This window comes from Myodes glareolus, chromosome 2, assembly GCF_982192425.1.
Source record: "Myodes glareolus chromosome 2, mMyoGla1.1, whole genome shotgun sequence".
Lineage (NCBI taxonomy): Eukaryota > Metazoa > Chordata > Mammalia > Rodentia > Cricetidae > Myodes > Myodes glareolus.
This window is the reverse complement of record NC_142027.1, coordinates 100,053,879-100,341,313: the sequence shown is the minus strand read 5'-3', so window position 1 is coordinate 100,341,313 and position 287,435 is coordinate 100,053,879. Positions and strand designations below refer to the sequence as shown.

Below are 287,435 nucleotides of genomic sequence, written 5' to 3'. Positions count from 1 at the left end.
GGCAGAAATAGACATGGCCTTGTGTATCTGCAATCATATCTACTTAGGCAGCTGAGGAAGGAGGACCCTGCCTTTCAATATCGACATGGGTAGCTTAGTTCTTGAAACTTAGAAGTTCCACATTTCTCTGGGTCACCGCTGTTCTCTCTCTTTCCCCCATTTTCTCCTCTCACTCTCCCAAGTGCCATCTCTTTCTTAGACTCTTGTCTCACCTTGGCTAACTCCTCCTCCAGGGTATTGACTCTTTGTAGGAGCTCCTTCCAGTGGACAAGTGCTGCCTGGGTCTTCCTCCTCTTCTGCCCCCTGTCTTTATTCAGAAGCTCCTGTTCCTGCTGAAGCCCTGTTTTACTCACCAGCCCCGCTGGGCTTGACTCTAAAGATACAGCACATCAACTGGTCAGTTACCATAATTAACATTATGGTGCCAGCTACATGTTTAGCTGTTTGGACTGAAGGAGATCTCAGTAAGCTATGCCCTTCAAAGGAAAAATAAGCACATGGCATGTTACGGAGAAACCCTGCTATTGGCATCAAAATGGATGGGATGGGGAACATCATGTTACGTGTAGGAAGCCAGACAGGCGCATATTTTCTCTCCTCTACAGGAGATGAAGTGAAAACGCCTCAGGAAAGACAGGGATTCCTAGGGACTTGGGAAGGGGACTGGTATGAGAGGAAGCTTGAGAACACACACTGTTTGCATGTATGGAATTCTCACACACTTGATACATGCTAATAAAGAAAGGCCTAGACATTTAAAATATTCTTTCTCCCTTAAAACTGGCTTTAGTGGAGTCTGGCAGCGGTGGTTCATTCCTTTTTAATCCCAGCACTTGGGAGGCAAAGACAAGTCAGTCTCTATGGGTTCAAGGCTTCTCCGGTCTACAGAGCAAGTTCCAAGACAGTCAGGACCACACAGAAAACCCTGTCTCGAAAATCCGAAGAAAGTCAAATGGCCTTGGTGGTCCATGTTTGTGTTCTCCGCACACCACTCAAGTACTAGGAGCCCAGCAAGAGCCCCAGCAAGCGAGGTTTGAAATATGTGCATGGTTCGGGGAAGGGGACAATGTACTCAGGTTCTTCCCTTTTCCCTCACGATGCCCTCTAACTTTCTGGTAGACAACCAATTTTGGGGTACTTATTTGCAATTATTTCTTCCTAAAGTCTCCCGGGGCCATGTACACTGCCATCTGTCAGCGCTCTGAAGGACACTAGTGACACACAGACTAGTGACACACAGACTAGTGTCACACAGACTAGTGTCACAGAGACTAGTGACACACAGACTAGTGTCACAGAGACTAGTGACACACAGACTAGTGACACACAGACTAGTGACACACAGACTAGTGACACAGAGGACTGGTGCGCACACTGCCATCTGTCAGCGCTCTGAAGGACACTAGTGACACACAGACTAGTGACACAGAGGACTGGTGCTCACACTGCCATCTGTCAGCGCTCTGAAGGACACTAGTGACACACAGACTAGTGACACAGAGGACTGGTGCTCAAGGAGGTGCACTTTTTAAAAAACAAATTTCTAAGATGTCAAACTTTTAGAGTAATGTTCAATTTTAATAAAATATTTAAAATGTTTCTTAAAACCTGTTTAGAGGATGACAATTTTCTTCAAAAGGGACTTTTCACCTATAATAAGAGCCAGAAAATCCACCTTTAGACTGAGGGATGAGTCTTTGTAGTCTGATCTGTGCACCTACATCTGCCCGGACCTTTCCAGAAACAGCTCCCACTCCCACTCCTGTCAGTCACTGCACTCTTCCCACCGGTCACGTGATCGCTCACACGACTACTCAGCAACTGTTCTTAGTGCTGTGACAATGATGTTAAGAGGACTATGACCTGAGAGGCAAGAACAGACCTGGCCAGAAGAGGTGCCTTCTTATGCTTCAGATCTTGTCACTAACAGATCCCCATAGGTAAGGGGTGCAATCCACTCAGGGGCTAGCGGTGTGACTTCCAAAGCCTCCAAACACTGACCTTCCAGCTGCTGAATGGCCTGGGATGACCCGGCAGCTTGTTCACTCTTCTCTCGGAGCAGCTCCGAGTTTTCCTCCTTCAGGGCATCGCAGGCAGACGCAGACCGCAACTCTTGCTGGGTCTTCTGAAGACTCGAAATGCGAGCAGTCTTCTCCTCCACTTCTGCTCTGTGTTTGTGCTCGAGAGCAATGTGCTGAGTCTCCAGCTCAGCCTGGGCTCGGCCAGATCGCTCCAGCTGTCCCTGAAGCTGATGCATCTCTTCCTGCAGGTTATGGAAGGATAACTTTCTCTCTGCCACTTCAAATTCTACCCTCTCCATCAGATTCTTGGACTCCTGTCTCCCTGTTTCCATGGTGCTCTTTAAAGTACCATTTTCAGCTTCCACCTTCCGTGACACTTATGAAGGAGTCTAGAAAACACAATCACAAGCCACCATGACCCACAGCTACATCCTTTCATGCACGGAGCACGCGGAGGGACCCCTAGGAGCCAAGCAGGCGGCACTAGGGAATAACGTGGAACAACACTCTCATGCTGGTTCCCAGACCCTTTGGACCATTTGCAGTCGTATTGACCATGAGTCAGCATTTTTCCACTTTTGCCTCTCCCGTTAGAAAACATGTTCCACGAGGGAAGGAGACACTTTATTTCATCCTTACTAGTCTCTAGCTCCAGCACACTCTATGGCAAAGTGGGCTCAATACACAATGAATAAAGCAATCTACTCTATGTTCTGGGGGACCTCAGGTCTCAGGCTCGGAGACAGGTTGAGCATCATACAAAGACACAGAAGGCACTAGAGGGATATCCACAAAGTGTTCATGGGAAGAGGAGAGGGGTGCATTAATGTTTTAATTTTGTTACCAGCAGCTTCACGCTCCTCCTGCCATTGAGCAAGGAAGACAATAAACAGGTGCTCACTGTTTACCCAGCACACAGCTTGCTCACAGCAGGCAGTGCGTTACAGCACTTAGGAATAAGAAGCAGGCCTAACGCTCTAAGCGGATGACCCGTCTTTATCAAATGCTCAGCAAACGAGTGGCCCACAATACCTGCAGAGCTTCGTCCTTCTGCAGGAGCTGAGCGTTCTTCTGGCTACTGATGTCTTTAGCTCCACCACTAACTTCTCTGCGTCAGTCAGGCATTCCAGAACATCATCTTGCATGCTAGTATTTAATTTGATGCCAAATTCCTGGTGTAATTTCTGGGATTTAGGCAGGAAGCAATGAAAATATTGCACAGGGGAAAGGCAGTAACTCCCCACAGGGACTGCTACCTCCTCACCTCAATCACTGGCCAACTCCTCTCTCTTGAAACTGAGCCCTAACTAATCCCACAGCAGTAATCCTTGCCATTACAATATAGTATTCTGTCTAACTTAGAGTACTTGTTTTAACACTTGATTTATTCCTATGTTATATATGAGTACTGTGTACGTACACCTGCAGGCCAGAAAAGGGCACCAGATGACAGATGATTGTGAACTACCATGTGGTTGCTGGAAATTGAGAACTCAGGACCTTTGGAAGAGCAGCTAGTGCTTTTAACTGCTGAGCCATCTCTCCAGCCCCAGAACTTTTATTATCCTAATTTTATCCAAGAGGAAAATAAAGGGAGGCAAGTATTACATAGGATTAAATGGAGGAACCCAAAATTTAAAATTAGAGCCGAGCCGAGGGCTGGAGACGTGGCTTAGCTGGTAGAGCGAAGGCCTCGCATGCACAAGGCCTGGCTTCAGTTCCCGGTACTGCATCAACTGGCATGGCAGCCAGGATCCAACACTCAGGAGGCAGAGGCTGAAAGGTTGGGTCTTCTTTGGCTAGTTATAGAGCAAGTTGGAGACCAGCCTGGGATACATGAGACCCTGTTTCAAGCAAATTAGATTAAATTATTTGAAAATTAAAACAAAAAAAAAAAAGCCCTTAACTATTTGGCTTGCCACTTGTCCTTGAAAAAGTTAATGGACTTCTTTTGAATACTTAAGGCTTGAAAAATACAATGCAAACTACAAGAAAGGCAGACAAATTTATAGAAAGAAACAGAGGTTTTCAAACGAAAATGGTGCTCCAGTCTCATTTACTCTTTACACTTTTCCCATGGAACAGGAGCTATGTCCCTAAGGAGGAGGAAGGGGAGGAGAGGGAGGAGGAAGGGGAGAAGGAAGAGTATGTTAACAATGTCTTAAGACAGTTTGGTACTAAACTGGCTAAGCAGACAACAGGGACCCACCTTTCCCAGCTCATCTACACTTGGTTTCTGTTCCCACAGCTCTCGGACTAACAGTCCTTAGCACAGGATCATTTACAGAGTGGCAGGGGTTTCCTTAAACATCGCTTCTACTTTGCATGAGGGAGGCTGCTCACCTCCCTCTAGCTTAAGGTGTTCTCCTCAGAAGAACACACAACGGAGGTCTTGTTACTCCATCTGGACAAAGTTACTGACAGCTTCTAAAGAGAGTTGTCATGTTCTGGTCAGCATTATATCCTGATAATTCACGCAAAACATTTGCTAATCCTGATAATCGGCTCAGTTTCTCTGTGAGTGAAATAGAAAGGAAAATGCAACAGTCAGTAAAAACAGATACAGGCTGTTGGAGAGGAAGTAAAGCAGACGGGTGCAGCTAGGCATTAGTAGCCATGTCATCTGTGTGAGAGAAGGGACTGTCCCTGGACTCAGTGTGCAGCCAGCTGTGTGCATGGTGTAGCCACACCCTGTTCTGCTCGGGTGCCATATTGTAAGTACCATCACTAGGATCAGTTTGAATAATAAAATGCAAGAACACAACCTTTAAATACAAGGACGTCATTGTCAAGTATGTCATAAGGGCTGCCTTTAATGCCCTATTTTTTTCATTGATAAACAAAAATCTTAAGTTTTCCTTCTCCCAGACTGATCCTTTTCTGATTGTCAATAAAACCCCAAGACTCAACAAAATTTCTCTTTTAATGTGTCCCCTGAACCTTTTTTTCATGTAGTTTTCCTGACAAACCATGTGATGTCAGTGGAGAGTCACTATTCAATATGTAGTAAAAAAAAAATTATAGTAGTAAATCAGTATCCTGTTGTTCTGGGCAGAATTAGAAAAAGAAAACAAAAGGCACCATACGCAGAGAAAGGGAGATAAAGCCCAGAGCAGAAATCAGTAAGCAGAGAATCAAACCCATAAGACAAAGGCTGTGCTCAGAAGAGCTATCCCCCCCACCAAAGCCCCTATGCTGAGGATCCCGGGCCTGTGCATGCTATGTAGACACTCTATGCTATGTAGCTACCCACAAAGCCCCTCCGCAGAGGACTGTGCACGCTGTGTAGACACTCTACCACTAATCTACACTCCCAGCCATCTAAGATGAATTTTAATAAAGGAAATGAACACCATCAGTAATCTTTCATAAAGATCTGTATAAATCGTATAAAGAAATTCATATATAAAGAATATAACTTATCAGACAATCATTCTATCTTTAAATTTTACATGCCACTCTTGGGAATAAGCAAACAACTGACTGATGGACTCAGAAGATGGCTATAAGCAGGGAAGCATGAATGTTTGTGTGCTTCTTAGATCCCCAGGTAAGAGCAAAGCAAGTAGAGGAACAGCAAAGACCAGTGGGCAACCTAAGCAAAACAAACACCGCCCCCAACAATAAAAAAAAGCCCCTATATAATCAAGTTTGCTATCAACCCCCAAGTTAACGTAGCAACAGTCAAAATCAACGACCACCACCAAAATCAGCAGTATCCGTTCAAGAGGAAACAGATGTCGCCCCAGGTGTGCAACAAACCAAGCAAAGTGCAGCGCCAATTGGCTTTTGTTCACTAATCAGTGTGTCGAGCACAGTAGATGAGGGAATGGCAGACACTTGTAATCCTAGCACTTGTAATGTGGAGGTGGGATCCCGAGACTCCCAGGACAGCCAACCTCACTTATCTGACCAGCACAGGTCCCAGGGAGACCCTGTCTCAAAAGAATAAGGGTGGAGGACTCCTAAGGGCACCCAGGGGTTGACCTCTGGCCTACACACACACACACACACACACACACACACACACACACACACACACGAGTGTGCACCACCTTCCCACAAAAGTATTCAGAAAAAGACACTGTTCTAGCATTTTCAGGCCCTGATCAAGGTATCTAGACACTGATCAGTCGATGACTGATAATAAAGCAAAGTCCAGACATTATGAACTTCCTGAAGAAAGAAGATAAGCACCTTCTAGAGTCTTGCCAAAGGATGGAAACTCAAGCTACCCATCCTGCTACCATCTGCAGAAAAACGCGAGGGCAGAGGAATACACTGACCTACATAATCAATGTGCATTCCTGCGGAGTGTCCAACTTCACAGCCGCAGGACCCATGTTTCTCAGTAGGCAGTTGTAAGGAAAAGATGGAAGAGTGAAAAGGGCAAAAGATGGAATTGAAAAGGGCAAGATTCCCAAATGGGTAATAAAACAAAAGGAAACCACAAGCAAGGGCTTCTAGAATGGTCAACCAAGTAATACTTGTTACAGTAACTTATGTAACTATATGTTCTATAGTATGGTTTTCTTTATCTGTGTTTTATCAATGAGAAGTGTTTTCTTAAAGAAAAAAGTGTTAAATAATTATGTTTAGAGACACCCATAAGGAAACTTTAGTTCTTATTTTTATTGATACATATCTATACAGTCCATAAGGTATATGATGTTGAGATTCAGACATGCAGTGGGTGGTAATCCACTCAGGGTGATTAGCATATTCATAAAGGAGTTTCTAGACTTATACCCAGGCTTTGTCACACACCCCGACCTAGAAACACTGACCTACCTGGACGTTCTCCATCACTTTCAGTTCCGGTTCCTCAACCAATCCCAACTCCATCTGTACGGCAGCCCTGCTGGCTGCACCCACACTTACTTCTTTCTCTAAGTAGCTTGGACTGTGGTGGTCCTACTTTTTGGATTAATGAGAAAAGTACTGGAATCTCAGGCATAGAACTGCTCAACTGTTTTTAAGCCAGAATTTCTTCAGAGAAATGTAAAAATACAGCACATTAGGACACAGCACATGTGCCCATGCCCAACCGGAGCACCAGACCTTAAATATTTTGTACATTATCATTTAAAAAATAAGATGGGCCGATTGAAGAATTCCCAGAGACTGATGGGAAGGGGATGCCGATCTGGAGCGAGTAACTGTTTTCCGGCTCAGCACGCTGCGGCTTCATCACATTGTGCTCCGAGGTCACTTTACCTGGTCAGCATCAGTGCCTTCGCCTTAAGATGAAGAATAAGAAAGGCCAGTTAAAGACAGCTGATGCAGGTCCCTGGCTCAGGAGCGGGTTCTGTAACTGCAACTAAAGCATGCGTCTGGGAGGGCATCTTTCACGCAGCTGACAGCTGCAGCTCAAAGGCTAGGAATCCAAGGACAGGAAAGCTAAGTGGAGCAAGATGGTGATCCCTCCTTATGAGACTCGTCGCAAAATACAAATGGCGAATACACCCATAAGAATCAGCAAACAGAAAACACCGTGGTAATAAGTTCACACAAGGAAAGTGGGGCTGCTGTCATTTTATAAAGCACCAGAATCACAAACAGAAAACTAAAACAGAACTCCATGTGAAGGCCGAGCTTCTGTAAAACAGCAAATAAAAACAAGCTCACCAAGTTCACCACACAATCCCAGCCACAAGACCTGACACTTACAGGAAGCAGCACTATGGATTCAAATAAAAAGCCTGGGGCTGGAGGGATGGCTCAGCGGTTAAGATCACTAGTTGCTCTTCCAGAGAACCTGGGTTTGATTCCTGGCACCCACAACCATCTGTAACCTCAGTTCCAGGGGGTCTGGCACCCTCTTTTAGACCCTAGGGACACCAGGCACCCACAAAGTGCAAAGACACACATGTGGGCAAAAAGTCATACAAATAAAACTTAAAGTAGGAAACAAAAATTTAAAAAAAAACTTATTTTCTCAAAGCCTTCACTGTCTAGTGACAATTATCATTTTAAAAGTATGAGCCAGACAGTGGTGGCACATGCCTTTAATCCCACCACTTGGGAATCAGAGACAGGCGGATCTCTATGAGTTCAAGGCCAGCATGGTCTACAAGAGCTAGTTACAGGACAGCTAGGGTTACACAGAAAAACCATGTCTTGAAAAAAACCCCAAAAAACAAAACCCCAAAAAACAGAAAACACAAAGTACTTGGTATGTAGTGTTTCACTAGGAAATATAAAAATAAGGAAATACATGGCATGTCCATAACCACAGGGAACATGGTACAACATAAACAAGAATATGAGCCAAATAATCACACAGCAGAAGTGTGTCCTGTTGTGCACACTCCTGCATCACTAATAACCATACAGCAGAAGTATATCCTGTGTGCACACACTCCTGCACCACTAATAACCATACAGCAGAAGTGTATCCTGTGTGCACACTCCTGCATCACTAATAATCTGTCACGCTGCTGGCAAAGCCTGGCTGCAGAGACTGGCTGGGGGTGCCGGGATTGAGACACGGAGGCTTCTTTCCAGGTGGAAGAACAGCAACCTTTATTTTGTGCTGAACTAAAGCCTTTTATACCTCTACTGCTTCTGTGGAAAACTACCAGTCAGAAAGAACACAAACATTCTTGTCAATTACAGACCACAAGGAAGTTCTGCTGACGGTCAGGGGCAGCGAGGGCAGCTGGATCGCAACAACTCCCCCCCCACCCCTACCCCCCACCATTTTATTTTTATAAAATAAACGGTGCCTGTTTTGTTACTTTGGGTGTAATACCTTGCCTGTCCTGGGAATAGCCCTCTAATATTCCCTGTCTTAGGTGGCATCTGGCCCCCAAAGTATTGCCCATCCGTGGCTACCCAGACACATAGCCCTAAATCAAGTATCCCCAGAACTGACAGCGCCAACGAGCCAGACCAGCACTGCAACCATCTAGCATGCACTCACTGGGTGGCAAAATTAACAAAAGCAGTATTCCAAACCCCTCTCGTATGATGGTTGAGTTCCATAATAGTAGAAGCAGCATGCAATACAGTGCCACGAGTAATGCACATAACATGATAAAAGCTGGAACATGTTAGCTGTTGAAAAGTCCAAAGATAGTCCACTTGCTCCTGACCCAGAGCCACTTGTTGGTTTAAGGTCAATATCCAAAGCATTGCTGACTCTTTCAGCTAGCTGGCTGACAGTCTCAGCCATCTGCACAGTCTGCGAGAGAGCAGCTCCAGCAGCAGTATCTACCGTAGCAGAGATAGCAATAACGGCAATCACAGCTGCGGTGATTCCAAGGTCTCTCTTCTGCTGATCTTCTATGGTCCAGCACTTGTTGCCTTATTTGCTGATACTCCTGTCACTGTCTTGGTGTCCCCCAGGCCGGGCACCGACTGGGCCAGGGCAATATGTCTTTCGCCACAGCCACCTATCAAAGTTCTGCTCCAGCTGCCTTCCGGCCCCAGACGCACTCTCTCTGGGTCCAAACTGCTCCATGGAGTGGAACAGAACTCAGGGAAGCAGGCTCGCTGCTCCTGCTCCGGAACCATTGAAGAGGCCCCTCTTTAACAATCTTTTAGGGAATCTGGGTGTTGTCAACCTGTCTGGCTACTTCCTGCTGAGCGGGGATGCTGCATTCTTGGGGGTATTTTACAGCAACATTTCAGGAGGTCTCGGTGATTCAAACCACATAAATTTGCAATGAATCCGCAGGTCTGTGGAGACAAAAGCAGAACCTCTTTTCCAAAGCACCAAATCCTTAGTCCCATATTTTAAAGCCAAAATACCTTTCTCAGCAGTTCCCAGAATCAAATGTCTTTCTCCAGTCCAGAACACAAAAGACAACACATTCAACACAATAACATACATCTATACACATTCTATCTTTTTGAGGCCCTCAATTCACCCTCCTGCCTCCTCTTTAGTACTTCCCTACTGGCCAGTCTTCCTGGGGGCACCCTCAGAGCGTCTTTGGGGATGAAGAAAGACTTGCTCCTTTTAATCTGACTTGGCTTGCTCCCAGTCTGGAACATTTAAACCCCCCCCCCCCCCGTAATAAACCAAGGGCTAACTTGAGCTATTGTTTGTATGAAATCTTCGGCTGTCTTCCTTGTTACTTCCATGCCTTGTTGCTTTAAGAGTTTCAGTGACTTTGTGAGGCCTTCAATTCACCCTCCCGCCTCTTCTAATTTATACTTGCCAATCTTTTGGAGGGTGTCCGTCAGAGTATCTCTGGGGATGAAAAAAAAGAAACACATTATCTTCCCCAATACGCTCCTCTATTTAGCCAGCAGAAAGAGCGACCCCACTCATGAATCCCCACTTTCCAAATCTTAGTGGGACCTCCACTATGCCACGCCAGTGCAGCCTGGATAGCCGAGACTGGGGGGGGGGGGGGCGTGTGGGGATTGAGACACGGAGGTTTCTTTTCAGGTGGAAGAACAGCAACCTTTATTTTTCCCCAGCTAAAGCCTTTTATACCTCTACTGCTTCTGTGGAAAACCACTGGCCAGAAAGAACACAAACATCCTTGTCAATTACAGGCCACAAGGAAGCTCCGCTGTCGGTCAGGGGGAGTGAGGGCAGCTAGATCACAACAGCTGTATGTACATCTCTGTGCCAGCCTGTGTATAATTACAGCTCTGCACCAGCCTGTGTTATATGTCCAGCTCTGTGCCAGCCTATGCTACATGCACAGCTCTGTGCTAGCCTAGCCTCTGTGTATAGCTTAGCACCAACCTGGGATATAGTGGGAAAATGTTTGGAAAGAAGTTTGTTTTTCTCCCAAACATTAACTTACTGTGTGTGTGTGTGTGTGTGTGTGTGTGTGTGTGTGTGTGTTTGTGAGCGCACATGCACATACATGCCATGAGGTGCATGTAGAGCTCAGAGAACCACTTACTTGCATTTACAGTGTGGGTTCTTCCTTAGAAGTAAGTGTCTTCACCCTCTGTGCCGTTTACCATGCCCCATAGAGTCTAGGCAACTGTGGTCTTTCAGCAGGAATAGAAACCATTCAGGATATTGCCATCGTCATGGTGGCAGTCTCAATGTCATGTACAGGTTGTTGGCTTTGTTTTGGTTGCTGTGCTGTGGCATTTTTATTTTTAAGGGGGCTCTCTTTACATGTTTTCACTCGAACGCATTCAAGCTTGTGTTGTGGTTGGTTGTGTTCAGGTGAGTGCTCATCTGAAGTGATGGGCTGCCTGTCATTTCTGACTCTAGTGCTTCAGATGTCTGTCACCTTAATAAAGACGTGTTCCCTTCTGGGTTTCTTGTATTTGTACGATTTTATATTGTCCCTCAGATTGCCCAGACTCTGCCTGAAATTGGCCTTTGATTTGTTTTTACACTGGAAAAATATTGATTGCTCTTATAAACAACAACAAAACCCAACAAAGACCTTTGATTTTATGTGTATCTGTATGCATACCCAGGTGTGTGCATGAGTGCCACATGCATGCAGTACCTGTGGGGGCCAGAAGAAGGCACCTGTCCCCGGAGTTAAAGAAGCTTGTGGAAGCCATATAGATGTAAGAAAGTCAGTCCAGGATCCCTGCAGGAATAGTAAGCTCTCCCAGGTGGTGGTTGTGCGTGCCTTTTATCCCAGCACTTGGGAGGCAGAGACAGGTGAATCTCTGCTGAGTTCGAGGCCAGCCTGGTCTACAGAGCCAGTTCCAGGACAGCCAAGAAGAATAGCAAACTCTTAATGAGTGAGCCATGTGAGCCATTTCTCCTGCTTTTTCTTGATATATCTTTACGGATATTGTCATCTCCAAACTTTTTATTTTCATACTATTTCTTCATATGTTTATATGAAGTGAATATGAAGTTTATATGAAGTGTTTATATAAAGTGAATTTATTTTTAGTTCCTGATTTTCCATTGTGTTCTTTGAATTTTGTTTCTCTGCATAGTCCCCATTTGTTCACACATTGTCTTTTTCTTTTGGTTTCACTTTGTGAACAACTAGGCATTGAATGACTGGAATGCATTCTGAGAATTGTGTCATTGGTCAGTTCTGTTATTTGAGCATCATTGAATATACTCACAGACATAGATGGGATAGGTCAGTTAGTCAACATTGCCTCTTTAGAAAATTACAGTTGTCATTGTCCTTGGCTTCTCAGTCAGCCTTCATTGCCAGCCACTTTCAGAATGTCCAGTTTGATCACATACTCCATCACTCCCATTTCAGCTGGCCTTGGTGAGCTCCCATTAGATCAGTCCCACCGTTTCAGTGGGTGGACACACCCCTCGTGATCCTGACTTCTTTGCTCATGTTCTCCATCCTTCTGCTCCTCATTTGGACCTTAAAAGCTAAGTCCAGTGCTCCCATGTGGGTCTCTGTCTCTATTGCCATCCATCGCCAGATAAAGATTCTATGGTGATATGCAAGATATTCATCAGTGTGGCTATGGGACACATAGCCAGTTCAGGCACCCTCTCCTCTGCTGCCCAAGGAATAATCTGGGAACCCCTCTAGAATCAAGTCTCTTGCAAACCCTAAATGGCTCCCTTAATTACGATACTTAGTTCCCTGCTCCCATATCCACCCTTCCTCCATCCCACCCATCCCATTCCCCCAAGCTCTCCCGAATCTTCCCCTTCTCCCTTCTCTCTACCTGTCTCCCCTGGGTTTTGATTCTACTGCATGGACTGACTTTGTGGGAGCCTGATTTGTTTGGATGCTCACCTTTATAGACCCGGATGGAGGGGGGAGGACCTTGAACTTCCCACGGAGCAGGGAACCCTGGCTGCTCTTAGGACTAGAGAGGGAGGGGAAGGTGGGGAGGGGGAGGGAAAAGGGAGGTGAGGAGGAGGTGGAAATTTTTAATAAATAAATTAATTAATTAAAGAAAAAGAAAATTGCAGTTGTACCCATGTATGCATATGCAAGTATGTGCACAGACATGCATGCCATGGCCCATGTGCAGAGGCTAGAGGGCAACTTGAAGGAGTTGGTTCTCTCTTACCATGTGGTTTGTGCCGTCTGTACTACTATGTGTACTGTGGTACTACGCCTATAGTCCTAACTCTGCACTACAGGACCATTCCCGAGCTGGGCTAGGGCCTGGAGATTTAAACACACAAAGACACACAGACAGAGACACGGTCATCCTTGAAACAAGAATGCCCCCTTTATTGTGTACAAGAGCTGCTTATATATGGATCCTTAACTGATAGCCACGCCCCAGTCAAACCCATCAGAAACCACTTCCCTGCCATCAGGAACTCCTAAGGGTATCATGCTCAGAGTAGCTACAAACACAGGAAAACACGTTGTTTTGCTCAGAGCAGCTGCAAGTATAACAAGTTGTTTACAGGAAAATACAGGGTCTGGGTCCACAGCCCCCAACAGTGGTTCCCTGGAAGGTGCTGTTCAGTGATTAGTACCTTTCCCTACTGAGCTGTCTCACCAGCCTGCCTCTATTTTTTAAAAGATTTATTTATTTATCATGTATACAGCATTCTGCCTCCATGTATGCCCGCACGCCAGAAGAGGGCGCCAGATCTCATTACAGATGGCTGTGAGCCACCATGTGGTTGCTGGAAATTGAACTCAGAACCTCTGGAAGAGCAGCCAGTGCTCTTAACCACTCTCCATCCCCCCCATCTCTCCAGCCCCCCCAGGCTGCCTCTAATATGATCAAAATCTATATGGCTCCTGCCAATGTATAACACAGCAAACTGTTTGACAGAAGCTTTGAAAGATGCATACATTCAAATACATTCAAATAATGATGACAAACCTGGTGACATCTGCCTGTTTAACCCAGTAGGGCAGCATCATGAGACTCTGTCTCAAAAAGAAAAAAAAAAAAACAACGGTCTGTAGCCAATTGAGCAGACCAACCCAGTTCCTATCCTGGCAGGGACATGGAGTGTAAGGATTGCAAACAGGGACTTCCTTGGGAGTGTAGACAGCCTGTTGCTTATGTGATTTCCTGAGGGACTTTCAAGGCAATTTTCTTGCAGATAATCATTGTCTCCAGTTTCAGTGCTGTCCCTAGCCTTGGCTCCAGGAAGATCTGCAGGGTGCCTTTGAGAAGCCCCAGGACACAGTGGCCAGAGTTCATGTTGGTCAGTTAATTTTGTCCATCTTCCCCAAACTGCAAAATAAGGAACCTGTGAGTGAGGCCTTGTGTAGAGTCAAGTTTAGTTCTCTGACCAACAGAGACCCATACCTCAGAGACGTGGGGCTTCACTGTGTTTAATGCAGGTGAACTTGGAGACACAGTGACTTGTCCCGTAGCTGCTGACTCAGATACATTCACAGTTACTGCCTGGACAAATGGCAGCCTGCATTTCTGAGGGCTTCCCCTGTCCACACCCCACCACATCACGTGTAGTATGAATCTCCCACCCCGCGTGTCTTTATAAAGAACGAAGAAGCTACAGACGCACAGTGAAGTTAACCCAGAACCACAGTGTTTGCTCTGGGCTTTAACCACTGCACAGAATGCATGTGCTGCACTTTATCTGAGAGCAGCATGGACCTGTTGACATCCCACCGCTACAAGGACATGGGCATTGCCCTGGATGCTCTGATGCCTGTGACACCTCAGGCTCATAGACGGGACTTTTGGGGGCTCCTTTAGGATGTTACAGGACCACTGTCATGTGTGGTTCATCGTTATGTAGTGGTACCTTGCCGCACCAGCACGGCAACTGTCGTTCTTCTGAGCGAGGGACGTCGGGATTGACACGCAACACAACTTCAGGTTCTGCAGACAAGCCTTTATTCCACTTTCTCACACAGTATATATAGCCCTCAGCAGGGGAGGCCAAGACAGCAAAAGCAGCAAGCTCATCACCGTAACTCAATGGCTTAGGGGTAAACATCCCTAGAAACATTGCTAAAAACAGCAAATTGTTCCTGTTTTGTTCCTGTTTTCAACCAAGTGCAAGAGTGCAAAACAGATCAAGTGGGGGTGCGAAGGCCTGTCCTCTAGGGACCCAACAGTACCTATTGGTTTTATATTGGCTGCTGTAAAAGTCTTATCTTTTTTGAGACAGTGTCTCATTCTGTAGCCGTGGCTGGTCTATAACTCAGTATAGAGAGGGAGCTGGCCTGAAACTCAGAGATCTGCCTGCCTCTGCCTCTCCAGTCCTGGGATTAAAGGGTTTTAGCACTGTTTGTGGCTAATATGTTAATTTTTTCCAATGATAATTTATTTTATGTGTATGAGTGTTTCTTTAAGTGAAGACCTAACACCCCTCCCCACCCGCAAGACAGTATCTGGTTTTGTAGCAAAGAACAGCCTCTAACTCATAATCCTCTTGCCTCATCCTTGTGTTGGATTACAGGCATGCTCTACTATACTTTGCAGACTGGCTTTGGAGATCAGTCTTGAATTCCACTATTTTCCAGAGCATAGGCATTTGTGTCTTTGCTTTGTTTGAATTTATTTATTTATTTGCTTTTATTCAAATGGCATTAATGTGTGTACTTGGAGTTTGCATGTGGAGGGCAGAGGATAATTTGTAAGAGTGTTCTCTCCTACCGTGTGGGTCCCAGGGATTGAATTTGGCTCATTGTGTATGGCAGAAAGTTCATCAACACACTGTACCATCTTGTCAACTCTAAATGCCTGATAACATGATGTATATTTAGAACGGTGTGCCAGTTGGTATTTGGATCCACGTGCAGTGTACAGTGTTTAGGCCAGGTGAAACATGGCTTCTCAAAGCACAATCTTTGTGGAGAAAATATTCAAAATCCTATTTATTTTATGCCTATTATTACCAGTTGCTTTTGTTTTGTTTTGGGTTTGTTTTTTGTTGTGGTTTTAGACATAGTCTCTCTGTGTATCTCTGACTGCCCTAGAACTCACAATGCAGACCTACCTGACACTGAACTCATAGATATCCACCTGCCTCTTCCTTCCAAATGCTGGAATTAGCTCTTTCAGAGGTATAGAATGCTGCTCCAAGGTGAAGCCAAACCTGACCATGAGAGTTTCATCACAGAGCTGGGTGGTTGACAGGCAGTGAGGGGTCGCAGTGTGCCCCGAACTTTCCCGCTGAGACTGTAAGAATAAATAGTTCTGGCGTGAAATAGCAGAATAATGCTTTGTCAGCAGGCTGTGAACCTGCTGGGCACACATGGTGGCAAGGTTCTGACCTAGCCCCTTGCAAAACTTTATCTCTAGATTTGAAATCTCTGGCCCTAGGGGCCTTCCAAGTAGGCCACATTTGAGGCTGAGGGGAGAGTGTCCATGCAGGTGGATATGAGATGCCTTGCTTATTCCTGAGACCTGGGAGAAGAAAGGTCCACCTACCACCTCATATCCTCCTCCTAACTACTGTGACAAGGGCTGGGACATCAGGCATAACCTTCATTCAGTCTGTAGGACCTGTGTTAGGAATATTTCCTAACACGAGCTCCCTGCCGACGCAAAAATTCCCAATCAAGCCAAATCAAAACAAGTCGAATTAAGAAATATCCAGGTTTAATGGGAGTTCTGCACTCTCGGGTGGCCCTGAGGGGGAAATCGGGAGGAAGAAAGGGAGACCACGTGTTCCTCTTCCGGGAGATCCCTTAAATACCCTGGGGAGTGGTCCTGACCCCATCCCCAGGGAGGGGTCAGGACCTGGCCTGCTGGGATTTGGAGTCCAGACCAGGCCTGTGGACTGGGATAGATGCGAGGGGCTGGGACCTACGCTCCCAACTTGATATTCCAGACTCTTTGGATATGGGGTGACAGAAAATTGGAATGGTAATTATGACAAACATTTAGGCTCTCTTTGGGAACAAAGGGCATAGACTCAAATCTGGCTACTTCCTGCGGGAACAGGGCGGCATGAGGAAGGGGAGAGCTAGGTGTCCATGTTTAGCAAGAGGTGTGGCTGGAAAGGCATCCCATGAACTGTCATCCTGGAGAAGGCAGGCAGCTGTTCCTTGGGGGAGATGGGAAGGCAGGTGTCTGGAAAAATATTGTTATCACTAAAGATGAGCGTGCCAGAGTGAGGAGCAGGTAGGCCCTTCATTGTGGTATCCTGGAAAACCGAAGGGTGGAAGGTCCTGTCTGCTGGGCAGACCAAGTGTCTTGAGTAGGTGTCTGCTTGAGCCTGGAGGGAGAGATGGTACCAGCATGGGTGTCCCAAGAGATTGGCAGCCGAGAGGGTGGTGAGGATTACTGTGTGAGGTCCTGTTCATTGAGGTTCAAGAGACCTAGGAGTTAACTGTTTGAGGAGTACTCTGTCCTCTGGGGAGAGCAGGGCAGGTTTAGGGGCATTAGGGCCCACTGGTGTGGTGGCAGGAAGACAACTGTCAGCATGTGAACAGAGAAGGGACCTTAAAAGGGAGAGGTGGGGTAGACACCCCACCAGTGGAGGAGTTTGAACTGGGAGGTGATGGTTTCCACCATGATGGACGGAGACCCTCTGAAACTGAGCCAAGTGAAGGCCCCTCCCGCTAAGTTGCTTCTGTCAGCTGTCTGTCACGGACAGCGAGCAGGGACTGGGGCATGGGAGGTAGAATTTTCCTAGGCAGGGCAGCGGAAGAGGAAAGTCACGACAAGAAGAATATCACCATGCATTCCTGTCACTTTGCCCGCGTCTGACCTCACGCTGTACAGTTCGGCTGCGTGGAGACCCTTTCTGGTTCACATACTTCAGACTCCTTCGAAGGTTTTTGAGAACTGTGAGACCAAATCAGCAAACGTGACCTCATCCAGCAGCCCCAACTAACAGAGATGAATTCGGGCTGGCTCAGAGGAGATGGGGTGTGGGGCTCTCCGAATCTCCTGCCACCCCCTACCCCGACACACACAGCTGGCCCTGCAGAACCCTCAGGACACCAAAAAGCAGAGTTTGGCAAACACTGGTGTGACCACTGTTTCCTGGGTGAAACTGAACTGTAGAGAACAGAGAGGGCTGACACCCTAACATCAGGATCCTATACTAAGGGGCTTTGTTTTGGGGGTGGTTGGTCTCTCTTTCTCTCCCTCTTCCCTCCCTCCTCCTCTTCTCTTCTGTTTCCGTGTCGCTCTGCCTCTCTTTTCACGTATGTGCAGGTGCACATGGACATGTGTGTAGAGGCCCGAGGGCAATTGGCTATGATTCCCCAGGAGATAATCCATTTTGTTATCCAGACAGGGGCTCACTGGCCTGGAGCTCTCCAAATAGGCTCAGTTGGCTGGCCAGTGAGCCTCAGGGGGTCCCCATGTCACTACTGTGGTTACGGGTGAGCACCCCACACCCAGCAATTTTTTTAAACTTGGGTTTTGAAATTAAATTCGGGTTCTCAAACTTGCAAGGAAGGTTCTGTGTATCCAGGCTGACCTGGAACTCACTGAGTAGCCAGCCCGGGCTGTCCTCACACTCAGGATCCCCTGATCCTCCTGCCTTGGCCTCCCAGATGCTTGAACTGCAGGTGTGACTGTCCTGCCCTGTCACAGGGTACAGAAGCAGTTGAAGTGCAGCTCTGGGTGTAGCAGTGACTGCGAGGCCATTGGTGTGGGAAAGGCATGAGAACATGTCAGGGTGAGGTTCCACTAGAGTCCAGCCCAGGACCGCTTGGCATGCTGCTGTGTGTGGCAGTAAGGGACAGGCCTGGGACAGACTGCTTGAATATTGATCTCAGCGCTCACTGCCTTTTGGTGAAGTGGCTCCAGTCAGCAGCTTAGCTTCAGTTTTCTGAACTGATACATGGGCACAGGAGCACAGAGGAGCCTTCCGGTGGGCCGGGGTGGTGGCAGGATAAACTCATTGTACGTTGCAAGCATCATAAGTAAGAAATGCATATGACTTTCCCATGGTAGTGACCCAGTGCACAGTCAAATGCAGTAGTTTTCCCTCATGATTGTGGGGCTCTCAGGAAGCCAGGCCCACTGCTGCTGCACACTGTCATGAAAGAGGACCACACCATGGAGTTTTTAATCTAGCAGGAGATAAAAATTACAGGCAGCTTCTGTCTATTTATGTAGATAGTTATTTTCTTTGAGACAGGGTCTCATGTAGCCCAAACTGGCCTCAAACTCAGTATGTAGCCAAGAATGACCTTGAACTTCTGGTTGTCCTGCCTCTGCCTCCCAAGTGTTGAGATTATAGCGTAAGCCACCACTCCTGATTTCTGTGAACTGGGACTAGAACCCAGGGCTCGGTGAATGCTAGACAAACGCTCTGCCATCCAAGCCATGTCCACACCCAGGATGGTTTGAAACTGAGTCACTTTCACACCATGGCAAAGTAAAAATTTCTTAAGCCAGAGATAGTGGGTATCCTGAGTTCTGGGAGAGGTTTGAAGATTTGCTCACTTAACCAATATGAAGTGTTAACCTTGGGGCCCATCACACAGCAAGTGCACCTCAGGGGCAGCTACCACCACCTAGGGCATTCTGGGACCAGTTACTGCCTCTGTGGGCCCATAGGGATAGTTTATGGGGAGAGGTGATTGTTGAACATGCAGGGCCTGAGTGTGACCTCTCGCTAGTGAGGTGTAGCCTAGGTCACAGTGGAGGTGCCATGGCCTATAGGCTGCTCCTCACTGCTCCCTTGCGGGGACTCAAAGGAAAAGCACCAGAAATTGATTTTTCAGGAGCCATAGGACCCTCATACAGAGTCCACATTTGATGGTTGTGGGCAGGGCTGCAAGGCAACCCTCTGGGGAGGCTCTGGTTCCCAGGTCCTTCCAAGGGCTCTCTTGCCCTCGGTTTACTGTGGGCTTCACACCACAAAGATATGAGCAAACCCAGTTCCAGTGCCCTACCCCTGTGTCTAGAATAAGACAGCAAGCCTTTCACTTTGTTTGTTGACATTGCTTTTATTTTGTTTGAGACAGGCTCTCACTCTATAACCTTGGAACACAACCTGGCCTGGAACGTACAACAACCCTCCTACCTCTACTCCTCAGATGCTAGGGTTATAGATGTGAGCCACCTCACCCAGCTGGACCAGTAAACCTTTGATGTGAGCAAAGGGCAGGGAGAGGTGATGCAGGAGAATTGTCTGTATTCTGTCGATCATATTTTAATAAAACGCTGATTGGCCAGGCAGGCAGTATAGACGGAAAAGCCAGACAGGAAGTAGAGGTGGAGCAAAGAGACTGGGAATATTCTGGGAAGCAGGAAGCTCCCTCTGCCATTCCTGCCCAGACCACCGAAGAGGCAGCATGTAACCTGCCCAGCTGAGAAAGGTACTGAGCCGTGTGGCTAACATAGATAAGGATAATGGGGTAACAAAAGTTATAAGAGCTAATAAGTAGCCTGACCTAATGGGCCAAACAGCTTTATAACTTATAGAGATCTCTGTGTGATTGATTTTCTCTGGGACTTGCCAGCTGTGGGGTACTGGGCGGGAACAGATACCCCAGCAAGCCGGCCTTCATGTTACAGAGAGGACTTGAAATTGGTAGATGATATGTTGAAAATCCAGATGCTGAAGACTTTCCGGGGCTGGAGGTTCTATGTTTAGACCTATTGCTTCATTATCTGGTTGGAAGCTGGGTCAGCAGCACTAAGCAGCACTGCTTCAGAGTTTTCTAGAAAGATACACCTCAGACCTATGTTTCAGAATCTGCATTTTGACAGGTGCTTGCAGTATACTTAGTTTGAAAGTGTTTATTCCAGATGCCTGAGAGCCAACTCAGAACTCTGAACGCCAATCCCTGGAGGAGGCTATGTGAGTTAAAAGAGGCCTGAACATGAAGTCATTAGCACTGATGGCCACTGAGGGGCCTGGACTTGGAGTGGGCTCAGACATTCTGAAAGTATTGGCACTGGAAGTCCTTTTCAGGGAAGGCTTCTCAGCCGCTGTCAGATCCTCGAGAACATAGAATCAGAGATGGAGGGTCCCCCTCTGATTGGGTCCTGGGGGTCCTTACTGTCCTGTCTCTGCTCCAGGCACCTGGCAGACCATCTGGAGAACATGAGGAAAATGTGGCCGGGGAAGGCGTGAACCGCTGCATTCTGTGTGGAGAGCAGCTGGGCATGCTGGGCTCTGCCTGTGCCGTGTGTGAAGACTGGAAGAAGGTACCAGTATCACGCTTCCTTTCTTCCTTTCCTGCTGGACACCTGCATGGGGAAGAGGGATCTGGACTGATTGGATGTGGATCTGGGGCCTGGGGTCTGAAGGATGGAGCTTGGCCTCTGAAGGGCAGTTGTAGGGTGTGAATCCCTCAGGATTCTCAGTCTCCCAAGGTCACCTTGGTTATGGTTCCTTCCAAGAGGTCTTTATGTCCTCTTTAGAGCTGAGGTCTATGCAGGATGAACTCAGAAGTCTGGGGCATGAGGATCCCGACTATGGGTTAGTTAGTAAGTGTCGTCTGAAGAGCATGCTGTGTGTGTGTGTTTGTGTGTGTGTGTGTTGTGTGTTTGTGTGCATGCACATGCATGAACTCACATGTGCATGTGTGTTCCCTTAACATGCATCAAGCTACAAGAGACTTAGATAACAAAGGCAGACAAGACGCTCAGCAGGTAAAGGCACCTGTCGTACAAGCCTAGAGACCTGAGTTCAACCCTGGAACCCTGGCGATGTAGGAAACGAGAACACCACAGAGTTCTCCTCTGGCCACACACACTCAAAAGTGCACACTAGTAAAAATAAAAATGCAATTTATTTTTTAAAAGAAAGACTTAGAAAACCTCTCTTCAGCCAACTTGGATTCCTTGGATTTTAAGAGCATTCGTGCAAGCAGAGAAGCCCCTCCCTGAGCTCTTGTCATGACCTTCTGAAATGTGTGCATCCATCCTCGCTGAAACAGAGACATGACTGTCTTTGGTCCACCTGACCCCACTCAAGGAATTCGGTGATTCCCCTAGCTAGAGATACCCATCATGCCTCTGGACATCTCCAATCCTGTGATCCAAGAAGGTTATAGAGTACAGTATTGAACTTGCTGGGTGTGGTGACTCAGGCCTTTAGTCCCAGCACTTGGGAGGCAGAGGCAGGCAGATCACTGTGAGTTCTAGGCCAGCCTGTTCTACAGAGCAAGTGCCAGGACAGCCAGGGCAATACAGAAAAACATTCTCAAGCAAAATAAAACAAATACAGTGTTGTGGGAAGTTTGTCTGAAAGATAATTCATTATAGCAGTTACCCTGAGAGGCAATTTTATGCACTTATGGATTTTTCTGTTTGTCTTCAGACAATGGAAGCTCATCCCAGAGTACAGTATCCCTCTGTGTTGTCTGGTTGTTATCCAGACATTGCTTGTCTACTGGAGTGGGTGGATGTGTGGTCATGTCTAAAATTTTCTCAAGTCTTCTGGGAAAAGAAAGAAGCCAATGAACAGAAAGAATACGCTGACTTTTCTTCAAAATCATGCTTGTGGCTTTCTCCATGTGGTGGGTGAGAACCCAGACCCCACAGGATGGATTTTTTGAGAAACCTCCCCTCCAACACTTGGGGAAGAATCCAACTCTTGCCATTGGCAGCAAGATCCAAAGTGAAACTATTCCAATTGGCCTTGCTCTTGGGAGGAAGTGAGGAAGGGTTCTAGTTTTTTCCATGCCCCAAGAGATTTTGAACTCCTTTGCTCCCCCACTTCCTCCTTGCCTGTCCCTAGTCCCCTATAGCCCAAAGCTTGCTTCACCTGCATGTGCTTTGGCCTCACCTGTGTGTGCTCTGGCTGTTTTGTTTACAAAATGTCTGCACCAAGTGTGGGGTGAAGACCTCCAACAACTGCCCACATCCGGTATTGCTGTGTAAAATCTTCCTTGAGCAGAGGGAGGGGAGTGGCCAGGCTTGTGCCTGGAGGTGAGGATGGGGGTAGTGTGGGTAAGTTGGGGGTGGAGAGGGTACCATGGCATTTGGAGGCTTAGTGCTTGACCTGGTTCTTGTGTCTTAAAGGTTTGGTAGGAAAGGAACCAGCCTAGAGCTGGGGATTTGGCTCAGTAGATTGTGTTTGCCTAACACACAAGACCCAGATTCAAGCTCCAGCACGGCTTGAATTAGGCATGGTGGTGCACACCTGCAATCTTAGAACTGGAGAGTTGCGGGCAGGAGGATCAAGAGTTCAAGGTCATTCTCAAGTGCATAGTGGATCTGAGGGCAGTCTGAACCCCTAAGACTGTCTAAAAACAAAGGGGATGAATAGCTGATGAAATGGCAAGGCCTCTTCCTGTGCCACAGTGGCCTTTTTCCCCTCTTCTCTTTCCTTTGCCTCTTTATCACCACCCTCCAATTTTCCTGTCCCCATCCCCCAAGATATCTCTCTCTCTCTCTCTCTCTCTCTCTCTCTCTCTCTCTCTCTCTCTCTCTCTCTCTCTCTCTGTGACATAAGTATATGCACACATGTGTGATGGTGTGCTTGCCCAGGTGTGAGACTGTGACATTCAGAGGTCAATATCAAGTGTCTGTCACTATTGTCTCTGCCATGCTTTTTGAGACAAGGTCTCTCACTGAGCTTGGAGCTCTTGGCTCCAGCTAGACTGGCTGACCAGTGGGCTCCTGGGATCGCCTAGCACTGAAGTGACAGGCACACACTGCCCAGATTGTATGTGGGTGCTAGAGATCTGAGGTCAGGTCCTCACATTTGTACTCCGCCCACTGAGTCATCTCTACAGAACTCCCCTCATCTTTTCTCCCTCCTTGCCTGTTGTCTTTCTCATCTCCCTGTTTTCTGCTCCTCCCCTTTCCCTTCCTCCATGATATTTTATCTCTTCGCTCTTTATTCCTTCTCTTACTCCTACCTCTGCCTCCTCCACCCTTCTTCTCTTTTCTCTGTCCATTTTCTTCTAGAATCCTTCTCTTGCCCACACCTGCTTTGGGTTATTAACTTTATTCCCAATCATCCCAGTTTCTTTACCACTCATCCCCTGTTGCAGATTCTTGCCTTGGAGAGATTGTTTCAATGGTCACATTTTCTCCCTTCAGCCTCAGGACAGCAGGACACACAGGAAAGAGTTGATGAAGGTACTATTCATGGTAGAGTGGGGGACACCAAAAGTGGAGGGGACCCTCAAATGTGAGTAATGGTAGGGTTCTGAATTCACTTCCTGGTCTGAATAGAAAGAGGAAGGAGGGCACAGTAACCAAGAATAAAGGTGAAGGGAATAGGAGGTCATCACCATCCAGTAGTAGGGAGAAAGCAAAGGGGATATATACCATGGCTCCCCTTTCCACAACTGTACACTTTTCTGGTATTCTCTTGGACCACACAAGCCAGAGAACCAAAGTTGTGGAAGCCCCGTTATTATGTGCCACACTGGGTAACCCTGTAGGGCATATAACAAGATGGGAATGTGGGGATCTTCCAGGTGTCCCTATATCATCTTGTCTAACCTGAAGTCATGATAAAAGCTTGGGGTCTTGAAGAAGTTGTCAGGGATTAGATTATCTGCTTTATTTTATCCTTTCAAGGCAAGGTCTCATGTAGCCCAGGCTGACCTCAAACCTGAATTCTTGATTCTTCTGTCTCCCCAGCCTCCTTACATCAAGCACAAGGCCTTAGTTACAAGATGAGAGAATTGGTATTGAGCCCTCACTCTTTTCTCTGACACTGAGCTATTGGATTGATCTTTGAGAGGGCAAACATTCAACTTTCTCTATCAACAACATGACCATCAGGTTTGTGAGACTGATAGTGGAACAGATGTATGCGGCCACTGTCATGGCCATGAGCTGTGGGAACAAAGATTAAAACTGGCAGTTGGCTTCCATCTTTCCCAACCTGCCTCTTTCCCTTCCCAGGTCTGGAAATGCTCAGGAGCATGATTCTTCAAGGGTTTCCCCAAGTAGGTCCTTCCACAGCCCATACCTATAAAGAAGACCAAGCCCCTGCTGGTGAGCCTGCTGCCCCGGAACAGCCTACACTTGAATCCAGACACACAGTCTGAGCTCCAGCTCAAGGTAGGACAAAACCAACCCCTTTCAGAACCTTGGACAGGTTTCGGCCTACTGGTCTACCTGGAGGTGTCATAGCAAAGTACTTGTTGCAAATCAGTTTCTGGTCTCTAGCCTAGAACTCCTTAGCCCCTTTGCTGTTTACCATAAACCTGGTTTTTTGGAGGGTAGAACTTTCTAGAAAAGCCAGATTGCCAAGTGCTTTGCTGTATTCCTTCATGGAAACTTTCTCGAGAAGCCAGATTGCCAAGTATTTTGCTGTCTTCTTTCATGGGAAATTGAAAAGCACAAAATAAGAAATTAAAATTAGAAATTGGAAGAGTACCCCACTCACCTGAATATACCATGGTTCCTAGGGAACTTGGACCTGCTAAAATGGCTTTCCTGATTGTCTTGTGTTCCTGTCTCCTCTTCTATCTCTATTCTTTTCTTCTTTCTTCTCCTCCCTCCTCATTTTTCTTCACCCTCTCCTCCTCTCTGTCCCCTCCTCCCTCTCCTTTCTCTCTCTTTCTTTTCTTCCTTTTTCTTCTTCTTTGGAAGAATCTTACGCAGCCTAGGAAACTTTGTATCTGAAGATTTGGTGACCTTGAACCTTAACCTCCTGCCTCTACCTCTCAAGTGCTGACTTTATAGGTGTGCTATACCATGCCTGATTTTTACTTTTGTTTCTTCTATTAACTATATTAATTATAAACAATTCTGAAACTGGACTAATTAAAAGTGAAAGATGAATAGAAATGAAATTGGCTAAAGGAAATTACCAGCACTATTAATATCATGGCTGTTATCTGAGTATAGTTATTAATAATTAAAATGTTCATTAAAAGAGAGAAAGGCAAACAGGAAGAAAAATGACTCCATAAAATCTCATTTTCCTTGGACAGCAACACTTAGAATGGCCAGACAAAGCCCTTGTAATAATCTCAATTAACACTGGATGTAAGATCCAACTGGAGCAGCAATGCTGGGGCATCATTTCTCAAAAGAGAGCTAGAGATACAGGGCTCAAATATAAGTGCCTGACCTGATCTCTCATAGGACAACTTCTCAGAGTCCTGGAGCCTGGTGCCAAAGGTTTTCTCTATGGAGTGTCATGAGCCATTTCTACTTCTTGGAGAATAACCAAGTTGTCAATAGCCACAGTGTTCCTGAGGCGTGTGCAGTTCTACCAACTATCCTTCTTCCTGATCACCCTTTCCTCTCTCTGCCAGGAGTGTCCAACCCACAGTCCACAGGTCACATGCAGCTCAGGATAGGCATGAATGCAGCCCAAAACAAAACTGCAAATTTATTTAGAACAGAAGCAGAATTTTTAGTCTTTTTTTGTAACTTGGCTGTGTGGTGCTTGCTCATGGATTCACAGATAACAATGCTATGTTGTGATGTCAAAGGTTGGACAGACCTGCCAGTTTAGACAGACGAAATGGTCACTGTTTTGTTGGTCTGTGTTTTTGTCTCCACTTGCAATAAGGAAATGAAACACTAGGAAGAAGCTCAGGGGAGAGGCTGGTGGGAAACTTACTTAAAGCTTTTTCCAGTAACAGGCTGATCCCCTTGTGTATCTCTGAGGTGAGAACTCCACAGAGACCAGAAAACTAGCTCTCTGCATTATTTCTCTCTCTCTTTTCAGGTGACATGGGGGAGAGGAGGGCCCCAGGTCAGAAGCCAGGTGAGTTCTGTCAACTGTCTCCCACTCTGGGATCTCACCCTACCCCTGCCCTCTCTCTGTTTTAAGCCATCCCTTTTCTTGCAGGCCCCATCTCTCCTCTGCTCCTGGGCGAGGAAGCCATGGGCCTCCCATGTGCAGGGCCTCAGAGGCAGGAATGAGTACAACTGTCTGGGATTCTGAGGGCTGGGAGCATGGTCATGGTGGGGGTGCTGGAGACACCATCCAGAGCCCAGCAGGTGAGCAAGGTGGGCATATGCTGTCTTTATTGAGTGCCTACTGTATATCATGTTTTGTTTCTAATGTGGGTCTCAATGTGGTGGCTGAGTGTTCAGGACATACAGAGGTCTCTGGCACCCAATTCCCAACACAGCAAAACAGGGAGGGGGAGAAAGAGAGAGAGAAAGAGGAAGAAGGAAAAGAGAGGAATTATCTTACTGTAAGCCCAGGATGACTTTGAACTAACGATGCTCTTGTCTCAGCCCCAGTCCACAAGCACTACTGGGATTACAGGCGTGCACCCCCATTCCTGTCTGCTCAGTATTCACATCCTAAATTGTGGGTTTTGGTCCCCTTATCACTGTGACAGGACAAAGGACATATCCTAAAAAGAGGAAAGATGAATTTATCTCTCAGCTTCAGAAGTCTCAGTCTGTCATAGAAGAGGAGGGTGTGGCTGAGCAGCTCAAACAGCAGTGGTCAGGAAGTGGACAGTTTCCTCCGGTGAGATTCCACCTCCTAAAGCTTCCCCACTTCCCAGAATGCACCACCAGCTGGAGTTCAGGTGCTGAACGCTTGAGACTGTGGAGACATGTTGGCAGGGACATTTAAGCCCAACTGTTCGGTTAGTGCTTCAGTTCCTTCCTTCCTGACAACAGACGTGGGCTCCTCCCATCTGCTGCCCATACCTGCTAGTAAACCCAGGGTGCAGATGGACAGAGGGCCAATGTCTAAGTCTGAACACCAGGGTACATCTATGGAGCATCTGTGTGTACCAGATGCTTCCCAGAGCTCTTCTACCAGGATATCTTAATGACTTTTTGCCACAGCCCCAACACACAAGTGTGAGGCTTTCAGCATCCCAACTCCACAGATGGAAAAATTAGACTCAGAAAGGCGCTGCTGCCGCTTCACCACATAGCTGACAATGAGTGAAAAATAAGAGTTAAACCTGAACTCTCAATCTCTTTTCTCTTCCAGAGGTGAAGCTTATACGGGCCAAGCATTTTGATTTTGTGAAACACACAATCTATATTATTGTATGTAATTTACTATTTTAGCCATTCTTTGGTGCAGTTTGGCGACATCAAGCATGCTCGTGGTGTTATGTCACCATCGCCACCACCCACCACCAGAACATCCCCTCGTCTCAAGATGAGACTTTTGTATCCATAAAACCATAATTTCTCTTTGACCTCTTCTGTACTCCAGAATATTCAATCCTCTTCTTTTTATGCATAGAAACTTGACACATTTAGGTGGAATCACACATTATTTACCTTTTTATCTTTCTTACTTCACTGAGCACCATACCTTCAAGGTTCATCCATGCTCAAGCATTTGTTAGGCTGCTCTTCCCTTCTTCAGGGTGCACACTAGTCCCTTGAACAGACATGCCACATTTTATTTACCCATTCAGCCTAAGGGCATGGAGGGTGTTAGTACCTTTAGCTGCTTGTGAATTTTGTTGTTATGAATGTCTCTTTCAAATACTTTTTCAAGTCTTTGGAGTAGATACCTACAAGTGAGGATACCAAAATGTCAGGCATTCTATATTTGACCCTTTTAAGAGACCACCACCCTGTTTCCTACGTGGTGTGGACCACTTTTACCTTTCTGTCAGTAACACACAAGCCAGGCTGTGGTGGCACACGCCTTTAATCCCAGCACTTGAGAGGCAGAGGCAGGCGGATCTCTGTGAGTCTGAGGCCAGCCTGGTCTACAAGAGCTAGTTCCAGGACAGACTCCAAAGCTACACTGGAACCCTGTCTCAAAAACAAACAAACAAACAAACAAACAAGATACACATGGGGTCCAGTTTCTGTATACCTTTGTCAACATGTGAGACTGTCTGGTTTACTGTGTTGCTTTATGTGTTTGTTTGCTTGCTTGCTTGGTTTTGAGGGCAGAACTTCTGGCTGTAGCTAGCCTGAACTGGAGTGCACTCCTGTCTTGACCTCTTTGAGTGCTAAGATTACAAACACGAGCTGCTAAGCCCAGCTGCTGGTTTTTGTTCACCTGCTTGTATTTTTGAGACAGGGTCTCACTGTGTAGCCCTGACTAGCTTAGAACTCTCTCTGTAGACCAGACTGACCTCAAACTCACAGAGATCTGCCTGCCTCTGTCTCCCAAGTGCCAAGGTTAATGGTGTGTGCCACCACACTTGGCTGTTGGTTGGTTTTTAAATACTAGCTACTCCCATGGGTATGAGTCAGTATCTCAGAGAGTGCTATAGATTTGATTGACATTTCCCTAAAAGTTGGTAGTACCCAGTTTTTCCCACTTGGATTTTCCACAGAACTGTCAGGCTTGGCCCTTGTTGTGTGTTTTCAACTGGACTCTGTTGCCATTGAGTTATTGATGTTCTCTATATCCAGGATGCCAACCCCTTGTCACTGTGTCATTTGTAAATGGATTCTACCCTCCACCCCCCATGGCTCACTTGGTCTCTTTGTGGACAGCGTCACTTGACTTTTAGGGATCCAGTTTTGATGAAGTCCAACTGGCCTCTTCTCTTTTGCTTCCTCTGCTTTGAGTGTCACACCCAAGAAGTTGTGGCCTGAAGTTTGTCCTCTGTGTTTTCTCTGAGTCTGATATTTTAGCTTGTGTGTGTGTGTGTGTGTGTGTGTGTGCATGTGCAAGAGCATGCATACATGTGTGTGTACTTGTGTGTGTGAATACATGTGCTTGTATGTGCATGCAGGTGTATGCATTGAGTGTAAGTGTGCACGTGCGTATGTTTGGAACATTTCATTTGACTTTTCTAGATGTAATTAGTGCTTTTCATGTGTTGTTCAACCCCCTGAAGGAAAAGACAGCATCAGGATGTCCCTGACCACAGAAAGTCCCTCCAGAGTCAATATCAGATGTACAGTATGGTGGTGCACACCTGTGATGTGACTGTAACCCCAGTACAGGGATGGGTGGGGCAGAGACAAGCAGATCATGGGATTCACTGATCAGTCGTCTGAGATGCAGAGCTCTGGGTTCAGGGGAAACCTCCAAAAAATAAAGTGGAGAATGGTAGAAGGATACCCAGTGTTGACCTCTGGCCTCCACATGCATCCCCACAGTATATACATGTACACATGAGTATACACGCATGCACACCCATACAATCAATGTCCATGTCCCCTTATCTGGAAAGCTCCTAGCACCACCTACCCCATGTTGAGCCGACTTCACTACCCCCTCATCTGAGTTGCCAGGTGGAAGGACACAGCCCTAGCACACACCACTGCCTAGGTCGGCTTCCCCAAGCTACTACCTGGCATGTGACTCTTTGCTACAAATGACTGAGCCCCTCTGTAATCTCAATACTCTCGCTCCCTTCCCAGCCTGTCCCAGGATTCCTGCTTGAGTGCAGGATGTCTAAGGTGCACAGGGGAATGATCCATTAGTAACATTAACTCCTATACCAAGCGCTGCTCTGCACAGATCTTATGGTTAAACTCTGCTTGTATCATCTCATTTAATCCCATTGTCAGCTCCCTGGGGGCAGGTTCTAAGCAAGCGTACTACACTGATCCATGCCCACAGGACTGTTTTAATGTTTTGTTTTGAGGTTGGTTCTGGTCTGGAACTCACACTGTGTCCCAGGTGGGCCTCAAATTTGCAAGCTTCCTGTCTCTGCCACCTGAGTGGCTGAGATGACAGGCCTGTACCCTTGGCCCAGCTACCCTGTGCTTTAAATAATTGCAGCCACTGAGACTCACCCAGAGGGTCTGGGCACCAAGGAGAAAACAGAGGGACCAGAGAAGGGCAGTATGTGTGTGTGTACACACGCGCGTGTGTGCGCGTGTGGAGGGCCGCAACCACATTATCCATCGCTTCTAGGGACAAAGGTAGAGATTGACCTCTGTGACCTCAAGGTGTGGTGGTACACGCCTTTAGTCCTGATGCCTGGGAGGCAGAGGCAGATTGACCTCTGTGACCTCAAGGTGTGGTGGTACACGCCTTTGGTCCCAATGCCTGGAAGGCAGAGACAGGCAGATCTCTGTGAGTTCAAGGTGTTGTAGCACACGCCTTTAATCCCAGCGCGTGTGCTTGGTAACTTACTACTGCTGCGTCCCTGCCTACTTCCGAGGCATCATCTGGGATAATGGGCAGCGGACCAATCCAAGAGTGACACGTCAGAAGCGAGGACTGTTTCCTTTATAAGGGCTGGGTTCCCCTCATTCTGGGTCTCCGCCATGTAAGCTTATGCTCTCCCTCTCAAGACGCATTAAAGCTTTACTGCAGAAGAATCCTAAGTGCCCCTCGTCGTTCTTGCGGGCGAGAAGGTAGCGCGGGACATGCGCGCATGCACGTGCGTGTGCATGCACTTTATGCTGTCTCCTCTTCTTCCTGCAGGTTTGAGGTGGGCTAACTCAGTCCAAGCCTCGCGCCCTGGCCTCAATGTCAAGTCTGGCATCTCCTCAGCCTGTGCAGCCAGGTATCTGCCATGCAGCCACCACGCGCCCTGGTGTCCCCTAGCAGTGACCTCAGTCCCATCACCCTGCAGGACTGAAACAGGCAAAGCCAGGAGCTCTTTTTAGACCCTGGGGTGAAGGAGGCCCTGTGCTTAGGGCAGGGCTGTGTCAGAGGGGTGGTTGGTTGGAGCATCCTGTCCAGTGTGAAGGGGCAGGGCCGGGGCAGACACCGAAGTATGTCCTCATCCGCACCCCCTTTCCCTCCCCTTGCAGGGCCCCCTGGGGGCAGCAGGGCTTCTCCTGGGCAAAGCACAGGTGAGTCTGAACTAGCCTCTCAGAAAACACATTTACTCAGCCTGTACCCCAAGACCTGTCTGAGGAGGCCTAAGCAGCCCACTTTCTAAACCCCTGAACTGTCCACACCCACAAGCCAGCTCCTACGGCTCAGAGTCCAGACTGCCTGGTCCTTCACTTCCTACTGTGTTACTCCTGGCCAATGACTAAACCTCTCTCAGTTTGTCGGTTTGTTTGTTTTTTATGAAGTGTGAGTCAGGCTAGGACTTCCCTCACAGTCTTGTTGGGGAGATTAAACAAACTAAAACAGTTAAAAAAAATAGTTAAACAAAAACCCCAAAACCAACCAACCAACCAAAATCAATAAAAAAAAAATAAAAAATAAAAAAAAAAACACCTTTTTTTGAAGCCTGATTTGTGTTTGGCCCATGATAAAGAGACAATGATTATTCCATGACCCACATACAGGCCTCAGGTGCCTGGTTGTCATGGTCACAAGGTAGCCATTTTCTTTCCATGGACCTTCATTGTTTAATGCAATTAATACTGACTGCCAGAGACTTGCATTTGGATTCAGTAACTCCAGTCCTACAAATAAGGAAACTTAAGGCTCAGAGATGTTAAGGAATTGGTCCTACATCACACAGCTGAAGTTAAGGTCAATGCCTTCTGACTGAATCCACACTACTGACTGACCTTTGTGGGGTCTGGCTTGCTTTTATCCAAATCAGTCCTGGGGCTTGACTATCACATGCAGACTCTAGGACCGCTGATTCTGAGTGCAGCCTGGGAACCTGCATTCTGGAAGCTCCCTCCAGCCACATCGCTATGACACAGACTCAGTACTGCCTCTTCCTCGTCTCCTGTCCCCACAGAGGCCACTCCAAGTGACCCTGGTTATCCAGGGGCTGTCGCCCCAGCCCGGGAGGAGAGGACAGGATCCGCAGGGGCCTTCCCGTCAGCTTCCCACACTGCAGTCCCCTATTCCCAGGCGGCCCCTGCCAGTCAGCCGCCACCTGCAGAGGAAGAGGAGGAAGTCAATAGCTATGACTGGGATGAAGCAAGTAGGTGGCTCTGGGGGAAAGGAGGCCTGCTGGGAAAAGTCACCCCGAAACTGAGCTTGGGATGGGGCGGGAATGGGGCTCTGGAGTCAATAGATGCCCCCTTACCGCTAACATGTGCTGGGAAAGGGCTACTGCTCTCTGCTTCCCAGTGCTGGAACAACTGGTGAGCGCCACCGTGTGGCCAGTATTGGTACCATATGTCTTATTGGGGTATTTCTATCCTACAAAACCTGAAGCCCCTTGTACATAGTCTCCACTAGAGACCGCCTCCCTCAGTATTCTGGTTAAAGGGTGATTCTGTTTCTGCAAGAGGCCACAGTCATTTCTACATCATCTCTGTTAATCCTGACCAATGGTGCATGTATTTGTGTGTGCCTGTGTGCGTGCGGGTGTGTCATGTATTTATGTGAGTGTGTCTCTGTGTCTGTGTGTGTCTTCGTATCTGTGTCTGTACATGTGTCTGTGTATATGCCTGTGTGTATGTCTCTCTGTGTGTTTCTGTGTGTGTGTGTGTGTGTGTGTGTGTGTGTGTGTGTGTGTGTGTGTGTGTTTGTGAGCTGCCATGTGGGTTCTTGGAATAAAACCAGGGTTCCCTGGAAGAGCAGCTGGAGCTTTTAAATACTCGGTTTAAGATGGCTCTTAAACTGAGCCGTCTCTCCAGCCTTCCCTCTGAGATGAGTTTCACTATGCTGTCCCGGCTGGCCTAAAAGGTGCTGTAGAGACCAGGCTGGCCTCCGATCACGAGGACCCTCCAACTTTGCCTCTTGAGTGCTGAGATTAAAGGCGAGCACCAGCATACCTAGCATTACTTTTTATCTTTATTTGTATGTGTGTGTGCTCCTGAGTATAACTCCATGTACTGTCTGTACAATACCCACAATGCTTTTAGTACTGAACCCTTTCTCCAGCCGCACAGTGTTGATTCCTAAGGAACACTTTCTTCACCCTCTTATGGATCTATATCTGTATATTTACAAAAACATATATATGATAAACATACAGTCCTGCTGAATAATGAGAGTTTAGGGTGGCGACAGATGTTTCTTTATGAGTTCTTCTCTGGGTAGAATGCAAGGAAACAGAGGCATGGATGGACCTTGTGAGAAGCCATGAAGCCATTGGCTGTCCGGGTCTGGCTTATTTGCATAGCCCTGCCTTCCCGGGAAATCGAAACTGAAAAGCAGCTGCGCCCAGCTCAACACTCAGGAGGGGGAGACGCTATAGATGGAAAGCTTCAGGGCCTGAGGATGGGGCAGGGACTCAGCAACACCCCAGCCTCAGAGCTGGACAAGTTCATAGAGGACCACCTCCTTCCCGACACCAGCTTCCGTAATGATGTCAGAGCCGTCATCGATGTCATGTGTACTTTTCTGAAGGAGAGATGCTTCAAAGGCGCCGCCCACCCTGTGAGGGTCTCCAAGGTGGTGAAGGTGAGTCCCCCTCAGCCTGAACAGACCCGGATGGGGTGGGTGAGGACCCTCAGGAACCAAGCTGCAGCCCTGATCCCCTCTCTTCACTTCCAATCACAGCAGCGGAGCGGGTTCTGCCCCCAGGTCCCACATCTGTGTTAGAAAAAGAGCCTCAGCTACAGTTTGTGTTCCACCCTCCCAGGCCACATCCGTTTCAGAGTCAGGGAAACTGAGGCCAAGCTTGGGAAGCAGTTTTCTCGAGAGTAGTAGATCGAAGGACCCAATATTCGCACTGCTATGTGACCTTGGATGAGTGAATCACCATCTCCACGCCCAGGGTTCTCTGCACACCTCCTAAGTCAGATGTGACAGGGGACAGAACAAGACCCCACATGCTGGGTGACTGGATTGATGCACCCTGACTGAGCTCGGTTCTGGGTCTCGGACTTCATCAGTACCTAATTCACTGTGAAGGCTTCAGAAATAAAGTTCTTTTCTTTTCTTTCTTTCTTTCTTTCTTTTTTTTTTTTAGTTGATTTTATTTTTATTTTTTAATTTTGTGGAAGGGCACTGTGCCTGTGTTAGTGCGGTGTCCTCAGAGTTAAAGAGCGGGCGTCACATCCCGTTAGCTGAAGTTGCACAGGTGACAGTGAGCTGGCCTATGCAGGTGCTGGTCTCTGAGCTGGGGACAGCTATAAGAACAGCAGGGGCTTTTGACTACCGAGCCACCTCTCCACCCTCAGATATGACATTTTATAATGGCCACTCCACAGTGGCTGGTGCTCACGTGAGGGGACTGTTCTCAGCAGGAGTCCTTTTTAAAATACTTTATTTCACACGTGGGTCTCATTTTCCTAAACCTTTTCTGTTGCTCTATGATTTTTGTGTTATTTTATATTACATAAGGCAGTTTTCTTCCAAGTATGTGATGTTGTGTGAGCATATTCCACCAACTAACAATGCCAACAAGGAGGATCAGGACAATGGTGTCATAGGTCTGTGTTAATTTACCCACAGTCTCCCCTCGCCCACTACCATCCTTTACTCCCACGCTGACCTCCCCCGGAGAATCCCCCTCTGATTTCATGTCACATGTGTGCAGCTAGATCTGGATTCCACATGAGAGAAAATGTGCCATTTTGTCTTCCCTCATGACCCACTCTTGCTCCTCTTCCTTTAGACCCCTCTCCCACCTTCCCCACATAGTCCTCCCTCCCTCCCTCCCCCCCCTTCTCTCTCTGTTGTCAGAGTTTTCTGTCCTGCCAGGTTCCCACAGTCGTTAATTCCCAAAGAAATCATACGGAGGTCTACATTAACTATAAACTGATTGGCCCATTAGCTCAGGCTTCTTATTAACTCTTACATTAGCCCATTATTCTAGTATATATTAGCCAAATGGCTCGGTACCTTTTTCAGCGAGGCAGTCTCACATCTTGCTTCTTCTGTGGCAGGTTCACAACTGTACTATGACTTCCTTCTTCCCAGAATTCTGTTCTCATTGACCTGCCTATACTTCCTGTCTGGCTACTGGCCAATCAGCATTTATTTAAAATATAATAGACAAAATACAGACCATTCTCCAATACCCTCTCCCACCCTTCCTCTCTCTCTCTTATGAAAATCTAGACACCAGAGATGAACATTGATGTCTGTCATTCTGTATCTGGCTTATCTTCTGTGCCATGAGGAGATCCAGAACCATCTATTTTCCTACATAGATCCTGATTTCTCTCTTGGTGCTGACTAGTATTCCACTGCACATGTGCCGGCTTTCTCTAACCAACCATCTCCTGGGTGGTGGACCTCTAGGCTGTTGAGGGTCTGGACTTCTGGCTATGGCTCTGCCTATTGCCTGTCATTCTCATCCTTGTCTTTCAGGGCGGCTCCTCAGGAAAAGGCACAGCTCTAAAGGGCAGGTCAGATGCTGACCTGGTGGTGTTCCTGAACAATCTCACCTGCTTCGAGGACCAGTTAAACCGACGCGGAGAGTTCATCCAGGAAATTAAGAAACAACTGCACAAATTTCAGAGAGAGAGACATATTTGGGTGAAGTTTGAGGTTCAGAGTTCATGGTGGTCCAACCCCCGAGCACTCAGCTTCAAGCTGAGCTCCCCACAGCTTCGCCAGGAGGTGGAGTTTGATGTGTTACCAGCCTATGATGTCCTGGGTAAGGCAGTCAGTCTCAGCTCACCCTTCCATTCTCTCTTTTGTTTCTTTCTCTCTGTGGTGTGTGTGTGTGTGTGTGTGTGTGTGTGTGTGTGAGAGAGAGAGAGAGAGAGAGAGAGAGAGAGAGAGAGAGAGAGAGAGATTTGGGTTCACTTGTGTGTGAGTTCGATCATGAACTGTGGCTAACACATCTCAGCAGCCATCCATCTCTTTGGAGACCTGGTCTGGAATTACACATAATCTTGACTGGGCAGAGCCCTGGGAACCCTCTTGTCTTCAGCTCCCCAGTACTGGGATTACAATCCGATGCCACCACTCCCAGCTTTTCCTGAGTCCTGGGGCTCCAACATGGGTCCTTATGATTGTGAGCCAATCACGTTACTGACTGACCATCTTCCTGGCCCACACCTGAACTGAAAACACTTAGCATTTGAGAAATTCTTTCAAACAGAGGGTCTCGTTAAGCTGAACTGGGGCGGAGAGATTTTAGAATTTTGGGAGTGGGAGTGAGAATTCATCAGAGAAGAACATTAAGTAGCAGGATGGCTCAATGAGGGGATGAAGTCATCTTAGATGCCCCCTCACTTACCAGTAGTATTTGTGGCTGGGTGTGGATTTCATCTCTCTAAACATGAGGCAGCAGGGAACTCACAGAAAATTAATAGCTGATGCGTCTTCTCCTAAAGAATAGGAAATCTTAGACCTGTGCAGAGGCCTGGGTGTCTGTGGGAGGGTTAGCGCATGATGCAGAACTTCCCAGGGGTTCTCTGTCTGCCTCAGAAAAACTGGGAACCATGCCATCACCACCCCAGCCCCCAGCATGCACACACGTGTTATATTACACAGTAAATGATCCCCTACATTGAGATCTTACACCATGCCTGACACTCAGTGTGTCTCCAAATTACAAATTGTCCAGCTCTACCCAAAGACAACCATGGACACCCCTGAAAACACAGTGGAGTCATGGGGAGCTTAGAGAATACGTGAGGCTTTATATTTGGGGGACACAGCACCCCTGATGGCCACAATGTGAACTGCTGCTAATAACTTAGAGACAAGATCACTCACTTCCCTGGCTTAGGAGAGCCATGGAAATGACACGGAGTCTCAGACAGCAAGGAATGAGAGGTCAGCCTTGGAGTAGAATCAGGACAGCTTGCTGTGGGAAGCTCCATGCAAGGGGTTCAGTGGAGGGGACCCAGAGGGTGATAGCCCAGAACTGAACTGGGAGGGCGGCTCCCCAGAAACCTGTCTTGATTATGGAGTTCCCCAGCTTCAGGCATCTGTCCAGTGGGGAAGAAGGGCCACCACAGAAGGACTTTCTTGGAAATGGCAGTGTGGGGGACAGCCCAAGAGGACCTCAGCCACAACTCTACCCAAGATGTCTTAATCGATGCCCTACTATGTAATGGACCTTGAAGTTGAAAATCAGCACTTGGGACAACAGGGAATGTCCCAATATCACAGAGTGATTTTGCCATGTGCCATCATCAAAGTCTGATGGTATGGCCTGCTGCAACCACACACCTGCACATACTTAAAGCATAGCCTACTGCCTGTCTGTACTACTCAAGTGTGCACATGAACACAGCCACATACTCATATGTGTTCCCTAACCTGTTGCCTAACCACTCTACAAGCTCAGGACACACACACACACACACACACACACACACACACACACACACCGCCATATCTTATTATTCTTAGGACCTGGTCAGCCAAAACCACATGATAATACTTTAGGCACTAAGGAAAATTACTCACTAAAATAACACAGTGGCTGGAAAGGCAGCTCAATGGATAAGGCAATTGCTGCTCCCACCCAAACTTAGGAAGTGACCCACATGGACCTGTAACCCCAGCACAATGGGTGACAGAGACAGGGGAAATCTAAGACTTGGTGGATGCCAGCCAAGCTCCACATTCACAGAGAGACCCTGAATCTAAGGGAGAAGGTGGCAAAGTATAAAAGAAGACACCCAGTATCCTCTCTTGTTTCCAAACATAGGTGTATAATGTCTCATGGACACACACATACACAGTACTACACAAAATAGGACTGAGACTCTGTAAGCATGAGATACATGTAGAAAACACAGCACACTGCTCCACAGTCAACTCTGACCCAAGCAGGAGTGTACACACATGACAAGTCCCATGCCGAAGATACTGGGCACCACAGCATGGCTGGCCATGATTAGATGACCATGCAGCCCTCTTGTGTGTGGCCACAGTGTGCTCTTTTCTCCCACCACCATCTCCAGACCTGTGAGGAAGGGTCTTCACTAGGATCAGTTGGTGGCAGGAACTTTGCAAGTGAAAGCAGTCCTGAGGTGAGGGAGGATGCATGGATGGATGGGGAGTGAGGCTTCCTGTGGTAAAACTCTGCCCTGTTTTCTGAACCCCACAACCAATGAGCATGTTCCCCTTAGAGAGACCAAAGAACCCCAGGGAAGGGCTGGGGTGTAATCTAAGTGAAGCCTCCTTTACAGGCCATGTCAGCGTCTACTGCAAGCCCGACCCTGAGATCTACAGAAGGCTCATCAGGAAGTGTACATTCCTGGACAAGGAGGGCGAGTTCTCCACCTGCTTCACAGAACTTCAGAGAAACTTCCTGAAGCATCGTCCGACCAAGCTGAAGAGTCTTATCCGCCTGGTCAAACACTGGTACCAACTGGTATGGCATCTCGCCCAGCTACCATGAGCTCTATCTTTACAGGGAGTGGATGCAGCCAGAGAAAAGGAGTATCTAGTTTGCTTTCCATTGACGTGATATTTTTTATCATATAAAAGCCACTTGGGAAGGAAAGGTCTTACTAGGTTACACATCCCAGTCAAAGTTCATCATTGAGGGAAGAAAGGCCCATGATTGAAGCAGAGGCCATTGAGGAATTCTGCCCTCTGGCTTGCTCTCCATGGCTCACACAGCTTGCATTCACACACAGCTAAGGGTCACCTGCCCAGGCATGGTACCATCTACACCAATCACTAATCAGAAACATCTCGCAGACTACCCCAAGTCGGTCTGATGGAGGCATTTTTTTTTTAATAACGTTTCCCTCCTACTCGATGTCTAGTTGACCAAAACTAATCAGCACAATTGACTGCTTTTCAAGTTGATACACAAAGAGACCACTATTAAACCATAACCTCTCCTTTGTTAATTATCCCTAAGATCTCATGTTAATAATATCAAATTATAAAATACAATATAGGCTTAAAAGTCTCAAAGTTAAAAGACTCCAACACTTATAAAAATTTGTCTCCACTGTGAATTCCCATAAAATTAAAAACATAAGTTAAATACTCTCTTACCCTAGAGGAAAGAACCTGGGCACAGTCACAATCAAATAATAATAACAATAACAAAGACCAACAGTGCAAAAACTCAGTGTCTGAATCTGGGACTCGGCATTTTCCGAGCTTCAAAGGGCCTGGGCAGCTGTTCTCAGACTCTGCCACCCACAGCTCACAGCTGCTCTCACAGGCTCAGGACAGCTCTGTTCCCACATCTGCTGTCCTTGGCAGTGGTCTCATGCTCAGGGGACCTTCAGTATCTTGTGGTCTCCGCTGCAATTGAGGCTGCACTTTCTCCAGCGGCCCCTCCTGGCCTCTGTCAGTGCCAGGCCTCAGCTGCTCTCCATGGCCCCTTCACTCCTGCAGCTTTGATGGACTAAAGTAATACCACCTGGGAGACCTCTCGCATGACCAGATCTGCCACCTGGAGATGCAGTCTTGGAACCCAGACCACAGCTTCTGTGTGTGACCATGAGGAAACTTTCCAGAAGGCTTGGCCTCCATGGTGCAGGTCTCTTCTTACTCAGAGCTGACTTCCAGCCCCAGCTGATGGGAAAACACTGATTCTTAATTCTGAGATCTGACACAAACAGCCAGATAGACTCTTTGCCTCCCTCTGGAACTTCACACACCAGCCTCTGCCATCTGCCTCTCTTCATTTGTATCTTCCAGGTTCCCACTAACAGCTCATAGGCTCTAAGCACCCAGTGGCTTTTCCAACCCCAAGTTCCAAAATCCCTCCACTGTCCTCCCGACGAGCAACATGGCGGCAGTGCCACAGCAGTGGTCCGCTCTCTGGGGCCAATGTCTGTCCTATTGCTGTGGTAAAGACGATGGCCGTGGGCGAGCCTCTGGGGTGTTTTCTTGATCAGTGATTAATGTGGAAGGGCCCAGCCCACTGTGGGGAGAGCCAGCCCTGGGCAGGTGGTTCTGAGTTGCTTTTAAAAAGCAGGCTGAGTAATCAAGGGGTATCAAGTCAGTAAGCAGTGCTACTCAGTGGCTTTTGCTTCAGGTCCTGCCTCAACTTCCTTCAGAGCTGGAGTGTGGTGTGGAAGTGTAAGCAGACCACCCCTTTCCTCTCCAAACAGCTTTCCTCCATCGTCTTTACCACAGCAATTCTCCTCAAGATGACTCCAGATTGTGTCATGTTGACAAAAAAAAAATTAGCACAAGTGATGAGAAAAAATATTGGAAAAACAAGTGGGTTAAAGGGAAGCTGAGGGGAGGGGATGAGAGAGAACGAAGGGGTGGGTGGGGATGGTGAGGCAGGGCAATGCTGAGGGAGGGAGAAGGAAGGGGAGAGACAGAACTGAGAGGAAAGAGGACTTTGTTTGTTTGTTTGTTTGTTTTTGTTTGTTTGAGACAGGGTTTCTCGGTGTAGCTTTGGAGCCTGCCCTGGAACCAGGCTGGCCTCGAACTCACAGAGAACCACCTGCCTCTACATCCTGAGTGCTGGGATTAAAGGCATGCGCCACCAATGCCTGACCAAAGGAGGATTTTTTATGCTTGTTCTAATTGATTTTTTCTAGTCCACCCTCCAATCAGTTAACTCTCTGTTTATCCACATCTAATTCACTGTTCGCTGGTTGCTGCTTCATTTGTGTTTTTAGAAACACAAATGTTTTCTTTGGAAACCTTCCATGTTACATTCTATCACTTTGATTTTCATGACCTTTCAGGAAAATATCTCTTCAAACCTGTGATTTCTTGTGTTAGTCTGGGCTTTTTAACCTGTGTGCACTTATACCTGTTCATGGAAGCACATGTATATGTGTTTATGTGTGTGTCCATTAGCATTTGAAGCTAGGAAGTGATGTCAGGTCCTCAGTCACTCTCCAACCTTTATATCCAGGCAGGGCTGATACTTGAAGCCTCAGTGTGCTGAGTCATCAGGTCTGGACCCTCAGATAGCCCTGGGGACCCTCTGAAGGATTATGAGTCAGCTTCCTGAGCATCCTGACCTTCATGTGCATGTTGGGGATCTGAACTCCCTAACTTGTCTGGGGACACTTCACCCACTGAGCCATCTCCCTAGCTCCTCCCCAGTTATTTCAGAGCCTGTGATAAAACCATCAATAGTGAGCATCATTACTGCCCCCACCTTCACTTCCTGGCTGTCACTCAACAGTGTCATGATTCCTCCTGTGTCTGCTGGCAAATGCTCAGTCTCTGTGGACTCCACACGGTCTCCATCTCATCCACTCAGCCCTTGGCTATAGCGTGTGAGCATCCATAGACTGAATCTGCATGAATGGGTGTGGCAGTGTGTCGGTTAGCCTGTAATGACAATGTCAGGTGGCCGCTGAACTGACCCCATGAGAAGTGGTCCCCACACAGCTGACAGCCCTGTTCTTCTCACTGCCTTTCTCTTCTCAGTGTAAGGAGAAGCTGGGGAAGCCGCTGCCCCCACAGTATGCCCTGGAGCTGCTCACAGTCTACGCCTGGGAACATGGGAGTGGATTCACTGAGTTCAACACAGCCGAGGGCTTCCGGACCGTCTTGGAACTGGTCACCAAGCACAGGCAGCTTCGAATCTACTGGACAATGTATTATGACTTTCAAGACCAAGACATCTCCAATTACCTGCACAGGCAGCTCACAAGAGCCAGGTAGACTGTCCCCTCACGACTCAGCTCCTCACAGGGAGTATAGGCTGCCCAGTGTTTTGAAAAGGAGGAGATGGGAACCCTGTCACTGTGTTGGCCACTGTCCTGCTGTTCCCTTAGTGACATAAGGACTTGCAGCCCTGGGAGACAGAGATGGGTGCTTCAGTCTGCAGATGGGGAAGGAGACCAAGGCTCTGACCTCATCCAGACCCAAACAGTAGAGAGAGGGGGGTACATGGAGTGGGAACTGAGACTTTCCAGCAGTGACAGAAGTCATAAGGGCCGCTAGGCATCACAACTAACTCATGGGTCAATTAATAGCAAATAATACAGTAGATTTGTTGCCCAAGGTAGGGACATGTTGTGATCCTGTGTTATGTTCAGCCTTTACACCTCATCCTTTGAGCCTGGCTGGTTGAATGTTTCCCATCTCACAGATCAGAGAGGCTGAAGGACCTGCCCCAGGACACACAGCTACTATAGGGTAGAGGATTTAGATCCCAGGCCTTCCAGGTCATGTCCAAGGATTGCTCCAGGCTTGCTCTATGCGGTGGGGCAGGGACTCAGGACAAACTTTGGGTATCAGTGCTCTGCTGAGCTCCTCCCCTGCCCCTATACAGTGGTACCTGGGGCACCAGTCAGCTGGTCTCTTCCCTCTCTGGATGTTGCCCTTGCAGGCCTGTGATCCTGGACCCGGCTGACCCAACAGGGAACGTGGCCGGTGGGAACCCAAATGGTTGGAATCGGTTGGCAGGAGAGGCTGCGACCTGGCTTCGGTACCCGTGCTTTAAGAACAAGGATGGTTCCCCGGTATGCGCCTGGGATGTGCCGGTGAGACCTTGTCATCATCCTGACCCCTTCCACACAGCTTAAGTCCCTTCATCTCTTTGAAGAATATTCTCACAAAGATGTGGGTTTTTGCTAAAGGTCTTCACACTCCTAGGGAGGCCAGCTGCTCCTCTGTTTTACAGCCATTTTAGCAGCGTTCAGAGCTGTCACAGGCTGGCAAGATGGCACAGTGGGTAAGGCACATGCTGCCAACAATGGTGACCTGGTTTGATCCTAGAATCCTATGATAGAAGGAGAGACCAGCTCCTCCTAGCTGTCCTCTGACCTGCATCTCTGCACTGTTACACAAATGGACTCTCTCTCTCTTTTGCTCTCTCTCTCTCTCTCTCTCTCTCTCTCACACACACACACACACACACACACACACACACTCACAAATTCACACAAACTCCTTTTTTTGTGATTATTTTTTAGAACTTTTATCTTTATTTTTTATTACTTTTAAAATTACCAATCTAAATCCTACTTCCTCCCCTCCTCTTCCTCCCCTCCTGCTTCCTCCACACACTCTCCCTCACCCCCTCCAGTCTTTTTTAATTATACATAATACCAATCAAAATTTCCACTTCCTTTCCTCTTCCCACTTCCCTCCTGATCCCCCCACCCCAGCCCCCACCCTGTCCAGTCCTAAGAGAGGGCAAGGTACCCTGCCCTGTGGGAAGTCCCAGGCCCTCCCCCCTACATCCAGACTTAGGAAGGTATGCATCCAAAGAGAATAGGATCCCAAAAAAGGCAGTACATGCAGTAGAGACAAATCCCCATTGCCATTATCATTGGCTTCTCAGTCTGCCCCAAATGTCAACAACATTCAGAGGGCCCAGTTTGTTTCCATGCTCATTCAGTCCCAGTCCAGCTGGATTTGGTGAGCTCCCATTAGCTCAGGCACACTGTCTCAGTGGGTGAACCAACCCCTCATGGTCCTGACTTTCTTGCTCATATTCTCCCTCCTTCTGCTCTTCAACTGTACGTTAGGAGCTCAGTCCAGTGCTCTGATGTGGTTTTCTATCTCTATCTCCATCCATTTCCAGACGAAGGTTCTGTGGTCATATATTCAAGATAGTCATCAGTCTGTTTACGGGACAAGGCCACTTAGGGAACCCTCTCTTCCACTGCCCAGGGTCCTAGCTGGGGTCATCCCATAGACTCCTGGTAACCTCTCCAGAGCCAAGCCTCTTGCCAACCCCAGAATGGCTCCCTCATTTAAGATATCTTCTTCCCTGTTCTCATATCCGTCCTTCCTCCATCTCAACCATCCCACTTCCCAAGCTCTCCCCCACCCACCCCTTCTCCCCTCTCTCTCCTTCCCTCAACCCTCCACCGCCCCCATGCTCCCAACTTTTGCCTGGCAATCTTGTCTGCTTCCAATTTCCAGGAGGATCTATATATGTTTTTCTTTGGGTTCACCTTATTACTTAGCTTCTCTAGGATCATGAACTATAGGCTCAATGTCCTTTATGGCTAAAATCCACCAAAAAATACTTAAGGACATGTTCAACTCCCTTAGCTATCAGGGAAATGCAAATCAAAACGACTTTGAGATACCATCTTACACCTGTCAGAATGGCTAAAATCAAAAACACCAATGATAACCTATGCTGGAGAGGATGTGGGGTAAGGGGAACACTCATCCATTGCTTGTGGGAATGCAAACTTGTACAACCACTTTGGAAATCAGTGTTGCTGTTTCTCAGAAAATTGGGAGTCAACCTACCTCAGGATCCAGCAATACCACTCTTGGGAATATATCCAAGAGATGCCCTATCATACTACAAAAGCATTTGTTCAACTATGTTCATAGCAGCATTATTTGTAATAGCCAGAACCTGGAAACAACCTAGATGCCCCTCAATAGAAGAACGGATAAAGAAAGTGTGGAACATACACTTTAGAATACTACTCAGCTGTTAAAAAAACAGTGACATCTTGAAAACACTATCCTGAGTGAGGTAACCCAGACCCAAAAAGATGAATATGGTATGTACTCACTCATTAGTTGATTCTAGCCATAAACACACAAATTCCTTTCAAACTTACATACATGCACACATACTTCCAAACTTACATACTCCCTCAATCACACTCACATTCACACACATAAACACTCGCTCACAGTCACAGACACAGGTGCACTCACACACTGACACACAGAGAGAGTGTGGAAAGGAGACTCGGAGCTGAAGCTACTGACTCAGGAACGCTCAGCTAGGGAGAGGTCGAGCTGGGATTCCCATGGACTCTAAAGCCAGTGCTGAGGTCCATGAAGCAGCCCATCTTTCCTGTCTCATCATCATCAGAGGGCTTGCATCACATCCATAAAGAGGCCCAGAGGAACCTGCTTGGGCCTTTCCCCTCCTGGTGCAGGGGACTTGCTGATGCTAGGGAATTGATGGTGTCGTGGATGGCTGAGCTTAGTGTGAACGCAGGGATGTTGCAGGGAGTTGGAACTAAATGCCAGGTCAAGAAGGAAGTGAAGGGACGTTAGGGATGTGGGAGAAGGCAAGAGAAACTGCAGTGGCCTCTGGGCAGCTGTGCAGCGGACAGTTGGCTGTGCCTCTTCTCTCATTTGACAGATCTGTGAATCTGTGAATGATCCTCCAGTGGGAGGCGTGGCTTCCAGGGAAGTACTATCTACACCCACAAAGGCCTGGGTCCTGAAGTTGGCCAGTTCCTGTCAAAGGGGCCCTGGTGATCTGCTACAGCAGCCACCCTCAGGGCTTGTGTACACCCCCTTCCCAATAAGAATGCTCCTGACATGATTGCGTGTTTTCCGTTGCAGACGGAGGTTGATGTGCCATACCAGGAGAACCAGAAGAGTAATTTTTTCCTTAATCTCTGTTTGTTGTTGTTGTTTTTGTTTCTTTTCATTGTTTCAAGGGCTTCTTCTGCATAGTGCACACAGCCGGAGCTAGCACCCCTTCTGTATTAGTGCTGTGATAACTGCAGTGTAGGCCTTGTTATAACCCGAACAGGGATGGTCCTGTAACTCCTGTGCCACTGCAGGACCAGTATGCGAGTCTCAGGAACTATGCCTGGAGACTTAAAAACACACAGAGACAGACAGACAGACAGAGAAAGACATGAGGACACGGAGAAAGACAGAGACATGGGCACGGGTCATCCTTGATACAAGAATGCCAAATGCCAAACTTCATTGTGCTCAGGGAAAAGCTTCTATGGGGAACCTTAGCCATGCCCAGCTCTTGGGATTTTTCATCTGCAGGCCTTGTGCTCAGAGCAGCTGCAGGCAAGATCTCATGCTCAGTTCATTGCAGCAGGCAAAGACTCGGAGACAGGCAAAGAAAATCAAGGGGCCTGGGATCTGTAGCTCCCAATAGTGCTGATGTGCCCTGCCTTCCCTCCATCCTCAGATGGGCAAGAACGGGGCATTTGTCCACCTGTGAGCACAGCAGCACCTGCCCAGAAGACCCCCGAGTCAGGGGAGGTGCTCCTTTGCTGCAGGCCTTGACCAGAGAGGGCAGGATGCTGCTCAAGGTCCCAGAGGAGGAGTGTCCACCCTGGGATCAGACTCCAGTCTTCTGACCTCTGCCTGCCCACCCTTCTATCCTGTCCTATCACAGACAGCCTTCCTTACAGCCAACTTCATCTGCCTTATCCTCTGACAGTGTTCTCTCAGGAACAAGAGATTCAGAAGGGGAGGGGAGAACCCACGCTTGACTTCTGTCTGTGCACCTGTCAGGAGCTTCTCTCCAGTGTCTAATAACAACAATAAACCACAGCCGATGTCATGAGGGTGTGTGAGACGAGCCAGAGAAGTATAGGTGTGTGTGTGTGTTCATGGTTCAACTAGATTCATTTATTGTGCACTTGTTACACGCTCCACATGGGTCCAGGCACTGATTGCTCAACCATGGACAGCGCAGAAACAAATTACAGCATTTTATTCTGGTAGGTTAGGATCCCTCCAGGTCTCTTATCTATAAATTCATGACAGGAATCCTTGGTTCTTTCTGTTCATGTCCCCAAGACAAGATTCAAGACCTGCCCCATCTGACTCAGAAGTTGTCCCACAACTGCACATGGCTACGGGGACCTGGGTGTGTAAGCCGTGCACATGAAGATGCATGGTGGCTGCAACATGCAGGCTGGGGTTCGAGGAAGTGCATGAAAAATAAAAAGTGCATTGAATTTTTATTCAAAGGCACTGGTGACTTTGAAACGTGGTTGTCTGGGGTGATGATGAACTTTTGATGTGCTGCATTAAATCTCATGGAGTCTCAGCTTTGTCTCTCTGTTTCTGTCTTTATCTCTGTCCCTTGGAGAGAGGATCTCATTATCTGTCCCAGGCTGCCTGGAACTCTTAGCAATCCTTCTTTCTGCCTTAGTCTCCCCAGCTCTGGAATTACACACACATGTTCACACACACTACCAAACTCTACAGAGCGAACTAAATGGTTCCATAGTTCAGTGGTGTAAACCAGCAACTCATTTGTCAGACTCATAAATGCCCAAGTCCCTCAACCACAAAAGACCCTTGTGTGTGCTCAAGGACCCTGCTCACTAGGAGGTCTGGGCGTTGTTCAGGCCCACCTGTTCCCATCCCCAGTGCCCACTCTCTTAATCACTGTGGCAGGGGAGAAGTGGGTCTACTTGGCCCTCATTCATTCAGTTCACATAATAGACATATATTAGAGACACATAATAGAGAACCAGAAGCATCAATGTCCAGGGTGGTAGAAGACACTTGTCCCCTTGACTGCAGGACAAGTCACATTCTACCTTGTGCTCTGTCTGAGCCCATGGTGAACCCAGTAATGTTGGTCTGTGATTTAAATCTTGCCTAGTTTGAACCACCCCCCAGATACACAGAGAAGGTTATAACAAACAATGCCCAGGGGATCCCCATGTGTCCTGCCAAGCTGAGGGGACCCACCATGTGAGCCATCATGCACCCTACACTAAATCAAGTCTACACGTGATTTGGAATGTTCCCATCCCATTCGTTGATGATGGAATGACCCCTTGTGTGGACCTCTGAGAGCAGAAATGGCAGCAGGGGTGTGGTTCATCAGGGAAAGCCTGGCCTGGACTGGTTCAGTGAGAGGCAGTGGAGGGAGCTCAGAAGCAGAGTGCTTACCCAGCATAGAAGAACCATCCTGAGATGCCTGTGGTTTTGATGTCAGAGCCAAGAAAACAGCCTAGGTCATCGAGGCTAAGTTGTTCTCCGTTTCCTAGCGATTCTCTACTTCCATTTTGGATGGCCTTCGTCCCTGTCCAAGGTGAAGGTGGGATTTATTCCTATCAATGGGAGATCCAGCTTTCCCAATTCCCTCTGCAGAAGAGCCCTTCTTCCTCGTTATGTGTTCTTGGTAACCTGGTCAGAAGCCACTTAACCAGTCTGATAGTTGACCTTCTCAAATGTTTAGCTTGTGTGAATCTAGACAAAACTCTCCAGATAGGGAGGTGGGCAGACAGCAGGAGTGTTGATCAGTGAAGGAAGCAGTCAGCAGACATTTCTATAAATGCCCTCAGACATGCCCAGAGGTGTTTCCACAGAGGGTCTAAGGTTGGTGAAGTTGGTCATGAAGATGAGCCATCATGGGCCATCAGAACGAAACACAAGGGATGATGTCTAGAGGGTAAGAGCAATGACTGTCACAGTAGGTTCCTCCACTTACTGACCTGAATTGAGTTTCAAAGTTAAATCCACTGAGAGCAGATGAAGTGGCTTCCTTGGAAACTGAATCCTTGCAGTACCATGGTGGACAGAGCAATGCCTCCCCTCAATGGAATACTCCTTACTCAGTGGGTAGGCACCGCAGAGCAGGCTGCTCCCAACCTTAGGCAAAGGTCAAAGTTGAAGACTGGGCTTGGAAACTCAAAGTGTCTACCATCATGATGGGGAACCTCAGCCAATCACATTCTGCTTAAGGTGTGTCCTCCTGGGGCCACACAAAACAAATAAAAGATCGAAGTGCCTTGCCACTTCCTCTCTTCCTTTGCACCTGTGCCCTCGGATGAACTTTTGGGACTCTGGTGTAAGTTTTCCTTCATTCTGTTTATTAAAGCTGTATCTTTTATATTAAGCTAGTCTGGTTAATTTTTAACTACCGATCGACCTCGCCCCTTCACCATCAAGCCCTGCCACTCCCCTGGCCAGTATGGATGATAAATCAATACAAACATGGCACCCAGAGGAAGTATGGGGATGAGTACTGTGCTTAGGGTTAAAAGGGCTCTTTTTTTAATATTTATTTATTATGTATACAATATTCTTTCTATGTGTGTGCCTAGAGGCCAGGAGAGGGCACCAGACCTCGTTACAGATGGTTGTGAGCCACCATGTGGTTGCTGGGAATCGAACTCAGGACCTTTGGAAGAGTAGGCAATGCTCTTAACCACTGAGCCATCTCTCCAGCCCCGGTTAAAGGGCTCTTGGGCAGTTCCGGTCTGGAGCAAGCATGACACTGCACAACAAGGCGGTCGGACACAGTGTTATGAAAGTGTCAGTTGTGGACATCCTACTCCACCTGAGAAATGATCCTGCCTTACTATTGTCATGGAAACCTGATCCTGCCACCTTGTTGTTCTTCCCTTAGGCTGCTCATTACTCATTCCTGTAGCCTGCTGTTAACCTTCAAGGTCTCTATCATTGACAAGGCTCTCAGTGGTTCACACAAGAGGTCATTTCATCATGGAAACATGGAATGTGGCCATTATATGCTACATGTAGACTTGCTTTAGTGTGGGGTACATGATGGCTCATGTGATTGGTTCTGTTAGCCTGGGAAGAGACGCAAGGGACCCTTGGGCATTGTTTATTCAAACCTTCTCTGTTTATCTTTCCAGAGTCCATGGGAGTATACAGTAGGTGACAACTAGTATTTGACAGATCAACCTACCAGATGAGTGACTCTCTGATGGGGAGCCTCACTTGACAAAGTCATGAGTCACTGGCTGTAGAAAACAGTTTGTCTTTGTAATTTTTCTCATGAGCCACTAATAACAGCTATGGGTATTTTATCACTGCTTGTGTGTGTTTATCTCATGAAAATACTCCATCTACTGGGCACACATATAGCTATGGATGGTCAGGAAGATAATTTCTGCTTAAATTTGCAATTCTAATGAATAGAAATAAAAGGATATGTTTTATTACTCAGATTGACATAAGAAAGCAATATTATTCTTAGTCACAAAGATAGCTAATTTTAGATTTCAGAACAGAGTCAAAGCAAACTGGTTGCCCCTGGAGATGAATACCTGGTTGTCCCTAGAGACAAATACATGAGGACAATTTCTGTTTTGCTGATTCAAGGTCAGATCATGAAGCAACTTTAGTCAACATAACTTTCTCAGCTATGGACATTCGGTATGTACTCCGCAACCTCAAGGTTCAGTCAGCTAACTATTTATTGTTTAAGTCCTGAATTGCAATGTTACTTTTCTGTCTGGGAACCCTGACCACTCAAGCTATGTGCACAGCCAAGTGTTACTCACTAGAAGGTCAGTGTGACATCCCTAGCCCGAGAGAAACTGTGTGAACAGTACAGCTCCGTTTCTTATTGTTTACTCAAGCAGTGCTGTGACCCTGAAGATTTGATTCATATTTGTCCAGCGGTTTTGGATGTGAGATGAAGCCGGAGAGATATGGGAGAGGGGATGAGAGATGGAGAGAAAAGTGTTATGTAGCTGTATGGAGACAGAAATTTTCAGAAAGGGGTTTTTCAAGATGAAGTGACAGAGAAAGTTACCATTAGAAAGTGTGTACTTCCTTATTTACCCCTCAGATAGAAAAAATCTAGGTCACACTGCATTTGTGGATTTTTTTGCATACCCTGGAGGCAGCCTTGAAGCAGGCTCTCCAAAAGGCCACCAGTGATATCTAGGGGTGTTTCAGAAAAGGCAAGACTAGAATTGTTGACGAGCATCATCGGGTTCACCAGAGCTCAGATAGAGCACAAGGCAGAGTGTGATGTATTCTGAGGTCTAGGGAACCTCTGGGTCTTCTCACACCAGGGACACTGGAGCTCCTGGTTTTCAGGGTCACTAGAGTGAGAACTGAATGACTGAGCCCTGCCAGGATATCCACTACCCTCAGTTATTAAGAGAATGGGTACTGGGGACAGGAGCAGTCTCTGGGGAATGGTTAGCCCTGTGCAATGCTCTGAACTCTTAATGAGCAGGGCCCATGAGGTGAGCACACACACAGGTCATTTGTGTCTGATGAATGAGCCTCTGGTTCACAACACTACCATGGAACCATTTAGTTCACTGTGTGGAGGGTGATAGTGTTTGTGTGTGTGTATGACAGAGAGAGAGAGAGAGGAGAGAGAGAGAGAGAGAGAGAGAGAAAATAATTTCAGAGCTGGAAGACTAAAGTAGAAGGATTGCTGTGAATTCCAGGCAGCCTGGGACACATAATGAGATCCTCTTTCTCTCTCTCTCTCAGAAAGAAAGAGGGGCATGGAAAGGAGAGAGACAAAGAGGCAAAGCTGAGACTCCTTGTGATTTAACTCAGTTCATCATCATCACAAACTCAGTTCATCATCATCACAGACAACCATGTTTCTGTTTTTGTGACCACCAATGTCCAAATTCAATGCATTTTTGTGACGCACGTCATCGAACCCCAACCTGCATGCTGCAGCCACCATGCATCTTCATGTGCAAAGCTCACACTCCCAGGTCCCTATAACCATGTGCAGCTATGGAACAGCTTCTGAGTCAGATGAGACAGGTCTTGAGTCTTCTCTTGGGGACATGGACAGAAGGAATCAGGGATTCCTGGCTTGGGTTGATGTATAAGTGGTCTGGACAGATCCCTAAGCCATACGACATCATAGCTGTACTGGGTTGGTTCTGCTCTGTCCATGCCTGAGCAATCAGTGCCTGGACTAAAAGACATTTAAGGAATTGCTCAACATTTTTAGGCATCAGGGAAATCAAAACAACTCTGAGATATCATCTTATATCTATCAGAATGGCTAAGATCAAAGACACTGATGACAATTTATGCTGGAGAGGATGTGGAGTAAAGGGAACACTCCTGCATTGCCGGTGGAAATGCAAACTTGTGCAGCCACTTTGAAAATAAGTATGACAGTTTCTCAGAAAACTGGGAAGCAATCTATTCCCAGTCTGTCCAAGACCCAGCAATACCACTCTTGGGCATATACCCAAAGGATGCACATTCATACCAGTATGATATTTGCTCAACTCTGTTCATAGAAGCATTATTCATAATAGTCAGAACCTGGAAACAACCTAGATGCCCCTCAATCCATGAATGGATGAAGAAGATATGTATTTACACAATGGAATATGAATCAGCAATAAAAAACAATGACATCATGAAATCAGTAGACAAATGGATGGAACTAAGGAAAAAAATCATCCTGAGTGAAATAACCCAGACCCAGAAAGAAAAACATGGTATGTACTCACTCATAAGTAGATATTAGAGGTAGAGAAAAGGATAACCAGACTATAATGCATAACCCCTCAGAAGCTAAATAACAGGGAGGACCCTATGGGGGCAAATGGATCACCCAGGGAAAGGGAACTAGAAAACATACCCTGAGTGAATATGGGCTTAAGGAGGGGTGATGGCAAGGGGGAAGGAGAACAAGAGGGAATGGGATGGTTGATATGAGTGAGGGATGGAGAAAGAGAGCAAAGAAAAAGATGTCTTGATAGAGGGAGCCATTATGGGATTAAGGAGAAACATGGTGCTAGAGAAAGTCCCAGGAATCCACAAGAATGACCTCTTCTAAGACTCCAAGCAATAGTGGAGGGGTCCTACCCCTGTAACCAAGTGGATGACCACCATAATGGTCATCATAGAACCTTCATTCAATAACTGATGGAAGCAGATGCAGAGATCCACCACTAGGCACTGGGCTGAGCTCCTGGAGTCCAGTTAAAGAGAGGGACGAGGGATTATATGAGCAAAGGGGTCAAGACCATGATGGGGAAACCCACAGAGACAGCTGACCTAAATTAGTGGAAGCTCACAGACTCTGGACTGACAGTGGGGAACTTACACAGGACTGAACTAGGCCCTCTGAATGTGGGTGACAGTTGTGTGGCTTTGGTAGTCTTTGGGTCGACTGGTAGTGGGATCAGGATTTATCCTGAGTGCATGAACTGGCTTTTTGGAGCCCATTCCCTGTGTAGGGATACCTTGCTCAGTCCTGATACAGGAGGAAGGGGCTTAGTCCTGTCTCAACTTGATATGTCAGACTTTGGGAGGCCTTACCCTTTCTGAGGAGTGGATGGGGTGTTCAGTGGGAGAAGGAGGTGGGTGGGGAAGGGGAAGGAGGGGAAACTGTGGTTGCTATGTAAAATGAAAAAATACTTTTAAATAGAAAAATAAAACAGTCACATACTCCAAAGACCAAAAGAATAAACTAGAATCTGTAAGCAGAGGTAACTGAACATGTTTTAGCAGTGTGCACTTCAATCAGTACCTTTAAATAATTTAAGGATACTGAACACCAAAGGGGAGCATCTGCAGTTTTCTTGAAGTGTTTGCTCTTAGAGGCTTAAGAGATGGTTCAGAAGTTAAAAACACTGGCTGTCAGGTAGTGGTAGTGCATGCCTTTAATCCCAGCAGATGAGAGACCAAGGCAGACAGACAGCTCTCTGTAATTTCTAGGCCAGGCTGGTCTACAGAGTGAGTTTCAGGACAGTCATGGCTACACAGAAAAACACTGTCCTTTTTTGTTTTTGTTTTGTTTGGTTTGGTTTGGTTTTGGTTTTTGGTTTTTCGAGACAGGGTTTCCCAGTGTAACAGTCCTAGCCATCCTGGAACTAGCTCTTGTAGACCAGACTGGCCTCGAACTCACAGGGATTTAACTGCCTCTTCCTCACTAGTGCTGAAATTAAAGGTGTGTGCCACCACCACCCGGTGAAAAACCCTGTCTTGAAAACACCCGCACCCCCCCCCAAAAATCCACAACCAACAACAAGAACAAAAAAACACCACTGACTGCATTTTCAAGAATCCATGTTCAATTCCATTACCCACAGGGAGGCTTTCAACCAGCTGTTAACTCCAGTTCCTGGGGGTCTAGTGCCATCTTCTGGTCTTTGTAGGAACTACATGTTTATGCTGCACAAAATACGTGAAGACAAAATTTCCACACGAACTGAAAGAAATGCAATAAACAGTGACCTGCTTTTGTTGTTGCTGCCATCTGTTTATATGTAGAGTTCTTCAGTGTTGTCTGTTAACACTGTGAGGAAACACATCACCTAGTGAAAGAGCCTGAGCTGCCTTGAGACACTGGGACATCACCGGCCGGACTTGCTCAACTTGTTTTCTTATGTAAACCAAAATCACATGGCCAGGGGCTGCACCTCCTACAGTGAGCTGGGCTCTGCAATATCAATCATTAATCAAGAAAATGAACCTCAGACTGACCCTAAAGGACAATGTGGTGAAGATGCTGTCTTGGTTGAGGTTCCCTCTTCCCAGACGACCGTGGCTGTATCAAGTTGACATAAAACACAGATGCAATTCAGTACTTCAGAGCTAAGGCAGGGAACACTAAGGTTTTTGAAGTCAGCCTGTGCTCCAAGGCTAGATCCAGTCTCCAAGCCAACAACAAAATTGGAATCCCTAGTGCCCATCCTCTCATGAACAGCTAAGCCAAGAGGATAGAGAGCAATGATCCTTGAGCATGGCTGCCTGGCATGGCCTTGAATGTTCCTGTTTGGGTTCTGTTTATGTAATGTTTTAGATACGTCTTTTTGCCTCAAAATTCAGTACTGGAAAGGAAGACTTGAGCAATGTAACTGTCCTGGAAACAGTGAAGGTACTCCAAAGAGGCACTGTGCCTCCCTGACTGGATACAAGGAGATTGATTCAGTGCAGACCAGAAATAATGGAACCACTGCAGGAAGCTCACGCAGGCAGAGGGAAAAGACTGAAGCCAGGCGCTGGACTGAGGAAAAACTTGGCTCCCTAAAGATTCATGGAGTTCTGGTCACGTAGCAGATCACCCTGCGGGAGACACTAGGTCAGAGGGAGTGACGGTTCAGCAGTGGGCATGACCACACCTTCATCAGGATGACTTAGTTTTGCATACTTCTTGCTTTATATTTAAAACTAACTGTCATGTCAGGACCCTAAATATGGAGTGTGGTGTCACTGAACCCCATTATTTGTTCCTCTTCCCAATGTGGCCACTTGAACTAAATAGCCTTTCTCTGCTCTTTATGCTTTTTTTTTCTTCCTTCTGTTTTTGCATTGAATTTTTCAGTTTCTCATTTTCCTTCAACAAGCCTGAAACTTAAATATGAATGAACTTTATTTTTTTTTATTTTTGAAACCAATGAGCTGTTTTGTTTTCATTGAAATTTTTTGTAGAATTTTAAACCGGTAATCAAAGAATAAAGATACAGAAACTTTTACCAAAGTCTTAAAGTAACTGCGTACTTTTTCCTTGGAGTAAGGAATGTTGGCGAAGGTGTTGACATGGTGTAAACCAGAACCCAGATAGCAATACCTGGGTGCCACACCAGTACGGCAACTGTCGTTCTTCTGAGCAAGGGACGTCAGGATTAACACACAACACAACTTCAGGTTCTGCAGACAAGCCTTTATTCCACTTTCTCACACAGTACATATAGCCCTCAGCAGGGGAGGCCAAGCCAGCAAAAGCAGGAAGCTCATCACCATAACTCAGTGGCTTAGGGGTAAACATCCTTAGAAACATTGCTGAAAACAACAGGTTGTTTCTGTTTTTGTTCCTGTTTTCAACTAACCGCAAGAGTGCAAAACAGATCAAGTGGGGGTGTGAAGGCCTGTCCTCTAGGGATCTAATACCTGGGGATGCAGAAGAGGCACACAGTTGCCTGTGGAAGCCCAAAGGCAGTCAACACTAGTCCAGCCTGGTCCCCTAAGGGAACAGCACAAATAAACATGACTGCATATAGTTTGCTTCTGTCTGTTACTCTAGCCCTAACCTAAACTTAAATAACCCTAAAGCCCACCTACACATGGCCCTTTCTATACTGAAATGCTCCTGGGCTTTGTAAATGAGTTCTCTGTGTGACCTTGTGAGTGTGGCTGTTAGGACATGGGCACGTCCCTACTTGTGCCTTTATCGCTGGAGACACTGGTATAGAGTTGCCCAGCTCGAGGGTTTCTGTGATCATATCCACATGATGGCATCCTAGGAAATCAACTCTAGAATGATCTACAGGGAGCATGTCAGGACAGTGGGAAGACCCTAAGGGGAAATTATTTTTTCTGGCACCCATGTGATATCAAAGAAATGGTTTGAAATCTCTTCTGATTTCTCAAAGCTGAGGGTCTGACTGAAGCCAAGATTCCCAGTTCAGTGTGTGGCTTGAGCACATGGACATAACTGTGTCCCATTGTACAAATGGAAAGGCAAAGGAGAGAAGTTGTCAGCTCTGGTTAGAACTAGAGAAACCCTTTGTAATGGAGCCTCAGGCTAGAGGGCCCCAGGAAGTGACCTCACTTCCTTAACCATGATCCAGGTAGAACTCGGAATCCTGGTTACCAGGTCACCAGAGGCAAGGGGCAGCCTCAATTGACTCTCTTTACTGGAGACAGTTGAGCATTTAGGATGTTCTCCCACGTACAGACTTCTGGTGGCTCAGGTCACCAAAAAGCCAAGAGTCGTGGCCTTGGCCACCTTTTGAGATGTTGGGTACGGCCATTTATTCAACACCTCTGGCCGTTTTCCCTCATGGAAGCCAAGGTAACACAAGCCAGACTGTGGCAGAAAACCTTTCTGGTTCCCCCTTATCCCTGACTAGGTGTGTGTTCCTGAGAAAACACTGAGGAACATTCTTCAATGCATGGTAATGGGTTGTTAATGTCTCTAAGTTTTCATATTTAAACCTCCTTCCTTCTTTGTTCTTTCCTCAGAATCAAAAGGAGCTGGATAAACCCCTCACGTTCAATACCAACAGCCCAGACTATCTGGGAATATTCATTAGTTGTTTACCAAGAGCCTTCAAACAACAGGACACCTCGTGCATATATATATTTTTGGCCATCTACCAAAAATTTTCTACCACCTGGGAAGTGATGGACCTAATAATTGAAATGTGAGTGGCTATACACACGTACAGGCTCTCAAGCCTTCGGGTTTGGTTTTAGGACGGTGTTACTTGTTGTGATCTAGCTGCCCTCACTCCCCCGACAGGCCGCGGAACTTCCTTATGGTCTGTAATTGACAAGGATGTTTGTGTTCTTTCTGGCCCGTGGTTTTCCACTGAAGCGGTAGAGGTATAAAAGACTTTAGCTCAGGGCAAAATAAAGGTTGCTGTTCTTCCACCTGAAAAGAAGCCTCCGTGTCTCAATCCCGGCACCCCCACTCCCCCACCCGTCACCCCTCACCCCCTACCCCTGCCAGTCTCCACGCTGGCACAGCAACTCTCCTTTCTTATGCCTTGAGCTGAGCCTTTTCCCCATTGGTATCAAAGGTTCTAGACACTGTCTAGGTTTGATGGAATGAATGACACCAAGCAAGAGTCCCAAGGGGCACCCAAGAAGCCATAGCAGGGAAACCTAGAAACCAAGAAGTCTAGCAGGGAGCAGCTTAGGTTTCACCTATTGCGTGGAGATCCTTGAATAGCTGTGATATTCCTAGGAATAGCTGTGACCAGAGGCTCATTCCTAGACCCTCAGCACTGAAGTCAGAACAGTGGAAAGAGCCCTTAGCACCCTCGTCCCTTTCCCAGCTTCTCTTCCTACATCAGATTCAAGTAGCTCCCTCCAGATCTCTTGGTGGGTTGGGGACACATGAACTTAATGACACCCTCATAAAATGCCATAGGTATGGATCTTTCCGTCCTGACTGTGTGGCGGATCAGGAAAAAAAGACGTGAGTGTGCTTGGGTGAAAAGGGAGGTAAGAACCCATCTGTGGAGTGGGATGTTTGGTGGCTAGTGTTGATCCCCGTAGAGGATGGTATCAGAGACTTCAATGTGTAAGTGGAGAAAAACAGAGATCTCCAATGATCCCTTTGGTTCTGAGGAACATAGGGATGGATGAAACTTCAAGGGCCCTAGGGGAATTCATCCCCACCACAGCTCAGCCCAGTTTGCCCAGTTGGTCCTCTAAGGTACAGAAAATATCTGGAGCCCTCTCCATACAGCCCCTCACTCCTGACCACCATGCCTAGCAACAAGTGGGCTGCTCAGCATTTTCCTCATCTGAGGGACCAGTGCTGTGCTGGTGATGAAAGGCCTTGCTTCTGACTCTACTTCCCGCCAACCTGCTCCTCCTTGCAGTGCTATATTGTGGTTTCTGTCCTTGTGGCTCAGAAAACACCCCCAGGACTTTTGTGACTATCCGGACATGGCCACCGTGAAGAGGCTGGTGGATTACATAAGGTTGAATGCACCGTCCACAGAGGTTGCTATGCAAACGGAGGAGCTCCTATCAATGCTGGAGGAGCAGGAGTCCACACTAGGTGAGGAGGCCTGGGGTAGGTGCCTGGAAAGGCAGGAGGTGGTTTCGGTGATGGGTTGCACCAGGGAATTCTCCAGATGCCCTGACCTGGAGCCAGAGTTGGACACTTGTCGGGTGAGATGTCCTGTTGTGGAGAAAGGGGGCTGGGGATTTTCTGACTTGAACAGACCTGGTGTGACCAGCAAGGCCATCTCTGGGAAGTTCGTCCCATCCTAGAAACTTCTAGGACACCTCCACTAGTGGCCCATCTCTTTCTGTCTTAGATTGTGGCATCATCAGGGCAACAACACCAGAAGCCCCAGTGCTAGATGCCTCAGGAATGCAAAAGACGCTGCCTCTGAGACCAGCTTCTGCGGCAGGGCCACGGGGAGATCCGAAACCCCTAGAGAATGCTGCAGTTTGGGGACCAATTGTGCCAGAAGCTGGACCAGTACAGCTTCTGAATTTAGATCAGCCTCTGCCTGCATCATCCTATACACTCAATGTGGCTGCAGATGCCCCCACTGCCAGGCACTCATTTCCAGCGGCTGCAGTGCAATTAGGCGACCCAGAACCTGTTTCCCCTCTTCCTGATGTTGACATTTAGTTAGGTGTTTGTCACTTCCATCACCTCAAGTGCCGACACTTCCGGTTTCCAGGGCCACACATGTGCCATCAAACCATCAGGCAACTGACATAGCCACCCAGGACCTCAAGCTCTGTGTGATCTATGTGCAGTGTGGTCATGTGATCTCCGTATGCCACAGCTACATAAGCACCTGTGCACACGCGCTAGGCAGCCTTTAAAAGCTGGACACGCCCACTCCACACTCTCTTCCTGCACCAACTTCCTCAGGGCTGCGCACGTGTGTCTCTCTCTCTCTCTCAATAAACTCTTAAAGTAGGTTCCGTCGTGTGTCTTGCGATCCATTTTCGTGCCCGGTAATTTCATAGGTACTAGAAATAACCTGCTGAGTTCCACCCAGAACCAGCTCCCCATATAAGCTGTCCTTTCCCTCTTTAGAGAAAACATCTCCTTTTATTCTGTTTCTTTTTTATGGTTGTTTTCATTGTCAATATCACCTTTAATTTTGTTTAAATCTTTATTATTGTTCTGTTGTTAATCTCTCCTTTAATTTTGTTAAATTCTTTTTTAAATACAGTCTTTTCTCATTTTGCATAGTTATCTCCATTCTCACTCTCTGCCCAAATCTTTCCCTCAACCCACCCCCACCCACTCCTCAGAGAGGGTAAGGATTCCCATGGGGAGTCAACAAAGTCTGGAACATCACTTTGAGGCAGGACTAAGGTCCTTCCCCCATATCTAGGCTGACCTAGGTATCCCTCAAAGGGAATATGCTCCAAGATGCCAATATGAGCACTAAGGATAAATCCAGGTCCCACTACCAGTGACCCCACAGACTGCCCAATCCTCACTCGTAGGACCCTCAACCCTTATTCTCAAAGGGGCGAGAAGAAATTTCCTAGCAGAATATTTTCCCAGGAAGATAGTGGCATTCCCCTCTCCCACTCAGGAGATTCCAAGCACAACGTCACGTAGCTCAGCCCAGCCAGCCACCTGGTACAGGCTGATAAAGATGGCCTAACTCTGGAACAGTGGCCTTGTTCTAAGAACAAGGAAAAAGCTGACTTAGCAAAATGGGAGGGCGCAAAAGTCCTTGCACCCATGCCAAAGCAGCTTCCAAAAACCTCTTTGCAGTTATGCCTTTAAAAGTTTACCCCACAGAGGAGATGCAACTCCTCTCTCTACCTTGCTGCAAGGGAGTCATTTGGAGACAGGGGTTCCAAACGTGTTTGTATTATGCTGATTAAACCTTGCGTATTACAGTATGAGCCTTTTTGGTGGTCTCTCTCTCTCTCTCTCTCTCTCTCTCTCTCTCTCTCTGGGTGTCATAATCTGGGCACAACATTTGGTGTGTTTGCCGAGAACCCCAGAGATTCCACCAGGATGATGAATGTCTGGAGGTTTATTAGCATCTACCGGTAAGAGAGCGCTCTTGGTCTTTCGTCTCTTGCCTCTGTCTCTGTCATTTTGTCTTGTCTGTCTGACTATGGCTGCTTTGGTGTTGTACCTGTCCACCGATTTGGGATTTTGGTATTGACAGATGTTCTCTGAAGTGGATGTGCTTGTACAGAGAGACCCTGGAGAAACTAGGGATGCCTTGTGCTCCATTTCCAGACAGTGATGGATCATTTCCAGACAGGGGCCTTCTTGGCCCCGGGTCATTTCCAGACAGGGATGGGAATTCTCCCAGTCTCACGTCAGTAGACAAGGATGGGAATTCTCCCAGTCCCACGTCAGTAGATGGTCATTTGCATCTACCTCAGAGACAGCTGTTTGAGTTTCTCCCGCCTTGGGAAAAAATGTCACTATATGTCTCATTCCTGAAATTTGTCAGTCTCTTTGTGTGATGTTATGGCAATTGTTACTTTGTTTTCTTTCTCTCTTGACTTCTATCCTCGAGTATCCTAGAGCCCCTATGGAGCCCCAGCCTCTCTCCCTCAGCCTTCAGGGATGGAGAGGAGAGAGCCAAAATCTTGGGGAGCGCCCAAAAGGAACTGAGGACTGAGAGAGTAGGGAGTTCATGGCTTTGACTTGGAATGTCTTTAGGAGCCCCTACATTGGGTGGATGGTGATCCCCTGGAGTTCAGGAAACTGTTGTCTCCTGTATATTATGTTTAAGACTGGACTGACGAGGACAGAAAAAAAAATGGGACAAAACTTAAATGTGAAAATGCAGGTGACTTGACAGCAACCCATCTAGGGTCTGTATCCCTAGCCCTGAGCCAGGTCTGATGGCAGGGAACACACTGCCTGAGTGCTGAGAACTAAGCCTTGAGACTGCGGGAAATGCAATGTGGCAGAGGATCTGGGTGGGGCCTGTGGGGCTCCAAGGCCAGGGAGCAATGGCACCTGGGATAGAGCAGCCTGGATAGCTGAGACTGGCGGGGCATGCCGGGATTGAGACAAGGGGGCTTTTCAGGTGGAAGAACAGCAACCTTTATTTTGCCCAGCAACCTTTTATACCTCTACTCCTTCTGTGGAGACCCACTGCGGGTCAGGGGGAGTGAGGGCAGCTGGATCACAACAGGTGGCAAAGTCATTGTGCACCAGGCTGAGGTCAGAGGGATGCCTCTTCAGAAGGCAGGGGGTAGAGCTAGTGACTGAGAGGCCGGTTGCAGCAGAACAGGACAGCCTCTCTCTACCTCGCTATAATGGGGTCATTTGGAGACAGAGGTTCCAAACGTGTTTGTATTATGCTGATTAAACCTTGCTTATTACAGTCTGGGTCTCTCTGGTGGTCTCTCTCTGTGGGTTGTAATCTGGGCACCACACTCACAACTGTCCACCACACTCAGGGGGCCTAGTTTGGTTTTTCACAGGTTCCCCCACTGTTAATCCAGAGGCAGTAAACTCTCACTATCGCTAGCTCAGGTCAGCTGTTTCTGTGAGTTTCCTCATCATGGTCTTAACTCCTTTGCTCGTATTATCACTTCCCCCTCTTCTGGCCTGGTTTCCAGAAGCTCGGCCCAGTGCTGCGCTGTGGATCTTGTATCTGCTTCCATCAGATCTTTCTTATTGCTGTCTTCATTGTTAATATCACCTTTAATTTTGTTTAATTCATGTTGATTACTCTTTGCCTCATTAATATTGCCTTTAATTTTGTTTAATTATTTTTATTTTTTATTGCTGTGTTAAGTTTTAATTTTAATAAAATTTATTGTTTAGTCATTTTAAACTGTATGGTTCAGGGGCCTCATGTTTATTCCTTATGTAGTACAATCTCTTCATGTCTAGCTGTGGATGGCAGCTATGAGCCAAACATGTGGGTCATGGAAGGAGACCCTTGCAGGCCATCTTAGGAGCAAGGAAAAACAAGCAGTTTGTGGGGCAGAAAGTGGGCAAGTGCCAACAGTGGCACGGACTAGATGACTGTGCTCAGCATCACTTAGGGACACAGATGCTGAACTCTGATATAGTGGGGCTTGAGCACAGCGCCTCCTCCATGGGCTTCTGCTCTGCCAAGCTGGTCAGCAGGGCCATGCAGCGAAGGAAGAGGTCAGCTTAACTGTCATGGTGCTCATCATTCTCACCAACCCTGAGCCCAGAGCTGTGCACACACACTCACCACACCGTGTGACACTGTCACACCCCAGTGAACAGGTTCAAACAGGTGGCTGTCATAGAGAATTGCAAGGCTTTTCCACAATTCCAGGGTGATGAGCCAGTGACGCAGCTGAGCCCACGGACGTTTTACACGTTTGTCTGTGCGAATGGATCAAATGCAGTCTCACTGTTCACTGTGCATAGACAACCTTCCACAGGACACAACGTAGAAAGCACCATCAAAAATAGCTCACTGTTGCTGAGCCAGCACAGCTTGGATGCTGAGACTGGCGGTGCGTGTGTGTGTGTGTGTGTGTGTGTGTTTGCTGAGATTGAAACACGGAGACTTCTTTTCAGGTGGAAGAACATCAACCTTTATTTTTCCCTGAGCTAAAGCCTTTTATACCTTTAAGCAGCTGGCCGGAGACATGCTGAGCAGCCAGAGGTCAAGATCAGGGCATCATGTACTGGGAAGCTTCCGCGGAAAACCACCGGCCAGAAAGAACACAAACATCCTTGTCAGTTACGAGTACAAGGAAGTTCCGCTGTTGGTCAGAGGGCAGCCGGATCACAACAGACTGCAATCCGCATGCTAGGCATGTGAGCTGCCACTTACCAGTTAGAGGACATTGAGTGGTGTCAGTGGCCCTTTCAGGGTGTGGGGCAGGTCATTTGGGCTCTGATGAAGGAGGACCCCCACACATACCACATCACTAGGCATTTGGAAAAGGTTATATACGTCAGGTTAGTCCATGTCTCATCAAGAAGTGAGCTGTTAGCCAGGCAATAGTGTGCATGCCTTTGAACCCAGTACTTGGAAGGCACATGCAGGTGGATCTCTGTGAGTCTGAGGCCAGCCTGGTCTACATGGAGAGTTTCAGGTCAGCCAAGGCTACATAGAGAAACCCTATCTCGTAAAAACAAAAAAGTGACTTGCTCATGTTATCTAGTCACCAGAGTTAGGTATGCAATGGTTCTGGGGACTGGAGATCAGGACTGCATTAGACAGCTTGAGAGAGACCCCACCCGGGCTGCAGGCTGGGGACAGGCTTTCCAGATGAACAAGGGAGGCCTGTCCATCACAGAGAACAAAGAGGGGACAGCAGCCAGAAGTGATGTCAGCAGTGGTTGGCTGTCATCCCTACACATGGGGAAAGTGGACTAGTCCATTATCGATGTGTGCAAAGATTCAAGAAGAATCCACAGACCAGTATTAGAGCTAGTAAGTTAATTCAACAAAGCCACAAAGGAAACACTAACACACATCACAGAAAATGAACTCGCCACACAGCTGCACACCAGCCATGCACAGGGTGGACTCCAGGTAAGAGCATCGGCTCGATAGCACATCAGCAGGAAAGTGAGTAATGCTGTCATTCAAACAGCCATCGATCCTGTTACTGTCCTGTCCCTGGCTCTCCGCAGTGTACCTAGTGTTCTCTCCAGAAATACTGAAAGAAATGTAAACAATAGGTAAGAAATTATAAGAGGTAGTAAAAAAAAAAAAAAAAACCAAACTAAGGAAAGCCAAGAGATGTAGAAATGCCAGATTCGTGAGTTAAAGGACCATAACTCTTTAAATAGGTGAGACGGGACTCAGTCTGCATATCCCATGTGATGTCTATGGACAGCAGTGGGAATGTTTTGTCAATGTCCCTAGGCAGTTTCAAAGTACGCACAAAGCAATACAGATCGGGCATAGGGAGATGGCTGTCAGTATGCCACCTGCTGAGAAAGTGCAGGGACCCAAGTTTGGATCTCCAGCGTTCACATAAAAAATGATACGGTCATATACAGTTGATACCAAATGTGTTGTGTTTTGTTTTTGTTGTTTTCAGCTTGATACAAGGTAGGACCAATAGGGAAGAGAAACATTGGTTGAGAATATGCCTCTATCAGCCTGGCCTGTAGGCAAATCTGTGGAGCATTTTCTCAATTAATGCCCTTTGTGGGAAGGTTCAGCTCACTGTGGGCAGTGCCGCCCTGCACTGGTATTTGGGGTGGCATAAGAAGTCAAGCCGAGCAAGCCATGGGGATCAAGCCCATCAGCAGTGTTGTTCCATGGCCTCCACTTCAGTCCCTGCCCCCAGGTTCCTGCCTGCGTGTCTGCCCTGACTTCCCTCCATGAAGGACTGAAACCTGCAGGTGAAATAAATGCCTACTTTTCTGAACTCAGCATTCTACCACAGCAAGAGGAAAGGAGACTCCGGCACCCTAGGAGACAGCAGGGCCCCAGAGCTCACCGGCCCCCCCAGTTTTGTCAGCCAGTGAGCACTGCATTCCGTGAGAGGGTGTGGCTCAATGAAAACTAAGAGTAGAGGGATGGAGGGGGACTCGTGATGTCATACGCCTGCTCCCACCCTGGATCTCAACCTGTGGGTCGGGACCCTGTTTGGATTGAACGGTTCTTTCCCCGGGGGTCACTTAAGAACATCAGAAAGCATACGTTAAGATTCATAACAATGCCAAAATTAGAGTTACGAAACGTCAACCAAAGTACTATTATGGCTGGGTTTGCAACAGCTTGACTGAATTAAAGGATCACAGCATCAGGAAGGTTGAGAACCACTGCTTTAAATGGTAGGATTACGGGTGTGCACCATCATACCCAGAAAAAAAAAAAAAAACTCTTCTGGCGGAATCTTCTCCATCATGAGCGCTGTTTTGAGCAATAGATGACTTGCCCCTGCACTGGCCTGTGGACACTCAGATTAAAAGACTAGACAGAGGCCGTGGGCTTCACACAGCCAGCGAGAACAAAAGGTCTGAGTGCACGAAGGGTTAATGAAGAGATGGTGAGACCCAAGATCAGGCTCCAGAGACCAATGGCAGTGAAAATCAAAATGCCCAGTGGGTTCTGAGATGTATATGAGGTTTTTCTTGTCTGTCTTCTGAGACCTCAGGGAAAAGATGCACAGCTTAACTAAAATTGACACAAGATTTATAGAAATGAAAACAACTGGTGAGGGAGGCCACCCTGACCTGCCTGGCTGCCTACACGTATTATTAAGCTTGAGGACCCAGGAAGTGTGGGATTGGAAGCCCAGGAAATTTACAACCCATTTCTGACCCCTTTTCCTGACATTCAGAGGTTCTGCTTAAGAGATCGATGACAGCTTCTGCGTTTTATAGGGAAAGAATCATGGTTGCTGGCAGCAAAGAGTTCTCTAAAACGGTGTCACACAACACAATACAGTGCATCGGCCTGGGTAGATTAAACTGCCCACCTGTCACAGATACCTGAGGGGAGACCCTCCATGAGGAATTGGCCTAGCTCAGATGGGCCTGTGGGTCTGTCTGTCAGGGACTCCCTTGATTGTTAACTGGTGTAGGAACTCCGCCCACTTTGGGAGGTACCATTCTCAGGCAGATGGAAATGAACTCTATAAGAAAGCTAGCTGGGTATAAGGCGGCCAGCAAGGCAGGTAGTAAGCAGCTTTCTCTACGAGCCCTGCTGTAATTGTTTGTGACGTGAGTTCCTTTGATGGAAGTAACGCTGTGTGGGACAGCAAGCAGATTCACCTTCAGATTCCTGCCTTGACTTCACTCAGCGATGGACTGGTACCTAAGTCACTTTGATTTATGTATTTATTCCTCCTAAGACGAATAAATCCTTTCCTCCCTTAAGACACTTTTGGTTAGAGGGTGTGTACCGCTGCGTGGCTGGCCTGCTCTGCCTGCCTACCAGCAACTTGCAGCCCTTCAGCACCTGCACGTGTGGGCTGCTCCTTGTTCCTTTCTCGAACAAGAACCTGCTCGGTTTGGTTTGTTTGAGTTTTGTTTAGAATTTACAGGTCAGTCACTTCAAAGCTAGTCAGACCAAAACTACAGGATCCGTGGGTGAGTCATATTGGAGCCACAGTTCCAGGATCAGCTTTGGTGGTGCAGTTGCGACATCTGCTGGCCAAACATTGTTATTGCAGTTTAAAATCACCCAACAAACTAATATGCACCCTTACCTCTCCTGCTTGATTAGTTAAGAGCCTAGGACATAAGGATGATCTCCCAAAAATTTTATTTGAGGTGAAGTACTGGATAGTTTTACATTTTAAACTAAAAAACTAATTAATTAATTAAAATTTTTGCAATTTGTAAACTACTCCCATGCCAATAGCAGATAATAACACTATCCAGGAATTTTAAAACCTTTTCATTTCTACTATGGATGGGATTTTAGAAGAAATATGTACCTACCTGGGACATATACATTCTTAACCATAGTTGCTATTAGTTTGGTAATTCATATCATATCCTTAAAAATGGTTTGATAACAGAGCCAAGAATGAGAAACTTATGGGAATGAGCAGAAGTGAGAGGTCATTTGAAACAATTCATTCCATTGAAATTGATAGCTATAAGTCATGATCCAGCTACAGAATAAGCAAGATGTGACTACCTCGCCAAATAAGGTACCAAGGCACGTGGCTAACGTAGACAAAAATCATGGGCTAATATAAGATGTAAGAGTTAATAAGAAGTCTGAGCTACTAGGCCAATCAGTTTATAATTAATGTAGACCTCTGTGTGTTTATTTGGGACTAAACGGATTGTGGGACCTGGTGGGACAGAAACCTCAGTCAATATTTTATGCAAAAGCCATTGGAAATAATTCATGTACAGTTCCCACAATCTATAATTGCCTTGGGAACTCATTCAGCCAATAGCCTTTGAGATACCAGCCCACTATGGACATGGTCTCATATACTATAAATGCAGATAAAAAGTGTGCCTGGGTCTCTTGGCTGCATTTGGTTCCAGCTCCCAGCAAATGAAGAGGACTGCCGATCACTACTCTTTCTATGAGTTTCATCCCAGATAGATAAACCTATGTTATACTCCATTCTGGACTATTGTAGAATTCTTTCGTATGCCAACAAATTGGCACCCACCATCTGGGGCATGGATCCACAAAAGACCTAAAAAAAAACTTAAGGAAAAAAAGAGGGCTTCTAGATCCACAAAAATGCAAGCCAAGCGCAGCTTCTTGGTAGCTGTATTTTTTCAGGTAAGATCTGTTTGCTGGCTGCAAGTAGCAGTGTGGCTTCTTTAAAAGCTAACTTCCTGGTTTGTGTTGGCATCATGGAACAGCTTTGGCTCTTTTGGGAGGTCCTGTTATGGAACATTTAAACGGGGTTTGTGAGCAGAATGCTACAAGTTGCTTAATAGCAACATAGACCCACTGCGTCCCTGGAGCTGGGGTGGTGAGCATGACTCATGGTGAACATACCTCTGCCATGTTGGACTGGATGGAGTCAAAAGGCAAAGCAGCCTTAGTCCTAGCCATGCCAATTAGCATTTTAAAGTGTGCTCCTGGTCAAAAAAAATTATTAAAGATATGCAATAAAGAGAGATTCAGACAAAAATAAACCTCTGAACAGGTCATAGTGTGTTTTTAAAAGGTACATAAGCTTGGGAGAGAGAGGAAAAAGAGTATAGACAGTTAATAGAACAGTAAAATAATATAAAAGAGTACATACAGTCATGGATTAAAGGGGAAAAGAAAAATAAGCCACATAAAGATGGAACACACACAGAGAGTCTGGATTATGTATACTATTGTGTTTTCTTTAAATTTTTTGACTGCAGAGAGACATTTGATCCCGGGAACTACTAAGCTAAACCAACATGTATGTTTTAAAGGTATCTTGACTTCAAAATTTGAGTATAAGGATATGTTACTTTGTAAAAGAGGTTCTGCTTTTGTTTCCACAGAATATGAGAAGCTGTGGATTCCTTACAGGCTAATGTGGTTTGATGGAACAAGACCCCCAGAAAGGTCTCCACGAATCCCTAAAAATATTTCACACAGCAAGCAGCAAGAAGCAGTTTGGAAAAAACGACACCCAAATTTCCAAAATGATTGCTTATAAATGTCTGTTTTCATTTTAAAAGGGTTGGTTATAAGTGGTAAATGGTCATAGCCAATTTCTAAAAGTAAACAAACAAATAATGGGGGTATGATATATAGAGATGAATACTTTATATTGGTAAGAACTTTGGTATATTGTCACAAATTTAAGGTTGATTTGCTACACTGTGTATATGTATTTCTGCTCTTGTTTAAGGTATTATGCTTGTGCGGCACAATATTAAATAATTTTAAAATGCAATGTATAGTTAAGAATTACAGACTAATAGTCACCTGTAATAATCGAACACTGTAGTCATGTTAGTTAGGATTTCTAGATGTACAGAGTTATATTTCAGACAGATAGGCAATCTTCAAATACTTCAAAGAACTGTAGAATATGGCATTTAAATAACTTAGGATTCTGTTGGCATGAGACATAATTGCTCCTGGCAGGACCAATCTATTCCTGGGGGACCTATTATCAGCTGAAGCTGAAGAAGAATTTACTCTGGTGGAAAAGAAAATACGTGAAGCAGATGTGGATTATGTGGATCCAAAGCTTAACTGCATCCTGGTTACAGTACCCTCTAGGGAATCCCCCTCAGAGATCTTGATGCAGAGGGAAAATATTATATTGTACTGGATATTTCTATCACATAGACAGAATAAGAAATTAAATACGAGTGAACCTGGGACCTCTGAGGGAATAGGCAGGAACCAGACGTCTCAGCAGTCCAGGTGTGAGTCTGAATCCTCAGAGGGAGTAGGCCTGAGCATTGGTCAGGGACATCAAAGAAAATAGGCAGGAACCTGGAACCTCTGTGGATCCGAGCCCAAGTCTGGGACCTCTGAGGGAGTAAGCAGGTCCTCCACAGGTCCAGGCACACCCAAGCCTAAGACCTCCAAAGCAGTAAACTGGAACCAGAAACCTTTCCAGGTCCAACTCCAACTCACAGACTTCTGCAGAAGGGAATCCAGACCAGGATTTACAGATACAGGTCGAAGCTGGTAACCTAGGCCACATTTGTCCAGAGGCAAGAACCTCCACCTTGGGCAACAAATTCCACAGGAGTGACTCTGAATGAGCTACCTAGGACAGAAAGGGCCTGAGGAAACAAGCTCTACCGGAGCAGAAGCCAGGGGCAAATCAATCCTGGGACACTGGCGGATGAGGATTGACCCAGCAACCTGACCCAGAGTCAGCCATCTCCACCAGAACCAGAGTGGGACAGAACCAGCTACCTAGGGCAGAGAGTGAACAAGCTCCACCAGGAGCATAAGCCAAGAGCAAACCCAGTTCTCGGAGTCAATCCAGTCCTGGGACACTGGTGTATCAGGACTGAGACAGTGACCAGAGTCAGCGATCTCCACCACAACAGGTCCAACTCCAAGCCAGGGACTTCTGCAGGAGGGTATCCAGACCAGGACTTATGGAAACAGGGCAAAGCTGGCAACCTAGGCCAAATAGGCCTGACACAGCAAACTGCAAGGGAGCAGAGCAAAGCACAGGAGTACTGACCTATCTCCAAGAACACCGAGTAACCAATGGGGTAACTAGAACTGTGACACTGACTGTACCACGAGGAAAACCATCTGAGCTTTGGATTCACTGGCACCTAGAAGATTATTCAACAGAATCTCAGACAGCCCCAACCACACCTGTTAGAGGAAAAGATGAGTAGAAAGGTAAGATCACATGCTACACCACAAAGAGCAACACAACACCAGTAAAACCTGAAGACCCTACAACAGCAAGACCTGAACAACCAAATATAGATGAACCAGAAGAAAATGACCTAAAAAAATAACTTCAAGAGAATGTTTGAAACTCTTAAAGATGAAATGAGAAATTCCCTTAAAGAAATTGAGGAAAAGACAAACAAAAAACTGGAAGACATCAGGAAATCACTTAAAGAAAACCAAGAAAAAGAAATAAAACATATGAAAGAAACTATTCAGGACTTGAAAACTGAAATAGAAACAGTAAAGAAAACACAAGCCAAAGGAATTATAGAAACAGAAATCATGAGAAAAAGATCAGGAACCACAAATGCAAGCATGAACAGCAGAATACGAGAGATGGAAGAGAGAATCTCAAGTGCTGAAGATACAATAGAGGAAATAGACTCATCAGTTAAAGAAAACATTAAATCTAGCAAAAGCTTAACCCAAAATATCCAGGACATATGGGACATCATAAAAAGGCCAAACCTTAGAATAATAGGTATAGAAGAAAGAGAAGTTTAACTCAAAGGCACAGAAAATTTATTTAACAAAATCATAGAAGAAAACTTTCACTACCTAAAGAAAGATATGCCTGTGAAGATACAAGAAGCTTACAGAACACCAAATAGACTGGATCCAAAAAAAGTCCTCTCGCCACATAATAATCAAAACACTAAACATACAGAGTAAAGAAAGAATATTAAGAACTGCAAAGGAAAAAAGCCAAGTAACATATAAAGGTGAGACCTATCAGAATTACACCTGACTTCTCAGTGAAGACAATGAAAGTCAGAAGGTCATGGTCAAGCATTATGCAGATATTAAGAGACCACAGATGCCAGCCCAGACTACTATACCCAGCAAAACTGTCAATCACCATAGAAGGATAAAACAAGATATTCCATGACAAATCTAGATTTCACCAATACCTAGCCACAAACCCAGCCCTACAAAAAATACTAGAAGGAAAATTCAAACCCAAGGAAGATGGCTACATCAACAAAAACACAGACAATTGAGGATCTCATAACAGCAAGTCCCAAAGAAGAAAAAAAATGTACAAATTAACATCACCAATGATGAAAACTAAATTAACAGGAGATAACAACCACTGGTCATTAATATCCCTTCTGTAATGAGCATGGAAACAGATCCCTCTGAATGAATAAATAAGAGGGAACTCTGTAGTGTAGATAGAGCAGGAAATTTATAGAATAAGAATGAATGCAATTTGGTGTAGTGTAAAAGCATTTCTTCTTGTGTGTGGTGTGGAAAATTACTAAGAGGAAAGGTTAAGAAAAACACGTAGGAAAAACACCCTTGCCATTTTGAGGTAAACATGTTTTCCAGTAAGACACAAGAGGGGCCTCACCCTTCTGTACCCGGTCAATACTGACTTGGAGTAAACATGTTTACCAAAAACATGGACACAAAAGGGACCTCACCCCTCTGTGCCTTGTCAATATCAATAGCCTAGGACATCTGGCTATCGGAAGTCAAGTAAACAAGTTGTTTACTAATATAAGTAAGACAGTCATCTCACTTTCACGATGGCCCAGGCATGCTGTTGAGAGTATCCTCCAATGCCCTGCTTTTCTAAGAGCAGACAGAATGCTTTGCTATCCCGAGAGCAGAGAGTTAAAGCCTTGTCTCCCGAGACTCTGTCACCCAAAAGCAGAGTCCAAAGGCCCTGCATTCCAAGATAAGACTAGTACCAGACCACAGACTACGTGGTCAAGAGTTGATCCAGCACTTGGTACCAGCCTGAGAGCAGGACATCAAACACCTTATCTCCTGAGAGAAGACCATTGCCAGACCACAAAGAACTATGGGGTCAAGAGTTGAGCTTTGTGATCAAGCCCCCAGTGCAGTTGGACTTCCAATCGGAAGAAACCTAGCAGTCCCTTTCAGTCCTTGACAGACAGAACAGATCAGGTCATATAATGTGTGTGTGTGTGTGTGTGTGTGTGTGTGTGTGTGTGTGTGTGTTAGCAGGATTATTTAAGTAGGGCACTTTGTAACATGTGTTTAGAGTGTGAGTTGTTAAAAAGTTATTGAAACATTAGTATTAATATTAGAACATGAAATGTTAAGGGAAATCGATATTTTAATGCGGGAGAATTGTCTGTATTCTGTCAATCGTGTTTTAAATAAACGCTGATTGGCCAGGCAGGAAGTATAGGCAGGCCAACCAGACAGGAAGTAGAGGTGGAGAGATGAGAACAGGAGAATTCTAGGAAGGAGAAAGCCCATTCCTCCAGTCCTGCGCAGATCACTGAAGAAGCAAGATGTGAGCTGCCCCACCAAAAAAGGTACCAAGCCATGTGGCTAACATAGATAAGAGTAATGGGTTAATATAAGCTACAAGAGCTAATAAGTAGCCTGAACTAATGGGCCAGTTTTATAACTTATGGAGATCTCTGTGTGATTTTCTTTGGGGCTTGCCGGCCATGGGGAACTGGGCAGGACATAAACCCCAACAAGCATGCCCCTTAATGTTACATTTTAATACAAATGTTTAATGTTTGGTATAAGTATTAGAAAATGTTAATTGGTAAGTTGCATTAAGGTTAAGAAGTGCTTCATGAATAATTGATAAGCTGAACTGAGGTTATGAAGTGGTTTTACATATTAGAATTAGTAGGATTGATAATTATGATATTGAATTGCCTCTGTGTTGCCCATCATCAATCCTCCATGCCTATTAAGATTATAAACCCCATTAATGCATTGGATATTAAAGTTGCTAGTAAAGAATCATTATAAAGACAATTCTCTTGCTTGGTCTGGTTACTCATCAATCCCTGAGGAGAAGGGCACTGAGACCTCATAGTACTACTCGCAAAAGAACCTTGAGCTGAAACCCAACAGCTCGTGACTCCTTCCTTAATGTAAATGGACTCAACTCACCTATAAAAAGGCACAGGGTAACAAATTGGATATGAAAACAGAATCTATCCTTCTTCTGCATACAAGAAATACATCTCAACCTCAAAGACAGACATCATCTCAGAGTAAAGGGTTGGGAAAAAATATACCAATCAAATGGTCCTAAGAAACAAGTGGGAATAGCTATCCTAATATCTAACAAAATAGACTTCAAGCTAAAATCAGTCAAAAGAGACAAAGAAAGTCATTTCATATTAGTCACAGGAAAAATCCATCAAGAGAAAATTTCAATACTGAACATTTATGCTCCAAATACAAGGGCACCCTCATATGTGAAAGAAACACTTCTAAAGTTTAAACCATACATTAACCCCACACACTATAGTGGGAGACTTCAACCTCCCCTATCACCACTGGACAGGTCAGTCAGACAAAACATGAACAGAAAAAGAAGAGAACTAACAGATGTTATGACTCAAATGGACTTAACAGACATCTATAGAATATCCCATCCAAACAGAAAAGAATATACCTTCTTCTCAGCACCTCATGGAACCTTCTCAAAAATTGACCACATATGGTAACAAAACAGATCTCCTTCAGTTTCACTCCAGTGGAATTTGTTGCTCAAGGTAGAGTTCCTTGCCTCAGGGCAAATTTGGACTAGGTTACCGGCTTTGACCTGTATCTTTAAATCCTGGTCTGGATTCCCTCCTACAGAAGTTGGACCTGGAAAGGTTTCTGGTTCCGGTCTACTGCCTCGGTGGTCCCAGGCTCAGGTGAGCCCAAACCCGCAGAGAACCTGCTTACTTCCTCAGAGATCCCAGACTCAGGCTCAGACCTGCAGGGGTTCCAGGTTCCTGCCTATTTTCTTTGATGTCCCAGACTAATGCCTAAACCCACAGAGGACCTGGCTCAGGCCTACTCCCTCTGAGGTCCCAGACTTGCGGCTGGTCACGCTGAGATCTCTGGTTCTTGCCTATTCCTTCGGAGGACCCAGGTTCACTCCTCAATATTGTTGTGATCCAGCTGCCCTCACTCCCCCTGATCGGCCGGAGAACTTCTTTGTGGTCTGTAATTGACAAGGATGTTTGTATTCTTTCTGGCTAGTGGATCTCCACAGAAGGAGTAGAGGTATAAAAGGTTGCTGGGCAAAATAAAGGTTGCTGTTCTTCCTCCTGAAAAGAAGCCTCTGTGTCTCAATCCTGGCACACACCCCCCCCATCGCCAGTCTTGGCTATCCAGGCTGCGCTGGCTGCAGCAAATATAGCTACAGTGCTAGAGGAATAAGACACCAGAGGGAGATCAAGGGAATACTAACTGGAAAAGAAGAAGTCAAATTCTCACAGTTTGTTGATGATATGATAGTTTACATAAGAGATCCCAAAAATTCTACAAACAAACTTCTACAACTCATAAACACTTTCATCAATGTAGCAAGATGAACTCAAAAAAAAAAATCAGTAGCCCTCCTGTACACAGATAAAAGGGCTGGGGAAGAAATCAGAGAATCAACACCTTTCACAATAGCCACAAATAGCATAAAATATCTCGGAGTAACTCTAACCAAACAAGTGGAAGACTTGTATCACAAGAACTTTAAATCTTTGAAGAAAGAAATTGAAGAAGACACCAGAAAGTGGAAAGATCTCCCGTGCTCTTGGGTAGGAAGAATTAACCTAGTAAAAATGGCAATCTTACCAAAAGCAATCTACAGTTTCAATGCAATGCTCACCAAAATCTCAGCAAAATTCTTCAAAGACCTCGAAAGATCAGTACTCAACTTCATACGGAAAAGCAAAAAACCCAGGATAACCAAAACAATCCTGTACAATAAAAGAATTTCTGGAGGCATCACAATCCCTGACTTCAAACTCTGCTACAGAGCTATAGTACCGAAAACAGCCTGGTATTGGCATAAGAACAGACAGGAGGACCAATGGAACCGAATAGAAGACCCAGATATCAATCCACACATCTTCGAACACCTGATTTTTGACAAAGAAGCAAAAAATACCAAATGGAAAAAAGAAAGCATATTTAACAAGTGGTGCTGCCATAACTGGGTATCAACATGTAGAAGAATGAAAATAGACACATATCTATCACCATGCACAAAACTCAAGTCCAAATGGTTCAAAGACCTCAACATAAAGCCAGCCACACTGAACCTCACAGAAGAGAAAGTGGGAAGTACACTTGAACACATTGGCACAGGGAATCACTTCCTAAATAGAACCTCAGCAGCACAGACACTGAGAGAAACAATTAATAAATGGAACCTCCTGAAACTGAAAAGTGTCTGTAAAACAAGGGACACAGTCAACAAGACAAAATGACAACCTACAGAATGGGAAAAGATCTTCACTAACCCCCCACATCAGACAGAGGTCTGATCTCCAAAATATACCAAGAACCCAAGAAATTGAACACAAAAAGAACACATAATCCAATAAAAAAAATGGAGTACAGACCTAAACAGAGAACTCTCAACAGAGGAATCTAAAATGGCTGAAAGACACTTAAGGAAATGTTCAACATCCTTAGTCATCAGATAGATGCAAATCAAAACAACTCTGAGATTCCATCTTACACCTGTAAGAATGGCCAAAATCAAAAACACTGATGGCAACTTATGCTGGAGAGGTTGTGGGGAAAAGGGAACACTTCTGCATTGCTGGTGGGAATGCAAGCTGGTACAGCCCCTCTGGATGTCAGTGTAGTGATTTCTCAGAAAATTAGGAAACAACCTTCCTTAAGACCCAGTAATACCACTTTGGGGTATATATCCAAAGGATGCTCAACCGTGCCACAAGGACATGAGCTCAGCTATGTTCATAGCAGCTTTGTTTGTCATAGCCAGAACCTGAAAACAAACTAAATGCCCCTCAGCTGAAGAATGGATAAGGAAAATGTGGTACATTTACACAATGGAGTATTACACAGCAGAAAAAATAACGGCATATTGAATTTTGCCAAAAAATGGATGGAGGTATAAAACATTATTTTGAGTGAAGTAAGCCAGACACAGAAAGACAATTATCACATGTACTCACTCATAGGTGGTTTAAACATAAAGCAAAGAAAGCCAGCCTTCAAACCACAATCCCAGAGACCTTAGACAACAATGAGGACACTAAGAGAGACTTACACAGATCTAATCTACATGGGAAGTTGAAAGTAGAAAAAGACAAGATCTCCTGAGTAAATTGGGAGCATGGGGACCTTGGGGGAGGGTTGAAAGGGGAGGGGAGAGGCAGGGAGGGGAGCAGAGAAAAATATAGAGCTCAAGAAATATCAATAAAAAATTTTTAAAGATCACAGAAAAATGGACCATGTTATTAGAGAAATAATTCAATCTCCCCTCTGGGTTCATTAATGGCTCCTATAAACACCTTTTCTCCCATGTCCCTCTGGGCACCTAATGCTTGTTCTAAATCAATAGCCCCGGGAGTTAAGGAAGTGTTCAAACTGTCTCTTTCTACCAACACCTCAAACCGAAACTTTCTTCTTTTCTTTCAGGCTCCTTAGCACTTGGTGGTACTTACAGAGCAAACTCCTGAGCATCTAATCACCACATCTAATTACATGGAAGAGCATATTTTCACCAATATGTTAGTAAATTACGAAGTTAACTGAGATGGTAGGCTCTTGACAACCTGGTAGTGTGAAGCAGACTGTTTCTGGACTCCATCTCCTGGATCATATCTGCCAAAGGATATACATTTCAAATGTATTTTAATAAATAAAGACTGCCTGAAGATCGAAGATTAAACAGTCCCACTGGTTAGCCTTACAGACCAGATTATGGTAACGCACGCCTTTAATCCCAGTAGCCACACTAGTTGGCATAGAAACTGGGTGATACCTTTAATGACGGTGGTGCACACCTTTAATCCCAGCCCTAGAGAAGAATATAAGACTTAGATTCTTCAGGATAAAACAGCTATTGGAATGATCTCTGTTATTTGCCAATTATCGTAGCCTGGACATTTGGTATGTATGTTTCTTGCTTGATGTTGTTCTTATTGGTTGTGGTTTTATTTTGGTGCATTATTACCCTTTCTTTCTCCTGAACAATACTTGATATCTGTTCTTATTATTTATAGTTTTGTATTAGGTTTAGAACCTTCTCATTTAGACAAAGGGGAGAAGTGTTATGAGAATTCATTTCTGCAAATAGTTTCTGGGGTACCAGTCTTAGGACATGGGTTCTGTGGGTGAGCTCTCTCATTCTCTTGGGAGGTCAGAGCAGAAACAAGCTTGTGTGGTTGTTCACATCTCCCCTGGGCAGAATAGCGGAACATGGCAGCTTCCACCTTGGCCTGTATTTGGTGAATCTGTATTTTCCCTTTGAATCCCCATAGTAAAGACTTGTAAATTCATGCTTTATACTTGTATCTACCTTTTTTTTTGCTCTCGACTATCATAAACTGGCTGACACTGAAATTCTTTTCAGCATAGAAGCCACAAATTCTGGTTTACCCCAAGTCTAGGTCCCTAAAAGCCTAGTGTTACTCATCAGGCTCCTGCATATGGCATCGTGAAACTGTGTCCTTTTCTTCTCACAAATGACACTACCACGTTGTCCTCTACTGGAAATGTTAGAGAAGGAAGGATGGAATGACTCTAAATCCTATGGTAAGTTGGAGGGGTCAACTGGAACTTAGAATGCTGGGTTTGTTTCATTTAGCATGGCTCCAGGCCTGCATGTCCACTCTGCCAGGGCAGTTAGACTTGTCATACCCCAGGACACCAAGTCACCCTGTTGAAACCAACCAGAGATCTTGAAAAGACAAGTTGCTGGAATATTGATTCAGTATAGTGGAAAGTTCATCATAGGAAAAGAAAAAAGACTCATGGTTTGGCCTCAGCCTGTAAACCAAAGGTCTGTGAATCAGGGACCCAAGCAGAGAAGGGAATATGGCGTCTTAATCATTTTTAAAAGGTCAGAATCAGACTGAGTGTGGTGGCATATCTGTTATTCTAGCACTGAGACAGCTAAGGCAGGACTGAGAATTGACAGCCAGTCTGGACACATACTGCACACTCTCTAAATTGGGAAGGGAGAGTGCAGTACTGGAGAGATGTTGTCTGAGTTTTTGTCCTGCCCAGTTCCCGCAGTCGTTAAGTACCAAAGAAATCACACAGAGGTCTATATTAGTTATAAACTGATTGGCCCAGTATCTCAGGCTTCTTATTAACTCGTACAACTTATATTAGCCCATTATTCTTACCTGTGTTAGCCACATGGATCAGTACCTTCTTCAGCGAGGTAGTCACATCTTACTTGTTCTGTGGCGGGATCCTAACTGCAGAAAAAAAAAACTTCCTTCTTCCCAGAATTCTCCTGTTCTCACTGACCCGCCTCTACTTTCCGCCTGGTTGTCCCCCCCCTATACTTCCTGCCTGGCTATTGGCCAATCAGTGTTTATTTAAAATATGATTGATAGAATACAGACCACGGTCCCACACCAGAGAGATGTCTCAGCAGTTAAGAGTTCTTGCTGCTCTTCTAGAGGCCCTGAGTTTGATTACCAACACCCATGTTGAAGGATTCACAACCAGAGGCAACTCCAGCTCCAAGAGATCCAAAACCTTTCCTACTCTTCACTGGCATCTGCACTTATATGGTATGTGTGTATGTGCACACCAGTGCAGGTGCCAACAGAGGCCAGAAGAGGGCATCAGATCCTCTTGAGCTGGAGTTAGGGTTGTTCGTAAGTCTCAACTCAACATGAATGTTGGGAACTGAATTCAGGACCTCTGCAAGAGCGGTCAATGGTCCTAACTACTCTGCCATCTCTGCCGTTGTTTATCTTTGATTTGTTATGGCGACGAAAAGCTGAGCAAGGAAACACCTGTTGCAGAGTGCATGGCATCACTTCTGACCCTCTTGCTTTTATGTTGCATCAACCTTTTTTTCAGTGTTCTCTAATTTTTTATTTTCACATGTGGATATTTTGCCGTCGTGTATTTCTGTGTACCACGTGTGTGCCTAGTGCCCACGGAGGACAGAAGAGGACATTGGAGTCCCTGGAATCTGGTGTTATAGATAGATGTAAGCTGCCACACGGGTGCTGGGAATCGAACCCGAGTCCTCTGCTACAATCCCACCTAAGTCCCAGCTTGGTGAACCCATGAGTTTATTGGGTTTATTTACAGAACAAGGTATGGGATTACCTACAGGAATGTGGGTGACCCCAAAACAACTGCATCACTGAAATGTCCCACCCCCATTATGGATGATGACCTCATGGAAGCTGCATCATGGAGTCCTCTGTCAACCTTCCATTGTTTTCTTTGTTTGTTTGTTTTGTTTATTTTTCTGAGACAGGGTTTCCTCTCTGTAGCCCCAACTGTTCTGAAATCATGCTGGCCTTGAACACACAGAGATCCCCCTGACTCTGTCTTCCAAGTGCTGGAATTAAAGGCATGTGCTGCCACCCCCACCTGGCCCACCTTTCACTTTCTATTTAGTCAAGGATATATATCCCAAGGCCCATTGCAGTTGGGGGAGTACAGGAGAGTCTTGTGGCCTTCCTCCCCTTTTCTACTGAGGACTATCAATAGCTCCATGAACAGGATTCTAAACCTGGCTATCTCTGCATCATCCTTTTCTGAGTGTCAAGACTACTGGTCTCTGTAGCTTCTAGTCCAAGGCAGCAATGGGGTAAACATGTTATGCCTAGAGGGAAGTAACTGCCTTGTTTGAGATGAAATCCATGGCTACCTACGTGCTAGACAACCATCCTACGTTCTGAGTGCAATCGGTGACATTTTAGTTGAGTAAGACTCAGTGCCTCTGAGGGAAGAACATTCCAAATAAGCAGATAAACTTCAAAGGACCTAAGACAGGACTGCAGTAGCTGAAAGGGGATCCGTCAGGGATGTGCGGCAGGCTCGCAGGCCCAGGACACCTTGGATGAGCTGCAACATCTTTGTACGTTTTAAGCAGAGGAGGGATTTGGTTTAAATCGCCGACTAGGGATGAGGGTGACCCTGTACCTAACCTGGAATTCAGGAGACAAACAAGAAAAACCCTAACATTGTGATTAGCTTGGTAGAAAGAACTGTACCATGAGGGAGAGAGGGTTTTGTGTGTGTGTGTGTGTGTGTGTGTCAATGTTAGAGCTTATATACATACCAAATATAGGCATATGTGATACACAATTTAGCTGGAGTTTATGAAAGATAGATTTGCTTTGCTTTTCCTTTTTTTAAAATTCATCTGTTTTACATCCCAGTCACAGCCCCGCCCCCTCCCCAATCCTCCCTTCCCAGTCCCTTGCCTCCATCCTCTTCCATCTCCATCCAGGAAAAGACGAGTCTTCTATGATTATCAATAAAACATGGCACATCAAGTTGCAGTAAGACTAAACACCCCCTCCCCATACACACACATATTAAGACTGAGCAAGGCAACCCAATGTGTGGAGTATGGTCCCAGAAGCCAGTAAGAGTCAGAGACGGCCCCCATTCCTGCTGTTAGGAGTCCCATAAGAGGACATTTTTTTTCTTTCTTTTGAGGCAGGCTCTCATCAGGTAGATCAGGCTGGCCTCAAATTCACAGAGATCCTCCTGTCTCTGTCTCCCAAGAGCTGGAATTAAGATTGCCTACCATGTCTGACATGTTTTTCTTTCGTAAAATGTACTTACTTGTTTGTTTTTTTATATTACTGTGTGTGTACATGATGCCTGTATGTGTGAGTGTGTGAGGGCATCCCTGTGCAAGTCAGAGGACGACTCTGGAGTCAGTTCTCTCCTTCCTTCACACAGGTCCCAGAAATCTAACCCAAACTCCGGTCCTGAGCTTTTTCATCCAGCATTTGGTTTCAACTCCAAGGCAGCAAAGGGGTAAACATGTTATGCCCAGAGGGAAGTAACTGCCTTGCAACACTTCACCTACAAAGTATTGAGATTACAGGCAAGAGCAAGTTGAGGATGAAACCCAGGACTTCCTATGGACGTAAGCATTCCACCTTCCGAGCTGCAACCCCGTGAGCAGTCTATTGAGCAATCTCACTGGCCCCTATCTTGTTTTTTTCTGTCTCCCGAAAGATACAAAACAACTCCCAGGGAACTGATTTGATCCGTTTTAGATCCTTCTCAAACTTTGGACCTGCCTGTTTTGGAGGCTGTGATAAATGGCAGGACATAGACTTTATTTATAAACAGACAACTTCCTGCGGGAGGGAGAGAAAAATGTCATTAGAAACAATTTCCCACATTGCCAGGGTTTCGGCTACAGCTAATACTTTTGTGGCAACAACAGACAAATACAGGAGCATGTTTTCAAAGGGTCGTCCTAACTCCAGGGTTATTTTTGCAGGCACAGGAAAGCTCTGTTTATTACCAAGTGCGGAAAAAGTATCAATTTAGGATCCGAAAACAAAGACCCTGGGGGTTGAGGTTTCAGAGTAGGCACAGGAAGTTGTAGGACGTAACTATAAGAAGGCTCGAGGCAAAGGGGTATAGGCCATCATTGACATGGTGTTCATCGAAACTTGGTAACTACCGAGCTCCCACCACTCTCAGGGGTTATCCCAGAACTCACTCGTTAGTGGAGAATTGACAGTTCTCGAACGTCAGCTTTTGCCGTCTCTTCTGGATATCATAGGTTTATTTTCCTCTTCTCTCCACTATGTTCCTTCACTGCTTTGGCCTAGCTCGAGACTTGTCTACTGCTAATTCTGTCTTGGATGGAGGATGTCAACTATAAACAGGACAAATGTAGTTGTCTCGGGGTGACCTAGCTGCTTAACAAGCTAACAATCCACCTGCAACCTTCCCCCCCAAAAAGCCTTCCTTGCCTCTTCCCGCTTGCATGAACTATGAAGACTCTCAGGTGGTTGAGACTATAGATCAATAGTAGAACTTAGGCCTAGTGTATGTGAAACCCTAAGTTCAACATCCAGCATTGCAGGAAGAGGAAAAAAAAATGTCTCAGCAAAGGGAAATCCAGCCTTGAAGGCCACACACCCACTCAGTCTAACTGCGGACCAACTGGATAGGTATTTCGGGTGTCCATCACCCCTCAGCCTGGCCCCTGCGGGTTAAAAGGACTTAGGGATCACGAATCTTGAAGCTGCAGCAGCCCACAGCCCCTCAGGCCTGGGTGCTTCCCAGGTAGGTAGGTCACCCTAAGGCGATGATTTAGAAGACAGCTCGCCCGTCCAGGCCACAGCCGCCCCTCCCTGCCCCGCCGCCCGCCCAAGCCGCACCCACTTGGGGGCGGTGCACCCAGGCTCAGTTCTCGGTGGGAGGACGCCGCGGCTTTAAGTAGGGGCGGGACTGAACGCCGAGCAGCAGCAGCAGCGGCGCGGCGACGAAGAGTTCGCCGGCGGTCTGGATCGGATGCTGGAGGCCAGCTGGCAGGTCCCGGTAAGCACGGGGCAGGCGGGCGAACGACCCCGGGAGATGCACGCGCCCGTGTGAGTGTCTCAGGCGTGGGGGAAGAGATCGGTGCAGCGCGGCGACTCCATAGAGGGGCGGAGAAGACTGTCCCGGCAAGGCCGAGGTCCTTCAGGCCCCACGGGAGCTCTCTTTAGCTGGATCTGCCCCACTGCAGTGTTTAGCCCTCCGCGGTGCCTGGCTGCGCTGGAGCGGACGGCGAGACGCGCAGCGCTATCGGCCGTGGGGATTGGCCCTCGGCGCTCGCCGTAGTTCAGCGGCCTGCTTGGGGGTGGTCGCTGAGAGTCCCAGGAAGGACTGGCGACAAAAGGAGGGAATCCGAAGACCGTTTGCGGCGGGAAGGGATTGAGTGAGGAGTCGCGGGGGCTGCGGCGCCCTACCAAAGCCATCCTGGCATCTGCGGGCCTCCACGCAGGCACCTGGCTCTCCGGGCCAGACGCTGAGAGTGAAGGTAGCGGTGGCTGCAGCGCCCCCTGGCGGCTCGGCGGCGCGGTGTCAAGCCAGTCGAGCGTCGTGGGCGGGGCGGACCCGACGGAGGACAGCGGACAGTGGGGCCGTTTGCCTTTTCCTTACCTGGGTAGGGACTCCGTGGGCTCGTGGGCATCCAGGCTTGAGCCCATAGCCCCCCGGAAAGTTCAAAACCTCCTTCCGGAATCCACAGGCGAAATTGGTTCTTCACCTGATGTCAGGGTCAAAGCCCAGGGGAAAGCTAGGCCGAGCCGCTGGGAGGCTTGGGTGGGGGCTTGGAAATGGCACATTTAATGGCTTCTAAGAAGAGGAATAAGTATCGCAAAAAAAAAAAACCGCGCAGATGTTGGGTCTATAGCTCAGAGGATAGGAAGCCAGCCTAGCATACCAAAGATCTTGGGTTCCATTCCCTAGAACCTCCTAAACCTGAGATGATAGTACACAAGGCTTGTCAGGAGTGGGGGTGCAGGAGGATCAAGAATCAAGGCCATCCCTACCCACACCCAGCTCCTCATCCGAGCTTCACGACATGACCTCCACAGCAGAAAAGTTAGATAAAAAGTTTGGGCAGGACGAGGGCTTCAGAAGACTGTGACCCTTAGTCTAGTTAGCAGTCCCTGGGTGTGAGGGCCCTGCAGTGTTTGGAGGAGGGACCGTGATACGAAAAGGTAAGAGTTTAGCCAAATCACCATAGCAAGGCTGATAGTCTCCTTAGCTTTGGACTTTCATTTTCTCCCTACAAACAGGGTCTCGGATATTGTGTGGGCCTGGCTGTGCTGGAGCACTCTTGAGTGCTAGGATTAAAGTCGTACTCCACCACACTCAGCTATTCTTACTTATTTATTTTTAACATGCGTTTGTTTGCATATGTGTGTTAGGCGTGCATGTGGAAGTTACAGGACAGCTGCAGGAGTCTGTCCTTCCATCCCATGGGTCACCGGGATGAAGTCAGTTCTCCAGGCTTGGCAGCAAGCATTTTTACATTATGAGCCAGGGGCCAACAGCCTGTTTCCAACTCACTGAGGTGCTCTTAAAGCATTCTTTGGGGCCAGTGAGGTAGGTGGTGCTTGGGGTAAAGGTCAGATGACCTGAGCTCAGTCCCCAAGACCCATATGGTGGACAGAAGGAAGGGAGTTCCCCAAGTTGTCCCCTGACCTCTGCATGTGCAGTGTTGCACACACCTCCCTCGGCCCCAGTAAGTAAACGTAGTGATAAGAAGAAGCATTCTCTGAGTGTATTCTGTGCTTCGGCTGCAGATAAAATCTACAACTTCCTGGACACTTGAGGGTCTTGGAGGTGATGCAGAGGAAAATGGTTTACTTATTTCTTTAATTATTTACACAGTGCTGGTGATGGAACCCAGGACAAGGGCTCTACCACAGTGTGTGTATTTTCTTTTGACACAGGGTCTCATGTAGCTCTGGCTGGCTTGGAACTTACTATGTGGACCAGGCTGGCCAGTCTCCTGCATTTCCCACCAAGCCCAGATTATATATATATATATATGTATATATATATATATATATGTATATATGTATATATATATATACACACACACACACATATGTATATATGTATTGCACATACATGTATGTGTGTGTACACGCACAGAGATATATAATTTTTGGCTTTTTGAGACAGGGTTTCTCTATAGCTTTTCGAGCCTGTTCTGGAATTTGCTCTGGAATTTGCTCTGAAGACCCTGTTGACCACAAACTCACAGACATCTGCCTGCCTCTGCCTCTGCATGCTGGGATTAAAGGTGTGCACCACCACCACCCAACTTGTTTTTTATATTTTTAAAAAGTATTGGGGGGTTGTTGAAGAATGATGAGCCCAAATCCGTCAGAATTTACACTTCAGCATTTATGAATACTTTTATTGGACACATCTGTTATCATTCATGCATATGTTTGTGACTCCTTCCTGAATACAGAACTGGGTCACTATGGTAGACATTTAGACAAACTAAAATATTTACACATTTGGAGATGGCATATCATGTATCCCAGGCTCCTCTCTCTACCTCTCAAGTGTTGGTATTACAACCTCTGCTTTATGCATTGCTGGGGGTCAAACCTTGGGCTTGCCTATTAGGCAAACCCTATCTCTGGACCCCAGCCCTAACTCTCCCTCTATTTTCTACAGCTCTTTATACAAAATATTTGTCAGTCTCTGGTTTAGGGAAAGAAGGATATATAATGGGAAAGACCTATGTTTAAAAAAAAAAGGTTTAAACAATGGATTTGGGTAAACTTTATATTGAAATACTGTGTCCAAAACAAACAAAAACAACCTGCAGAGAACAGTGTATTAATCTGGATTACTGTAAAATTATTTTGGGAAGGGGAAGTGAGATGGCTCAGCAGGTAAAATTTCTTGGCACAATCCCTGACACCTGAGCTCAATTCCCTGGACTTCTGTGAAGTTCCTTCAACCTCCACACATCTGTCAAGACACCGGGGTCTCTCCCAGAGAGTGAATAAACAAATGTAATTTTTGAAGATACTTGGGTAAAATCTTTCCCAGATTATAAGCCTGTGTCATTGAAAGCTGCTAATGGGATGTTTGTTTTCACAGGCTGGGTGAGCTCATGGACTTCGTGCTTTAGTTTTGAGAAAGAAACAAATACAGAAGAAAGATGGCGTTTGTTGCAACCCAGGGGGCCACGGTGGTCGACCAAACCACTCTGATGAAGAAATACCTTCAGTTTGTGGCAGCTCTCACAGATGTAAATACACGTGAGTCGATCCTTTTTGACACATTGGGATAAATCACAACCTTAATGTTTGTCCTTGGTTTCCCCCTTGCTACCTTGTGGAGAAGCAAAGTGATGAACAATATTGCTGGAGCCCCAGAGAGGCACAAGTGTGTATGTGTGTGCCTGTGTGTGTCTGTATCCTTGTCTGTGCATGCACATGTGAGTCTGAGGATGGGTGTGGCGTGACTGGTGATAGGGACCTAGCCATGTGCCTTCTTCCAGGCTGTGACAGTCAAACTGATAAGATCTGATTGCTTCTCTTTCTTAAGTCCAGTGATTTTTTTTTTTTTTTTTTTTGGAAAGCCTCCTTAAGGTAGTTTCAATAACATGATGGTTTGTTTTGCCATTTATAGCTGATGAAACGAAGTTGAAAATGATGCAGGAAGTGAGTGAAAACTTTGAGGTATGAATTTTATGCTTTGCCTTTTTAAAAAATTACACTTACTTTGTTTTTGGACTGTGTGTTTACCTGTACATGCCATGGTGCTATGTGCTGTTCTCAGGGCGATCTAGGGAGAGGACTCTGTTCTTTCCTTCCATCATGTGGACCTAGGGATTGAACTCAGGCCATTTTGATGGCCCTGCAGTTTTGTTTCCTGGGCTTTCTATTTTTACACTCAGTGTTTATTAATATTTGCTATCTTACTGTGTGTAAGATGTGTGTGGGATGCACATGCCACCACCGTGTTTGCATGGAAGTCAGGGACAGCATTGTGGAGTGGTTCTCTCCTACCTTTATGTGGGTTCTGGGCGTCAAACTCAGGTTTTCAGCTTGTTGATCTGGGTGACAACTTGGTCTGCGAGTCATCTTCCAGCCCTCCAGTCAGTCTTTCTGAAAGTTGTCTTGTCTTTAGTCGCTGTTACTTCTCATGGTGTGGGGAGGGTACAGAAGCGCTGCAGTGCACAGGTGATGTCACAGCACACTGTGGGAAATGGTTTTCTCCTCCGTCTTCACCTTTACATAGGCTCTGGGGACTGAACTCGGGGCTTCAGGCGTATGTGGCAGGCACTTCCACTGCTGAGCCATCTGTTGAGCCCAGTCGATCCTTTTTCTGTTACTGACTCAGAGGTCACTGATAGCAAAGGCTAGCCCGTGATAGCATACTCCTGTAATTCCAGCAGTGGGAAAGCTGGAGCAGGAGGACTGGCAGTAACCATTCAGTGCCAGCCTGTGCTATATGAACATATGAACAGTTCTGTGCCACCTGGGCTATATGTACAGCTTAGTGCCAGCTTGAGCTATATGTACAGCTCTATGCCAGCCTGGACTATATGTACAGCTCTATGCCAGCCTGGGCTATATGTACAGCTCTGTGCCAGCCTGGACTATATGTACAGCTCTGTGCCAGCCTGGGCTGTATGCACAACTCTGTGCAGCCTGGACTATATGTACAACTCTGTGATAGCCTAGGCTGTATGTACAGCCCAATAACAGCCTGGGATATAGTGTGAAAGTATTTGGGAAGAAGGTTTTTTTTTTTGTTTTTCCCTAAACACTTATTTTGTGTCTGTGTGTACTTGGGCACATATGTCCCATGAGGTGCATGTACAGCTTAACGGACTTCTACATGCACCTCTACAGTGTGGGTTCTCCTTTAGGCTTGGCAATAAGTGTCTTTACCCTCTGTGCTGCTTACCGTGCCCCATAGAGTCTAGGCAACTGTGGTCTTTCAGCAGGAATAGAAACCATTCAGGATATTGCCATCGTCATGGTGGCAGTCTCAATGTCATGTGCAGGTTGTTGGCTTTGTTTCGGTTGCTGTGCTGTGGCATTTTTATTTTTAAGGGGGCTCTCTTTACATGTTTTCACTCGAACGCATTCAAGCTTGTGTTGTGGTTGGTTGTGTTCAGGTGAGTGCTCATCTGACATGATGGGCTGCCTGTCATTTCTGACTCTAGTGCTTCAGATGTCTGTCACCTTAATAAAGACGTGTTCCCTTCTGGGTTTCTTGTATTTGTACGATTTTATATTGTCCCACAGATCGCTCAGACTCTGCCTGCAATTGGCCTTTGATTTGTTTTTACACTGGAAAAATATTGATTGCTCTTGTAAACAACAACAAAACCCAACAAAGACCTTTGATTTTATGTGTATCTGTATGAATACCCAGGTGTGTGCATGAGTACCACATGCATGCAGTGCCTGTGGGGGCCGGAAGAAAGCGTCAGTCCCTCGAGTTAAAGGAGCTTGTGGAAGCCATGTAGGTTTAAGAAAGTCAGTCCAGGCTCCCTGCAGGAATAATAAACTCTCCCAGGTGGTGGTTGTGCGTGCCTTTAATCCCAGCACTCAGGAGGCAGAAATGGGGATCTCTGTGAATTCAAAGCCAGCCTATTCTACAGAGAAAGTAACAGGACAGCCAGGACTAAAACCAAAAAAAAAAAAAAAAAAAGTAAGATCTCTTAACGGCTGAGTCATTCTTGATTTAACTTTAAGGATACTATCATAAACTTTATTTTCAATTTGTTCTCCACATGTTTCTAAAGTCACTTTAGTTCTAGTTTTTCATTGTGCTCCCTAGATTTCATTTCCCTGCATAGTCCCTGTTTATTTGTTCACACGTTCTCTTATGCTTTTGGTTTCACTTTGTGAACAACTGGGCATTGAATGACTGGAATGCATTCTGAGAATTGTGTCATTGGTCAGATCTGTTATTTGAGCATCATTGAGTATACTCACAGACATAGATGGGATAGGTCAGTCAGTCAGCATAGCCTCTAGAAAATTACAATTGTACCCATGTTTGAATATGCAAGTATGTGCACAGACATGCATGCCATGACCCATGTGCAGAGGCTAGAGGGCAACTTGAAGGAGTTGGTTCTCTCTCACTGTGTGATTCCCTGGAAGGTGCTGTTCAATGACCAGTACCTTTCCCTGTGAGCTGTCTCACCAGCCTGCCTCTTCATATGATCAAAATCTATGTGGCTCCTGCCAATGTGTAACACAGCGAACTGTTTGACAGAGACTTTGAAAGACACATATATTGAAATAATGATGACAAGCCCCTAGTGACATCTGCTTATGTATCCCAGTCAGACAGCGTCATGAGACTGTCTCAGAAAATCAGAAAGTCTGTAGCCAATTGAGCCGACCCAGTTCCTTTCCTGGCGGGAACGTGGAGTGTAAGGATTGGAGCAGTCACGCCCTTGGGAGTGTAGGCAGCCTATGGGATGCCCTGAGGGACTTTCAAGGCAATTTTCTTGCAGATAATCATTGTCTCCAGTTCAGTGCTGTCCCCAGCCTTGGCTCCAGGAAGATCTGCAGGGTGTTTGGGAAGCCCCAGGACACAGTGGCCAGAGTTCATGCTGGCCAGGTAATTTTGTCCATCTGCCCCAAACTGCAAAATAAGGAACCTGTGAATGAGGCCTTGTGTAGAGTCAAGCTTAGTTCTCTGACCAACAGAAGACCCATACCTCAGAGACGTGGGGCTTCACTGTGTTTAATGCAGGTGAATTTGGAGACACAGTGGCTTGTCCCATAGCTGCTGACTCAGATACATCCACAGTTGCTGCCTGGACAAATGGCAGCCTGCATTTCTGAGGGCTTCCCCTGTCCACATCCCCACCACATCACGTGTAGTATGAATCTCCCATCCCGCATGTCTTTATAAAGAACGAAGAGGCTACAGACGCACAGTGGAGTTAACCCAGAACCACAGTGTTTGCTCTGGGCTTTAACCACTGCACAGAATGGCGCGTGCTGCACTTTATCTGAGAGCAGCATGGACCTGTTGACATCTCACTGCCACAAGGACATGGGCATTGCCCTGGATGCTCTGATGCCTGTGACACCACAGGCTGATAGGCGGGACTTTCTTGGGCTCCTTTAGGATGTTACAGGACCACTGTCATGTGTGGTTCATCATTATGTGGTACCTATTAGTTTTATATTGACTGCTGTAAAAGTCTTATCTTTTTTGAGACAGTGCCTCATTCTGTAGCCGTGGCTGGTCTATAACTCAGTATGAGAGGGGGCTGGCCTGAAACTCAGAGATCTGCTTGCCTCTGCCTCTCCAGTCCTGGGATTAAAGGGTTTTTACCACTATTTGTGGCTAATACGTTAGTATTGTCCAAAGATAATTTATTTTACGTGTATGAGTGTTTCTATAAGTGAGGACCTACATGACACCCCTCCCCATCCCCACCCCCCAGTATCTGGCTTTATAACACAGAACAGCCTCTAACTCATGATCCTCCTGCCTCATCCTTGTTCTAGGTTACAGGCATGCACCTAGCTGACTGGCTTTGGAAGTTAGTCTTGAACGTTCAGTATTTTTCAGAGCATTGACATTTTTTCTTTGCTTTGCTTGAATTTATTATTTACTTTTGTTCAAATTACATTTCTGTGTGTACTTGGAGTTTGCATGTGGAACTCAAAGGATAGTTGGCAGGTTGTTCTCTCCTACCATGTGGGTCCCAGGGATTGAACTTGGCTCATCATGTGTAGCAGAAAGTTCATCAACCCTAAATGCCTTATAACCTGATGTATACTAGAACAGTGTGCCAGGTGGTGTGATCCACATGTAGTGTACACATGGCTTCTTAAAACACTGTCTCTTTATGGAGAGAATATTCAGAATCCTTTTAGTGCCTCTGTCTGTCTGTCTGTCTGTCTGTCTATCTATCTTTATTTATTTATTTATTTATTTATTTTTGGGTTTTTCAAGACAGGGTTTCTCTGTAGCTTTGGAGCCTGTCCTGGAACTAACTCTTGTAGACCAGGCTGGCCTGACTCACAGAGATCTGCCTGCCTCTGCCTCCCAAGTGCTGGGATTAAAGGTGTGCACCACCACCGCCCAGCTTCCTTTATTTTTATTATTATCACTTGCCTTTTTCTTTTTTCCTTAAACAGAGTCTCGCTATAGAGTCCTGACTATCCTGGAACTCACTGTGTAGGCAAGGCTGGTCTAGAACTCATAGACATTCACATGCCTCTACCTCCCAAATACAGGGATGATTGGCACTTTCAGAGATACAGAATGTTGTTTTTGATAGTCACCCCACCCTGAAGCAGTGAGCCAGAATTTGTTCCTCCTATTGGTTCACCTTCCCTGTCTCTCTTCTGTTTTCTTTCCAGCCTAGTTAGTATTTTTTGCTCAGGTTATATGAGTTCAGCCTTTAACATGAGTGAGGCTGTAGAACTTTTATGAGCAGCTTGTTTCGTTTAGCGTGGTGATTGTGCGTGCTGTTCTCTTTTCCCCAGCGGACAGGAGCGGATCAGACTTTTTGTTTGTTTTGAATGGTTGAGAATTGTAGTTCACTGTATTTATGCACCACATATGTTGAGCCAGTCATCCTTCGACAGACATGTCCATTGCTGTAATTTCTTGGCTCTTATGCATTGTGCTGTGGTGAACATGGGAGGAAAGCAAGCTATTGTGTCGTGCGGTGCTGGGAACCGAACCCAGAACCTCAGGCCAGCTAGGCAAATGCTTGGCCATTGAGTTGTGTATCGTGTGTGTGTGTGTGTGTGTGTGTGTGTGTGTGTGTGTGTGTGTGTGTGTACACACTACATATTTGTGGATCACTGTCGAGTCCAGAAGAGGATGCTGAATCTCCTCAAGCTGGAGTTACAGGCAGTTGATATCTACCTGCCATGGGTGCTGGGAACCAAACTCAGGTCCCAGAGAAAGAGAAAGGCAGATACTTAACTTGTGAGCCGTCTTTGGTACCCCCTACCATATCCAATTTTAATAGTAAATTTTAGTATTTAATTCTCTTTATTATACTTCAGATCTGAATTTATTTAGTATGGTGTTATCTCAGAAGCACCTGAAAGCACTGGGGATTACTGTCGATCTGGAAATGTTTAGATGTCTCAGTGGTTAACAGTGTATACAGCTCTTGCAGAAGACTGGCCTGGGTTTGGTTCTAGCTTACAGTGCCTTGTAACTCCAGTTCCAAGGGATCCGATGCTTTCTTGTGGCCTCCTTGGAAACTTGAATGCATGTGGTAGTGCACATAAAACCTCATGCAGGCACAAACATGGATTGAAAAAAATTCATGTTTTGTAAAAACAAACAAAAAACTTTTCTTTTGAGATTGTTGTGTGAGTTCAAAATGAAAATAAGCACATAACTTACTATGCCTTTTTTCATTGCCACCTAGAATGTCACGTCGTCTCCTCAGTATTCTACATTCCTGGAACACATCATCCCTCGATTTCTTACGTTTCTCCAAGATGGAGAAGTCCAGTTTCTTCAGGAGAAGCCAGCCCAGGTAATCTGTTCACAGTAGCAGGGAAAGAAAAATGGCACGTGGAGGATCAGAAGTGAAAATGAATAAAACAGTGTAATAAAATCAAAGAATGGAAGGTTCACCCAAGAGTGAAAGAGGTTTTGTCATCAGGGTAACCAGTCAGGACTGCTATCTCCTTGACTTTATTCATCTCTTCTGTGGGTTCAGTTATTTGTATCTGCCAGCCGGGTGTGTGTGTGTGTGTGTGTGTGTGTGTGTGTGAGAGTGTGTATGCGAGTGTGTATGCGGATTAGTCAGTTGGGCACCAAAGAGGGCTGGTGAGATCACTCAGCAGACAAAAGTGCTGGCCACCAAGCCTGAGAACCAGAGTTCAGTCTGAGACTCACGTGACAGAAGGGGAGACCTGACCCCTGAAGGTTGTCCTGTAGCCTCTACATGTGCACTGTGATATGCACGTGTCCACGTATAATAAATCAATCAAACAATTGTTACTGAAGAGCTGACTCAGTGATTGTCTATGCTACTCTTGTAGAGGGCCAGTGTTCAGTTCCCAGCACCCAGGCAAGATGGCTCAAAACTGCTCTCAAACCAGCCAGACCTGGTATCTCTGGCTTCCTTTGGCACCTGCACACACCTGAACAATTTTAAAAAAAAGGAATTCTATAGTTCAGCATCACCTCCCAGTACCTCTGACCACATAAGCAACGTAGACTACTATGCCATTGTTTTCTCTGTGTCAGCTTTTACTTCTTAAAGAATCTGAGAACAGTTGCTGTGATGCTGGGGAGGTTTGTCGATAGCTGGAGCATTTTTTGGTTGTACCCGAGAGCTCCAGTACTTGAATGGCATCATAGTTTAGAGTTGCTGTACAGAATTCAGAGGTCTTAGTGCAACATGACTGAAACACACCCTTGGGCTCTCAAGAACAGGAGATGAGTGTCAGGGGAACCCTGAAATTAGTTATTTTGTGTTTTTTGCATTTTTTTTACTCTATTAAGGATTTTTTTTTTCAGTCAAAACCGAAAAAAGAATGTGTATGGGTGTTCTGCCTGCATGTATGTCTATATATCACAAGCATGTCTGGTGCCTATGGAGGCCAGAAGAAGGTACTGCATTCCCTAGAACTGGAGTTATAGATGGTTGTGAGCCACTGCGTGTGTCCTGGGATTATAACCCAGGTTCTCTGGAAGAGCAGCTAGTTAGTGTTCTTAATTGCTAAGCAATCTCTAGCCCAAAAGATGTATTTTATTACTAATTATGTGTCTGTGTGCATGAATACATTTGAATTCAGGGTTCCTTGGAAGTCAGAAGTGGGTGTTGGGTTTTGTGGAGCTGGAGTCACAGGTGGTTGAGAGTCACCTGATGGGTGCTGGAACTAAACTCCTGTCCTCTGCTGAGTCATCTCTCCGGCCCCTTCTCTTTCCTCTCTTAAAAGTCTATGTTTGCTCTTTGGTTTCATCCTACTCAATCCTCACAGTTGTGTCTTGTGCTGGGAGTACTGGTGAGGTTGTAAAAACCACAGTGGACTTTGTTCCATAGTTACGGAGTTACGGAAGATGAATGGTCTGCACACATACTGTGGGTCACATGTGAATTTGCAGGTCTCTAAAGGTCAAATTCCTCTTAGGTGATAGTTGCTGGTGCTGGGTACAGTCAGCCATGTGACGAATGTGTAAGGTTAAACAGTGAGTTTGGAACTTCTGTGTTTTACGTTTGTGTCTTTTTGTCAGCAACTGCGGAAGCTAGTTCTCGAAATACTTCACAGGATACCGACCAACGAGCATCTTCGTCCTCATACGAAAAACGTTCTGTCTGTGATGTTTCGATTTTTAGAGGTAATCTTTGAGAATTCTCTTAACAGCCATGTTTAAAACATTCCATGATTTTTCTTGTGATAAATCCAGTCTTCTACGACTCACTAAAGATCTGCTTAAATGAGGTTACACAGAGAAGTCCTGTCCAAAAAAAAAACAAGATCTGCTTAAATGAGTGAAATTTTTCTTTTTTTTTTTTTTGTTTTTTTTTTTTGGTTGTTGTTGTTGTTGTTTTGAAATTTTTCTTAATGTAATTCAGAAAGACTACATAATTGAAGATGTTTTTGGTTTTTGTTTTTTGTTTTTAATGACAGTCTCACAATGCAGCCCAAGCAGACCTGGAACTCCCTATTTAGACCAGGCTGGCCTTGAACTCAGAGATTCACCAGCTTCTGCCTCCTGAGTCAGTGCTGGGATTGAAAGTGTTTGCCAACACACCTGGCCCTTTTTTCTTTATGAGACAAGGTCTCACTGTGTAACCCTGGCCTGCCTGGAACATGTTGAGTAGACCAGGTTGGCCTGCCCTTGTCTCTCAGGTGGTTGGGATTAAAGGCATGTGCCACCATGTTCAGAAAGACCTTAGATTTCTAGGTGAATGTGTTTGCTATATTTTTGTTTTCTCCTGTCTTGACATGTTTAGAGTCCCATTGTGCCTCAGACCCTTGAGAAGATAAGCTTTCTTAGAAGACAGTCTTGGGATCTTGCCTCAGCTCTGCCGTTCATAGCTGACCACATTGGCCGCATCACACATGATCTCTGAGACTCTGTGACCTCGAGGGTAGAACATGGCTGGTCCCTCCCTCACAGAGCAGAGCATGGGCCTGCACTTAGCACCTCCAGTCCATAGAGGCTTCTCAGTAGCTGATTGTTTTTCCTTTGTCTTTTGACAACATGGATTGAGCATCCGTGACCCCAAATATTTGGGAATGGGAATATTGGGGATTTTTATTTTATTTTGAGTTTTGGAGTATTTGTATATACATATCAGGATATTTTAGGGCTACAGTCTGAGCCTGAATGTGAAGTTTGGTAGATTATCACTGGCACCTTCTGCAGGTAGCTTGAAGGTAATTTTATAAAGCCTTTTTTACAACATCTGTGTTCGTTTTGACTTAAAACCATTATGTGAAGTCAGGCATAGATTTTCCTAGTTGTGTTATCTTGTCAGGTGCTCAAAAGCTTTAGGAATTCAGAGCAGTTCAGGTTTTGAGTTTTTGGATCAGGAATGTGCAACCTGTATTTCCAAGCAGTGAGCCATTTTTTGTTGTTGGTTTCAGGCAGGATGTCATTTAGCTGCTAAAGCATCACATCAATTCAGGCTTGTTATGGTGGCACACCCCTCTAATACCAGCATTTGGAGAGAGAGACAGAGTGCTCTCATTGAGTTAAAGGCTAGCCTGGTAGAGTGCCTAGCATGCATGAAACCCTGGGTGTTCCATCCTTAATATCACATAAACCAGGCTAGGTGAAGCACAGTTCTTATCCCAGCACTCAGGAGTTCAAGGTCACCCTTAGACACAATGAGTTCAGATCAGGCCTAGGATACATGAGCCCCTATATCGAAAGGGAGGAAGAGGCAGTAATTCATGCATGTCTTGCCTCTGTGTCATATACGCTAGGTCACCTTTCTCCGAGTTACCCTAACACGTTGGTGGGATGCGGCTCAGATGGCCCAAAGGACTGTTGCTCTCTCTGTCTAAGACTGCTGGATCTGGGAACTGCGTTTCAGCAGATCAAACAAGCTGATTGATTCAGGAAGAGAAACACGTAGAAAATGCCTGGATGGTTTATTTTTGTTTTTGTGAGACAGTCTCACTATGTAGTCTTGGTTGGTCTGGAACTCACTGTGTAGATCAGGCTAGCCCTTAACTCTGCTTGCCTCTGCCTCCCAAGTACTGGGATTAAGGGCGTGCACCACCATTTCCATCAATAGTTTATCTTAATCTTGAGATTAAAATGTGTTCAAAAATGTAACTTGATTTTTTTCTGTTGTTGTTTAAAGACTGAAAATGAAGAAAATGTTCTTATTTGTCTAAGAATAATTATTGAACTGCACAAACAGTTCAGGCCACCAATCACGCAAGAAGTAAGTTGTTACCCCTCTCTCTCTCTCTCTCTCTCTCTCTCTCTGTCTCTCTCTCTCTCTGTCTGTCTCTCTGTGTGTGGGTGTATGTGTGTGTGTACAAATGTGATATGGCATGTCCTTGGTATTCAGAGGTCAATTTGGGGTGGTTGGATCTCTCCTATTACTTGGGTCCCAGGAAATAAATTCAGATTGTTAGACTTGGTAGCAACTACCTTTACTTTGTGAGCCATCTTGCTGGTCTTTACTCTTACATGAGTTGACTGGCCCTTTCCCTTACATGAGTCTACTGAACAAGTACTGTGTAGAAAATAGAGCCTCATTCGGAGAAATTCTGTATCCCCTACTTCCCTCTGCTCCTTGTCTTGTGCCGAGTAATATAAAGGCCTTTTCATGAAGCACATAGCACACTTTGAGGATATTCCTGCTCCATGCTCCACTGTTCTCCCTCTTTAGAGCTGTCTTTATGATTTCTGTTTGCATGAGTGCAGATATCTCCCTGGATTTTCTCAGTAGCTGGAGTGCAGTAACTGACCAGGGTACTGGGTTAGCTCAAGCTCTTATATGGTGGACTGGATTTGGGTAAGAAGGATAAAGGGGAATTCTGAAGTTGGAGCTGGTTTGATCTCAGTTCTGTAGCCCAGCAGCAGAGCGATGCTGGGTAAACTGTAGCTTTGGGGGGCCAAGTTCTTTGCCTTGTAAATGACATGTGTGCAGATGTCCATGGAGGACAGAATCCTTTGAAGATGGGTTTACGGGTGGTATAAGCCACCCTGCGTGGGTGTTGGGAACTGAATTCATGTTGGGAACTGAATTCACGTTCTTTGCAAGCAGGAATTGCCCTGAATCCCTTCTCCGGCCTTGATTTTCTTTTTATGAGCATATTTCTGGGCACTTAAAGTCTTAGTCGTTTTTTTTTTTTTTCTCCCTTTTTTTGTCTTTTATTTTGAGACCAGGTTTCTCTGTGTAGTCCGGGTTGTCTTGGAACTCACTTTGTAGCCCAGGCTGACTTCGAACTCACAGAGATCAACCTACCTCTGCCTTCCTGAGTTCTGGGATTAAAGGTGTGCACTACCACTGCCCAATTCAAATTTTCTTCTTACTGGCTATTGCCAAATATTTTTCGTTTATGGACCAGGTTATTCAGTTAACTAGGTTTTTAGAAGCGGGGTTACTGAGTCAGAGTACAGTTCCAATGCTTCACATGTGCTCAGACTGATTCTGGGAAGCCTGGTTGGTTTGATTTCCTTGGTGGTATAAGAGTCTCTATTCTTGCATCATCTCAGACATGTGTTTATTCATTTACACGTGAGTTTATTCATTTTATTTTTAAAATACACGTGTGCCATCTTGATGGATGTGTAGCGTATGTGTGGTTGCCATCTGAGATGAGAAAAGAGTGCTGGATCTTCCAGAACTGAAGTTACATAGGCAGTTGTGAGCTGCCAGTTACATGGATGCTGGGGATCCAGTCTGGTTCCTCCATGAGAGCAGCCAACCCACAATTCACTGTTTTCTGAAGAGCATGTTTCTGAGATAGAAAATTGGTTTCTGTTTATCAGTGTCTTTCGGTCTCATTTTTTTCTTCCTCTTTGTGTGTGTGTTTGTGTTTGTTTTGTTTATGTCCATTGCCCATTTGTGTCTTGCCTGATAGTTACTACCTTTTAATATCATCAAAAAGGTATTTGTGGGGTGGGAGTGGCGAGTGTGCCTAAGCACATGTGTGAAGTTCAGAGCACAACTCGGGCGTGTCTTCAGGGGTCAGTGAGGTGTCAGGCTTGAATAGTAAGCGCCTTTACCCCCTGAGCTGGCACTGACCTTGTAAGTATATTCTCAAAGCGTTTCTGGTTTTTGTTTTTAGATTCATCACTTTTTGGATTTTGTGAAACAGATTTACAAGGAGCTTCCAAAAGTAGTGGTATGTTTGTGTTAAAGCTTGAATTTATTGCTTGTATTTATTTAACACCTGTCCCAAGGAGTATTTGGAAAGGTTTAAAGAAGTGGCTGGGGTGGGCTTCTGGTTCCAGGGTGGGCAATACTGAAGACAAGACACGCTGTTTTGCCATTGCTGTCTTCTTTCTGTGCAGAACCGCTACTTTGAGAATCCTCAGGGGATCCCTGAGAACACAGTGCCTCCACCAGAAATGGTGGGTATGATCACAACAATTGCCGTGAAGGTCAATCCTGAGCGGGAAGACAGCGAGACACGGACGGTGGGTGTTTTTCCCTCCCTGGAGACAGCTTTGTCTCGTTTTCGTGTTCTATTTCCAAATCTGTGGCTTCTCTATTTGGTAAAGGGGAAAATGAGTTAACTTAGACCATTTGGTTTTCTTTTTTCCTCTTTTCTTCACTTGGTCTTGCCATGTATCTTGGAGGTGGTGTAGGTGAGCCCTTGGGCACTGGTGATGTTTGGCTGTAAAGACCAACTAACACCAGGCTGTGGTGGCACACGCCTTTAATCCCAGCACTTGGGAGGCAGAGGCAGGCGGATCTCTGAGTTCGAGGCCAGCCTGGTCTACAGGAGCTAGTTCCAGGACAGGCTCCAAAGCTACAGAGAAACCCTGTCTTGAAAAGCAAAAAAAACAAAACAAAACAAAAAAAGACCAGCCTACCAAGGGAATTGAGGTCTCTTACTGACAAGAGTAGCAGGCTAGGCATGGGGCAGAGAGATTCTGATCTGCTAGAAGTCCTGTGAAGCTGTAGGTAAAATTGAAATTCTCTGGGCCAGAGAAGACCCAGATGGTCCCCAGCCCCACTCTGGTTTGCTGACTCTGTAAAAGTTTGTGAACCTTCCCCTCGACCTTGTTTTTCCAGTTTTTATCTGGAAATCTGTGTCTTGGACTTTGCAGAGGTGATGTGAGTGTTGTTTGTCACGTAGGAGAGATGTGGTGACCTTTTGCCATGACTCATTTTGGGGGCTGAGTTAAGAATGTTTTTCTGGGGCTAGGGGCATGTGTTGGACGCTGGCCTGCGCACATGGAGGAAGGCCCAGGGCTCTGTTCTCAGCATTTGGACAACTGAGCACGCTGGCGCATGCCTGTGATCCTAGCACTAGGGAAGTGTGGGGTCAGTTGAAGACTCCTCAGTGCATAGTGGGTTAGATGCCAGCTTGGGCTACATGTGACGGCCCACAGGAAGGCATTTTAGCATTTGTGTTTGTACTGAGACAAGACTTCCTCTTGTGCTGAGGAGACTCAAACTGAGTTTTAAGCGGAGCTCCGTCCATGGCTCGCTGGTAGTGTGCATCTGCCCTTCTTGATGTTTTAAGTGTCCTGAAGAAGCTCTTTCAGCCTCTCCTGGATTTACTATAAGCATTTTTCTACATATAAATATCAAATAAAGTCTGTAGGCTAAATTGGATATTTGAAGTTTTTCTTGTTCTTTAAAGTCAGGTATTGGCTTAAAAATCTGGGTGTGTTGCTGGGCTGGGTAGCACACATCCTTACTACTGGCTCTTAAGAAGCAGAGGCAGGTGGATTTCTGTGAGTTTGAGGCCAGCCTGATCTACATTATGAGACCCTGTCTCGGGGAAAAAAAAGAAAGGAAGAAAGAAAACGAGACTGGATGTTGAGGTACTTGGTACATGACTGAAGCAGGAGGATTGCTGTGAGTTACAAGTTCACCTTGGCCAAGTAGTGAGTTCAAGGCCAGCCTGGGTCACATAGTCAGACTCTTTCAAAAACCAGACAGCTGGGACTGGTATTGCATGCTCACAATCCCAACATTTAGAATGCAGAGACAGGAGAATCGTTGTAAGTTTGAGATCAACCAAGAGTATGTAGGGAAGCCTTATATCCAAACCGGGCTTCCTATCCTCACAGACATACCCACAACCCCCAGATTTCTTAGGTGATTTGAATCTCTTTGGATTTCCCCAAGATTTTGCCATCTATGAAGTAGCAGCCTGTGGACTTAGCTTGGGTCCTCCACCGATATTTGCAAAGATGTGTCAGTGTCTCTGTTCATTGTGGTCCTTGTTGGCACTGGCTGGACCTGTAGGTGCCACAGAGCTGACGGCTGCCTCTCTCTGCATCTCACAGCACTCCATCATTCCCCGAGGATCACTCTCTCTGAAAGTCCTGGCCGAGCTGCCCATCATTGTTGTACTAATGTACCAGGTACGTGTACCCCTTAACCATTTTTACGTTTTCACGTGAAAGTTCATGTCTGGTTTCCTTCAGTGAATCAGATGCACAAGAAACCCCGATGCTCATGAATGTCTCTCTGGTCTGCCAGATGATTCCGTGGTAGATGAATGTAAAAACGCTGTGCTTGCTGTTTCCTACAGCTGTACAAACTGAACATCCACAACGTCGTTGCTGAGTTTGTGCCCTTGATCATGAATACCATCGCCATCCAGGTCTCCGCACAAGCCAGGTAAGCGTTCCTCAGGCCGTGGCAGAGCTGATGGCACAGGGCTTTCTCCAGCCAGGGATTGCCATTGCCCCATCCTTGAGATGTGACAGTTGTGAGTGTTACGGTGTGCTTAAACAAACTCTGTACACTTTGACTTGCTTAAACTCCTATTGATGTAGTGGTGGCGGCTATGATTTTTCTAGTTCCTTTTTACAACTTTTTGTGAAATTTTATTCATCTGTGTTCTGTGGGTGTGAGTGTGTGCATGCCCCTGCTGTGCTGGGGAGGTCAGAGGTCAGCTTGCAGAAGCCAGTTCTCCTCTTCCATCTCGTGAGTCACAGCGACTGAACTCAGCTTGTCAATCTCGGCAGCAGGTATCCTTAGCTCCTGTGCCGTGTCATGAGCCTCTTAGTTGAAAAGATGCTCTGGTAGGTTGTTTCTCCCATCTTGGAGGCTCCCCAGTGTCCCTAGGCCTTGCCTGTTCTGACTGTTGCTTGAGAATACTGGCAGCATGCTTGACCTCCAGAGCTCCCTGCTGAGGAACAGGCCCACTGGATCCATCCTCATCTTAAACCAAATAGCATTCCTTAAGGACACCCTCTGCTGACATGCAGCCCCTCTGGCTGTGAGGTCCTTGAGGAGCATCTGAGGAGTGACCCTCTCCAGCCATTTCTGGAGCTTGTGTTAAGCACACAGGTGCCCTGAGGAACATAGATGATGCAGCGTGGGTGTCCACATTCGTAGTGTTGTGGTATGGTTTGATTTGAGCCTTTTAGAACTTCTATGTTATGTGATTTTTATTTCATTTTAAAAAAATACGTCTATGTGTGGGTATGTGCACAGGAGAGCAGTGCCCATGGAGTCCAGAAGAGGACGCAGGTTCCCCTGGAGCTATGGTTTCAGGAAGTTCTGAGCTGTTGATCATGGATGCTGGGCACAGAACCTAGGTTCCCTGTAAACAGCACGTGCTATTAACCCCGAGCCGTTTGTCCAGTCCCCTTCACATGATTAGAAACTGCATAAAAGTAGATGCATTTATGTATGCTGCGGTGTGCTGTGGTCTGTTTGGAAATGAAGGAGCTTCAAGGCTTAGTAATCTCTGTAGGTGTTCATTTCCAAGTCACTAAAGGACTGACGTGGGACTTGTATTCAATTCCTGCCCAGGCAACATAAGCTTTACAACAAGGAGCTGTATGCTGACTTCATTGCCGCTCAGATCAAAACGTTGTCATTTTTAGCCTATATCATCAGAATTTACCAGGTAAGTTCCTGAACTTGATTTGCTTTTTTTTTCTTCCATGTGTATGTGTGTGCTTTGAGTAAGTATGTATTTGTGAGTATGTGATGTGTCTATGTATGTGTGTGTTTATAAAGTTTGCACATGAGTACAGGTTTGTGTAGAGAATAGGGATTGGTGTAGGGAATCTTCCGAGATCACCCTCTGCCTTCTTCTGTTTGAGTCAGGGTCTCTAAAGTCAAACCCGGAGCTCACTGTATGGTTAGTCCTGTCGGCACCGTGCTGGGGTCCTGTCTCTACCTTCCTAGGGTGGAATTACTGCTGCCTTGCCCTTCCAGAGTTTATGTAGATTTGGGCAGTCTGGCCTGATTGCCTTGCATGGCTAGCACTTTCCCCACTGAGCTCTCTCCACACCCTGTTTTGTTATTACATAAAACAAATTTGATTTTCTGTGCATGTGTCCTTGAATTGACCTTTCCTTCCAGCCACCGCGTTAATTTATAGACGGTTTCTGTCCCCCTGAAGTTTCATGGCCATTTGTAGTCGGTTTCTTTCTGGCATCTCCAGTTGCTGGCAAACCCTGGCCTGTGTTTTTTGTCCCCATAGATGCCTTTTCTGTTATGTAAGTGGAGTCGTATTCTCCAGGGTGGTGTCTTTACTCATGTCTGCTGTCTTTCACTAGGCAGGGGTGCTGAGATGTCAGGACTGAACTGTTTCTCTGAAGTCAGTAGGAAAGGGAAAGGGGACCTGACTCTGTCAGGAGGCTATGTTTTTGTTTTTCTTTTTAAAATTTTACTGTGTATTTGTGTATAGTTGGTTCTCTGCTTCCTCCTTTAAGGGGTTCTGGGACCTAACTCAGGTCACCAGGCTTGCATGGTGAGTGCTATTTTACCTCCTGAGCCATCTTACTCCACCAAGCCCATCTTTTCCTTTCTGGAGATATAGTCCCACTACACAGCCTGGTTGCCATGATTTGCTCTGATAACAGGCTGATCTCCAGTTTGCAGTGATCCTCCTGCCTGTGTCTCTCAAGGTTTAGAATAACAGATTTTTAACATTAGATGTGGCTTAAGCTATATGATTTTTTTATTACTATTTGGTTTTTTGAGACAGGGTTTCTCTGTAGCTTTGGAACCTGTCCTGGCACTAGCTCTTGTAGACCAGGCTGGCCTCAAACTCACAAAGATCCGCCTGCCTCTGCCTCCCAAGTGCTGGGATTAAAGGCGTGCGCCACCACTGCCCGGTGCTATATGATGTTTTTGTTTGTTTTGTTTTTGATTTTTCAAGACAGGGTTTCTCTTTGTAGCCTTGGTTCTCTTGGAATTCGCTTTGTAGACCAGGCTGTCTTTGAATTACAGAGATTCGCCTGCCTCTGCCTTCCAAGTGCTGAGTTTAAAGGCGTGTGCCACTACCACCCAGCAAGCTATGTAATTTTTAAATAAAATTTTTGTGTAGGCAGTCAACAATTGTTCTAAAGTGTGGAGTAAATGTAATTCTGATCTATTGTAATAGAATTTGTTTCTCAGCCTTTTTGTTTTTGGAGACAGGGTCTCAGTTGGCGTGGAACTCTGTAAGGGTTTAACAATTGTTTTAAGATAAAAATCACTTTAGATTATAGTCTTACTATGTAGCCCAGGCTGGTCTTGAACCCATCATCTGTAATCTTCAGAGTGCAAGACTGTGGACACTGAACATCATGACCAGATAAATAAATGAAAGTTTTGTTCCTTGGTGTTGAGTCAGGAAGAGATGTTTAAAGCTCCTCAGAGTTGCCCCAGCCAGTCTCTTGTCACTGAGGCTGGGGTGGCGCACACCTTTAATCCCAGCACTCGGGGGTATAGAGACAGGCGGGTCTCTTGAGTTCGAGGCCAGCCTGACCTACAAAGTGAGTTCCAAGACAGTAGTCAGGGCTACACAGAGAAACTCTTTAAAAGAGGACTGAGTGATTTTTGAGCCAGTGACTTACTATGTAGCTTTCTGGAACTTGTTAGGTAGACCAGGGTGGACTCACAGATACCTGCCTACCTCTGCCTCCTAAGTGTTGGAATTAAACGTGAGTGCTACCATGCCTGGCATTTACTTATTTTAAAAAGATGTGCCTCTGTGTGTGTGTACCTGCCTGTGGAAGGCAGAAGAGGACATTGGGTCCTCTAGATCTTGAGTTGCAGGTGATTGTGAGCCACCCATCATGGGAGCTAGAAGCTGAAAGGGGGTCCTCTGGAAGAGCAGCCAGTGTCCTTAACCTCCAAGACATCTTTCTAGCCCTGAATGTTTTTTAAAACAGGTTTTAGTGTTTATTTTCTTTCTAATAAGGGAATAATGCATATTTACTATTGAAACTTATAAATCAATAGAGTAATACAAACGCTACATCCACACTTCCACAGCGTGGAAGGCCATCTGTCCGTGTTGTCATACTTTCCTTTCAGAGTGATGATGGCTGCATGGCTCTGTGTGTGTGCATGTGTGCGCGCGCGCACGCACACACACACACACACACACACACACACACACTAAGACCTTTTGGGTGGTGTTTACTTATTAGGCCTGACGATTTGTGATAGGACTTCGTGTCTCTGCCACCTCCCACAGAAGTGTGACTGTTGTCTTCCTTGCTGTGGCAGGAGCTAGTGACCAAGTACTCTCAGCAGATGGTGAAAGGCATGCTCCAGTTGCTATCCAATTGCCCAGCGGAGACTGCGCACCTCAGGAAAGAGCTCCTCATTGCTGCCAAGCACATCCTCACCACGGAGCTGAGAAACCGTAAGGCTAGCTTTTCCTTGAAGGCCATGCCATGTGTGGTGCAAGGTCTGGTGACTTCCTGGAGGTTCTACAGGGTCTTGGCATATCTGTTCTTTCTTTATTGCTGCCTTGGGCCTTTTTGCATTTCCTTAATTTATTTTTATTTTTATATACATGAATATATGTGTTTTTCAACTTGCATCTGTGTATATCTGTGCACATATGTCTGTCGAGACCAGAAGAGGGCAGGGCATCAGATCCAGAGAATGGAGCTAATTGTGAGCTGCTATGTGGTTCTGGAAATTGAACACATGCTTGCTACTGAGTCAACTTCTTTTTTGTGTTTTGCTTTGTTTTTTGAGACAGGGTTTTTCTGTGTAGCAATGATTACCATAGAATTCATGCTGTAAACCAGGCTGCCTGCTTCTGCTTCACAAATGCTGGGGTTAAAGGCGTGCGCCGCCACGCCATTTTATCCTCTCTTTTAAGATTTATTTTACTAATTGTGTGTGTGTGTTGGGATGAGGAACTGTACACATGAATGCACATGGCCAGAGGCATGACATGTGCTTTACTTGAGAACTAAGTTGGCTGTATGCCAGTCTTGTTCTAGAACCTAAATGTCCTGTGTGCTTGTTGTTCATAGTCTTGGTTCATTCTCTTATGTCTTTGGTTGTGAGCCTAACATTTAATGGCTGAGCCATCTCTCCAGCCCATCTTGGTCAGTTCTTTAACAACAAACATTCCCTGACTGTGTCTTGTGGGCAGGTGATTTGTGTGACCCAGGAGAGCCAACATCCCACTTCACAGTGCCTTTCTAGTCTTTTCTCTGCCCTTTTCTTTGCCTACCAGACCACAGACTGACCACTGTGGAAGGTTTGTGAAGTCCTCTATGTTCTTATGTGTTTCCTAGAATTCATCCCCTGCATGGACAAACTGTTTGATGAATCCATCCTGATTGGCTCTGGATACACAGCACGGGAGACGCTCAGGTACAGCATTGTTAGACCCAGGATGCAGGCCTGGTTGGCATGATGTCCAGGGACAGGATGACCTGCATGTTGGGAGAGCTCTAATGTAGGCAGGCCGCCGGGCCCTACTCACCTACTGAATTTAGAATGGCAGTAGGTTTGGAAGTGTGGAAGTACTTAGGTTGTTTTAAAAACAAAAACGAAACAACAAAACCACTTCTTTAAACATTTTTGGAATTTATTTGTATGTGTGTGCTCATGCACTTGTGCCAAGGTGTAGAAGTGATTTAATAACACAGGAAATATTAAATACATTGCCTTAACATGTAGAGCATTAACCTATTAACTAGTTAATATTTTGAGACAATCTAGCTAGGTAACCATGGCTGACCTGGAACTCAGATTCTACCTGCCTCTGCCTCTTGAGTGCTGGGAGTAAAGGTGTGCACCGCCACGCCTGACACAGTGCTGGGAGTAAAAGTGTGCACCACCACACCTGGCACAGGGCTGAGAGTAAAGGTGTGTACCGCCATGCCTGGCATGGGGCTGGGAGTAAAGGTGTGCACTGCCACACTTGGCACACTGTTGGGAGTGAAGGTGTGCACCACGACTTCTGACACACTGTTGGAAGTAAAGGTGTGCACCACCACACCTGGCACACTATTGGGAGTAAAAATGTGCACCACCACACCTGGCACACTGTTGGGAGTAAAGGTGTGCACCATCACACCTGGCACACTGTTGGGAGTAAAGGTGTGCACCACCACACCTGGCACACTGTTGGGAGTAAAGATGTGCACCACCACACCTGGCACACTGTTGGGAGTAAAGGTGTGCACCACCACACCTGGCACACTGTTGGGAATAAAGGTGTGCACCACCACACCTGGCACACTGTTGGGAGTAAAGGTGTGCACCACCACACCTGGCACACTATTGGGAGTAAAGGTGTGCACCACCACGCCTGACACAGTGCTGGGAGTAAAGGTGTGCGCCACCACGCCTGGCATGGGGTGTTTGAACAGCAGATCCCACTCAGTACACAAACTTAGGTATTTTCCTGGTTAGTCGTCATTGTTGATTTAATATCGTCTAGAGCAGTGGTTCTCAACTCCAAAGGGGTTTCTGACCCAAAGGTTGAGAACTGTTGCCTTCAAGAGAACATCTATCCTTGCCAAAAACCCATCAACTGTCAGTAGCTGATCTAGAGAGTTACTTGAAAAGAGGGAATTTCTATGAAGAATTGCTCCTGTCAGATTGACCTGTGGTCAGTTTATGGGACATATTCTTGATTGCTAATTAATAGAACCCAGTTCACTGTGGGTGGCACCAACCCTAGGCAGGTAGGTGATCCTGGGCTGTTTAAAAGCAGAGTGATTGAGCCAGTGGCAGGGTCCCCCATTGTTGCTGCTTCAAGCTCTAGCTTGAATTCCTTCCCTGAGTTCCTGCAGTGGTAGATTGTGACCTGAAAGTATAAGCCAACTAACCCTTCCCTCCCTCCCCAAAGTCAGCACCAAAAAAGCCAACGATGTCAGGAACTTTGTAACTTGGGTTAAAGTTAGTTTTTCAATATGTAGAGTGAAACACAAGAAGACAGTCTGGGCCTTTTCAGTCGAACAGCTGGGAGAGGAACAAGGGTCTGGGTGGGGACTAAGGCCATGCTGGACCCTCCTCCCTTAGCACTGCAGTTCCAGCAGCGGCTACAGGGAGTACAGTGACGTCTCTTCCTGCAGACCCCTCGCCTACAGCACACTTGCTGACCTTGTACACCACGTTCGCCAGCACCTGCCCCTCAGTGACCTGTCCCTCGCTGTCCAGCTCTTCGCGAAGAACATCGATGATGAGTCCCTGCCCAGTAGCATCCAAACCATGTCCTGCAAACTCCTGCTGAACCTGGTGGACTGCATCCGCTCCAAAAGTGAGCAGGAAAGCGGCAACGGCAGAGATGTCTTGATGCGGATGCTGGAGGTACCGGCTGCTTTGGTTTATCCTAAGTTTTGTTAAATGTAGGTAACAGAGGTGGCCAGATAGGAGTTTGGCTTTGGGAGTTAGACCACATTGTTTAAATCCTGCGTCCTCCTGCTGCCGGCAGCCATGCTCGGAAGCCGCTTTTTTCTGTGTGTTTCTCTTCAGCCTCGGGATGACCAGCACCTGTCTGGCAGGGCTGCCCTGAGAGCTAGAGCAGCTTGTGGACGCTCCAGTTAGTGTCTGGGGAGGGCGAACGGTTTTTCGTGGCACTAAGGGCCACTCCAGCGGTCTTTGGTCAAAACTGGAACCTGCTTACCCAGCTCAGAAACCAGCGGCCATTGACCTTTGTGCAAATGTGTGTTCGCCACAGAGCCATTTTAGGTGTCCTCAAGGCCCATCATATGTTTTGTTTTTTCCTTTTTCTTTTCCTTTTCAGATGTTTGCCTATTAACTTTTGGCTACTTCCCTTGACCCAAATTTCTTTTGCCATTAGGTTTTTGTCCTCAAGTTCCATACTATTGCCCGGTACCAGCTCTCAGCCATTTTTAAGAAATGCAAGCCTCAATCTGAACTGGGAGCTACAGAAGCCACGCTGCCTGGGGTGCCCACGGCCCCTGCTGCCCCTGGCCCAGCACCTTCCCCAGCCCCTGTGCCTACCCCTGCTCCCCCTCCTCCTCCACCCCCAACCCCAGCCACCCCAGTGACCCCAGCCCCTGTGCCCCCATTTGAGAAACAAGGAGAAAAGGACAAGGAAGATAAGCAGACATTCCAAGTCACAGATTGCCGGAGTTTGGTGAAAACCTTGGTCTGCGGTGTCAAGACTATCACGTGGGGCATCACGTCATGTAAAGCACCTGGTGGTAATTTTGCTCTTACTCTGCTTGGACCAACTACATTTTTAGTTTGGTGTGTTTGCCAGGTTTTAATGTAGTCTCTCTCTTCTAGAAGCTCAGTTTATTCCTAACAAGCAGTTACAACCCAAAGAAACTCAGATTTACATCAAACTTGTGAAGTATGCAATGCAAGCCTTGGATATTTATCAGGTATGAAGTGGCTGCAAACCTGGCTGTTGCAGATGGAAGGTGCCCTTAGGACGGAATGCTAGTGGTGGAACAAGCCTTGGGTGTTCACTCCCAGTTTGGATGCATCTGGGTTTGTTTCTGTTGCGTGACCTGCCCAGCTTTGCGTTTTGCTGGGATAGCACACATGCATCATCATGCCAGTTATGTGGTGCTGGGGATCATGATTGCTTGTTGGTGTTTAATTCCCTCTCCTGTTACTGTGGTGAAATGCTCTGGCAAAAGCCATTTAGGGGATAATGGGCTTAATTATTATCGAGTGGTGGTCGTCGGGGTACCTCTACCCTCTGAGTTACCTCTTAACTGTGGTTTTTTTTTTTCTTTTATTTTTCTATCTCTTTTTTTTCCCTGATGAGAACACCTAGTTTCTTCTTTTTCGAAATTGAGGCAAGAACAGATTTTAGAAAAAGGATAACCTTTATTGTTGAATTCAGCACCTTATTTAACGTATATAACTTGTGACTTTGTAAAGAAATAATGCACAATAGAAGGTGCTCCATTGTAACAGCCATGGCGGTTCGCCCATTCTAGGTCCAGATTGCAGGAAATGGACAGACATACATCCGAGTAGCCAACTGCCAGACTGTGCGAATGAAAGAAGAGAAGGAGGTGCTGGAGCACTTCGCTGGAGTCTTCACCATGATGAACCCCCTGACGTTCAAGGAGATCTTCCAGACCACGGTCCCTTACATGGTGGAAAGGATCTCAAAAAATTACGCTCTCCAGGTATAGACTCCCTTTTCTATTAACGTGTGTGTATATGTGTGTGTGTGTGTGTGTGTGTGTGTGAGAGAGAGAGAGAGAGAGAGAGAGAGAGAGAGAGAGAATATTCTGTCCTCAGGGCTTGAACTCTAGTTTCAGGCATGGAGTTGGTTGCCTTCACCTGCTGAGCCTTCTTGCCGGTTTCTCAGTATAAACTTCTCTGTATATGTTTGTGTTTACTCATCCACTTTGAGACGTTAAGAAATTGCTATCCCTAAGGATGTGCTTGTAGGGGAATACTGGGCAATGATGTTCTAGAAAGTTCTCAAGCCCTCAGATGCCACAGGCAGGTTCCTTGCAAGAGGAGCGTGAAGTGCAGGCTGTCAGTGTTGGGTGGTAAGCAGATGCTCGGCTCTGACAGGAGGTGCAGCCTGCCTGTGGCGGCAGGTAATAGTTTTCTCAGCACTCTGCCAAGGTGGATCTTGTTTGGAAACTCATTACCTTTTGCAGCTGCTTTGAGGAAGAGGATTATTTTTGTCATGGGCGTTTCTTATTTTGACAGATTGTTGCCAACTCTTTCTTGGCAAATCCAACTACCTCGGCCCTGTTTGCCACAATCCTGGTGGAGTACCTGCTGGACCGGCTGCCAGAAATGGGCTCCAATGTGGAACTCTCCAACTTGTACCTCAAGCTGTTCAAGTTGGTCTTCGGATCAGTGTCCCTGTTTGCAGCTGAAAACGAGCAGATGCTGAAGGTAATGTGTGCCTCGCTCTAGGCCCTCTGGGGTGCTAAAGGTAATGTGTGTCTCGCTCTAGGGCCACTGGGGTGTTGAAGGTAATGTGCACTTTCCTCTGAGAGCCACCACGGTCCTGGGACTTTTATTGTTCCACTTTTGAGCAGAAATTATAGTAACTTCATTTTTCATGTGTAAAACACTCTTTGAATTTTGTTGTGACACAGATGAGGTACACATGCCAACAGCAGTTTAGGTGTTCCTATGGAATGCTTGATTGCTCTGCCAGGTTACATTAGAAAATTCAGAATCACGGACTAGTACGTAGTTCTACCACTTGGGAGGTAGAGGCAGTAGGATCAAGGCAGCTTCAGCTACTTAGCACAGTTGAGGTCAGCCTGGGCTACATGAGTCCACATCTTAAAAGCCTACAAAAAGAAAATTGTATTCTCAGGTAACTGTCTAGTGATCTGGGAACCTACTAAGTAGATCTTTCACAGCTAGATGGCCAAAGCCACTCTGGTCATTCTGTTCTTTCGTTCCGTTTGAAATGACCTCTTCATGCTGCTGGTGGCAGTGGTGTGTGAGCGCTCGTGTGGATGGCGTGGAGACTCCTCCCTGGTGCTCACCCGTCTGCCTTCTCTCTGCACAGCCTCACCTGCACAAGATCGTGAACAGCTCCATGGAGCTGGCGCAGACCGCCAAGGAGCCTTACAACTACTTCCTCCTGCTCCGTGCCCTCTTCCGCTCCATAGGAGGCGGCAGCCATGACCTCCTGTATCAGGAGTTTCTGCCTCTCCTCCCAAACCTCCTCCAAGGTGAGTACAGTGTCTCGACGTGTGCAGCCTTCTGGCTGACTAACGCTGGGCTGAGACAGGCACAGCTCATGGGAGGTGGGTGGGAGTTTGGCAGCTCACCCCATTTAGAAAATAACTTCATTAGTTTCTACAGTCAAACCACATAGGACTTGTCATGTGAACGGTATTTTTGCAGTGTTACTCTGTACAAATGGTGTGGAGTATAAAATACTGAATTTTCCACAGTATGCCTTGAGTGGCCCTTGTCCCTGCTCAGCCGCATGTCCAACCTTACCCTGGTCTTACTTAGTCCTCCTAAGACTGATTTTCTCCTGCTCTCAGGTCTGGTTCTTTTCTCTTTGCCTAGACACATCACAAAAGTATAATAGGATGTTTATAAAAACATTGGATGACCTACAGGAACTACCCACAGCCTATGCTGCCACAGTGAAAGGGGCCATGGATGCAGTTAACAGGTTTAACAGTGGCTTGTGACCTTGTACAGCTGATGTTGCATGCGTTAGAGAAGTAACAAGCCCCTCCAACCTCTTTCCAGGCCTGAACATGTTGCAGAGTGGCCTGCATAAGCAACACATGAAGGACCTCTTTGTGGAGCTGTGTCTCACGGTGCCGGTGCGGCTGAGCTCTCTGCTGCCCTATCTGCCCATGTTGATGGATCCCTTGGTGTCTGCCCTCAATGGGTCTCAGACGTTGGTCAGCCAAGGACTGAGGACCTTGGAGTTGTGTGTAGACAACCTGCAACCGGATTTCCTCTATGACCACATTCAACCTGTGCGGGCAGAGCTCATGCAGGTAAGTGCTCTTCCACCTCTGCACCAGCAGGGGGCGTCAGCTCTTGAGGCCTCCAGTCTGTCTGAAGGAGTCACTGGACTCCCTCAGAGGCAGACAGTTAAGCCTATTTGCAGAGCCCTGGGATGTACTACCAAGGGTTATTGCTAGTGTGGTCTCCATAAGCCAGTGTGAAGGCAGAAGGTGTGGGTACTGTATAGCTGCTGCTCCTCCCAGAAAGAACCTGCCTGATTCCACACGGACTTGGGGGTTCATAGTAAAATGATGAAACTGCAGGAAGCTGATGGGTGCCCACCTCAGCCCAGGAGAAAAAGAACAGATACTACAAGGTTGTTTTGAAGTCTTGGGCTGTTTTGTTTATTAGAAATCAGGGTTTGCTGGGCAGTTGTGGGTCCCATCTTTAGTACTCAGGAGGCAGAGACAGGCCAATCTCTGAGTTTAAAGTCAGTCTGGTCGACAGAGTGAGGTTCAGGACAGCCAGAGCTGAACAGAAAAACCCTGACTCAACACCCACCTCAATCAGGTGTTAAGTATCCTCATTTTTCACTTTGTTTAAGCTGTGATTCTGATGGGATTGGTAGTCACTGGTGGCAGGGGGACTCTATACGTTTGCCTCCTAGCATGGGGTCCCAGCCAGCCCTTCATAGTGGAGACACAGGGGCCTCTAGACATGCTGGATTGGAGGGACCACACCATGGACTAGAGGCAAGAGTAGCACCTGCCCCGGTATTAGTTCTGAGATTATCTCTTGGTCTCTCTGCACTGGGAGATGCAGACATGGGGCCCACTTGTCATGGGAGGACTGCAGAACTCGCCCTGAGAGCTGTGCTGTGTACGGGTGGTCAGGGGCAGGGGAAGTAAGAGTGTCTGCTGGGGCTGAGGTGGTGTTGGGCCTCAGTTTGCTTAACCACGAGAATGCTCACAGATAAGGTTAAAGGTCACTTTTAGTTTGGGGGGCCCAGTAACCCAAAGACAAGTGGCATTATAGTCTCTCCTGATCCACCCTCTGAGTCTTTGGGGGTACCCTCACCTGGCTAAGAAGCAGAACTCCCTCACTCCCCGAGAGGCAGAGAGGGGCCTTACAGGCTACCCTCAGTGGTTTGACTTGCACAAGAGCATGAGAGAAATGGATTTTGCCTGGTGGGAGGAAATGTACCAAGATTTCATGTGAAGCTTGAATATTGCTGGTTTCTCACATTGAGTGTTGTGATAGAAGTTAAGGAAATAGACTTAAAACAAGGATAGCAGTCATTCTGAGACATGGGTAATTCATGGACGAGGGGATGTATGAGCATATGTATGCAGTGCTCTGCAGCAGGCCGTCCAGGTGTGTGCCATACAGAGCACACCTGAACTTAACCCTACCGTCCTGCTTCAGATGCTATCATGAACAAAGATTTGGCATAGAGGAGTGCTGAGCAAGGTGGGCTTTTATGCAACCTTTGCTTATTTGTCTCTAATGTGCTAATGTTGTTGTGTTTTTTGTTTTGTTTTCCGAGACAAAGTTTCTCTGCATAACTGCTTTCATTGTCCTGGGAACTCACTCCGTAGACCAGGCTGGCCTCAAACTCAGAGATCCACCTGCCTCTGCCTCCCAAGTGCTGGCATTAAAAGCACGCGCCAACACACCCAGCTCATGTTACCATTATTTTATTGGTTGTGTTAAAACCCTAACGTGGGGTTCTGAAGATGACCTGGATGTGGAGGGAGGGCCACTCTGGGACTACAACAAGGTCTACATAAGCATATTGGCAGAGACTAAACCAACTACATGACTACCTCCCTGTCTTTTGCCAAGGCTTACTGAGCAGGAGAGACTGAAGGAGAGGTGTGGTCAAGTTTATATATACTCAAGGACATAGCTCGGCCCTTGTGGCTGTTTTCTGTGTTAGTTTCCTGACTCTCAGGGACTCCTACCATACTCTTACCCTCCTCTAATGGAATTTATTTATCATGTTTCTAAGTAGAAGAAAAAAATACAGGACTAGAATGTTCAGTAAGTGCTCCGTGCCTGAGATTTATGTCTTTTCGCTGGCTCTCGAGCTTTTAAAGAGTCGCATGCTTTATGTGTCTCAGTGTTTGCTTATGTGTGTTTCTATCACATTTGTGCAGTGTCTGCAGAGGCCAGAAGAGGGCCCGGGGTCACAGAGAGCAGTGAGTCAGCATATGGGGCCTGAGGTCTGAACCCAGGTCTTCTAAAAGAGCAGTCAGTGCTCTTAACCATTGAACCGTCTCTCAAGCCCCAACCCTTTGCTTTTTTATCCTGTGCCATCTTTTGCATAAAAAAGCACCAAAATATGTTTGTTTGTTTAGTAAAGACACAGGACTTCCCTGGAGGAAAACAAGTAAGACTGTGTAGACACTGACTTTTCCAAGGAAGGGGACAGAAGAAGGAGGAAGAGTCCCTACATCTAACCAGTTAGAATTGTGGTCATAAACTCTGCACTTGCTGCCTGGCCAAGCTTTCAATGAAAGTCCGTTCATATTTTAGGCTTTGTGGCGCACGCTGCGCAACCCTGCAGACAGCATCTCCCACGTGGCCTATCGTGTGCTTGGGAAGTTTGGCGGCAGCAACAGGAAGATGTTGAAGGAGTCTCAGAAGCTGCACTATGTTGTGACTGAAGTTCAAGGCCCCAGCATTACTGTGGAATTCTCTGACTGCAAAGCCTCTCTCCAGCTTCCCATGGAGAAGGTAAAGTGGGGAAGTGGGGAGGCACCAATGAGATACCTCAACAAATTTTGCTCTGAGAAGACTGGTCTCAATATAAAATACTACGTGCATGAGCCTATGATGAGGGGAGGGGCTCTCACTTAGCCCGGGAATTACATGGTGGTTTGCTTGGCGACTTGCATAATGCTCATGGGCTGGTGGAATGTTACACAGGAATAAGGATAGAGTTCTCAGTGACCAACTCAATCTGAGCTCCTGGTCTGTTGGAATCTTGCTGGGACTTATTTCCAGGGCCATTGAGAACTCAAGTAGATCTTTAATTGTCTGTCACTCTTGGTATACCAGGGTCCAGTTTTCTCCCGTGTTTTTATCCTAACCCTCCTTGTTCTCCTTCCTGACTTTGGAAATGAGTTAGTGTAAAATTGTACCTCTATGCTTCTCTGTCTCTTTCGCTGTGTGCACCTATGTTCACATGCAGATGTGTGGTTTGCAGGGAACTGGTGGATGGATAGCCTTCTCTTTAAAGAGAAGTAAAAGCACAAAAAAGCCATCTTTCAGGTTTTACCCTCAGGGCAGGCAAGCATGTATACTGCCAAAAACTCATGAGCTTCAGATCCAGCTGGGGTTCTGTGAGATGTCAGCCTGCCACACCGGACCCTCCAGAGCTTTTTGACTTCTTCTTGTCTCCCACTGGCCATTAAACCGTCAAATTGGGCTAGAGAGCTGACTGAGAAGTTAGAGCATTTGCTACTCTTGCTGAGGCTGCAGGCTCAGGTCCCAGCATCCGTGGTGCTGCCCATAACTCCACCTCTAAAGGGTCAGTCACTGTGACCTCTGGACACCTGACTCAACATACACATGACAACAGACAGATGCACACATGGACACATGTCTGAAAGTGAACTATTAAAGCTGAGTCACTGTGCACTATTGCATTTTATCTACAGCCATGCAGATTTCTTTACCATCTCCGTTTTCAGAACTCTTGCTTGTGGTTGCCTGGCAAACTGTTGCCCTGCTTGACTCTCCCCAGAAGACAGCAACAGTGCGCACTATCCATTCTGTGCTTTTTGTCCTAGGCCATTGAGACTGCCCTGGACTGCCTGAAAAGTGCCAACACAGAGCCCTACTACCGGAGGCAGGCTTGGGAGGTGATCAGGTGCTTCCTGGTGGCCATGATGAGCCTGGAGGACAACAAGCATGCTCTCTACCAGCTGCTGGCACACCCCAAGTACGTGCTCAGGCCAGTCTCTGGGACTGGTGCAGCTTCCTGCAGAAGTGAGGGACAGAAGTGACTCTCCCGGAGTCTGTTAGGGGAGGAGTGTGTCCTTTCAAGTGGTCAGGGCAGCTTGTAACTTACTGAGTGATGCATCATGTAGCCTCTAGAGCCGTGGTTCTCAACATGTGGGTCGCAACCCCTTTGGGATCAAATGACCCTTTCACGGGGTTGCATATCAGATGTCTTACGTATCTGATATTTACATTACGATTCATAACTAGCAAAATTACAGTTACAAAGTAACAGTGAGAATAGTGTTATGATTGGGCATCACAGCCTGAGAAACTGTATTAAGGCATTGCAGCACTGGGAAGGTTGAGGACCATGGTCTTAGAGGGTGGAAAGAACATGGAGCCCATAGTAAGAATTGGTCTTGGATTTATTTCACTGTGTGCCTTGTCATGGAGTCTAGGATAATGGCCCATGTTTGGCACAGCTTTGTGTGTGTGTGTGTGTTTAGAGACAGGGTCTCCTGCAGCCCATGCTGAGTCCAAACTCAGCATGTAACTGAGGATTGCCTCCAGCTCACAGGTGCTAGGTGACAGGTTTCTTGTGCACCAGGCAAATGCTCTGCTGACAGGGCCATGCCTGTGACAGGTGACAGACCTAGTCTCATTCCCACTCCATCACTGATTGACTACTTACAATTTGGCTTTATTTTGGAGATAGCCTCTACCGTGATGGAACTGGAACTCGCTGTGTAGGCGAGGCTCGTGTCAAGCCCACAGATACCCAATTGCCTTTACGTCCACAGTTATATCCCTGCGTACTCTCACACATAAGGAACTTTTTAAAAAAGGATCAATATTTTTTTCTACTTGTGTATGCAGGTGACGGCTGTCTGTGCAGGGAGACTGGAGGACTTCAGTATCTAAGCTGGCAATCAGCGAGCCCCAGTAATCCTCCTGTGCCACCCCTCTTCCCCATAGTGCTGCTGTTAGAAGCTAATGTGGGTCCATAACTGGCTTATTTTAAAAATATTTGTTATGCTTTATTTAACTTTATTTTATGTGCATTGGTGTGAAGGTGTCAGATCCCCTGCAACTGGATCTTCAGACATTTGTGAGCTGCCATGTGGGTGCTGGGAATTGAACCCGGGACCTCTGGAAGAGCAGTCAGTACTCTTAACCACTGAACTATCTCTCCAGCCCCCATAACTGGCTTTTTATGTGGGTTCTAGAGATTGGAACTCAGGGGTCCTTGTGGATTGAACAACAAACATTCTTAGCCACTGTGCCATCCTTCCAGCCCCACATATTTTTTTTTAGCCCCAGATTTTAAAATTTGTTTACTCTTACGTGGCATCTTGCCCTGAGGTCTTTGCCCTCATTAGTCACTGTACCGCTGCAGGCAGCCACTTGTAGGGTCTCTCTGTGATCAGCTTTACAGAAACCTCTCATCCATCTGCTTTCTTGTTCTAATCAGCACAAAGCCCCCCCCCCAAAAAAAAATTTAGCACACACGGGCTCATCACAGTTGGAGGAAAGCACACGAAGATGGGTCTGGAGCTTAAGGCCACAGAGAATGAGGGCTGTTGTCAGGACCTCTGGAGGCGACAGTACCCGCCATCACACCCACAGTAGCAGTGCCTTCCCAGAAGTGACAGTGGGTGACTGAAGCGGCTGCCCCTGAAGCATGCACTGCTGTAGCAGCAGGGAAAACAACCTTTCTTCTGCTTAAGAAGAGATTTGTCGGGCTGTAGTGGCACACGCCTTTAGTCCCAGCACTCAGGAGGCAGAGACAGGCAGATCTCTGTGAGTTCGTGGTCAGCCTGGTCTACAAGAGCTAGTTCCAGGACAGGCTCCAAAGCTACAGAGAAACCCTGTCTCAAAGAAAATAAAAATTTATTTTTATTTTGTGCATATGTGTGTTTGCATATATGGGCACCACGGGCATGCCTTCTGCCCTAAGGCCAAAGAACCATCAGATTCCTGTAAAGTTATTGGATGGTTGTAAGCTGCTGAGTGGATGCTTGGTCTTGAACTCAGATCGCTTGCAGAAATGACTCAGTGTTTCAGAACACTTGCTGCTCTTGTATGCAGACCTGGGTTCAGACTCTGAAACCTACGTGATGGCTCAACGGTCTTTTTATGAGGTGATCCCCTGCCCTCCTCTAAAATACATGGACAGCCGGCAGTCACATGATGCACATGGATACATAGAGGCAAAACACATGAAAGCAAAAAAAGTGTGGCCAGTGCTTTTGGCCACCCAGCCATCACAGCAGCCTTAACATGTAAAGTAGAAAATAATGACAAAGTACTGACTGCCACTATTTCATAATCTACTTCCAAATCTGTGCCTATGTTAAGTAGAATATAATTTGCTGTCTCTCTAAACACTGACCAGAAATGTTGAAAATAAAGTCCATATGTGGTACCAAATGCTGCTGGAGTTGGAGCAGAGGGGAAATCACTCAGGCCACCCCACATGACACTGGGTGTGGTGATGGATGGAATTCTGTCTTTCAGCTTTACAGAAAAGACCATTCCCAATGTCATCATATCACACCGCTACAAAGCCCAGGACACTCCAGCCCGGAAGACGTTTGAACAGGCTCTGACGGGGGCGTTCATGTCAGCAGTCATCAAAGACTTGCGACCCAGCGCCCTGCCCTTCGTAGCCAGCTTGATCCGCCACTACACCATGGTAGCCGTGGCTCAGCAGTGTGGTGAGTTTGCGGCTTGTGGGAGCCAGGGCCATCAGGTCAAGTTGTCATGTGAGCAAAGTAAGGTTTTTTTTCTCTCATGGCCTTCATTGATAAATTGGTATCTCAGTGGGGAGCACTGTGTACCAAGTTTTATCCAATTTTAAGTTTCAGGCTCTTTGCATTCTGTGCGAAGTATGTCTGGGTGTATTGGACAAACGGTAGGTAAAACAAAAGTGGGCTAGTGAGGTAGCTCAGTGGTGATAGGAGCAGACAACTGACTCATACAGGCTGTCCTCTGATTTCTACACACGGGCTCCCATGTGCATGCCCTTGTACCCACGTGTGCACACACAGAAGTACATGTAATTCACATTAAAACAAGATGGTTTTTGGTCATCCACTCTCTAGTGCTATTGTCTAAGGTCAGCCCCTTGTCACTCACATCCCCCAGCCAGCTCTTTATGCCCCCTTTGCAGTGCTTGTGTTTGCCCTGGCTGTTCCCACACTATGCTGGTTCCCTGGTCCTCTGCTATGGCGGCTCTCTGGAGCTCACAGTGTAGGCAGGACTGCTTGTATGTGTTCACGTCTTGCAAACTTTGCTTTTACAAAACACAGTAGAAATGTCTGTGGACCAGCAGCTGCCACTAAGTTTCTGAAAGCATACCCTCAGATTTTTTTTTTTTAAAAAAAAAAACAAAAAAAAAAACAGGGTTTCTCTGTAGCTTTGGGGCCTGTCCTGGAACTAACTCTTATAGACCAGGCTAACCTTGAACTCACAGAGATCTAGCTGCCTCTGCCTGGGATTAAAGGCAAGTACTGGGATTAAAGGCGTGCGCCGCCGCTGCCACCACCATCGCCACCACCACCTGGGAATAACCGCGGATTTCTGTGTCTCTCTCCATAAGCAGTAATAGCTGTAGAGCGCACTTGTAGAGCCTGTTTCCCCTCAGAGCCCTAGAGCCTTGTGATCCCCAGTGACACTGAGCTCTGACCCCTCGATTGTCCTGGCTGGCACAATCAGAACTGTACAACTGAACACCAGTTGTTTCATGGTGTTTCTTTGTGGTAACATTGTCTTTAAAGTTAATCTTGGTAATTTCTGTGTGGTCTCTGGAAACCAAGAGACACGGCTTTCAAATTGCTCTGTGACCACAGATGTTTAGGGTATAGCTGTCACTGTTTTGTTGTTACCATCTGCAATGGCTGGCTCAAGACCCATTATTCCCAGGCTCTAGCTGATCAATGGTATTTTAAAGTTAACTCATCTTTGAGCTTTTAAACACTTATTACTGTGATGTATATTTGTGTTTGAATGCAAGCATTTATGCCATAGCAAGCTCATAGAAGTCAAGGGAATAGTTTGCTGGGGTCAATTCTGTCTTTTTCTTGAGCCCTGAAGGTTGCATTCAATCCATTAGCTTGTGTGGCCAGTGCTCTTACCTGCACTGCTATCTAGCTGCCCCACACTTTTTTCTTTTAGACAAACGAGCCCCAGCATTTGGAACTTTGAGTTTCCTATGCTTCTGCCTCTAACTTGTAGAGTCCTGGGAATACAGATGTGTATCAGCAAGTCTGGTCTCTAAACACTAGGGCTCTGTGAGTGCTGTGAAGTGTGCTCCTAAACTGGCTCTCTGCCAGTCTCATTTTCAAATTTTGACCGAAGTTACTGAACAGTGTACAATATGTTGTTGGAAATAGTCAGAAAAATTATGTGCCTTAATGTGAATTAAACTACTTGATTTTCAAACATTTGTAGTTTACTGGAGGTTGGTTTGAAGTACTAGTTCAACAGGGCTCAGCCAGTAAGGGTACTTGAGTTCATCTTTAGACTCCACACAGTAGAAGAAAGAGTCAGCTCTTGCCTTGGTCCTCTGACCTCTGCATGTGTACCGTGGCATGCAGACCATGGCACATGCATGCCTACTTATAATCTACACGTGTGCAGAGCAATAAAATGTAATTAGAATACCAATGCTGGCTTCAGTGAGTCCCTAACCCTGTGGGAAAATGAAGCTGGTTTATAATTGGGGGTCATGCATGTCTCCATGAATGACCTCCGCTTTGTTGTGTGCCTGATTCCTCTCTTTCCAGGTCCTTTCTTGTTACCTTGCTACCAGGTGGGCAGCCAGCCCAGCACAGCTATGTTCCACAGTGAAGAAAATGGGTCCAAAGGGATGGATCCCTTGGTCCTTATTGATGCGATAGCTATCTGTATGGCTTATGAAGAAAAGGAGCTGTGCAAAATTGGGGAGGTGGCCTTAGCTGTGATATTCGATGTGGCAAGCATCATCCTGGGCTCAAAGGAGAGGGTAAGGGCACCTGGACGGTGTCTTCTGAGTTTGAAGATACTTTTCTGAAAGCTGCTGGCTTCGGGATGGTGGCACCGCCTTATTCTTGGCTTGTTTCTCTCCAGGCATGCCAGCTGCCACTCTTCTCCTACATCGTGGAGCGCTTGTGTGCCTGCTGCTATGAGCAGGCCTGGTATGCGAAGCTGGGGGGTGTGGTGTCCATTAAGTTTCTCATGGAGCGGCTTCCACTCACGTGGGTTCTCCAGAACCAGCAGACATTCCTCAAAGCTTTGCTCTTTGTTATGATGGACCTGACTGGAGAGGTAGGTTGTGGGTAGCCCTGCGGCTCAGAAATGGTACTGATCACACAGAGCTGTTCTGCCTGCAGAGTCCTTGGTCCTAGACACTCTTCCCAGCTACAGGACTTTGATGCTTGGTTTTATTAGATCTTTAATATAGGGACAGCTCCTAACTCATATGTTAATTTCCAGGTACCTTCCCTGTTACCTTGGTTCAGGGTGGATCTGTAGGGAATGCTGCTTTCTGGGTACTGCAAAGGTCCCCACAGGCGTGACATTGTCTTTCTTGTTTCTTAGCTTTTGATGACAATACCTTCTTAGATGGGGACCTTCCACAGCATGAGTGTGGAGGGCAGAGGGCAGCTTGTGGGAGTTAGTTCTCTACCATGTGGGGATTAAACTGGAGTGGTCAGAGTGGGCAACAAGCTCTCCTTTACCCTCTGAGCCATATTGCCAGGCCCAGGCATGTCATTGGTTATTTATGAATCCATGTGTAGATATGATTTATCCTGATAGAATCTTGTGGGCTTGCCAGAATCTCTGTTTAATGCAAGGTCGTGTGTAGGTGTCCTTTTCTGAAGGATAAACAAGGACCTAGAACGAAGTAATTTTGACCCAAATGAGCCAAATGGATGCTATATAGTGGTCTTTCTCCTTGATGGTGGCACAGTGCCCGTGAGCTCCTTCCTCCCCAGTGTATGGAGACCTGGGAGTCTGGGGAGTGGCATTACCCTGCATTCCTTCTAAGGCCTCTCTCGCCTCCAGGTTTCCAATGGAGCAGTCGCCATGGCGAAGACCACCCTGGAGCAGCTCCTGATGAGGTGCGCGACACCTCTAAAAGACGAGGAGAGAGCCGAAGAGATTGTGGTGGCTCAGGAGAAATCTTTTCACCATGTGACCCACGATTTAGTTCGTGAAGTCACTTCTCCAAACTCAACTGTGAGGAAGCAAGCCATGCATTCGCTGCAGGTCCTGGCCCAGGTCACTGGGAAAAGTGTGACAGTGATTATGGAGCCACATAAAGAGGTAAGTTTCTGACACGGACAGCAGGGGTCTCTGTGCTTCACCTCTGAGCTACAAGTACCACTTAGTTCATGATTCTGGGATGCGCAGATAGCCGTATACAGCCACCGCTGTTAGCAGGAACAGAAAGAAGAAGGCTGGTTTTTCTGTATTCACACGTGGGACACGTGATATGTCCTCCGCCTAATGAAAGTTTAGGCCTCCGTGCTGACTTCTTGTCACAGTTTTCAACCCGGCTACTGTGAGATAGGAAGATGGGAGGTGTTTTCTTTTTGGGGGGCATCTGATGAGTGGCTCCCCTGCTTGTTTTTTTCCAGGTCCTTCAGGACATGGTCCCACCAAAGAAGCACCTGTTGCGTCACCAGCCTGCCAATGCACAGATTGGCCTGATGGAGGGCAACACATTCTGTACCACGCTGCAGCCTCGACTCTTCACAATGGATCTCAATGTAGTGGAGCACAAGGTGTTCTACACAGAGGTATGGTGTGAGCGGGTGCGGCTGATGGCTGACTGCCAGCCTGTGCTCGAGCTCAGGCAGCTGCAGATACCCACCGGTAGCCTGGCACAGCACCTGCCGCAGGTGGGTTGCTCCTGGGATCCAAGGAAACTTGGTGCCCAGAGGTATCAGTCCAGTGTTGCCTTGCTCTGGATTAGCATCTACAGGTTACATTCCAACTTGATTTTAAGTATATGACTTATTATCATGTATGTGTGCATGTGTGCCACATGGCAGCTCACAACTGTCTGAAACGCCACCTGCAGAGGATACAATGCTCTTCTAGCCTCCTTGGGCACCAGGCACATGTGATGCACATGCATACATTCAGGCAAACACTCATACACATAAAAAAGTAAAAATAAAGTAAACCTTTAAAAGAAACGGTAAAGCTTGAAAGCTAGTTTTCTAAGACATGCGTAGGGAGAAGGGGAAACAGTAATAGGAAAGTCACATGGTGTTTTAAGTGCCTGTGTGCCACCGAGTGTGGATTTAGAGCTTGTGGGCTCCCCAGTGACCATTGGTGTCCCCCATATCTTTTCCTGTACTGTTGTGGTAATAAAAACCACACTGGCAGAGGACAATATAAGGGAGAAAAGGACTTTTTGTAGCTCACAGTTTTGGTTGTAGTCTGTCACTGCTAGGAGCTCCAGACAGGAACTTAGGACAGTCATGTCACCCACAGTCAGCAGAGAGAAATGCATGCGCCCAGGGACTGGCACTGCCTCGATTAGGCTAAGGCTTTTTACATTAATTAACATTATCAGGCAGTCCCCACAGGCCTGCCCCTCTGAGACTTCCCAGTTTGAGAATTAAAGCAAATCATCATAAGGACTGTGGCACTGTGTAGCCCGTGGCCTGCCTGTCTGTCCATCCCTGGGGAAGCACACTGGCTGTTACAGGGTTGACAGAAAATTGGCAACACCACAGCGAGTCAGGTGTGACCCAGGTGGCTTTAACTGACTTAGACTTTGGGGTAAGGAAGCAGGGCCTCGATTGGTTGTTGAAATTCTTTAGGCTTTGAGTTGTTTCTGGATGAATTTTGTTCAGTGTGTGTGAGAAATTGGTGTTGAGTACAGCTTGTAATCTTTCCACGCCCAGGAGAAGTGGGGTGAGCTGAAAGCTTCTTTTTCTCCCTGTCAGCTGCTGAATTTGTGTGAGGCCGAGGATTCGGCTCTGACAAAGCTGCCCTGTTACAAAAGCCTGCCGTCCCTGGTGCCTTTACGGATTGCAGCATTAAGTAAGTGCATGCCAGTGAAAATCCAGCTGCCAAGCATAGGCTGGTCATCCAGAGGCTGTGGCAGGCCGCCGGTGTAGGCAGTCTAAAGTCAGTCCTGAATGCTCTTCTAAAGACACAGTCAGAAATTGCGTTGGTTGTCAAGTTGTACCAACATCGTTAGGATTTAAATCATGTTGTCTTTGATAAATGGGCTTTTGTTCTGCATTAAGCCCTTATTCTGTGAATTTCCTGAATCAGATGTTCTAGTTTAAGAGAACTGTCATACTTCCCACATAGTGCCATTTCTCTCGGCCTCAGAGCCCACCCTGTGTGTCCCGTCCCGTTCCCCCCCTGCCACCACACCACCCGTCCTGAGACAGGGTTTCTCTGTGTAGCCCTGACTGTCTTTCCTGGAACTTGCTCTGTAGACCAGGCTGGCCTTGAACTCAGAGATCACCTGCCCAGCCCTGCAGCTTACAGGAGGGAGGGCTAGTGGTTTGTGACTGGTAGGATCCTTCAGAGAAGGAAATTGCTAAGCTGTTTCTTGGGTGAATAATAAAAACTGTTCTCGTTTTTCTCTTCGAAGATGCCCTTGCTGCCTGCAATTACCTTCCTCAGTCCAGGGAGAAAATCATCGCGGCGCTCTTCAAGGCCCTCAACTCCACCAACAGTGAGCTGCAGGAGGCCGGAGAAGCCTGCATGCGGAAGGTGAGTGTGACCACACCTGGAGTCCTTGGGCCTGTCTGCTCAGCGTGCATGGAGCTGCAGCATCTCTGCCCATGTCATACTGAATCTTGAAACACAGTAAGGCTGTGCTCTAGACTGTCAGTACTTCCTGGGAAGCCTGATATTAATGCCCTTCTCCCAAGGGCAAACTGACCTTTCCTGTGGACTTGGTTCATTCTGTTACTTTGTCTGCCACCTGTTTCTCTGGGTAACTTTCCTTTCTGACTAGTTTTTGGAAGGTGCCACCATAGAAGTAGATCAGATTCATACACACATGCGGCCTTTGCTGATGATGCTGGGAGATTATCGGAGCTTGACCCTGAATGTCGTGAATCGACTGACCTCTGTTACTCGGCTGTTCCCCAATTCCTTCAACGATAAGTTTTGCGATCAGATGATGGTAAGCTAAATGGGTTTAAACTTATTCCATAATGCACTGACTAAATGAAAAGAACAACATTCACACTGTTTAAATGCAGAAGGTGGCTGGGTATGGTGGTGTGCTCCGTTATGTTTTCCCACTCTTGGGAGACAGACGGGTGGATTGCGGTGAGCTTGAGGCCAACCTGGTCTACACAGTGAGTTCCAGGCTAACCAGGGTTGCACTGTGAGACCCCGTTTCAAAAAACTTGAAACAAAAAAAAAATCCAAAAAGTATATAAAACTACTCAGTTTCTCTCCCACCCTGGCACCCCCTTCTTAAGGCAGCCTGTGTGTCCTTCCCACCCCTGCCCTCCCCCCCCCCCCCGGGGCAGCCTGTGTGTCCTTCCCACCCCTGCCCCCCCCCCGGGGGGCAGCCTGTGTGTCCCTGCAGGGAGTTGGCATTTGTCATAGCACATACTTTTCCATCATCCACATTCTTTGCCCGTTAGTGTATTGTTATATTTTATGGTTGCTCAGAGGCTTCTACCTGGTGTCACTGAGCCTCACGACTCCTCACTCATTAGCAGTTGCCCAGATAGAGTCCTTTTCCAGCCACTGATAGAAGGAATCCATGTTTATCACATTGCCCTCCTCCCTGGGGTCCCTTTAGCCACAGTAGCTGACAGAAGGCTCTCACCTTCCTAGAACACATTCTCCTTCCGGTCTCTTCGTAGACATCCAGGCTCTACGAGTGCCCCTCATCCCCAACCTCCACTCACTACTTTCGTGAATTCGCACTTGGCATGTACACAGCAGGCACCTTGACACTCTGGCCCACATGGAGTCTCTGTCCAGCTCTCTCCGGACAGCTCAGTCCAGCACAGGATCCAGAGAACTGGTGGCAGCTGGAAAGGGAATTGCTGGGCCTGGAACCGTGTTGCCTGGGTCAGGTCTCTCCTGCTGGGGCTTAGCCTTTTGTTTACAGAACAAGACCCCACGCCCATCACGTCTCTTGCTGGGTGATTAGTCTTTTTCTGTAATGGGGGATTGTGATGCTATTAAATACAAGGGAAATCAAATGACTGCAGGTTGCTGCTGAAGGGCAGGATTTCTCATGACATTGTATCTGAGGATGTGGTTTTTTTCTCTCTCTCTCTTTTTCAACAGCAACATCTGCGCAAGTGGATGGAAGTGGTGGTCATCACCCACAAAGGGGGCCAGAGGAGTGACGGAAACGTGAGTGACTAGCTTGTTTCTGGGAGGGTGTCCATGCTGCACAGCTGCTGTTGGCAGTTAACCGTGATGCCCGCCAGGCATAGAGATTACAATGTGCCGTGTGCTTTATTGCTCCTATTGGATGAACAATCTCCGTTACGTTTCTTTACTATTTGCCTTTTGCTCACTGTAATGGGACTTTTCTGTCGCCCAGCACTCCAGAAGTGCGCAGTGTGGCTCCACTTCACGAGTCCCTTTTAAGCAGTGCATCTTGTGTTGTTTGGTCCATAGTGGTCCTTCAGCTCCACAGTTCTTGTTTCCCTTGCTTCCTTCACTCAGTAGTTGGTAATCACTTCCCGGTGTCTAACTAATTGCCCAATAAAAACCAAGAGATTCGTTGGGACTTAATAAAGCATTCCATAAATGCCAACCTGGGTATTTTCTAGGAACGGCCGCCTCATCCCTCAGTTGGTCATTAAAAATTAAGTGATGAGCACACACAGCAAATTTACATCGTTTCTAGGGAAAACTAATATAACTAAGTCTTCCTAAGTATCTGATGTCTGTCCTGAAAGCCTCTTGTCTCTTAAAAATGCTGGTTTCTTGCTGTTCTGACTGTAAAATTGTATATGCAATTTTGACAGTGTTTTCTCTAAGTGTGGTACCGGATGGGACATTTTATAGTAGCGTCCCTAATCCCGGAACCCCACTAGTCAGGGCTCTTGTCCCTTGTTCTTCCTTGTTGGATGTGTTGCCTCATTCCAACTTGGAAACTTTTTGGGTTTTGGTTTTACTGTGTCATTTGTTTTGAACGTCCTATATTTAAAGTGTTTTTTGTGTCCTGTTCCTATTGCTTCTAAGGTGCCAGCTATGCAGATAACAATCAGTATTTAAAACTTCTTTGCTGTGAGGCCCATTGTAAGATTTCTTACTTGTATTTTAAAAATCAGATAAGGTCATGTAGGAGAGCAGAGAGAGCTGATGGAGCCCGAGCCCTGGGATGGGTGCAGCCAGCTTGCTGCTGGTCCTCGCATCTCATCTCTTAGATGCTCACACAGACCTTAAGAAATAAACTGGATCTTCTAGAGTTAACATCTGAATTAACTGTCCAAAAACCAGAGGGCCTATGAGATGGTTTAGCTGATTAAAGGCTCCAGTCATGAAGCCTGACAATCTGAATTTAGTTCCTGGCACCCACATGGTGGAAGGAGGGGACTGACGACCTGAAAGTTGTCTTCTGATGTCCACAGCATCCCCTGGTGTATATCCGCATCCAATAAACAAATTACTAAGAAATATTTTAAGAACAAAAAAGGCCAGAAATCTAATATGTAAGTAAATGACTTCTATTGGCTTAATACTGTGAACTTGTGTAGAATGTTATTTGGAGATGTGGATTGAGAAGGCAGGGGTGCAGGCCAGTCCCCTTGCATGGGACATTCTGCTTGCGCAGGGCAGAGCACATTGATGGCCATCTAAATTCAGGCCACAGCATTGGATTTCACGGCAAAGCGGATACCCATGGCTTCCCCCAGGGCCAGGTCACTGCTCAGCTCTTGAGCTCTTAGTTGCGATGCCTTATTTGAGTATATGCATAGCTGACTGAAAGATAGACACAAGCTCCTGCAGTTTGATTTCTGGGGATTGAGCTTTGGACAGGTTCCATGCCTGGGTGACCTTACCTTTTTGACACTGAGCCTATACAGGACCGTGTGTGGTATCTCTGCACACATGCACAGTGCTGGTTTTACAGAGATCTCTTGACCACATAACTGGTATCTGGGGACGTTCTAGTTTTTTCTCTGTTGCTATGATAAAATACTCTGACCACACACAGGTTAGGTTGAAAAGGATTTATTGCCATTAGCTTACAGACCATTACTGAGGGAAATCAAGCCGAAACCACAAAGGAACAGCACTTGCCGGCTTATTCCCAAACTGGTTCTCATGGTACCACCCACACTGGGCTGGGCCCTCCTATATCAGTTAATCAAAGCAATTCCTTGCAGATATGCCCATCGGCCAGACTGATGTGGGCAGCCCCTCAGTTGAGACACTAGGCTGTCTCGAGTTGACAGTTAACACTCGGGTGAAGGTGGTTACACCAATGGCCAACTGTTCTTCATGGGTTGGGGGCTTAGACATGCTTGATAGATTGCCTGCTTCTCTCCTGCCGAGCTGGGGAAGAATTTGTCCTTATATTTATAACTGTTTCAGCACTTGACATAAAATTCTGAATTATTCACTCTGAGAAGAAAGTCTTTTTAAAGCACGTTTGCGTACAACAAAGTCTTACCATTTCTCTCCTTGCGTAAGAATTCTGAAACTACGATTTTAACTTGTGGTTTAGGAAAGAGCCCCAGTGTATTAGAACCCTGTCCGACGGCTGTTGACATGTGAGGGCGGAAGGCTTGTTCCGCTTCAGAGCGTCTAACTACTGTGTGCTTTCTGATTATCGTACCTGTACTGTCCTGTTACCCCAATAACCCTGCCTGTGTTGGAGTATGTGGGAAGTTTCTCTGTCAATGACATCAATAGAAAAAGATGATTTTCCTCCCCATCCTCAGGAGAGCATTTCAGAGTGCGGGAGGTGTTCCTTGTCTCCATTCTGTCAGTTTGAGGTGAGAGCAACCTTCTCTAAGTCAGTTATGACTTGCAATGTGAAGAACACTTTTGATTTTTCCGTTTTCTTTTTTCCTTCCCATTTGGTTGCCCGTGTTTTCATGCTGTGACTTTTGTTTTGGTTCAGCCTGCCATGGAAGGGGTAGAGGTGAGAACTGCAGTGCGGCTGCAGGCGGGGGTTGTTGTCGCATTTGGTTTTGCCGTGACTTTGTTAGCTGTGTTGTGATCCTGTAGTGGACAGAGTGCCTTGTGCCCTTGAGTGCGGTGACCTGTACTGTCTTGTCTGTGGCGGAGCTGTCGTAGTATCATTGCTGTGAATTGTCCGGATGCCAAGCATGTTCTCTATTAGGACGTTTAAGCCAGATCCTAAGTTCTCGTGTTTTCTGTGTGTCAGAATTGCAGTCTCTCAGTGCTAGCTAAGACCGAACAAACTCCCCTGTCCTAGCGTTCATGACAAGCGCAAGCCTCCAGCAGCCTCCTGAGAAGAAAGTCCTCATGGGATATCCAGGCCTGCTACAAGTTGGGAATGATTACACTCTGTCACACTGACGGCTCACTAGTTCCCTCAGACTAGATAGACGCTGTTTCACACACCCATACACACACACACACACACACACACACACACACACACACACACACACACCGGCTCTCATGCATGCCCCCGCACACTGATACAGTACAGCACTGTGTCATTGGACAGTCAAGCCAAGCTTCCCTCTGTAAAATGGGGATGATAATGCCTTCTTGCAGTCTTAGAGAAAGCAAAGGAAAATTTTTCCAATATTCCTGCTTTTTAAAAAAATTTTGTGGCATAAATCACCATTTTTTAATGTTACTTCTGGAGAGAATATGCTCTCCTTAGATATGAAGCGGAGTGGGATGATGCTGAGCGATGTATCTGCAGCTTGGTTCCTGCTTTGATGGTTAAGTGCCATCTCATCCCCATTTTATCCCTAAGAGCCCCAGATACAACTTTCACATGGTACATGGTGGTGTTCTGGGCTCTTCCCTTGCCCAGCGACCAGGGAGAAATCCCTTCACAGCAGAAGGAAACCTGAGCTGAGATTGGGGTGTGGGACTGACCCTCAGAGCAGCCCAGCCCCGAGTGGTCTGCACGTGGTAGAGCAGAGCTCAGGAGGCCCCACACAAATGGGACCCAGCCCAGTTTTGTCAGCTCTGTCTCCATCCTGGCCAACAGATGCTCAGCACCAGTCCATCCCTGCCCAGGCTGGGGTTTCCTTGCCTGGGTTTGAGGGCATCCACGTGATGAGTGAATGGCCCTGTCACACCCCGGATGTGGCTGATGGTCCCTGCCTCCTTGAGAAGGGTCGGCTCTGACACTTGTCAGTGTCCTGAGAACAAAAGACATAGTAAACACACGAGGCACACTGAGCCCTGTCCCCCAGAGACAGATGAGCTGCAGGTCGAGGGCAGTGAGTTTCCTCGAGACAAAACAGAGCTGTGATGTAACAGGTCTGGTAAGTCGTGGCTTTTCCGTGTTCACTCTTTGCTTCGGTGGCCAGCCTTGTGAATGTAGCTAGACGGTAGTAGGGTCTGTAGTGAGCACTCTCCTCCAGTCACAGAACTGATCGACCTGTTTGTGGTTTCTGGCTTCCTTTATTAGGAAATGAAGATTTGCTCGGCAATTATAAACCTTTTCCATCTGATCCCAGCTGCACCTCAAACGCTGGTCAAACCTTTGCTAGAGGTTGTAATGAAGACGGAGCGCGCCATGCTGATTGAGGTACGGTTAATTCTGACTAAAGGTTAATTCTGATTTGCTTCCATCTATTGCTTGTAGTATTTTTGTTTTGTTATTTTTTATTTTCAAATGTATTCACTTGACAGTTTTATACTCTATATAATACATTCTAAGCATATCTACCCCTTCCCATCCCCCACCAATTTCATGTTTTTTTGTTATGTTGTCTTTCTGTTCTGTTGTGTTTTGTGACCCGTTGAGTTTGTCCAGCCCACCTCCATAACCCTGTTAAAATACCCTGTATGAACTGGAGCATGGGCAAACACGCCTGTGGCTATGTGGCACGTATTAGTTTTGATGGTTTTTTTCTTGAGTTTTTAAACTTTGTGTCTTAAGAATTAATTGAATTTGTTTTTTGCCAATTTCATACGTGTACATATTGTACATCATGTGCCCTTACTTACCTCTGCCACTTCTGTCAATTCTCCCTCCTGCCTTTAGACCCTTTTCTGTGTGCCTTTATTTATTGTAACCCATGGAGTTTAACCAGAACCAACCGAGTGACCATGGGCATGAAATGATCCACTGGAGTCTCTTGGGCTCACCAGTCATCCCAGTCGTGAAGACACTGACACCTCCATCTCACCCCATCTCCCAGAATCCATCAGTAGCTAATAGTCTGCAGAGATATGACTGACGGTTTATTGCCAGGCCCAGTCTCGTGCAGGCTCAGCTGATGAGATCACACCACGTCGGCTGTGCCGCATGTGTATCGGGGGTGATGGGAAAGTCCTGCTTAGCACTGAGCACTCATCTGTTCTTACTCTTGGCGCCTTGAGCTGCCTGAGTCTCTGCGTCATGTTGTTAGGTATAAAGAAAAGCTTCTGTGATTAAGACTGAGAGGAGTGTTTGCCTGGGATTGTGGTCACCATGAGTCTTTTTAAAAGAACAAAAACGACAACCTAGCAGTGGTGGCTCACTGCTTTAATCCCAGTACTCAGGAGGCAGAGGCAGGCAGATCTTTGTGAGTTCAAAGCTAGCCTGGTCTACAGAGTAAATTCCAGGGTAGCCAGGGCTACCTAGAGAAACACTGTCTCGAAAAACTTAAGAAACAAAACAATTACTGGAAAGTATCATACATGTACCACAGTGTAAATGTGAATGTCAAAGAATAACTTGTAGGACTTGCTAAATATCCCAGGCTTTTCTTTAACTTGGAGCCATCCTTTGCACTGCGCCTGGCTCATGTTGTTAAAATGCTTTAAATGAGAAAATTTGACAGTATAAAGATACTGGCATTAATACCTAATTATGGTGTAATTGGAGGGGTTGCCTTGTTATCATGGTGACGGCTGGAAGTTCTTTGAAAAGGATGATGTGGGTTGCATTTCTGCCCTATGTTTTGTAGGCGGGCAGCCCATTCAGAGAGCCTCTTATCAAGTTTCTGACGCGGCATCCCTCGCAGACAGTGGAGCTGTTCATGATGGAAGCAACCTTGAATGACCCCCAGTGGAGCCGAATGTTCATGGTAGGAGCCTGTGCGAGTGTCGTGGGTTCCTGCAGAGGGCGGCCGGCCAGTGTGCTCGGCCTCCGACGGACCTGTGTTTCACCTCTGCGTATCCTGGCTTTGTGTTTCTCAGAGGTCTGGGCGTCGGGAACATGGTTGCTGTCTGATCATGTCTTCAAAGCTGCAACCCAGAAGTTAGTCAGGAGGATTTTCGTTGTTGTAACAAACGAATAGAGTTAGTGTTATAAATTCACAACCGCCAGAAGGTGGTGGAGCACACCTTTAATCCCAGTACTCAGGCTGAAGCAGGATCTCTGTGAGTTTGAGGCCAGCCTGTTCTACAGAGTGAGTTCCAGGACAGGCTCAAAGCTACACAGAGAGACCCTGTCTTGAAAAACCAAATAAATTTAGAAAAGATAAAAATTCCTGATTAGAAAATAGGATTGCTATTGGGAACCATCACCTTTTTCTTACTGTTCATGTGTGTGTTTATGCGTGTGTTCATGCCACAGTGAATGTATAAAGTTCAGAAGACAGCTTTCAGGAATTGGAAGTCACCATCCACCATGTGGGTTCCAGAACTCAAACTCAGGTCATAGGCTCAGTGCCAGCATCTTTACTCGCTGAGCTGACTTGTTGGTTCTGAAAACATCTTTTAATTTTTTATAAAGATTATTTTATGTATGTGGGTGCCTTGTCTGCATGTCCATCTGCCCATCAGAAGAGAGCCTTGGATCTCATAGGACAACAGTTATAGATGGTTGTGAACCATGTGGGTGCTGGGATTTGAACTCAGGATCTCTGGAAGGAAGAGCAGAAGAGCTTTTAATAGCTAGGCCGTGTCTCCAGTCCAGTATCTTTTTTATTTTTATTTAACTTTTTGGAGGGGGTAGTTCTCTGTGTGACCCTAGCTGCCCTGGGACTGGCTATTCTCTCTGTCTCCTGAGTGCTGGGATTAAAGGTGAGCTCCACGCACAGCCAGCAGCAGCTTTTCTAAGAAGGTGCCATGTTTTTTGTTTGTCTTTTTGAAGAAATGACCAACCAGGAATGGAAGAGAGTTTGATCTGATCCAAGCAGCTTCTTCATTCTTTTGCTTTCAGAGTTTCTTAAAACACAAAGATGCCAGACCTCTGAGGGATGTGTTGGCAGCAAACCCCAACAGGTTCATCACCCTGCTGCTGCCTGGTGGAGCACAGACGGCAGTCCGCCCTGGCTCACCCAGCACCAGTAACATGCGCCTGGACCTCCAGTTCCAGGCCATCAAGGTAGGACATCTGCATTAGAACACAAAGCCCCTTCGGTCAGCTGAGCTGCAGGTCCCTGATGATTGCCTCTTTCTTACAGATCATAAGCATCATAGTTAAAAACGATGATGCCTGGCTGGCCAATCAGCACTCTCTGGTGAGCCAGCTGAGGAGAGTGTGGGTAAGCGAGACTTTTCAAGAAAGACACCGCAAAGAGAACATGGCTGCCACCAACTGGAAAGAGCCCAAGCTTCTGGCCTTCTGTCTGCTGAACTATTGCAAGTGGGTGCATTGGCCTCCTCTCTGCCCAAAAACCTGCATTGTGACCTTGTCCCTAATGTGCCTCGTCTGGATCCTTGGATAGTATGGTCAAATTTGTTACAGAGGGTGAATGGTAGGTAACTCAGGTCTTTCAGTCAGAGGTCTTTGGACCCATGAGGACCTGAGGTTGGATCCCCAGAAACCTATAGAAATGGTAGGTGGGTGTGGCAGCCTGCTTGTAATTCATGCTTTAGAAGGCAGAGAGCAGATTTGGGAACCCTAGGGCAGACCGGCTAGCAAGATTAACCTTAATCAGTGAGTTCTGGGTTTGATTGAGAGAGACTGTCTCCCCTAATAAAGTAGAAGAACAATCTAAGACAATTCCAGACATCAACCTTGGGCCTCCTACACACTGGCAAAATCATGCCTGTACAGATGCATGCCACACAGATGAAAAATGGAAAAGGAAACGAAAAGGCACAAGTCTGGGTTCTGTATAGTTAGAGAATTAACCTTACGCCAACCTCTTCTTCGCCCTGGCCCTTCAGAAGGAACTATGGAGATATAGAGCTGCTGTTCCAGCTACTCCGAGCCTTCACTGGTCGCTTCCTCTGCAACATGACCTTCTTGAAAGAGTATATGGAAGAAGAGATCCCCAAAAATTACAGCATCGCTCAAAAGCGTGCCCTCTTTTTCCGCTTCGTAGAGTTTAATGACCCCAACTTTGGAGATGAGCTGAAAGCAAAGGTAAGTCCCATTGTAAGCAGGCGGTGGCGGCCCATGCTGGAGCTCTTCCTGGGGTCCTGGGCTCTGTTCCTGATGAGCCACAGCTCGTAGAGTGGGCCTGATGAGTGACACAGGGCAGCTCCCATGAACCAGTGTGCCTTTCCGTGTGTTTAGAAGTAACTTGTCTCGGGGAGGAGAGAAAGCCAGACTGAGAGGTTGGCACTCTGCCTGAAGTTCCAGGCTTCCCCTGGCAGTTGCCGTTTGGCTAGAAGTCAAGATGAATAGTTGCTCTGTTGGTCAAGTCTGCTTGCTGGTGCAGGATGCTCTTGCTTTGCACACACCCCCTAAACAGAAGTTTGCACAGCTCTGTTCTGCTTTGTGTTTTTCTTTCCCTAGGTTCTGCAGCATATCTTGAATCCTGCTTTCTTGTACAGCTTTGAGAAGGGGGAAGGAGAACAGCTCTTAGGACCTCCTAATCCAGAAGGAGACAACCCAGAGAGCATTACCAGTGTGTTTATAACCAAGGTGGTGTACCCAGGAGCACCCCTGTGTGGCGAGCCCTTGCAGCTGGGTGAATGTGTGTGCCTGTGGTAGGGGATTGTGGGAATAAGATTTTTCTCTCACCACGTGTGTATATGTCATGTGTGTCAGTGTATGTATGCATGTGTGCACACACATGATGCAGACAAATGAAAGTCAGAGGACAATTTGAGGGAGTTCTCTTCTTCTACCATGTTGTTTATGGGACTTGAACCAAGGTTGTAAGCCTTGGCAGCAAGTGTCTTTATCCATTGAGCCATCTCTCCAGACCTCAAAAGAATATTTTTAAGGTCTAATTTTAAGGATAAGACTTGTATGTTCATAATAAAAATCTAAAATGAGTTCCTGCTTTCGTGTCAGGTGCTGGACCCTGAGAAACAGGCAGATATGCTGGATTCCCTGCGTATCTACCTCCTGCAGTATGCCACGTTGCTGGTGGAGCATGCGCCCCACCACATCCATGACAACAACAAGAACCGCAACAGCAAACTGCGCCGTCTGATGACCTTCGCGTGGCCCTGTCTGCTCTCCAAGGCTTGTGTGGATCCTGCCTGCAAATACAGTGGGCACCTGCTGCTGGCGCACATCATTGCCAAATTCGCCATCCATAAGAAAATTGTCCTCCAGGTGCCTCACAGGACGCCCTCCTGTCTCTCGTGTTTTTATCTGTTCCCCCACGGGTACTCGTGTTCTCTGGACAGTCTCATCTGCTCCTTTCCTCTCATTTTTTCTCAAAGCCACTAAAAATTAAAAAAAAAAAATGGGGAGGCACCCATTCCTGCCTTACAAAAACTGTAAAAAACAGTGGATTATCTTAATAAGTAATCAAAATCGAAAAAAAACAACATAGTTGAGGATGACAGGGACAGAGGAGGACAACCCAGGAGTTCATGAGCCAGGTTCTAACTAGCCCAGGCTGTCCTGGAACTTACAGTGATCCTCCTGTGTAGTATGGAGACTCTTCCATTCCTAGCTGTCCAGACCCAAATAATCACACAGAAACTATATTAATTACAACACTGTTTGGCCAATGGCTCAGGCATATTTCTAGCTAACTTTAACATCTTAAATTAACCCATTTCTATCCATCTGTGTATCGCCACGAGGCTGTAGCTTGCTAGGTGAGGTTCCGGCATCTGTCTCCTCATCTGTTTGACTCCGCCTACTCTCTATATATCTATGTTTGAATTTACCACCTGGCTTCACTCTGCTAAGCCATTGGCCAAAACAGCATTCACCAACCAGTAAAGCAACACATACACAGGAGGACTTCCCACATCACTCCTGCCTCTGCTGGAGCATCACCAGTGTTTATAACCAAGGTGGTGTACTTGGTCAGTGTGTATTTACCACACTGAAAATCTGTGTTGGTGTGTGGTTTTCACACTGAAAAACTGAGAGGGTATTAAAGACAAACTTCACAGTGTGAATGAACCCCTATCCCAGGATGCGTGCTCTCCCTAGTTGCTCTGCTCCTTTTCAGCCTCACTCATGTCCCCTCAGACACCCCTGCTCAGGGCATGTGACTTTCTGTCCCCTCAGACACCCCTGCTCAGGGCATGTGACTTTCTGATTCTTTTGAATTGTTAGTTTTACTTTGTTGTTTGTGTGTGTGTTGGAGAGAGGGAGAGATGTATGTGGGGGCGCTTACATGCTACAGCACACGTATCAGTCAGTATTCAACATCGTGAGTTGATTTCTTTATCTTTATGTGGATTCTAGGGATTAAACTCAGTTTAAACTTGTGTGGCTTTTGTTGTGCTGAATCATTTTATAGGCTTCTAACTCTGACCTTCCTATGAACAAACCTTAAAAATCTTTTATGTATGAGAGTTTGGCGTGTGTGTGTGTGTGTGTGTGTGTGTGTGTGTGTGCGCGCGCGCGCGCGTGCGTGTGTGTATATGGTATATGTGTTTACATATATGTGCAGGACATACATGTTTGTACACACATACCATGTCTGTGCACTGTATACAGAGAACAGAAGAGGGCATCAGACCCCTAGAACTAGCATTTTTTCTCTAGGTATTCCACAGTCTTCTAAAGGCGCACGCAATGGAAGCCCGAGCCATTGTGAGACAAGCGATGGCCATTTTGACTCCAGCGGTGCCAGCCCGCATGGAGGACGGACACCAGATGCTGACACACTGGACCAGGAAGATCATCGTGGAGGAGGGCCACACGGTCCCACAGCTGGTGCACATCCTTCACCTCATCGTGCAGCACTTTAAAGTATGTAAAGGGACAGCAGACGTGTGTGGTGCAGCCTCAGATGCTGGCTTCGAGCCCCTACTCTCTCTGTAGTAGGAGTGGCCATTCACCTAGGAATACTGAGGTGGTGCTGGCCCCTGTGTCTGCAGGTATACTACCCGGTGCGGCACCACTTGGTCCAGCACATGGTCAGTGCCATGCAGAGGCTGGGCTTCACACCCAGTGTCACCATTGAGCAGAGGCGGCTGGCTGTGGACCTGTCTGAGGTTGTCATCAAGTGGGAGCTGCAGAGGATCAAGGACCAGCAGGTAGGGTTGTCAGCCTTTGCCGCCCTCTCTGGGCTCCTTACACGTCTGCTGGTGGTCAGGCAATAAAGTCTGGTGTGTTTGTGTTTTTCCAGCCGGATTCTGACATGGACCCAAACTCCAGTGGAGAGGGTGTCAACTCTGTGTCATCCATTAAGAGAGGACTGTCTGTAGATTCTGCGCAGGAGGTGAAACGCTTCAGGGCAGCCACCGGGGCCATCAGTGCAGTAAGAACTTCTGCTTTCCTTAGGTGTACCCGCTGCCCTCCTGGGACTCTGCCTATATTCCTTGGTTTTTGAGCATCCTTGAGCCAACTACTCAAAAAACAAGTGGGAACTGAGAATAAAATCCAGGGCACAGCACTTTCCTGGGGGTCTTTCCTGTTTCCTGACGTTCCCCTTCACTGGCTTATACCATCAGGAGTCTGCTAGTTACTTGCAATAAAGACCACAAGAGGAGGCTGGGGTGTGGCCCAGCCCAGACTCTACCAGAGAGGGGCTGGAACAGCTGGTGATGGAGCGCTTGCTTAGAACCCAGCAGTGATGCTGGGTGAGCTCAGAAGTAGAGCGGCTGCCTAGAATCCATCCCAGTGAGGGAGGGGCTGAAGGAATGGCTGACTAGAGAGAGCTTGCCCGGCATGCGTAAGCCCTGGGTCATCATGCTCATAGCAAACCAAAAAAACAATACTCGTTGAAGCAAAAATGTTGAGAATACATGTCTGCTATGTCCACTTTTTTGATGTTTTCAAGACAGGGTTTCTCTGTTAACCCTGGCTGTCTTTCCTGGAACCCACTCTGTAGACCAGACTGGCCTTGAATTTTGAGATCCTCCTGTCTCTGCCTCCTGGGTTCTAGGATTAAAGGCTACACCACCACTACCCAGTCACTTGATTTTTAAAAAGACAGCCCATCTGTTTCGGTTTTTGATTGTTTTGTTTTGAGAGCAGCCTCCTAGAGGGTGTTGGGCATTGTTTCTGCTCGTGGTTAGGATGTTGATCTTGGGAGCCTTGAGCTCTCTTCTTGGCTGGCATCAGACGTGGGGCACTGGCGTGGCTGACACAAGTTTGTCCGACTCTGGTTGGCCTACTTGCTAAGGAGTTTCCACAACTGCCCAGGACTCCAAGTGAAAACCTGGACCCATCTCACCTTGCCTATTTCCTTCTCCCCAGCACCCATCACCTATACACCATCAGTTAGTTTCTGCAGCTCCCTCCCTCTTCCTACAGCTGCTTCCATTTCTCTCGCTGTTGATGTTGCTCTTCACAAAGCAGAATACCAAACACCTTTCTTTTCTACCTTAAGTGAGGGGAAACAAGGTAAAGAGTGGATCGGGCCTCTGTACTGTTTCTGTACCTACGTCATGAATATTCTAATAATTTCAAATTACAAGTGAAGTCAGAGTGTCTTGCTGGTCCTTGACAGCCCTGCTGGTGCACATACTACATATCTTCCCTGCACAGGAACTCCAGGCCTCCTCTGCACTTAACTCTGCTGTTGCTAACGTTTCTACCGAGAGTCCGTTTCTTCCCTCGCCACTGGCTTCATTTTTTCACGGCCATGCTCCCTCTGGCTGGCTGTCACATGAGTCATCACAGCACTGCCAGTTAGTGCATTTGTCATGTGCCCCTGCCAGGACTGTAAGGTTCACACAGCAGAGATCCTCTGCCCTCAGAGTCCTTCGTGCCCAGAATCTGGGAACAGCTGGCGGGATGAGTCCATACTCCATGGGAGGCGCTGGCTGTGGAGTCCCGTCCCACTTTTTTAAAGGACAGTCCTTTCTTAGGTGTTTGGGAGGAGCCAGTCACTGCCGGGAGCTGACTCTCTTCTTGCCAAGCCCATCGATAAGCAGCACACGGACACCGTGGTAAACTTCCTCATCCGAGTGGCTTGCCAGGTATGGTACTGCATAACCCTGCAGCGTGGTGTCTGTGACCAGGCCTGAGAGCGTGCCTGCCACCCTGGTGCCAGATTACTCTCTTACTATGTCTGGCTTCTGTTTCTGGAGCTTGCTGTATCTCAGGCTGGCCTCTAATTTACACTCCTTTTACTTGAACTTTCTGAATGCTGCAATTACAGGTGTGTGCCACATTTGGCTACCTGTGTCTTTCTTTTGGTAGACATGTCTGCCCCCGATTTCTCCTTTCAGTGTTAATGAAATAATGGCATGACTTGAAAAAAATTACCATGTATTTAATGTTACATTGAAGTCACAAGACAACATTTGAGAGTCGGTTCTCTTTCTATCACATGGGAATTCAGGTCATCAGGCTTGATGGCAAGCACCCTTAACCACCCAGGCACCCCAAATGTGTCTTAAAATTTGCAGCGTCTTGGTATAGTTAAAGGATCTTGGTCAGTTAGTCAACCCACTTCCTTGTTTTCTTTGCTATATAAGTTGGGGATGGTGCATAGCTCATGACTTTGAGTTGACCAGTCTGCAGGGATCTGTGCGGCTTTCAATTACTTTTAGGAGTGCTTATAGCTTGAACTCATCAATCATATTGGTATTTGTGTTCTCACAGAGTTGCTGGGAATGTATTTCTAAAACCTGTCATTTTTATTTTTCAAAAATTAAATTCTGAAACATGAAATTTTCCTTAGAGAAGAATTGGGAGTGGTGGTGCCATCGAGATGGCTCAGCAGTTAAGGGCACTCTCTACGCCTTGGGATGGTTTAATTCCCAGCATACACATTGTGACTCACCATCTGTAACTCCAGGTCCAGAGGATTCAACCCCCTCTCCTGGTCTTTGCAGGCACCGGCCATGTGCATGGTAGACCAACATACATGCAGGCAAAACACTCAAAGACATAAAGTCTCAAAAACTTAATTTTTCTTAATTTGGGGCTGGGTTCTTCAGTCCTTAAAACTTGTGAGCAAAATACTGTGTTTTGTGAAATACTAGAGATTGGTACCTCATTGCCTTTTGAGCTGTCCAACCGGAGATCCCTTGTTTTCTTGCAGAGCGAAGGGTTCTGTGTGCAGGTACCCCTCTTTGCAGAGTAGGGGCCCTGCTCTCAGTTACTACAGACCCCTGCTGCAGGGGAGTGGGAGTGAGTGGGTGAAGAGGCCCAGAGAGAGGAGGAAAACCAGCTGTCGGAAGATGCATGGGAGGCAGAGACCTGGGATGCTTGGGTGCAGGGACATTTGAGAAAACAGCATCGCTGTTCTTCCTCTACCTGTAAGCTGGTGTTCAATGACCAACCACTTGGCATTTTGTAGGTCAACGATAACACCAACACCGCAGGGTCACCTGGAGAGGTGCTCTCTCGTCGCTGTGTGAATCTCCTCAAGACCGCGTTACGACCAGATATGTGGTGCAAGTCGGAGCTCAAACTGCAGTGGTTTGACAAGCTGCTGATGACCGTGGTAGGCATGGGCGCTGTCAGTCAGTGCTGTCACCTGGCTGGGGACATCTCTGCTAGGCCCGAGTCTAAAACTGGAGCTTCGAGATGTGCCTACTCTGACTTGTGACTCGATGAGCATGGCTTTGACCTTCGGTTCTCAGTCGGCCCAGAGTGCTTAGACTAGATCAGTGAAATCTTCCATATTTCAGTGCATGCCTGCTTGCCTTCTCTCTCTCTTCTCTTTCTTTTTCTCATTTCCTCCCTTTCCTCCCTTTCTTCTTTCTATCTTCTTTCTTTCTGTCTTTCTTATACATCTTACATTGACTTAGCTTGCTGGCTTGGTATAACCTGTTGTGGCTGACTAACGTGACACTCTTTACAATAAGTTACAATTTGTAAAACATTTTTTCAATGGACTTAGCCCTGAGTAGACTCAGCATAGGCAACTGATGAGTTGGTTCCGTTCATGTTATCTCTGTGTCTTGTTTACATGGGTTTTTCTGATGGCAGTGAAAGTGTGGATCATGTCATTGCCATCTCAGATTCCCTTTGTCCAGTTGTTGGATGGAATTCGAAAGCTTTCTCTCCTGGACTTAAAAGGACCAGCATTGATAATTGCTGTTAGAACACTGTTATCCTAGGTTGAAAAGGCTGTTACAAGGGACTCATGGTGTAAACTGAAGGCCCGGTTCTTAATGGTTGCCCTTCTGAAAAAGTCACTGGCTTTCTGCTTACAGCCCACTTCACAGACCCCATTGCCGTGCTCTCGGGCAACTGCTGGGACCTGAGCTATGTTCTACATACCTGATGTGTGTAAACTACAGAAATGGAAGTTTCCAGAAGCCATGCCTATGCTTCCTGCAAATAGTTTTTATTTTTAATAATATCATCATCTAGTACATTGGTTATATGATGCAGTTTGGAAAACATTTCCTTGGCATGGATTTTTGCATTTTGAGTAGGCCTACAGAAGCATTCTGCATTGTAATATCTTTTTGTTTTAGAGCAAACTTAATGACATTTTAAAGAGGTTTAACTAAATTTTACATCACATTCTGTTCAGGATGCAGCCTTATAAAAGTCCTGCTGTGTGTGGTGCCCACATGTTGTGACAGTGGTACCCATGTTCCTTCTTCACTGGCTTTTTACTTAGTAAATACTTGGTGACATCCAGTTTCAAAGCTCTGGATTTGCGTCTCCACTTACTTCACCTGAGCGTGGCCTGTTTTCCCATTGCAGGAGCAGCCGAACCAGGTGAACTATGGGAATATCTGCACAGGACTGGAAGTGCTGAACTTCCTGCTAACAGTGCTACAGTCACCAGCCATCCTCAGTAGTTTCAAGCCCCTGCAGCGGGGCATTGCCGCCTGCATGACGTGTGGGAACACCAAAGTGCTGCGAGCCGTCCACAGCCTCCTCTCTCGCCTGATGAGCATTTTCCCTACAGAGCCAAGTAAGCAACCCTCCCCTCATGCCTCTCCTTTGCCGGAGGCTGGTGGGCCCAGGACTTGCTTGAGAGTACTCATCCTAGCCAAGTAGTGGTAGCACACGCCTTTAATCCCAGCACCCGGGAGGCAGAGGCAGGCGGATCTCTGAGTTTGAGGCCAGCCTGGTCTACAAGAGCTAATTCCAGGACAGTTTCCAAAGCCACAAAGAAACCCTATCTCAAAAATCAAAAAAAAAAAAAAAAAAAAAAAAAGAGAGAGAGAGAGAGAGAGAGAATACTCATCCTGTAGTTCTTAGTGAACATTGTTTTCCCATTTTGTTTTACTCCCAACTTTACTTTTTTGTTTTGTTTTTGAGATAGGGTTTCACTCTGTAGCTCAGGCTGATCTTGAACTCTGAGACCTTCCTACCTCTGCCTCCTTTGTGCCGGGAGTAAAGCATGTACCACCATGACCAATCTCTCAATCTCTTTTAAAACATTATTTGACTTGAAAATTTAGCAGTAATGTGTTATTTTGTTTCTGTTGTGAAATTCATTTCTTCATCTGCTGGATTTGCTTTTCAGGTATTTATTTAAGGGAAGTTAGGTTGAGGTATCAGAACGACCGTTGAACAGTTGGTTCCTTGAAATCGTGCTTGTTCTGATTAAGTGTCTTAGAGCTGTCAGGATGAGCTGCCCTCGCTGGTGTGACCACGGGCGCACCCTGTCTTGTGGTGGAAGGAAAGGCTCTGTGCTGCACACTCCACAGATAGAGCTTGATCTATGGGACTGTGCAGCCGAAAGCCCTGACCCAGCTCCCTGCCCCACATCGTTTCAGGCACTTCAAGCGTGGCCTCCAAGTACGAAGAGCTGGAGTGCCTCTACGCGGCTGTTGGGAAGGTCATCTACGAAGGACTCACCAACTATGAGAAGGCCACCAACGCCAATCCCTCGCAACTCTTCGGTGAGTACCGGTGTGATCTGTCCAGCAGGGGTTCACTTAGACGGCGGTCTTGGGAAAGCCTAGGAGGGCTTTGCTCCTTGGGCTCTGCGTTCTGCCGTCACTCGTGCCCCTCCTCTGCGTCTTTGCTCATGTCGTCCCCAGTGCGCTCGTAACTTAAGATTGCCTGTGCACTGGTGGGGTCGCTGCCTCCAGGGCTGGGTCTGAGAAAGACAGGCCAGATAATCAAGGCAGCTGAATAACTGCCCCAGATACCCAGAAGTCCAACTTAGACTCCTTGCCCCTTACCGCTCTAGTCCTTAGAATTGGGTTGCTACCCTAATTTTTTCCCTATCATATTAATGTCATTGTGTAAAACTTGGGAAATCAATATTCTTATAAAAGTTACCTATAAACCTCACAATTCATTAGTAGTAGGTACTGATAGGTTGGCATGTATTTTTTTTAACTTCATTTTCTTTTGGAGGGATGGTTTTGTGTCTTTGTTTTCCAAGACAAGGTTTCTCTGTGTACCCATGCTGTCCTGGAACTCAGTCTGTAAACCAGGCTGGCCTCAAACTCAGAGATCTGCTTGCCTCTGCCTCCCGAGTGCCAGAATTAAAATGTGTGCATCCCCACTGCCTAGCCCTGGTTTTATTTCTTATGTTTGTGCATATGTGCGTTGTTATCTTTCCAGTCCCTATTTCTTGTTTTCCATACGTAAGAAGATCTGTAACCCGCACTCGTTACACGAATGCTTGTTTCTGAACCTGTATTCTAAATGGTTTCAGTTACTAATGTCGCAGAAATCTACTGCTTTCCTAAACTGCTGTCTGCGCTCTGAAACTCAGGGCCCAGGTGTATTTGCTTTAATAAGTCTGTCTTCCTGTTCACACCTGGCTGCTCTAGAGCCAGCTGATTGGTTTTTGTGACTTTAAGTGGGGCCGTCTTGTGTGCTCTGACTGAGCATCTCTGCTTACTCCCTCTCCAAGGTGCTCAAAGAAGAGCTGACCCCATGGACCCTGCTTCCCTCCGTAGGGTGACCCCCATGGGCCCTGCCTCTCTCTGTAGGGTGACTCCCATGGGTCCTGCCTCTCTCTGTGGGGTGACCCCCCATGGGCCCTGCCTCTCTCTGTAGGGTGACCCCCCATGGGCCCTGCCTCTCTGTAGGGTGACCCCCATGGTTCCTGCCTCTCTCTGTAGGTGACCCCCATGGGTCCTGCCTCTCTCTGTAGGGTGACCCCCATGGGTCCTGCCTCTCTCTGTAGGGTGACCCCCATGGGCCCTGCCTCTCTCTGTAGGGTGTCTCCCATGGGACCTGCCTCTCTCTGTAGGGTGACTCCCATGGGTCCTGCCTCCCTCTGTAGGTGACTGTAGGCTGGGGTGGCTCATGGTGATGTGGGCCTGGAAAATCGACTGCGCCAAGGTCCTTGTCTGCTGAATTTAGCTCTGTCACTGTTACGTCCTTAGAGGAGAGCAGAGCAGGATGCTTTCCATTTTTTTCTTTCTTTTTTAAAAAATACTTATTTTTGTGTGCATTGGTGTTTCGGCTGTATGTGTGTCAGTGTGAGAGTACCAGGTTCCCTGGAACTGGAGTTAAACAGACAATTGTGAGCTGCTATGTGGGTGCTGGGAACTGAACCTGAGTCCTCTGGAAGTGCTGTTAACCACTGAGCCATCTCTCCAGCCTCAACACATACCATTTTCAGCATGGATTCAATTACCTGGCTTAAAATCAGGCTGACTATACAATGGCTGCTATGCAGAACCAGGTTTAAACAAGGACAAGCCTGAAATTGTCCACACCTGGGATGTTGCTACCTATAAATGGCAGATGCCCTCTGATAGGTCTTTGATGTGACCCAAGAGTAGGAGTCAAGTTCTCTCAGGGTCAAGATGATATTAAAAACCTCACTAGTGGAAGAAGATCTCATTCAGTGTTCCTGTTCTGATCTTGGGCAATTTTCATAGAAGCATGCAATAAATTCCAAAGATTTTCGTGTTCAGGTAGGCTAGACCTTTGTTGTTGTTGTTCTTTTAAGGATTTTGCTCCTGTTTTACCGTCTCCCAAACATCGTGCTTTACAGAGGATAATTTGTCAAAACCTAAAATCCAAAACTGAGGGGAAGAATTTTTTTTGTTTTGTTTTGTTTTGTTTTTGTTTTTGTTTTCGAGACAGGGACAGGGTGTTTCTGTGTTAGTCTTGGCTGTCCTGGAACTCACTTTATAAACCAGGCTGGCTGCAAATTCACTGAGATCCACCTGCCTCTGCCTCCCCGGTCCTGGGATTAAAGGCATGTGCACCACCGCCCAGCAAAGAAGCATGTTTTATACTGAAGCACAGAAGTCAACTCTGGAGGGTAGTGTGGGCAAAGTTAAGATTCAGGGTGACAGTTCATGCTTCAGAATGTGAAGTGTCCTGCAGTCAGGAGCTTTCAGAGCTGGCAGAGTTTTAAAAGCACACTTCTGATACTTAATTTTGCTGTTATTGTGCATGTATGTGAGGCCCAGGACCTGCTCATCTTCTGCCTCTGTAATGCTGGGATTACAATTACTTGTCCCCATTTCTGGCTATGGGATATCAAACTTGGTCCTTGGGCATACTAGGCAGGCACTATACTGATGGAATTGTCTCCCCAGGACAGCTGTTACTTCTTACAAAATTTTTACAAAATAACTGCTATTCCTGCCCTGCAGGGACACTTATGATCCTCAAGTCGGCCTGTTGCAACAACCCAAGCTACATCGACAGGCTGATCTCTGTCTTTATGCGCTCCCTCCAGAAGATGGTCCGAGAGCATTTAAATCCTCAGGCAGCGTCTGGGAGCACTGAAGCAACTGCAGGTAACAGCCTGCAGTTGGGACTGGTGTTCTTTCTCCATGGACTTTGGGGGTCATCTGGGGAGTGCAGACTGTGTTTGAACACTACCGTGAACATGGGTTAATGTGGTGTTGTGATAATAGGTTCTTGTGGCAGAGGTTTAAAGTCAAAACATGGCCTAGACCAAAAATCAAGTTTAAAATTTGAGGGTGTAAGAATGAAAAGCAGCTGAAAGTGGCGAGTCCATGTGAGCCTTCACAACCACAGTTATCGCAGTACTTTACAACAAAGTGCCTAATCAGAATTCTCGTTTCTGAAGAGTCATGTCAGGTTGCTACCCACTGGGAGCTGGAGAAGGATAGCAGTGTGCTGTTTCCCATGGCTCCCCCAGGACCCAAGTGCCAAGTAGCTTCATGTAGGATGTGGAGAGGCTGGGGTGCCTCTACAGGCTCCATCAACTCTTGTCACCCGCGTCCTCATTCTTGTGGTTGGGGCTGCTAGAGCGAACTTTGCAAGATGCAGTCATAAAGCAGTGACATTTCAGAAAAGGCTTAGAGTGAAAACCTTTGTAAGCAGTTTTTGCAGGGCAGTGGCTCCTTTAAGTGTATCTGTAGGGATTGGACCCAGGTATTTGTGCTTTCTCTGCACAGCTGGAACAAGTGAGCTGGTGATGCTTAGCCTGGAGCTTGTGAAGACTCGGCTGGCGGTGATGAGCATGGAGATGCGGAAGAACTTCATCCAGACCATCCTGACCTCCCTCATTGAGAAATCCCCAGATGCCAAGATCCTCCGAGCTGTGGTGAAGATCGTGGAGGAGTGGGTTAAGAATAATTCCCCAATGGCAGCCAATCAGGTGAGCTGCTGGGTTGGCCCTCTCTGAAACCCAGGAATGTGGAAGCAGTCCCCTCATACTCTTTGCTTTCTTCACCCGTGTGGAACAAGTGCAATGTTGGATTGTCCCCACCGTAGCTTTGCTTGATCAGGAGTTCCCTGAGGGGCCAAGCAGATAGACTGACGAGCTGCTCTTCACAGTGGCTTTTCTTGCTGTGTGAATCTTATTTGTGAGTTTAATCTTTAATGGGGTGGAGGTGAGCTGTGAAATGCTCTTGCTGGCGAGAGACTGCCACGTAGGAGAGTGCTTGGCAGCTTCTGACTTGTTTCCAAAGTGAGCCATGGTGGTGGGGAAGATGCTTATTGCTGTGTCTTGACTTTTTGAGTACCCAAAGATAATCACAATCACAACCACCTTTGTTTTTTTTTTTCTTTCTTTAAAAATGAACTGTCTTGATTGCAGTAAATAGTGTTATTGCTAAAATAGTGGGAGTGTGGAGAGTTGGAAAGGTGGCTGTGAAATGCTTTTGGATTTGTGGTTTTTCAAGTAGAGGTAATTGGAACTTTCTCGGGGGAAACCGATTTTGTAGACACCTACACTCCGGGAGAAGTCCATCTTGCTCGTGAAAATGATGACTTACATAGAGAAACGCTTCCCAGAAGACCTTGAACTAAACGCCCAGTTTTTGGACCTTGTTAACTATGTTTACAGGTAATCAGCACTGGTCACATTGCCTGTGGGTTCGTAGTGTGATCTCCACTCGGCCGTGCGGTAGGACTTCAGTCTTGTACTTGTGTCTAAGTTGGGCACTCACTTTGATAGTAAGATGACATACCTTGATGGCATTTGTCTTTTTTAAAAAGATTTATTTTGTTTATGTGGGTGTTTGCTTCGGGGTGTGTGTGTGTGTGTGTGTGTGTGTGTGTGTGTGTGTGTGTGTGTGTGTGTGTGCAGAGGCCAAAAGAGGGCATCAGATCTACAGAAACTGGAGTTACAAAGGGCTTTAGGCAGCCATGTGGGTTCTGGGACTCGAAGCTGACTCATCTCACCAGCACCCTTGCTAGCCTTTCTGAGCCCTTGCAGAAGTGTTGCTCAAGTCTTCATGGTGGAAACACACTGTGGTGTTGCAGCGGAGTTGGTTTGGGGGAGCTGGTGTCCATCATCGTGAACACTGATCTGGGTGCTCCCCTGGCTCTTACGTCTTCTCCTACCTCCTGTCATTACAGGGATGAGGCACTTTCTGGCAGTGAGCTGACTGCAAAGCTTGAGCCTGCCTTTCTGTCTGGGCTTCGTTGTGCCCAGCCATTGATCAGGGCCAAGTTCTTCGAGGTTTTTGACAACTCTATGAAACGCCGTGTCTATGAGCGCCTGCTGTATGTTACCTGTTCCCAGAATTGGGAAGCCATGGGAAACCATTTCTGGATCAAGCAGTGCATTGAGGTAGGGTGGATAAACTCAGCTTCTGTGGCTGAGAGAGCCTGGGGGTTTTCTGAGGGGACATAGAAGGCAGCAGGTTATCCTATGAATTGGTCACTTTTCTGTTGCTGTGTGAAAACACCATGACCATCGCAACTTATGAAAGAAAGCATTTAATTGGGCATATGGTCCAGAGGGTTACAGTCTACAAGGTATAGCTAAGGCCTTGCAGCAGGAAGAGCTGAGAGCTCACAGACCTCAAGCCACAAGGCTTAGAGCACACTGGGAATGGCGAAAGTCTTTGGAAACCTGAAAGCCCATTCCCAGTGGCACACCTCCTCCAACAAGGCCACACCTTCTAATCCTTCCCAAACAGCTCTACTAACTGGGGACCCAGCACTCCAACATGTGAGCCTATGGGGACCTTCTCATCAAATCACTGCGTCCTACAATATAAGGAGGTATAGAAGTATCCCGTCATGCACCTGTTCTTGTCCCACTATAGGGGAGACAAACAGGCCTTGCTTAACATTTCTCACCTTACTGTGCTAATTAGAACCTATATCAGAAAGCCAGAAGGAACTTTAGTGGGCAAATATTCCTTCATCTTCACTTAGAAACATCTTTAAATTTCATCTATCTCAAGAGTTGAGTGGATGTTGTGGTTGGTTGTCATCTCCTCAGTCGTGAACAGCGTGGGCAGCTTGCCAGTGCTGTTGCTTTGGGTTCCTTGGTATGAGGATTTGGGCCTGGGGAGCAGCAGGCAGGTGTGTGCAGTCTGTGAAGTCGAGCCTGCAGGGGGCTTGCTGTTTCCCTAGGAGGGAAGTCTGCCGTAAGGATCGCAGGGAACTCCTGGGACACTCTTGCTCACAGGTTTCAGGCACAGGTCGCTGGTTTGTCAGGCTACTAGTGCTTAGCAGACTCACACCATCTAGGGTGAGTGAGACCAGCTTTCCCCTCGGAGACAGCTGCAGCAAACAGTGCTTAAATTCTTCTGATGGATCGAAGGGAACTGTCTGGGACCTCAGCGACAGCTGGTTGCCATGGTTCCTGTTTATGAAGAATTGATGCTTTCTCAGTGCCTGGGGCAGCATAAGCAGCGACCCTGTAGTGCTCTGCAGGGGCTGCTGCAGTGCAGATGTCCTCAGGAAATGCTGAGAACACAAGGGGACCACAGAGGCAGTCGAGGGTGATAGCACCTCACAGATCTTAGGTGCTCTCGGTCCCTGAAGAGTAGGAACTGTTTCTCTGAGGCGATACGAAGTCTTTGAGGGGTTCAGAGAGAGAGGGGGTCAGAGATGGCTGCTTGTGTGCAGAGATGACTCTGAGAGAGTGGGTCTGAAGATGGCCTAGGAGACTCCCTGGCTGGACTAGGGGCTGTGCCGCCTGGAGTGAGAAGGAAGGGCAAAGGGAAGTGGAGCAGAGGGCTCTGCCTGGGTGATGTCTCTGGCACCGAGGGGAGAATCAACTGAGAAGCAAGTTCAGGCTGCAGCTGACCTGGGGTGGGTGCTGTGACCTGAGCCGTGGGCCTGCACTTGTCTGTCTGTGTCTGTTCTGATGTCTAGGTGTTCACACACTCCCAGTGCCAGGCGTCGACTTTAAAATGGTCTTCTTTCCCATGATCCTCTAGCTCCTCCTGGCCGTGTGTGAGAAGAGCACGGCCATCGGTACCAGCTGCCAGGGAGCTATGCTTCCATCCATTACCAATGTCATCAACCTGGCCGACAGCCATGACCGAGCCGCCTTTGCCATGGTCACACACGTCAAGCAGGAGCCTCGGGAGCGAGAGAACAGTGAGTCTAAAGAGGAGGTGAGTCTCCGGCTGCCTGGATGCAGCTACCACTCACTTTGAGTTGGCAGGAGCATTAAGAGCTTGTTTCTACCCAAAAGCTGACTGTGGTGCCTCAGTTTAGACTTGGTTGCCATTAACAAAGATCTTAGTTGTCATACCTGTTTGCTGGCATCACTCTGAGCCAGTTCTACTTGGAACAGGGGAATTGATTTTGAACTAGAAGTGATACCCACCGTGTAGGAACCCAGTGCCAAGCCCTCCACAGCCTTCTGGGAGCCTTGTGTATTGCCCCGTAGTCCTAGATGAAGCTGAAAGCGTGTCTGGAAAAAAGCATTTCTGCCAAGGCTGGTACCATAGTCTTCACAGCTCTCCTGGTTCTCCATTCTTGTCATGGAAGTGCTGGGCCGCTGGCTTTGGGGAGCACAGCCTATTGAGTGCCGATTTTAGAATAAAGGCATTAGTGACAAGGGAGAACACTTGTTTCCTTTGCTCTAAGGGGGAGTAGGGCTGGGGTTGTACTTGAGTTCTTCCTAGCAGGAGTAAAGGCCTGGGTTTGATCCATAGCACAATTAAGTTAAGGAAGAAGTTTGGCTAATCAGGTCATTTGATACGGTCTTCTGTAATCTGAGTGACATCAGTAGCTATCTTGGTGACTCATCAAAGGCAATGTAGTGGATAGTGTAGTTGGCCTGTTGACTTTGGGGGGTAGTTCCTGATTCCCTTGTTGATTGTGACTTAAGAACCTGGAGACAGAAAGTTCATTCTTGTGTATGACATAGCAGACAGTAACCCAGGTCTGTCCTGTACAGTGACCCCAGCAGCATTAACATGACTGAGCAAGGCTGTTGGGCAAGCCATGCTGCATCCCAGCAAGTGATACACTTTGGTGATTCCAGTGATGTTTGTGCTATTTATTTTGCTTCCTATAACTCAAATACAGAAACATATGGTCATCCTTCCACAGTTGTGTGAGAGAGAGATGCAGTGGGGTGCAGGGTGAACGTGAGCCAGAGTACCATTGTGACGGGGATGCTGAAATGAAACACGTTCTGTATGCTAGCTAAACTGGGGAGAGGCAGGTGCTGGGTCAGCAGTGCTCGTCCCTGTTTATGTCTTTTAATTAAAGAGTACTTAAGTATGCAAATGTCCTCCATCTGAAATGCTTAGGAACACATGCATTGCACATTTTGGGTATTTCTGGATTTTGAAAATTCATTTTTTTAACCATCTGAGAACCCAAATTTTGAAGTCTGAAATTTACTAAAATTTGAGCATTATGTGGGTGTTTAAGCCTCATATTTGAAGCCTTTTACATTTGGTGGCTCTTGGATTAGAGGCAAAAGCTTCTAGAAAACTAAGAAAAATTGGCACTTGTCAAAAAGGGAGGTCTGGAGACCTGGCTCAGTGCTTAAAGCACCTGCTGCCCTCTCAGAGGAGATGAGGTCCCAGCAACAGTAGGTGGCTCACAACCATCTGGTTCTCCAGCTCTGGGGGACCTGACGCCCTCTTCTGGCCCCCATGGACATCTGTGCTCAGTGCACACTCCCTACAGACACTTGATGTACACAGAATTAAAATCTTTTTTAAAGTGGTCAGTGGTTGATAAAAGATGTGTTTGTTGGGTTCTTGTGAACTCTTTGACCTCCTGCATTTCCTGTCTTGTTTAGGACGTAGAGATAGATATTGAGCTGGCTCCTGGCGACCAGACCAGCACACCCAAAACCAAAGAGCTTTCTGAGAAGGACATCGGGAACCAGCTGCACATGCTCACCAACAGACACGACAAGTTTCTCGATACTCTCCGGGAAGTGAAGGTCTGTGTACAAGTTTGGGAGTGAATATCTTCTGCCTCCATCTTTATTACAGAACAGGGCCTTTCCCCACCAGTATTAATTTTTCTCTCACCTGTTTCCCTTGAGTTTTTCTTCCTACCCCAGTTGAAACTGTTCTAATTCGGGGAGAGTTTGGATTTGACATTTAATATAACCAAGGAAACAGATAAAGAATTTTATGGGAAAAATAAACGTTGGTTTCTCTACTACTTACCGTCCTGTGGGAGTGGTAAAGTCATTTAGTGTCGCCTGTAATGCGCAGTAACTCTGGGTTCTTGCTCAAGCGCCTCAAATCAGGAGATTCAGCAAAGTGTGAAGGCGGGCTGGATCTATGGGAAAGACCTTCCCCATGTGCCCACTGTGGGTGGTCTCTTTCTTCAGATAGGAGCTGTGGCTTCCACAGACACTGCTTAATCATGGATATTATTGCATTTTGACTCTGACCAAGACTTTGTGCAACCCGTCACTTTTGAGAAGTAGAAACAGTGGTACTGTTTATAGCAGGACTGGTAGGAAGAAAAACCAATTAGTTGCCAGTAATTTCTTTATTACATTTTCTTGGTAAGCAGCCTGGCCTTCCTGTGTCTAAGTGGCACCCTCGCTGCCCTGGGTAAGTGTGGAGTGCTGAGGGAGCAGGACACAGTATCCACGTGGACATAGGTGACACGCCACAGTCCATCTGCCATTGCTGCTAGAAAGGAGGGCTGTGGGCCTGTCCCCAAGCTCAGAGGGCTGACCCGGCTGCGGCCTTGGTGTCCCTTTGACTGGGATGTAGAAGGCACATGACTCACCTGAACCATACTCTTCTGCCCACAGACGGGAGCGCTGCTCAGTGCCTTTGTCCAGCTGTGCCACATTTCTACAACGCTAGCCGAGAAGACCTGGGTCCAGCTCTTCCCGAGGCTGTGGAAAATTCTCTCCGACAGACAGCAGCATGTGAGTCATGTCTAAAAATCATTGCTGCGAGAATGTAGTTTTAGTTTTTGATAAATAATCCTAAATGAACACCATTCTGGGTTCCAGAGCATGATAAAACTACTGACTCTCACCCAAGGACCAGTTATCATAGGGCTACCAAGTGATGGAGAGGCGTGTGTATGTGTGTGTGTGTGTGTGTGTGTGTGTGTGTGTGCACGCGCGCGCTCAGTATATAGATCAGGTTAGCCACAAGATCCCCTCATAGCCCAGGCTGGCCTATACTAGCTGTCCTCATGACTCGACCTCTCCAGTCCTGGGATTGCAGTGTGCAGCAGCACGCCTGGTCCAGGCTTGTCAGTTTTCGAGTGAAGACCTGAAACGGCTCCCTCTTGGTTCTAGGCGCTGGCAGGAGAGATCAGCCCATTCCTGTGCAGTGGCAGTCACCAGGTGCAGCGTGACTGTCAGCCAAGTGCGTTAAACTGCTTTGTGGAAGCCATGTCCCAGTGTGTCCCCCCAATTCCCATGCGACCCTGTGTGTTGAAGTATCTGGGGAAGACTCACAACCTCTGGTTCCGCTCAACACTGATGCTCGAGCACCAGGCCTTTGAGAAGGGGCTGAGTCTGCCAATCAAACCGAAGCAAACAACTGAGTTTTATGAGCAGGAGAGCATAACACCACCTCAGCAGGTGAGTCCTCATCCCGTCAGTGACTCTGAGGAAGTACCTCTCCCTGGGAGTTCCTTTGTTGACTAAGAAGTCTGTGTTTGACCCAAGCACTCAGAACCAGTGATTGCTTTTAGGAGATACTGGATTCTCTTGCTGAGCTGTACTCCCTGTTACAAGAGGAAGACATGTGGGCTGGCCTGTGGCAGAAGCGCTGCAAGTTCTCAGAGACGGCAACCGCCATTGCTTATGAGCAGCACGGCTTCTTTGAGCAGGTGATGGCTTGGTGCCTGGTGGATTTCACTGCTGGGTCTTCCTTATTGTAACATGCTTAAGTTACAGTTCGTTCACACTTGGGGAGATTATACTTTTCATTGAGTGGTGGTGCTGTTGTTTGTTGAAGTACTTAGAATGGAACCCAGAACTTCAGTAGGCTCGGCAAGCCTCCTCTACCCCAGCCATACTGCATTATCTGCTCATGAAGACCCTTCAAGTCTTAACTTAGAGAAGCCTCGGAAGCCTTGGTGCTTGCCTTACATAGTTTAAACTTTTAAATGTTATGTGCCTGTGTGTGCGCACACGTATGAGCGATGAGCGCATGTGCTGTGACACACATGGGCAGCCTTGTGTAGTCAGTTCTCTCCTTCCGTCTTTACCTGGTCTCTCGAGCGCAGACTCAGGTCTGTAAGCCTTTACCTGCTGAGCCATCTTTATCTCAGTCTTCTGGCATCAGAAGCTAATACAGGTGCTCAGAGGCTTCTGTCCCTGACTCTGCTGGAAACAGTGTGTCGATGCACTCGGTCCTCAGCCTCATGCTTCCTGTGCAGCACAGACTGATTTCAGAGTGAATCTTGACTCCAAGTAGGATGCTGGGGCCCAGAACAGAACACATTTGTGTGCCCAGTGGCTTCCTCTGGCACCTTTGTGAGGGCTGTCCTTTCTGTCTCTTAGTAGATGAGTTGTGGGCACCAGGTAGCCTTGGACTGGAAGGCTATAGTTGTTTCTCAGTTCCTGTCCAGCTTGCCCAAGTTAAGAAGACAAGGAAAACACTTTTTCCTCAGTAGTCTAATTGCACTGTTACATTTTTAGGCCCAAGAATCCTACGAAAAGGCAATGGACAAAGCCAAAAAGGAACATGAGCGAAGTAATGCCTCCCCTGCCATTTTCCCTGAGTACCAGCTGTGGGAGGACCACTGGATTAGGTGAGCCGGAGCAGGCCTTGTATGTGTGGGATGCACGCATGCCAGGGTGCACATGTGGAGCTCAGAGGGCAGCTATGGCCTTCATCCCCTCCTTCCACGGTGTTCCTCTAAGTACCTCAGGCTTGGTAGCAAGCACCTTTACCCATGTAGACATCTTGTAAACCCAGCAAAAAGCAGCTTTTATATCAAGCATTCTAACACAGTACAGTGCAGAGATGCAGTGATTCGATATGTATGTGCCAAGGAACAATGGCAAAGAAACACTAAAGTTTTTGTTTTCCGTTGTTAGGCCAGAAAACTGTAAGTACGATAAAGTACTGTAGTCAGAGCGCACAGTTGTTTGTCTGGAATCTGAACTAAGGTGTTCCCAGCAGCACTTACTAACATCTCATGGCGTGCGGTCATAGGCATCATGAAGGTGGGCACAAGGCTGCAGTAGTTACATAGTTCAACATGCCGAATATTTCCAGAAGCGTCTCAGGTTCATTACACATTTGATTTTAGGCTACAGTGTGCTTGTTGTGTGTCTAGAGCCGGTTAGTATCGCTAACTAGCTGGCCACCCGGGATTCGGTTATGTGACTCCATATGAATTCCCTGGTATAGAAGTGTATGGATGGACTAGGCATGGTGGCACACACCCTTAATACCAACACACTAGAAGCAGAGGCAGTGTGGGCTGTATAGTAAGACCCTGTCAGGGGACAGTCTTAATGAATGAATTACAGAAGCAAGGGAACAAATGTATCTGTCAATTCGTCCTGAGTTTTCTCAAAAGGGTTGCTTGCTACAGAATCTAAGAAACTAATGTCATGTATAATTAATGTACTGGTTAGGAACCAGTCACTGCTGCCTTCCCTCAGTGTGGAGAGCTCTGCTCTGTTGGCCGTGTGGTCCTAGGACAGGCAGGTCTCCTGAGGGCAAGCCGGAATACCATCCCACTCCTCTATAGTGATGCTGTCTTCAAACCCTTCTTGGCCTTTCCAAGTCTGTCAGTGTGTTGTCCTGATTGAGCTGCTTTGACCCTGGTCTCCTAGGTGCTCCAAAGAGCTGAACCAGTGGGAAGCATTGACTGAGTTCGGCCAGTCCAAAGGCCACATAAATCCCTACCTGGTCCTGGAATGCGCATGGAGGGTGTCAAACTGGACTGCCATGAAGGAGGCACTGGTGCAGGTAAGACCTCATCATGTTGTGGTGTTAACAAGGACCACGTTGCCTGTCTTTCTGTCACAGAGATCTTGCCTAGATCTGAGTAAGTTTGGTATTAATTGAGCATTTAGTGTGTGTGTGCACACACATAATATACTACAGGTACGCTGCAGTTTCAGTAGAGACCAGAAGAGGGCGTTATATCTCCTGGGGCTGGAGTTAGGGGTGTACCAGGAGTGTACCGATGGTTGTAAACTGTCTGTTGTGCTCTGCAAGAGCAACAGGTATTCTAGATCTGCTAAGCCGTCTCCATCCTCTGTTGTTCAGTTTTACTTATAAATGAGTATTGGGTATAGAGACCTTAACCTTTAAGAACAAAAGTAACACTGTGAAGCAGTTTGGAATAATTAAGTTGAAAGTGTTGGTGTATTTTTGTCGGAAGAATCATCAGGACTAATACATAAGATTGGAGCCGAAGCAGCCTAGGCTGATGTGTTTACTGTTATCTGAAAAGCCGCTGGTAGGAGGGACAGGCTCTTGTTCTGAAGTGTGCTGGGCATGGGGTGTGATGTACAGTGGGAGTGAGGTGTTTATTGGTCTGTGCATATGGCACCACGATAGGAGTACAGTCTCTGTCTTCCTGGGAGCTTTTGTGGTGCACTCTGCAACCCAGGAGATTGGCTGCTCACCCAGGTTGAGGAGAGGATCTCAGAAGAGCAGTGTAAATGCCTGGCTTCTCTATTGAAAGTCAGTTTTTACTTTAGGGCCAGACTTCTGTGTGTTGTTTTGTGTAATTGGCCACAGTTGGACAGCATCATCACCACCTTGGTTGTCACCCCTCACTCCAGGTGGAGGTCAGCTGTCCAAAGGAGATGGCTTGGAAGGTTAACATGTACCGAGGATACTTGGCCATCTGCCACCCCGAGGAGCAGCAGCTCAGTTTCATCGAGCGCCTGGTGGAAATGGCCAGCAGCCTGGCCATCCGTGAGTGGCGGCGGCTGCCCCATGTGGTGTCCCACGTGCACACACCCCTTCTGCAGGTAGGTATTGCCCCCTCCCAGAGCTCAGCCTGGAGTCCTTAGCGCTGCAGGGCAGCTGAGGTCCATAGATGAGCCAAGCAACAAAGAAAACTCTTTCTCCTGGTCTCATCCTTTCCCCTGGGAATTCATCCTCAGGAAACGAAGGCCAGAGTCAGAACATCAGGGGAAAAACTGTGTGGCTTTTCATTTTGGAACCAAGGGTCTGAGACATTCTTACAAGGAATTTTACCATTTGGTCGATGTTTTGGGCACATAGCAGTGTGAAGCTACTGTTCAGACAGGTACCATCCAGCCTTTCAAGGCTGAAATAACTTGTGCCCTGATGTCCTCCTTAGGCTTCAGTAATAATGTTTCTGGCGATTTGTGAAAGAGTCCTTTTTTTAAAGATGTGTTTATTTATGTATATGAGTGCTCTGTTTACATACATGCCTGCATGACAAAAGAGGGCACCAGATCTCATTACAGATGGCTGTGAGCCACCATGTGGTTGCTGGGAATTGAACTCAGGGACACTGGAAGAGCAGCCAGTGCTCTGAACCATCTCTCCTGCCCATGAAAGAGTACTTTTGAGACTAAACCAGTATGTTAGATTTGTCATGGTATGTATATTGATCTGTTTTCTGTTGTAATTAGCACAGTATGGGCTATATGTGAACCATCCAGACAGTCCATTCGGGGTCAGTTTCTAGAGGTAAAAGGTCAGAGGCCCACATTTTGTGACAGACTTCTTTCTGGGAAGAACAGTGGGAGACATCAGAACGTGTTACAGAGCTGCTAGTATTTCATCTGGGATCTCTCAATCCAATCCTGGGCATCTCTTAAAACACCATAGTTGGTTTAAGAGGTTAAATCCCAGTGAGTTCTGGGGGCAGGAGCTCGGGACACAGCACTGCAGCTTCTCATAAACAGCGACTTCCTGTCTGAGATTGTCTCTCAGGAGCCACGGCTTCAGTGAACAGTGCCTTGTTGCTGCTCAGTCTTTCTCTGTGCTCTTACTCTGCTTACCTCTGTTCCAGAAAGAACGCCCTAAAATGGTAGTTACTCTGCGCATGAGTGAGTGTACAGATCTAGGTTACTGAGTATTATGAAGCTTTTAGTTACCGGCAGTCTTTCACTCCAGAGTGTGGGAGAGAGTGGCTGCTGCTGTGACTGTTGGATTTCCAGAGTTTTCTTGGAGTGGAAGGTGGTGGTAATAAACCTAAAACCAAGGACCTTCATGCTAGGCAAGCACCCCCCCTCTTGTGACTGCTGAAAGCTATCTTTGCATGAAAACAGTTAATGGCTGCATTTCTGAGTTATTCAATAAAAGTACCAACCATGAGTGAGAATTAATTGTGAAAACGTGAAATTATTGTGCAATTACTTAAAGCATGAAGTATAGGATGCAGCTTGTCTCGTGATCCTGATGTCCGAGTGTCTTGGAAAGTGGATGAAAAGCAGTCTCATTTCTTACTACTTTGCTAATGGTTTGTAATGGCAGTGTTTGCTGGTAGTCTGCTGTGGACAGGTCCTACTACTGCATTTAAAGATGATTATTAGGGCTCAAGAGATGGCTTGGGAGTTAGGAGCACTGAGGGCTATTTCAGAAGACCCAGGTTCAATTCCCCAGCATACGGTGCTTTACAACCATCTGGACTATCAGTTCTAAGGAATCCAACCCAAGTGATAGCTGCTTCCACACCATTAAGAAGTCTTTTTGTTGTTGTATTTGTTTTTCAAGACAGGGTTTTGTAGACAGAAGTTTCTGTCCTGCCTGGTCCTGCAGCTGTTCAGTCCCAAAGAAACACACAGAGACATATATTAATTATAAACTGTTTGTTTGGCCTATTAGCTCAGGCTTATCACAGGCTTATTACTAACTAGCTCTTAGAACCTAAGCCATAATTCTTACGTAGATTTAGCCATGTGACTTGGTACTTTTTCCTCAGTAAAGCATTCTGATCTTGCTTCCTCTGCATCTGGCTGACAACTGTGTCTCTCTCTGCGTTTCCTTTTCCTAGAATTCTCCTAGTCTGGTTGCCCTGCCTATACTTCCTGCCTGGCTACTGGCCAGTCAGCATTTTATTAAACCAATATGAGTGACAAATCTACAGTGTACAAGAGCATTCTTCCACAGCAAGGTTTCTCTGTATAGCCTGACTGTCCTGGAATTCCTTCTATAGATCAGGCTGGCCATGAACTCATGAGATCTGAGTGCTGGGATAAAAGGCATGTGCCACATGCCTGAATGATTCTGTTTTCTGAGACAGGGTTTCACTAGGTAGCCTTGCCTGGCCTAAAACTCAGGCTAGTCTCAAACTCATCCATAGAGATCCATTTGTCCCTTTCTTCTGAATGCTCACCACCACATCCAATGTTTTGTTTTAGAGAGAGAGAGAGAGAGGTGTCAAAGTCAGAGGACATCTTGGGACGGTTGGTTCTCTTCTTCCTCTATGTCTCAGATCAGTTCAGGTCCTCAATCTGGAAGTCAGCACCTTGACCACCGAGCCATCTCTGCATACAAGCCTCTTAGCTAAGAAATCTTGGAGAAAACCCTGGCAACACCCATAAGAATACTTTCAGGGAGCCCTTCAGTGATTTGGGCTGTTTTGTTGTGTTTTTTTTCTTGTTATTGTTTTGTTTTGTTTTGTTTGAGTCAGGTTTTCTCTGTGTAGCCCTCACTGTACTGGAACTTGCTCTGAAGACCAAGCTGGCCTCAAACTCAGATCCGCTTGTCTTTGCCTCTGAGTGTTGGTATTAAAAGTGTGCGCTATCATGGTCTGCTTGGGCTGTTTTGTTTTATATTTGTGTATGAATTGTAGCCCAGGTGCAGAGGTTAGAGGACAACTTTTCAGAATCCGTTTTCTCCTTCCATCACATGGGTTCTGGGGACCAAACTCCATCTGACTGAAGTTGACCCGGATGGTCAGGCTTGGCGGCAAGCACCCTTACTGCTGAGCTCCCACCCCAACCCCAGCTGTGATTTCTCCATGCTCCCCTCAGGCTGCCCAGCAGATCATTGAGCTTCAGGAAGCTGCACAGATAAATGCGGGCCTGCAGCCCACCAACCTGGGCAGGAATAACAGCCTCCATGACATGAAGACGGTGGTGAAGACCTGGAGGAACCGGCTGCCCATCGTGTCTGACGACTTGTCCCACTGGAGCAGCGTCTTCATGTGGCGGCAGCACCATTACCAGGGTAAACCGACCTGGTCCGGCATGCATTCATCATGTAATTTTCCAGACGCCCCGCTGTGCTGGTTTCATGTCTTCGTTTTGTTTTGTTTTTTTTTTTTCCCCAGATTTTGTGTTCTGGGGTAGATGTAAGAGGTAGTGGTGGTGATGGCGAGGGAGTGGGGAAGCCGGGAAGCAGTGGGAGGATTTCGTGTCCTGCATTCTACCAACTTGGCAGGGGATTCCTGCTGGACCTCAGTGCCGGCCATGGCGAGCAAGTGGTGGCACGCTCTGGCTCAAAGCCCTTGCCTAGAAGCACCTGTTCTCAGCTGGCTTTGTGCCCGCTCCTGGTTTTCCCGCCTTAAATCCACCAGGCATCCTTATATTGAGAACCCACCTTGTGACGCCATGACCTTCTCAGGGAAGATAGACAAACTCACTCTAAATTTCCCTTTTTTCCCCTTTGAGACAGAATCTCATCTACTCCAAGCTAGCCTCGTTCAGCTTGAGGGCTGAGGATAACCTTGAACTTCGGGTCTTTCTTCCTCGGCCTCCTGGGGCTGGGGCTACAGGCATGCTTCATCATGCCCCATTTTTGTGGTGGTAGGGAACAAACCCAGGGCTTCGTGGATGTTAGGCAAGTGCTCTGCCAATTGAGCCCCGTCCCGGCTCCAGTCTGTGTCACAGGATTACAGGGAAAGCAATAGGGTGGACCCTGTTTTCATGAGCCATGTTATGTGTTTCCTTCATTTTTCTTTAAGCCTGATTGTTACACACTTAGAGAAGCTTGTGACATGCCTGACAGCTAATTCCTTTGCTCTTTAGCTATTGTAACTGCGTATGAAAATAGCTCTCACCACGACCCAAGTTCCAATAATGCCATGCTTGGAGTCCATGCCTCAGCCTCAGCCATCATCCAGTATGGGAAAATTGCCCGGAAGCAAGGTCTAGTTAATGTGGCACTGGATATATTGAGCCGTATTCATACCATCCCTACTGTTCCCATCGTGGATTGCTTCCAGAAGATTCGACAGCAAGTGAAATGCTACCTCCAGCTGGCAGGAGTGATGGGCAAGAACGAGTGCATGCAGGTAGGGTCCTGCAGAGGTGGCCATGTCAGGGCTCCTAGGCCAGGCAGAGAGGAAGGAAGATGAGAATGTTCCATACACAGCTTGACAGTGGGAAACTGTTCAAAAAAAGGAATGAAAGGAAAGCATTCAGTGTTAAAACTGCATCTGTGATCTGTTCTGCCATGTGCTTAGTTTGAGGAAGGAAAACATTAGAAAGGAGAAGTTAAGGTCAGTCCTGGCCCTACCTGTGCCCGGAGAACCAAGTGAAAGAGACAGCAAGTCTGGCTGGACATGGTGCTTCAGAAAGGTGGGCTTTGTAAGTACTTGATGAATTGTCTAGAAATTCCAATAGACTTTTCCCTCTCTACATTCCCAAACAGGGCCTTGAAGTCATTGAGTCCACAAACCTGAAATACTTCACGAAGGAGATGACAGCTGAGTTCTACGCTCTGAAGGGAATGTTCCTGGCTCAGATAAACAAGTACGCAGACTGTGTGGACCGGGTGGCAGGGTCTCTAGCTCTTCCTTAGGAACGCGAAGCCAGTGTGAGGATTGGAGCTGAATCGCATGGTTTTCATGATATTAGCGAGATGCTCCGTGCATGGCGCCCTCTGCCGAGAAGAGCTCACAGCAGAGCCGTATGTAGACCCACACGGTGTCTTAGAGAAAAGTGATTGAGCACAGTCCGGGTGGTGACAAGGGCTCCTTACCTGGTCCCTCAGACTCTTGGGAGTACAGTTGTTACTTTTTATGTGTTGTAGGCTTCCGTTGTTTTAGCTGGTTTCTGTGCGTTACCCAGTCAGGATCCAAGCTCCTCTCATCCTGTTGAGCCTCCCAATTTCCTGCCCAACTTAGGAGAGCGGTTTTTGTTTTAGAGCCACTGTCAGCTCCGACTGTGGACCAGATCCATCTGGGATCCAGTTTGGAGCAGAAAGTTGTATAGAACCCCACACCATGCCTTGCTAGGCAACACCTACTTGGTCATTCACCTTTCCTGTGCTTTTGGAATTGGCTTCTAGTTTGGTTTGGGAATTGAGCTTTGGGCCTATGTTTTCCTGGTTTGTCCTACACATCAGTAGGACTGATCTATACATCAGTAGGAATATGGTATCTTGTACCACTGTTGTGGAGTAATTTGACGAGCGGTGGTTGCACAGAAAACATTAAGACTAAATTAAGTTGCCCTAGGCCCCAGAGGTTTCCTAAGCAAAGCAGTGCTTGTTCCAGAGTGTCTAGCAGCACTAGTCACTACAGACAGTGTAGAACAGCATCCGTGTTAAGTGAGCAGCCTTCTCTGCACATCCAGTGGAGTAGTGCAACTGCAGAGTCCAGTGGTTCTGTGTGGATGCCTCAGAAACACTGCACTGCACTGGGTGACGTCTGACTGGAAGGTTCGTAGGATGAAGAAGTGTGTCAAGTACATCATTCCTCCAAAATGGAGAGCAGACTGGGGCCGGGGGCTCGGCATTGCCGGGGATCAGCGTGACTGCTTAAGGAAGGCCACGCAGCAGTTCTGTGAATATGTTAAATATCACTCAGTGTTCAGTTTGGTTGTTTGATTGTGGATTTATAAAATAGTGTCTGATAGCGTTCCTTAGGCTGGCCTGTAGCTTGCTATGTGTTCTGGGCTAGCTTTGACCTTGATCCTCCTGCCTGCCCCAGCTGCCTGAGTGCTGGGGTGACAGGTGTGAGCCGCTCTTGGTTGAAATCCTGTGTCTGAAGCAGTGTTTGGCGCATACGTGGTGTGTTTTGGTTCCACACAGATCAGAGGAAGCCAACAAAGCATTTTCAGCAGCTGTGCAGATGCATGATGTGCTGGTGAAGGCTTGGGCCATGTGGGGCGACTACCTGGAGAGCATCTTCGTGAAGGAGCGGCAGCTGCACCTGGGCGTGTCTGCCATCACCTGCTACCTTCATGCTTGCCGGCACCAGAATGAGAGCAAATCTAGGAAGTACTTGGCCAAGGTGAGACTGGAGATTCATCTTTGCCGCAAAGCAGCTTTGGGCTTGGGTCAAGGTCCAGCTCCAAATCTGAGTGAGGTCTGCTTCCCTGCCCTCACTTCCATCTCCCTACAGTGGGACGTTGCACAGTTGAAGCTAAGGAAGTGGAGGCCTGAACATCCTGGGGTCTTGGCCTTTCCTTTATGTCTAGTGCTCTCTGGGGTCACACTCTGGACAGGACCTTCTAGGCCAGAGGAACAGAAATCCACCCTGGCACGCTCTCCATCCAGTGCCTCAGCACAGTTAGAATTAATGCTTGCAGTGGACATAGGAATAAGCTCTGCTGGGGGTTTCGAATCCGGGTTGAACATGAGCTTTGGGGTGTACATGAACACACATGGTAGCTAAGCTGGGTGCTGTGGCAGCATCACCCTCGTGCACTCTGCAGTCACAAGCTCTGCAGGACCAGGCTCCAGCCTGTGGTTTGCCTGCTATGGTTGCTGATGATCAGATTCTCATAAAAATCTGTTTGGACTGGGTGAGGGTACACCTGTGAACAAGCAGGTAATCGCTGCCGTCTCCAACAGTTACTGCTGGTCTCCAGGTTGGATCATTTAGCAGTAAAACTGGACTCAAGTTACAGATTGTCTTCAACTGTAAAGGTTTAGTTTAAGCTTTGCATTCATTGCCCGTTGTGGCCAGTACCACCACTTCATTTAAGGTCGGGGAAAAGCCACTTGATTGAGGTTCTCAGAATTCTCATGTAACTAAAACATGTCCTCTGCCTTAGGTGTTGTGGCTTCTGAGTTTTGATGATGACAAGAATACACTGGCGGATGCTGTGGACAAGTACTGCATCGGTGTGCCCCCCATCCAGTGGCTGGCGTGGATTCCACAGCTCCTCACCTGCCTGGTGGGCTCCGAGGGCAAGCTGCTCCTCAACCTCATCAGCCAGGTAGAGTTAGGCAAACCTGGACCCCGTGGAGTATATGGATGTAGGAGTCTGAGGGATGAGGACCTTGCATTTGTTTGTTTGTTGGTTTGTTTGTTTGATTTTTTGAGACAGGATTTTTTGTGTATCTCTGGCTATTCTGGAACTCACTCTGTAGACCAGGCTGGCCTCAAACTCAAGAGATCGCCTGCCTCTGCCTCCTGGGTGCTGGGACTAAAGACATGCGCCACCACCCCACCAACATTTGTTTTTTATGTCGATGAGTGTTCTGCCTGCATGTACACCTGCAGGCCAGAAGAGGGCATCAGACCCTATTATAGATGCTTGTGAGCAACCATGTGGTTGCTTTGGAATTGAACGCAGGACCTCTGGAAGAGCGGCCAGTGCTCTTAACCGCTGAGCCATCCCTCCAGCCCTAGATGAAGACTCTTAAGTAGTAGTGGTGCAGTTGATTAGAGTGGGATACTCAAGGCGTCAGCAAGCAGCCACCCGCTGTGCCCCACAGAGCAGGCAGCACCTGTCTGATTGGTTCGTCCAATGGAGATTGTCCTGTGATACCTAGAAAAGACACTGTTGCTTGAGAACACGTGGCAGTGATGCTCCTGAACCCTGACGTTTTGCCTAGAGCCTGGCTGCCAGGTTACCGCCTTAGTCTGTCCTGTATTGTCACTAATGCAGTAGCTGCACACACACAAGCCAGGTGCCACGTGGCCTTGGCAGTTAGATGTGCCTGTCTTCTTCTGTGGCACATCTGGAAGGGGCTGAGTGACAGGGTAATCTCCTTGGTCACAAGCTAGTATGATAGAACTAATGCCTGCCCCCTTGAGTACATGTTTCTTTGCGTCCTCCAGTAGTTACACAGACTAGAGTTACACAGACCACATGTTGCACTTAGTGGGCTTCTCCTTTATTTGGAGTCACTGTATGGCTTGAAATGGCTTGAGCCCAATATCAAGACTAACAGATACATAGGAATCTGTGATTGGCTGAGATCCAGGTCTGGGGTCAGTGTCTCTTGCTTTCCTTAGATTTACTGAAGAAAATAGAGTAAGGTTTCTGCCATTAATGGTCACCAAGTAGAATTTATGAGACGCGGTCTGTTGGGATTTTAAACAACTGAGCCAGAGATTTCATTTGGTGGCCAACAGCTACATATATTACGTCAGTCACTTGGTATTGGCCTCTTTGACCCAAATGCACAACCAAAACCCATTCACTGCTTGCTCATGCTTAACTCCGCGTATACATTGTCCATCACCCAGAATATGTATTGGGGAACAATGCTGTTGACTCCTTGCTGACTCCCAGCAGGTTGGACGAGTGTATCCGCAAGCGGTCTACTTTCCCATCCGGACGCTGTACCTGACCCTGAAGATAGAGCAGAGAGAGCGCTATAAGAGTGGTATGTCTTGGCTGGGAAGGCTGGGGGGGTCTCGGGGGTCAGTCTGGGGTACCGCAGAGCACTGCTGCTGCAGGCTCACACCTGCCCACAGCTCCTCCTCTGTGTGGTCGTCTTCTCTTTGGTCAGGGCCAGAGGACTAAGCCTGATGGCTGAGTAGTTTGTGGTTCTTCCCTGCCACAGCGGGAAAAGCGTCCATGGGGGTGACGTACCGGAGGTAGAATAAATTGGTGAAGCCCCAGTTGTAGGAAATTAGAGAGCTCTGCTCAGCACAAAGATGGCAGTGTGCAGATGTGCTGTGGACCTGTTGAGGACTGTCTTGAGCTGTCAGAATCTGGCCTCCAGTTGTTCTAAGAACAGTCAAAGAATATGACTTTAGATTACATTGAAGATTCTTGAGGAGGAAAGGACTGACTTAGTGGTTGGGGTACTTGGTAAGCTCTGGTGCATCATAAACCATTGGCCTCCTCATGTTGCACCAGAGGAAATACGACCAAGTGGGCACAGACACACACAGTGCACTCAACTCTCTGGCTGGTCATTTGAAGATGAAGGTTATTTTCTTAGTTCCTGACTAAATACAGTGAGCTCAAGCCAGAAATCGGTCATGCAGTGTTCTGTAGCATGTTTCTCAGAGAGAGACTGTTTTTCAAAAACATCATTTGCAAGTGAGTGAATGAAGTGTGTAGACCAGTTTTGTTTTGTTTTAGCTGCTTTTCAGTTTTTTGAACTTCAGTAGCAAGGAATGTGTTGGGACGTCATTTTCCAAATATTTTCTGTCAGACGGCAGATGACGAAAGGGGCTCAGGGAGCCATGGCCCTGGCCTACTTGGACTCTGGTTCACTGGCGCACACACACGCTGGCTTTTCCCTGAACTACCCGTAGCCAGGGCAGAGCCGACCATGCTCTCTGCTCCTCAGCCAAGTGGGACAGCTGCTCCTAGAACCAGGGCATCTCTGCCTTGTCCCTGGGGTGAAAGGTCTGGTCCCACAATGGCACAAACCTGTGGCCAGTGGGCCCTGGAGCACTCTAAACTCGTCATAAGTGGGTCTTGCGCTGACATTGGCGTTGTGTGTGTTGCTCTCAGATTCTGGACAACAGCAGCCCAGTTCAGTGGGTAACCAGTCCCATTCTGCATCAGATCCAGGGCCCATAAGAGCAACGGCGCCCATGTGGCGCTGCAGCCGCATCATGCACATGCAGCGGGAGCTTCACCCCACCCTCCTGTCTTCCCTGGAAGGCATCGTCGACCAGATGGTCTGGTTCAGAGAGAACTGGCACGAGGAGGTAGGTGGGCCCGATGCTGCACTGCCGCCTCCCATAGAGGAAGTGGACAGAAGTGTCTGCACACATGCTGTCCTCAGACTGGGTGTTTGGTCAGCCCGCTGTTGACAGTTGAATGTAGGTAGCCATGCAGCTTCAAGTCATTGAATAAATGGGGAGTGGATGAGGGCGGGGGGGTTTGTAACTCAGTAGGTAGAATGCTTGCCTGGAGTACACAAAGCCCAGCACCATGTAAACAAACCATGGTGACCCATTCCTTCAGTCCTGAAACTCAGGAGGTAGGGACAGGAATCTCAGGAGTTCCAAACCATCCTGGACTACATGTGATGACGAGAGGGAAATGAAGGTAGGCAGCCACTCCTCGCTGCGGTACCCTCCACAGCTTCAGGCACTTCTGACTGTGTGAGGGAAGGACTGTGCTCTCTCCTTGAGGGCAGTCACCTCAGCTGGTGACACAACCCACCAGCTTTCCTGCCCTGTAGTGTTGTCTTACTGGGCTCTGGGCCAGCTTGTTGGTGTGAGACTTCATAGGTAGCACCGGCTGCCAGCTGTTGGTAAAGGCAGAAACGACTGGGTGAGTGGTCAGGTCTGGCGGCGCCTTTGGCTGCCTCGCTGCCCTCTGGCTGATGGTCTTCATTTCTTCTGCCAGGTGCTCAGGCAGCTCCAGCAAGGCCTGGCAAAATGTTACTCTGTCGCCTTTGAAAAGAGCGGCGCTGTGTCGGACGCCAAGATTACTCCTCACACGCTTAACTTTGTCAAGAAGCTGGTGAGCACTTTCGGAGTGGGCCTGGAGAACGTGTCCAACGTCTCAACCATGTTCTCCAGTGCGGCCTCTGAGTCTCTGGCCCGCCGGGCACAAGCCACAGCCCAGGACCCCGTCTTCCAGAAGCTGAAGGGCCAGTTCACCACAGGTGAGCCTTGCACTGGGCACATGCTTCTTCAACTTTGTTAAACTCAGGCCAGGTGTGACACCAGCACTTGGGAAGCAGAGGCAGGCAGACCTCTTAAGTTCCAGGACAGCCAGAGCAATGTCGTGAGACCCCGTCTCAATACTTAAAACCTAAGGAAGCCAGGAATGTCAGCAGTCTGACTTCATGCCTTGCTTTCCACTGAAGAGCTAGAATGTGGCCTTGCCTCGCTTGGTTTTAGGGCAGAGCTACAAGGTGAGGTAGAGGACTTCAAAGGATAAAATGCAGGCTCGATAAGTGGGGTGCAAACTTGCAGCACAGGAGGCAGGATGACAGGGGGACTGTTTTATTACTTGTGGTTCATGTGAAGGCATTTTCTTTCCTATGCTTGTAGGTGTTCAAATCCTCCCCTGGTCTCTTCCCGCCTCATCTGAGGGAACCTCACCACTCCCTAGCTCACATATGTGTTTACATGGCACAGAGCGCAACATGCTGTTTAGAGCGACTTATCCCAAAGAGGTCATTACCGTCAGAGAGGACATGGAAACAAGACGCAGGCGCCTCAGTTTCTAAAATGAAACATTTTTACTTACTGTTCTTATAAGTGTCTAAAACATCATTTTTCACTGATACGTACTGAAACTATAGGCAACATGGAATGTATTTCTTTCTTTCCCTCAAGCTGGCTGAATACTCAACTGCTAAGCCACACCTCCAGTCCCAAAACTTCAATGATTTCCATATTATCCTTAAAGAATGCAACTAAAGCCAGGTGGTGGTGATGCACACCTTTCATCCCAGCATTCGAGACAGCGAGACAGAAACAGGCAGATTTCTGTGAGTTCAAGGCCAGCCTGGTCTACAAGAACTAGTTCCAGGACAGACTCCAAAGCTACAGGGAAACCCTGTCTTGAAAAAAGAATGCAGCTAAAATGGTGTGTTGTGTGTGTACCTATAGTAGATACCTGTTGATTATGCAAGATGCTTTAGAATTCCAGCCACAGCCTACTGTCCCTCTACCTGGCTTGCAGAGTGTGGCCCTGTCATCTCACGGGTCGGTCTGGGACCGCTTGGGCTCCTGTTGGTGAACTTATAAGGTGTTTGAGGGTGGCACAGTCTGCCTCATTCTGCGTCTTCCACATGGTAGACCTTTGTTGAGGAACATCAGGGATGTGCATGCCTGTGACCCTGCACTCTGTACTTGTATTCACACATAAAGACATTATAGACCCACAGAGATGATAAATAAGAGAAAGAATTTTTGGGCTTTGCCCTCCTTTTCCCCAGGGAACTTGCTACTGTTAGCTCAGACGCTAGCCTCTGAAGTCAGCAGTGCCGTCGCCCTGTTAGAGGGAAGCACACGGGATGACCGTTTTACCAATCACACTTTACTGGCATCCCAAGGACCACCTGCTTTTAACTGGAGGCCGGTGTTCACTGTCTTAATCTGATACGTCAGATCCCTCCATTCCGTGTAGTTTGAAATAGAATCAGATATGAGTTGAAGCACTCAGTTTTCAGTGTGAAAGCTACAAAACCAAAAATTTAAGTTAAAATCACAAGGTTTCCTCAGATATAGCCAAAGGTGAATGAGAACAGTCTGACCTTCTCCAGATTCTGTGTGTAGGTAATGAGCTTGTCTTCACCAGTAGCCCTAAAGAAAAGGGAGGGCACTCGGGGTTTTCATGTAGTAAGGTGTGCATGAATATTCCTTGCATAAACTATCCAGGCCTGCTTCAGGAGGTAGAGCATAGAATAGCTGTGTCGTTATCCCGACTTAGCCGTGGAAGGGAATTACTGGTGGGCACCTCAGCTGGGGTGAGTCTCAGAGAACCCACGCTTGAGGCTCCGGGGTTTGGATCCAGGACTTAGGGAAGCGAGGCAGCCGGTCTTCCACTGAGCTGCAGCACCAGCCCCTGTGAGGACTTGAGAGGACTTCAGTAACAGAACAGAAAGTGCAGCTCGGGGGCTGGTCTCAGTCGTCATGGAAACAGATGTGGAGGGGAGGGAGGAAGGAAATACATCGACTAACCCGAAACAGAAGCTTCTATTCAGCTCACACAGGGGCTGTAGGTGGAACAGCCAAAGGCCTGGCGCCTTGCCTCCCGCACCCTCGCAGCAGTTCTGGATGGATCCCAGGACTTGACCAGCCAGCTGTGCTAACCCAGCCTTGAAGCTGGTTTTCATCGTGCTTATTTTATTCTGCAGATTTTGACTTTAGTGTCCCAGGATCCATGAAGCTTCATAATCTCATTTCAAAATTGAAAAAGTGGATTAAAATCCTTGAAGCTAAAACCAAGCAGCTTCCCAAATTCTTCCTCATAGAAGAAAAGTGTCGGTTCTTAAGCAATTTCTCAGCTCAGACAGCTGAAGTGGAGATTCCTGGGGAGTTTTTGATGCCTAAACCAACACATTACTACATCAAGATCGCTCGGTAAGCACAGGGCCTGGTGTGTAGAGGGCTTTGGGGTGCTACCATGCTGGTTCCTTGGTGTGGGGCGGACAGTTCTGTTGTTGGTGTCTTCCAGGACCTGAACTGACTGCAGGGTTACTGCCCTGAGAGAAGGCCAGGTTTGTTTGCAAAGACCTTTTTTAAGTCGCCATAGAACTTGGCAGACTGAACTGTGCCAGGGGTTTACTCTTTTTGGTTTTTGAACTTTCATTTACTGGTGCTTAGACAATTGAGGTCTTGGCATATCTTATCAGCTGTATCTTGTTTTACAAGTGGTACTTTTTTTCATGTCCATTTGTGTTTTGTGTGCGTGAATATATGGCGGGGAGGTCCCCTGGAACTGAAGTTACAGACGATTGTGAGCCACCACATGGGTGCTGAGACTTGAACCCGAGTCTTCTGAAAGAGCATCCAGTGCTGTTACCTACAGAACCATCTCTCTGGTCCCCTCAGCTGTATATTGTAAAGACAAGCTTCCCTGACTACCCTGCCACTTTCCTTATACAGTAATCCAGTATGATACCATAGTTACCAAATAGAAAATAAGATTGTTATTCTGTTTGTTTATTAACTCTTAACATGCAATATAAAAGCATATCTGTGCCCAGGTGTTGTGCTGCACATTTCTAAGTCCTAGTCAGAGTGCTAAGGCAGGAAGATGGTTCTGAGTTAGAGCCACTCTGGGTTCCACGGCAAGTACTAGGCCGGGCAGGTCAAGTAAGACCCTCTCCAAAACAACAGAAAAGGGGCCAATGAATGGCTCAGTGAGTAAAGAGGCCTACCGCATACCTCGTGATCCAGGTCCAATACCTGGAATCCACATGGTGGAAGGAGAGAGCCCACTCTGATCACCACAAGTACATCATGTATGCAAAATGGAAATAAAAATGTAATTAGAAGCTGGACGGTGGTGGTGCACTCGGGAGGCAGAGACAGGAGGGCCTCTGTAAGTAAGAGACCAGCCTGGTCTACAAAGCAAGTTGCTGGGCAGCCAGAGCTGTATAGAGAAACTCTGTCTCAACGAAACAAAAAAGCCAAAATAAGCAAATAAAAGTCAGAGCATGGTTGGCAGTTGTAGAGCTGACTAGAGTGTGCTGAATTCCACTTGAGGATTAGCAGCGCTCTGGAGAGGCTGCCTCCAGTAAATGGCAGGCAACTTGTTGCTTATTTCTGAATTGACCCTGTCTTTGCACACACCCAGACCTGTTCCCCTTTCCTCTGAGTCTCCCTCCTCCCTGGCTTCCTTCCGTCAGTCCTTGATACATCCGAGATTACCGGCCGCCCTGCCTGTTTGTCTGTGACAGTCCTTAACACTCTTGTTTCCCCAACGAAGGGTCAGTTGATGCTCTCCTCCATCTGCTTTGCAGCTTCATGCCCCGAGTGGAGATTGTCCAGAAGCACAACACGGCAGCTCGCAGGCTCTACATCCGGGGACACAACGGCAAGATCTACCCGTACTTGGTCATGAATGATGCCTGCCTCACCGAGTCACGGCGGGAGGAGCGTGTGCTGCAGCTGCTTCGCCTGCTGAACCCTTGCCTGGAGAAGAGAAAGGAGACCACCAAGAGGCACTTGTTCTTCACAGGTATGAGAGCCACATCTGTATGACAGGGAAGCTGTGGGCATGCCCTGCCTCAACTGATCTCTCACTGTGGGCTCAGAGCTCACACTGGGGCTCTCCCGCCTGTGTCCAGCTCTGTACAGTCTTGCTTGGGAGCTATAGTTCTGTGTGGGGTTGCTTTTTCTTGGGGCTACACCAAGAGCAGCTGGCCATGTTACCAGGTTGTTCCCAATACAGTCTCTACCCTGGGCTTCCTGGTGTGTAATCTCTGAAATTGGGAACCCTCCTGTAAGGGCCTAAACTCTAATCCTTTATGGACTGGTCTTCTGACAACAAAGGTGTAACCAGCCCTACTCCCTACCCCTTCTGATGTTCTGGGTTTTTTATATTATTTTATTTATTTATTTTCTTGAGGCAGTCTCTCTGACCTGAAACTCAGAGATCTGCCTGCCTCTGCCTCCCACACATGCTGTTATTAATGTGCCTCCCCGTCCAGCTTAGCCTAGCTCATTTTGATCAGAGACATTTGACCTTTAACTTTTAATATCCTAAAATCTGTGGATTCGGAGCCAGAAGATGATGTTCGGTGCGTGAGACCACATGCTGCTTTCACCCCAGTTCCTGAGGCTGCAGCTCCCTCTTCTGTCGGCCATGAGAAGCTGCACTCCCATGCACACAACCACACAGACACAGTGTACACATACTGTAACAAATACAGATGAGGAGCTAGAGGATGGCTCCCCACTCAGCTGCCTGTTCCTGCAGAGGTCTGGGTTTGTTTCCCGGCGTCCACATGACGGCCCACAGCCATCTGTAACTCTTTTCTGGTCGCTCTGGTCACCAGGTATTCTCATGGTGTGCCTACATACATTTAGGCAGCACGTGCATGCACGTGTGCGCACGCGTACACACGCACACACAAACACACACAAATCTTTTTTAAAAATAAAAAAGTGAGTAAATAGATAAAAATCTATAGGTTTGGGGAGGTGTTGCTTTGTTACATATTCTTTGGTTTTTTTGAGATAGGGACTCACTATCACTGTGTAGACTATGCTGGCCTCAAACTCAGAGATCTACCTGCTTCTTGCCTCCCCCAGCTAAAATAAGTCTTTTGAATTCAAAAAGAAATCTGAAGAATTTTGTTGTATCAGAAATGTGGTCACATACCAGCATGTGTTCCGCGCTGCCTCCCACCCCTGGGTTAGCAGGCAGTAAGTCCAGCTTGGTGTCTTGGGATCATGGGAATTTCTCCTGGATGGAAGTCCACAGCTGTGGTTTAGCCGTGGTCTCCTAAAATTAGAAAGCACAAGCATCTGTGGTGCAGCCCACCAGTACTACCCCAGTCTTTGGGCTCGCAGCAGAACAGGACGCACCAGGTTGTGCAGCCCGAGGAAGGCAGTCAGTCTTGGCTCCCTCCAGCTGACTTTACTCCTTAAAGTAGTATCTTAATTATTCTTTTGTTTAATCACTAAACTGCCCCCATAGGCATGAAAAACCCAAAGTGCCCATAAGTCAGGGACTCTGCTGGCTGGCGTCACAGGGAGGCAGCCCTGGTGCCATGGCAGCAGGTGGTGTACCAACCTGCTGGTTGCTCCCAGCTGGAGCTCAGGAGTTTGGCCATGGCAGATGCCATCCCAGAGCACACACTACTCAAGAAGCCTCACCTCAGCTCTACAGTCGTCGGGAACAGACTGTAGGGTTTCTGTTATAGTGGAGTCTCACTGAACCTCAGGTGACAGACATGTCGGCTGCCTTTCTGTGCAGAGCTGGAGCCAGCCCTTCTAGTTGCAGGTAGACAGATAACAGGTGCATTAGAGCTAGGGTGGCCCAGCTAGAGAAGGCCTCTAAGGACTAAGCATGGGCAGAGTCCGTGCTAAATGCTGTTGAGAGCACCTGTCAAGGACTTAACCCTACAGCTGGTGTCTACGGCATCTGCTGAGTAACTGAGGTGTGTGCTCCGGGCTGGTGGCGGGAAGGGAGTGCTGAGTGCTGACCTGGTCACTCTTGCTCACCCTGCCTCCTTTTTCCCCAGTTCCTCGGGTTGTGGCTGTGTCCCCACAGATGCGCCTCGTGGAAGACAACCCCTCCTCGCTTTCCCTGGTGGAGATCTACAAGCAGCGCTGTGCCAAGAAAGGCATTGAGCACGACAACCCCATCTCCCGTTACTATGACAGGCTGGCCACAGTGCAGGCACGGGGAACGCAGGCCAGTCACCAGGTACCAGGCAGGAGGCCATCTACTGCCCGGGGCTTCTGTCCATGCTGCTTGGTTACAGTGGGCTGTCCTGCGAGGGACTCCTCACTCCTGATGAGATAGATGGGAGAGGTCAGATGGCTGGTGACCATCTGTTGCAGGGGGTTTGTGGTGAGGCTCTTGACCTCAGAGTGTCCATTGTCCCTGCCCTGCACTTAGAGCTAAACTCAGAAATTAGACTTTAAACACCAGTGGATGGCATGCTCACTTGGCAGCCAATGACATTGGGTGACACCTGTCTAGACCCTGTGGGGTTTCTAAAATGCTGAATGTGACCGACCAAAACCTTTGGGATCCAGCTGTGTGGGTTGCCTGGGGCAGGAGCACGAGTGGGCCATAGGATCCCAGACAGCCTGTGCTCCCAGGGTGACAGAGGGCCCTCTCCTTATTTGCAGATTCCTGCCCTTGGCTGGGAAGATTTTGTCCAGGGTTGTGTGGAGCGGCAAGAGGCAGCTGTTTTGGCCCCTCCCCAGGTGCCACGGGGTCCTTCTGTGCATTACCAGGAGAGGCCACGGGGTGGAAGCCATGACCTGCCCTGTGTTGCCTGGGGCTCATTGTAGTTTCTCTGGGTCCTGCAACATTGGGCTTTATTTAGGAGGCTAGAGCTCACAGGGTGTCCTTTCCACCTCCTCAGCAGGGAGAGCCTGAGGTGGTCCTGGCTGGCATGGTCTGAGGCAGCTCCCTGCCCCTTCAGGCAGAGGGAGTGAGTCCCTGCTTCCTCCCTCATAGGCTTCTAGACAGAACGGAGGCCTTGTCAGTTGAGGGAGAATTGGGTGTTTTATAGCACAGGTCATGGCCTGGTCATTCTGAGCCCCCTCGGGCAGAGGTCATGAGCAAGGCCATCAGAGGAAGCCGCTAGCTACAGCGTCTGTGCTTCACTAGTAGCCCGGGGAGTGGTGTTGGTCCAGCTCTCAGACTGTCTGAGGAGAAACACTGGCCACACTGGGTGACCAGCTCCCCGGCCTCCTCTCTGCTCCGGCTGGTTTGTGCTGACTCTGCTCCATTCTTGTGGTTCTAGTAACACTTACTGAGATAAGATTCACACTGGAGTGTCTATAGCTGATCCTTAGCTGTATAGCCATTGGCCACCACGCCCCATCTTTACCCAGGTCCAGCCCCAGGTGGTCCATGGCGCTTTCTGTCTCTGGAGTTGCCTGATGTTGACATGACACGAATGGAATTGGACTTCATGTCTGACTTCCCTCGTGCAGTGGTTGAATCCACTCTGCTAGCCTGTGTTCCTTTTCCATTGCCACTTTCTCCTCTAGTGTGTGAGCATAGTGCTTTCAGTTTGTCCGTTTATCAGTTGTCGCTTCTGGATGATTTGTTTATTTTTGGCTACATAACGAGAGCTGCTGTGGACGTTGTCACACTTGCCTGTGTGAATTTGTATTCATTTCTTCTGAGAATATATTTATCTCTACGCCCAGATGTAGAATTGTTGGGTTCCATAGTGAACGTTTTTAACATTTGAGTGACCTACATTCTAGAGTGCCTGTGGTGTGTGTCCTAATTCCTGTGTCATGGCCACTGCCTTCCCCCCTTGTAGCCACCGGGGTGGGGCATGAAATACTAGTAGTTGCTCCCCAGTGGTGACAAGAGTCTTTCTGTGTTACTGGCTACTTATCTTTTCTCCTTGCATGATGCCTGTTCAGTCCCTACCTGTTTTTAAGTTAAACAGTTTCTCTGTTTTAAGTACTCGTTTTTAATGTATATGTGCGCTTTTGCCTGAATGCGTATCTGTGTACTGTCTGTGTGTCTGGTGCCCTTGAAAGTCAGAGAGGGTGGTGGGCCCCCTGGATCTAGAGTTGCAAGCAGTCACATGGGTGCCGGGAACCCAATCCAGGTCCTCCACAATAGCAGCCTGCTGCTGAGCCATCTCTCCAGCCCCTGATTTGTATTTTATATTGAATTCTAGACATTCGTATATGACACAGTGACTCTCCTAGACTTTGTTCCTCTGTTGTAGGTAGCTGTTGAAATCAGCTCAGTTTGGAAGTCAGTAGCTGGCTCAATGGGTGCATTTGTGTGCATGTGTGTGTATTTGGCAGTATGGGGTCTAAGCCAAGGACCTCACATACGCTAGGCAAGCACGCTACCACTAAACTAGCACCCAGCTTTTGATCTGACAGGTGTTCTGAGATGTTTGAACCAATCTGCCTCATGTCTGTTTTGCTGGTGTCTGTCTGGGCCATGCTATCAGCATGATTCAACAATTTGTAGCTTTATCTTTGCTCTCACTCCTACTGGGACAGAACCTCAGGGTCACATACAGTTAAATACACTTGACCTTCTAAGTTCCTGGAATGTTCTGGTTGTGTCGAAGCTGCTGCTCCTCCCACCATTCTCCTGCACCAGCTCTTGTGTTTGGCCAGGCTCTTGCAGGCTCCAGGTGATGGTGTGGTCTCTGATACCTGCAGTGTTAAGTAGTTACCCTCGGTTCTTTAGTAAACACTGTATTGCCAAGTGAACTTGACTGAAACAGGGTCAGACCTTGTCGATCAGATAGGTCAGTTGGGGACAGCTCTTGGGATGAGGTTTAGCAGCCCTGGCCACTGTGGAGGTAGGGGAGCCTGGCAGGAAGACACATGAAATTGCCAAGACTCAGCCTGTTGCTCCTAGACGAGAGCTCAGAGAGCTCATCTGGCCATTGTTAGAAGGGAGCGTTTGATTTCTAGAGAAGACTTTTCCCAGCTGGACTAAAGCTGTCTCTGAAGTTCCTGAGATTTGGTGTCTTGCAGCACAGAACTGAGTTCATGCAAATGTCTGTTCTCTTTTTGATTAGCTCTTTGGTTCATGACACTTCTCTGTGCATGGTTTAAAGAAGATGTTGGTGTCCAGCTTCCTTTGTCCCCTTTGTTAGCTGGCTGTTGCTTTCTGAGGCAGCAGAGGTGAAAGTAGCTTTGTGTGTTGACCCTGGGAGGCATGCTCCACACAGCTGTGGCTTCCCTTCAGACAGCCGCACTGGCGGTGGGTACGTCGGCTTAGCGGGAAACTGAGGTCTGCAGTGTTCAGTCAGACGTTAAGTAAGCCAGGAGTCGCAACACAAGAGCTTTCTATCTGCTCAAAACATGGGCAAAGAATCATAGAGTGATGTCTTCCAGGTCCTCCGAGACATTCTCAAAGAGGTCCAGAGCAACATGGTCCCCCGCAGCATGCTGAAGGAGTGGGCTCTGCACACCTTCCCCAACGCTACAGACTACTGGACCTTCCGGAAAATGTTCACCATCCAGCTGGCGCTCATCGGCTTCGCAGAGTTCGTCCTGCATCTCAATAGACTCAACCCTGAGATGTTACAGATTGCTCAGGTAGTTTGCTGTCAACAGACAGACCCTGCCTTGACTCCTCTGCCCTGCCAGTGTGGAGCTTAAAAATATCTCCCTCTAAAATGTAGGACACAGGAAAGCTGAACGTCGCTTACTTCCGATTTGACATAAATGATGCAACTGGGGACTTAGATGCCAACCGTCCAGTCCCTTTCCGCCTCACACCCAACATTTCTGAGTTCCTGACCACCATTGGTGTCTCCGGCCCGCTGACTGCCTCCATGATTGCTGTTGCACGGTGCTTTGCCCAGCCCAACTTCAAGGTGGGTCTCAGCATCTTCCTGTGAGAAGTATGAACCGATTCTTTAGTTCCACCCGGGCGCTCAGTGGTGTTCTAGGCCTGCGAACAAGAAGGGACCTGTTAGAAATGGAGTAGTTGAGGAAGGCTTGCAATGTTTGTTGTCTTAAAATGTACAGAATGAAAGGGGGGGCACTTTGCCAAAAGGAATCTAAAGTGCTCAGTTGAACCCCTACTTATTAGTTCTCCCATCCACCTACTACCCAGGCCCGACCCTGCTTAGCTTCCGAGATCAGATGAGATCAGGCGCGTTCAAGATGGTGTGGCCAGAGACACTAATGAGTTCTCTATAGCAACTTCCGGCTCTGGCCCCCATCTTACATGCTTCCTGGCCTGAAAGGGCTGAAGTATTTTCTGGCATGCTGCCTCCCTTCTCCAGGGCGGAAGTGAGGCCCAAGCAGACACAGACACCTAGGATATGCAAGGTGTACTAGTAGGTAGGGCCAGCGGTTGCTGCTGTAGACCAGGTGGTTTGAGGCTCTTGTCTAAAAAACCAGTGCTGGGGGCTGGAGTGTTGGCTCAGTTAGACAGAGCACTAGTCACTTTGTAGAGCACCCCAGTTGAATTTCCAGCACCCACATGGTGGCTCACAACCATTTGTAACTCTACTGACTTAATGTGGGCACTGGACGCATCTTCACTTAAATGCTACAAGTTAAAAACATTCAAAAGCATGAAATAAAATTAAAATGTTTAAAAATTTATAACTGTCAAGCCGGCAGATAGCAAGGGGGTTTCAGAGGTGAAGTGCGGACAATATTCAGAGTGTGGAGCAGATGCTGGAGCAAGAAAGAGGAGGAAGAGCTGGTTCCTAGGGATGTAAAGTAAAGATGGGGTTTTTGGTTTGATTGGAAGGCTTGGGTTATGTAAGCCTCAGCTGACTGCTCACGAATGCCCAGTTATTCATAGATAAAAGATGGTAAATAGGGCATTTTTTTCACCTAGGAGTTAATTCTAGGGACAGTTTGTCTTATCATGTATGCTCCTAAAACCAGTCCAGGCCAGATCAGCCTAGTGTCTCTAACTCCCCAAATATGTTTCAGGATGTGTTTGTCACAAAATGCGAGTTGCTAAGGGTTGCTGGGGAGCTGTAGGTTAGTGACTCAGTGACCTGGTGCAGAGAAGTGTGTGTGTGTAGCTCAAGTCGGGACTGACCTTACTTACCCTTCACCTGTGTGCCTCACCAAGATGCCCTCAGCACCCTGGCAAGCACAAGACTGTCTGCTCTGAGCACGGTGGCAGGACACAACATTCAAGCCTGCCACTTCTGGGTGTCCCCCTGTGCCTGGGACACTGGTACATTCCAGTGGATTCCCAGCAGATATCCCAGTGTTGTGTCAGAGAAGAAGTGCTTTGTTTAGTCCCTGGGTGGCAGTCTGGCCCTGGCCACTCTTGTTAGATGGGCCCACACCATAAAACTGCCCCAGTCACCCCTGATGGAACACAAGCCGTTTCCCCTCTCGTTTGCACAGGTGGATGGCATTTTGAAAACTGTGCTCCGGGACGAGATCATTGCTTGGCACAAAAAGACCCAGGAGGACACTTCCTCTCCATTGTCGGCCGCCGGGCAGCCTGAGAACATGGACAGCCAGCAGCTGGTCTCCTTGGTTCAGAAAGCTGTCACTGCCATCATGACCCGCCTGCACAACTTGGCCCAGTTTGATGGCGGGGAGAGCAAGGTGAACACCCTGGTGGCCGCCGCCAATAGCCTGGACAACCTATGTCGCATGGACCCTGCCTGGCACCCGTGGCTGTGACCTCAACTCTCACCCCACCCAGAATGTGAAATGTGCCTCTCAGCCTCTGAGCCCACGGCTGTTGAGACCTCGCTCTGCCTTGTTACCCACTTCATTTAGTTCCCTTCCCAGTAGTTTGTGTGTGGAAGAGCGTGAGATTTGTCCTGGAGAGAGCCCTGCACACAAGATGGCCAGGCCATTAGAGATGGCAGAGCCCGACAGAGCAGCTTCTGAGATGCTTTTTAATTAAGGATTGGATTCCCAGATTGGGATTTCCTCCTGTGGTACTCCAGCCTGGAGTGACAGGCAGGTTGAGAAGGTCCCTGTATCCCCTTACCATCCAGAAACTACACCTCTGAGCAGCTGTGTTCAGCAGGGTCCAGGAAATCCACAGGCTTAGAGAAGCAGGAACAGGAGCAGTAGACAGGCTTTCTTCTCTAGCACAGACTGTCACTCTGTCTGTCACTGGCTTTGGGGAATCTCACTAAGTCTCTGACGTGGCTCAGTGAGCCTGCATTGCCTGCCCTGCGGGGAAAGCTGTGGTTGGCCTCATAGATTTCGATTCAGCGGGGCGGAAACGGAACTGTGGAGTCAGCAGGCCAACCTTGCACTTTCTGCTGCTGGCTTGTTGGATCTCTTTTAGAAATTTACTATCATTGTACCAGGAAAAAAAAAAAAGACAAATCATTTGTTTTTCCTTCCTAACTTGAAACGAAAGCGGTGAAAGTTTGTCCCTTTTGGTCTCTGTTACGTTGACATTTTTATAAATCTGAGCATTGAGAAGGTTCTAGCTAAATTTGTACAGTGTGATTTTTTTTTTTAGAATAAATATTTTATAAAAGTATTGTGGTCCCCTATTTTTGTGTTAGCGTGCTTCTGTGTGTCGTCTGGACAGAGTGGCGTGTGACCCGTGGCCCACGGTCACAGCTGGAGGAGGTCTTGGCTCCAAGGGTCAAAGCAAACCAGGTGACAGGAATGCCAGTCCTGACTCTGGCAGCGTGCAGGGCTGTCCATCTTCATCCTGCTGTCTGTAACCATCCGTGTGGATCCTGCTGGATACTCAGCTGGCCTTCATCTGTCCAGTCTCAACCCTGACCAGTTCCTCCATTCTGGGAAGGCAGTATGAACCAAAGTGGACATAAGACAATCCTCAATGGACGTGAGATAACCCTAAGCATATAGCTATGACATTAGCATGACATAGGATGTGTGACTCCTACATAAACATAGACTCTGAGTCTCAAGGAGTTTGCCGTTGGCAGGTGCCAGCTTTCTACAAGGACTCTGCACAGCTGCTTATGACACATGGAGCTGGATCAACACAACCCTCTGCTGACCTTGAACTCTCAATCTACCTTCCCCGGGTCTTCAGCCAGCAGAGACCATTTCTTGAAGCTAAGCTTACCCTAGACTGAAAAGTCAAGTCTGAGGAACACAGCCTACTGGCTCTTAAGAGGAAGGTAGCTGTACACCCCAGCACACAGCTGGAATGTGACCTGGCTATGAGCTCCTTCCTGAAGGCTGGTTGGCCCCAGTAGCCTTACTGGAGTCTTTGTATCAATCTCCAGCCCTTGGGCTATGTGAACCCTTGGTCAAAGAGGGGGATGGCTCTACACATGGCCAGCTTACAGAGAGTGAGGAGCCCTTCTAAGAGCCAATCCTGGAGCAAGTGGGAACCCGCTGAACTCCATCCCAAGCTGCACCCTGGATTACCGACTGAGGCTGAGGGGCGGCATGGTATCCACCTGACGGACGTTCCTGCAGGTTCTTCATGGTCCGCTATGCTCAGTTTCCAGAGAATTGCACCCTTGGTGAGAAAGTGTCTCAGATGCTGGACCAGCGGGAGTTGATGACGGATGGGGACATCAAGGTCGTCATGCTGCACCAGGCTTGAGTAGTAAAGCAACCTTTGATTCTCACCCTGCCAAAGCCAGTCTAGAGTCTGCTACTGCTGAGGAAGAGGCCTGTGGTTCCCTGCCAGGCTCAACCGTGCCGTCACTCTGGAATTGCCTCTCCCACCCCCACCCCCACCGGTAACAGCCAACCGTACAGCGATGGCCAGAATAGGAAGGGTCTTTGCCAGTGAATACCTGGCATCTGTGTTCCAGACTGAGAAAGACTGAGGGTCCCACGACAGGAGATCCGGGATGCCGTGGTGACATGAGCCAAGCTTTTCTCAGCCCAGTGTGATCGTAATGCCTGGAGTTGTGCTTAAGGCTGCCTGTTTAGAATGCGGGCACTCATTTATAGAGGTCACGTTTACAGAGGACTACCATTTAAAGTGTGTGTGTGTGTTCTCTTTAAAGACAGGGTCTTGTATAGCCCATCATAGTCTCAATTTTCCTATGTTGCTGAGGATAATCTTAAATTCTGATCATCTGCCTCCGCCTCTCTAGTGCTGGGACCAGGTGTGTGCACCACTGTCCAAGTGCGCGCATCTCCACGCCTGCCTGTCTATGGTGCTCTGGGAATTGGACAGACCCAGGGCACTCTTTGTACTGGGAAAGTGCTCTACTCCAGTTCTTCCCAAGCCCTCTGCTGATTAATTTATTAAGACAGGGTTTTGCTCTTGCTCAGGATGATCTGGAACTTACTTTGTGGCCACTCAAGCTGACCTTAAACTTGAAGAAATTCTGCCTCAGCCTCCACATTCTGAGAGTAAGTACTTTGATGTGTTTTATATTTTGGGCCCATTTTGAGTTAACACATGTATCTGGTCTAAGGTGTGCAGCTTAATTCTTTTGCATGGGTGTATGTATCATTTTCCCGACCCCATTTCCTGATGATTAATTTTTTTACAGAGTTTGGCAACTGGCAGCCAACTGATGGTGTTTCTGTGTATGTAAACTGGGTCTATTGTACTTCCTATTCATTTAAACATGTTCTGGTTTTCTCACATTGAAACCATTAGTCATTGGGGTATAATTTTCACGCTTGGGAGTTTTTCACTTTTTTTTGTGACTGGTTTCTAAATCTTCCCCATGCATGATTGGAAACATACTAGAACTTTGGGGATTGGAAACATGCTAGGACTTTGGGGGGTGGAGTGCAGCATGTGTGAGGATCGGAAGACAGCCTTTAGGAGGCGGTTCCTCCTACCATGTGCGACCTGGGAATGGAACTCAAGTTGTCAGACTTGGCGGGAAGTGCTCACCCACCTCGCCAGTCCATGCCTTCAGCCTTGTAAGAATTAAGACTTGTTTTGTAGCCTAACATCTGGATGACCCCATGACATTTCAGAAGCCTGCATCTTTTGACTAAGGGGTTTAACCCATTTACATTTAAAGGAATTACCAACAGAAAGGCTTCTGCTTGTGGTTTGACACCTGTTGTCCCTCACTGCTTCTTCATAGCTTGTCTCTTTTATTGCTGCCTTTCTGTGTGTGTCGGTGATTTTTTTTGTAGTGACACATTTTTTGAATACCTCATTTCTATTGACATAAATTTTATAAATACTTTGTAAAAATACGTTGTCTCGTTTTTCTTTATTTTAAAAAAATTATGTGTATAGGTGTTTTGCTTGCATGTGTATGTTTGTGCACCACATACACACATGCAGTGTCCTTGGAGGCCAAAGGGTGGTGTCACATCCCTGGAACTGGAGTTACAGACGGTTGTGAACTGGTATGTGGGGAGCTGAACCTGGGTCCTCTGCAAGAGCAGCCAGTGCTCTTAACCACGGAGCTATCTCTCCAGTCAATATATTCTCTGTATGTCCTAAAATTAGGACACTCTGATTTGAACTCTGCCAGTTTCATCCCATATAAGAACTTCACTCTTTAAAATCCTCTGTCCCGTCTCACTCTGTAAATACCAAGCGTTGCTCTGAGGGGAAGAGACTGTGCCGAGCACTTGCTGCTGTAATAAAGACCAGAGTTCCATCCTGGCACCCACATCAGGCAGCGCCAGCCACCTGTGACTCCAGCTCGGAGGCTCGAGTCCCTCTCCATACCATACAGATGCATGAGTGTTTGTTTTCTCTTTTAAGACAGCATTCTCTGTGTAGCACTGACTGTCCTGGAACTCACTTTGTAGACCAGGCTGGACCCCAGCTCACAGAGCTCCGCCTGCCTCTGCCTCCTGAGTGCCGGGACTAAAGGTGTGCGCCTCCACTGCCTGGCAAACCCCTCCTTTTTAAAAAAATCACAGCTTTGTATGTTCGCTCACATAAGATAGACTTGCTGTTTCTTATGCAGTTATCTTTCAAGGTGGGTAGAAAAATGTGGCCCATTACCAAAGCATTTCTATAATTCTGCAGGATTTTGTTTGAGCACATACTTCCATTTCTATTCAGCTTGAGTGCCCTGTCTCAAGCTGAAGGCCTGACTCCTTGTAGGGTAGTGACCATGGCCATGAATTCTTCATCATTGTTTTTAATATTGGAATGTCCTAATTTTCCCTTCATTTTGTCAAATACAGAGTTCTCAGCGGTTGTCAGCACTTTTAATCCATCTTCCCACTGCTTATTGAGAAACTGCTCATATCTCACCAAGCTTCCCTTGAACCTGGCAGCTTGCTTTTGTTCTGCTTCCAAGGTTTTCTCTTTGCCTGTGGTGCCCATCAGTTATCACAGCATCTGAGAGGCGGAAGCAGGAGGACCATAACTTCACAGCCAACCCTTCGTAGGAAGAACCTGTCTCATATCTTTTGATAGACATATAAACAAACATACATAACTGTTGGGTGACAAAACTTTCCATGGGTAGATGCAGCACACAAACACACCCTACTCATCCCAGAGAGGGAACACACAAAAGACCAAAGTATGGTTTTCTCTGTCAAGTGGGTCCCAAGTATCTAACTCTACCCATGAGCCTTAGCAACAAGTGCCTTTACCTGCTGAGCCATCCTGTTGGCCCCTTCCTGCTACTATGAGTTTAGGCTCACAGGGTGGGTATTTGATTGTTGTACATCTTCAGCCGGTTTCCGGAGTATCGGGTGAGATGCTTTAGTCTGCTCTAGTTGGTCGTCTCGTGTTCTTGTCTGGAACCATTTGAGAGTCTAAAATGTTGTAGTCCATCATATTGCTGATGTCATTCTCTAGACATTTTATATATGTGTGTTTGTGGAGCAGGGATGTAGATGGGGGCACATGGGCACGTGTAGACCAGGAAACCATGCTGGGCATAATCCTCAGTTGTAATCCTCAGGAACACCACCTACTTTCAAAACATGGGCTCTCGTTGGTGTGGGGCTCACCAAGTAGTCTAGGCTGCCTGACCAGTGAGTCCCAGAGATCCGCCTGTCCTGGCATCCCAGTGTTGGGATGCCCTGCGTTTTTATGTCAGCTACAGGGATTGAACTGGGGTCCTCACCCACAGGAGGCTACTGCTTTACCATCTCCTCAGCCTAGACATACTGTTTATTTTCATGAAGTTATAATTTGTAAAAGTTGGAATTTTAGAAAATTAAATTCATTTTATGTATGTGAGTGTTTTGTCCCCTGGTAACTGGAAGGTAATTGGATCCCCTAGAACTGGAGTTAAATATGGTTGCTAACCACCATGTGGATGCTAGGAACTGACCCAGACTCTGTAAGAGCAGCAAGTGATCTAAAACACTGAGCATCTCTCCAGCCCCAAAGTGAACTTATTTTTTTTTTTAAATTATTTATTTATTATGTATACAATATTCTGTCTGTGTGTATGCCTGCAGACCAGAAGAGGGCACCAGACCCCATTCCAGATGGTTGTGAGCCACCATGTGGTTGCTGGGAATTGAACTCAGGACCTTTGGAAAAGCAGGCAATGCTCTTAACCTCTGAGCCATCTCTCCAGCCCCCCCCCCAAAGTGAACATTTTTAAACAACAAACTATAGTTTATTTAAGTAAGTGTATTTCCCATAAAAGTAGACTGAGTCAGGGGCTGCAAAGATGGCTCAGTGGTTAAGAGCACTGCCTGCTCTTCCCAAGGACCCAGGTTCAATTCCCAGTACCCACATGACAGCTCACAATTGTCTGTAAGTCCAGTTCCAGGGGACCCGACATCCTCACGCAGACTTGGATGCAGTGAAACACAAATTCACATAAAAATAAATCTTTAAAGGTAGACTGAGTCCAGCCTTGGACTTAAAGAGACACACTATGAGGAACCTGCCGAGTTCAGCTGTGGGCTAAAGCACCAGGGACCGGCAGCTATGGCCTCCTATCCTTCTAGGCAGAAAAAGGCGGGGGGATTACCTGATAAGATTCCCTTTTAAATAAAGTGTATCTGTAAAGTGAGCCCCTAAAGAATTATAATTGTTGCTAAGTTTCCATTTAAGCCTCCAGATAACAACTTAGCTGCCAACGTTACACTAAATGAGGAAAATAATCGAAATCTCTAAAAGGAGAAGCGGGAAATGGCTGTTTCCAGGCTGAAAGAATTCATTATGTAGCAAAACAGAATGCTGTTCTTACCAGAAATCAGAGAGGTGGAAATGGTTGTCCATTTTTAAGCTTACTGTATATTTTGAAAGCTATGGTACTATCAATAACACCAGTCAGACCCAGAGAGGACAAGAGCCAGGTAACTGTCAAATATAAGGAATTATTAGAGGGCTCAGAGGGCAAAGGTGCTTGCTCTACAAGTCTGGAAAAGTGAGTTTGACTCCCAGATTCCCAGGGGGAGGAGAGAACGAACTGCCAAAAGTTGTTCTCTGACCTCCGAGTGCACTCTGTGATGTGCCTTCTCCCCATCTGAATAATAATAATAATAATAAAATAAAAATTTTAAAGGGAAATAATTAGTGGGCTGGTGGAATGGCCGAGAGGTTAAGAGTGTTTGTTCTTGCAGAGGGTCTGGGTTTGGTTCCCAGCCCCATAGTGGCTCACAACTATTGTAATTCCACTTCCAGGAACCCCAATGTCTTAAGACCTCTGAGAGCATCCAACTTACAGGCAAAGTAGTCATACCCATAAAGTAAGTAAATTTCTATTTTTAAAATGGCAATTATTAGGACTGAGTATGTACTAGAAGTCTTCACTAGTGTGCATTAAACCCTGGAATCCATCTCCAGTCCCCCCCACACACACACCAGTAATCCAGTACTGAGGTGGAGACGGGAGGATCAGAAGTTTAAGACCATACCCAGCTAAACAGCAAGTTTGAGACCGTAGCCAGTTAGATGAGCATACCCACCCCCGTTAGAGAAATCGTTGCTGTATATATGTACTATTTTACTTTTATGTTTCTGTGTGTATATGAGTATATGTCATGTGCATGCAGTACCAGCATAGGCCAGAAGGTGGCATTAGACCCTTGGAACTGGAGTTACAGGCAGTTGGGAACCATTCAATGTGAGTGCCAGAAACTGAACGTCCTTTGCAAGAGCAGCAAATGCTCTCAAGCACTGAGCCATCTCTATCCAGCCCCTAAACAGACTATTTCGAAGATTAACCCAAATTCAGAACTAGCACTACCTATCAAAAGAATGGAATGGTAATGAGTTTAGTTTAGGAGGCTCATACTTCCTGTTCAGACGTGCATCATTCATTTAGCAAGGTCTGAACTTGAACCATGGCACCGTCTGAACTACACAGCGGAAAGAAAAGATGACCACAGTTCCTCTAGTACAGAGGGAACAGTGCCTGTCTGAGATTCTGGACCTTACAAAGCAGATGTGTAGGACAGGCAGTTAGCCTTACTCTAGGCTGTGGACAGCAGGCAGAACCCAGTTCCTGGGTATAAATGTTTCTGTGGCCAGGACTGGGTGTTCTGGGCCAGCAAAGACCTTTGGAGGAGAGGGTCCTCTAGAGCAATAGCTCAGTGTCTAGAATATGGGCCAGGGCTGGAGCTGTCAGGATGGCCGTGTTCTCACTGTAGCCAGATACCCTTCTTCCTGCTCTAGGACGTGGTGGTCAGGGGACTCCCTGTGGGCCCCTGTAATGTCAAGAATGTGTGTTTACCATCCTTGGAGTTTTCGCTGTAGTCTGTGCCCTTTGTCCTCAACTGTGTGAGTACCTGTGTCTCCAGGAAATGAGTAGGCCTTGCCAAAGGCTGTGAAGATGCCCACCTGGCCCACCGTGGGCATGGCTGACCTTTGAACTCTCTCTGGTAGCCTGAGTTTTTCACAGGACATGTGTGCCTAGTTGACTGTTTAGCAGAGATCCTTTCCTTGTCTGTGCACACAGCTTGTGCAAGTGGGGGCCAGAGCTCAAAGTCGGGTGTCATCTTTGGTCGCGCAACACGCTCTGAGGCAGGGTTTCTGGCTGAATCCACCTGGAAGCTCGCTGATTTGCCGAGATCCGCGAGCCTCAGGGGTCCGTCCGTCCTTTGCAGGTGCACAGCCCTCTGCCTGGCTTTTCACGTGAGTTCTGGGGATCAAATCCAGGTTTTCATGATGGTGCAGCAAGCATGTTGCCAACTGAGCCATCTCCCCATCTGAGAGAGCCACACGTGTGTGTATCTGTCTGTCTGTCTGTCTGCGTCCATGAGTGCAGACATTGTGTGTCATGGTGCGTCTGTACAGTCAGGTACTCCCAGGTATTGGTGGTCACCTTCCACCTTGTTCCAAACAGTAACCTATTGGCTGTTGCTGATGCCATGTGAGCTGCCCGCACATTTCCCAGAATTCTCCTGACTCTCCTTTCATCTCTCCACAGGTGCACCTTGGTTACCAGACATGTGCTATGTCCAACTTTTACATGAGTCCCAGGGATTCGAACGCAGGTCTTCACACTTGTGTGTCTTGTGCTTTACAGTGCCGTCCTTTCTGCAGGAACTTCACTTTCTACCCTTGTTTTTCTGACTGTGGTTAAATGATTGGTTTGCAGCTGTGTACCTGGCTGCCGTGTGTGCTAGTGCCCTCAGAGGCCAGAAGGGGGCATCAGATCCCCTGGAGATGGAGTTAGAGGTGATTATGAGCCACCTGATTGGGTGCTGGGCCCTGATTGTCTAGCCATCTCTCCAGCCTGTTTGGGAACTTTTAAAAACATATTTAAAGGATACTGGCGGCCTCACCTTTCTTCAGACCCTTTGCTATCTATTTGCTTTCTTACTTTGCTGACATGGGGTCTAGCTGTGTAGCCCAGGATGGTCTGGTCTTCCCTGTACAGCCCTCCCTGGCTGTCCTCCAACTTTCAATTCCATGTGCAAGCTTCAAGTTCTGGAGTCATAGGTAAGAGCCACTGTGCTCAGACTGGTTTTAGCCTAAGTGTTTGACCCAATGCTAAAGCTTGTCTGAAGAGGTCAGGCAGCCAGTGGTGTCACACACCTGGTTTTGCTTGGTTTTGGTTTTTTCGAGACAGGGTTTCTCTATAGCTTTGGAGCCTGTCCTGGAACTAGCTCTTGTAGACCAGGCTGGTCTACAAGACCACAGATATCCACCTGGACTACACAAGATCAATGCAGAAACAGATCCAGGTGGCAGTGGCGGCTCACACCTTTAATCCAGCACTAGGGAGTTGCATGTCTTTAATCCCCGCACTGAAGGGGAATATAAAATGGGAGGAGACAGAGGCTAGGGCTCAGTCTTGGTAACTGAGTGGCTTGGCTGCTTTGCTTTTCTGATCTTTAGCTAGAACCCCAGTATCTATCTGTCTCTGGTGCGGGGGGCCATCCTGACCAGCAGGAATGAACGCCACCAAAAACGAGAATTCCTTCTCTGGTCACATCTTTATTTGGAGCATTCCCTTGAGGAAAATTGGGGGAAGGGAAGATAGAGCAGGGACGAGAGAAAGCTTAGAGAGAGAGCGTTGGGCCCCGAGGCAGCTGCTTTTAAGCGGTGAAGAGGCTTGAACGCTGTCCTGATTGGTTAATGCCATTCTGCTGGTCTGAGCATGTGCAGGCAAGGGTGCAGGCAAGGGTGCTCAGCCCCACGTGGCTACCTCCAAACTGCAGGACCACCTGTGCCTCCAGGTGGCTCCCAACACTCTGAGGTTTTATTATTCATGCTACACCCAACCATACCTATCTCTTCAGAAATCCCTTTCCTGGACCTGAAGCTCCTCCCTTTCCTCACACAGCTGCTGCCTCCTGGGCAAGTTCTCCTGGCCAGTCTTGTCTTCTCCAAAGACCCCCTGGGCCATCCCTGGGCCTTGCACAGGGCCGGCTGGGCCTCAGCCAATCCCAGTCTTGCTCAGCTCTCACTGCAGTACGGCTGACCCAGAACTTGACAGGATCAGCATCACTGACTGCTGGACCTGCTCTCGGCCCTGTCTGCTTTCTCACTTTTTAAAAGGCCGACACTGACTGGATATTTACTAGGCATTGTAGTAAACGCTTCAGGGCCATTTTTTTTAAAAACACCAATGTATTGTGTAGTATGTGTGTGTACGTGTACACATGTATGTACCATGGTGCATGTCAGAGGACAACTTTTTTCACCAGTACCTGGAGACTGAACTCAGATCATTAGGCTGTACAGCACTTTTATCCACAGCCAAATCACCGGCCCAACGTCTTTCTTTCTTTCTCTTTCTTTCTTTCTTTTTCTTTCTTTCTTTCTTTCTTTCTTTCTCTTCCTTTCTTTCCTTCCTTTTCTTTCCTTCCTACCTCCCTTCCCTTCCTTTCTTTCTGAGATAGTATGTCACTCAGACTAGCCTGAAACTCCATACGAAGCTAAGGATGAACTTGAACTTCTGTCCTCCCTGCCTCTGCTTCCCTCATGCTGGATGACCTGTGGTTACTGTTTTTGCACAAAGCTAATTGCGATGATTCCTTATTCCTAGAACCGACACTTTGCCTTAGGATTGGTTAAAATGAAACTTCAGAGGTCACCAGCACCTTCCACAGCCACGTGAGGAAACTGGAGCCTGCGGTGCTGCCGTCACCTGACACTGGGTCCCATGACTAGACTGATGTTTAGCACCAAGCTAGGCAGACAGGTAAGGATGTCTTCACTGCTGGGCAAAAGGACAGGCCATTGGGGGTAGAGGTAGCAGACTGGCGTCAGGTCACCCAACCTGTCCCCTCCTGTAGCAGAAGTGTCCACTGAGGTGGCAGGAAGTAAAATAGAGGGGTGGAGTGGAAAGGACATTATGGGTCCTTGTGGCACCTGTGGGTGCCACATCGTGGGTGCTTGGATGGGGCAAGGTCTAATCATCCTGCCTGCCAACACCAAGTGGGATGGCAGAGAGGAGGTGCCAGGGTGGAGAGGGCTGGGGGTGGAGCTCTACGGCCCGCAGTGGCTGGAGAGCCTGCTCAGCCTGGTGTGAAAAGAGGATGTCAAACAGACAGTGTAAGAATAAAGCTTCCCCAAGACACCTCCCTACCTCTGCCCCTGCAAAAGGCAACAAGAAAGCCTGGGCATGTGGTCTGCAGCCAGGTTTGCCCAAAGCTTGGGGGTGAGAGTGTCCCCCGCCCCTTACAATCGACAGCTGTTACTTGGTTTTTCAGGCACAATGCGGTTGACATCTCCAGCTGTCAACCGCAGGCCCAAGACCCCTGTGGCTGAGGCCACTGCCCTCAGCATTCCCTAGTGGGTGTATGAGTCCGGGTGTAGACAGTGGCCCGCCACTCTGGGAGATGCTCTGGAGAAGCAGGAGCCTGAAAGCTGTGGTTTTTGTGCCCCCCTCATAGTTCCTGTATTAAAGGTCTGACTTTCACAGCAGTGGACAGGTACGCCCCAGGGAAGACCTCAGGCCCTTTCTGCTCCCGTGAGTCCGGCTCGACATGGAGGCATCCCTGATGACGATGGTGTGAGTGTAGGGCTTCCCAAAGATACAGAACTGTTGGGAACCTGACAACCAGGTGCACAACCCTGAGGGAAATCTGTTGTGTGCAACCACAGCCTGGGAAGAGCCCGACCCTCCTGGTATCACAGCACTGTGAGGAGCTGTAGTGTCACTTCAGAGGTGAGCGGATGGTATTTTTGACTTGGGACAAGTTTACCACAGTGGACTGTCTTAGTTCTGTAAGAAGCATGTGCAGTAAGCAGGGTCCTCAAAAAGTTAACCCAGGGCACAATGACCCAAGATTTCTAGTAGACTCTGATACAGATTCCAGCAGATGTTTGTGAACCCGTATTCTGGGCAGCCTTCCTCAAAATAACCAAAAACAGAGAGAATGTGCAAGGAATTAATTCGCCAGCTGCTTTGGTGGGCAGAGCCCCAGGGAAGGCACAGTGGCGCCACCTCAAGTCCAAGGTGGCGGGGACAGATTGAACTATATATTTACTGAGTCTGGTATTTCCCTCTTTTTCCCGAAAAATTTTAGCTTTGCCTCTTCTCCTTGGAGGCTGGACTTCACTGCTGATGAAACTAAGTAACATCAGAATCTTGTTACCACATCAAAGTAACAGATGCCAAAAAAAAGTAAAGTTGTGAGTTTATTGCATATGTAACAAAATGAACCTGACCTCCCGGGTCCAGCCTGCTCTACAGTCAACGTTTTGTTTCCAGCTGGTTCCACAACTGCATTAAATAGAACTAGCATTTCTTTAAATACTTTCGATTCTGACATAAAACAGAACATTAGTGTACAACTGTCACAAGTAAATGGGCGATAAAAACTGGGAGAGCAACGAGGGTAGCAGCAGCACTAGAACAGGACCTTACAAAATAAATTAGGATACATTATAAACACATTTTAAAAACCCACACTGTTTCAGAAGGCTGCCATGTGGCCCCCACCTGGCTGCAGGAGGGTGGGGTGTTTTCTCTGCGGAGGGTCAGTCCAGGGGCCACCTAGCCTGAACTTGACCATGTGGCCAAGCCAGTATTAGGGGTCAGCATCCCATCTTGTGGCAGATTCTCCTAACAGAAAGCAAGAGATTGGAACCCGCTGCCACCCCATTGCTGCAGCCTGCCGCTTCCTATGAAGCACTGCGGAGCAGAGTGGTGTTTGCTGCGTCCCTGAGTTGGCTGCTGGCCGCTGGTGAGGGGAGCCTGGAGAGCCGGGCTCCTGAAGCATCTGGGTGACGTGGCAACGGTGGATCGTCTGGGGCCACCAGGAGGGGTGGCAATCGAGACCTTACATGAAAGGGCTTCATCCAGACCCAAAGCAGAACAACCAGGAGCTTTGCCGTGGGTCGGCCGGCCACGCGGTGTCCTGTGAGGAGCTTCTGAAGGGACCTAACCATGGTAGACAGACAAGGAGGTGCAGTGGTACCAACAGACACCTGGGGGAGGCTGGGACACTCAGAACTGGCAATGAAGGGAACCCAGGCAATTAAGGAGGAAGACTTAGAAGCCTTACTGGGTGGTATGTGTGCCTACCACAATCAGCCCGAGGGTCCAACCTCTGGATCCTCAACGAACACGTGATATGGGACTCCTAAGGCTTGTCCCACATCACTCCCAACTCGACACTCCGGCAGCACAGGACCCTGTTTCCTCCAACACTGCAGACTGGCACAGTGCGACAGCACCAGGCAGGGCTTCCCATCTCCAGAGAGTCACGCTGTGGGGTCTGGCTGTTCTGGCTGCGACTTAGGGCACAGGCTTCCTCACACTTTCGAGTCATGAGGGAGCCAGGTTTTAGAACACCCTCAGAAGCATTAAGGTAGATGAAATACAGAAGCCCTACTGGGGCAAGGCAGAAAATTGAGAGACTGGTAAGGCCCCAGTCTGGCCTGGATGGTGGGATGGATTCAGTTTTTGTGCAGTGAGGTCTGCCAAGCATCCTTTCCGTCCCTAAACCTTGACACTCAGAGTGTGGCTGGCTCACGTTCTGCAGTACCCATGGCCACCGAGCTGGGCAAACCTCTTGGGATAAGGTGTGTATGACCTATGAATCCAGCCTTCCCCAGTAACTCGAGAACTGCTTCTGGAGCAAGCTGGACAGAAGCAGCGGGAACAGAAGGGAAGACGCTTCCCCGTCCCTAGCCTGAGGGTAAGCAATGAAAAGAACACAAAAGTCAGTGGCCCGACAGGACCTTCCTCATCATCCCATACATAACTTGAACTCATGGCTGAACTTGAACCCCGGTACCAATGAAATGTCTTGCTAATGAATTACCCTGTTCTCGCCCCCACCACAAACAAAAATGGCAAAACCACATGTGGAAGATGGGCTGCTGCTCTGCCTTCCCCCAGAGTTCAGCTGCCTGAATCCAGCCTCTGGACAGTCACCGCTTCTGAACACTTGTGCAAACTGGAAATGGTGTTAGAGACATGGCATTAGGCTGGCTTTGGCCTTGCTCATCAGAAGACAAAGACTGAGCAAGCAAATTGAGTAGAACTGTTAGCATCACCATTGCCACTGGGGAAGAGGGCCATGTAGGGAGGTAAAGCCCCCTCCCTGTCACCACAGGCTCCATCACACCCTGCTCTGTGCACAGCACCAACTCTGGGGAGCTGCATCAGGAGGCCCCAGGCCAGCGGCCTCTCCTGTTGTCCCATCCAGTGGCTGTGGTGACAAAATTGTTCTGTTAGTTTAGCTCTTAGCAATCCCCATATAAAAGTCCATTAACATTTCACGACAGTCAGGAGCCTCCGGTCCCTGGCACAGGAGTCGAGCTGGACCCGGGTGGATCTGAGCCTGGTTTTGGTCATTCTTTGATTAGCTCCATGACGTGAGAATTTCAAACTGGGTAGAGAACACAGCAGATGAACTTTTAAAGATTTTCCCCCTGTGCAAAGCCATCTTTTCAGCCAGGATATCCTGAAAAGAAATCCCTGGGCCTCCTGTGAAGGCTGCTTCAACCCCTTTACCTCTCAAAGGGGAAATACATTCTGCCTCGAGCTTCCTGATTTGGTGGAATTCCAGCAAGCATACACTGTGCAGTTATTTCCTGCTTAGAAATCCACCTGCTCTCTGGAACAGGCTGCTAGCCGGACGTATGGAATTTGAGCTTGGTAAGCTATGGGCAGCTGCTGCACTTGAAAAGGGCCTTGAGGCTACACTGAGAGGGAGAGCCCTCGGGGCCCAGCTGGCCCTGACCATGCCCACCATGCCAAGGAGGCTGAGGGGGAAACCTGGCTGTGTTTTATTGGATGGGTGATGGAAGGGTGGGCTAACTATAATAAAGGAGGGATAAATGGGTGGGAGCCACCTATGAAAGTCCCCTGGCCTGCCCTCCCCAGAGGAGGGAGACGAGCCTTTTCCCTCGGGTTTCTGGAATCTCAGGCCTCAGCCCGCCATGCGGGAGGCGTGCAGACACCATATGCTTTGGGTCTGGTGGTTGTGGGTGACTCAGCTGCCACTGGCCACTCTTCACTCCACGGCAAAGCCACAGGTCTCCTCCACTGCTGTCAGCAGCTTCTCATAGAGCTTCTCATAGGACTCATAGGGTGGGATGTCAATCCGGTTAAAGCTGGAGAAGGACAAGGAGCCAGAGTCACTGCTGGGGTCGCTCAGTCTTCAGTACAGCTGGGCGGGATTTCGGGCCCTATCTCTGGCTGGGAAGAACCCTATTAAGTTCTGAACACAACATGCTTCAGTTTTCACAAGTTTGTTTTGTTTTTGTTTCTTCCACTGTTTCGTCTCTGGGTGTGAGTTCTCTACTCTGGGAAGAGCCCTGGCTGGCGATCTACACTGGTGACCATCAGGTCTCCTACTGCAGGACAGCCAGTCCCGAACAAGAGCATGATGGGTCTCAAAGGCAAAAGAACGCCAAATTCTAGAAAGATGAGATGGATACTGCCCTTCCCACTTAAGATTTCCAGGGGAAAACTCATTTCAAGTATTTGTGCAAAGAGACGCATCTACTGTCTCGTAGTAATTAAAAAGAAAAAAAATCACTAGACAGAAAAAGCAGTGGCCTGTGAATCCTGGGCAGAGAGCAGCCAGGAATGTGCTAGAAACGGGTGAAGGTTCTTTCAGGTTTTCATCTAAATTAGAGGTGTTACCCTAAACAACAGAAGCCACACACTCATTCTGTAGGAGCACAGGCTGTAACCATGCTGAGGCAGGCATGGTGTCCTGCATGGTCCTGGGAATGGATGTATCATCGGGCCATCTTGCAGATGTGTATCACTTGCTCCAAACCTCATCACTGGGTTACAGGCTCATGAACTTTTGTTCCTGTCATGTGGCGACCCCACGACCTTGAGAACTAGTGTCCTGAAGGGGAGGTGAGGACTCTGAGACAGTCTCCTTAAACTGCTGAGTAACTCACCCACTGCAGAGCATAGTTTCAGTACGGTTTTCAGAAGGAAAATGTGCTCCTCATCACACAGTGACTGCCGTTCTGATGGGTATATGCACATGCATGCGTACAAGCACATGTGTGCACATAGCCAAGGGTCGTCCATGAACCTTGAGGTTGCACTCACGGGCTTTAACTGCTCTGCATCACAAAAGCCATGACACAGCGGGATCTGCTGACTCAACTCCCTTGACACTAGGGTGGGACCTGAGGCGCTACTGAAGGTGACATGAAGGACGCATGACCCCACAGTGGCCAAGCTTACCAGGTATGAGCCTTGGGTAAGTTGTCTGTGTTGGCGTCTATCAGGTGGATGGTGAAGAGTCGGGGCCCTGCCGCGCCTGTAGAACCTTACAAGACAACATTCTAGTTAATGTACTTCACAGACAAAGCCTGGGAGGGCCTCACCAGGAGGCCCTGTGGCAGTGTGACTCATTCCTGAGCCCCAAGAACCTACAGCCCCTACATACACAATGTTGGGAACCTCTTTAGTGGGCACCTTAGTAGAGAAGGCTTTGTCCCCACACTTGAGCTGACAGAAAGCACCAGCCACTGGCCCTTTCCCTCCTCTGGTCTTCCTGGATGCTGTGGCTTTCCCTAGCCACCCGCTGCTGAAGGGAGCCGAGGCCATTAGTGTGTACCGTGCAGACAGATGTGTCACACACTCCCCTCATCAGGGCAAAGACCGGCAGTGCTGAGGCAAGTTACAATAAAGGCAGTGTGGAGTTACAATAAAGGCGGGTTGGAGCGGTGAACCTTGCTAGGTCCTAGCCAACTCAGCACCTGGCCTGTGTGCCTCCAATTGAATACCTTGCTCTAAGGGGCATTCATTCCTCCCTCCCGTGGGACCAGTCACTCCAGGACTGGATGGAGACTATGTCCTATCCCTGGCTCACATCCACGCCCCTGACTGGTCTTGGATAATATTAGTAAGACCCTTGCAACAGTAGAGATTTTTCTGAATGGGAACATTTGGTGAGCAGCCCTGCTGTGGAGAAGTTGGACGTAAGGAGAGAAGGTGTGGGGGTTCACAAAAATCTGGACCCCCCTCCCATAAAGACCAAACAACTTTTTTTTTCCTTAGTAGGCAGAGAATAAATCCCGTGTCCTTACTATGTCTTAGTCAGTCATGGTGTGCGAGGGACAGCAAGCCTGGCTCCACCCACCCACTTGGTGTGGGGAGGAGCAGCAAGCCCAGCTTAGCAGGACAAGGTGGAAACGACTTCTCAGTCTGGGTTGCTGGGAAGAACCCTGCCACTCCTGCACAGCCTCCTGCAATCCTGAATCACTATGAACTCAGTTGGTGAGGGCTCCACACTTGTAGCAATACTAGACTAAGCTCCAGTGTCCTCCACCTGACTCTTCTTCCACTAACCCCCACAGGTCGGTGTTAGGTGGCACCCTCCTTGGGTTGTGGACACCAGAGGCTATCAGTAGCCCCCACTGCGCCTGGATTTTTAGAGACCATGGGACCCATGGGCCCAAGGGGGCCCCAGTATGACCCTACACCTTCCAGGCACCCCAGTGCTAAGTATTTGTTATGAGAACACTGGCCACCAACATTCTCTACTGGGATGGTCCACATTTCAACTCTTGCAGCCTCCACAGCATAGCTGCTAAACACCTCAGGGAGTGGCCCTGACTCCACGTCAGTCACCTTGCAGAGCCTTGAAGCCTTGGAGAGGCACTCGCGTGGATCCTGTCACGAACTGCAGGAGTCTGGCCCTCCTCTCCTCATCAAAGGTCTCCACTGCCTGCCAGAACCATCTGACGATGTTGCTGTCGGCCACACAATGCTTCAGGCGCGTGTTCGACTTCCAGTCATTCAGGTCTATCTTATCCAGCCCGCCTATTATCAGCTGGGGAAGGGCATCAGGCTGGAGGTTAAATCTGAAATGTCTAAGGACCTGCCCAGAAGTCCTCATACTCAAGAAGCACTGAGAGCACAGCTGCCAGTGGGCTGATAACCCAAAACCTCAGGGCTGAGTTTGCTCTGAGCCAGGGAAGAGTGACGGGGAAGAGCAGACAGGGTGGGAACTCGACAGGCCATGTGCGGATGAGGGGACATGGAGCATGCTCTAAACCCACTGCCTCAGAGATGCGCCACTCCAAAGCTCTCAGCCCCACAGTGGGCAGATGGCTTTGAGAACAATCTGGAAGGCTTAGGCCACTTGGCACCAGGCAGACAGAGCTGGCAAGGGATGAATGAGTCACTGTCTAAGTCCACAACAATGGCATGTTCTCAGTCTATTAATAGCCAGAGTGGAAAGCAGAGACCTGGCCTCAGGGAGGCCGGGTGCAAGGGCAAGGCTAGAGATCCCAAAAATCCAAGACATGGACACTTAGGTTCAGTCATTAACTGTTGCCAAGGGGACAGACACCACCCAGTGTGTGACAAGATAGTTCAGAGGCCCTTGGTCTCCCAACACCAAGCCCACTGCACAGGGTTGCCAGTGGTCTCACTGTCTGAGGCTGCCCAGCACTTACCTCTAGTTCCTTCTGGTCAAAGGGCTTCAGTAAGTGTTGGGGAATGAGTTCATTAAACCCTTTCTGAAGCGCTAGGAACTGGGCTTCAATTCCTCTCATAAACCTCCAGTTTACATACAACCTGAAAGGAAAAGCCACATGTTGGAAGTGATTGGGGCGAAGCCAGGAAAACACTGTCCCTACAGTGGCTGGCACAGCTGTGCCAACATATATGGGAGGTTACTGTAGAACCTGCTCAGCGGGTGCCAGCCTGCTCCCGCCCTCCTTGGTCGCTCTTCGTTTGCCTGTCTGGTCTTATCTTTAATTACTGTTATTATTTTAAGCATATGCATGTTCTGCATATCTGTATCATGTGTGAGCCTGGTACCCACGGAGATCGGAAGAGGGTGCTGGATTCCCTCAAATTGGTTGCAGACAGCTGTTAGCCACCACAGGGGTGCTGGTCCTCTAGAAGAGCAGCAAGTGTCTTGCACCACTGAGTCAGCCCAGCCCCTTATGTGACCGTTTTGAGACAAGGTTTCATGTGGCCCATGCTGGCCTTTAACTCGCTGGCCTGGAGTTCCGACTGACTTCTAGCTTTTGAGTGCCAGAGTCAAGGTCTGTCCCATCCCACCTGGCTCTTTTGTCCTCCCCTCCCCACCCCACCCTATCCCACCCCACCCCATGCCCTGGAGAAGGGGTCTATGTAGGCCAGGCTGGGAGTGAACTTACTATGTAGCCTAGAATGACCTGGACCTGCTCCTGTACCAGCCTCCCACCCAAGTGCTGGAATTACACACCACACCCAGCCTTTCTATCAGTTAGGAATGAAGCGGTTCTGGCATTCTGTTTTTCTACTAAAAAGACAAGGGGGCATAATGAGCTGTGCCAGAACGGCTAGGACGTCAGCAGCCTGCAAAGCCCATGACCGTTCGACACATGCATAGTTTGAACTGCAGTGCACGTAACTGTCCCTCAGGCTGGAACTGGGGTGCCAGAGTGCACTCCTTGGACATGCTGGCAACTGCTGACCCTGGCTGGCCACCTCTACACCCAGAGCTGAGCTGTCACATGGAGTCTCTATTGTGGGTGCTCCTGACAGCACCTTCTGCTCACTCCGGGCCACCAGTGAAGTCAGCCCTGCATATTACCGGACATATTCCTTCTTGTTCTCCTCAGTGACAGGCACATTTCTGCCATTGGGTTTCAGTTCGTGCTGAAGGATCCGCCCAAAAGCATTGTGCTCCACGCAGAAGGTATGGTCCAGCACCGGCGTGATGTCATTCTCTCTGTGGACACAGGCAAAGGCTGATTAGGCCTATGCCAGAGAGTTCTAGGGGGCTGTGTTGGATGTGCCAGACAGCTGGCAAACACAGCGCAGGTTCTCTTCCTGTCTTTTATGATTCTCATTCATGGGGACGGGGGTGCCACTCCCATCCTGTGACATCATGGAACACGAGGCTAACTGCTCTGGGAACTGAGTCTGGGAGGAGGAAGCCTGTGAGGAGGCAGTGGAGTCAAAAGGACTCAAGCCAGGAAAATAAGGCTTCTCTCTTCTCAGGGCACCCGTTTAAAGGCATCCGTTCCCACAAAAAGCACTTGAAATGTCAGACTGACTTTTTAACTTGACAATCAGATCAACAGATTCCCCACAGGAATCCCCACCCCAGCTCCCCGCATAGTAGAGCAAGTGAAGCCAAGAAAGAGGGTCCCAGGCTTGACTCCACACAGCAGCTTCTGTGACCAGTCAGGGCCGGTCAGGGCCTTGCTCTTCCACAGGGGCAACCAAACTACAGTTCATCCTGTTTCTCCCACCCAGCAAAGAATCTTGGTAAACTCTAAAGCAAAAGTAACTAATTTTAATTTTGTTTTGATACTTTCTCTTGCCTTCTACAGATCACCTGAGAAACTGGAGATGCTTGCTTGTACCCCCCACCACACACATCAAGAAGATTTCTGGCATTTGGAATCAAACCTTAATAAATAACAAAACAAACCAGCTTGTGAAAAGAGACCTGCTAAGCATTATTAAAAATATAAGTCAGTTAAGAAGTTCTATTACCTCTGTTTTGTTCATTTGTATTTGCAGTTCAGTGTTTGTTGCTGCTATAGTTGTTTTGTTACTCTCTTTAGTTTCACACCTACTCCCCCCCCAAAGCATGTACACACACACACACACACACACACACACACCAGGAGCCCTGGGGCAGGATGGTAACACTTACAGAATCCACACCAAGCTCTTGTGCAGCTCTGGGTCCACTGACTCCAGATCCGACAGCTGGATGGGTTTCCCCAGGAGCTGCTTGTAGAACGGAACTGTGAAGCCCCCATTTATGTAGTGTCCATGGAACACAGCCAGACCCATGATGCGACCCACAAAGTGGAAGTAAGACAGATGGTCCTATAGGGGGCACCAGAGAACAGCAAGTCATTAGAAAGATTAGCAGCTGGCATGGCCACAGGCTTCCTGCAGGCTTCCTGGGACTCTGGAAGTAACCGGGCATACACTCAGCTGTTTGTCACCCGCCTGTGGCCAGACAGGATAAGGCTGACATTTAGCTACAAGTTCACAGGGCATTCTTTGTTTGGGGACTTGCTTCTAACTTGAGGATTGGTACTGGCAATCCTCCTTCCTCAGCCTCCAGAGTATTGGGATGGCAGGTGTGTACCACTCTATCCTAACCCTAACACTGTTGGGGGAGGGGCGAGAGGCTGGGTCTGCTGTCTCTTCCTGAGAACTCAGTCTGGTACAAAATGACGATGTGGAGACTTCTCCACAGTTGAGAAGGCTGTGTCTCTTCCTCAACCAGAGTGGTTCTGGTTTTGAAGTAGACAAGATTCATGTTTCTCCTTCCGGATCCAAATTAAAATCACCTCAGAAACTTATCAAACTTAACTTCCGGGCTGGTTGAAGGTTTATTCCCATTGTGTGGGGTGTATGTGCAGGTGCACATGTATGTACAGGTGTACATGTATGTCTACGTCAAAGCTCAAGAGCACCTTCATTCCTCAGGTGCTGTCCACTGTTCTTTGAGCCAGGATATCTCATCGAACCTGGACCGTACAGATCAGGCTGGCCAGCCAGCAAGCTCCAGGGATCACCCATCTCCACCCCAACGCCCCAGCTCATGCATGACCACACAACGCCTGTGGGGTTTTTTTTGGTTTGGCTTTGTAGGCCTCTTTACAGAGCCCTGTCTGTCCTGGAACTCACTCTGTAGGTCAGACTGGCCTCAAACTCACAGAGATCCACTTGCCCCTGCCTCCCAAATGCTGGGATTAAAGGCCATAATTGGCTGGGGTTTTGCAGTCTGACTCGGGACTTCAGGCTTGTGTGGATGAGCCATCTTCCAAACCACAGGTTTATTTGTATTTGAATTCTCTAGTTGAGTTAGTCCCCAATTTCAACTCTGTGGCCTTGTGACACTGGGTGTGGTCCCACAGAAGTCCTCCATGGTCTTATGCCCACCCACGAATGGGTCTCTTATACCTACAACATGCTGAATGTTCACATCTGTGGCCTAAAGAGCTAATTATGGAACTTTCCCAATTTTGATCAGAGTATGTATGGACTTGGTAACCTAGCTCTTAAGATGATATCAAAAACAAAAACACAGTCCCGTCACTAAACCAGAGTGCCCCAAAGGGTAACATGCTCTGCACAGAACAGCTGGGAGCCACAGCCCTCCCCTACAGACAGCAGGCCCTTGGTCTCAACTTGGCAGAAATCTCAGAGAACCTGAAATCAGGTTCTGCCAGCCAATGCTCCCACCCTTGTCCTGAATTCTCCTCAGCATCCTCTCTAAGTCACCAAGTGCTGGTGGAAACTGGATCTGTCTCACAAACTCCAGCTGGATTCCTAAGTCTCTCTGCGGAGCCGGAGCACTCACGGGGTTGACGGAAGAGTCCGGGTTGATCTGCAGTGTGTAGATGTCGTCTGTGGAGTACTGGAAGAGCCCATAGTACGGATTCAACATTTCATGGCACAGCAAATACAGCCACTCCCTGGGAACAAAGACAGCACAGCTCACGTGTATCAGTTTCTGACGTTTTCTAAGGCAGTAAACATATGCTACATGGATACGTGTGGAGCCCAAGGAGGCCAGGTGCTGGGAACCAAGGTCAGGCCTGCTGCAGGAACAGAGTGCTCTAACTGCTGAGCCAGCTCTCCACTTCCGGTCTCGAAGTTTCTAAGCATTCTATAGTCAAGAGTTTCACAGAGGGAACAGTCCAAGCTCTAGGGAAGCAGAGAGACATGAACAACTCTGCCCTTTAGACCATAAGCACAGACCACTTTCATTTTTTAAATTTAACCGTGTTTATGTGTATGTGGTCATGCGAAGGGCAGAGGTTGACCTCAGAGGTCTTCCTCAGTTGCTCTCCAGCTTATTTTGTGAGGCAAGCTGGCCAGTGAGCCCCAGAGGGATCCTCCAGTCTCCACTGCCCCAGCTCCACATGCCATTGTGCTGGACTTTTGTGTGGGTTCTGAGGCTTGAACTCAGGTCCTCCTGCCTTTAGGGCAAGCACTTTACAGACTGAGCAATTTCCGCGCCTAGTCCCACTGGTATAATGTAAAAAAACCTAGATGAACCTAAAACATTAGAAGAGACTAAGAGTTTTGGTAATTTGGTGGGAATACATTGGTTAACTTATTTTCTAAATTCCTTTAATGCTTGGATTTATTCAAAAAAAAAATCATAAACCCAAAGCAGCCAAACACAACAACCACTTCCACTGGAAACCGGATCAAGGCTGTGGTGGAGCTGCGAGGCACCCTGCTGTGGGATGGGTTCAATCCTGCAGATACTTCAGGCAAAGCACCTTCCAAACAGACCCTGAGACAGCAACCTCAAACTTTATTGTGGCATTTCTTACTCTTTCAAACAGAAAGTAGGCAGGTTAGGGAGGCAGCACAGATCAAAGCCATCTATATAAGAAAGTGATGGAAATACACAAAAATACAGAAAGGTCAGACCAAAACATGGCAGAAAATTGATGCTCTCCCACCCTGACTTCCTGCTATGCATCCTCTGAGGACCATGGGCCCTTCCTTGGTCCCTAAGCTCTTCTTCCCTCTTCCGGTTAAGAGTACAGGAGAGTGGGGGCTGAGAACATTCTGCCGTGTGCAGCCACACCAAGAGCCCAGGTCACTGTAGAGTTCCAGGTCTGGCGGCTAGTGCATAAATGCAAGTCCTATAGAACACACAGGTAGCAATGGAAGGGCTCTGGTGAGAGAACTTAATTTGCATCAGATGCATTTGCTTAACTCTTCATTTTATACTTGATTACAACGGAATTCAATAAGGTAGTGTGTTATACAGTAACTTAGAAACCACAGCCAACCCCGCCGCCTTCACGCGCTGGATGACAAGGAAGAGGAGGAGAAAGGAAAGAGATGGGAACCACGGTAGACAGGAGGAGCTGTGGGGAGTGAGACTCCTGTGTGCAGCAGGTATTTACAGGGCCACTCTAGAATTATCAACGTTTCTCACCAAGTGGAGCTACTGTTGGGGACACAGACAAGAGAAAAAGTACGTCACACAACTACTCCACAAGGGCAACCCAAGTGACGCTCAGACTGGAGAGCCACAGAGGGACCAAGTTTCTAAGGAAATGGCTGTCGCGGGGATTTTCAAGTTTATGAGGACAAGGAAGACAAACCTTGTTTTAAATAGAAGCCAGGTGTGGTGGGTCACACCTCTAACTCCAGCACTCAAGAGGCTGAGGCAGGGAGGATTATCTTAGGCTCGGGCTATGCTATGTATTGAATTCTGGGATAGGAACATGAGAAGGAAAGAGGAACAGGGAGGGAAGAGAAAAAACAGAATCTACAGACAATTAAATTCTAAAGAGCGAAACAGTATTCTGTAATTTCAGAGTAGAGGGGCTGGAGAGATGGTTCAGCGGTTAAGAGCACAGACAGCTCTTACAGAGCACTTGGGTTTGATTCCCAGTTCCCATGGCAGCTCACAACCACCTGGAACACCAGTCCCAGGGGAATCTGATGTTCTCTTCTGGTCTCTGTGGGCACTGCATGCCGTGGTGCTTAGACACACATGCAGGCCAAACAGCCACACATAAAGTGAAGTCTTTAAAGAGAAGCGTCTCAGAGGAGCCTGAGTGGCAGACATGGAAAACTGAAGGCATCCCAACAGCAGAGCAGAAGTTAAGCCTTCCCCTTACTGCCCAGAGCCCATGTCTGTGGCCACATCCCTCTATCAGGAGGCAGCGGCCTGAACCTGAGCATCAGGGTGATACCAGGTGCTTCTTGGAAGAAACCTCATCTCAAAAGTGAAAAGGGGCTGGACAGGAAGAGACTTCTCATTATTCTTTCTAAATTTACTCTATTTCGACCCAGAATGCCAGCATATAAAATTCCCTTGATACAAGTACAATTTGCACGTGCCTTGCCCCATGCTGAATGAGATAAGCCAGGCTCCCTCCACATTAAGTTCAGGAGCTCTGTGTTCAGACCCATGAGCTAAAGAAGTATGCTTCAAAGTTTAATCCTGACTGTGCCACGTAAACAAAGTGACAATCATGGATTTTCTAAGCAGTGACATCAGCAGCTCAAGTCAGCAGGAGAAGCTTGAGTGTCCCATGGGGATGCTGGTAGAGTGGAGCAGGTCACACTCCACTGTAGCACTCGAGAAGTGAAGGGCAAACAGCTTTCCTGAAATGCAGCTACAACGACCTAAGACTCAGGTGGGAAAGGGGATAAACTAGCAGCTCACCGTGCCACTCCACCGTAGTCCAGGCCTTCCTCCCCTCGGAACTTCACCATCAGGCGCTTCTTCAGGTCTTTCGGCCGCATCTTCATGATCTGGCGATATGACTCCTATGCATCAAAGCCATGGGTTCAGAAAAAATGGGGGGGTATTGGGGATGGAATCCAGGGTACTGCAAAATACTAGACAAGTCTGCAATAGAGCCACACCCCAGCCCCTCACTGGGGGATTTGAGGCAGGTGCTCTGCTGCTGAACAACATTTCCCAGCCCTTTTTCACTTTTGCATTTTGAGATAGGTTCTCACCAAGTTTCCCAAACTGGAAAACTACCTTGGGTGGTAATTTCTGCCAAGCATTTCCACACAGGTGGGCAGGGTGAAGCCCAAATAAAGCTAAGGTTTTATCTCATAACCCACATTTTTTTTGCATCCCTAACCATGTAGCAATTTTGACTGCCTGGAACTGGTAGTGGGCAGAACCACTTTCCTTCCTATTCCCAGAAACAAGCCTGGCCCAAATGGTCCCCACTGTCTCTGAGAAGGAAGTCCCTCACTGACACTCTGGAAGGACGAGGGGGTCTGAGAAGAGCACCAGGCTGAGATGTGACCTGCATGTGCTCAGGGTCAGGTCAGGGTCCCAGCCCACAACAACCAGGCTCTGCACAGCTCCGTGCTCACCCCTGAAACCACTGAGCACTTAAGACTTGTCAGAAACAGAAATGCAATTCTGCTCAGCATGAGCCTTGGTCCCTACAAACCCTGCATCTCACTAAACAATAAAACTGATCTCTCAGTGGGGAAAAATCATTGCTAGCTATGCTAATCTCAGAGGATTCACATATGCACTATACAAAGAACTCAAAAAACTACATGGGGAGCTCATTTCACCCGTCAGAATGGTGGACGTTAAGAAAACAACTAAATAATCTTGAGAATATGGGCAAAAGGGGACACCTATCCACAGCTGACGGGTGTGCACACTAGTCCAGGCACCATGGAAGTCAGGCTGGAGGTTTCTCAGCAAACCACAACTAAATCTACAGTGTGGCACGCATGGACTCCAGAGCCTTAACTCGAAGGATTACTTGGTGAGTCATCAGTGCTCATCTACAACAGCTAAGCTACGGAACAACCTTGGTGTCCAACAACAGGAATGGATACACACTACATGGTATGCACAACACACTACATGGTATATGCACAACACACTACATGGTATGCACAGACACCGAATTTTTTTCTCTATAGAATGAAGTTATGTTGTCTGCAAAGAAGTGCAAGCTACTGGAGATAGAGACAGTGCATAAACTAAGCCTGCCTTAGACAAACACCACATTTTCTCTCACAGAAAAGATTCCCAAATTTTACAGATACATAAAATCATATAGCTATCTGTGAAAGTGTTTAGGAGAACAAGAGGACTATGGGTGGGCAAGAAAGTGGAGGGTGGGAGCTGGGAAAGAGGTGCAGAGAACAGTATGAAAATGTCCTTGTGACAGGACCTTGTATAATGAATATCCACAACAACAACAAAAAAAATCTTTTTTGAGACGGGGTCTCACTGCGCAGCCTTGGCTGCCCTGAAACTCACTCTAGACCAGACTGGCCTCAAACTCAGAGATCCCCTTGCCTCTGCCTCCCTAGTAGTGGGATGAAAAGCATGTGCTCCCACATCCAGCTACAATAAAAAATAAACAGGAACAGATCAGTAACCTAATTCTTCAAATACGAAGCCCAGAGCAGGTCCACTGAGGCGTGTGAGCAGATGATCTAACACAAACCTCCCCGCTTGTTTCTCCACGGGGCCGCACGACTTATCAAGATTTAATCCTTTACCTCAAATATTTCTTCTCTGGAAACTTCTATTCGACAATGACCAGCTTGGGGCTGCTGAAGAGAGAGTTCGTGTCTAAGAACTTTGAGCTTCTGAACTAAATCTCTCTCATATCTCTGGGCAGGAAGCTCCTCGTCCTCCATGGAGCCCTCGCTGGGCAACTGCAGCGGCTGGCTGGGCTCCTTGAGTTGGCACTGGTGACTGCAAAGAGAAGAAACAGCCGTTATTAGACAGCCCACACCACTGACTCTGGAGACCCCAGCACACACTGTAGGCAGCAGGCTTTTCTGATGACAGTGCACATCAGCCTGACATAGCTCTGGGGTGCAGTAAGAAGATACCCCAATTCTAAGCAGTCACTTACCTGTGTGGTGGCTGTTCTTGGTTGTCAACATGACTACACCTGGAACACACTACAACCCAAATGGCTGGGCTGTTTTGGTTTTTTTTCCTTTTTCTTTCTTTCTTTCTTTTTTTTGTTTTTTGTTTTTTGTTTTTCAAGACAGGGTTTCTCTGTAACTTTGAGGCCTGTCCTGAACTAGCTCTTGTAGACCAGGCTGGCCTCGAACTCACCGAGATCCACCTGCCTCTGCCTCCCCAGTGCTGGGATTAAAGGTGTGCACTGCTAACACCTGATCGTGTTTTGGGGGTTGGTTTTTTTTTTGTTTTTTTTTTTTTTTTAATGAAATCACTTGAAGCAGGAAGACACACTTCTAATCCGGATCTTTGAGGTGGAAAGATAAACCTTTAATGCAGATATTTTGGGGTGGAAAGATCCACGTCTAATCTGGGCCACACCTTCTACTGGCAGCCTAAATAAAGGACATGGAAGCTTGCTCTAGGTCTGCATGCTCTTGCTCCACTAGCAAGTCCATTCCACAAGTGGCATTAGAGCCTGCTGCTTCCGGATTCCAGCGTGTACAGAAGCCCAGCTGAGACACCCAGCCTTGTAGACTGAACAGCTATTGGATTCTTAGACCTTTTGTTGGCAGACAGCCATTGTTGGAGTGGCCAGACCACAGCCTGTAAGTCATTGTAATGAATCCCCTTTCTGTATATATCCATTCTGTAAGTTTGGTTCCTCTAGAGAACCCTGACTAATATAATTTGCTACATTATTACTGAAAATTACAATAGAAATTGTCTGTGTGTCATGCATCTATATGGGTCATTGATACCAACTGGTGCACTATTGGCAGGGCCTTGGCAGGAATGAAACAAGGCTGGTGGACTTTTACAGGAGATATAGGAAGCCAGGCTGGAAGTGAGCAGCAAGCAACCTGTGCCATCCAGTGACACCCACTCCTTCTGATTAAGATCCCCAGCCCTATTAACTAAGAACGAAGAGCAGTGACAGGACTCGGGCCGTTAGGAACAATGTGGCATTTGCTTTATTCAAGTTTTGCCACTAATGCCAGTCATCCTGCAGAGCTATGATGAAGCTGTGTCTGGGGTACAAAAGATGTACCCCATGGTACAAAAGATCATGCCCATTTCCAGGGCATAATTGCCTGGCACAGGAAAAGGCTCCGGCAAGCAGCAGCACCACCACCACCAGCAGCAGGCCCTTACAAAATGTGCTGTGCAAGTTTTGCTGGAGAACCTCTTTCTGCCATCACCGCAGTGACCTTCACTTAGGCTGCTGGCGGAAAAGGGTGCCAACAATAAACAGCCTTAGCAGCAGCCACGCAAACCTCAGGGTTTAAATTATGTCACTATTCATCAAATATCTGCCTTATTTTCTTGTGCCTACCATTGAGCAAACACTGTAGTAGATATGTTAAGGAAAATGTTAGTGTAGGACTGAGGGAATGGTTCAAGTCAAGTTCTTGCTTTGCTAGTGTGAGAACTTGACTTCAGATCCCCAGCACTCAAGGAAAGACCCATCTGTCACTCTAGTGCTGGGGGCGGAGCCAGGCAGATCCTTGGGACTTGCTAGCCAGCTAGACAAGCCAAAAAGGCGAGTTCCAGGTCACCCTGCTCAAAAATTCGGGTGGAGAATGATAGAGGAAAAACTTGACATTGACCTCTGCACACACCACACCACTGTTGAGCACTTGCTCCCCAACACACACACACACACACACCAATATTGGTGTAAAGAAGCATCCAATTATAAAGTAAAGAGGCTGGCAAAGATGCTATGATCTTACTTCATGATATGGTGAAGCCGTGGGTCTGTAAACTGGGTTGTCCTATTATTGTGATCTACAAAATAGATTCTTCCCGACACTGTACTTCTGACTTCCCAGCCTGGAGGCAGCGGCCCAAGTTCATCGCAGTTCACACTGTTAAGGTCTCTAGCAAAACGAACGTAAAGAGAGCTTTATCCCACTGAAAACCAAGGAACAGACCAATGTTCAGTGCCAGCAGCCACAGAGGTTTCCTGGCAAGGTACCCACATCCCTGTCATACTGCTACCTGTGCCAACCCCAGTCAGTCCAAACAAACTTCTGGCCTATAAACAGCAGCAACACCTGACAGGTAGGGCAGACCTCTCAAGTGTTCATGCCCTCCATAAGGAATGGGGCTACCCCGGGAAGAGCTTTCCTCACGCTACATGAGCAAGAAGCACCCGACTCCCATTAGGAAGCTCTTGGGAATCACTAATCAAACCAGAAGCTCGGTGTAGCCAAGATTCCTCCCCTGAGAAGCTCCTGAGGGCCCCACTCCCTCAAGGCTGGAGAACAGAGGATGCACTCGATGACACAGCGCCCACAAGGCAGCCCCATGTTCACCAAGCGCTTTCACTTAGGCCCCTTGGTAACTTCTCCGTGCTCTAGTCAGAAGGGACCAGCGTGCCTGCTCAAGACACATCAGGGATTAACACGGACACCTGTCCTTTCTTAGATGCATAGCGAGAAGCACCTCAGTCATTTGCAGGTAATATTCCCATGCAAATGGCAGGCCCTGAATTCTAAATTCAACACCAAAGATAAGAAGCTGGGTCTCGGGGAACAAATCAAGAATGAAAAGGGAATGAGCATTACCCGAGGTATCCTAGGTAGCAATGCTACTGTAAAAGGAAAATAGCAAAGAAAGAGAGAAACTTAACTCTGGCACAGGGTGGGGCGGGGGTCTCTCTGACCTGGGCTCGGATGTATGGCCTTGTAGAAGGAATTCGTATAGAAAAGCTTCATCTCCCCCCGGAATGGTCCCCAAGGGACTGAGGAAGAGGGACAGTAAAGTAGAAGAGAGAGAGGGTAACAGAGTCTTTATCTTTCCTGTTTCACTTTGTAGCAAGGAAAATTTTATGCATTTACAAAAAAAAAGTAGAGAGAGATCATAGGAGATGGTCACATGACCAACTTCAAAGGCGACCAAGGCCCACAGTGGTTCCACGCTCCCCCACATATGCCCCTGCCCAGCAAGTCCCAGCCTCCATCTCCCTTCACATGGCAGCTAGAGTCCATGAGAGGGGCTGGCTCTTCAAGCCTGTGAGGCCTACCTGGGGATCCTGGGATCATGCCATGTGCTGACTCCAGTCTGCGTGTGCAAAAAGTACACTTGTCCCTGTACTGTTGTCCTTTGCTCTGCATGAGAAAGGAATCTGAGTGAGTAAATTCAGCTCTACAGTTTCCCACTCCAATCCTATTTTCAGATTCTTAAGCTTTTATTTTTATTTTATTTTACGTATGTATATATGATAGTGTTTTGACACAGGTCTTATGGTGTAGACCAAATCAGCCTTGAATTCATGATTCTCCTGCCTCAGTGGCATCCTCAGTGATGTGGCCACATGTGTGCACACTGTACCACATCCTCAGTGATGTGACCGCAGGTGTGCACACTGTATCGCATTCTCACGGCTGCAGGTGTGCACACTGTACCACATCCTCAGTGATGTGGCCGCAGGTGTGCACACACACTGTACTGCTTCCTCAGTGATGTGGCCGCAGGTGTGGACACACACTGTACCGCATCTTCAGTGATGTGGCCGCAGGTGTGCACACTGTACCGCATCCTCAGTGATGTGGCCGCAGGTGTGCACACACACTGTACTGCATCCTCAGTGATGTGGCCGCAGGTGTGCACACACACTGTACTGCTTCCTCAGTGATGTGGCCGCAGGTGTGCACACACACTGTACTGCTTCCTCAGTGATGTGGCCGCAGGTGTGCACACACACTGTACTGCTTCCTCAGTGATGTGGCCGCAGGTGTGCACACTGTATCACATTCTCAGTGATATGGCTGCAGGTGTGCACACTGTACCGCATCCTCAGTGATGTGGCCGCAGGTGAGCACCACTATATCAGCTTCTTTCAATACTCTTTATGATTACAGAGAAAATAATTACAAGGCCATGGCTGGCTTCCTCAAATCTACTCTGTCCCCACATTTGGGGAGAATCCATTTCTCACTGAGCCACATGGATGTCTCCACCCACTTCTGCCGTAGTCGCAACCTTCCATTTCCACCATCAGCTCCTAACATGCTTGCATCTGAGTGATCTGATGATGGGAACCACATCCCCCTTGGTCTTCTCTCCACTGCAGCCACATGGCTCTGCTCTTTCCATCCCCTTGATGTTCCTTCCATTCTCAAATCACAGACCACACTGCTTGTCTCTCTGCTATGTCTGTAGCTAGCATTTCCATGGGGCCTCTACACAGAGAGAAGGGATGCCTGCTCTAGAGTTCATTACAAGTGTCCCATCCTTACATGGCCACAGCCGCAGAGCCATCCAATGCCACAGCCATTGAGGGCACGGCCGTGGAAGGCATAACCAGGCCATTAGCAGCTGTGCACAGGATACTTTAAAGGTTTGAGAGCACAGGCTTTCAGGAAAAGTGCTGATTTCCCAGGGACACAGGGCAAGTTCCTCATTTTCCTGGCTGGTTTTCTGTCATCTTGATAGAAGCTAGAGTTATTTTGGAAAAGAAAAGCTTAATAGAGAAAACTCCTCCATCAGACTGGTCTGCAGGCAAGTCTCTGGGGCAATTCCTTGATTAGTGATTAATGTGGGAGGGCCCAGCCTACTGAGCACGTGGACTTGGGTGATGTAAGACTGAGCATGGTGGTGCATGCCTTGATCCCAGAACTCAGGAGACAGAGGCAGGTGGACTTCTGAGTTCAAGGCCATGCTGTCTACAAAGTAAGTTCCAGGCCAGCCAGGACTTCATAGTGTGACCCTGTCTCAAAAACTAGTCATGGCATATCAAGTAGCAGGTACCTTGACATGACACATCCTCTATTAGGACTGGACAAGGCAACCCAGTAGGCGGAAAGGGTCCCAAAAGCAGGCAACAGAGTCAGAGACAGCCCTGTTCCTACTGTTAGGAGTTCCACAAGAAGACGAAGCTACAAAACTGTAAGATATGCAGAGGACCTACGTCAGTCCCATGCAGGCTCCCTGGTTGTCACTTCAGTCTCTGTGAGCCCCTATGAGCCCAGGTTAGTTGGTTCTGTCAGTTTTCTGGAGGTGGGGGGAGACAGACTGGGAGGAGAGGAGAGAAAGGAAACTTCAGTCAGGATGTAAAATTAATTAATGGATGAATTTAAAAAGAAAGAAAGCTGGCCGAGCAAGCCATGCGGAACAAGGAATCAGCATTCCTCCATGGTTTCTGCCTTGAGTTCCTCCCTGACTCATGACAGGCCGAAACCTGTAAGCCTAAATAAACTGCTTTTTGTCAGTGTTTATCATAGCAACAGACAGCAAACTAAGATGCTCACCATAGCCTTCAGGCAGCTCCGGTGACTGGTGGCCATGTGGTCGGTTCTGGGGTGTCTGTAGGGACCCTCGAACCTCAGCATTTCGGAGTCGCTGTACCTGGAGTCTCTGGTCTTGGTTTGGAGACTCCACAAACCTGCAGTTCCCACCTCCCGCAGCTGCACCGGTACCATCTGTATATGGGGCAGGTTCCTCCATGAGGCAGCTGAGCGGCCTTCCAGGGCCTGAGTCTTCATACACTGTTCTGGAAGGGACAGGGCAGAAGAGCAGGTGTGGGAACATGGAAGCGTCACAAGACTCATGCACTCAAAGGCCACATGCACTTGTTCTATGTCCCTTTAACAAGTGACAGTGTTCCCAATGCTAAGTTTCATGACATTTAGGGTGTCCAATGAGAGAGAAGGACTCTTAAGTGGAACAAGAGGTCAGAGGGACTACAATTTAGAATACTAGGGCCACGCTAGGTGACAGCTCTAAATGACGGAGAGGTGGAGCAGAAGGTGACTTTTCATTTGTCTTGATTTAACCTAAACACTCCATTTTCTTTGTTATTTTACTCAAGGATGAAATCCTTTGTTACAAAAACTACCATGACTCTAAGTGGTTTTTAAACAGTCTCTGCCCCCACCCCAGCAGTTTCACAACAATCTGCCTTACTGAGCCACTTCCCCTTACTATGGAATACTTTTTAAAAACCTCTTATATTGAAAGAGCAAACAATGGGCTTCTACCGAAACCAGTTACAGCAGGCTGCTCTCCCACCCTCCCCACCACGGGCTATTGCCAGTCCAGCTCCTACATTCTACCATCTACCATACGTGTGTTGGCACAGATCACTTTTCTAAAGGCAATGACTTCTCCATTACTGCAGCTGAACAAAGGAACATTAACTTTGAAAAACAAAATCAAGCACGAGCCACTGCTCAGATTTCTCCTATAAATCACGATGGAAACAAAGTCCAGGGCTGGGGGCGAGGGCTCGGCTGGTGGAGCGCTTACTGTGCAAGCATCAGGGACCTTGCTGCAAAGCCCAGCTAGTCTGGGAGTGTGCTTGTGATCCCAGCACTGGGGAGGGGACGGGGGTATTCCTGGGGCTCACTGTAGGCCAGCCTAGGCTAACTGCTGAGTCCCAAGCCAATGAAAGACCCTGTCTCAAAATCCAAGGTGGGGGCTGGAGAGATGGCTCAGTGGTTAAGAGCACTTTCAGAGTTCAATGCCCAGCACCCACATGACAGCTCATAACGGTGTAACTCCAGTTACAGGGGATTCAACATCCTCATACAGACACACATGCAGGTAAAACATCAATACACATAAAATAAATAAATCTTAAAAAAAAATCCAAGGTGGGTGGCTCCTAAAGAATGGCATCAAGGTTGACCTCTGGCCTGCACACACGTGAGTAGAGTCCCGTGTTGCTTTTAGTAGCTGTTTCTTGGGCTTTTTTTTTTTTATACTCCGTCATGCCTAGCACAACTGTTACCACTAGCTGGTAGGAACCTCCCTGAGTTACTTCCTGCGTATAATCCTTGGGGTAGTTACACCTCCCTTCATAAACAGTCTGGAACAGTTTTATCCCACACAGCAGTATAAGGCTCAAAGAGTCCTTCCTATGGGGAGAAAGACCATGGCTGGCACCATGGGGGCATACGTACCCTTCATTTTCTAGCAGTCCTCTGCAGTCCACCACCGACCCTCCACTGCCTATTCTGTCTCGGGTCTGTAAACTGACTATAATAGAAAAGAAGAGCTTGCATTAGAACCCCAAGATGCTCGACATCCCTGCACTGCAGCATAGTGAGCCACTGACACCCTATAACGTGTCCAGTATCACAAAAAGAAATTGAGTTTACATATACCCCCCAATGCTTCCACTGCAAAGCATCTCAGGCCAACAGCTGCACACACCACATACTGTTTGAACAGTCCTTGAAAATAGAGAACAGGAAAGCCGCTGAGTTTCTCATGCCCACCGCCCCCCATAAAGCTATAGAACACAGTATTTAATTCCATTACGTTAGCTCCCATCTTAAGAAGACCTGGTTTATGCTTAGTGAAGGTACAAAGGACACCTTCAGCACCCACAGCACCACAGCTCAATCCAAAGAAACATCCGTGCTCTGGCCTCACTGGAGCGGACAAGAAAGACATTTTACTCCTAGGTTTCAGTTGTTTGGTTTTTGCCCTCCCCCCCACACACATCCCTCCACAAAGGGAAGAAGGGATTCCAGGTGGGGATGCATCCCGTGAGAACATTAAGTTGCTTCCAGGGCGGATGCACTGCTGTCTTGGGACCTGAGGCATCTGGAGTTGCAGAGTGACTCAGCCTGGCTGCTGCTCCACTGAGTCCACGCGGTACACAGAGCCAGCGTGTGCTTTCCCCCTAAGACACTGCCAAGAACAGGGTGGGCAAGGGGACGGGCAGCTCAAAGGTCATTCCATCGGAATGCCTCCAGCCAACACTGCCCGCACTGTACTCTTCCTCTCCACACACCGGAGCCCTCTGACTTGAATCACACCATTGCACTGCCACATGCCTGCCACACGCCATCGCTGCTTTGGTCACACAGCAAGGGGCTTCCCAGAGAAAGTCACATATTCCAGCTCCTGCACATGTGGCCATCCCAACTCAGCTCTTCAACATGTGGCCTCAGCTCTTAGTACTCCTGGGCAACACAGACACCAACTGTCCATTCTTGTGGCAGCTGGCATGACACTTAAATCACACCTCCATCTCAACTGGGGTCACAGGAACTCAGTTTCAATGACAGGATGAAGGGAACCAGAGAAAAGAATGAAAACCACACAAGAGGAAAGGCTTAGTTCTGGAGAGATGGCCCGGATGTGGTCTGCCCTGGAAGCCTGTGCCCCATTGGTACTGGGAGCAGGACGGTGGGTTCCGTCAAAGCGCCCTTTATGCAGATGAGAAAATTCTTACCCACTATTTGGCCACGGACCGCATCAGTATCTGAGGGATTTAGTTTGCATAGATCCAAACGCTGGTCTGCAAACAAACAATTCAAAACTTAACCCAGGGAAGGTCAACTAGAGAGGAAGGCAGGAATTCTGTATTCAGCATTCAAAACAAATAAAAGAAAGAAAAAGATGCCTCCTAAGCTTTCTCCAGCCACACTAAGAGGCGCAAGAGCATTTGGTTCTTACAGCCAGTGTCTTTCAATCTGCTGATGGCATTGGAGAGCAGTCGCACGCAGCCCAGGAAGCCGGCCCCCTGCTTCTTGTGGATCTTCTTGTGGTTCCACACACTGATGGTGATGGAGTCGGTTTTCCCAACATACCTGCAGGAGCACATGAACTCGTTCGGACGCACTTCTGAACTGTGACAGCTCCACTGACATGCATGGAGTGGGGGTAGAGCTGGCTGTGTCTTATTCGGCATTGGAAAAGGACTCCAACCAGACACACGAGCAGTGAGTGTAGGGAACCATGTCATAATAAACATTCTAGATTTGTTTTTCCTTTATTCATTTGTTTATTGTGCTAGAGATGGAGCCGAGGGTCTCCCACAAGTCAAAGCAAGTGCTCCACCACCAAGCTAGACCCTTTGTTGGAAAGTGCTCTTCCCTAGCCATCTAATGCCCAATCCCATATCCCACCCTTAATTTTTTTTTTTTTTTTGAGATGGAGTTTAAGTTGCCCAAGCTGGTGTTATGAAGCAATTTCTTTGGAATTGAAATATTCTACACCAGAGGGAGACTTATTTAAACTCAGGGAATTCTAAAGGAATCTCATTAAAACACAGGAAATAAGAAACTCACAAGTCTCAGGAAATCCTGAAAGTTACTAAATTCACAAGCCCTCCCCCTCATCCCAGGGTTACAAGGTAAGGACTGCTGAGGAGAGGAGACACTCTGAGCTGCCGAGCTGCCTGTGTGTGCTGTGGAGAGCAACAGGGGCGTCACTGGGGCTAAGTCACCACTCGCCCACCTTCCTGTACGTTAACCCAGTGCACTCATCAATCCACCGAGCGGGACTCCGGTGGAGTTGTGACTGTGGTCCACATGAATTACATCTCCACACAGAATAGCTAGATTGAACTGGCTCTGTAAACTGGGCAGGCCTTCAACTCACAATGCTCCTGCATCAGCCTCCCAAAGTGTCAGAGCCACAGGCCAGCACCACCAGGCCCAGCACATGATAGGATCGTGTAAGGCAGCGAACTACACTATAGCACTTCTGGGGGGCAGTGAGCTGGGCCTAACAGAGAATACTAGTCTGCAACATGGGACTCCATACAACCCCCCAAAATCCGTCCAGAGTGCACAAAGGTCCAAGACATGTGAAGAGAATCACAATTACAGCTACTACTAAAAACCCCACCCACGCATGTGCACACAGCGCAGTCTGTGTTACTAATCATTATGCAGGGACATGGGTCCATATAAAAATATGATCCTAAATTTAGAATGAATATACAAAACTGCACAATGGGTTATAGAGAAAATATCAGTACCAAAAAAGTCAACATTTCCAAAAAATAACAGAAATATATGGTCATGCTAATGTACTTTTTAGATAAAAATTACAACTAGATTTAGGTTTCACTGAAAAAAAAAATGTAGCAGACTAGGGCATGAATCAGAGCTCTGTTTGTTTTTCTGCTAAAAACGGCTGGGGAGTTGAAATGTCCAAGGGTCACAGCATCACTCTGTTAAGAACCAAACCATGGAAATCCATGAGAACAAATGCCAAGAACGTCCCAGGGCATTAACTGTAAAGTTGGCAATATGAGTCTGCTTGGCCAGCCCTTTGGTCATCAGTTAAAAAGTCAGCCATCTATTTTCTTTCTCCAGGATGTCTCTTCAAATGGCTTCACGCCTGCTTTCCTCATGCCCCAGAGCCTCATGGGAGGTTGACTCACAAGTCATAATGCTGGTTCCACTTTGGGTCCAAGGTGTTTTTCACAGTGTCGGTTGAGTGGCATTGCCCAGAGCCGTCCACAACAATCTTGGCAAAGGGGTCAGGGAGTCCTGCAGGGAAGAGAGCAGACATACCCAGATGAGATCAGTCTACCTGGTGGCACAGTGGCGTCCTCCCTGCAGAGACCAGCAAGATCGCCCGTTGGGAGAAAGGGCCTGCACGGGTCACTCCTCACTAGTCTCTTTTTGAAGGCTAGTCTCCATTAGCAAGGAGAGTTCGGAGAAGGTCACACCTTCACACCTGAAAACAAGCTCAAACTCAAACGCCCATCTCTGCTGAGTTTCACATTTTAAAAATTGCTTTTATTTATATGTGTGTATATGTATACACGTGTGTGTGTGTACTGCGAGGGCTAGAAGTGTTGGATCTCCTGGAGCTAGAGCTGCAGGTGGTGAGCTACTCACGAGGGCGCTGGGACACGTACATGCCGAACCGCCTGTCTCTTCAGCTAGCCCCATCCCTGATGATCATTAAAGGGACTGATGAAGTAAATATCCAAATAGTCACAGTCCACAGGAGTTTGACTGATCCTTTGCCTGTGCTAGCTGTGGCATCATGGAGTCCCCAAGACTTAATTGGAGAAAGTCCCTAAATTCTAGCATATGCATCCAACAGGCTTATAGCATGAGACAAGTGGTAAGGCAGCGGGTTTTAGAAAGAGACTGGTTTGTGAGCCACCACTTTAGAGATCCCTGGCCACTTGGATGACGCTTAAGTCTCTTCATCCTGATAATGTGGATAATGCCAAGTAAGCACTGAGTCCCTGGGCACTAGAAGCGGGAGTTTTCAGGGCTGTGGGTGCTGATGTCACCAAACATAGGCACACACAGGGGCACAGCCCCTACTTCTGTACACTTCCTCCCATTACACACATTTTAAAATGGGATTTAATTTGCAAACCTGGACTGGCAATTTTAGTGAAGACAACTACATTGTAAAAGCCTTGGCTGTATCTGATCAGAGATTACTACCCTACCCAGCAGAGAGCAAGGTCCTCCCAACTACCAGGTCAGGAAGCAGGATCCATGGCCATGGCTGGACATGGCTAGGAGGGAGGATGAGATGGAGGCTGTGTGCAGCTGGGATGTTGGTCAAGCTCCAGAGTCCTAGACACTGAGAAGACTATACCCAGTGCTTTGTAAAAAATTAAATGTCAGGGCCAACAAGCTCTAAATCCAACATGGTGGAAGGAGAGAACCTACTCCTGCAAGCTGCTTTCCGACCTCCACATGCATGCTATGGGAACATACACACACAGACACACACACATACACACGCACATAAAAATTAATTTTCAGAAATACACAAATCACATTATACAAGAGCAAAGCCGGGTGGTACTTACTGAAGAAGTCTTTCTTTGCAAGGTTCTTGGCACATAATACTGAAAACAAACAAACACGGGAGTTAGCATTGATAGAGCAGACTTCCATCACAGTTAGTTCTGCAATGGGAGGGAAAAAAATCACCAGTTAATGTGCCAGCGATCTCTCAAACTTAGTGTCACATTAGACAAGCATCCCTAGCAACTATCTAAAAGTATCTTTCCTCAAGCTGAGGAATCAACAAATTTAAATGCTGTAATTTAAGCTTGAAACATTAAATGCATAAACACAGAGACAGAATTACTGGTGTGTTTTAAAGCTAGATAAACACCAATTTTTTAAAAGGCCTGGTGCATTTACTCCGGAGATGTAACAACAAAAGGAGCTATGCATTCTGGGTATTGTGCTAAATGGTACCCTGTGTGTGCGCATGTGCGTGTGTGTATGCATGCACGTTCGGGGATGGAACCCATGGCGCTGCATCTGCTAAGCACACATCTGCCACTCATCTACACCCAAGCCTGGACTTTTGCAAGCATAGACTCTGGTACATCAAAGACTAGAAAGCAAGAGACTAGTAGGAAATACAGAGCTATCTGCAGAGTGCTGTGGAAAAAAGAAACAGATTGCATGTTAAGGTTGTACAGGAGGCAGATGGTAGTGGTGCAGACCTTTAATCCCAGCACTCAGGGGCAAAGGCAGGGGGATCTCCTGAGTTCAAGGGCAGCCTGGCTTACACAGCGAGTTCCAGGACAGCCAGGGCTACACAAAGAAACCCTGCCTCATAATAATAAAATAAAAAAATTAGAATAAGGTGGAATAGAGTTGGTAAGATGACTCAGCAGGAAAAGGCACTTCCCACCAAGCCTGACACCTGAGTTCAATTCCCAGGAGCCCACAGGTGGAAGGAGAGAACTGACTGATGGACTCTCGCGCCAGAGCCTACATAAATAAATAAAGGCAACAACTTTGCAAAGAAGGTAGAAGGACGGTGGTAGTATGGTGGTGAGAATGTAACTGATTGGATGAGTGAAGGAACCACCCAGAAGCTGAGGCAGGAGGACCGTGAGTTCAAGAACAAGCTGGGCTAGTTAGTGAGTGTCACGCCAGCTTGAGCCCAGGCAGTGCCTCAGACAAACAGAAGGATGGGTGACAGATGAACAGATGACACACGTTGTCACACAGCTGCCGCACGCAGAGGCACTGAGAAGACACACAATGCACTTTCTGCTCTACTATGTCACAAATTTTGCTAGTTTTCAAGGATGGTTTATGTTCACACCACATTATGTATTTTTCCACTTAGTTCTTAAGGAACAGCTGTGGGACCTCATCCACACACCGTGCAGTTCCTCCACTCAGACAGCATTTAACCTGATGTGTTCCCGCACGGGTGGGGTTGACAGCCGTCACCAGGACCAATTTTCAAACTTTTCTATCATCCCCAAAAGAAGTGCTATCCCATTAACACCACCTCTGTCACCTCAAACTCTTCAGCCTGAGGCAACAGCTGGTCTGCTTCTTGGCTCTGATAATTTGCCTACTTCTGAACACTTCTGATGGTTGGATCCACAGGCTGTGTGGTATCTGAAGGCCGGTACTGTGTTAGCTTTCTCTAAGGAGACCGGAGTAAGCATGAGCTCACCCCACACACAGAGCCCTGGGTTTGATCCTAGCAACTCTCTAAACCAGGTGCAGACATGCACACCCATAATCCCAGCATTTGGGAGGTGAAGGTGGGAGAGTTAGGAGCTGAATGTCATCCTCGGCTACACAGTGCGCTCAAGGCCAGCCTAGGGTACATAAGATCTTGTCAGTAAATAACCATGCTCCCCATTTCAAAACTCTTAACCTAGTACACCCTCATCTTCTACCTCACCAGCTTCAAACATTACTCACCAAGGCTGGGCCCCAGTTTTCTGAGGCACTGGAGCCCGATTACTTCTGAATGGAGTAATTCTGATCTCACTTTTCAAAAATAAGAATCATCATTCATATTTACAAAGCTACTGATGTTTTCATTTAGAGCTCATTTCAGTGGAATCTGGTTACATCATAAAATGGAGATGGTTTTGGTAATGTTAGCGTGAGGAAAGTCTTGCCTCAGTTTGTGTACAGGTCACTGAGGGCCCGAGTCTACTTTTAAAAATCAGAATTTCTTCTGCTAAAATAATGGCTGCCGATTTGCAATCTCCATCCTCTCTTGGTTCCCCTGCCTCCACAGGAGGGATACAGAGTAATGGATGCTCACTCTTTCTACAATGCAAAAAGTCGCCGTATACAGAGAGGTCACCTTTACCACAGGATCACTATGTAGACCAGGCTGGCCTCCAAATGAAGGAGATTCTCCTGCCTCTTCCTCCCCAGTGCTGGGATTAAATGTGCTCACCATCACGCCTGGCCCTGCCCCTTGTTTTTAAATGAATCCATTTATGCTCTACTCACACTGGGGCTATGAGTCGAAGACATTTACTCTGCATGGGACCGGGGCCGGGGCTCAGCTGGCAGAGTGCTTGCTTAGCATGCATGAAGCCCTCAGTTGGTTTGATCCCTAGCACTGCATAAGCCCTGTATACTGGTACACACTTATAATGTTAGCTAGCACCAGGATGAAGAGGCAGAGGGATCAGTAGTTCAAGGTCATCCTTAGTTATGTAATGACACAGAGGCCAATGTGGACTATATGAGAACTGGTATTTAAAAAAAAAAAGTATAGAGAAAGAAAAGGAAAAAAAATAACTCATGGAAACTCAGTTATTTTCCAGAGCAGGCCACGGTGCAGTTGTTGTCGTCTCCACTCTGTTTTGGTTTTCCTTGAGGCTGCGTCTCGGGTAGTCCAAGCTGGTCTTGAACCCATTATATAGTTGGGAATGACTTTGGACTCCAGATTCTCCTGCTTCTACCTCCCAAGGCTGGGATTACTAGTCCTATTCTCTACCCCTGTACAGGTGTGCACCACCAGGCAGGGCTCACCCAACTCTAATGTGGCCCTTGACCTTGGCCCCAAGTTCACTCTCCTGCATCTCCTGGTTTCCTAAGCACATCCACTGCTCTCCCAAGTCATGGCCATAGTAAAGTAATAACAGCATGTTCCTGAGGTATAAAATCGGGAGCAGAGCCTTGCTCACAAAAGGGCTATTTGTGAAGACACAACATCAGGACTAGCATCTAAGAAAGGCTCAAACTTGTTTCAGCATTTTACTAGTTTTCTAGTCTCAGTTTCTAGAAACTGATGCTGCAACTTTAAATTTTTTCTGTTATGGAGATCGAGTTTCGCTACACTTGGCCTCAAACTCATGGCAACAATCCTGTCTCAGCTTCCCAAGTACTGAAATTACAGGTACTGTGGTGTTCAGCTGTCTGCTACATTCTCTTTACTTTACTACTTTCTCTTCCTCTTAAATATCAAAGTTCACCATCTTTCTTCTCAGTAGCTCCTGACTCTGTCATTTTCTGTGTGTATGTGTCAATATGCACTATTTGTGTGTGTGTGTGCATATGTGTGTGGGTTCACATGCACATGTGCAAGATGCATGCAGTGGCCAGAACTTGATGTCTGTGTTCTTCAATCTCTTATTAGTCTTTAACACTCTCTCTCTCTCTCTCTCTCTCTCTCTCTCTCTCTTTCTCTCTCTCTCTGTGTGTGTGTGTGTGTGTGTGTGTATACAAGACTGTTCACGTCACAGCAAGTGTGTAGAGGTCTGAGGAAAACTCTGTGGAATTACTTCCCCCTTCCATGAGATCTGGGATACAAATTCAGGTCATCTGTACTTGCAGGGCAAGTGCCTTTACCAGCCAAGTCATCTCACTGGGCCCTCAGTTTCTGACAGTTTCTTGTTGAATTTATAACTCAGTGATTTGACTAGACAAGTTAGCAGCAGCCCAGAGATCTGCCAACATATTTTCAAATCCCAAGCACTGAGATTACAAGCATGTACCACTGCACCAAGCTTTTCACGTGTGTATGTCACCATGTAGTCTCAGCGTGTAGTCCAAGTTGGCCTAGAACTCTGCAACCAGACTCATCCTGAAGTTGACATCCTCCTGCTTCAGGCTCCATCAGGTGCTAAGGTTACAGGTGTGCACAACCATGTCTGGCCATAGGTCCATCTTTTGAAACATATCTCATGCCCAAGAGCCTAGAATTACATGATACTTCTCCCTGTGTTCTAAGGTTTTCCGTCCCCTCACATCACATGACTTTTCCCCTCTTCCTTAGCCTCTACTTCTGTACATCCCAGAACTAAGTATGGCTACTCAGGTCGGTTGCCAGGCACTTCGGGCAGGGGTTTTCCCAGCATCCCTCTGGGTTCCAATGAGCACAGACAGACAACCAGTTCAGTTTGGACAAAACCCAACAGTCTTTTCAACAGTTACGGCACTCACATTCTGACATTAGGCTTTTGTCATTGTTCCACCTTAAAGTGTCCTTTAATTAAATGAGACAACAAAACACTGGCAGCTTTAACCCTAACACCCTGGCCATGCTGTGTGGATACACATGTTGACATAAAGCCTCGACTGGCCTGGTAACTGATGCTCTAGCCGCCAGTGGCCCACCCTCTCCTAATCGCATTTTAAGACGCACATGGCTGACAGGGCATGCTGACATAGGCACAATGTGGAGGCAGGAGGACGAAGGGTCACAGGGCTCTCTCGTGGGAGAGCTTGCCTCTAAAAGGAAGAGGAAAAAAAAAACCAAAACAAACAAAACATAAGATTTGAACACTCTTAATGTAGGTGGCCTTGCCACCCCAGTGAGGTGAGTTTCTCTGAAGAAGGCCTCTGCCTTTAGACATGGTCTGGCTGTGGCAATGGCTACGGCATGCACATGCAAAACAGGGGCCTCGTGAAAAAGAAGGAAAAAAGAAAAAAAAATAATAGTGACAACCCCGCCCCCAAACTATCATTGCAAAGCTTATTAACTTGTTACTAACATTTTCTGTTAGAGAACATGAGATGTGGCTCAGCTGCTGGAAGAGAATGCCCAGGGCGCACAAAGTCCTGGGTTCATCCCCAGCACCACATAAATCACTCAAGCCTCTAATCCCCAACACTCAGGAGGTGGAGGCAGGAGATTTTGAGCTCCAGGCTGGCCCAAGCTACATGGTGAGGCCATACCACAAATCTAAAACTAAACAGTCTTTAAGTGACAAGGACCACAAAGAACAGAAGTACTGTTCAAGGCAGGGGATGAGGTCCTCATGTTCAAAGCCACTGTCCCAAAGACACTAACTTGTAAATTCTCATACAAACTTAGGAAATCCCCAGCTGTGTAGAAAGAGACAAAAATGAGAACTGAGGAGATGACTCAGTGGGGAAGAGCACATACTGGTCCTCTACCTGAGTTTGGTTTTCAGCACCCATCTCAGGCAGGCCACACAACCTACTGTAGCACTAGCTAGCTCTGGGGGTCCAACGCCCTCCTGCATCCCCCAAGGGCACGTGCATTCATGTGTGTGTGTGTGTGTGTGTGTGTGTGTGTGTGTGTGTGTGTGAGAGAGAGAGAGAGAGAGAGAGAGAGAGCGCACAATGCACACACACAATTAAAAATAAATGCTTTTTTTAGAAGCAAAAATGAATTAACAGATAGATAGAACATACATGATCACATTGCAGCTTCTATCTAAACAGACTCATGACGTCAGACTGCAGCATAGGCAGAGCTGCATGAGTGACCACCGCTCCCCAGCCCTCAGCAACTTCTCACACAAACACAAACATTCGAACTATTCAGACACCACTAAATTGAGAAAACTTGGGTTCTACTTACATCAAGCTACAAAGGAACAGAGGCTCCTATGAACTGCTGTGGGGTACGGAGCACTGAGCTGCACTTACGCCCCAGAACTTGTAAGGTGAGGTGGAGCTGCTGTAGCAGGATTGCCTGGGCTCCATGCTGGCACTGAGGTAGCTGCCCTTGCCTGCCCCACAGCCTACCTATTACTGCCACCTGTGGGCACCTATATCACTTAATAAGCACTTTGGGGCCACAGAGATGGCTCAGTGAGTAAAAGACGCCTGCTAGCAAGCCTGACAACCTGAATTCAAACCCCAAGCCCCACACAGTGGAAGACAACTGACTTCCACACACAGTTGAGGACATAACACAGGAGCATGTACACACTGCAAGCTTTTTATAAAGCACTTCTACTCGATCTCACAGGATGAGGTAGCATAAGACCAGGGCAGGATTCTTTCTCCAACTCTGTGGGTTAAAGCATCTGACTCAGTGGCTTATGCTGTCTACCCTAGTATCAGGAAGCCAATCTCTCCAGACCTGGGAACCTAACCCACTCTGCCTCATCACCAGGCCCCACCATTTATCTCTCAGAGGCTGAAACCAAATCCCCTGCTGCCCTGTAGCCTGCACCGGAGAGAAGGCTATGATTTTCTTCTTCCAGGCATGTCCCCATGGCCGGCTGTAATGCCTGGTACACAGAAGTGACTTTAGAGACAGCTGCTACACAGACGGACTAGGTGATAGCCCAGTACAGTTCTCTGTAACTCTAACAAATAGATTCAAGAGGGCAGAGACTGACCCATTACACTCCGACCACAGCACAGGGCCTGGCCTAAACCAGTGTTTCATAAACGCTGAGATGAATGAAATAGTTGCTAGTCTGGTTCCATGAATGAAGGCAATATATCTGTTAGTCCCCACAATGACACACTTGGATCCCATGACATCTCTCTCAAGGCTGGGGTTCAAAGCCTGGTGGCCCTGCATCCTGCCATCCAGCCAAGTTTATTCAGAATAAGCTACCATTTCTCAAGGCAGCACTAGTGACAAGTTTGGCACTAACAAGAATGTTCTGCAGTTTCAAATCTGAGGTGGACTGCAGCGAGGAGGAATGAAGTATGCATCCAAAGGATACAACACAATCCCAAAGATATTTGGAACTTTTTAAGAAAGTGTAGAGGAACAAGTAGTGGTGGCACACACCTTTAATCCCAGCCACTCGGGAGGCAGAGGTGGGCGGATCTCTGAGTTTGAGGCTAGCCTGGTCTACAGAACAAGTTCCAGTACAGCAAAAACTACACAGAGAAACCCTGTTTTGAAAGGAAAAAAAAAAGGGGGGGGGTCTTGTGAATTGACAAAGCCATTTTTACACCTTAAGGGATGCTCTCCCAGGATGTCAGGATGATGAATTCTAGGAAAACCCCTAACTGAGTCGCAGGGTTTCTAAAGTTTACTGAGGATAGAACCCAAGGTCAGTGTGAGGCAGACAAGCCGTCTGAGTCCCGCCCCAGTCCCGCCCTAGGGATTCTAGGAAGGCACCTATGGTTGAGTTATGCTCTATACCAACCCCTAAATGCTGCTTTTTTAATCCCCTGGATTCCTTCCTGGGAAAAGAAGCTGTCTTCACGGGACACACTCTGAAGAGCTCCTGTCTTTCTTTGTTTCTTCCAAGCATCACTGACTGTACTCCAGAGCTTGGAAGATGAGAAGCCAGTCTCACTTAGAGCCCGTCTCTGTAGGACAATTTCATTCACAGTGGTTTGAATGAGAATGGTTCCCACAGGCTCATGGATTTGAATGCCTGGTCTACAGTTGGTTGAACCATTTGGAAAAGATTAGGAGGTGTGTCATTGGAGGTGGGCTTTGAGGTTTCAAAAGCTCAAGCAAGCCATTTCCAGTTAGCGCCCACCCGCCCACCCCCTGCTACATGTTTGTGGCTCAGGTGCAAGCTCTCAGCTACTTCTCCAGCGCCATGCCTGCCTTTCTGCTGCCATGTTCCCGGGTACGACCATAGACTCTGTGAGCCTGGAACTGTAAGCCTAAATTCAATGCTCTCTTTTCTAAGCTGCCTTGGTCACAGCAACAGAACGGAAGCTAAGTGTCTAACACCATCCCAGGTCCCGTCTCTCCGCCTCTCTCTCCCATGGAGTTTCGGGGGGCTGGGGAGAGAGGGGGTCGTCTCAACTGTGGTCAACAAACCAGGGCATTTATAGGTAAAAACAGATTTCCTTGTTTTAGACTAGAGGAATAAAAACTTGTGTTCTGTCAGAGAAATTTTTCTTGTCAATTCACTTTTTTCTTTTGTTTTTTTATTGTTTTTATTAAGCTATATACATTTTTCTCCACTCCCCTCCCTTCCTCCCTTCTCCCATTCTCTCTCCTGTGACCCCCACACTCCCAATTTACTCAGGAGATTTTGTCTTTTTCATCTTTCTATGTAGATCCATGTATGTCTCTCTTAGGGTCCTCTTTATTGTCTAGTTTCTCTGGGGTTGTGGCCCGTAGGCTGGTTTTTCTTTGCTTTATGTCTAAAAGCCACTTGTGAGTGATAAATATTATATTTGTCTTTCTGGATCTGGGTCTGAGAAAGTTTTGATTAAATACTATAACCCAGAAGTATTCAGATTTGAATGCTGTCTCCATGCAATTTGTTTATTTCTCCTTCCCAGTGTCACTAATTCAAATGCCATGTGTAGGGCAGTGCTTACTAATCCCAGCAACTCATCCCCCACTCATTAGCTGTCTCCTATCTCCAAAAAAGCTCAGGGTAATTCTACAAGCAGGAGCTAATGAGCAGCTTGCAAAGCAGGTGCTTCCAACAGCACCCTAGGGAACAGACTGTCGCCCAGACAACCATCTGACCCACGCGTGCCCCGCAGAAGTGTTCAAGGAAAACTATCAATGGAATGCGCTGGGCTGTTGGCACATCCTGCTATGTGAGGATTTAAAAATACAACCTACTTCCCTTTAGTGGAGGCAGTCACAGCAAATAGCATGCATTAGCTGCTCACAGGATGAGCAGGCACTGTTCACGCAACATATCTACCCACTATCAGAGTTCCGCAAGACAGGACTACTCTGCAGTCATTTAACTGATCACAGAAAGCTAAGGCTTAAACAGCTCAGGCTGGAGATGTAATTGCTGGAATGCGTACCCAGCATACACAAAGTTCTGGGTTTCATCCTCAGCATCACATAGGCCCAGCATGCTGCATGCCTAAATGCCAGCACTTGGGAGGTGGAATGCAGAGGAATCATAAGTTCAAGGTCTATGTCCTTGCTATGTGATGAATTGGAAGTTAGCCTAGGCTATGTGAAACCTTGGTGGGAGGCAGGGGGTTGGGGGGAGTGTGTGCTCCCCTAAACAGCTTAATAAGCCACAGTTAGGAACAACTGTGGGTTCTGAGCAGGGATGTATTTTTACAATTAACCAACAAGTTACTGGAGGTGGACCACACACCAAGGTCTGATGGGAGCTCTGAGGACATCAGCGGAACAAACACAAAGGCTGCTTGTCCTTGCCAGGCCCCAAGGGCTGGGCTTTTAAGCAAGGCGAACTAAGATCACTCTCAGTTTTTTGTTTTTTACTTTTACCAACTGCTTAAAACTGACTTCTCAGGCTCAGACTGGCCTCTTACAGTTGTAAAGCAGAAAACTAAATCCTCCAGAAAAGCACAGACCTTTAACCCCCAGCTGTCTCTCAACAGATAAAATGGATCTGACCATCACCTTAGAAGATAATCAAATTAATCCCAATCCCTGAACTATCCCAGAGTTATCAGGGAGAACACTCTCTTTAATCCAAAACCCCTGGCTGAACACACTCTTATTTGTTTTTAAAACAACATTCTCACTGTTAGCCTAGGCTGGACTACAACTTGAAGCCCCCCCTGTAGGCGGAGACTGTTCGCTTCCTAATACTCAAATCCAAATAATAACACAGAAACTATATTAATTACAACACTGTTTGGCCAATGTTTAGGTTATTTTTTTTTTTTAGCTAACTCTTACATCTTAAATTAACCCATTTCTATTAATCTGTGTATCGCCATGAGGCTGTGGCCTAAAGGTTCTGGCTGGTGGCTGGCGTCTTTCTCCTTTGGCACCTACATGGCATCTCCCTGATTCCACCTATTTTCTCTCTACTATTCTACTATTCAGATTTACTCTACTAAGCCATTGGCTGAAACAACTTCTTTAACAACCAATGGTAATAAAACATATTCATAGCATACAGAGGGGAATCCCACATCAGCCCCAGCCTCCGGAGTACCAGGACCACAGGCAGGCATCACCATCCCTAGCTCCCAGTGACTGCGGGTGCACCTCACACATGGCTCTTTTGATGAAGCTGCTTCAAACAATGGGTAAATGCTGAGAGTGAAGGGAAGGCTGGGTGACTTCACAGATAAAAGCTAAGTGCATTAGTCTCCAATATCATCAGACAAGTCAAAACACAAACGGGTGGGGGCGGTAAACAACAGCAACAAACAGCGCTGTTAGAATTCTCTCTCTCTCAGATGCTGTCCCATCTCATTAGCCTGCATACTAACTACATTAATAAATTCACGCGTAGAAGACAAGAGGGCTGCATTTGGATTTCAGGCTCAGCAAGGTGACATTCTGTGAAAGCACATACATGCCATGAAAAACCCAAAGTCCGTCACTTCTGGAACAAGTTCTTCTGCCCTTTCTTCCTACAGAGGCTCATCTGAGCACTCAGGGCAATCTCACACAATCTCATACACTGTAGAGTTATTTAGGCATCTGTCATTCAAACCAGAGAGCAGGTCAGGTGACATACATCAAAGCAGATAGGAGAACAGTTCAGAGATCAAAGCCACCACTCAAGATGTCCCAGCAGAGCCAATGACTGATCAGCACTGATCTATTTGGGGCCATGGCTCAGCAGATGAAACTGCCACGCTTGAGGACCAGAATCCAATCCCCAGGACCTGCAAGGACAACCTACCTGTCACCCTCAAGCTCATCGTGGAACACTCATCCCTCTCCCCAAAAGGTAAATAATGTATTTTTTAAAGGCTTTTTTTAACTGATCTACTCTATGAGTGAAGGCCATAACAGGTCGCTGAGGTCTGCTGTTGCACTAACAATGAGTGTTCAGAACAGGGCAATGAGACACAACAGTAAAGAATTCAAAACACTGTGGTCAAAGACAGAACGAGAACATCCTTCCAAAGTTTCGTTTGATGATCATGAGCCATCAATTCCACCCTGTGGTATACCCACAGCCAGTGGAAATGCATGCATGAAGTATGCATGTGTAACATGTTCACAGTATCATTCAAGGGTCATAGTGTAACAAATAAGAGACGAGGCCTAGGAACCACTGAGATGAACCTCAGTGCATACTGCATACCAAAGGAGCCAGGCTTGGCCACAAATGTTAGTAACCCCACTTGCTGGGAGGTCCACTTAAGCACCAGAGTTAAAGGCCAGCCTGGGCAACACAACAAGACAATATCTCAAATAAATCAATAAAGATGGCTGGAAAGATGGCTCAGCAGTTACTGACTGCTCTTCCAGAGGACATGGGTCCAATTTCCCACAATTTCCCGGTCTCTGTAGGTACTGAACACTACTGCACACACAAGGTACATGGGTCTATATGGAAGCCAAGTGCTCAAACTTGCAAAATAATAAAAGAAAAATTTTTAAAAAATTAAGGGAGATCAGCTCATACTGGTAGTATCAAGTCCAAGGGCTGAGGAGTCATGTAACAGTCCTAACGGCCAGCCTGGAACGTTCTCCACAAGGAAACAAGGCAATAAGCTTTACCTAAAACAAAGCCATCAATGTCTGTGAGTCTATCCATACTGAGATAAATAAATGAGGCAGTAAAGTAATAAAGGGGAGACATCCCGAGTGTACAGAGGTACCTCAAATCAGTGAGGCTGACTCTGCCCTCTGGACACTACAGAACTGCCTACCACCAAAGCGGTATCAGGTGTGGAAGGAGCAGAACAGAATGCGTTTATTGGGGGAGAGATGGGGTTGGGGGGAAGGTGGCTTAGAACCTACACAATCAACTGCAGTCAGGTAAGCACTGTGGAATCAGCACTGTGGAGTCCCATTGCTAGTGCATCATGTGACATGCTGGGTGACAATGGTGCCCCCCAGGGGTCTGCCTCCTACAGTCTCACAGTAAGGAAGACATTGAACAATTCCAGCTGAGTAAGTCCACAAAACACCCAGCTAGTTCCTCTGGAAACTGCCAGGCCCCACACAAGACAAAGCTGAAAGTCTGTCCCTGCATGAGGAGCCCAAGGAGTGAAAAGAAACATTCTGAAAACCAGGGAAATTTTTGAACACAGCAAGGACTCCATCCAACAACAATGCATTAATACTGGGTCACTGGTTACAATGAGAGCACACATGGTCAGTGTGAACTGGGGAAGCTCCCAGATGTGTGGGGTAGACTCTATTATCTGCCCAGTAATTTGGGAATACTATAATATCCTTAACAATAAGTCCATTGATAAAAACAAAACAGGCTTATTGTATGGCCCACTTTGGAGGATAGGATAAACTGCTCCTCTGTGATGGCTAATTACACTGCATTACTGTATGATGCGGTGAACCCTTAACACTGCATAAACCTGATTTGGAGGACACACCTGCAATTTCAGCATGAGAAACTGAATGAAAGAGGATTAGAAGTTCGAGGCCAGCCTGGTCTACAGAGTGAGTTCCAGGACAGCTTGGGCTGTTACACAAAGAAACCCTGTCTTGAAACCTCCCCTCCCCAAATGAACGAGTTCAATATCATCCTTGATGACATGAGTTTAAGTCTAGCTTGGGCTACAAGAGTCACTGCATCAAAAAAAAAAAAAATTGGAAATTAAAAGGGAGACCAGTGAAATGGCTCAGTGAGTAAAGGCATCTGCCACCAAGTTTGATGAGCTGGGTTCAACCCCTGAGACCTCCACATGCACACCATAGCAAGCGCATGAATACACGAACACACACACACAGAAGTTTTTTACTGGGTATAATGGACAACACCCAGCATTCAGAAGGCAGAGGCTAGGGGTTCTCTGTACACTGGAGGCCAGCCCGGTCTACATAGTGAGTTCCAGGCCAGCTAAGGCTACATAGTGAGATCTTGTCTCAAAACCAAAACTCCACATCTGTACATACTACAGTCCTGGCAGAAGTAGAAGTAATAGAAGTGTGGGCAGTCGGGGTCAACCTCAGCTACACAGCAAGCTCAAGGACAGCTTGGGTTACATGAGGTTGTTTTAAAAAAATGTGGGAATGACGGTAAATAGTACAGCATAATTTTCTTTCTTTGTTTAAGGCAGTAATTCTTAAATTTCCTTAAAAATAACTATATAAAAAACATTCATGAGAAAAATCTTACTTTTCAATTAAAGTATTAGTGACTTTGTAGAAGAGAAGGGAGGGTCACGAGCTGGTGTTCTTGCCGGCTTCTTAGCCAGTCACCAAATGCTGCACATGCTTCCCCTCTGCAGTCTCTGCTCGGGTTATTAATACACCATTTACGATTCTTGCCATCAGCCAACTCCAAAGGCTGACTGTGGCATTGCTCCAGGTTGGTGCATAAATACACAGAAGAGAACAAAGCAACTGAGAAGGAAATGAGATTCAAGTCAATGAGAGCAAAGTGATACGGAGCAGCCAAGCCCGTCCTCAACAGCTACTCTTTCAAAAACTGATTCATAAAATAGCTTGCATGGGGCTGACATGTCCCTCTGCCTGTCCTGCTAACCCTGCTGGTTTTTCTCATCTAAAAAGGCGAACAGGATGAGAATGTGTTTGTCTCCTCTGCACAATCCTGGTTCAATCCCAGACCAAGAGCGGGGGAGGTCTGTGAGCATGCTGGTACCCTAAGTCTCACTTCCTACTGAATGGGGGCCCGGATGAGGAGGCGGAGGCTGACAGGCTGCCCGTGTGCTGCCATCCACCACCTGACTGTATAATGAAGGCAGCATGACAGAGATCCTCCACACGTTCCCAGAGCTCCGCTCCTCATAAGCAACACTCCTGGCATGCCGTGTGGCTATGTGGGCAGAAGAGGTCCCAGGAGGGAAGGTTGGGGACAGGATAATGTCCTGGGTGACCGAAGAATAGCGCATCAACAGAACACCTCCTCCTGCTTCTCGCGCACTTGACAGAGAGGCGCAAGAGCCCAGCTGCAGAGTGAATGCAGAACTAGGAACTAAACTCTCCCACAGAAGTCACGGCACAGAAGAGAAACACCGGCTCCATCATCTGGAAATCAACCCGAGCACCAGGGGATTTTTTAAGTTTTGCAGCAGCTCTTGGATTAAAAAGAAAGAGGATATGGAACTAAGAGCTGAAGGACACAACAAAATCCTACCTCAAATTACAGAGGTAAATTTCATCCATTAGAAACCAGCAAGGGAGCTGGGGAGGTGGCTCAATAGTCAAAGCACTTGTCACATAACCCTAAGGACCAGAGTTCAGATCTCCAGAACTGGAGGAAATGCTTGGTGGTCATGGCAGCCAGCTTGCAATTCCTGCCTCAGAAGGTGAAGGACAGGGATCCTCAGAGCAAATAGGCCACCTAAGTGAGTTCTGGGCTTGATTCATAGACCCTGCCTCAATGAATGAGGCAGAAAGGATAGAGGTTAATCCCAGACATGCTTGAGCATTCATATGGACAGATGGACGAATGGATGCACACGAACATATGCAAAATCAAGCCTACACACATGAAAAAATGGAAAAAAAATTTTCAAAAGTCCATCAAAAGCCAAGAGATAGAGTAGGAGCATTGATGCATGCCTGTAATACCAGCACCCAGGAGACGGAGATGGGAGAATTGAGAGTTTAAGGCCAGCTTGAGCTAAGTTATGAGACACTATCTCAAACAAAACAAACCCAAGGATTGTGAACAAATGAACTAAAGCTTTTAAGGAAGAACAAATAAAGCCATGTAAAGCAGACAAACAACTCACACCAATTTAAAAAACAAACAAACAAACAAGACTACAGTGGAATAACCATCAACTCAGAGACCAGGTCCTGACCATGCTCCTTAATCTCAGAACTCCAAAGGCAGAGGCAGAAAGATCTCTGTGGGTTGGGATGGAGGCCAGCATGGTCGATACAGTGAGTTCCAGGACAGCCAGAACTATGCTTACCCTGTCTCAAAAACACCAAAACCAAAACCACCTGGCTGGGCAGATGGCTCAGCAGGTAAAGACAACCATCGCTCAGGATCTGGGGTCCACATGGTGGAAGGACAGAACATGTTATCCTCCGACCACCATAGCCAGGCCTCTGCACACAGCACACTGCAACACACAAAGTAAGTAAAAGTAACAAAATCTTTTTTTTTAAAGGTTAGGTAAAACAAAACAAAAGGAACAAATTTGTGCCAGTATGCTCGAGAAAAAAGAAATCACAAATAACATCTATAAAGACCAAAACCGGGCTGAGGAGGAGCTCAGTGCTTACAAGAGTTAACCACTCTTGCAGGGGTTCCAAGGCTGGTTCCCAGCACCCACACTGGGCAGCTCCCAAGCTCTGGCCTCCCTGGGCAACTATACTAGTGTGTACACACACACACACACACACACACACACACACTCACACATGCACATAATTAAAGTCTTTAAAAGATAAAGACAGTCAGGCAATGGTGGTGCACATCTTTAATCCCAGCACTTGGGAGACAGAAGCAGGTGAATTTCTGTGAGTTCAAGGCCAGCCTGGTCTACAAGAGCTAGTTCCACTCTAGGACAGGCTCCAAAGCTACAGAGAAACCCTGTCTCGAAAAAACTTTAAAAAAAAAAACACAACAAACAAACAAACAAAACCAACTGCTTCCCTTAAGTTCAAGTCTAAGACTGTTGATGGCCCTCCTCTCCCTGGGGTCAACTGTGATTTTTCTCTCTAAATGCACACGTCTGCAGATGCACACACACAGAGCATACATTCGGAGTTCAGAAAACAATCTGAGTGTGAGTCCCAGGGCCTTCCACCTACTGTTTCAAACAGTCTCCCACTGGCCTGGAACTCTGCCCACAGGCCAGACTAGCTGCCCACCAGTTTCCAGGGGCCTGTCTGTCTTTGCTTCCCACTTCACAGCACTGGGGCTGTGGGGGCTGCAACACTTGGCTTTTTATATTGGTTCTGGGGATGCAAACTTGGGGTCCTCATAAGCACCTTCCAAACTGAGCTGTTTCCAAAGTCAGTAACCCTCAAATCTCTCAGTTTTGAGTTCACAAAACATCTAAGTGAAGGACAGGGGAGCAGAAACTATCTGCATACCCATCATGTGATTTGATTAGGCAGAAACCAAATGTGGCAAATCCATCATAGAATAATACTCAGCCCCTGAAAAAGGAAGGGATTTGCCATATGTGGTGGGGTGATGCACAGCTGTAACCCCGCACTTAGGAAAAAGGAAGGGATATGTCAGATGTGGTAGGGTGATGCATAGCTGTAACCCTGCACTTAGGAAACTTAGGCAGGAGGATTGATCATTAGTCTGGTTAGCCCACACAGCTCGAGATCCTGTCTCAAAAAACAAAAGAACACAAACACACACACACACACAAAACCAACCATGGGAAGGATACTAACATGACAAATAAATGCAAAGACAGGGATGCAGCTTCCATGAGCTATGCAAACTCTGAAGAGGCAGAAGCAGCGGACACAGATTACATAATTCCACTCAGAGGAAGTATCTCAAATAGCCTAGCAAAACCTAAGAAGATGTGAAGTAGATCAGTGACTGCCAGCCGCTACACAAAGGAGAACAGGAGAGGGCTCCCAGTATATTTAAAAACCTGCACTGGGGGCTGGAGAAATGGCTCAGAAGAGCATATACTGTTCTTGCAGAGGATCAGAGTTCAGTTCCCAGTTCCCACAAGGGGACTCTCACTCCTGCCTCTTAACTCCAGTTCCAAGGGTTCCACCTCCCTGGGCACATACTCATACATACATTAACAACTACAAAGACTTCTTTAAAAAAAAAAAAAAGATTCCTGAAAGAAATACTGAAATAACTTCAAGGTGTGAAGTTGACATCAAGAGGAGAAGCTTATAGTTTAATTATATTTCAGTAAAAATTCAGGCACGAGGCTAGGGCCACAGCAGAAATAAAACACTGTATTCTATCCACAAAACAACATAAGGCAGGCTTGGTAGTGCACAACTGTACCCCAGCCCCAGGAGGGAGGCAGAAGAAGCAGGGTTTCAAAGTCATCCTCATCTACAATGAGTTCCGACCAACCGAGACCAAAGGAGTCCCTGTCTTAAAAACAAAGAATAAATGTAACAGTGACTTGGAAATTACTAGCAGTAGCATTTGCTTCTTCTAAACAAGCCCTTCAGTCTCGGGGCACTGTACTGACGAGCACTGCAGATGGCTCTGGGGAGCTGCACATAAGCCTTCTCAGGGTCCCCTCAATTCACCATTGTGACAGCTCTCAGTCAGGCCTGTCCTGCTCAACCCCCGCAACTCTCCGGCCCAGACACCACAACAGGCACTGGCACCTCTTTGCTCAGATTCATTTTCAACATGAAATAATGACTTGTTGGATAAGGGAATAAAGTACTTCATTATACAATGTCCCGAACAGCCAGGATTAGACCCACCCACAAAACAACATAAATTTAAAAAAAAATAATAATGTTGTTCATTGAGTCTAAACACCTAGCACTCAGTACCCACTTCCCATGTGATCACCCACCATCCCTAAACCTTCCCCCAAGGCAGACCACCAGGTGCACGCACCTGCATGTACTGATATATGTAGGTGCCCACACACCTACACACGCTGTGTACGTACACTGCCATGGACACATATCCAAACACACTCCTGTGTGCATATACCGCTGGATCCCAGAACTGTCACACAGCCCTCCAACATGCTCCTCCATCTAGCTTCTACCGCCTGCTCCTCTCCTGTCCAGACCTTGCCCTAGAGACTCCCTTCCCCCGTCAGCTGTGCTTTATGGCCCTATAATGCCCCTCCTGTCTTTCTAAGTTACCTACACAACTCTCCAAGCAGATCTTTTAACTCCCTTGATACAGGCAAGGGTCTTTCTAAGAAAATGGACCACACCTGCTAAATGAAGAGAAAAAATGGTCAGGTCTACTGATGCTCCTGCATGTGCTGGACTACTGGCTGACAAGTGGAACAAAATTTCCAATGAGCTACGGGCAGATGGCAAGAATTGAGACAAACTTGGGCTGGTGCTATTGCTCATGCATAAAGTCAATCACCTGGGTGTGGTGGTACCTACCAAAATCACAACACTCAGTAAGTGGACAAGAAGAATTGGGAATTCAAAGTCAGCCTGAGCTATGTAAGATCTACCTCAGAACAAAATCAAGAACTGTGTTGCAATGGTACCAGGAAGTTGGCTTTGGTTGGGGGTTTGTTTCTGTGGAAGTGAGACAGGCTATCTGCAGGGGTAGGTGGCTTTGGGACAGAAAGAAAGGGTGCGGTAGGAGAAATGGTGGGAGGATCCCGGTACTCACCTGTCCATTTCCTGCACACTGTGAGGTAGACGAAGTACAGGGTTACAGAATCTTAAAGATCTAACTGATGAGGCTTTGGTGTAGCTCCAGGGATAGCTCTTGCCCAGCATACTAAAGGTCTGAGTTCAATCCCCAGCAACCCCTCCAAAGAATAAAAAAGATAGCTCAGTGGGGAAAAAAAAAAAAAAGATTTTTGCCACCAAGCCTGATGACCACCTGGCTTTGATTCTCAGAACCCACAAGGTGGAAGGTGAGAAGCAACTCCTGAAAAGTTGTCCTCTGTCCTTCACATGTGTGCTGCAGCGAGCGCATGTCCCTCCTCCACCACCACAATAAAATAAATCTATAAATGTAAGTTAATAATTAAAAAACAGGTCAGATACAACTGGTTGGTGTTTTGTTTTGTTTTTCTCTGAAGCCTTTAAAAGCTTTCCCAGCAGAGCCAGTCAATGGCAAGTGAATGACCCACACCAGGTCTAACTCAGTTTGCCCCAGCAGTCAAAGGCCTGTTTCCCTTGATGACCCAAGGTGAGTATTTCTGCAAACCCAACAATGTAAATCTTTTATCTTATCCTGGCCTGCACACAGCCTTTCTAAAAAGTGGACCTTCTACTGACTGAAAACCAAACACTGGTCAAACAGGTTGATCCTGGCTGAAAAGCTCCAAATCTGCCCCTCCCCTTCCTTACAGCAGAGGGAGGCTGGGGCATCTAGCTGGGGAAGGGGGGTGCAGAGCAGAGCGAGAACCTTTGTCTTTCCTGCCACATAAACTGTTGACTCAGACAATCAACTCCTCAGCCCACCACAGGGACAGAGACGGGAAGGGAGAGACCAAGAAAGGGGAACCATGCATGACATGGAGTGGGAGGGAGACCAGGACAAATAGTCTGCTCTCCATTCTAAAACATCAAATGTAGTAGTCTCCCACATCTGAGCTCTTGTTTTCTGAGGTTTCAGAGGTCAGACACAGTCTGGAAGCATTAAATAGAGAGCCGGGAGTGGGGGGTCGTGGCTGTAATCCCAGTACTCAGGATGCTGGGGAAGCATCACAGCAAAATCCAAGCCAGCCTGGGCGACAAGTCAGACCTTGCCTAAAATGAAAAACAAACTACAGGTGTGTGTCCATATGTGTACAGTGATGGTTGGATGGACAGATGGACAATAGAAAATTCCACACTATGAGAGGAAGACAGTGTTCACTAACTTTTCACAACCATTGGTAACTCTGGCTCCAGGGTGTCCAATGCCCTCTTCTGGACTAAACTAGTGCGTGTTCTCACGTGCACAGACACACAGGCACACAATTCAAAGTTAATGAAAGCAAACCTTTAAAAAAGAGAGAAAACAATGCCCAGTGACTTGAATGATCTGGTATCAGGATCCTTTTCTCCAAGAATATAGGAAACACCTATGTGCCATGACACACCTCTGCTGCCTGTATGCTGGTCTCTGCAAGAGTTCAACCCTGCAGAGGCTCCCAGCAGCTCTGATCTATGCCTCAGTTGGCAAACTGTACCCGGTTTTGTACATAAAATTCCACATAGGCCCCCAGTCACACTCATGGGCCTGCTTGGTCTCTATGGCTACAATACCAGAATTGAGTAGCTGCAATAGGGACCATATGGCTACGGAGCATAAAATATTTACTATCTGGGCATTCTAGAAGTTTGTATGTAAACCCAAAGAATCTAACGGAAGGGCTGGAGAGACGGTTCAGTGGTTAAGAGCACTGCCTGTTCTTCCAAATGTCCTGAGTTCAATTCCCAGCAACCACATGGTGGCTCACAACCATCTGTAATGATGTCTGGTGCCCTCTTCTGGCCTGCAGACATACAGATAGAATATTGTATACATAATAAAGAAATAAATAATTTTAAAAAAATCCACTTGTCAATTTCTACAAAATGGCAGTTGTGCTTAAAAAAAATTTAAAAAAAAAGAAAAAGAAAAAAGAATCTAATGGAAACACATTCCCAAAATATTGTACCAGATCTTTACATAATTTGAAACACATACAATTTACAATAGTTCACATAATGTGTAGCCACCAAACCTGGACCAGATATGAGTATAGTACAGTGAGTCACAGGCAACCCAGGAAGCATTTCTCTCAGGTTGCTTCGGTGGCATCTACTGGGAAATATTTTCAGGATAAGAGGTGGAAAATGAGAGAAAACTTGATGAGTTGGCTTGGCCTGGGCTCAGAATGACCCTGTGAGAATGCTGGGAGGGAGAGAGGAGCGAGCACCTTCTTAAGGCCTCACATACCCTAAGGGTTGGGGCTACACAGGAAATGGTTTTTCTTAATCCATTCCACCTGCAAACCCCAGCCATGTCCATGTTCAAAACCACTCCAGGAAAAGTTCTTTCTGGAATGACCAGAACCCACCACGATGACACATGCAGACAAAACAGAAAACGCCCATCTCAGAGGCGAAAACAACACCAGCACTCCCCCCCCACCCGCCATGTCAGCTGTCCACAGGAGCAAAGCTTCTTGCAGACCCAGGACTTACTTACCAAGAATCCACTCAGGCTAATAAGGACTGGTTTTTGCAACTTTAGGTATGTACAGCTAGGAAGGTGGCCCAACTAACTGAAAATATCAAGAAGGTGCAAAGTCATAACCTCCTTCAAATACAGCATTTGCCCTACCAGGTTCCTTTCGTAGGTATTCCCAGTATTCAAAGCCAGCATTCTCTAACTCTTTCTAGGCTCCCTAGCTTGGACCCCAGATTAAGTTATGGATTTTCTGTCTTTGCCTCCCAGGATGGGTCACTGGCCTTAATCTCCAGTCACATGTCACAAAGTCCCCTGTCCACCTCCGCCCTCAGTGTCTGGAAACTCCACACTCAACAATGCAAGTCCCAGGCCATACAGAATCTCCTCCACTACAGCACGCCAATAAACAGTTGAGGGTTTTGAAATTACTAACTCAACGAGTTCAAAACTCACACTTTAGCTCTTTATCAGATGGGCGCCATGAGGGAAATTACTCAACTTCTCCAGGCCATCGGCTTCCACCTGCACCACGAGGAGGTTCAGAACTGCAGAAACCTGAGGCACTGGAAGTCTGTGCTCCTGGTTGAGGTCAGACGGGGTGCCACTCTACCGGACTCGCTACTATAAACAAGCCATCTTTCACAATCTGCCTGGTCAAGTTTTTACAAGTTCCTGATCTGTCAATGTTTAAAACAATCCCCAAATGTCGTACTGAAGTGCTAGGTAGTGTTTCCAAGCATGGGTGGCAAAGCTGAGCCATCTCTCCAGCCTCTTGACATAATTTTTTGTTTGTTTGTTTGTTTGCTTGCTTGCTTTTCGAGACAGGGTTTCTCTGTGTAGCTTTGGAAACTGTCCTGGAATTCACTCTTGTAGACCAGGCTGGCCTCAAACTCATAGAGATCTGCCTGCCTCTGCCTCCTAAGTGCTGGGATTAAAGGTGCTTACAGTAAAAGGCTTAGGGGCTTCAGATGTGGCTTGGTGGAGGCTTGCCTTGTAGACACGAAGTTTTGTCAGGACCTGGGTTCCTGGGCGGTTAACCCAGAGTTCAGTCATCACGAATCAACAACCAGAAGCAGCGCACATGAAAACTACACTGTCCATCAGGCAGCTGGTGATGGACTCTGGCTGGAAAGGAGCTCTGCAATCCTCCAGGAGCGTGGACTTGGTCCTGCTCACTCACTGTCCTCGGAGGGAGGTAGTGTGTATCCTAAGTCCTGTGGATAATGAGAGTTGACCCCCTCGCCCATCCCACTTCCCACCGCCTATCAGAACTGCTCTTACTCCCTTCAGGTAATATACACAAACTCTAGGGAATGCCCTGCCCTGACCACACCATATCACCATGAGCGGGCACGCAGATAGAGGGCTAGAAATGTAGACGTGGGCAGGAACAAGCATGGCACAGGCAGAAGGCTGTAGACAGAGCATCCCCAGTCAGCCTACAGGGAATGACGGGAGAGCTGAGCTGCACACTCAGAACACACTGCTACTGTCTGCCCACTCCTTCCAGGATGTATGAGCAGCTCAGTGCTCCTGAAACTATCGTATTTAGGAAATGTTCCCCCACAGTGAATTATGAATCAATCTAATTAAAAGCTGCCTTCAGTTCAGCTCCGTGGGTAAGCACTGGCTTCCCTCTCCTCCCAAGTCAGAGCCCCTCACCCACTGTTGCCAGCTTTAGTTACAGAAATCAAGCGAGAACACGCCAAATAATTACCACCATAGTGATGTGTGGAGTCTTACCTGTGAGAATAGTGCCAAAATGTCAACAAAACGCAACAAAGTCACTGTCCTCATAATGGCAATAAATTACTGTGAGTGCTGGAGTCTTCTAAAAATGGCACCCACATTCTAAGCAATTCTGCCATTTTATGCCTGAAATTTTCACACAGAAGCACTGTGTGCCAAGATAAGTGCAGTTCATGCTTCCACTCTGTTCACACAGGAGAGTTCACACGAGGATCCTGGGCAGAAAAACTGACCCCACTCTGCAATACATACACTGAACACGTTTCTGCACAGTTTTTAAAGACTAATTCTCAGTCTTTCTATTATTGATGTGTGTGTGTCTGTGTATGAATGTGTCTGCGTGTATGCGAGTGCATATGGAATCAAGAAAAGGGTAGGGGTCCCTTGCAGCTGGAATCATAGGGGGCTGTGAGCCACCCAACATGGGTGCTGGGAACCTGAACGAGGTCCTCTGAAGAGGAGCAAGTGCTCTTGACATGTGAGACATCTCTCCAGCCCTGCTACACAAGAACAGGAGAAAATTACACACCCGTGGCTGAAATGAGATAAGAAGCCAAGTCGTCAGCTATGAGGTTATTATAAAGAAATCGACAACGAAAAGCTTGACAAGCTGGGATGAGGCTTAGGCAGCCTGCCTGCAGGAAGAGAGCCAGGAGCTCTATCCCCACCATCACTTTAAACTGGGTGTGACACACACCTGTAATCCCAACACTCAGGGAGTAGAGGCAGAGGATCGCGAGATGAAGATCATCATTACACAGCTAGCCTAGGCTACATCAGTTATCATCTCAAACACACACACACAAAACCCCGTAACTCATCATGAATAGCTCAACCGAAATTTATGCACAAAACCAATACAACTAAAAACAATTAAAAGATGGAAGTCGTGTGAGTTGTTCATTTGTTTGTTTGTTTGTTTATATTATTCGTTTGGTTGGTTTTTGATCTTTACAAGACAGGGTTTTTCTGGGTAGCCCTGGCTGTCCTGGAACTCACCCTGTAGACCAGGCTGGCCTCAAACTCAGAGATTCGCCTGCCTCCTGAGCGCTGGGATTAAAGGTGTGCATGCCACCACAGCCCCGCAGGTGAGTAGTTCTTCAACCAACTCTTTCCTGACAGTAGTCTTAAATATTTCAGGGATGCAAACTCAAAATATTAGAAATTAACTGAGGACCCAACTAAAACTTCATAAATAACACATTTTTGTGGGGGCGGGGTTTGAGACAGGGTTTCTCTGTGTAGTCCTGGCTGCCCTGGGATTCGCTTTGTAGGCCAGGCTGGCCTTGAACTCAGAGATCCTTCTGCCTCTGCCTCCTGAGTGCTGGGATTAATTAATAGTGTGTGCCACCACCACCCGGCTAATAACACATTTTGTATGGTGTGGGAGGTCCTTCTGTCTATGTGTTGCTTTTATGGTTAATGAATAAAGAAACTGCCTTGGCCTGTTGATAGGGCAGAACTTAGGTAGGTGGGAAAAACTGGACTGAATGCTGGGAGAAGGAAGGCGGAGAGAGAGAAGCCATGGCGCCTCTGGAGACAGATGTGCTGAAACTTTGCTGGTAGGCCACAACCTCATGGTGATATACAATTAATAAAAATAGGTTAAATTAAGATGTAAAAGTGAGCCAATCAGAAGCTAGACCTAATGGGCCAACCAGTGATTTAATTAATACAGTTTTTGTGTGATTATTTCAGGTCTAAGTTAGCCAGGTGGCCAGAAACCAACAAGCCCCCTCCTACTACATTTGTAAAACAGGATATCAACAGAAACAAAGAATAGCTGGGCGGTGGTGGCGCAGGCCTTTAATCCCAGCACTCGAGAGGCAGAGGCAGGCAGATCTCTGTGAGTTCAAGGCCAGTCTGGTCTACAAGAGCTAGTTCTAGGACAGGCTCCAAAGCTACAGAGAAACCTTGTTTCAAAAAAGCAAACAAACAAACAAAAACAAAATAAAACAGAAACAAAGAATAGTTTCTCTATCACAAAGAGAAAGGCTTCTATTAAATGAAAACAGCACTGACACTCAGAAAGCTCAGGGTGGTATATATCAACTTAATTTTTAAATAATTCCACAGATAATTTCTAACTACAGCTTTAGCTCCCTACTGAATTTATGGGCATTGGAGAGTTAGCATCTCAGCTGGGCAGGAGACCAGAGTCTAGGGACTACAGAGCAGGGTTCAACACATCCTCTCAAACGTTTCCATAATGCACAAGCACAGGTTTGATTGACAAGTAACCATGATATCAGAGCACAGAAACCATTCTGATTCAACTGTGAGCTTTCCCAAGACCTAAGTAATGCTGAGAGTTTGATGAAAATTGCAGGCGTAGGCTGAGGGTGGATGTAGCTCAGCATCAGAGAACATGTTGCACACAAGTCCTAGGTTTGATTCCCATCACCATAAAATGGGGTGGGGGGATTGGTGTCTCAGGCAAGGAAAAAGCAAGCCCTTTTGAACTTGGCTTCAGCATGAATCCTATCTTCAGGATGGGCCTCAATGCCAAGCCAAGGGCTCGCCAAGCACTGGCTGCCACTGGTGGGCTTTCCTTCCAGCCAACCATCGCCCCAAACTCCATCTATATATAACTCAAGCACTCCCAGAATTTCCACTTTGCAGGGCTGGGTACTTAACTCACTCAGTAGAGTGCTTGCCTAGCAGGCACAAACCCTTCAGTTTGATTCCCAACACCACATACACCAAGCATGGTAGTGCGCACCTGTAATCCCAACACTCTCGAAGTGAAAGCAGGAGGCTCTAGAATGTATGACTAGCCTGGACCACATGAGACCTCATCTCAAAAAACATATTAGGCCCAGATCCATAGCAGTACCTGACCCTAGAGAGAACCCAGGGCTCCACGCTTCAGCCCGGTGTATCCTACTGACCACTGAGCCTCCTGCCAGGTGAGCACCAGGCAGCAAACAAAGAGGGACAGACAGCGCTATGGGGGGGTTCTAAAGTTTGCCAGCATGGAGGCACCCACAGAGGCTGGCCACAACACAGGCTCTGAGCCCAGCAAGGTCAGCATCGCGCCTACAGTTTCTACTCACAGGACACTGAGTCTTACCACATTAAATTCAAAAGGGTGGGGTGAGAGAGATGGTTCAGTGGTTAAGAACATTCGCTGCAAAACAAACCTGTACAATAAAGGAACTTCTGGAGGCATCACCATCCTGACTTCAAACTCTACTACAGAGCTACAGTACTGAAAACAGCCTGGAATTGGCATAAGAACAGACAGGAGGACCAAAGGAATCCAATCAATGACCCGATGTCAACCCACACACCTACAAACACATGATTTTTGACAAAGAAGTACAAAATATAAAATGGAAAAAAGAAAGACTATTCAACAAATGGTGCTGGCATAACTAGATATCAACATGTAGAAGAATGAAAATAGACCTGTATCTATCACCAACCATGCACAAAACTCAAGTCCAAATGGATCAAAGACCTCAACATAAAAACTAAAACTCATAGACGAGAAAGTGGGAAGTACACTTGAATGCACTGGCAAAGGAGACCACTTCCTAAATATAACCCCAGCAGCACAGACACTGAGAACAAGAATTAATAAATGGGACCTCATGAAACTGAGAAGCTTCTGTAAAGCAAAGGACATGGCCAACAAGACAAAACAACAGCCTACAGAATGGGAAAAGGTCTTCACCAACCCCACATTAGACAGAGGGTTGATCTCCAAAAATATACAAAGAACTTAAGAAATTGGTCATCAAAAGAATTAATAATCCAGTAAAAAGAAAATGGGGTACAGACCTAAAAAGAGAACTCTCAACAGAGGAATCTAAAATGGCTGAAAGACTTATGGAAATGCTCAACATCCTTAGCCATTAGAGAAAGGCAAACTAAAGCAACTCTGAGATTCCATCTTACACCTGTAAGAATGGCCAAGATCAAAAACACTGATGACAACTTATGCTGGAGAGGATGTGGGGTAAAGGGAAGACTTCTGCACTGCTGGTGGGAGTGCAAGCTGGTACAACCGCTTTGAATGTCAGTGTGGCAATTTCTTAGAAAATTAGGAAGCAATCTTCCTCAAGACCTAGTAATACCACCCAAAGGATACTCAATCGTACCACAAGGGCATGTACTCAGTTATGTTCACAGCAGCATTATTTGTACTAGCCAGAACCTGGAAACAACTTAAATGCCCCTCAACTGAGAATGGATAAAGAAGATGTGGTACATTTACACAATGAAGTACTACACAGCGGAAAAAAATAATGACATCTTGAAACTTGCAGGGAAATGGATGGATTTAAAAAACATCATACTGAGTAGGGTAACCCAGACACAGAAAGACAAATATGTACTCACTCACAAGTGGCTTTTAGACATAAAGCAAAGAAAAGCCAGCCTACAATTCACAATCCCAGAGAACCTAAACAACAATGAGGACCCTAAGAGAGACTTACATAAATCTAATCTACATGGGAAGTAGAAAAAGACAAGATCTCCTGAGTAAAATGTGAGTATGAGGATCATAGGAGAGGGGAGGAAGGGAGAGAAGCAGAGAAAAATATATAGCTCAATAAAAACAATTAAAAAAAAAAAAAAGAACACTGGATGCTCTTTCAAAAGACCCGGGTTTGATTCTCAGCAACTATATGGTGGCTCACAACCATCTGTAACTCCAGTTCCAGGGCATCCAACACTCTCTTCTGGTTCCCATGGCCACTGCAAGCACATGGTACGCAGGCATACATGCAAGCAAAATACCTGTATGCCGGAAATAAACAAATAAACAAACAAATATTTAAAAAGCTTGAACGGCGCGGATCTGATCCAGTTAGGACTCAGCAGATGGATAACCATGACAATCTCAGCTCAGAGAGAAGGAACGGGTGTGACATGTAATGATGACCACAAAGGGACCGGACCCGCTGTATTCATACACACCAAGTGGACTTCAGGGCAAAGAGAATTAAGAGGGATTAAAAATGGACACTGCACACCTATTGATGTCTGTGCCTAAATCCTCAAAACACATAAAGCAAAACATGGCAGAACTCAAGAGAAACAGAAAAATCTAGACTAGCAGCAGGAGACGTCAACACTGTAATCACGAGAACTGAAACCGTGCAGTATGTGAAACTAGGAACATCTTCAAACACTTGGAAATTAAACACAACACCTCTAAATAATTCTTGCATGGCTCATGTGTAGCGGTCAGAAGACAACTTTTGGAGCTCGGTTTTCTCCCTCCACCTTGCTAAGGCGTGGACTCTCTGTGTTTTTGCATATTTCAGGCTAGCTGGCTCTTGAGCTTTGGGGCTATTCTCCTTACCCCACCTCCCATCTCATCATAAGAATGCTAGAATTACAGATGTGCAGCACATCTGCTTTTGTACAAGGGTTCCGTGCATGAAGAGCAAGTACTTTTATCTGCTGAACCATCCTGCTGCATAGGAAAAATAAATTAAGATTAAATGTTTTATTGGAAAAGAAGAAAAGCCTTAAATCATGGTCTAAGCTTATAACCATAAGAAATAGGAAAACAGCTGGGCATGGCGGTGCAAGCCTTTAATCTCAGCACTAGGAAGGCAGGGGCAGGTAGAGCTCTATAGCCTAATTAATAAAAACCCGAAGGCAGGAATTGGGCTTTAACTTGAAGGTCAGAAAAGCAAAACAGCCAGCCACTGGCTCTTACCTCTACCTCAGTTCGAAATGGCAAATCTGCTTCCAGGAATCTCAGAATGACACTATATCTAAGAGTTGTCTCCTCCTGTCTTATATTCCTCTCTGTGGCTGGGATTAAAGGCATACACCACCTGATTTCTATGGCAAACTAGTGTGGCTACTGGGATGACAGATGTGTGTCACTACTGCCTGGTCTGTAAGGTTGATCAGTGGAGCTGTTTTACTCTCTGATCTTTAGGCAAGCTTTACTTATTAAAATACAGATGAAGTATCACTACAGATCTCTATGAGTTCAAGACCAGCCTGGTCTACAGAGTGAGTTCCAGAACAACCAGGACTACACAGAGAAACCCTGTCTTGAAAAACGAACTAAACTCACACAGTAAGAAACTCTAAATTGAGCTGAAGTACAATCCCAGAAAAAGAGGAGAAAAAAAGAGGGTAGAGGAGAAAACAATGGAGAAATTTATGGTTGAGAATCTTCAAAAAGTGATAAAGCAGAACACAATGGTGCAATCTGTCCATCACCTCTGGGATTGGCCTCCCTCAAGTAATAGACCAGGGAGCCTGGGATATGACTCAGTCTGTGGATAAACAATCCGCAGTGTGAGCATGAGGACCAGAGTTCAGATCCCCAGCACCCATGTAAAATCCTGACACCCCCAGCGCCAGGGACACAAAGTCAGATCCCTGGGACTCACTGGCCAGCCAGTAACGTGACCCATCGAACTCAGGGTTTCCTAAGAGATTGTCACAAAACAGAAGCTGGAGAGTGACAGAGGAAGATCTCCAACATTGACCTCTGACCTACACACACACACACACACACACACACACACACACACACACACACATAAACCGTGAATCTGTGTATTCAAAAGGCCCATGTAGAATGAGTAAAAAGCTATGAACCTGGCTAAGATATTGCTGAACCACAGGTAAGGGATCTAGCAAACAAAGTCCTAGAAGCAGCCAGTGGAAGAAAAGCTCTTCTCAAGCACCCCTGACCACTTCCCACAAGCATCCGGAGGCAGTGACTGCAGCCCTCAAATTCCCTATGCCGTACAACAGCTCTCAAAGTCAAGCGGACCTCAGTAAAGACCTTTCAGGCCAGTTCTACTTTAGCCATCCAGCAAGTCTTCATCGTTGCCACCAGGAGATACTTTTATCTGAAGCATAAAGAACAGCGCCTAGTCCCGAGCTGTGTTACTGCTGCACACAGCAGCTTCCCCGGGGTTCAGCGACAAGCTGGGTAAGTTGCCTAACCCTCTTAGAACAGCATCGTTAACTCAGAGTCAGAGCCTGGAAGTCAACAGTGGAAATGCTCTATTAATAGTCAAGCTGAGGCTCAAAATAGAAGACTAAAAAGGAAGAGTTCACGACTGCAGTGAAAAGGAAATTGAGATATCTATGCCCTGAGAAGCAACAAGAACATACAGAACCAGAAAGATGTGAGGTCATGCTTCCTGAGTTATCCAGAGATGTCCAGACATGAACAGAGCTCCACAACAAATGCTGAACACTCTGGCATGACCCTGAGGCTCGTGTATCCACCTGAGTATGTATCTGTAGTGTGTGTGTGTGCGTCCGGGTACGTGAACATGTGGCCAGAGACTGATGTGGGAATGTCTCCATCAATTCATTCTCATCCTTATTGTTATGAGATGGGATCTCTCATTGAACCTAGAGCTTGCCACTTGGGCTAGGTTGGCTGGCTAGTGAGCCCCGGGATCCACTCAGCTCCACCTCGCCAGCACTGAGGTTACAGGTGTATGCTGCCATGCCCTGCCTTTCCATGTGGATGCTGGGTCCAGATGTACGTCCTCATGTTCACTTAGCAGGCAGAGTGCTCCAGCTCAAGTTTAAATACCGTAAGACAGTGCATACTCATATCCAAACCAGACAGAATGCATACACAAGTTAAACAATGTGCAGTCCATCTTGTAAGCGGAACTCTGACATTTCAAGCCCGTGCTAATGGTAGGAGTAATAAACAACAAAAAGTACTCGATTCCTATTTTCCTTTTTGTATTGTCACATATATACACACAAGCTCAAAAGGCCTTGAATGTGAGACTATCGTGAACATTTGAATTTTCTAAAATAAAAAAAAAAAGGTGATGGGGCTGAACTATGGCTCAGTGGTTAAGCACACTTGGTACTCTTTCAGAGGACCCAAGTTTGTTTCCCAGCACCACAGTCAGGTGGCTCACAGCTGTCTGGAACTCCAGCCCCAGATCTGACTGTCTCTTCTGGCCTCTGAAAGCACCTGAAGTCAGAAGCAAAACACACACACACACACACCAAATAAGCTAGACAAGAGCATTGGATCACCTTGAGTTGGAATTACAGGCAGTTGTGAGCTGCCAGCATGGATGAACCCAGGCCATCTGGAAAAGAAGTAAGCACCATCAATGTGACAGTCATGGAACAATCTATAGTGTGCGCGTATGTGGGCCCCTTTCCTAAGATTCCTGCAAAATTAAATGCTAATTTCACTCCAATACAGAACCGTCTCAAAGGGCACTGACACAGAGGACTATTTAGCATGAGTACTGCTGTACCAGCTAAATATTTGTCATGAATTACCCAGTAAATGCATGACCTTCATGTTAAGACATGACAAAGCAGAAATCTTTTACAGGTAGATATTATGTCAGGCATTAATTTCAATCCATGACTCAGGATACTTTAAATATATGTATGGAAACCACATCTTTTCATAACCAGACTTCACAAACAAACGGATGCCAAGATGTGACAGACATGCATTTTCCAAAGCTGCACAGACCTTCCATTTAAGGCAAGGACAAACTCATCTGTGCTTTTCTGTAAATTCGAGGACACTGCCTGGTTTGCTGGTAACTAACTGCTCTCACAGCCCCTGACAGAACACTGAATGACACGCAAGCTCAAAGAAGAAATCTCTCAGCTGGGTGGTGGTGGTGCACGCCTTTAATCCCAGCACTCTGGAGGCAGAGGCAGGCAAATTTCAGTGAGAGCGAGGCCAGCCTGGTCTACAGATCAAGTTCCAGGACAGCCAGGGCTACACAGAGAAATCCTATCTGGAAAAAACAAAACGTTAATGGAGAGGATGACTTCAGGTAGGGTTCCGGTGTTTTTCTTGTTTGAGACAGGGTCTTACTATATAATCCAGGCTACCATCTAATTCAAACAATTAACTAGGAATAAGTAACTATTATTATCCCTACATTAACATGAGGAGACTGAAGGATGGAGGAGGCACTAAGGAGGCTGAGTAATCTATTCAAGGTGCCAGTGCTAAGGGGTCTAAGTTTGCTTGATGCTTACTTATTTTGCAGTGCTGAGGATGTCATCTCCATACTAGGCAGGGGCTCTACCACCGAGCCACACCCCAGCCCCTCACTGGGGGATTCTAAGCAGGGGCTCTACCACCGAGCCACACCCCAGCCCCTCACTGGGGGATTCTAAGCAGGGGCTCTACCACTGAGTCATACCCTAGCCTCTCACTGGGGGATTCACGGCAAGTAGCCCTGCTTCCAAGAATCTGAAATCAAGCGATCCAGCTTCATGCTGTGCTCATAACCACCAGGTGTGCTGCTCTTCATGTCTGTCTTATGAAGACAGATATTTGATTTCTAATCACATATTTTAAGCTTTCACTGCAATTCACAGATGAGACCTAATGGCAAAAGGATACTCACCACACAGTTGGGTTCCCATAAACACCATCCTATTTCCACTATTGCTTTTCTCCTGGAAATGCACTGACTCCAAATTCAAATGACCCCTCTTCCCTCGGCATACAAATGCCAGCTGCTCGCCAGCTGTGTGCCTTTGCTCCCCTCTTCTCCTGATGTACATCCCTCCCAGACCACTTCATACTCTCAGAGTCTACCACCTTACCTCCTGAATTGTCATCTGCTACTTCCCTGAACCCCTTTACCCAGGGGAAATTCTAGAAAGTAGAGAAAGTCTCTCCCTTTATGAAGGGGCTACCGCATGAGGTGGTTGTCAATTCATCACTGCTGATGAATTGTTAGAGGCATCTGGGTGCTCAAACTTCTCTAGAGATGCGATCCCCAAGAAACAAAGTGGAAAATATCAAAAATTTAGGAGTGTTCGGCCCATCATTAAACTGATCTGTAAATCTGAATTTAAATATTCATCATTAAGACACACTGTGATTTGTGGAACTTTTAACATTTATCTCAATGGGTTCTTTTGTGGCCTAAATGTGCAGTGTGTGAAATGAAGAGCAAAATTTGGAGGAAAGCATTTGAAGTATTTGGTAAACACTGAGAAAACAAGGTCACAAGAACCACAGGAAAATAGCCTAAACTCTGGCTGCCACTGTATGGGAGGAAGAGAACATGGGAGTTGGGGGGAAGGGGAGGGAGAGCCCAGTCGGAAAGGTGGCCAGCTCTCACTTTAAGACTTCTAAGGCCATGGGTTGGGAATGAAGATCAGTGGGTAGAGTGCTTGGCTAGCATCCACAAAGCCCTGGGTTCCATCCCCAGCACCACATAAACCAGGAGGGATGGCCCATGCTGTAATTCCAGCACCCGGGAGGTAGAGAGAGGAGAATCACAAGTGTGAGTCATTCTCAGCTATGTAGAGAGGTAGAAGTCAGCCTGGGCTACATAACACCCTGCACTTAAAAGGGCGGGGAGGCCTTGCCTGGTGCAGTGGTGCACACCTGCAATCTTAGCACACAGAAAGCAGAAAATTCTTGAGCTTACATAATGAGTACACATTTAACCTGATACCCTACCCAGAAAAGTAAATAACTGGGGGCTTCAGGTGGTGGGGGCAGTCAGAGCCTATGAATGAATTCCAGACCTTCTGCCTTCTTCCCTTTCTGCTGGCCTTCCTCAGATGTCAATATTAAGAAGCACTTTTCAGCTGTCACCCATCTCCGCGCTGACCCCAGCACTCCTGCACTGAGATCAACCATGCACTTTCTCAAGGGTTTTAGCTAGGGTTTTCACTGTTGTGGCCAACAGTAACACGAGAAGGAAAGACGTCGTTTCTGTTTAAAACTCTTATATCAGCTGGGTGGTGGTGGCACACAACCTTTAATCCCAGCACTCGCGAGGCAGAGGCAGGTGGATCTCTGTGAGTTTGAAGTCAGCCTGGTCTACATGAGCTAGTTCCAGGACAGGCTCCAAAGTTACAGAGAAACCCTGTCTCGAAAAACAAAAACAACTCTCAGATCATAGTCTAGTACCGAGAGAAATCCGGGCAGGAACCTGGAGAAAGAACCTGCTGAGGCAGAGACCATGGAGGAATGCTACTTACTGGCTCGTTCCCCAAGGCTTGCTCAGTCTTCTTTCTTATATGTCCCAGGATCACCAGCCCTGGGTGGTACCTCCCACCACAGGACTGGCCCCTCTCACATCTGACGTCAACCAAGAACATGCTCTACAGGCTTGTCTACAGGCCAACCTGATGGAGGCATTTTCTCAATTAAGCTTCCTCTTCCCAGATAACTCAAGTTTGTGTCGAACTGACAAAACACTAACTAGCCCACAAGTAAATGTGGCAAGATGGAAGAGATCCTTATACTGCTTTAGTTACCAGTCGAAGGAAAACGTAACATTAGAATCTGTGACACGCGTTTAATAACTTAATTAATGGCACTTCGCTGTGTCGTCAGCCGAAGGGACCCACACTGCTGCAGACCAAGAAAGAAGAGATCACCTAAGTAGACACAAGTCTTATATGTAAATACTCCCCCCACCACCACCACACACACACACACACGCGAGTATGTAAATACTCCCCCCACCACCACCACACACACACACACAATGGGCCGTATATTGTCTGAGGAAAACTAAAGCCTGACAATGAAAAACAGGATACAAACTTGAAATCAAACTTGACTGGGTCTTCTGGCTCCTCATGACCCAGACACAGGGGCTGTTCATGGAAACCCCCAGTCTCACATCCTCTATAAATGGGGACAACTTCCCTTCAACACAAAGAAGGTGAGCACCAATCCCCAACAGTTACCAGCAGCAGCAAGCTCCCATCCAAAAATTCAGGAAGCATGAAACACCGGGCTTCCCCTGGGCTTGCCAAAGCCAACTCAAGTGGCCTTTTGTGATTAAAGAGAGACCTTTACTGCCTCCTGCATCTCAGTAACAACAAAGAACTGTTCAGCAAACTTAGTTGCACGGACACACAACTGTCCCAGACACTGTGTGACAAGCATCCCAAAAGGATGAAAAGCACGGCTCTCAGAGTTTGTGTAAGAATCCTTAAAACCCATCGCCCACAGACATCTCCAAACTCAGAGCTTCGAGAACAACTATGAAAACCCCAATAGAGCAAAGCAAGTCACCCCGAAGAAGGCCATGCCCTGATCAAACCTGCAGGGCACAGGGCCAAAGCCATGGTGTAGCATCTAAGCAAGGGGCCCACAACCAGGCATCCCCTGCTAGGCCCCTGCACCCAAGACCTGTAACTGTGAAAGCCTAACTGGCTCACTCATCTTGAAGAACTCTTCCTTCCCCACCCCACCTAGCCCCGGCCCTGAGGTTGTATAAGCTAGGGTCTCACACATGGGATGCAAGAACTCTACCACTGAGCTGTGCCTCCCAGTTCAAAGAACCCCCCCACCCCAGACAGCACCAGCACTTGACACTGGAAACAACCTCTATAAGCACTCCGGGAAGCCTCGGTCGGCCCAGCAGAGACCTGTGCCTCTCTCTGCACTCCCACCCCACATGGTGACCCCGAGGGAACAGTGAAACACCAGCTTTAAAAGGTCTAACATAGAGAGCGTACTGGAGGAGCTGGCTCAGGTCTAACATAGAGAGCGTACTGGAGGAGCTGGCTCAGGCATCGCTCAGGCAGATTTTATGTAAAGTCACCCAACAAACTAACCAGGGCACTTCTTAGAAAACGGTCACCAAAATGACAACATCAGGACAACGGGTTAGATATAGAATTGTCCTAGACAGAAACAGAAACTGTGACTACCCTAGAAGACACCCGCCAGAAAGAAGAAAAATACTCCCTTTTCCAAGAGAGAATTTCCCCTGTGCCACAGACGCCACACCATGCTATAATTCACCTCCTGCTAAACACATGACTGAGCATGGCGGCCAGAGAGTACAGACAAAGGCAAGCTAAGATAGGCAAGGCTTGACCCGAGTTGTTCCTCCAATAAGCTAAAGCAGAAAGCAGCTGACTCCCTGCACTGCAGAGGGAACTGGGGCACAGCAGCACTGCCCAGCACACAAACGGGACTCTGCAAAACCATCTTTCCTATCAGTCACTAGAGTCACCACTGCCGGACTAACGTGATATGCACAATTTTACTCAGGTGAGATTAGCGTCACCTGTCATTCAGAACATACCAGCTTATCTGTCCCACTACTAGGAAGTGAATTCGCCCTGCAGAAAAGCATTCTGGACACTCAGAAACAGCAAACGAAAGAGGGGCAGAGGTCTCTATGCAGTTACTTGTCCATTTGCTCTCTTCCCCAAACCCACTCTGCTATTCCACTCTGGCGTGTCTGCCAGAACCCAACTGGCTGTTCCTGAAAGAGAAGCCCTCAATTAAAGGATGATGGTTAATCTTGACTGTCACCTTGGCCAGACTGAGAAGCGCCTAGGGGGGCCGACAAGACAGGTTGTACAGAGGTCTGAATGAACCCAACAGGGTGCCAGGAAAAAAACTGATACCCAAGAGCTGTCTCTTGACCTCCACGCGTGTGCTGTGGCGTGGCCTGTAAGCATGCACATACTCACAGACTAATCATTTTCTTAAAATAAGTGCCACCCAGAAGATAGATAAAGCACACTTGTGTGTTCAACCGATGGAAGTCACTGAAGGATTCAAGACTGGAATCCAGCTGTTGGGAGGCGGTGCTGTGGAAGGAGACACCTGGCTCCAAGATGTGGTCCTTGGAGGTGTGTCCTTGGGCCAGGTCTTATCTGGGCTTCTTCCAGGTGCTGTTCAATTCTATTTCCTGCCCACCATATGCTACCCATCATGATGGACTGAATTTTCTAGAACTGTAAGCAAAATGAATCCTCCATCCCCTAAGCTTCTTCTCAGCTATCTCATCAGAGCCATGACGTATGACTGACAGGTATGGAGAGAGAAAAGCAGGCTCCTTCCTGTCCCCTTCCTGTCAGTATCACCGCAGCAGCAGCAGCAGCAGCAGCAGCAGCAGCAGCAGCAGCAGCAGCAGCAGCAGCAGATGGTGGCTCCAGCCTCGACCTTCCACTCAGCCTTCCACACTCCTCCAAGACACCCTGTAGGCTGAGCTCCAGGGTGTCCTCCAACCACCCTCCATGGCTGGAATCACCAGAGGCACCAAATAGCATATGATAAAAATCTCACATCCCTTCACCATCTTTAAAAACCTGATAGAGAAGACAGAAGAGCTCTCCCAGCATGACAAGAAATACGTATTTCAACTTAAAACCTGGTGCTGGGCTTCAAGGGAATCAAGAAAGTTTTCCATGAAAGTCGGAAGCAGGCAAGGACAGTCCCAGAACTACCAGCACGCCTACCATCGCTAGCGACTGTCACAAGGTGCTAAGGGCTCAAGAGAACACAAGGAAGTGTCAAAAGTAAATAGAGGCTCCTCCATCATCCCAGTCTAAAACACTGTGCCTCCTCCAAGACCCGCTGAAGCCCTGTTCTGACAGACTCTGTAAGCGAGCTGGCAATGTACACAATCCCAGTGCAAAGTAAGCACGAGATCTCATGGAGAGGAATCCTTCAAGATCCCAGCTATAAGCTTAAGCGATAACATCAATAGGAATTAAGCTTCATATATTTAGAATTGAACACTTGGGAAAACGTAAGTCGTGGAGGGAGAAAGTCAACATTGTCGTGTTCTTTCCAAATTAACCTAGAAACTCAATGCAGCAAAAACAGTGGCCCCAATCTTCTCTGGGAGAGATGATACAAACAAATAGCTCAGAGAAAAACCAACCCTGACAAGCCCTCAACACTGCGAAGATGTTCAACCTCACACAACAGATGCAGACCGAGTCTACATGGAGGTGCCATTTCTCACCACCCACCGGACTGGCAAAAGCCAAGGTCAATAAACAATCTATGAAAAGATGGTGAAGACACAGACTGAAACAAACATAAAATCATACAAGGTCACTCAGGAATTCAGCCATTCCAGGGTAGTTCTTGAAGTACACGTGCCTTTGGTTGTGAGCCTTAATCTTTAACGGAAAGCAGCCCTCCGGCCCGTGTGTGCCTTTTAATTCAGCAGTCTTGCTCTGGGGGTACAGTCTACAGGCACCCGGCGTTGTCTGCAAGTGGCACCCAGCACATCACTGAAGACTGAGTGATCCAGCAGCAGAGGATGGGATGAGAAAACATTCAACAACATTGTATGTGGTCATAAAAATAAGTTAAAAAAAAAGATAAACAAGATCTCCAGGGAAACTGTAAGTGACCAAAGCTGGATAAAAGCACTCCACACAGGGCAAAGGCAAGGAGACAGGTGGATCTCTGTGAGTTCAAGTCTAGGTAATGAGACCCTGTCTCAATAAAATAAAATAACCAAAGAAAGGAAGGAAGGAAAACACAGGGTTAAGCATAAACACTAGTACTACAATTTGACGCATAACCCCTGTTTAAACTATGTTTTCACAAACTACTAACCTACAGTGATGAGTACATCAAGTAAAGACAAATACTTCGATGACAAGAACAAGAAAAAATGGTAGCATATTTCCCACATACTACACCAATGATACAGGCATTGAGTCAAACTAGATAGTTATAAATTAATATTTTAATGAGCCATCTGATGTGGGTGCTAGGAACAATCCTAGGTCCTCTACAAGAATAGGGATCTTAAGCACCAGGCCATCTCTCCAGCAGCCGTCCCTCCAAAAGCAAGGCAATCACATGAGCACAAGTAAGGTAAACGCTTCAATTACAGGTGGAGACTGACAGGACAGATTACAACACACAATCAGAAGTGCTGAGTCCTCTCCGATCAAATACACAAACAGTTGAAAGCGAAGTGCTTGAAAAGCTAATCTCTGCAAAAAGTGAGCTTCAACAAGTGGAGTTACTGTATTAACACCAGCTCAACACACTTGAAGCCAAAAATTGTCACCAGGACAAACAAACTCTCATGGAATGGCAAACAAGTCCATTATCAAGAAGACACAACAAACATCATGTACACCGACCAACAAGGTCCCAGACACTGGCAGGAGACTGACAGAACTGAGAGACAATACACAGTCCTTCCACAGCTGCTGGAGTAATGGAAAGAAAGCCCGCACAGGTCAACAAGGAAATACAAGATTATGAACCAACTCACCTAACGCTCCAGAATACCCATCCAGCAATGACAGGGCCATATACTTGTTAAGAGTGGGCAGGACACTGTCCAAGGTGTGACTAGTTAGGCCACAAAACAAACACTAAGTGTGTCCTTGGACAGCAGACCTGTAGTGCATCCATGTGTGAAATCACTAAGTGTGTCCACGAAGAGAGGGTGTACACATGTGAAATCACTAAGTGTGTCCACGAACAGCAGAAGGAGATCTAGAGTGTGTGCATGTGTGAAATCACTAAGTGTGTCCACGGACAGCAGGAGATCTAGAGTGTGTGCGTGTGTGAAACAGGAAGCACACTTAACTCAAGGGATAAATGGCAGGAGAGGGGCTGGGGAGCCAGTGAAGCAGTGCTTGCTGTGCGATGTGAGGACCTGAGTTCAGATCCCTAGAACCCATAGACAGCTGGGCGCTGCAGCACATCTCTGTAACGGGAGAATCTCCATCCAGATCTCCGGCTGGCCAGCCAGTCTGCACTACACAGCAGGGATGAGACCCTGTCTCAAACAAGTGGAAGGATAAGATTAGTCTCTGACCTCCACATGAGTGCCAAGGCACACGCATGCATACATGTGCGCGCGCGCGCACACACACACACACACACAATGACAAGGGAAATTAGAAATACTCTGAAGAGAAAGAAATGAAAGTGCAATTATTGAAGTGGTGAGATACAGAAGAAACAGTTCAGCGAAGGAAATTCACAGCTGTAAATGCCTGCATCTGCCAGCACCCTCAGGGATCCTAGCAAACTGAAAACAGCACCACATGGAAAGTGCTATGCACCACTGCCAAGGGATTCATCCTAGGAACAAGAATGTCATTCAAGGCAAAGATCAAAAACACTGTTGACAACTTATGCTGGAGAGGTTGTGGGGAAAAGGGAACCCTTCTGCATTGCTGGTGGGAATGCAAGCTGGTACAACCCCTTTGAATATCAGTGTGGCGATTTCCCAGAAAATTAGGAAACAATCTTCCTCAAGATCCAGTAATACCACTTTTGGGTATATATCCAAAGGATGCTCAACCGTGCCACAAGGACATGTGCTCAAATATGTTCATAGCAGCATTGTTTGTCATAGCCAGAACCTGGAAACAACCTAAATGCCCTTAGACCGAAGAATGGATAAGAAAAATGGTACATTTACACAATGGAGTACTACACAGCAGAAAAAAAAATAGCATCTAGAAATTTGCAGGCAAATGGATGGAGCAAGAAAACATCATTTTGAGTGAGGTAACCCAGACCCAGAAAGACAATTATCACATGTACTCACTCATAGGTGGTTTTAAAACTTAAAGCAAAGAAAACCAGCCTACAAATCATAATCCCAGAGAACCTAGACAGCAATGAGGACTCTAAGAAGGACATACATGGATCCAATCTACATGGGAAGTAGAAAAAGACAAGATCTCCTGAGTAAATTGGGAGCATGGAGACATTGGGAGAGGGTTGAAGGGGAGGGGAGAGGCAGGGCGGAGAGCAGAGAAAAATGTGGAGCTCAATAAAAATTTTTTAAAAAGATTTAAAAAAAAAAGTCAGTCAATATACAGAAGTCAAGAAGAAGAATGCAGGGGGTCTATGATATAATCAGGAATAATACAGAAAAAGCATTTGACAAATGCTAAAGCTTCTAATGAAAATACTCAACAGCCTACCAATTTAAGGGAATGCCTTCATTTACGTAAAGGACATCTATAGAACCCACAGCTGACATCACACTGGTGAGAGACTGGAGCATCTCCCTCTACTAATAAGACTACACTGTATGCTCTTGTCAGACAAGGCCATACAGACTAGAAAGAAGGAACCTACACAAAAAGCTATCAGATTGGTCAGTGAAAGAGCTCCATGAAACTGCAGAATAACAATAAACTAAATTCAAAAGTACTGTACACACTAGCAACAGCAATCAGTAAATGAAATTAAGGACAAGAACATCCATATTAACAGCAAAGAGTAAAATACACACAAACAAGATTAACTAGGAAAGACTCACACACTAAAAACTGCAACCCACTGCTGCAAGAAATCCAAGACAACTGAACGGAGAGATAGTCCATGTTCATCAACAGTCTGAGTTAGTACCGGTAACTCTCTGAAACAGTCCACAGTCAAACAACCTCTTCCTAAATCAGCCAGCCACCTCTTAGAAGAGAAATGGTGCACTCCTGCTAAAATTCATATGGAATTACAGGGATGCCAAACTGCCAAAGCTAGCTTGGAAAAAAACAAAACACAACAAAAAGAAGAAGAAAAGAAAAGGGCCTTTCACCTACCATCTCAAACCTTACTGAGAAGCTACAGCAATCAAACAGGGTGGAGGCATTACCTATCAACCGAAGACAGTGGGTCCAAAGGAATGAAACCCATAAGCACACATAAACATCAATGCCCATACACATAAACACACATACACAAACACATATACAGACATACATACACATAAACACCCATACTCATAAACACACATAAAATGTTTTAATTACTTTAAAACTAATATAAATATTGAGAACATCCATAAAACAACAAGAAGACAACTAATATTACTAAAAGAAAGCATATAAATGCCCCAGAAAGGACACAAATATCATCAGTCATTAAAACACTACACCCATCCTGGTGGCTGTAACAACTGAAAAACAAAAACCAACTCAAAACAAGCAACAGACAATATCAAGTGTTGGCAAGGACTGGAGACCCCCATCCAGTGCCTGCGTGGGGTAGTGAAACAATGTTGTCTTGGTGGAAACAGTGTGCAGTTCCTCAAAACTGAGAGAAGATCCCACACAGGCCATCCGTTTCCATCCTCAGGTCACCCAAAAGCAGTGAAAACATGCTCACACATGCTGCCCACAGACGCTCACTAGCATATTACATCCTAGGCCAAAAGTACAAACACCTGCAATGTCGACAAACTGGCACACAGATAAATGTGATCTCTCTGGATGACGGGATACTTTCACTCACAAAAAGGAGTAAAGTAAGCCAGCTACAATGATTCTTGCCCCTCAGCACAGTACTTAGGAGGTTGAAGAGGAAAGATCATGAGTTCGAGGCCATCTTAGGCTGTGGAGCAAGACCTGGTAATGATAAGATTCCAAGATGAATGAAATCTGAAAAGCTGTTCAAGTTAAAAAGGTCACATTACACAACCCTGTTGTTATGAAACATCTGGGGCAGGCGGGTTCTTACAAACAAGAATCACATTAACCGGCACCTGGTATGGGGGTGGGCAGTAAGTCTACCCAAGGTGTCCTGGTTTGGAGGGGTTTTTTTGGGGGGAGGGGGGAATGGCAATAAGAATGTTCTAGAGTGGTGTTTCTCAGCTTGTGAGCCACAACCCCTTTAGGAGTCAAACAACTCTTTGATAGGGATTACCTAAGACCACTGGAAACACAGATATTGACATTATGATCCATAACAGTAGCAAAACTACAGTTACAAAGAAACTCTGAAATAATTTTGCGGCTTGGGTCACCAACAGGAGGAGCTGTATGAAAGGATCACAGTGTTAGCCAGGTGGAGGACCACCGCTCTTCAAGTGGGGCAGGAAAGACAACAAGCACTGGCATGAACTACGCAGCAAGTATCCATCTCGAGCATGTCAGTTTCATTCCAACTTTAAAACTTTGTTTTAGATTGACTTATTTTATTTTGCGTGTGTGAGTGTTCCGCAAGAATGCACATCTATGGTGTGTGCACCCTGGAGTTACAAGTAAATGGTCCAAGGTGAGCGCTGGGAAGTGACCTGGGTTCATCTCTCCCCCACCTCACCTCAAGTTTCAAAACCATGAAACTGCACTATCTTATACTGACACGGGGTTACAAAGAGTTAAAGTAGCAAGGTACAAAGCTGTAAAAAGGATATCCCACCCCATTAAACAGGGGTGGGGGGCAGAGGAAGAAAAGAAAAACAGGTGCAGCCACCCCTGGCAAGAGCAGCTTGCAGCCATGGTCAAACAAAAAGACAAACGGCCCATCTCACAGCTTCGACACTGCACACGCATGTATTACCTTATCCCCAAAACAAATTAACCTTTTTTGAAAGAATAAATATTTAAGTAAAGGGGAGTTATAGAATGGAGATTGGCTCATGGGAAGGCAGTTGACCCAGGCTGGGAAAACACTGGGAGTGAGATTCTGTGTGTTTACTGAAAGGCCACGGACCTTGGGTCACGCTTTTAATCCCAGCACACAGGAGGCAGAGGTAGGAGGATCTTTGTGAGTTCAAGGCCAGCCTGGTCAACAGACTGAGTTCTAAGACAGTGGGGGCTACACAGAGAAACCCTGCCTTGAAAAACAAACAAAATACAAAACACAAACATACACAGAAACCACCTGATGAGGCAAGTCCCACAGGCACATGGCAGAGCGCAGAGCTGTGTGAGAGAATGGCTGGCCAGGCCTTTCTAAGCCCTTCTCCCAGCAGATAACTCTGAGGACCCAAGACCCTGTAGAGCAAGAAGATCTGGGCATCCGCCTCCTATAACACCCTTGCACGACTCTCCTGTCTGCGTCCAGACTTCAAGTCCTAAAAGATGAGGGAGCACCATCCCAAGAGAAGCCTTAGAACACCACTGCTTTTCATTTGCTTTTGTTTGGCTGGAGACGGACCGCCTTATGTAGCACCAAAACGACCTTGAACTAAGGATCCTCCTGCCTAAACCTCCTGCCTTCGCCTGCAGACTCAGTTTCAAATATCCTTTCTATGTCTCAAGGAGGGAAAGTCATTGTACAGAACACCCATGATTTTTTTGGCCCAACATGCCATTCAACCTACTCACTCAGAAAACCTTCCAACTGCATCACTGTCCCTAACCCTCGGTGTCCTCATCCAGCTCAATGTATATATGCTGACGGACACATCGCCAGGTGAGGGAGTCTACCTAGGGGCTGCAAACCAATCCAGGTGAAAGTCACTGTGACTACAGGCCCTCCAACTCAGACTACTTCCACACTTGCTAGATTGCCACCAAATCCACTCTCCCAGAGAGAGAGAGACAGAGACAGAGAGACAGAGACAGAGAGAGAGAGAGAGAGAGAGAGAGAGAGAGAGAGAGAGAGAGAATGTAAGTGCCTCCACCTCCTGAAATGCTGGGATCACAGGCATACACCACTATGCCTGGTTTATGCAATGCTGGAATTCAACAGAGCCCTGTTCATGCTAGACAGGTACTCTACCAACTGAAGCACAGCACCAGGCCCTCCCAATCTTCTTTCTTTACATGTTTTATTTATGTGGGAAGGTACGCAGTGCGACACCATGCACATGGACTCAGTTCTCTCCTGCCACTACAATGCTCTATAACTCAGTCATCAGGCTTAGACAGCAAGTGTCTTTCCCTTCCAAGGCATCTCACCAGCTCTGCCTCCCAACCTTGCAGTTTCTTTACAGAAGCCCCCAGTAATGTGGTCTACAGGGTACACGCAGCCCCTCCAGCCTCATCTTCATTCTCACTTCTGAGGTGCAGAGCGGCACAGGAAGCCCCCTCGCCGCCTGTGAATCTGAGGAAGTGCTTTCGAAGCCTCTGAAGAAATCTAAATTTAGGTTCAAGATTTGCACCACCCTTGCCAGCCATGCAGCTCAGAGCCCACACACACAGTAGTGTGGCGAGGAGGGACACGCCACTTTCAAACATCACACAGCTCACGGATGTTAAGAAAGGAAAGCTTCCCCAGCCCGCTTCCCCAGCCCAGACACCGGCTCCTGGCATCACCAACATCCTAATTTGCGATCAAGGGGACCAAAGACCCACAAAAGCTTTTAGCAAAGGGAACAATGAGCTAAAGGGAAGCACAGTCTTTATAGGACTTTGCCTAAGAGCAGGGACTGTTCTGTAGTGGGGTGTCAGTGGGAGGGAGTTGGACTACTTGCGGGGTCCTCTTTCTCCCAACAGCCTGATTGTCTCAAATGTATCTATTGAGACGAACTTGGAAATGATGGGGTCAAAACATGCTGAAGCTTCAGATTAAGGCTTTTAATTATTTATTTATTTGGGGGGGTTTTTGTTTGTTTGTTTTCTTTTTTTGGAGACAGGGTCTTAATATGTTGTCCTGGTTGGCCTGGAATTCCACTATAGACCAAGTTAGCCTCAAATTCACAGAAGTCGCCTCTGCCTCTGCCTCTGCCTCTGCCTCTGCCTCTGCCTCTGCCTCTGTCTCTGCCTCTCTGCCTCTCTGCCTCTCTGCCTCTGCCTCTGCCTCTGCCTCTTGAGTGTTGGGATTAAAAGGTATACACGACCACACCTGACTGAGATTAATGCATTTTATAGGATACCATGAATACTAAGCTAAAAGCTAACTTGGGGACCCATTACCAAATTAAAACAAAAACAGCACACATTACTTTAAAATTACCATTGGCTACTCTATCCTGCTCCAAAGCAGATTTTTTTTGCAAGCTGCATCTGCAGACAGACCTCAGCAGAGAACTTGTAGAGGAGAAAACAGTGAGGTTTCTGGCTGTTCTTAAACCTCGCTCCACCCCCAGACTGCTGGGAACATTCCCAGACTGCTCCGGCTCCAGCTCCTGATCCTCGAAGCTGAGCCCCTGTAAACAACAGTCCAGGAAATGCATGGGGTCTCTGCCCACCGAGAGAACTTCCTGTGCACAGCCCACAAGCTCTCCTCTCAGCCCCTGTGATGAGCAGGTGGCCATTTAACATGTCCACTTACATGTCACCAACACTGCGGAGAGATTAAATCCTGAGCCTCATGCCCAGGAGGAGCACACAGACTCTGGAGTACCCAGACTCTGGTACTCACAGTGCCCAAGGGCTCTGTGGGAACGAGGGGTGCTAACAGATAAGAGTCTCTACCTGAGGCCACTATGTGGGTTCCCTCACTGTGCCACCTGTGAAGTGCTCCATGCTCTCAGCAATGAATGCCCTGGGATATAGTGACCCGCTTTTAGGAGTTTTCATTTGGTTGGATTTTTTTTTGGGGGGGGGGGTTGTTTATTTGTTGTTTTGTTGGCCAGGGTCTTGCTGTATAGTCAGGCTGCCTTCGCCCTCCAAGAGCAGGAATTGCAGGTGTCATCAGGCCTGACTTAAGTCTTTAGAAATCTGGAAACATTAGTAGCCTTCCACTACACACAGACAAACTCCATCTCAGAAGCATAATTTCATGTCCCTTCTCTTGGGGCTCCTGGGCAGCTCGGTCCAATTCAAAATGGCTCCAGACTCCAGCAGGTTCCAGCTCACTCACTCCCTGGACCTTGTTCTCAAGTAACAGACTGGTTACGCTGAGGCGTAGGAGCGACAACTGCTCTATAAACTAAGTGGAAATAAGGCCAAGTTCTCCCAAGGAGAGGCGACATGACAAGACCCAAGGGAAGGGACAAAGTCACAGCACAGCAGGGGTGGCTGGACTACCAAGAACTCGCCATCACTGAAACTTCATTTTGGTTTTTTGACAGAAGCCCAGGTTGGCCCAGGTCTTGTTGTGTAGCAATGATGACCCTGAACTCTCGATCCACTTGCCTCTACCTCCCAAGCACTATGATTACAGGAATGGGCTACCATAACTTTCTCTTCTTACGTATTTTCCACCAGCCCTGAAAGTTTTCTAATAGAGCTGCAGTTACTGAGTGACATTTCAGAAACACACACAGTGACTAATAAGGTACAGCTCACTCTAGGTTTAGAAAGTCATCAATAGGAGTGGTCGGCCAAGTTGCAAATGGCAACAAAAGTAAATATTAGGTTGGTAAAAGTAGCACAATGTGGAGAGAACAAATATTCTCTCTCCTTTTTATCACCCAATATAGGGACGGACACTTCCTGGTCCACGCGACCCTGTACTGATCACTTCCAGGGCAGGTCACAGGATTTCCAAGCTGAATGACGCTATAAGGGTATACTTTGGATTTCAAAGGCACAGATGAGGGGCGGGAGATCTGGCACCAGTGCCAAAACTGACTTCCATACATAGACATACATACAGAAACATAGCCCAAGCACGGTGGGACAAGCTGCTAATCTCAGATTTACGAGGTGAAGGCAACAACAGTAGAAGTTCAAGGTCATCCTCAGCACAAAGCCAATTCAAGATCAAGGTCTACCGGGACTCTGTGAGACCCTGAGATGTGTATGTGTGTGTGTGTGTGTGTGTGTGTGTGTGTGTGTGTGTGTGTAATTCAGACACAATCTCTACTCCAGTTTATACAGTAAGAAACCAACATCATCCACGCAGCACCTCAACTTGAGTCCACTTACAAAAACATCTCAAGTCCAGCCTTGGAAAGGCCAGCCCCTGCTGGGAGGTGAGCATCAGCTGAGTGCTGGGTTTCCTCGCTGGAGCCTCGCAACACTGATGAGGCAGGGACTGTCTAAACTGAAAGACAAACCTCTCAATTCGCTCAGGGCCAAGGATGTGGATTAGAACTGGGTCACTGACTCCACTACCCTGAAAATCTCCAGAATGGGGACAGGAATCCGACCCACGTCCTGAGTTTATGGAAAGGAGGAAACTCAAGGAACGTGATTAGCACACTTCCTGCCTGGAAAACAATGAAGGCTTTAGTAATCTTTACTATTAATACATGGCCCAGAGTCACCCGGCCACTGAGCAACAAGACCAGATGAAAATCAGGTAAGTTGCACTCTCTCTAATATCCACCTCTTTTCTTTAGACGAGATCTGGATCAGCTGGCCTTTACTTCTCTAGTAGCCTACCTCCACCTCCTGAGTACAGCCATCACCACGCCTGGCTGATGTGCACGGGACAGAATGCAAGACTCATCCACCTTCCAGCAAGCACGTTCCCCTTAGAATATTACTAAGTCAGGGGCTGAAGAGAGAGGTGGCTCCGTGGTTAAGAGCATTTACTGCTCTTCCAGCAGACATTCTACAAGACCAGTACCCACGTCGGGTGGTTTGAAACTCCAGCTCCAGATCCAGTGGATCTTCAGGCCTCCATGGGGACTGTATTCAAATGCACAGACTCACACAGAGACACAAGTACACATAATTTTTACACAAAACACTAACTCTGACCTTGTTTCCATAAAAAGGGGCCAGAACTGTCCCAATCCTGAAGCATTAAAGCTAGCCCTTGTTCTAGAACATTTGGAGAGTGACCCCGAGCACTGGGTGTGAAAGCTACAGAGCTGCAGCGTAAGTGAGCCAGGACAGTGCTAAGGGACGCAGACACGGAAGCTGGTGGGGGAACCACCTCCCCACACTAAGCGTTCAGGCCTGCGTGCTCTGGGCTTGACAAGTCTTCCCTGCAGTATCTGAGTACAAGTGGATCAGGCCCCATGCCAAAAAGGGAGGGAGGAAATCACCACACAAATACCAGTTTACCACCCCCTGAATGAGCCACAGCTGGTATCCAATTAGAACTTGTAAGAAGGGTTTGAGAAAGCAGTGACAGTAAACCAGCAGGAGTCAAGGGAGGCCTTGCAGTTAGAGCCACTCACACTTCCAAGGTCTTAACTTAGCTCCAGAGGAGGACGAACACTGTGTGTCCTGCTCTACACTCTTAAGACAGAGTCACTTGCCGAACCCCAAGCTAGGCAGGCAGACAGCAAGCCCCGGGGATCCTCTGTGGTTACAGCCACTCATGATGATGCTTTTTGCACAGGTGTTGGGGAGTCGAACCCAGATCCTCATATTTCCATAGCAAGTGTTCTTCCCTAACTCAGCCATCTCCCCAGCTCCACAACTGCATTTTATCTAGAACTATAGTGGCTCAGAGACTCTCAACCTCCTCTAACTACGATGGTTTTTTTCAAGGGCCAAACAGAAACGTGCATATACTCACATTTTTATACATAGTTAAAAATAATAAAATAAATCTTTTAAAGTATTTTATTTCTAATTATATATTTGCCTGTGTAGTTATACACATGTGAATGCAGTGCCTATGGAGGAGTGGGATCTCCTGGCATTAACAGCTGACTGTGAACTGCCCAGTGTGGGTGCTGGGAACAGAACTCCAGGCCTCTGGAAAGCAGCAGGGCTCTTAATCACTGTACCATCTTTCCAGCCCCAACAAATATCTTTTAGAAAAATCTGTAAGTCGTTTAGCTTTAGCTTGGCACCAACCTAGGAATCCCTGTAAAACACCTGGGAGACTGTCAGCCTGCGTGTGCAGAAGCACAGGAACATGACAAGCCCTGCTCTGCAGAGGGGGCAATTTGTTCCCTCTTTAGACAGCATTCTGTCACTAGGTTCCTTTCCAAGAGGCAGCGGCGGCGGCAGCAAGAGCCAAAGCTAGGGCTGTGTGCACCCTTCCCACCACTCCCCATGGCTAGATGGCAGCCAGGCCGAGGCTGGGGCCCTGGCTTCTAGTGCTGGAGCCCGCCTTCCAGCCACCGCATTTGCTGAAAGAATGAGCCTCTTCCTCCCAGGGCCCTCCCTGCTCCAATCCTGAGCTGCCCTCCCCTCCGCCTTGTGTATAGTCCCCTCTACTCATACAGGCTTTTCCACCGCCCCTTCAGAGCCTACCACCTCAACAGCCAGACCAACTGTTCCCTTCCAGAGACCTCTGAATGTCTCTCAGCATTCTAGTCAGTGTCTCTCACCTCTGCCCGATGACAATCCTAGCAGAACACAGAAACTCTTTCCAATACCCTTCATCCTGCGGGTCTAGCTTTCAAGTAACACAGCCAATACACATGGTTTCCATGTTTATCTTCCCTTAGAAATAACATGACTATGTCATATTCTAATACAAAAATTATGTCCAAGAATGAAGACTTGAACCCCGTTAAAAAAAATTCCTATTTCTCCTTTCTATTTTTTAACAAGTAGGTAGTTTTGTTTTTACAAAGCAGCGGCTAGTATATATCCATTTGAGGGCAAGATGTTATCTAGTGTTTCTTTAAAATTGTTACTCTTCAGTTAGGTGTTTTTTGTTCTTTAACAAACTATCAGATCACCTGAAAGGGGTTCATTCACAGTATCATGCATTTCACAGTTGTCAAAAAGAAATAGGCTGTGTCAATCCGGAGGGGCTAACAAGACAGAAACAAATTCATATAACAAGGGCTCGTTCCCTGGCTGAACTGCATTACCTGTGCCCGGTACCTGCTGGCCAGGGAGGAAGAAACACCCTCAGCTCCAGAGATCACGAAGGGACTCAGGCCAATGGAGAACTCACCATGACATACAGTTTCAGGTTACTCCATGACAGAGTGGAATCATTTAACATCTCACAGCCCCAAAGGGGGACAAGCCACCTCTCACAGCTTGCTAGCCCAAGCTAGTGCCACCAAACATCAAGGCAAATAGGAAATGGACAAGAAGATAGCGGTGTCACAGAGCCACTCAGACAGACCTTTGTCTTGGAAAGGCAAAGGGTGACCCATGGTCCTGGGGAATGGGCTTGTGCAGGTCACGCCAGCACTCTCCAAGTGATTCGCATGCCAGACCCTGCCACCCTTTTCTATTAGTGGCAGTCACTGTCTATTTAAAAACACTAACTAAAACAAATTCCAGGCTATGAGCCACGCACCTCTGATCAATGAGTTTTTCTTTTCTGAGTAAAGCGCAGTCTGTGTGTGGTAAGAACCACTGAACCCTTGACTCACCCTGCTGGAGCTAAGCCATGGGGCAGCACTGGCACAAGCCTGCTTCCCACAAAGCCTGCTGGGAGGTCTTAGACCAGCTTCAGTCTGAGCTGCACTACCCAGCAGGTGACCAGGAAAGGACTCTGGCTGGTTAACTCTCCTCACTAGAGGGTAATTTTCCTTTTACTTCAAATTAGGTGCCATTTTCTACTCCTTTTCTAAAGTAAACGCTATTTTCCACACTGTTATGGTAAGCTCTATACAAAGTTCAGTAAGTGAACCCTGCTGGGCTTTTTATTTAGGGGTGCACTTCTATTTCAGGATGCAGTAAGACATGAAAACACACTGGTTTGGTTTGTTATTATTGTATGTTTGTTTGTTTTGGACAGAGTCTCATATAGCCCAGACTGGCCTCAAATTGCTATATAGTTGAGGATGACTTTGATCCCTCTGCCTCTGTCCTTAAGTACTAGGACCACTTATAGGTGTAAGCCACCATATCAGCTAGAATCATCTTTTATAAAATTATAATCAACACTCTCAAATAATATTCCAGTATGAGCTGAGCATGATGGCACATCCCTGTCAGCCCTAAATTAGGACCCTGAGGCTGGAGGATCAAGACTTCAAGGCCAGCCTGGGCTACATAGTGAGGTTTAGTCTTTAAAAAAAAAAAAAGTTATTAGAATTCAGATACTTTACACGCCAAATGTACTCAAAGTGACCCAGAAGGCATCTGCCTCCTGTGTAGTTGTCTGGCTGGTTTTAAAAGTAGAATCTGGCAAATTAGAGCTAATGGAGTAAGCCACAAATAATGCAGGAAGTGAGTAGGTCAGGCCCCTGACAATTTCCATGATTCATTGTGATACTAACATTAAGGAATGGATCTTTTTTTAAAGATAGTTTTGCTAGGTATGGTGGGAGACACCTTTAATCCCAGCACTCAGGCAGACAATCAGATCTCTGTAATCCCCGGCCGGCCAGAATTACACAGTGAGACCCTGACTAAAAGGCTGGTTTGGTATGGGCCCAGGCATATCACTAAACACACAAGGCTCTGAAGAGAAATGAGGCCAGGTGTGGTGCACACCCTTAATCCCAGCACTCGGGAGGCAGAGGCAGTGGATCTCACAGTTCCAAGCCAGCCTAGTCTACATCCTGGAACTACCAGAACTACACAGAGAAACCCTGTCTCGAAAAACCAGGGCTTTATGAGAGAAAATAGAGAGAAAAAGAGGGAGGGAGGGAAGGGGAGAGGAGAAGTAAGAGGGAAGGAGAGAGAAATGGTGTCATCAAGGCCATGTGCCATCAGGTATCTTTCTACCTTTTGAACATCACCTACGTTCACCATTGAGCACGTCCTACAGCAACTCTGTCATACAAGGTGGCTGCCTAGGCAGCCTGTGACTCAAGCCCTGCAGCTTACCGTCCATGTTTAACTCACAGTGGAAAACCAACGACGACACACTGTTTTCAAATATCAACATTGTTCTTCCAAAGCTGCAAGTGTTTGGATGCAGCTAAGGTGTTTTCCAGGTCAGGCTTTCTGCCAAGAACCCTGAATCATTAAAAAGGTGACGGGCACCACCATCCCCTCCCTCAATCCCTCCCTTCACTTCAGCTTCCAAACAGGTCTATCAACAGTTCCCTGCAGGATTTCTGAAAACATCGCTCATATGAAAAAAATGGCTTTTATTTTTCTTCCCTAAACTGTTAAAAAAAAAAAAAAAGAAAGAAAGAAAAAAAGAAGCAAATGAAGTTCCTGTGCCTATCTGGAGTGACATCCAACCCATCACCTAACCTAAGATAATTCAATGTATCAATACTCCAGCTCACAAGACCAAACCCAACGTAAACATAGTGTCAAAAAAAAAAAAAAAGAAAAAAAAGAAAGGAACTCGACTCACAGTGTCACACTTTGTTATATTTATACTAAGGACAGATGGCATTAATTTGTGATATGCAAACAATTTTCAGGACTTTTAAGTCAGAGGAGACACAACACCATCTATCACCAATTCATAATTTGGCGTGTCTGAAATCTTCCAATGAGTGGCATATTGTACTTACTGGGGTTTCCTTTTTAGTGGCACACAAAGCAGTGGTGTGGCTCTCGGGCAGTCATTTCTGATTCCCTGACACAGATGACAGGACCCGCAGACAACACGTATGGAGAACTGTCTAGGTGCCAGGCAGCCTGAGTGGACGTCTCCTTCGTTCCAATACTCTCAACTGCTTATAATTATTTCTCTCACATATGTCTATCATTCCTGTTTTTCTTTTTTTTTTTTTAATGCAGCCAAGGGTATCTGCCAGACATGATGGTGCAAGTCTTTGATCCCAGACAGAAACAGGTGGATATTTTTGAGTTCCAAGCCAGAGTTACATAGTGAGGCCTTGTCTTAAACAAACAAACAAACAGGCAGATATAGCCAAGGCAGTAAGGATGGAAATCCATTGTCTAAACTTGTGGTTCTCAACCTTCCTAATGCTGTGACCCTTTAATACAGTTCCTAATGTAGTGGTGACTCCCAACCATAAAATTATTTTCGTTGCTACTTCATAACTGGAATTTAGCTACTGTTATGATTTGTAACCTAAATATCTGAGTTTCAGATGGTCTTAGTTGACCCTTGTAAAAGGGTTCTTCAACCCCCAAAGGCTGAGATCCGCTGGTCTAAAGACTCAAGAACTCCCAGGCTCACCAGGGTTCAATCTGAGGCCCACAGGGAAGGATACAATAGACTTCTGCAAGTTACCCTCTGACCTCCACAGACGCTCTGGCGCATGCACACAGACACACGCCAAGAACAAGCCAGGCATCCTGGCTCTTGGTACTTGAGAGTCTGGACTGCCACAAGTTCAAGACCAGATCTATAGAATTAGACCCTGTCTAAAGAAAGAACAAACATAGAGTCTAGCTTTTGGGGGGAAGGGGTGTTTGGGGACAGTCTCACTATGTGGCTCTGGCTGTCCTGGAACTAGCTCTATAGACCAGGCTGGCCTCAAACTCACATACGCCTCTGCCTCCTGAGTGCCAGCATGTCTGCAACTCTAGCATTTGAATGTCCATGTGCCACAGCATCTGTGCGGAGGTCAGAGGGCAACTTGGAGAAGTCAGGTCTCTCCTCCCATGTGGGCCTCAGACTGAACTTAGGTTATCAGACAGGGCTATAATTATTTATCTCAAAAAAAAAACTATGGTTTTACATAAAATCTAAATTACCTTTTTCTACACATGCTAAGTTCAGCTTATAACAATGATCGTGTACTGTTCTGGACTTTCAGTAACGCCCTGTTCTCTCTAAAGAAACATTACTGAAAAAGCATTCCTGCTGTCTGTACCTGAATTCTGGTAGTCCCAAATAAAGTATCACAGAACCACATGTTATTTTCAGACAGGGTCTCCTATGTTGCCCACAATGGCCTCAAACTCAAGACCCTCCTGCCTCAGCCATGCAACACCGTACCTGGCTCAATCCAGAAACATGCTACAGTCGTGACAAAAAGCTCAAGGCAGACTTGCCCAGAGCATTCCCAACCCTTGGCAGAGATTCTTGCCACTTCTACAGACACACACGTCTTTGGCTTCATGCACAGTGACAGAGAAGCATGCTACCTCAACCAGCACTAAATGGAGCCTCTACCGTCCTTACACCCAGCACACCCGACGCCACCACCACAAAGACACTACTTCAAGAGCATTCGACCCCAGGGCCAGCAATCACAGAGCCGACTCTTAACTTTTTGTTGGATCTAAAGCTGGAAACCAACTCCCAGCAGCCACCTTTCTTTGCTTATGGGTTAAAAGGAAAAGGGGCTTTTGTTTGTTTTGAGACAGGGTCATATAGCCCAGGCTGATTTCTAACTCCATAAGCAGTCGACAATAACTTAAACTTCTGATCTTCCTGCCTCTACCCACCAAGTGCTAGGATTACAGGCACGCACCACCACACTTGGTTTATGTGGTGCTCGGGACTCTGCAACACACAGGCAAGCACTCTACCAACTGAGCCTCATCCCTGCCCCTAACTGACATCTTTGTACACAAGAAGAAAAGGGCACTGGGAAGTGGAGAAGCCAGGCCCTCCCAGGCCACTACTGCTTCGGGATGCTTTGATTAATTGACCAAAAGTCTTCCCATTGAGCTAATGTAAGCTAGGTTTTCTGGTACTTATGCCTTAAAGTATCCTGCTTTTGAAAATTGTAGAAAAATATCGTATCTTGTAAATGAAACAAATACAAAACCAAACCCAGGCTGAAGAGTGGAGCAAGGTGACTATCAAAGGCAGGTCACTAACCCTGACAGAGAACAGAACGGGGAAATAGCCAGACTACGGCCTGGCTATCAACGGCAGGCCGCTAACCCTGACAGAGAACTGAACAGAGAAATCAGACTACAGCCTGGCATGGCCACCAAAGGGAGCTGGAGTAGCATAGGACATTGTAGGAAGGACACAAGGGGAGCCAATGGCCAGCTGGAGGTGTGCCTACTTCTCACAGCAGCCAGCAAGGTCCTAGGAGAAGGAGGAGGGGAGTGTCTTTGCTGAAAGAGGCCCCTTCTGCTACAGAGGCAGGCTGGGAGCTGAGAGGAAAGAACACATACAAGATGGTTCGACAACACTCAAGATGTTCTCTGGCCTCCACACACACATGCAAACGCACACACGCACACACACACACACGTACACACACACGCAAGCACACTCATATGCACAGAACTGGCCTCACTGGATACTACCTGCCTGAGGAGGACAGGCATGAGGCCCAGGCAACAAGGAGGCAGGCACGTGCCTGCTTGTGTACCCAGGCACCCAGCAATGTGCAGTGGGCACACAGAAATAACCAAAGGAGCAGGTCTAGCTTCAGGGAACTTTCCGGAGCAGGGACAGAATATACAGCTGATTTGATAGCTCTGGGTGTGACAGATGAACAGACCAGCAAACGATCCATAAGCAGTGACAGCTAAAGAAGAGGGAATGGGGAGCCACAGGCCAGGTAGGGTCTCCCTGGGGTGGTGACCATGAGACTGAGATCTAAGGGATAAGAGAAGTCACAGGAAAATAGAGAGGAGAGCCCTGGAGCCCAATCTGACACCACCCCCCAGAGTAATTCTTGTAAGAGCCCTAAAGCTGGAGCCAGCTTGTCACATTTCAGGAGACCTCTGCAGAGGCTTTTTTTTATTCCGAGTGGGAAGCCCCTGGAGAGCATTCCCCAGGAAAGGGCGTGATCTGATCCATGCCACAGGAAATGGGGGACTACGACGCTGGGAAGAGACTAGATTATGAATCGACAGTTGAAGGAGCTGGGCTATGAAGTTCTGTATCTTAACTGTGGTGATAGTTTAGCAAATCTGTACATATGATAAGACTGCTGCACACACACACACGCACACACACACACACGCACACACACTAGGTCTAACTGGGGAAATCTGAACAAGTACCATTGTGCCAGAGTACATGGCTGGACTGTACCCATGACAACCATCAATCTCCTCGCCTTTAGATGATGCTGTAGTTATACATTAAAAATAGAGAAGTTGTTTGGGAATTAGCTCAGTAGTAGAGCACTTGTCTAGCAAGCACAAGGCCCTGGATTTGGTCCTCAGCTCTGGGCGGGGAAGCAAAGAAAGATGTGTGGGTGCTTGCCCAGCTTGCATGAAGCCCTGGGTTCCATTTCTAGCACTAGGTGTGGTAGCAAATGCCTGTCATCCCAGCACCTGAAGGCGGAGGTCACCCCCAGTGCTACATGAGATCTTCAGTGTCTCAAAAGAAAGTGGTTAAGGGGAAATAAACTCAAACAAATGAGGGCTTTAGATGGCTCAGCGGCTAAAGGCACTTGTCATCAAGCCTGACAAGCCACGTGGCAGAAGAAAAACAACCACCACAAATTTCCCTCTGACCTCCATGTGTGTGCTGTGGTGTTAACACAACACAGATACACACAAAAATAACTAAAAAAAAAAAATTAAAAAAAGTTGGGCGGAGGTGGCAGACGCCTTTACTCCCAGCACTCGGGAGGCAGAAGCAGGTGAATCTCTGTGAGTTTGAAGCCAGCCTACAGAACAAGTTCCAAAGACAATCAAGTTCCAAAGACAATCAAGGCTACACAGCGAAACCCAGCCTCAAAAAAAGTGTGTGTGTGTGTGTATGTGTGTAAAGAAAGAAATTAGTGACTTCCCTAATTTTTCCATCCTCCTGTGAAACTGAAACTGTAATTACTTAAAAATTAAGACTTTCAAAGACGCAGCTTCCTAAGCCACTATTTAAGGTTGAGATCAGAGCAGAACCACCAGGCGACAATTCCAAGTCATATCCACGGAGGGTTCATTGACAAGAGCAGAACACCAGGGATGGCCAGCTGGAATCTCACAGTAGAAAGGGGCTGGGGATCACCTGGCAGCCCCGCTCTGAGAAAATGTTTGGCAAGTTTTGTCTCAGCTGAACATATGCTCACTCTAGCCCTATCGAGCAATTCTCTGCCCAACAGAAACGCACAGACGCCCATGCAAAGACACGAGGCACCGGTGCCAACTAGAAAGCACCCGGTCACCTACCAACAGGGAGAAGGAGGCCTACTCACAGAATAGTGCTAGCACAGAGTACTGAGCAGTGAAGAGCACAGACGATCCACAGCACACAGTGTGCACACATCTCACAAACACTGAAGCAGCCGTGGTGAGAAGGCAGAGCGTGAGCCCATCAGTATGGAGCCGGGCTGCTTAGTGACCATCTTGGGGCAGTAGTGGAGAAGCGCAGTAGCAAACAGGAACTCACTGCTTCCTTCCGTGTCCTCTACTTTTTTTAATAAATCCAACCACAATTAGGACCGCAGACTTCATGACAGTGTTTGTTTTCTATTATGCCTATGCTTGAAAATAAGGATCTAAAAGAACAAGTTTCTATACTGCATGCCATTCTGTTTCTCAACTCAGAGCCAGGTTTCTCCATCGTGGCTCAGAACGTGAACTGGATATTCCGTGTGTGGGGTCTGCAATGGGGGCCATTCAGCAGCTGCCTTGCTTTCAACCCACTACATACCAGAAGCACACACAGAGCCAAGACAGACAAAAATGTGTGCCAATGCCACTTGGGGCTCTTGGGAAAGCAAAACACCCTTGCTGGACAGCCACTAATCTAGGTGAGCTTGTTGTGCAGCATGTTCAGACTGTAACACAGGGCTGGGGAGCTGGCTTGGGGACAAGCATGAGGACAGGCATTGGATTCCCAGAACCCATCTACATAAGTGGGCAAGAGCGACTGTTGCCTGTAATTCTGGTGCTTGGAAGGCCGAGCAAGGGATTCCGGGGCAAACTGGCTATCTGATGTCGGTAAGCTCTGGATTCGGCAAAAGACTCTGTCACAATATATGAAAGTGAAGAGCCACTGAGGAAGACCTCCACATGTACACATATGTACATGCATACACAGACACATGGAGGCACACCAAACAAATTAATAAGTAAATAAAATACCTGCATTAACACACAATCAGTCAGGAGCTGCTCTAGGAAGGAGCCAGTTCAACATGCAGAAACCAAGAACCCAACTCAGGAGACTTCTGCAAGCAGTGCCTACTTGCACTCTGAAGGCTTGAATGAAGTCCTCCGTCTGGCTTCCGTGTATGGGATGTACTGTCCTGTGCAGCTCCCTGGGTGTGATTCAGCTCAGTCGTCAGTCTGTGGAGTGTTCCACCTCACACTGCCACAGAGCGGGGCAGTCACAGCACACCTGCTGCAGGAGGGCACAGAGCAACAAGGCAGAGGCCAAACCAGCCAGAATGGGCGAGGGAAACAGTCTCCACTCTGCTCTACCTTACACCAAGGTAAGAAGAAGGTTTATAACCTCCTTTTTTTAATTTTTATTTTCTGGGCTTTGTCTAATTTGTTTTAAAATGTCTTATTATCTGATCCAACTGGTCTGAAACTGGTGATCCTCCTGCCTCTGTCCTGTGTGCTGGGATTACAGGCGTGCACTGCCATACCCAGCTATAATCACGGAGTATTACACTGTATCTGACACAGTGAGGGGAAGTTACACAGTAGCTGATGGTTTGGGTGACAGGAGAGAATCTAAATAAAGCAGGACAAGGTGTGGGTGTGCAGGCGAGAGACGATCAAACTTCAACCATGAAGGGGTGCAAGGAGCAGGGAGTCCAGATAAACAGCAGTGCCAGGGACAGAGGTCCCAAGAATAAATCAGGTATGAGGACAATCTGAAATTTTTTATCTGAGCAACTAGAGAAATTTAATGAGGTAAAAAAATGCAGGAGAAGGCTTGATTTCCTTTGTGAACAAAAGGGGAGCAAAAATGCTCTGAGGGCTAGGGATACAGCTTGATAACAGAGTTCCTGCCTAGAATCCCCCAGTGAGGGGCTGGGTGTGGCTCAGCGGTAGAGTCCCTGCCTAGAATCCCCCAGTGAGGGGCTGGGGTGTGGCTCAGTGGTAGAGTCCCTGCATAGAATCCCCCAGTGAGGGGCTGAAGGCAGAGTGATTTGGTATAACCTCTGTATAAGTGTTGCTTTTATTGGTCTATGAATAAAGCTGTTTTGGCAAGTGGATAGGCAAAATGAAGCTAGGCAGGAAATCCAAACAAAGAGACAGGAAAACCAAGTGAGGAGATGCCATGGAGCCACCCAAAAAGCAAGATGTGAGGTAACAAACCATGAGCCTCATGATAAAATACAAAATAATAGAAATTGATTAATTTAAGATGTAAAAGCTAGCTAGGAATATGCCTGAGCCATTGGCCAAACAGTCTTGCAATTAATATAGTTTTTGTGTGATTTATGGGATCTGGGTGGTCGGGAAACAAAACACAGTCTAGTACGTATAAGACTCTAGGTTGATTCCCAACACAAAACAAATAAACAGAAATATAAATAAATACCCTTCGCGACATGCTTAGCTCGCGACATCTAGCAGGAGTCACATGTGATGGCACACACCTGGAATCTAAGCATTCAGGTAGTTGAAGCAAGGCAAGCCTAGGCTACATAGTAAAACTGTGTCTAAAACCAAAGAAACAAGCAAACAGGTAACAAACATTGACATCAAATTTCTAAACTTACATAACTGCAAGGGGGGGGCTTTTAACCAAAACAAAAACAATTTCAATTTCTAACTATGGGACTGTCAAGAAAGCTCAGCCAATAAAGATGCTTGCCCCCAAGCCTCGCAATGTTGAGTTCAATCTCCAGAACACACACGGTGGGAATAAAGAACTGACGCCCCAAGCTGTCCCCTGACCTCACTCACATGTTGTGTGTACATGCACACAATATACACGGTGTGTACATGCACACAACACACAAACATGAATGACTCCATTAGATTTCTACATCTACGTTGTCTTCTCTAAGACCCAAGAAGAGTTACACTGACGTCATAATTAAATGCAGCCCTCTTTCTGCACAGACCACTGACGACCCTGAGAAGAGCAGTGTTCTGCAGCTGAGCATGTCCCCTCACAATCCGCATCCTCAAAACACCCTTTTCTCCATGGTACAATGTGTTTCCAGAGAAGAAAATCAATCCCATGCTATTTTTTAACCTAGAAATAATGTGCACACAGAAAAAAGCTCTCTGTAAAGTCCTGATTCCTGCTCCAGTGTGACGCTGTCTGCAGCTCCCTGGAAATTATGTGACACTGTGAAGTGTGGGAACAGACCTAAGGCTGGAGTGTCACCAGCAAGTGACTGGCAATCTCTAGTGTGCCATAACAGAGAGAGAAGGGAAACTGAGTGCAACTTTGGATTTCATCTCTAAGATGTAAGAAACAAAAACAAATTCAGATCCTCCACGGGAACTACCACTTTCTCTGTTTTTATGGAGTCAGATATTAAAATACCCTTTGGCACTTCAAAAATTCAAATAAACATAACCTCCTGGTCAGCAAGTTAGTGCAGTAGATAAAGACACCTGTTGTCAAGCCTAAGGCTCTAAGTTCAAGCTCCAGGACCCACAAGTGGAAGAAGAGAACTGACTCCCAAAGTTGTTCTCTGACCTCCATATGTGCATTTCCCTCACACTAAATAAATGTAAAACAAACAAACTCCATTCAGTCCTGGCATACGCTAATTTATAAAGACCATTTCTCAAGTCACACCTTGTACCTTAGGTGAGAATGCAGAATATTTCACAAAAATAAGTCAGAGATGTCCCTGAATAAACAAATGGTACAAACCAAGAGGAGGTTTCAGAATTAAGATCCCAGGTCCTCAAAGCTACATGAGCTGGCACTGAGTCTTAGGAAGCCGGATGGAAGGGAAGATGCCTCGGTGTCAGAAAGACAAACACCGCAAGTGCCCTGCTCTGGACAGCTCCCAGGGTCCTCCCTAGAGAGGAAACATCCCACAACATGGGCACATGCTGGGATACTAGTGTGTGCAGTCTTTAAGAAACACTTCTGGGCTAGCACAGTGGCACACACCTTTAATCCCAGCACTCAGAAGGCAGAGGCAAGAGTTTGAGGCTAGCCTGGTCTACATAGTGAGCTCCAGGCCAGCCAGGGCCACACAGTGAGACCCTATCTCAAAGAAGAAAAAGAAGGGGAAATGGTGTAGAGGAGAAAGGGAGGAAGAGGAAGAAGGAGGAAGGTGAGGAAGAAGGGAGTGGAAGACAAGGGAATAGAAAACGGGCATAAGAACAATAAAGCAGAGTATCTTGCCATGGATAATCCACCTCCCTTCTATTTCCTGTGATCCATCCATGTTCCCTGCCACCCTGTTCCTGTCCCTTTCCAGACTGACTTCTGAAAGCACTTCATACATTAAGAAAACCACGATTTTACCATAGAGAAACTGTTTACCCTGCCATTTATCAACATTCTTCACTGTTTACAATTAATTTTTAGATGCTCTTTTGGATTTTATAAAACATAAAACCATCATGTTTGCAAAACGTCCCAGCGGTGGGAGGTGGAGGTGGAGGCAGGATGATCAAGGTTATCCTTGGCTACAAAAACCCTGTGTCCAAACACAACGCACTCAATCATGACCATATCCACCACTGAACTAACCATTCCTGATCACATGTCCAGGACTTCACCACTAAAGATGAAGCTAGGGGCTGGGGAAATGGCTCAGTGTGTGAGAACACTCAGTATGCAAGCATGAGAACACAGGACACACATAAACAGCTAGGCATGGCACACAAGCCCTGTGACCCCAGGGCTGCGGAGGGACGGACAGGAGGACCTACGGTATTTGCAAGCCACCAGCCAAGCTCCTGGTTCAATGGGGAAACCTTGTCTTAACAGAGTAAGGTGGACAATGATAAAACAGGACACATGCCCTCCCCTGGATATGCATCCCCCACACACACATACTCATTTGGGCTCACTGACACTATTGTACCAGCAAATTTTCTCAATAAACAGAAAACAATTCAAGTGTTTGTTTCTGAGTATTATTTTCCATGTTTACCAATAACTTCCATAGCTGTCTTTGGTCTCAAAGTATAGTGTTACCATTATTATCTGTTTCAGTGGTTCTCAACCAGTGGGTCACAACCCCTTTGGGAGTCAAAGGACCTTTTCACTGAGATCACCTAAGAATCCATAACAGTAGCAAAACTACAGTTCTAAAGTCGTGACAAAAATACCTTTAGGTTGGGGTCACCACAACAGGAGGAACTGTATTAAAGGCTGCAGCATTGGGATGGTTAAGAACCGCTGCTCTGCGTGGTTATGTAGGTATAGGAAATAATAGCTGCTGCCAGGCAGGGGTGGCACACGCCTTTAATACCAGCACTAAGGAGGCAGAGGCAGGCAGATCTCTGTGAATCCAAGGTCAGCCTGGTCTACAAAGAGAGTTCCAGGACTGCTAGGATTCTTACACTGAAAAACCCTATCTCGAAAAAGAAAAAGAAAAGAAAGGAAAAGAAAAAGAAAAGCGAAAAGAAAAAAATTAACAGTTGGCTAAAGATGCAGTTTAGCAGTGGCAGAGCACCTGTCTAGAGTGGCCAAGGCCCAGGGTCCAATCTCAAGCACTGAGAAAGAAATCAAACAGAGCCAGGAGCACAGCGCAGCTGGCAGCAGGCCTGCCTAGCATGCGTGAAGCCCTTGGTTTGATGCCCAGCTCTGGATAGATCAGAATGGAAGCATCGCCTGCTCTCAAGGCATTCAGGAGGTAAAGGGATATGCATCTAGAGTTTGAAACCATTCTCAGCATCATGAGTCTGACACCAGTTAGAGAACACTTTCCCTGCAGAGACACATGTCTGTTCCCCAGCCCTAACATAGTACCCAGGACAAACCAAAGTTCTATTCCACCAAAGTCCAACATGGGGAAATCAATGAAATTACTGGGTTTATTTACAGAACATGGGTGAGGGGTTACTTACAGCAGCATAGGTGACCCCAAAGCTGCCACACCAGCCAGTTTCACCCCAGAATGGACAAGACACAAGCAAAGCTCCCTCCTTCCATTATCCCTGTACACACTAAACACCCTAGCCACTCCTCAGACCACAAAACCACAAGCAATAAGGACAAATTTACCAAAAGCAAGCAGAAGGGAATGGCAAAGATGAGGTGAAGTCCCAACAACCCTCCCCATACCCTTGTGGGGAGGGAAGGTCACCGGGCCGGGCCTAGTGGGTCACGGCTGCTCTGATGAAGACGAAGAAGGCTGTTGTGCTGGAAGGATAACACTTTACCACACTGGACTTGGTGAGACAGGAAGGGAGGGAGGAAAGAAAGGGAGGAGAGCGATGTAGCAGTCACCTACAGCCCTGTGTTTGTACTGCACTACTGTAACACTACAAATAAACTGTAACTATTCGCTGAAATAGTTAACCCACTTTGGCTAGGCTTTAAGTGGAGACACCTCCCAATACAGACATGAAAATGCAGTCATGAGAAGATTCTACACATCTCCCTTCTTCACCGAGGTACTTCCAGGAAAACAGACCAAGATCTAACCCAGTGACTACTGCACCAGAAAGTACCATAGCCTCCAGAGATTGCCTCCACAGACAGAGAACAGAGACCAAAGGAGCCCTAGATTCTGCTCCTGAAGGCAGAATCCAAGAAAGATGTGAGAGCTTAAGACATCTGAACTACATCAGCCAGCAGCCTGGGTTCATGCCTAGTGACACTTGATGAGGCAACATTCCTCTGCAATAGTCCATTACTTAAGTCTTGTTTTAAAACAATAAAGAGCCCCCACCCATCCACCCCACCCCTGCTAACACAGAAATGTAGGACTATTTCACTTTAAATATCTAAATGGATTAGATCTGGTCTGGAGATGCAAGAGTAATTCTAACATTTGAAAAAGAAGACACCCCATCTAAGTAAGGGGCTGAGCTCAGTCTTTTGGGGTGCTTCCTTCAGACCCCCTTTAACTGGAGTGACCTGAGGGGCTTCAGTGATAGAGAGCAACAACGAGTGCCGGGGCTACGAGCAGGGCACGCTGACTTTCTCTAACCCAAACTCACCTACAAAACCACCAAGCAGCCCATGTTTAAATGGCTTAGTGATGAAAACAGATTTTTTTAAAATCTACATTTCTTTAAAAGAATTTAACTTTCAACATTGTTTTGAAATTACAAAGAATTTGACCCATGAAGGAATCCTGAAAGTTAGGTTTTCTCGGCCAGAACACCAAAAGCACTGTGAGGATAGATTTATTTTGCTGGAGTGTGAGCTAAGCCATAATTTCGCCACTTTAACTTTTAACCAGTGCCCCAAGTGCATTACACAAGTCAGCCTAGTTAACTGACCCTTGTGCTAAGGCGAAAACAGTACAGAGGGGTGGCTTCCCTTTGCTTTTCAACCCTTGGGAAAAGACTGCCTTCAAGACTTCGCCGAGCTCAGAAGCTGAAAACTCATGCAAGAGCAGGAAAATGCCAATGGCGGCCGCAAAACAAGAAGCATTGATATATCTGTCTGTCTGTCTGTCTCTTCTCTCTCTCCTCTCCTTCCCTCTCTCTCTCTCTTACGCGCACGCGCGCGAATTTAAAAACTCTAACTTAGGGCCTCAGCTATCTGAGTGCTGAGTCCCAGGAGGAGATGGGGGAGCAGAGAGGGTCCTCGGCTGGCCAGCAAGTCCAGAGGAATCAGCAGCTCCAGCTTCAGTGAGAGACCCAGTCTCAAAATACAGAGTGAAGACATCACCAGATGTTGACCTCTGCCCTTCACACACACGTGGACACACCCCACATGAACCCACCCACCCAGGGAAAAGGATCTATTCTGATGTGGATTCGCGATTACTTAAAAACACAGGTAGGAATAAAGTACATGAAAGTATATTCTGCATACACAACTGTCCCTGTTTCTCTCTGAAGTAGAAGACACTAAGGAAAGTTACTTGCAAGTGAGGAGATGGCAGCTATAAGCTACCATGTGGTCTCTCATGCGATCAGATCATCACTCATCATATTACAGCGGTCAGAATAAAAGTTCTCCTAGTCTTGGGCTCTCTGCTGGAGCAAACTGACATTCAGCACTCCTAACCGGTTCCCTTAATCTTTCTTAAGATCCACTGAACTCCTCTGTATCAATTAGTCCACCAGACTGCGATTGGCTAAATTAAAAATACTGGCAACTGTGACCACAACCATTCACTGCAACTTGCACCACTCAAACGGTGAGATGCAAGCAGGGTCTTGCTGCACACCTACGCCAACTTGAAAAAAAAATGGTCTCACGTGTTCAGAAACAGCATGCCACCAGATCAATTTCCTTCCTCACTTGCAATTATACTTCCCTACATGGGACACAGTCCTGGCTCCAAACAGCAAGAAAATACAAGGAGGACCAGGTGAGTTCAAGGTATAAACACAAGATTGGAAAGACAGTTCAGTGGTTAAGGGCAGAGGTTCCAAGTTTAATTCCTACCACCACCATAGTCGCTCAAAACTGTGAACTTCAGACCTTGAGGATTTGATACTCTCTTCTGACCTTCGAGGCCGCCAGGAACACATATGGTGCACATACACACATGCAGGCAAAACCCTCATACACATAACTAAATCTAAAAAGAAAAAAATTGTTTTAAAAAGACAAAACAGACACAAAAAAGCTGAGGCAACTCGCTAGCAGCAGAGACAAATCAAAATTTCTGAAGAGCTGCATGCAACCTCAGAGGCCAGTTCCCAGGTGTTCAAAGTCCCTGGGGTTCATTTGCAGAGCCGAGTGTCCTAAGTAAGTACACAGCGTTTATCTGTGGAACTCACAGGAGCACAACTGTTACAACTCCCATGGAATCTGAAATCCAAATTTCCAAAACCGCCGCATTCTCTAGTGAACTCTAAGATGTCTCCAGGATAATGCTCGCTAATACGAATACTAGAGTTTGCACATATTGATGCCCCTAAACATCAGGAAACAGCCTACTGTATACCACAAAGACAGTCATTAAAATGATATTAACTTAAACACAGAAACTTGAACATTCTTTTCTACTGCAAAGATCAGTTTTCCAAAGCATTTGAATGTATTACTCAACTTTAAAGGGAAGGGGGGTCCCAAGGAAAGAAAAAGCACAAATATGCACCAAATTATGGCTTGTCCTTTAACACAAATCTCTGAGTCTCAGAGTTGAGAAGAGAAAGCCCACACACAGGCCAAGGGCAATGTGAAGTAAGTGGGTAACCACATTGATGGATCGTGTAGGAGATCAAAGATGTTTATAACAGGGCTCAAGTCTCAGCAAAAAAGAGGAAGCTGGGACCCTGAATGGTAATTAATTAGCTGCACGTCATGAACTGCTCGTCTGACTGATCCAAGTGCCCTGATCTGACAGGCTCTGTTCCCCAGAGCCAACTGTAGACCCCAAGTTCTCAACGCTTGTTAACACTCCAGTGTGTTCACCTTTGCGCTGTGATGCTGTGTGATTTTCACCACAAGATGACAACAGATCTCCCTCTCTTTTAATTCTGTCTGTATGTTCGGGTTTGTGTGTGTGCAGGTACGCCTATATATGAATGCATGCAGGCCAGAGATTAACCTTGGATGCTGTTCCTTAGGAGCCATTGACTTTTTTCTTGAGACAGGGTGTCTCACCAGAACCTAGTGATGCTCAGGTACCATGCCCAGCCACATTTGATTTCGTAAGCGGGAACTGGGAGACCAGTTCAAATCCTAATGCTTGCTGGGCAAGCGGTTTCCTGACTAAGCTATCTCCCCAGTCCCAATAACTGTCATTTTTAAGAAGCCTTTTTATTCCTCCAATACAAATACATAAATAAATGCTGAAACTCTATAACAGAATTTAACTTTAGAGAGGTTGTGACCCAACCATTCTCGTTTCCTGTGTCAACATAAAGATGAAGGCAGAACCTAACCTACCTCATCTTCCATAAAGTGGCTGGTTCCAAGACTTCCACACAACTGTCATCATATACTGCCACCAACCCCAGGCCTGTGAACACTCACAGCTGCTCTGAGATCATCAGTTAAGAACATCCATCCCTGGTCCTTCCCCATCAAAGGCCACTTCAAAACTCTGAAACTTCCCAAGTCTTCAAAGTCAAAATTATCCCAGGAAAGCTTCCCTTTACCAGCGGTCTACGACCTGTTAATAGACACCTGACACAAACGCGGTAATTAGAATTTCTAAGCCACTGGTCTCATTTCTACTAATATGCCCCAAGTCAATCACTTTAACAGGAAGGCTGAAACCAGTGTGGATTATCACTAATATCACAGCCAGTGCCAGCGAGCAAAGTTTTCACAAGGATGACTGGGAAGAACCTAACTTCCTAAAAGTAACAGCTAACCCAGTGATGCACACTGCAGCCACCAAGTGGTCCCCTCCAGTCACCTGCTGTTTGTCCACAGGCAAAGATGTCCACCAAGACCACGGGCTGAGTTCTAATTCAAAAATCATTATCTGATCAGACATCTTCAGAGAAAAAAATATCAATATCAATCTTTTCTTAAACAGAACACTCAACTGCTACAAACTTTTCAAGAATTTCCATCATGGGGAGTGGGGATATAGCACCATGGTCACAGATGTTACCGAAAAGTTCAGTCTGAAAGGACACACAGAGAGTCTTAGCTCCGACCACGCTGCCTCAGAACAGAAAAATCCAGGGAAATCCCTGCAAGGCTTCAGACTTAACGTTGATTTCCTTTGCTGAGCTGGAAAGCCCCAAAGCAGGCCCTATGCCAGCCCTGCCATCCAGCCTTAGGGATGGATTCAAACTGATAAGGTCTGCAGGGAAAGGAGAGGGAGAAGGAAGAGGAGGCCAAGGGCACTGGACCAGACTCTGGACCCACGATGGGACTGCGATGACGGCAAGCTTGCTCCTCCTGTATGCAAACTATCCTGCTGCTGTCAACCCCACAACAAGCTTTGCGCTCACCTTGAAGGTAGCACTAAGAGCACCTAGGAAACCCAGACATTACTCTGAAGACTCAAGCCTGTGCTGGAGCAGCTGCCACAGATGGGGGGGGGGTGGGGGGGTGTAGCGCCAAAACAGGGACTCAAGGATGTGGCACTGAGGGGGATGGTGAAGGCACTGCAGAGGAGGTAGGAACCGAAGACTCTGGAGTACTAAGTGGCCAGACCTCAGGGAGAACGGAAGTGGACTAGACTGGAGAGGTCTGGACCATTGAAGAGGTGGGGGAAGTGAGAACAAGGCTGGGAGACAGACGTTTGGTCCCAGACTGGCTTGAGGAATTTGCGACTGAAGGGTGGAGGCTGTTAAAACAGAAGCGAGGGGGCGGGACTGAAAGATAAGCAAGGGCGGGACCAGGCAAGTCGAGGGGCGGGGCTTGAGGCAGTGGAGGGGCGGGGCTAAAAGGGGAGAAGGAAGCTAGAAAGAGGATGGAGATGGGGAGGTGGTGGGAGGTAGGGGAGCAGAGATGAGAGAAGCAACGTTGGCCAGTAGGGTGGTGATTCTGAGGGTACCAGGAAGAAGTGAGAGGGCAAACGACAGGTCAGGAAAGAGAGTGGGTTAGGAAGAAAGAAGGCGAAGTAACGAGAAGCTACAAGGGGATAGGAGGGCAGACAGGTGGGAGGGGAGTGAGGTGAAGGACTAGAGGGGAACCGCAGGTAGGAGGATGGGAAGTGAAGAGATAGATGATGAAAATCTGAGGGGAGGGTGGAAAGAGCTAAAGGAGGTGCAGCGAGGGGGCGGGACCTACATGAAGTTGAAAGTAGGTGTGGGGCTGAGGGAGCTAGGCACAAGGCCTGGAGAAGAAGCAGGAAGGGGGCAGCTGTGGAGCAGAGGGTGTTGGGGGCGAGGTCTAGAGAGAAGCAGAAGGTGACCGGTGGGGGACCCCGAGGGGCGGGACCTCTATACAGCTGAGAGTAAGTGTGGGGCAGAAAAAAGAGCCAGGAGATGGGTCTGGAGAGGGGAACTAGGGGGCGGAACCTGATGCAGAGAAGTAAGATTAGGGGCAGAGGGAGGCAGTTAGGGGGCGGGGCTCATATGCAACCGACAGTAGGTGTGGGCAGAGAGAGCCGTGGGGGGAGGGGAGAGACATGATGAAGAGGAAGAAGGCAGAGGAGAGACCTACAGAGGATGGAGGTAGGGTAGGGAGTAGAATCTCACAAAGGAGGAACAGCAAGCCGGCCTTGATGCAGAACAAGCCTGCTGCCTGGGCCTGCAGAGCAAGCAGGGGGCGGGGAATAACGCAAAGGGAGGAGCCTGTTCGGTGAAGGGGGCGGGAGCCTGCAGATGAGTCGAGGGCAGAGCCTGGTTAGGGAAGCCGAAGGGTCCGCAGATCACTAGGGGGCGGGTCTTGATGCAGAGAAGGCGGGGCTGCCGCAACGGGGGCGTGGCCTGTTGGGCCGGGGGCGGGACCCGATGCAGAGGGAGGGGACTGGGCGGCGGGGGCGGTGCCTACAGAGCAGCCGGGGGGCGGGGCCGCGAGAGCTAGCGAGGGGCGCACGCCGTGGGGGGTGCGGCGGTCCCGGGACAACGGCCGGTGCAGGGGGAGCGAGGTGGGAGTCCGCAGGGTCCCTGGGACCGCCTGGGGGCGCGAGGGCCGCGGCCCTGTCGTGCCTACCTGTCAGACGGATCTTGATGCTGGAGCCGTTCCTCCGCGTCCCGGGGTTCGACATCTCCCGCCAGCGGCCAGCCGGCCTCGGATCCAGCGCCGCCGCCCCCCAGCCCGGCCCGGCCCGGCCCCGCCGCCGCCTCAAGGTTACGGCCACGGGCTGGGCGCCGGGGTCCGAGCCGGGACGCCGAGTGAGCGGCGCAGGCGTCTGGACGGGGTCCACGGGCTGGAGCCGCAGGACCGAGCGCTCGGCTGCGCCGCCGCCCGGAGCCGCCCCTGGCCGGCCCAGCCCGGAGCCGCCGCGCTCGCAGCCGGACGCCCGCCGCCCTCGCTGCTTCCGCCGCCGCCTCCCGAGCTGCGCGCACCCGTCACTGTGCCGGCCCGGCCCTGCGCGACCCCGCGCTTGCGTGCGTGCGCGCGCCCGAGCAGCACGGCGCTACGCCGGCCGCGCTCGTCCTGGGCGCGCACGCGAAGGTCCGGGGAGCTGCAAGGCTCCAGCAGCCGGAGGGGGACCCTTGAAACAGACATCCCGCACGCGGAGCAGTTCTTAGCTACAGTCTCGGAACGCACTGGTTTGCTTGTGCAACGGTTCAGGGAATCGAATTATTCTTCCAATGTCGGACTTTTCAAGGCTCCTGATGGAAGCCAGAGGTTGCGTGAAACACCAAACACCTTGGGCGCGTGTGCCCACGGGCAGGACACACACCGTATTATTTTTTTGAGGAAATACAGTTTAGGTCCTTCAAGTTCCAAGAGAAGACTTTTCGCAATGATCGAGTGTCGGGTGTGCTCTGTGCAACTAGTGTATCCGATTGACAGAGTGGTTGGACCCGCGGGAAGTGAGGCATATGGACCAGCTAAACCAGATGTAAACTGGAGAGTTGGTGGTTTTGCGGTTAGGGAGCTGCATGCAATTGAACTAACCTAGAAAAGTAAGCAGTCGGGTTTGCAATTCCCTGCCTTCAGATAAAACACCCACTCCACACCCCCAGCGCGCGCCCTAAGAGTGGAAGGCAGGTAAAAAAGTAAAAGCTGTGCTTTCCCCAGCAAGCAAACCCATCTCTATGGTAACACATTCTAGAGAGGAAATAAAACGTTCTTGAAAAGGTCGGGTATGTTTACCAAACTCACATCTAACACGAACCTAATTCGTTTCACGGACAGATTCTTGGAGTGGCTTTATGTGGCTTCCTTAGCCCAACTACCCGCGGCACTTGGCCACCCTCTTTGGAAATAAGGGACTCATCTGTGACCCAAGCTGGCCTTGAACCTGTGATCCTGCCTCAGCCTCCTGAGTGCTGGGTTTACAGGCTTGTACCACAACCCACCTGGCCTTGCCCTGGTGGTTTCTATGACCCTGTGCAGCCCTAAGTTTTGAATAGCTGTAGCGAAATGTCTAAGAGAAGCAGTGTGTGGGCAACAGTCAATTTCAGACTAGAATGTGTCTCCATTTCTAAGTAGTTACTGAGAGCAAGACCCTAGGTCAGAATAAATCCATTTAAGAGTCTTTGATGAGGCTTGGA

The 287,435-nt window shown here is 47.2% G+C and overlaps 4 protein-coding genes, 2 non-coding genes and 1 pseudogene across 19 annotated transcripts; 6 read left to right on the top strand and 1 right to left on the bottom strand.

Annotated features, from left to right (window-relative positions):
* The first annotated feature begins 13,822 nt into the window (after positions 1-13,822).
* On the top strand, positions 13,823-13,959 carry LOC125402289 (small nucleolar RNA SNORA70). Its single transcript, XR_007232586.2, has one exon. It is a non-coding gene; the product is annotated as a small nucleolar RNA SNORA70 (small nucleolar RNA).
* A 19,650-nt stretch (positions 13,960-33,609) lies between these two features.
* LOC125402185 (2'-5'-oligoadenylate synthase 1A-like) lies at positions 33,610-46,947 on the top strand. The gene is made up of 6 exons (XM_048436772.3): positions 33,610-33,867; positions 35,725-36,013; positions 38,511-38,695; positions 41,692-41,924; positions 42,599-42,752; positions 45,547-46,947. The coding sequence occupies exons 1-6, from the start codon at positions 33,685-33,687 to the stop codon at positions 45,658-45,660; spliced, it is 1,158 nt and encodes a 385-aa protein (XP_048292729.1). The 5' UTR covers positions 33,610-33,684; the 3' UTR covers positions 45,661-46,947.
* Positions 46,948-56,274: 9,327 nt separating this feature from the next.
* Positions 56,275-59,066, top strand: LOC125402149 (uncharacterized). The gene is made up of 5 exons (XM_048436704.3): positions 56,275-56,467; positions 56,638-56,819; positions 57,551-57,598; positions 58,008-58,189; positions 58,452-59,066. Exons 1-5 carry the CDS (start codon positions 56,333-56,335, stop codon positions 58,772-58,774), a joined length of 870 nt encoding a protein of 289 aa, XP_048292661.3. The 5' UTR covers positions 56,275-56,332; the 3' UTR covers positions 58,775-59,066.
* Positions 59,067-82,019: 22,953 nt separating this feature from the next.
* On the top strand, positions 82,020-178,802 carry Trrap (transformation/transcription domain associated protein). Of its 13 annotated transcripts, none has more exons than XM_048436757.3 (74): positions 82,020-82,145; positions 85,224-85,384; positions 85,758-85,807; positions 91,513-91,623; positions 93,333-93,437; positions 95,419-95,502; positions 97,361-97,417; positions 97,587-97,712; positions 99,540-99,617; positions 99,788-99,876; positions 101,020-101,116; positions 103,717-103,855; positions 104,748-104,826; positions 106,539-106,773; positions 107,267-107,633; positions 107,722-107,816; positions 108,384-108,578; positions 109,117-109,308; positions 109,940-110,105; positions 110,641-110,897; positions 113,386-113,586; positions 114,645-114,796; positions 117,316-117,515; positions 119,586-119,803; positions 119,908-120,105; positions 120,847-121,107; positions 121,422-121,583; positions 122,745-122,841; positions 123,407-123,528; positions 123,776-123,946; positions 125,077-125,145; positions 127,692-127,745; positions 127,874-127,894; positions 129,374-129,493; positions 130,860-130,979; positions 132,059-132,223; positions 132,303-132,484; positions 133,012-133,210; positions 133,586-133,714; positions 134,090-134,356; positions 135,755-135,961; positions 136,090-136,248; positions 136,341-136,472; positions 138,028-138,138; positions 139,467-139,613; positions 140,831-141,044; positions 141,856-141,981; positions 144,655-144,801; positions 145,429-145,631; positions 146,200-146,321; positions 146,837-147,050; positions 148,657-148,836; positions 150,486-150,632; positions 151,467-151,586; positions 151,968-152,255; positions 152,369-152,506; positions 153,321-153,433; positions 154,470-154,605; positions 155,430-155,621; positions 158,604-158,832; positions 159,600-159,865; positions 160,225-160,325; positions 161,608-161,809; positions 162,576-162,740; positions 164,046-164,139; positions 165,225-165,424; positions 166,071-166,332; positions 168,538-168,763; positions 170,149-170,366; positions 172,378-172,562; positions 172,994-173,071; positions 175,703-175,906; positions 175,993-176,187; positions 177,695-178,802. In XM_048436757.3, exons 2-74 carry the CDS (start codon positions 85,285-85,287, stop codon positions 177,977-177,979), a joined length of 11,736 nt encoding a protein of 3,911 aa, XP_048292714.3. In that variant the 5' UTR covers positions 82,020-82,145; positions 85,224-85,284; the 3' UTR covers positions 177,980-178,802. The 13 variants fall into 13 exon arrangements, with proteins under 13 accessions (XP_048292714.3, XP_048292717.3, XP_048292719.3 ...); XM_048436760.3 differs by having other exon boundaries at positions 107,719-107,816; positions 158,604-158,799; XM_048436762.3 differs by having other exon boundaries at positions 107,719-107,816; positions 164,049-164,139; positions 165,279-165,424.
* On the top strand, positions 85,463-85,662 carry LOC146895507 (small nucleolar RNA ZL1). Its single transcript, XR_015000699.2, has one exon. It is a non-coding gene; the product is annotated as a small nucleolar RNA ZL1 (small nucleolar RNA).
* Positions 88,478-88,602, top strand: LOC125402290 (small nucleolar RNA SNORA70; annotated as a pseudogene).
* An 11,385-nt stretch (positions 178,803-190,187) lies between the features above and the next one.
* On the bottom strand, positions 190,188-286,232 carry Smurf1 (SMAD specific E3 ubiquitin protein ligase 1). 2 transcript variants are annotated; one of them, XM_087903295.1, is made up of 18 exons: positions 285,922-286,232; positions 216,954-216,992; positions 215,550-215,658; positions 213,833-213,966; positions 213,609-213,674; positions 212,326-212,401; positions 210,673-210,914; positions 208,446-208,530; positions 207,151-207,297; positions 205,000-205,198; positions 203,171-203,274; positions 200,327-200,441; positions 198,659-198,837; positions 197,585-197,722; positions 196,455-196,575; positions 195,625-195,826; positions 194,233-194,308; positions 190,188-193,133 (listed from the first exon to the last, which is right to left on the bottom strand). In XM_087903295.1, the coding sequence occupies exons 1-18, from the start codon at positions 285,974-285,976 to the stop codon at positions 193,034-193,036; spliced, it is 2,187 nt and encodes a 728-aa protein (XP_087759421.1). In that variant the 5' UTR covers positions 285,977-286,232; the 3' UTR covers positions 190,188-193,033. The 2 variants fall into 2 exon arrangements, with proteins under 2 accessions (XP_087759421.1, XP_087759420.1); XM_087903294.1 differs by having other exon boundaries at positions 194,233-194,317; positions 285,922-286,231.
* Between the last annotated feature and the right edge of the window lie 1,203 nt (positions 286,233-287,435).

Coding starts and splice junctions, on each gene's coding strand:
- Trrap (XM_048436754.3), top strand. CDS start 85,285: ATGGCGTTTGTTGCAACCCAGGGGGCCACGGTGGTCGACCAAACCACT. Junction 85,808..91,512: donor AAGTGAGTGAAAACTTTGAG/GTATGAATTTTA, acceptor ATTGCCACCTAG/AATGTCACGTCGTCTCCTCA. Junction 141,045..141,855: donor CATTTTCCCTACAGAGCCAA/GTAAGCAACCCT, acceptor ACATCGTTTCAG/GCACTTCAAGCGTGGCCTCC.
- Smurf1 (XM_087903294.1), bottom strand. CDS start 285,976: ATGTCGAACCCCGGGACGCGGAGGAACGGCTCCAGCATCAAGATCCGT. Junction 210,915..212,325: donor GGACTGCTAGAAAATGAAGG/GTACGTATGCCC, acceptor TGTCCCTTCCAG/AACAGTGTATGAAGACTCAG. Junction 194,318..195,624: donor AGGCTTCAAGGCTCTGCAAG/GTGACTGACGTG, acceptor TTGTCTTGTAAG/GTTCTACAGGCGCGGCAGGG.
- LOC125402185 (XM_048436772.3), top strand. CDS start 33,685: ATGGGGCAGGGACTCAGCAACACCCCAGCCTCAGAGCTGGACAAGTTC. Junction 33,868..35,724: donor GGGTCTCCAAGGTGGTGAAG/GTGAGTCCCCCT, acceptor CTTGTCTTTCAG/GGCGGCTCCTCAGGAAAAGG. Junction 41,925..42,598: donor AGGCAGCTCACAAGAGCCAG/GTAGACTGTCCC, acceptor TTGCCCTTGCAG/GCCTGTGATCCTGGACCCGG.
- LOC125402149 (XM_048436704.3), top strand. CDS start 56,333: ATGTTCTCCCACGTACAGACTTCTGGTGGCTCAGGTCACCAAAAAGCC. Junction 56,468..56,637: donor TTTCCCTCATGGAAGCCAAG/GTAACACAAGCC, acceptor TTCTTTCCTCAG/AATCAAAAGGAGCTGGATAA. Junction 58,190..58,451: donor GGAGCAGGAGTCCACACTAG/GTGAGGAGGCCT, acceptor TTTCTGTCTTAG/ATTGTGGCATCATCAGGGCA.